Source organism: Panthera tigris, chromosome B2 (assembly GCF_018350195.1).
Source record: "Panthera tigris isolate Pti1 chromosome B2, P.tigris_Pti1_mat1.1, whole genome shotgun sequence".
Taxonomy (NCBI): domain Eukaryota; kingdom Metazoa; phylum Chordata; class Mammalia; order Carnivora; family Felidae; genus Panthera; species Panthera tigris.
Window position 1 is genome coordinate 74,627,367 of NC_056664.1, and position 288,358 is coordinate 74,915,724.

At 38.1% G+C, this 288,358-nt stretch overlaps 2 protein-coding genes across 6 annotated transcripts; one reads left to right on the forward strand and one right to left on the reverse strand.

The window, feature by feature from the left end:
• Positions 1 to 1,308: 1,308 nt before the first annotated feature.
• PRSS35 (serine protease 35) lies at positions 1,309 to 25,443 on the forward strand. 2 transcript variants are annotated; one of them, XM_015541089.2, is made up of 2 exons: positions 1,309 to 1,338; positions 22,659 to 25,443. In XM_015541089.2, exon 2 carries the CDS (start codon positions 22,678 to 22,680, stop codon positions 23,917 to 23,919), a length of 1,242 nt encoding a protein of 413 aa, XP_015396575.1. In that variant the 5' UTR covers positions 1,309 to 1,338; positions 22,659 to 22,677; the 3' UTR covers positions 23,920 to 25,443. The 2 variants fall into 2 exon arrangements, with proteins under 2 accessions (XP_015396575.1, XP_007090214.1); XM_007090152.2 differs by lacking the exon at positions 1,309 to 1,338 and adding an exon at positions 11,878 to 11,988.
• A 14,049-nt stretch (positions 25,444 to 39,492) lies between these two features.
• On the reverse strand, positions 39,493 to 183,863 carry SNAP91 (synaptosome associated protein 91). Of its 4 annotated transcripts, XM_042986749.1 has the most exons (28): positions 183,787 to 183,863; positions 182,318 to 182,477; positions 134,393 to 134,535; positions 133,679 to 133,754; positions 132,818 to 132,920; positions 131,039 to 131,132; positions 129,208 to 129,319; positions 119,591 to 119,697; positions 115,145 to 115,186; positions 109,491 to 109,561; positions 104,508 to 104,535; positions 100,555 to 100,664; positions 98,338 to 98,456; positions 83,102 to 83,269; positions 76,775 to 76,882; positions 75,881 to 76,141; positions 75,567 to 75,644; positions 75,318 to 75,389; positions 74,788 to 74,871; positions 73,383 to 73,466; positions 64,483 to 64,617; positions 62,680 to 62,829; positions 59,278 to 59,308; positions 58,201 to 58,312; positions 47,266 to 47,349; positions 45,615 to 45,719; positions 41,511 to 41,613; positions 39,493 to 39,551 (listed from the first exon to the last, which is right to left on the reverse strand). In XM_042986749.1, the coding sequence occupies exons 2-27, from the start codon at positions 182,445 to 182,447 to the stop codon at positions 41,521 to 41,523; spliced, it is 2,700 nt and encodes an 899-aa protein (XP_042842683.1). In that variant the 5' UTR covers positions 182,448 to 182,477; positions 183,787 to 183,863; the 3' UTR covers positions 39,493 to 39,551; positions 41,511 to 41,520. The 4 variants fall into 4 exon arrangements, with proteins under 4 accessions (XP_042842683.1, XP_042842680.1, XP_042842681.1 ...); XM_042986746.1 differs by lacking the exons at positions 73,383 to 73,466; positions 74,788 to 74,871; XM_042986747.1 differs by lacking the exons at positions 73,383 to 73,466; positions 74,788 to 74,871; positions 75,318 to 75,389.
• Positions 183,864 to 288,358: the final 104,495 nt, after the last annotated feature.

A 288,358-nucleotide genomic window follows, 5' to 3' on the forward strand; every position in this document is an offset into this window, starting at 1 on the left:
GAGTCTTGGGGTATGAGAACAGAAAGGAAATGACAGAGAGAAGAGCTGCCATTAGAGGTCTCTGGTTTATTCCCTCTCCTGGGGGTCCTGTGGAGGCAAAGAAATCAGCCTCTGCTGGCACCTGGGAGTGAAGTGGTGATGTCTGCCAGATATCACCCACACACTGATTTCCAGGGACCATTTCTCTGGATCTATGGAGTTGGAATTCTAGCTCTATTTATTGCATGCCCATCACATGCCAAGCCACAGTTAAAGACATTCACATACATTTCTGCACTTATGCCTCATAACCGGGGGAGTTTCGTCAGGCCAACTTTTCGAATAGGGAACATAGGCTCTGAGAGGTTTAGTGACTTGCTTCAAGTCACATAATGAATGGTAGAGTTTGGTTTCAAACCTTAGTCTTCCAACTTCAAATACATTTCCATTGAGTGCATTGTTGTTACAAGCCCAAGATGGATTTAGTGCCATATTCAGGGGTCATGTACAAGGAGGAGGAACTTTACTCTTCCTGATGGGATGTGTGATTAAAAGTGTGGTTTGCCCAGGACCACTCTGACCCTGATAAAGATCTTTATTGAAGGCTTGTTCATATCCATTAGTTATTTATCACTATTTCCAGAATAAAAACACATGTGATAATAGGAAAATGCTACCACAAGCTTCCAAGCTTGGAGTATAAATGATTCTGCCCAATCAGCCTCAATTTACATTCCTATAAATTCAGCTTTACAAGGGACTCTATGCTCCAGCAATGGCCTATGGAATCCTGTCTTGGAGAGACTTTCTGCTTGGGGCTCAGTGTTTTCATCGAAGCTGTGTTGCCTGGAGCTCATGTCCTCTTCAGGTTTTTTTATACATACTTATTTGTGACGGTTCTAAGTAAAGTCTCAGAGATTCCGTTGGGAAATCCAGTTTCTTCTGATCATCTTCTCTTTCTCTAAACTACAGATGAGAGTGGCAGAGAATCTTTAATTCAAGTCCATTTTTGGAGAACTTTTCATTTTCTCAGTAACATTCATTAAACATCTAAATTTCAGATGCTGCACTTCGTGCTGGAGATGTAAAAGTTTTGTGGCTTTTGTGGCTCTCGCAATCCAATTTGGGAGGCAGGCATGGGAACAAATAATTCCCCCAAAGTGCAGCAAGTACCCAGGTCCAGTGCTGGCACGAAGGAGGAGGACATCAACACTGCAAATCTGAGAGAACAGGCCCCAAACGGAGGAAGCCTGCACCATGGCTGCAGTGAGGAACCCAACTTTCAGATCTCGTTTGGGAACACATCCTTGCTTCTCCTCAGGCCACACAGAAGGATGGTGAGAGTCAATGATTCCGCAGGTATGTGTAAAGCCAGCGACTGCTTCTCACATTAGCTAATTGTAGGTAGCACCTGTTAGAGTACATCTAATCTGAGGACAAATGCCATCTTATCTTTCAATTTTTCTTAGCCTTACATTTGCTTAATTTACTCAATCTGTCTTAACCCATAGACCCTGGCTTTTTAGACATGTAGATCCCTACTACCTAATAATGGGTAAAGCGTTTTGATCAAACTTTGGGATTAAAATTTAACAGAAAAAATTCCAGCCACAGCAAGTCATGGTTGAGTCATCACTTAGACCTTGACCATAGCTCATGAAGCATCTCCTCTTCTTGTCTTTCCATTGTTAAAACTTTCCAAGTACATTTCCATAACAAATAAGATTTAGCCTTGGAAAGGGAGCTGTTCTATTTTGGTGTGAGTCTCTTGGGAAATCAAGTCTGGGGGAGAAAAAGCTAAGTGATATAGTCTTAATCATGGCCAATAATGATGGGGATCACCATTTCCCCTTAGATCTCAATATCCCCAGTGCCCTGAAATGTGACAAGAAATGTGTCCAGGCATTTTGGTTCATTTCTGGAGAGTTTATACCAAAACCACTGTTAGGTTAGGGACCCCACACAGGATGGGTAATTATGAATTCTATTGGTGCATGAATAAAGAGGTTGGGTTGTATTAAAAGTAATAAAACTGATAAAATCTTTGGTCATTATAGTCACAATATTAGAAGATCACGTCTCGGAGTATTGGGGGGAAAATCCAGAAACCTCATTATTTGTGTGTTTTTTTTTTAAAAAAACTGATAACATTCCTTACAGTGCATTATTTACTAAAATGGTAAGAGTCACACAGTACAAAGTGTTAATTCTCGTGTAGAAAATTGGTTGTCAAGTAGTGGAAAATTGTAGGATCATCACAACGGAAGCAGAATGGGGAACTTGAGGTATTAGAAGGGGCCCGTTTGTGACATAGTTGGGTATGGGTGCCAAATCGCTTATATGAGGCTGTAGAAAAGCTGAGAGACTGTACTAAGCCAGGAGAAAGAATCTTTGTTAAGCCAGAATTCTGAACCAGAGAAGCAGTAATTATCAAGCATCAAGGCCAGATCCGGTAATACTAGAAATGGATTAATTAGTTAATTGATTTTTAAAAGTCCAGTTGATGCTAAGACAACCTGAAATAGATCCAGAAATAAAGTGCAACAAGGCCTGGAGTAGATTGGAAAGTGATGTTGCCAAGGTGGCAGAGTAGGAGACCCCAGCCTCCGTTCCCCAGAGAAAGATCAAGATTAGGCAGCTATCCATGAACAAAAATAGATCTGGAAGAGCTCTGCAAGCCACTTAAGAACTTCAGCAATACACTGAAACAAAAACAGCACAAAATGGGCAGGAAGACAGCTTGATTTTGCTTACATCATCCCATCCCCCAAGTTGGCATTGCTCCACGCCAAGAAGAAGCTTCCAGGCTAGAAAAGAGTTCCCCTTGCAGGGAAAGGAAGAACAGGGTGAGCAAAGACCTTCGCTGGCCTTCAGGGCCCTACACAAAGGTCACAGTTTCACCCCACCCACGGACATGCAAAGCTGAGATGTATATACAGAGATGGTAGAACCAAGGGAAAAGAGCAGGGCTTGCCGGTAGCAGTCATGCAGTGGGAATGATCGTGGTTTTCAGTGATCTGCTCCATAGACAAACCCAGTGGCTTTTACCCCCGGTGGAAAAAAAAAAGAAAACAGTGGCCAGCACAGCCACTGATCCTCTCTGGATTTTACCAATTTTCATCTCACAGGTGTTCACGTCGGCTGACACCAGCCACCCAAGTTTCTCCCTGTTCCCTCCCCCAAACTCTGCCAGAGCCTAAGAACCACACCCACAGCCAGCCCAGGCCTGTACAAGACGTCAGCCTAGATCATAGTGGCTGACTTCCATTACTGTGTGCACGTTCAAGGCTAGCTCCTCTAGCTGCGCACCTGCACATCATTAGCCTGACGACCATCACTGGCCTTCACTGATGTGCGAGCGCCCAGGGAGAAGACTGTAGCTATGGGAAAACATGCCAACGGCCAGGATCCCCTCAGCTGCTTGTGGGGGTCCCGATCAAGCCCTGTCCTCTGCTACAGTCCTTACCTGCAGCTGGCTCCTCCAGCTAGCTCCATTTGCATGCCCCAGCCCAACCTCCATCACCAGCCTCCACTACTGTGTGCCCGTGGCAAGACACAACAGCCATACTAGGGCACGCCAATAGCTAGGGCCCCTGCAGCTGCCAATATACCAGTAGTGCACCTTGGCCCTTGCTTCCTGCTTTGGTCCCTGACACCACATGTTTTTCAAACCAGCCCCTGCCATCACACAGGCGCCTGCACTTGGCCCCCACAGAGCATGGACATACCACTGGCTCTGGCCACTAGCAGTGCTTGCCCTAGTCCTTAGCCATTGTACGTAGAGGGGCTACTGAGGACTCAAACAACCTTGCACCCTTAGCAAACACCCTGCAGTGCCCACCCAGGACCATGCAGTTATCAATGCTGTGGACCCTAAGGCAATGGCCTGAGAAAATGAACCACATGGCTCCTTAGACCCGGTGCAGCCACACACCCCTGTACTTGGCCCTCAGTGGATTTTTCAGCAGAGACCTTGCAGACCAGGAGAAAATAGGGTAATATTCTAAGCACCGAAAAAAAGAAATTGCCAACCAAGAATGCTTTACTCAGCAAAGTCGTCCTTCAGAAGAAAAGGCAAGATAAAGACTTTCCCAAACAAACGAAAGCTGAGGGAGTTCATTTCCACTAGACCTGCCTTACAAGAAATGTTGAAATGAAAGGAGATAACTAGAAACATGAAAATGAGTAACACACCGGGAAAGATAAGGATATAGTCAGATTCAGAACACTCTAATACTGTAATGTCAGTTCTATGTTGACCACTTAATTCTAGTATAAATGTTGAAGAACACAAGTAATCAAATGTGTTATAGCTATCATCATTTGTTAATGGATACACAATATAAAAAGATGTAAATGACACATCAAAAACTTAAAAAGTGGAGGAGGATGATAAAAGACTGGAGTTTTTTGTTTTCTTTATTTTAGAGAGAGAGAGAGAGAGAGAGACAGAGAGACAGAGAGACCATGCAAGCAGGGAGAGAGGGACAGAGGGAGAGAGGGAATCTTAGGCAGGCTCCACACTCAGCATGGAGCATGAAATGGGGTTCTATCTGACAACCCTGGGATCATGACCTGAGCCAAAATCAAATCACACACTCAACCGACTGAGCCACCCAGGTGCCCCAAAGAGTAGATAGAGTTTTTGTATGTGATTCAAGTCAAGATGTTATCAGATTAAAAAATGACTGTTATGTTTATAAGATGCTTCAGGAAATTATCAGAGTAATCACAAATGAAAACCTATAGTAGATACACAGAAGATAAAAAGGAGGGAAACAAAGAATACCACTACAGAAAATCCATCCATTCACAAAAGAAGATAGCAAGAGAGGAATAAAAGAATAAAGAAACTACAAAATAACCACAAAACAATGAACATGTATGCCCTTACCTACTAATAATTACTTTAAATGTAAATGGATTAAATGCTCCAATCCAAAGGCATATACTGGCTCAATGCATAAGACCCAAATATATACTGCCTACAAGAGACTCAGTTCAGCCTCAAACACACACATAGGCGCAAAGTGAAGGGATGGAAAAAAAATATTCCAAGCAGATGGAAACCAAACAGATCAGAGTAGCTACACTTATATAAGACAAACAGACTTAAAGTTAAACAACCTCATTATGGGGGCACCGGTGGGTCAGTTGATTAAGCATCCGACTTAAGCTCAGGTCATGATATCACAGTTGGTGAGTTTGAGCCCTGCCTTGGGATCTGTGCTGTCAATTCAGAGCCCACTTTGGATCTTCTGTCCTCCCCTCTGTCTGACCCTCCCCTGCTTGTGCTCTCTGTCTCTCTCAAAAATAAATAAACATTAAAAAAAAACCCAAACCTCAAAAACCCAAACCCAAAAAACTCAAACCTCAGGGGTCAGTGTATCGAGAGGATATAAAAATTGTAAATATATAGGCACCCAACATAGGATTATCTAAATATATTAAGCAAATACTAGCACATCTGAAGGAAGTAATAGAAAACAATACAATAATAGCAGGGGACTCCATACCCCACTTTTAAAAGTGGACAAATCATTCAGACATAAAATCAATAAGGAAAAAGGGATTTGAACTATACTTTAGATCAAATAGACCTAACAACCATATGTAAAATATTCTATCCAACAGCAGCAGAATATACATTCTTAAGTGCACATGGAACATTCTCTAGGATAGATCATATGTTAGTTACAAAACAAGTCTCAGCCAATTTAAGATTGAAACCATATCAAGTATGTTTTCTGACCACAATGGTATGAAACTAAAAATCAATAACAGGAAGAAAACTGGAAAATTTACAAATATATGGAAATTAAACATCACACTTCTGAGCAACAAATGGGTTAGAGATAAAATTAAAAAGGAAATAAAAAGATATATTGAAACAAATGAAAATGGGAATATACCAAAACCTATGGGATACAACAAAATTAATGCTAAGAGGAATGCTTATAGCAATAAATGCCTACTTTAAGGAAAAAGAAATGTCTCAAATAACCTAACTTTATACCTCAAGGAAGTATAAAAACAAGAACAAGTTAAGCCTAAAGTTAGTAGAAGGAGGAAGATAGCAATGTTCAGAGTGGAAATAAATGAACTACAGAATTAAAAAAAATAGAAAAGTTCAACAAAATTTAGAGTTGGTTTTCTCAGTTGGTAAATAAAATTCACAAACCTTTGGTTAGATTTACCAAAGAAGAGAATGAGAGAGAGAGAGAGTGAGAGAGAGAGAAAACACAAAATAAGAAATGAAAAAGGAGGGGCACTTGGGTGACTCACTTAGTTGAACATTGAATTCCTGAGTTTGGTTTGGGTCATGATCCCAGGGTTGTGGAATTGAGCCCCACATCGGGCTCTGTGCTGAGTGTGGAGCCTGTTTGGGATATTCTCTCTCTCTCTCTCTCTCTCTCTCTCTCTCTTTCTTTCTCTCTCCCCCTCTGCCTCTGCCTCTGTCCCATGCTCATGCTCTTTTTCTCTTTCTTTCTCAAAAAAAAAAAAAAAAAAAAGACAGACAGACAGAGAAAGAAAGAAAGAAAGAAAGAAAGAAAGAAAAGGAGATATTATATAACCCAATATCACAGAAATACAAAAGATCCTAAGAGACTACTATGAACAGTTAAACACCAACAAACTGGACAACCTAGAAGAAATGAATAAATTCCTAGAAACATACAACCTACTAAGTCAGAATCATGAAGAAATAGAAAATCTGAACAAACCAATAAGAAGTAAGGAGATTGAGTCAGTAATCAAAACCTTCCCAACAAAGAAAAGCCAGATGACTTCATGGGTGATTTTTACCAAACATATAAAGAAGAATTAATACCAATTCTTCTCAAACTCTTAAAAAAATTGAAGAGAGGGAACACTCCCAAACTCATTTTTCAAGGCTAGCATTACCCTCATACCAAAGCCGACAAGGATGCTACAGGAAAAGAAAATAATAGGTGAAGATCCTTAATAAATATACATGCAAAGATTCTCAACAAAATACTAGCAAACTGAATTCAACATCACATTAAAGGGATCATACATCATGTTCAAGTAGGCTTTTTTCCTAGGAAGGCAAGGATGGTTCAATATATGCTTATCAATAAATATGTGATACACCACATTAATAGAATGAAAGACAAAAATCAAATGATCTTTCCAGTAGATGCAGAAAAAGGATTTAACAAAATTCAATGTTCTTTCATAATAAAAACTCTTTAAAAAATGGGTATAGAATGAACATACCTCAATATAATAAAAGGTCATATATGACAAGCCCACAACTGACATCATAGTCAGTGGTGAAAGATTGAAAACTTTCCCTCTAAGATCAGAAGCAAGACAAGGGTGTCTACTCTTACCACTCTATTCATCATATTACTTGGAGTTTTAGCCTGTGCAATTAGGTAAGAAAAAAAAGGCACCTTATAAAAGGCACCTGAGTCAGAAAGGAAGTAATAAAATTGTGTTCTAATGACATGATTTTGTAAAGTGAATTTTTTTAAGTTTATTTATTTTTATTTGTGTGTGTGTTTGTGTGTGTGTGTGTGTGTGTGAGAGAGAGAGAGAGAGAGAGAGAGAGAGAGAGAGCACGCAAACAGGGTAGGGGCAGAGAGAGAGGGAGAGAGAGAATCCTATGCAGGCTCTGTACTGTCAGCACAGAGTCCAATGTGGGACTCAAACTCATGAACCATGAGATCATGACCTGAGCTGAAATCAAGAGTTGGACACTTAACTGACTGAGTCACCCAGGTGCCCCTAATGACATAATTTTGTATATAGAAAATCCTAAAGACTCTACCAAAAAAACGTTAAACCTATCAATTCAGTAAAATTTCAGGATACCAAATCAATATACACAAATCAGTTGCATTTCTATACGCTAACAAGGTATTTGAAAACAAAATAAACAATTCCATTTATAATAATGAAAACAATAAAATACTTAGGTATAAATGTAACCAATAAAGTTAAGTATCTATACACCAAAAACTATAAAACATTGAGGAAAGAAACTGGAGAGAAAAATAAATGGAAAGATATCTGTGTTCATGGATCAGAAGAGTTAATATTGTTAAAATATCCATACTACCTATACCCATGTATAGATTCAATGCAGTCGCTATGGCATTCCTTACAGAAATAGAAAAAAAAAATCCTAGAATTCTTATGAAACCGCAAAAATCCCAAAATAGCCAAAAAAATAGCAAAAGCAATCTAGAGAAAAAACAAGGCTGGAGATACCACACTTCCTGATTTCAAACTATAGTGGAAAACTATAGTAATCAAAACAGTATGGTACTAGCATAAAAACAGACATATGTACCAATGGCACAGAATCAAGAGCCCAGAAATAAACCCACATGTATATACTCAGCGGGTATATGACAAAGGAGCCACAAATACTCAAGAAAGGATGGTCTCTTCAACCAATGATGTTAAGAAAACTGGATATCCACCTGGGAAAGAATGAAATTAGACCCTTATCTTAGACCACACACAAAAATTAACACAAAATGTGGTGAGGACTTGAAAGTAAGATTTGAAGTCATAAAAATCCTAGAAGAGAACACAGGGAAAAAGCTACTTGACGTTGGTCTTGGCAACGGTTTTTTGGATCTGACACCAAAAGAACAAGCAGTAAAAGTAAAAACAAATAAGTGGAACAACATCCAGCTAAATGCTTCTGCACAGCAAAGGAAGCCATCAACAGAGTGAAAAAGCAACCTATTGAGTGGGAGAGAATATTTGTAAGCCATGTACCTGATAAGGGGTTAATATCCAAGACATATAACGAGCTCATACAATCCAATAGCAAAAGCCCCATATAATAATCTGATTAAAAACTGGGTAGAGGACTTGAATGGACATTTTCCCAAAGAAGATATACAAAATATACGTGAAAATGTGTTCAATATCACTAATCATCAGACGAATGCAACCAAAACCACAATGAAATATCATCTCCCACATGTTAGAACGGCTGTTATTGAAAAGATACGAGATAACAAATGTTGATGAGGATGTGGAGAAATGGGAACCCTGGTTCACTGTTGGTAGGGATGTAAATTGGTACAGCTACTACGAAAAACAGTCTGGAAGTCCCTCAAAAGATTAAAAATAGGGCGCCTGGGTGGCTCAGTCGGTTAAGCGTCCAATTTCAGCTCTGATCATGATCTCACAGTTCATGAGTTTGAGCCCCATGTCGGGCTCTGTGCTGACAGCTCAGAGCTGGAGCCTGCTTCAGATTCTGTGCCTCCTTCTCTCTCTGCCCCTATTCCACTCACTCTGTGTCTATCAAAAATAAATAAACATTAAAAAATTAAAAATAGAACTACCATATGATCCAGCAATTTCACTGTAGGTATATATTTGAAGATGAAATCACTATTTCAAAGAGATTATCTGCACACTCATATTCACTGTAGCATTATTCACAGTAGCTAAGACATGGAAGCAACTTAAGTGTCCTTTAACAGGTGAATGGCTGAGCCTGGGTGGCTCAGTCGGTTAAGCGTCCGACTTTGGCTCAGGTCACGATCTCACGGCCCGTGAGTTCGAGCCCCTAGTCGGGCTCTGAGCTGATGGCTCAGAGCCTGGAGCCTGTTTCCGATCTGTGTCTCCCTCTCTCTCTGCCCCTCCCCTGTTCATGCTCTGTTTCTCTCTGTCTCAAAAATAAATAAACGTTAAAAAAAAGTTTATAAAGAACAGGTGAATGGATAAAGAAAAGGTCTCTATGTATAAATATAATAATAATAATAATATTATTATTTACATATGATAAAATTATATATTTATATATAAAATAATTTTATTTATATATTTATATATATAATAGAATATTGTTCAGCCATAAAAAAGAAATCCTGCTATCATCATGGATAGACTCTGAGAGCACTGGAATCTAAAAACCTTGAATTCATAGAAACAGAGTAGAAAGGAGTAGTTACCAAAGGCTGAGGGGTTGGGGACATGGGAAGACGTTGGTCAAAGGGCACAAACTTTCAGTTATATGATCGATAAGTTTCAGGGATCTAATGGACAGCACAGAGACTATAGTTAACAATTTTGTATTGTAATTTTGAAAGTTGCTATGAGAATAAAGCTTTAATGCTCTTACCACAACAACAGTTTAAAAAATGACAATGAGGTGAGGTAAAGGGTGTGTTAACTAACCTAATTGTGGTAAACATTTGTGGCATATGTAACAAATCATCATACTGTATGCCTTTAAGTTTACACAGTGTTATATGTCAATTACATCTCCGTAAAGCTGGAGGTGGGAGGGGAAGTGCTCCAGGAATAAGGTTCAGGAAAGGGGCCCTGAAAGTGTGAGAGGAATTGAAGCGGTACTGGGGTGATTACTAAATTAAAGGAATCAGACCTACTCCTGCACTAAATCCTTCCGGATTTATGCAGTGTTAGAATCCTCAAATGTTTGAGAAGGGCAGACTGCAGAATCACTCCCACCACCTCCCCAGCTCAACCTTCTTAATGTATTGTTGAAGAAAAGGAGGCCCAGGGCACAGCTACTTAGGGTCAGATGCGGCTTCCCATTCTGAGTTCTGGGCTTTCTCTAGGACTTCCCCACACTCAATTTCACTGACAAACTTTTTTAGTTGAATACATAATTAGCATCTAGTCCATTCTAGGTTCTGTGGTAGAGGGTAGGGATTCAAAGATACATATGAAGATTATGACCTAATTAGTGAGACAGAGAGCTTCAGAATTGTTTTATACCAGATAAAAATTATTAATATATTTTAATGATATGGGTAAGTGAATATACAAAAATGCTAAGTGAAACAGGAAACCTAAATATATATATACATATATATATTCTGATCTCAATTGTGTTAAAAAATACACAGAAACTTGAGAAATGCAATAACCCACTAATGAGCCAAGTGCTATGGAACATGCGAGGGCCTTGCGTTAGAAACACTTGTGCACTTATTTGACCTCCCTCCTTGGAGGGCCAGGACCCAGGTTTTGTTCTTGTTATTGGTGCATCTTGCCCCAGACCTGCCACCCGGTAGCAGTTCAGTACATGATGAATCAATGAGACTCCTTCTGCACGCGGTGCCCACCCCAAAGGAACACGTCTGCTAAGGAGGAGCATAAGAGAAAGCGGGAAAGGGCGAGGTTAGCATGCTGGTAGGACCGAGGTGGGCAAGAACCACAAACTCAGAAAATAGTAAAGGCCAGCTAGCCTGGAGACAGACGGAAACTGACGCTCTCCCCCTGGCGGCGGCACAGGACACTCAGAGGGACCCCTCAGCCCAGCCCCGGGGTGGGCGCCTGCGGGAACTAGAGTAGTTACAGAGGCCGCGCTCACCCTGGGCGCAGGCGCCAATCCGAACTGCCCCGTGGGGGGATACGTCCCAGGAAGCGAAGTCCCCAATAGAGAAGGCTTGGGCTGGGGTTGGGGAAACAGCTCTGGTTCTTCTAGATGGCTGGGGTCTAGACGGCGAGCTGGCCGCACCCCCATCAGCCCTCCCCCCGACTTTAAAGTCTCTTCTTGAGGCTATGCAAGGGATGCACAGTGTCACGCGGACAGACATCTCTTGTGAATGGACTCAGGAATTCTTCGTGGTGCTGCATTATTTCACTCTGGGGACAGAGATGCTGGGGTGAGAGGTTGCCCCGTCTGCTCTGCACCTCCAGGGAACCCCACCCCCCACCCACACACACCTCCTATGGCCTAGCGTCCGGGTTCCTTCCCCTCCCTCCTTCCCTCTTTCTCCTCTTGCCCACCTCCTCCCCCTCTTTGCCTCCCCCCGCGTCGGCCGGGCGTCATCGCCCCCTTTCCCCTCCCATCTCCAGACCGGCGCGCAGCTCAGCTCTGGCCTCCTCCGCAGTCTCCGCCACGAGCCGCTGGTGGTGCTGGCGGGTCCGCGAGGCTCGTGGCAGCAGCCCCCGCCCGCCCTCGCCAGCGCTGGGACCGCCTCGGGGGCCTTTGAATCGAGCTGGGCAGCGTCCCGGGCACCGGGCACCGAATATGCTTCGCAGGTAAGGACGGAGCCCCCCGCGGACAGGGCAAAACCCTAGAATCTGCAAGTTTCTGCGAGAAAGGCAGACCCACCCGAGGAGAGCTTCTTTGAGGGGCTCTAAGGATATGGATCAAACTTAGCACTTTAAGTCCTCAAAGAAACTACTGTCTCAATAGGCAACTCTGTGTGCCGGCCTCTGCACAGTTTAATATTAGCAGTTACAGTGTTTGCATTGGACTATAAACGGAATTCTTTCTGCTTAAGCAGTACCAGAGGGGACCCTCTTTATTTTTATGATTATTAACAGATGCCATTGAAAAAGGTGTAAAACCATTCTTGGAAAGCCTACTCTGGTTGAAAGCCTCTTTGGCAGGGTTACTATGAAAGCTAGGAACCTCTGTCTCTCTAGCTCATCAACTTGGCTGCACAGGTCAGCAAAAGGAGCAGTGAAAAACATTTTTAAAATGAGAAGGTGAAATGAAATGGAAAAGTCTTGTACTTGTTTTAAAATACCAAAAAAAGGGGAGGGGGCATGTAGATAGACAAAGCAAGATTGACAGAATACTGGTAATTATTGAAGCAGGGTGATGGGCACATGGGTTACACTTTTTTCTCCGCCTTTTTATACTTTCCCTCTACGTTTGTGTAGTTGGGAAATGTTCTCCAATAATAAAGTTTTTTTTGCAAAGTTGTAGAAACACTCCCACCTACTTCCTTTGACCTTTTTACCCTGTCATTGATTTGAAAAGAAGCTGCTTGCCCTATGTAGGTATTTCCCCCCTTTTATTAACCCTTCTCACTTCTGAAATTAATTCTCATTTTATCCCAGGGCATTTGTCTCTACAGAGGATTATAAAAGTCATATTTTGCTGCTTGGAGAATTATGCCTAGAATCTGGTTTTTAATTTAAAAGAGAGAATGTACACATTCCAGCCAAATAAGACATCTAGGCTGGAAAGCAGTGGCCAAGTATGTGGAATTTTATTTTTATTAGGAAATCTTAGAGGAGCCCCTTTAGTACAAGAAGAGGCGGGGCATGAATACTCTGCCCACTTTTCTTCCAGACAACCTGGAAACCTGTAGACTCAATCTTTTTCATGTTTTTTAAATGTGAGATTGTTTAGCTCAGTGCTTGGCACATAGTATGTGCTCATTATATGTTCAAATAAACAACTGCTAATGTGAGTTAATTTTCCCTATTGAGTAAATTATTTATCTTTCTCTGCCCAGTGCTCAAATATCCGAGGCAAGCATACTGCATTTTAACAGTAGGATCAGGCTTGGAATTTTGGAGGCTGAGTTAACTCTGCAGATGAGAAATCGGAGAGGAGAGGTTAGGAAACAGCAAAAATCAAATTAGTGGTGTAAAAGTTATTTTAGAACTTTGCTTAACCCCATTTTTCTTTCAAAGCTTCAAATAGGTTAAACTGATACATGATTAGCCGAAAGGATTGTGATCGTAAGATGCTTCGAAGACTGATGAGTAGCGAACCTGGTACATTTACATATATTCTTTGGTCTCAAAGGCCAACTTGCAAGATAAAAAATAAGTCAGGAGCCATACGCTGTGCACTTCCTATGTCATTGTATGGGAGAGCCAGCAGAGTGTTTGCTTGGGGCTCCCAAAAGTGCCATGCACCCCAAAGTTGATTTACACACCGCATATCCATTACATGAATCGAAACGTACATCTCCTGGAAAAATAGCTAAAAAACAAAGGGGGGTTTTATTTTTTTTTATTGTGATGAGAAACAGAAGTTGTGGGTTACTGTAAAATAATCAACTGTGTAACTTTACCATCTTCCTTTCCCTCAAGTACTGCCAAATTTTTAAAGCAGACATTACTTTGTCTCCATTCCTGAAGCTAAACTTGAAAATAGTGCTATGGTATGATATTTTGAATAGAAATTGGCATTTTGTCAATGAACTTCTTGCCATTTCTTCGCAGCATTGAGTCAGTGGAGAGCTTACCCTTTGGTAATGGATTATAAAATATTTGATAAACATATGTGAAATATTTGGCAAGTTGAAGCTTTTTCTTTGGGTTGAAATGACTTGCAGCACATTTCGGGGACTCTTCAGCCGTGCTGTAGGTCACAGTGGAAGTGTGCTGGCACGACAATGGTTTTTGGAAAACCACCTGCCAGAAAATTGTCTGGCTGTAGACAGCATCTTCAGCCCTCAGTTCATCAGGATAGGCTCTGTGGCCTGTAGGTGGGTTTTCTAAATGTGATAAATTCCATATGTGACAACCATTTAGTATATTATTAGCCAGTTGGACTTATCCCCCTGCTGAATCCTACGTGCTTTTAAAATAAGCTCTGTATCATAGCTCAGTGAATGTAAACAATTTAAACTCAGGACTTTAGCTTCACCATCAGCAGGCTAGTTCTGCCATCTAGTGGTGGAAGTATGGACAGCAGGCCAGGGACCAGCAATAGAAGCTTCTCAAAGATCACCGATGAGTAAGTTACTTGTGTTTCTCATTTGTGGTTTAATCTGAGACTTCAGAGCTGAAAGGTATCTTAGAAGTGTTCTACTCCAGCTCTGTAAGTCAGGAGGATTACCGCAGAGATTCTTAAACAAAGAAAGAAACTTTGAAATGATGCATAACCTAGTAAGCACCCAGCATGCCTTTGTGGAATAAACAAATTTCTCCACCCTGTTCCAGCTCTTGTCTCTCTTTAGCAACGTTGCTCCATGCCACCATAAAGTTTTAATAGGATCTTCTATTTTTAGTTCTCAAACTGCATGACTGTATGATTTTCCATGAAATGAAAATCTCCGTTTATGTCCTAGTCTCTGGACCAAACTTTCTTTCCCACTTTCTACCACTCCCTACTGTTCTTTCTTTCTAAACATCCAGAGTAGACAGTTGTAAAAACTAGACTCTTATCTTTACTGCTGCTATAAAAATTATCAAAAATTTAGAGACTTAAAACAACAACACATTACCTTACAGTTCTGGAGGCCAGATGCCTAAAGAGGGTCAGCAGGGTTGCATTCCTCCTGGGAATTCGAGGAGAGAATTTGTTTCCTCACCCTTTCTGGGTTCTAGAGGCCGCCCACATTCCTTAGCTTGCAGGCCTGCAACACTCCGACCTCTGCCTCGTCTTCTCGGCTCCTCGTCAAGCTTCACCCTTCTTCATATAAGGATCCCGGTGATGAATGGGTCTCACCTGGAGAATCCCAGCTAATCTCCTCATGTCGAAATCCTTCACCAAATCACATCTGCAGTCTTCTTGACCATGTCAGAAACATATCCACGGCTTCTGGGGATTCAGATACGGCATTTTGGGGAGCCATTATTTGGCATACCATAGTGAGGTGCCCGACAGATGGAGATGTATGAAATCCTTTATAAATATCTACCTATGTTTTGACTCCTATTGTCTGATGTTAATAGTAGTAACTGCTGTCATTTGTGAGTGCTTGCTGTGCTCTGGGCACGACGCTTATATACGTCATATTAGTTTCTCACAAAACTACCGTAAAATTTTATTCGTGTTTTAACCACTGTAGGAAATAATGTTGGGAGAGGTTAAGTAACCTTCACGGAATCATACTGCCAGGAAGTCACAAGTATACTCAAGTCGGTTTGCCCTCAAAGCCCACTGCCTCCATAATTGTTGAAACACCTGTGTTCTTGCTGTCCACCGTGCTTCCATCGCTAACACGGTTACTTTCTCATCACTGTGATCCCATATACTTTGTAACTTAGTTTTTTTTAATGTTTATTTACTTTTGAGAGAGAGAGAGAGAGAGGGAGGGAGGCATGAGCAGGGGAGGGGCAGTGAGAGGGAGACACAGAATCCGAAGCAGGCTCCAGGCTCTGAGCTGTCAGCACCAGCCTGACGCTGGGCTCAAATTCACAGATGGAGAGATTGTGACCTGAGCTGAAGTCAGACACCCAACCGACTGAGCCACCCAGGAGCCCCATGTTGTAACTTAAATGTGGCCTCCATTCCGTGTTCCAGTCAGGGAGTGACATTAGGTGAGGGCCTCCGGGAGGCAAGGAATTTAGACTTTACAGAATCCCCATTCTCCCCTGCATCTCTCCCAGTTGGTGAAAGTGACTGTTAAAGCTTTTAAACGTGATCTCCCCAAGGTGACCTGTGTCATGCCCTCTGCACACCTGCTTGTTCTCCCTGGTAATACCCTTCCCCTCTTGCCGTGGCCTTTTGCCCAAACCAGCACTACTCTCTGCAGTTATTGAGAGCATCTGGGCCGGGCCCCAGTGACTCCCTGTTGTGTGTCAATCTTCACACCTGTTGTGTGTCAGTCTTCCACTGGGTAGGTGGGGGTGAAAGTAGGGGAGGAGAGAAGACGGACATGCGCATTTTCGCGTCTATGTAGTGTGTAAATGTAGGCAGTGCTGTTGGGAGGGGCAGGTGGTTGGAATCATGGATGGCTAAATACGGCACAGGCATGTTGTAAAAAAGTGGGTATGTGATCATTTCTGTGTCCTAGCACACACATTAGGTCGACATTGGTGTTGGCCCTCCAAGGTCTTTGATCTGAGCAGTGCCTGACCCACACTACCCATAGAAAATGTTTGACGGGTTAATGCAAAATTATGTTCCCTGGCAGTGTGGTATACACTTGAGTTTGGACAACTATGTCACCAATATCACCAATATCATACATAGCAAGGGGCCGATGCAAACACAGGCCTGAGTGAGAATCTCTTACCTGGTGAGGGAAGGTAACTTGGTGCAGATTCTTGACGGTAAGTCAGCATCCTTATTTTCACAGGCAGGAAAAATATTTCATGTGAAATATTTAATACAGTGACCAATCATCTAATCTTTCATTAATCCACCTACCTACTTAAGCTAAACTATACACTTCTCCAGGTAAACAAAACAAAACGAAACAACAGAAGAGAAACTGAATCCTAGAATATAATTATGTCATGCCATAGTAAAATTCTATACACTATAGATAGACTCGCTCAAAAGGTTAGGTTTTTATTTCACGGTAAACTGCTCCCTTGTAGTAATTATTTTGACATTGACCCTGTTTCTTTTTAAGCTGAGGGCCTGATGCCATTCTAGAATTCCTAATGTAGATCCAGGCTATAAATAAGACACAGGAAATGCAATTCGAGTGTTCTGTGGCTGGGTAATGTTTAATCACACTTAAGTTTAATAGCTCTGAGAAAAATATATTACAAAGCCACAGATATTCACAGACATGAGTAATTAGGAAAGCATTCATGTGGGAAGTCTCTAAAATGTAGCTGTCCTTGAACAAAAAACATAGCAAACAAAACAAAGAAAAGGGGAGTTTGAGAGTGTGTCTGAAACTCTTCTGAAATAAAAAAAAATATATATATATTTGTTTAGTTTTAGAAAAGTAGGAGTGTTATAGCTGTGGCTTATGTAATAAACTATTTTAAAGTGATAGTCATTCAGCCATTAGAGTAATAATTATAAAAGAACCTATTATTGACTGCTTTACTGTGCTCTGGGCTTACAGATCATTCTTTGGATATACCATCTTGTTTAATCTCCATGATTACGTTATGAGGGAGAGACTACTGTTCTCCCCACTTTGCAAATGAGGACGCTGAAACTGAGCATAGTGAACTGCCCAAATTCATATGTCTAATACGTGGTCAAGATGAGACTCAGCCCAAGTGTTCTTACTCCCTGGTCTATACACATAACCACTCCGCTGGACAGTTGCTCCAGGATTCCAAATACGTTAGCCATCACAGGTCTAAGAAAGCATAAGCAAACAGAGGGTGATAGTAAGTTCTCTCTCGAGTTTCATGTGGTCATTGCTATTAATCTGGACCAAGAACAAGTGTGAAGTAATATCTACTCCATCGGTGAGAATTTTTCTACAAAGCCTGATTCTTGCTCCTCCCCTGATTCCCTTCCACTCCGTTTGTCTCCATGATCCAACCCATAATCTACTGTGTGTACACTGACTCATGGTGGAGAGTCAAGGCTGCAACCTCACTTTTGCTAACCAGAACTGGTATTTGAAGCCCCAAATCCAAGGCATCTGGAAAGTGACAGTGAAGGTCACAGTTATAATGGGAAACAGGAAAAAGGAGGAGGAGGAGGGAAGACACTGGACATTAAAGCTTTCAAAATGTTATGGCTGCCCTACCAGTTGGGACTGTGTCTCTTTAGATCAATGAGTTGGTGCTTTTTGGATGATGGGCACATGTGGATGTGTTGTCCACTGAACCATGGATTGTTCTATCAGTAAGAGCTATCATTTACCTTACACTGACACTTTACCACAAGGCAAACTTAGATTTTCCAAAAGAAAGTGTCCTTAAACATTTGTCCAATTTTAAATTACAGGCCAAATTGGACAGGCTAACTGAATTCATGTCCTCTTATTACTGTGATTCTGAGGTTGTATTTCAAGGCTCTGCCCTTCCCATGCCCAAGGATAGATGTGGGCATAGCTTTTATTCCTGCGGTGCACTGTAGCAGGGCTCCCTCAAAGGGCACCAGACAGGGCTGGCAAATCCATGCTGTCTTATAATTTGTAGCATCAGATGTTGGAAGCATTGCTTACAAGCCTACTGAATTTTTTTTTTTAATTGAAGTAGAGTTGACACACAATGTTACATTAGTTTCTGGTGTACAACATAGTGATCTGACAACCCCATAGGTGATGCTCACCCGAAGTGTAGCTACCATGGGTCACCATACAGCACTATTATACCATCGACTATATTCCCTAAGCTGCCCCTTTTATTTCGTAACTGGAAGCCTGTGCCTCCCATTCCCCTTTACCCATTTTGCTCTTTTGCTCCCCAACTAGTCCACTGAATTTGGATATTTTCAGATGTATTATTAAATCACTTATATAAAATAATATCTTTTCTTTATTAATGGCTGAACCATTTGATATTGGCAATGGCTGACATAGTAAAAGAGCAAAGTCAAGAATAAAGTTGTTCACAAAGATGAAGTAGAGGTCACTTAAAACTTGGTGAAGCAATCATCCCTGGGAAAGCTGCCTTCTGGTGTATGGCTCAAGATGCTGCCCCAGGGCCTTTACCGCTGCAGTGGTTCTCAGACTGTACTGAGTATCTGAATCTCCTGGAGGGCTGGTCAAAACATGGATAGCTGGGAACCCCATCTCCCACTCCCCCCCACCCCCATTCTGATTCTGGAGAATTGTGGAAAGTAGCTCTGGGTTGGACCCTGAGAATTAGCATTTTTAACAAGATCCCAGGTGATGCTGCTGCTGGTCTGGGACTGCAATCTGGGCATGCCTTGATAGGACAGAGTTTATTTTGCCATACACAAGTGTGGAATTTTATTAACAAACCAATAACATTCTTTTGAGTTGTTCATGTTTCATTTTGAGTTTGAAGGCAGGAAAAATACCAATGTCCCAGCTCAAAGCAGTCAGGCAGGAGGCGTTCCCTCTTCCTCACAGGAGGGTCAACCTTTTTTGTTCTATACAGACCTTCAACTGATTGGATGAGACCCACCCACATTCAGAAGGGAAGTCTGCTTTTCTCAGTCTACCAATTTGAATGCTACTCTCTTCCAGAAACACCTTCACGGATGCACCCAGAATAATGTTTGACCAAACATCTGGGTACCCTAGTACCAACTAGTCAAGTTGACACATATAAGTTGCCATTACATGGGGCTTTCTTAAAAGTCTGCCTAGAGAATTATGGCACAAGGTGCATGTTTTGTTTGGTAAAGAGTAGATGAACTTCTATATTTGAGCTTACTACTCTAGTTCAATGATCTGTGTAGCAAAAGATCATCTTGTCAATTATCATTTAATATTTGCATTCTGCCTTTCTAATCCCTAACTAGCTTTAGTTGTAAGACAAGATTAAATAGCAGTCAAAAGAAAAAAAAACAAAAACAAACCTAACTGGACTGGAGAAACAATATCATGGTACCATGACTTAGATGTCTTCTGTTTTGCCTAGGAATGCCTTTCACACATTTTTACTCCTTGGATAATTAGTATCAACTGTTAAAATGTACAGAGTGATTCTTTGTATTTCTCAACATGGATATTTGATGTTCTGTCTTTGGTGTATTCTTATATTAAGTTCACAATGGACAGCTTTTGTCATTAAGGACTAAATGAAAAAAAAAACAACCCAATTTTTAAAAATTATTTTTCCCACACTAAAAAATTTCCTTGATTGAAATTTTGCTAAGAATCAAGTAGATAATATCAAATACACACACAGTTTTCTAAATGTTTATTTATTTTGAGAGGAGAGAGAGCACATGCACATGCATGTATGTGTGTGTGCAAATGGGGGAGGGGCAGAGAAAGAGGGAGACAAAAAATCCCAAGCAGGCTCCATGCTCAACACAGAGCCCTACATGGGGCTCAGTCTCACAAACCGTTAGATCATGACCTGAGCCAGAATCAAGAGTTGGGCATTTAACCAACTGAGCCACCCAGGCGCCCCTACATACATTTTTAAAATAGTCTATTTTGCTCTGTTGTTAGGCCTAGAGGCAGCAAATAGGTCTCTGATTTTAGCTTTTTTTTTTTTAAAGGCAAAGGCATAATTTTTCATCATGGGAACTACCCACTTAAACATGATTTCAAGGCCTCAATAGGTTTACTGAGTTGTCAGCCCTTTTCACTCCAACTGAATTAAATAAAATTGACAAAGTGAAATACTCATTGTGAAAATTATAACAAAAGAAAATACTAACTGGCTCAACAAAATAATTACCAATATAATTACTACTTTGTATAAAGTGACATTTGCCATGCGGATGATTAGAAAATATTGTGACTGAGTGTGGAGTTTTTCTGAACAATGTTCGTTATTGATTTTTTGATGATACCCATCACTGTGTACAGAAGAATGCCCTCTCTCCAAAATAAACTGCAAGCTATTTAGCAAACAAAACAGCCTAATATTAACCTGAATTATCATTACTCAGCAGTCAAGTATGGGCAGATAAAAAAATGAAATTGCAAAACTTCAACGTAATTTTGCTGATACCAAATCATGGTATTCTAAATTTGCTTAATGTGTTCAAATATATGATGAAACAAATGAATTATGTCATGTTTCACTGAATATATCATGCTTAAACAGTAAAATGGCTCATGTAGTATGCATTTCTGTTCTATCAAAAGAATGTTATTAGTGTGTTAACAAACTTCTCTACTTACGTATGGCAAAATGAACTCTCATGTCAAGAGATGCCCATATTCAACCCTGCCTCAGAGACAATTTTTGCTTCTCATGGCAGTGCACAGGATCTCATAATGTGCCCTGGGTTGTGGGCCATTCCTAATATTTCTCATTAGTTTCTTTTCCATGAAAAAAAATAAAATAAAGCTCATCAGAAAGCACTGAGGGTAAAGGTATTGTAGGAATAATCTAACCTTGAATCATCTGGTTTTCTATAAAATGAATAGCATACGGTGAGCCTTGGTATTTTAACGATTAGTTAAAATACACGTGGAGCATAGGTCACGAATAATAGTGACCTAGAAGTTCAAAATTGCTGCTGTAAAGAATGCCACCACTGTCTCCTACCCACACAAATGAAAACTGACAAACATCAATTTGATGAAATAGATTTACATACCAGGGAGCCTAGAGAAGCAGGAAAAGAGGGCAAGAAGATGTAGACAACAGAAGAGGTATTATATAATGTATAAAGTACTGAAAACTTAAAAGATGTTTAACATAAAAGCACTGCTCTTAGATGATGAAACTAACGATAAAAGGGACTATAGTTAATCAGGATCATGTTCCCCCAAGTGGCAAATTCAGAACCACCGCCTTAAATTCTTGCAACTAATTTTAATACACAGTAAGCTTCTACTGTGAAGCATTTTTGTACATTACTTTGCTTAGATGGTAGTTCCAAGCACAGCTTTTTTTTTTTTTAAATTTTAACGTTTATTTTTATTTTTGAGACAGAGAGAGACAGAGCATGAACAGGGGAGGGGCAGAGAGAGAGGGAGACACAGAATCTGAAGCAGGCTCCAGGCTCCGAGCGGTCAGCACAGAGCCCGACGTGGGGCTCGAACTCACGGACCGTGAGATCATGACCTGAGCCGAAGTCGGATGCTTAACCGACCAAGCCACCCAGGCGCCCCCAAGCACAGCTTTTTAAAAAACGCATGGCACATTGCACCATCAGTGAGTTTGGTCAGCAAACCATGGTTTAAGGGAATTCAGTGTATTCCAATGAACATTGTTTGAGCTCTGTGCTAGGCAATTATACTCTAGAGATGAGGAATTTATGATCCTTGCTCTTAAAGAGCGAAGTGCAGGGGGAAGAGCATGACATCTGCTGCTACCTTTATTTCTAAATCATCTGGAAATAATGTTGTAGGAGACCTAGGGAGGGAGAGTGTGGCTCAGGCAATAAGGGACCACAGTTTGTCACCCCATCTTACCGTCCCATGCATTGGGCTGTCTGGGAGGTAGAGGCAGAAATGGCAGGTGGGGGTGGGGGGAGGTGGGTTAGGCCTGGTGCAAAGAAGGTGGGGTGAAATACAGTTTACTAATTTTGGAAGTTTGTGTGCACCTTCTAGCAGGGTGTTTATCTAATCTCAGCAAAATTGAAGTACCGTGAAAATAAGGACTATTTGGTGGTGATGGTACATTTAAGACTCAAGGCCTAAATGAAATGATAAGTAACATATTTAAAAAGAGAACCTTATAAAGCGTCACTTTCTCTTTATATTTTTAAGGACAAAAGAGAAGAACAAAATGGAAAACGTGCTATTTTGTTGGATATTTTTCACCCTCGGGTGGACCCTCACTGATGGATCTGAAATGGAACAGGATTTTATGTGGCACTTGAGAAAAATACCCCGGGTTGTCAGTGAAAGGACTTTCCGTCTCACCAGCCCCACCTTCAAGGCAGATACTAAGATGGTGCTAGATAGAGTGTGTGGCATTGAATGCCAGAAAGAACTCCCAGCTCCCAGCCTTTCTGATCTGGAAGACTCTCTTTCCTATGAGACTGTCTTTGAGAATGGCACCAGAACCCTGACCAGAGTGAAAGTCCAAGATGTGCTCCTTGAGCCAACTCAGAATATCACCACAAAAGGAGCACTGGTGAGGAGGAGAAGGCAGGTTTATGGCACAGACAGCAGGTTCAGCATCTTGGACAAACGGTTCTTAACCAATTTCCCTTTCAATACAGCTGTGAAGCTCTCCACAGGCTGCAGTGGTATCCTCATTTCCCCCAGCCACGTTCTAACAGCGGCCCACTGTGTGCATGATGGAAAGGACTACATCAAAGGGAGTAAAAAGCTAAGGGTAGGGTTGTTGAAGATGAGAAATAAGGGTGGTGGCAAGAAACGTAGAGGTTCTAAGAGGAGCAGGAGAGAGGCGAATGGTGGTGACAAGAGAGAAGGTACCAAGGTGAATCTGGAGAGAGACAAGGCTGGAAGAAGAAGAAGAAAGGAATCTGGTCGGGGCCAGAGAGTTGCTGAGGGGAAGCCCTCCTTCCAATGGACCCGGGTCAAGAATACCCACATCCCCAAAGGCTGGGCTAGAGGAGGGAGAGGGGAAGCCGCTTTGGACTATGACTATGCTCTTCTGGAATTGAAGCGCCCTCATAAAAAGAAATATATGGAACTAGGAATCAGTCCAACCATCAAGAAGCTGCCTGGAGGAATGATCCACTTCTCAGGATTTGATCGTGATAGGGCAGATCAATTAGTCTACCGGTTTTGTAGTGTGTCTGATGAATCCAATGATCTCCTCTATCAATACTGTGATGCTGAGTCGGGCTCCACTGGTTCTGGGGTCTATCTTCGTCTGAAAGAACCAGACAAAAAGAACTGGAAACGCAAAATCATTGCGGTCTATTCAGGCCACCAGTGGGTGGATGTCCATGGCGTTCAGAAGGACTACAATGTGGCGGTGCGCATCACTCCCCTCAAGTATGCCCAGATTTGCCTCTGGATTCATGGAGATAATGCCAACTGTACTTACGGCTGATGGAAATCTGAAACGAGTCAATGGATTACCTAAATCGCGGAGCAAACCAGTTATTATGGTAGCAAGATCACTTCATAGGTTATGCCCGGACTTGAACCCTATCAATAACAATTCAACATTTTTATAAATTTACCTTTTCAAAATCAGAAGCTTTTCATATGTTTAAAAAATACTTAGGTACAAATACTGAAACTAGACGGGCACCTCAATGTCAAGTATATATTCTTCTTTTACATAGTGATAAGTATCATTTGTGGGAAGTCTTTTGTTTCTCTCTGCCTTCTTAAAATTAGTCACTCTTTAAAAGTTCAAACTGGTATTATACACAGTATGATTTTTCAGTGGACTTATTCTCAGGGTCCTACTCTAACAAGAATCTAATAGGGTGCTGGTTGCATATTAAATGTGAAACTGCATATACAGACATAGACAGTGTCAGGGTGGAGACGATGACTTACAATAGTTTGTACTACTTGGAGATGGACCCATTCAGTTCATGCCCTCTGTGCTTATATTATGCTTTCTGTTGGGTCTGAGAAACTTTGGTTTAGATTTTTTTTTTTTTTAAGAATTACAAGGTATAGCAAACTTTATAAGCAAAGCTATCAACTGTTTCACTGCTTTAAAAAATATCAGTTGAAGTGTTTATTATTTAAAAATGAGAGACATACTTTGTTCTATGAAATAAATCTAGTTGAAAAAATAGGGAAGCTGAGACATTTTAAGATCTCAAGTTTTTATTTAATACTGAAAGCATAGACTTTTCATGAATGCAGAGGGAAGACAGTTAAAAAGTTACAAATGATCATGTATTGAAAGCCTCATCGTTTTATGCTATAGTTTTCTGTGTATGAGGTGTTAGAGTTTTAGGACAAGGAATTTTATTTAGTCTTTTTCAATAGAGAATCTTTTTCCCATTGACATGACAGATCTCAGCTTTCTTAATAGAGCCATACACATATTATTTTGGCTATTTTTCTGCCTAATAATTTTAGATATATCCCTAAAAATGAATATAATTTACAAATACAATTTTTAAAAGGAGGTTCTGATTATTTTCATTAGGGACCAAGGCTGTACGCTCCTTCCGGCCACCATGGCCGCCTGAGCAGACAGAATCCAATGACTGCCTTCAGGCACAACACAGAGTAGTTACATATTTCTTGAATGAGCAGATATTTTGCTGAATCGTTGTAAAAGGGGGTTAGTTCAGGCCATTATGTTGAAAGGCTTGTAGTGATTTGCTGTTGAGCACACCATAAAATTCGGGAATGGCAGGCCTAATTTCTGGTCTGCTATTTTTGGCAGTTTCTACGGCACACATTCCTTTTTCTCATGACTCACCTAAGTCATTGATTCTGCTGGAGTCAAAATTTATTTTACCTATTATTTTTTTTAAGAGAATGGGGAGTTATACCCTTGATTAGTATGCAAAAGAGTATTGGATTAGGTTATGATAAAAGGTGATTTTATGAATGTTGTCCAAAATACCTGGAATTTAATACGAGTATACATACTTTTATGGTGTGAATCTGTTTAAAAATCATTCAATAAAAATTTAAAAAATTAATCATAACTCTTATTGTATCTGTATATATGTATATACAGGGTTTCAGGAAATATTAAAATGTGTCATTTATTTAAAAAAAAGATTTTATTTAATTCTGAATGCATTTCACCAAGCAGGATTTTATCCTTGGTGCCAGGGGAATAGGGCTATTGACTCAAAAGTTTTGATGCAATCTTTTTTGGGGAAACATCTATATGATCACTGCAACGGAAAGTGTTTCAACGTGATTTTTGCACGCTTATGTGTTTGCAAACACACAATCTTCATCTTTGATTCTTAGGAAATACTTCTTGGGATTTGATTCAGTTCAGAGTAATTTAGGGTGCTTGGTATCAATCGTTTAGAGCTTAAGCTTAAATTCTGAATACATATAATTTCCCTAAGATCATTATACTTTTCAAAACTGTAAAATTTAGCTTATTTTATTTGCAGAGATTTATTTTGTTCTCTCCTCTTCTGTTTTCCAAGTGAATCATGAGTCTTATATGACCTATTTAGGACCACTAAAGTATACTACATTACTCAGAAGGTTGTAATGCACATACTTTCCCTGTCATGCTTATCAGACTTGAAATAGAAAATTAAATCGAATTCACTTGGCTGAAGAAATACATTCATGCACACATATGATGTCTGCTGTGTGCAAAGGACTATAGTGACCTTCTGCTTGAAAAGAAACTTATCAACGATTGAGCTCAAATAACTACAGTATTTACAAAACAAATGAAATTGAAAATCGTGAGGTTTTTTTCTTTACCCAAATAATGTATTTCATTTTATTTGTTTTTTTCTTGCTCAAATGGATGAGTGTGTGGGCAGAAGAGACATTTCTTTTTTCCTTTTTTGATGTGCTTATTTAAATTCCAAATGTGTTTTTTAATTTTAATTTTTTATTTTTTAAGTGTATTTATTTTGAGAGAGAGAGAGAGAGAGAGAGAGAGAGAGAGACAGCAAGTGGGGAGGGGCAGAGAGAGAGGAGAGAGAGAATCCTAAGCAGGCTCTGCACTTTGAGCATGGAGCCGGACATGGGCTTGAACTACGAACCTCAAGATCATGACCTGAGCTGAAACCAAGAATCGGACACTTAAACTAACTGAGCCACCCAAGTGCTCCCCAAATGTTTTCTTTGAAAAAAGATTTAAATGTATGTACGAACAAGACCAGAGTTCCAGACAAATCATTACCTTTTATATTTTTAGATCAAAGAATTCTTTGAAATTCTTTTTTCATAGAAAGAATCTCAGAATTAGAAGAGACCATAAAGATCATTTAGTTTAACTCCAAAATTTAGATTTTAATTTCCATCCACAGCACTCCATTCAAGTAGTTGTCCAGTAATAAAAACTTTTTACCACCTAAATATTGATTAGTTATTAAAATTAAGTCAGGAATTTAACTTTTAAAAATTATTAGTTCAGTTTGCTACATTGTACAAAAATTATATGGCTTATCTTGCATTTTATCCCCATCTTCGCATTTCAATTACTCAATTCTTTGACTCAATTCTTTGGCTGGCAAATTGGGTGTTTACTCATCAAAAGTAAACTGTGAGCCTTAATTAAGTATATTGGGGTAAGGCAACTGAACCAAGCACAAGGATTACAAGGATGAGGATCTATAGCTATAAATAGCCTGGAAATAGCATCATTATTCTTAAATTTTTTTTTTTTTTAACGTTTATTTATTTTTGAGATAGGGAGAGACAGAGCATGAACGGGGGAGGGTCAGAGAGAGAGGGAGACACAGAATCTGAAACAGGGTCCAGGCTCTGAGCAGTCAGCACAGAGCCCGACGTGGGGCTCGATGCGGGGCTCGAACTCCCGGACCGCGAGATCGTGACCTGAGCCGAAGTCGGACGCTTAACCGACTGAGCCACCCAGGCGCCCCAGCATCATTATTCTTTAATGTGATGTCCCTCTCATGATTATATTTTGGCTACTGATTTTAAAGATTATCTGCTAAGGCTTAGAAACTAGTTTTATGTTAGTAAACATTTCCAATTAATTAATGGAAGAATATTATATATATCTATATCTATATCTATATATATAGATATATATATTCCCCCCCCCCCCCCCCCAGCTAGAATTGCTCTTTCATTAAAGCCCTAACCATTAGGTTCAAAAGATACTTGGGAGATTGGGTCTAATTGATCGTGAAATCTTTTTCTCGTCAGATGAGGTGAGTTATGGATGGATTCACGATTCTTTATTGAGCCACTATTTAACTGAGGGGGGAAACCTCTTAGACGGTTTCCTGCCCTACTCACAAATAAAGCCCAGGGAGGGAACTTCCTTGTCTACTTCTTTCTGTATTTAATAACTGGCAGTTTGATTGTTTAGTTCAACTGTCTAGAGCATGGCGGCCAACTTAACCTGTGATCCAAATCTAGGCTAGTTTGTTTCACTTGCAGGTGAGGTGTTGTCTTAGCTGGGCTGTGGTAACAAAATGCCATAGACTGCGTGGCTTAAACAACAGAAATTTTGCTGGATACCATCTTGCTGTGGACTCACATGACCTCTTCTTTGTGAACAGTCAAGAGAAAATGCAAACGAGCTCTTTGGTGTCTCTTATAAGGATATAATCTCATTATAAGGGCCCCACCTTGATGACCTCACCTAAATCCAATTACCGTGCTAAGACCCCATTTCCAAATACCATGAATTTGGGGTGGGGGAACACTGTCCACAACAGGGGTCCATTCAAAAGCCACAAGTTACACCTTGTGCCAGGCTCAGGAAACCTCACAGACACCAGTCACCACAGGAACTAGGCAAAGGGTATGAGCAGCAGCTTAAGCCAACCAACATCATTCTCACCACTTTCATCATCATCACCTCAAGTGTTCAAACCTGGCACAGAGAAGGTGATCAATACATGCTAAGGAATATCACCAACTGTACCTTGAGGCTTCCTCTTTCAGGGTATTACTTTGTGCTATGTGACGGTGCTTCAAAAACTGGAGGTATCATGTTAATTGTATATTGCACTAAAGATATAGCTACATATTTAAACAATGGAATGTTTATTTGTAATAATAATTTTATTATTGGAATACTGTAGCATGGCACTTACGGAATCAGATATTTGCCATATTCCCTACTGACTGATGTGCGTGTTTCTGGATAAAAGTGCCTACAAACTGACAGGAGCCAGGCCCCTGTAGTACTCCTTATCCTCTCAATCTCCATGTAAACGTTTAATCAGATCATCTCAGCCTCAAAATTTTCCCCCAAAATCTTTTTGCTTTAGTAGTATTTAAAATTTTCAAAAATAAAAAATAAAATAAAAATAAAAATAAAAATAAAAAATAAAAATAAAAATCCAACTTATATCAAGCACTGGGGACAAGCAGACTACCTAGAATACGTTGCAATCAACATGATCATATGACCCATTATTGCCTTCCAGTGTGGTTTTACCAAACTGAGGCTATTTCTATCTATACTTGTAAATGCTTTACTAATACTTAAACTTGCATTTATGTTATTGAAATCCTCTATCTATTCATAAATGGAAAACGTGTGTATAGTTTCACACATGTGGCATAGATTAAAGGGAATACTTCAGAAACAGCTCAAACAGCTGAATATAGACTTTGGAAACTTCCTCTAGGCTCTTAGTCTGGTAACCATGCAGTTCCTTACTCTTCTATATATTTTACTCTTAATTTCATCAGTAATTTGTAATATGCCATGCAATTAATATCTGTTTTCTAGAATTTCCTTTGCAGGTAATTTCAAATGTCTAAAACGTCACAAAAAATATTATGTCAAACATGCGTGACATGAATCTGAATAATCTGAACAATAATATGAACAAATTTGGTAATCTGATTTCTCAAATTACAGTTAGAAGGCAGCTGCCAAGGCAAGTCTATAGCAGTCACAAGAAGGGACAGCCTGACAGAAAGAAGGATGCAGGAAAACTACTAAAGGACTTTTAAAAAAGGTATAAAAACTACAGAATTATAGTCATGTGGAGCTATTGAGCTTTGGGGAAGTTAGCTATGGGAACACACTGGCCTGTGAAGACATACCAATATATGGCATATTTATAATGATGATTACATGATCAATATTACATTTAGCTATATTCAGAATGAGTTTTGGAAGGCATTACACTGTAGAAAGATTTTTATCCAAAAAGCTTAACACATTTAAAAAAGAATTACAGTCTTGTTTAAAAGAAGAGAAACGTCAGTGGTTTACATAATTGACTTGTTTTTATGCTCCAACGAAATTCTAATCTCAAAAGTCAAGAAAAGTATCTTTCCCAAATATTTTATCAAACCCCCAACATCCTTAACTGCTAAAATATTTGTGCATTTTGAATGTTAATGTGTGTTATTGAAAGTTTAGAATCTGTCATACAGCTGTATCCAATTTATGCATGCACGTAGCACTATGGCACGTAGATACAGCAACTCTGGTGTAATGGAAAAAATTGTCTACCCACGGTGGACTGCCTTGTATAATGTAAATGTTCAGCAAATATAATGTGCTGACAATTATAATTAGTATTATAAGATTGTAGAAATTACCTTCTATAATTGAAAGAAAGAGAGACTGGCATTTCCTAAGAGCAGAGACTAGCAATCATTCATCCTGAAGAGCAAGTGTGAGTGTGTACGAGTTTGTGTGTGTCACACGTGCTAGGAGCCTCTCTGAGTCTGGTACCCCTCCCCCCTTATGTTACTTCGAAGCTTCTAGCTTACTGGGGTTTAGCTAACGATGCAATGTTTTTCTAAAAACTGCCCATCAAGGAGCTTACAAACTAGACAAGCAATTCAGAGATTTCCTAAAAGTAATCTTTACAGTACTGAGGTTTCTGGATGGTAAGGAGGAGAAGGGTTCCAAGCACCTTCCCCTTATCAGCCCTTTTTTCCCATTGATTGGCAGGAGTCGAGACTTTGCAATTTTTGCTTTACTCAGAATTTAAACTACTGCTAATGACTCAGATACCAGATCACACAACAACATAAATCTTAGGGTATAGGAGAATGTACTAGCAATAGTAGAGAAATCTCTGGGAGAACACATGAATATTTTTTCCCCTCAAAACCACTTTAAATGGATCAGCTGTTAGAAAAACTTGCAGCTAACAATCTTAGAAGATACAACTTCAAATATTTCAAAAATTTTTCTTTGCATTACCTACAAAAATGCGTTTAGTTTTTCTTTTAAAAATCACTGTGTGCTTGGGAGCGCCTGGGTGGCTCAGTCCGTTAAGGTCTGACTCCTGATTTCTGCTCAGGTCATGATCTCATGGTTCATGGGGTTGAGCCCTGAGTCAGGCTCTGCACTGATGGTGTGGAGCCTGCTTGGGATTCTCTCTCCTCTCCCTCTCTCTCTCTCTCTCTGCCTCTCTCCCACTCATGCACATGCACTCTTCCCCTCTCTCTCAAAATAAATAAATAAACATTAAAAAAAAATCAGTATGGGCTTGGTGCCAAGATTCTACTGCCAAACAAAGTACCACCTTATCAAGCAATTTCCTAAAAATAAAAGCATGTTATTTTTGAGACAGACCTGAATTTAGTATTTTGCCACCGCACTTGGAACATTTACTTTAAAAGGCTTTCTTTGTGGCCTGGGAAAATAAATGACACTTCTGTACCCACCAAATAGGCAGTCGTGGCACTTCACGTTGCCTGGTCCAAGAGTGATGTGGTTCCACGAAAGGATGTCACTGGCCCACAGATGGCAGCATCTCTCTCCTGCACATACCCCCAAATTAAACCTTGGGTTTTGGTGGAAACTACTGTATCATAATACCGTATGGGCCACCTTTTTTTATGACTAGTAACTAAATGTCTCATTTTTTAGACTAGATGATACAAAACACTCTTTGTGGCTTTCCTATTTTGAAGTATTTAGACAATTTCTCTTTTGCTGGAATCATCTATAGCTTTTAAATAGAGCCACTCACTGTGATTCCATTGGATTTCTGGTTTTTCAGTGGTTTCCCTTAGCCTAGTGGTTTCCAAGTTTGGCTGCTCATCGGAATACCCGAGGGAATTATTTTAGGAAGCCTGTTTCCAGGGTCTCACCAAGATCTACCCTGGAATCCCCCAGAGTGAGGCCCAGAGATCTAGATTTGATAAATCTCTCCACATACTGATAATGGTCATCTAGGTTTGGGAACCACTCTCACGACCTGTTCCCTAAACCCCCTTCTGCAGCTCTCCTGTGCACAACGATGATGTTTGTCCTTTTCTTGCAGGTTAAACATTTTCTCAGTTTTACCTGCCTTTATATTTTTTCTTGTAAGCTACCTCAAGGACTTTGGTAATGAGAGTGGTGGTAAAACTATCAAATATGCACGCAGTATTCTTTTCAGTACTTTTATAAAATGGAAATACATTTAGCAAACACACTGTTATAATATTGTTTTATGATGGTAAGAAATGGGTCACATTTGCAAAACTCTTGAACATAGGCGATCATTTTACAATCAGTGATGAAGTCCAATTTTACATATTTCCTGAAAATTAGATACTATATATTTTGTATTTATAATCCATTTTAGGTTAGATCAATTTAATGTAATTCAACAAACTTTTATTGAGTCCAATCCTAGACACATGGGATATAGAGTTAAGTCCTATATTCTACCCTTCCTCAAAGAATTCATAACATACTAAGGAAGCCAGATATACATTTAACAAAATAGTGTGGAAAAGGTTTAGTATAAGGAGCTGAAGAAACACATTTGAGAAGGATCAACTCTATCAGAGTAGCTGGATAAAAGAAAGGCTTCTTGGAGGAGGTGATACCTGAGTTGGATTTTGAAGCGTGAGTTGAAGTCTGCCAGCCTATCAGTGGAGAACTTGGGGGAGAGGAGGGCATCCATGGGAGAAGTAGCATTGCCTTTGTGCAGGCTGCTACTTCTATCAGTGGAGAACTTGGGGGAGAGGAGGGCATCCATGGGAGTAGCAGCCTGTACAAAGGCATGGAAGTGTGACACTGCACGGTGTGTTTAGGATACAGTGAGTATTTAAGGATTGTTGGTATAGGAGGTTAGCACCTCCTACTGGTGGGGAATGACAAGAAATGAGGTTTCCAAGCTAGACTTGAAGCCTTGTGGACTTGAATACAATGCTCGAGAGCTTGGACTTTAACCTTCAGATGACCAGGGACTGATGCAGGTTTTTAAGTTAGAGAAATGTGATCAGATGGTAATTTTGGGAGGGAAACCCGGCAGCACCCTTTAGGCTGGATGGAAGTGCGTTCGGGTGGGGATTAGTCTAGAGGAAATAGTCAGGTGAAGCTGCTAAGAAAGCGGTGGTGGGAATGGCAGGAGAGGGCGACTTGTGAGACATTCTGAGAGCAGGATGCTCAGTACACTTGGCAGCCCACTGAACGGAGGAGAGAATTGAGGGTGTCGCGTCACCTAGGTTTCTGCTGTGGAGACTAGGGAGATGGTGACACCGCCACGCGAGACAGAAAAACTAGGCTTGAGGAGAAAGACAGTGAGTTCACTTTTAGATATGTATGTTTAACACTTTTGTAGAGTATTAGTCAATACGGTTGATAATAGCCATACGCAAAGCAATGCCAAGAAAGTTACATAATAAACATATGTGGTTTTTCAGCAAACTAACCTTAGTTAACACATAACCACCTAGTAAGTCATTTAACTATATTTTATTTTGAACCCAAATAGCAACTGCACCTTTGTCTCTGTTCTAAACTAAATGCTCCTTTTAATGTAGCTTTGAAGCCATAATTTTGTTTTCCTCGGAGAAAGGACAGACCTTCTAAAAATTTAGCCCTAAATTACATCTGAAATATCACACACATGGTCACAACTTCATTTCCTGTTTCCCATAGAGTGCCAAATCCACGTGATCCAAAATAGCAGATACTTGAAAAAATAATTCCAAATTTCCTTGGGACATATTTACAAGGCTTTTCAGGCTGTAAAGTGTAACTTCCTGTTTAGATTTTACAAAGACCATTATAAATTACGAAATTAGTTGACCTACCAAGAGATGTACCCTCCTCTGAAAGAAATGAACCACGGGATGTTTGGGTGTCTGGAGATGAATCTAGTATTCAAGATGGGGTTAACAGCAGAGAACACAATCACGGAGAGATGACTGTCTCCCCCTCGCCTGGCTGGGAAGGGACCCTTCTAGGTCCTGATCCTTCTGGGTGCTGCAGTCTGCAGGCCTGGGTTCTATCCCAGGCTACAGTCTCTTGCAGCCATAGGCTTTTATTCAAAATTATCTCGCTCCTGCAGCCCTGATGGCTACCTACCTTGCACACAGCATGTCTATTCTGGATATATTTAATTACGACGGCATCTTCCATCTCCAATCATCCCTAAACACTTCTTCTAGCTTTAAAAAAAAAATCAAAGTATATTTTTTATTAAACTTCTTCATATCCAGGTAGAAAGACTTAATCCTATCATAAAGCATTTACATGTCAGCATCTTTCATTTATGTTCTTAATAAGCATCAGCGGGGATTGGAAACTCTAAGAAGGAGTCTCTAGGAAACAGAGTAGAACTCTGGTGGGTGTTGTGCCCTTCCTGGACACCTTTTCCCAGCTGACACATTCATCCTCCAGCTCTGTGTTAAACTGCGAGTTGTACTTTTGTGGATGATAGCCACTTACGCTTTCCGAATTTTTAACCACATTTAGAATTTCTGGTGACCGTGCTTTATTAAAGAATATTCCTACTATTGACTATTTTTATACTTGTCTTTTCTGTCCTTTAGTGTTCTCCTAACTGTAGACAATTGGCAAAGCCTATAGCAAAAATAACAATAACTTAAAAAAGGAACGACAGCAATGTGCATGAAGCACTACTTTGTGTAAAGTATTTTCCATGCATTATCTCATTTAGTAGTATGTACATAGGTGGACATTTTCATTCCACAGACAAGAAAACGAAAGTTTAGAGAAGTAAACTAACTTGCCTAAGGTAATAGGGAGTATGAGCAGAGGCTCCCTTCCATGCAGACTGATGCAAAATCCTCATCCCTGCACGAGTCCCAGAATCACCTAAAAAGTAATGCAGGGGTGGTGGAGGTGGGCATTTGGAGAGACACTGAACAAAAAAAAAAATTGTGATGGTGGTGGGGTTATCATGTTCCCATGTACATGAAACAATTCAACCTAATAAAACAGAACTAGTAAATTTTATCTCTTTCAAAGATGAGAACAATTCTTTTGATCTAAAGAAGCTGTTTTCAAAATACGGTCAGGGATGCCTGAGGACCAGAGACCCTTCCAAGGGGTCTGTGTGATCAAAATTATAATAATACTGTGAGGTCAAAACTGTTTTCATAAGAATACTAAGTTACTTATTTTCTCACAATTGTGCTCAGAGGGAAATTTGCCAATGACTGTCAGACACAGGATACTGCCAGCCACACAGTGAGAGCAGAAGCAGGTGTAAGAATGCAGCTGTCTTCTGTTAAGCCTAACATTAAAGAGATTTGCAAAGATGGCAAAACAATGCCACTCTTCTAAATTTTTTTGGAATTTTCATAAATATCTTATGCATATTAACATGCAATGTTTAATATTTTTATTTTTAAATGAATTAAAGACAGTTAAAAGTTTCTCAGATTTCTTTTTTTTTTTTTTAATGTTTATTTATTTTCAGAGAGAGAGTGTGAGCTAGGGGAGGGGAAGAGAGAGAGGGAGAGAGAATCCCAAGCAGGCTCAACATTAAGAGAACAGAGCCCGACACAGGGATCAATCCCACAGACTGTGAGATCATGACCTGAGCCGAAATCAAGAGTCGGATGCTTAACTGACTGAGCCACCCAGGCACCCCTCTCAGTTTTAATTATAACAAAGTAAGCATTGACAGATAATAACCCATATAACCAAAAGCTTTTTGAGGTCCTCAATAAAAAGTGCAAAGGTGTAGAATGAAACCAGAGTCTGAAAACCCCTTGTCTATAAATCAGTTATAGAGTATGTATTATAGAGTCAATTATAGAATACCTTTATCCTTCAGAATTATTTGAACATGCATACATGGAAATGAATTCAGATGTATCAGCACAGCAGCTCTGAGAGTTTAGCTAAGGGTAGTTACCGTATCACTAAATCACAAACATAGCTCCCGCACGTTTCCACTTCACAGAGGGGATCTGAATAACATGTGCTATAGTGACATGTTCTCTCAGCAAGGCTATGAGAAACTAAAATTTTCTTACAGTTCAAAAGGGTGAACAATAAACTACCACAAAAGCTGGTGCCTTGAAAATATACACCTGGGGCGCCTGGGTGGCACAGTCGGTTAAGCGTCCGACTTCGGCCAGGTCACGATCTCGCGGTCTGTGAGTTCGAGCCCCGCGTCAGGCTCTGGGCTGATGGCTCAGAGCCTGGAGCCTGTTTCCGATTCTGTGTCTCCCTCTCTCTCTGCCCCTCCCCCGTTCATGCTCTGTCTCTCTCTGTCCCAAAAATAAATAAAAAACGTTGAAAAAAAAAATTAAAAAAAAAAAAAAAAAAGAAAATATACACCAATGTGACTTCGCAACTAACACAGATTTTTATTTTCAACCTATACTTCCACACGAGAAACACCATGATAATCACTGATGTGAGAGCATGCCCCTTTCCACCAACAAAAATTTGGGGATAGATTATTAAAGGTGTCTACTCTAAGAGACAGAAGGAGGCCTTCACACAATTTATCTTTCTGTGAATTGAGTTTCCATTTCTCTTTTTATGTGCACTCCTTTCCTTCTCTTGCAAACCCCATGACGCTTCCTAAAAAGTCTTTGGTTTTTATTCTCTTTTTTAAAGTACAATAGATAATATAAAAGAGAACAAAGGAGACACGTTGACATGGAGAGAACCACTTGCAATCATTATACCATATAATAAGTGGTTCAAGTCTTCAACTGGATGGGTTTTTAATTGACGTCAGTTCTTCTATTAAAATGAGCTGACAGTGAGCTATTAAAACTCTGTAAACATTTGACAATGTGCTATAGGAGAGTTACTCTTCAGTAATTAGAAACATGGTATCATCCCAGCAATATCCAGGTAAAGCAGGACACCTCTGAGAACTAGTATATTTGTATCCATCCCACACTTACCCAGTGCCTACTGAACTGCTACTTCCCGAGGATATGAACAGGAGACCTTTCCTGCCTCTGAGGCTCACAATCAACCAGAGCAGATGCCACGGCCACAGATGATTATAACACAATATGTTAAGTGTCGTAAAGGTTGATGAAAGCTGTGCTCTGAGAAGAGCAGGGTGGGGGGCCATGATGGACAAGTGGGATTTCGCTGCACTGCTGGAGTTGGTGAGGGTCCTGGGTGAGCCAGCAAGGTGCCTGGTGTCCCCCTGCCTCAGGAGTGGTGTGGTTATGTGGAGAACAGTGTGCATGTGCCCATATACTGATGCATACAGGGGCTGGGGATTGAGGCAGAAGTGAGGCTAGAAAGGCATGCTCACCATGTAGAAAACATCATGGGTAAACTGGACCCAGGCTGAAAATTATCCAGAGGGATTCATTTTTTAAGTTCCCAGAGGACCTCATTTCAGCATTTCATCTATATGACAATTCTTCAAGGACCACCAAAAACCTCACTGCAGCAAGGTTTGAGGGAATGATTTAAAAATAATGTTCTTGCAGCTTGACCTGTTAAGAATTTATACCACATGGGCCATTCAATGAAGAGAAAAAGCCTATTAAAAAATACAATATTAGGGGCACCTGGGTGGCTCAGTCAGTTAAGCGTCCAACTTTAGCTCAGATCATCATCTTGCGGTTTGTGGGTTTGAGCCCCATGTTGGGCTCTGTGCTGACAGCTTAGAGCCTGGAGCCTGCTTCGGATTCTGTGTCTCCCTCTCTCTCTGCTCCTCCTCCGCTCGCACTCTCTCTTTCTCTCTCAAAAATAAATCATTAAAAAAACTAAAAAAAAAAAAACAAACCACAACAGTATTAAACTTAAAACTATTTAAAGACTAAAACATATTTGTGTCACAATATGCTTACAGAGTAATATATGACCAAAATGTAATCTATAAAAATCATATTACATAATCAGATACTAGCTTCTGAAAGTTAGTTCTCAAGGTACAAATTGTAGTTAACTAAGAGAAAGAGTTTTAGAAATAAGAATATGGTTCTAGCTGAGAAATACTTCTATTTGAATTGGACTACTTTTTGAGTTATTGTTACAATCTAGTCATAGGTATAAACTATAATAATAATATATAATATAATATAATATAATATAATATGATATGATATGATATAATATAATATAATATAATTGGCTGATCTAGATTTTTGTATCTGAGTACATGCACATACAAATGTGTGTGTGTAAACTATAATCTAAAGTCTTATTATTCTTCAACTTCCATGGATAATTCTCACCAAACTATTAGAAGAGTTGCATAATTTAAAAGATAGTTCATCCTCTTCTTTTTTGAAATATGGGATTCAGTTTATTTGGCAGCATCCATGGAGTCCCAAGTTTAGCAACAGCTGATAATAATGTTTTTTTTCTGGTTTTTTGACTTATGGTAAAATAATCACAACTATGTTGGCACGGCCAGCATTTCTCACTGTGAATGTTTTTAAGTGTTCAATATTTGTATATGCTGTGTGTCATCTGAAGCAGATGTTTAAAAAATAATCAAAAAGAGAAAGATTATGTTTGCATTTTCTTTGTTCAAGGTGTTTATTGCATCTCAGAGGGCGTACATGCACTGGGTTTTTAAACTGAAATAGAAAGAAATGCCATTTTGAAATTGGTTTTAGGTAATTTTTCCCCATTACAGTGTATGTTATCCCCACAGTAAATTCAGATACAACCACTTTTAAATGGTACCATACATCTATTAAATAATTTGAAAAATAGGCAAACACCTTTCCAACCCAGTATGCTTTTACAAAGAGCTGCCAAGCCACTAGCAACACTGATCAACAGTGACCTCATTTATGCATCAAAATCTTAAGCCAAGCCATCAGCACATACAGTATGACAACAAATTAAAAATTAAAGAATACAATATGTACAGTAAAGGATACAATTCTCTGAATTAGTTTAAATTCTAATCACAATGGTACAACGAAACCTACTTTGAGCTCAGTTGAGGGATGGAAGAACACTAGTCTACAGAACACACAAAGAAATACTAAATTAACAGATGTACATAAAACCCACAATAAAATAAAAATATTTGCAGTAATCTTTAAATTACAGATATACCTCGGGGTGCCTTCATAATCATCTGAATAGCACATCTCTAATTTCATTTTCACGGACGTGATAGAAACAGACCCTTTACTTTTCAGTGCATTTAATCAAGAATGAATAAATAGGTCAATTTAGATGCAAAACCTGTCAAATATAATCAAAATATACATTTTAATATAGCAGTGATTACATATGGAATTCTTTCCATATGATTTTTTCATTCTTGATAAGGTAGATTCAAGGAGAAGTATTTATTATGGACGTTAACCCTTATATTTTTTAAAACAAAATTTCTTAACATATACAGTGCCACAAAAATAAACATTTCTCACAACAGTTGAAGTTCCTGTGATTGGAAAAATGTACTCCACACCGAAAAAGTTTTGTATATTTAAGAGTGTTTTCCTTACTATTTGATATTATCACACTATGTTTGTAACAGAGATACAGAGAAAAAGAGAATTCATGGGGAGAGTTTAGGTTTGTCCAAAAGTCATATATACATTGAAACCTTCAAAAACACAGACACATCTTTCCAAATGGCTCACCACACAACAGCTGCGTCATCCGTCCATGGGCGAGGTCCAGAAAAGCACTAAAGGCATCAGGAACATCCATTCATTGTTTTTACATCGTACAACACACAAATAACCCAAATACACTACAATTTTGAGAGTAGGGATAACAGCTAAGGTAGTACACATTCCTAATGTTCACTTTCACAGCTGTGCTACACATTTTGGAAGAGAAGTTACGAGTAAGCATTGGGTTTGGTACTGGTGGCTCACTTTGAAACTCTGAGCATCAATTTTATTTGAAGTCTCCAAACTCATTATTTTTTTCCTATTCAGTCACAAAAATTGCAGCTGTAAAGATAAAAAGCACTTGAGTTAGAAACAATATTACACACTCCTCAAACATACTAGCTCCCTTTCAATTTTTATTTCACAGTTACTATGAAAAATCTTCATGCAAAATGTTTCTGTATAACAAATTCACATTTATATACCTTTCACAATTCTTTGCTTAAAGTTTTAGCAAGGAAAAAAATTTTTTTAAAAACTTTTAATGTATAGTTTCATTTTAGATAAAAATAGCAAAATTTTGAGATGTGGATACTTATTAGAAATCTTAGTAGTGAGACATCTGCTATTAATTAAGAACAGTTCACCTTTAAAACAGGGCAGAAGGGGGGAAAAGGAATGGCAGTCGTTTTCATTATTTTTTGCTTCTTTTCAGTTATGGTGTTCACTGAGTCACTAAACAGTTGAACAAGTAACAGAATAGAGGAGGGAGATTTCCATGGCGATTTAGTGCCTTTGCGAATACCACTTCCCCCTTTACTCTGGCCAGTCTGTGCTTTACCAGTCACCTCTGCCAGGAAATCTTCCTGGGGTGAAGCCTTAATCACATGGGTAACTCTTTTTCATAAATTAGTCTGTGTCTGTCTCCCTTGTGACTGTGAACCTTTGGGCTCGGGGCTGTCTCAAGCATCTCTGTCTCAGGTGCTCATCAGAGTTCCGGGCATATGATGAGAGTGATATTTACTGAATGAATGAGAGGTAGATAAAAGGCTGCTCCCTGCAGTATCCTTGGTAGGTCCTGAAACTTTAATGGCTAAAAAGTGCTCATTGTCTCATTTATGCCTACCCTAGCCCAATCCAACCAAAAGTGGAAAAGAAAAGTTAGGCACAAGGAGAAATTACTTGGCTGAGATGTCAAGGCCTTAAAATGATAAAACTTACTAACTTTATATAAGAAAAAAACATCAAGTAGGAATCCATAAAAATATTAGTAGGCATTAGAGAAAGTTTAAATATACATATGTATATGTATGTATGTGTATGTGTGTGTGTGTGTATATATATATATACATATATATACACACATATATATATACATATACATATGTGTGTGTGTGTGTACACACACACACACACACACACACACACAAAATAAAAATTACATTGGACAATGGCCCAAAAATGTTGACACTCTTACTCTTCCTCTAGTGTGTGACCTTGGGCAAATCACTCAATGTCAATGATCAGTTCATTCAGCTGTGCAATGGAGACAAAAAGTATCTGGCTAGTTTATTCCACAGGATTTAATTTCTCACAAAGATGACCAGAGGAGTTCATGATTGGGAAGTGGATATGAAAAGTACTGTGCAAAAAAAAGCAGCATTATTACTGTTTATCCACTTTCTGCAAGTATTTGTTGAGAATCTACCCACTGTGTTAGGTTTGGGGTTAGTAGTAAACATTTTTCCTTTATTGGTTTCCTTCCATAAGTCCATTAATCATCACTGCATAAATTATACTAGAAATTTAAAACTACAGCATTAGAAATTTAAAATTGTGCTTGAAGGCAGAAATGCAAAGGGTAACAATCTAGGCTTTATTTGATAGGTCAAAAAAGTATAAACAAATACAAAATACAATTTTGTAGTCAAGTATATTCTTAGATGATTTCTAAATGCAATATTATAAATGTTAGCTTTTTATAAATTCCAATCATCAGGTAGTAAAGTGGTAATTTTCTAATTTACCAAGCTGGTAACTTTTTGCTTTATCAGTAAAATTTTTGTGCTTTTCAGGACAACTTGGAGGGTTTTCTCTCTCTTAGTTTTATAAATTAAGATTTAAAAAAATTTACTGATAATTCATTAATGGCTTTTAATACTGACTTAATAAGTATAAACACTCAAATTATTACTCTATACATGTATTCAAAGCACAGAGGTACAAATATCATACCTGAAATAGCTAAGCACTGCATAGGTCATTATTGCAAGCCCACAGGAAAAGCTCAATATTAGATACCTTAAATTGTTTACAAGAAATCCTTGATGTTAAGATCCGCTAATGGGTCCTTTGCTGGAGGTTTCTTGGGACTCTGAGTGGCAGGTGTAGGGCTTGGAGAAAGCTAATGGGGAAAAGCCAGCCCAAGATAGCAGAAAGAGAAATCAAACAGAGAGACAGGTAAGCATTAGGCAGAGCACATACCACAGAAACCAAACATGCAGAAGATCAGATGGCTAAAGGTTTATAAAATCTACTTTGTTCTACTCAGCCACAGTGTTGTGTTTAATTTTGGATTCATAAAGTACATTTCAAATGATATTTGGCTTTCTCAAAATTCTCTGACAGCAGATTTTGCCCAAGTAGTATTTGAGGACTCAGGCAGAACAATATAGGTAAGAGTTAGGGAAGACATGGAAAACTAGTCACATACAGATATTATGAATATGGAGTAAAAAAACACAACAATCACTTGCTCTATACAAAAGCATTTTTACTTTGAGTTATCAGTACCACTAAGCTAATAAAGGAATTTTAATAACTTTTCCTTACAGTGAGAATGAGTTTGAAGGAAAAATTGAAAGGAAATAATTTGCAGAAAGTCACTTAAGAAATTACTTTAAATTATTAGCTAGGTATCCCAGAATTTCATACAAAGCATTTTAAATGAAAACAAGTTTGGGGGCACTGTCTGTTTCAGATGGGCAAAGAGTTTCCCAGTTATGAATGTCAGTAAATTGTATTGCCTGTCCGGCTCACAGAGAGGGCTAATTCCTAAATGCCATAGGATAAAATCATATTGTACTGTTAGCAAAAGCAACAAAGAATGAACTTACCTTGATTCTCTTTAATTAACACCCATATTATTTCATTACGTGACAGAAATAAGCTTTGGAAGCAGGCTTTTGCAGGAGTGTCAGGGTATGAGGCCTTGGAAAAGGTCAGGTAATCTATATAGGGTAATAATTTACATGGATCCTTGGAGTCTAATTATTCTCCTACCCTGTAACAGGATAGAAATCTCTGATTGTGGGTAGTGATATATGTTTTCATTGGTTCAATAAATAGAGCTCCAGAAGTAAGGATTTTTAGATTTGTTCCCACGTCTAGAAACTATTGAGTGACTGTAGTACCTATCAGTCAAATTTCCTTTTTGAAAAGCAGGAATCCTACTTCACAGGAAGATCAGGAAGAAAATAAATGCAAGTGTTGAAGTTGTTTGGAAGGTAAGAAACTCAAGAGTTGGTTCATCATGAATAATTTGGTTAGATGACATCATCATGATACCAACCAAATGAGATAGAGTGGAACAGTCCAGGTGTCAGTAATGAAAAACTGTTTTGTTTTCTGAAGTTACAAAATCATATTTTACTATCCAGTATAATCACCTCTGATGCTTCTCTGATATGGGAAATACAATCGAAAACTTTTATTAAAATGGCATACTGTTTCCTAAATCACTATAAATTCAATTAAATGATTAAAACACAATTTTCATCATGCCATCTATTTTTCATTTTCATTCTTTGAATAAGTAAATGAACTGATGCTATGTAACACTGGCATTATGCAAGAGAAACAACTATTTAAATAATATTATGTTAATTTATTTTTAAAGCTTTCAGCACACTAAATACAATAAGATTTTAAAAGCCTCAATAATAATTCTTCCAAGTAATAAAAATAGAAATGTTCTGCCTTTTTTCAAAAAAGTGGTAGTCATGGGTATATTCAACCATCACGAAAACATTCATAATAAATCAGGTCCTTCCTACAATTTAAATATATCTAGATTAAATTAAACCCCAGCTATTACCCCCAGAACCTTCCTCACTCCCTTCAGAAACCACATGAGGTAGGGTCCATTTGTCTCAGAGCAGGGTAGAAAATTTCTCAGGAAGCCAGTATTTTGAGTATGGCCTTGAAGGCTAGGGTTTCTCACATTCTAAATTTATCTCTTTGAACACCCATCATTCTCTCTTCTGGTCACTGTGGCTTTTGAGGGGTTAAAGAAGCTGAAAGTAAAATTTGGGAATGGGTAGGGAGGATGGATTTTAGAGACGATGAAAGGAAGCCAAAGAGGTTAAAGTATTCTCAGAAAGTTCAAAGTAGGTATCCGAAGGATAACACAATATAAACACCATTTGGTAAGTTAAAAACATTATAGAAGTGAAACCATTTGCCAATACCATTACATTGTATTTGAGCTATTTGTTTTGCTTTGCTCAGCATGGTGCTAGTAAAGTCATACTTGGTGTTTTGACTCCATCCATGGCAGTTTCTCATGGTGAAAGCCTCTTTGGTTCTACATATACCCTCACCTTGGCCAGGACATTTATAAGAGGAATCAAGAACTGGTTACTCATCAGCATGACTATCACTATTAGCAAAACAATTCAGCAAAATGTACATGCCTTAGCATCTTTGTAAGCAAAGGTAGCACTTTGTGTAGTAAGAAATAGGGCCTCATCTAAAGAGGGGTTTGTCGTTTGTCCTGAATCTTGGTAGGTAACCCTTAAACCTATGGAATTTCCTGAGTGATAGGAATGTCTTTGTCATTCAGGGTGGACAAAGGTTCTTGGAACCACACCTGACAGTCGATGCTAGTAAGAGGACTCAGGGTGGGGACTGGCCACACCAGAAATACCAGTATGATTAGAGTGTTGGCTCTTGGGGCTACATGATATCAGCCTGACTTTCAGTGAGGTGGAGGGGGGAGGGGGGGGTTGGAGATTAAGTTCAACCACAGAGACAAGAATTCAGTCATTCCTATATACGGAAACTTCAATACAAACGTGGCACACGTCCCCAGGTGCAGGGGAGCTTCCTGGGTTGGCAATACTGCATGTATATTGTTATCACGGATGCCAGGTGAGTAACACACTCTGGAGGGCAAAGAAGCTTCATACTTGGGACCTTCCCAGTTCCAGATTTCACCCTGCACATCTTTTCTTTTGGCTACATCTAATTTGTATCCTTTCACTATAATAAAACTGCAATACATTTCATGCTTTCCTGAGTTCTGTGTGTTATTCTAGGAAATTGTCTGAGAACCTTCAAATTTGTAGGCAGCTGGTCTGAAGTGAGAGGGTAGCCCTTGGGACTCTCAAACTTGTGGCTGGTGTCTGAAGTGAGGGCAGCCTTGTAGTTTGATAGGAGAATATAGGATTCAGTAGGCAGAGAGGGAAAGATTAGGACCTGAAGTCCCTGGGTGGAGGAAAACACCTATTTTGGAACAATGCGGGGAGCACCTGACCACAGCAAAACCCCTCAGGCTTAAGGTTTTTCTTAAGAATGTAACAGACCCCACCTACTCCCCCCTCAGGTTTTCCTTCAGGAATTGGACAAAAGACCTAGGTATGGCCCGAGACCACCCACATACAATGGAAACGAGCCAATCAGGAATGGACAACCCAGCACCTAGAGCTATCAAGCCAATAAGGGTAGAACCTAGGAACAAGGGGGAAGGGAAGGGAGGGCTGACCAGAACCTTATAAAACAAGGACCCTCACCTATAGTCCTCGGGCATTCACTTTCAAATGTCCCCTCTCTGTAAAGAGAGCTTTCCTACTATTCTTCCTTTCTGATCTTATACTCGAGTAAACTTTTGCCTGCTACTCATTTTGTGTCCACCTCTTCATTCTTCAAAGCGGCCAGACAACGAATCCCGGGTGTTGTGGTAAAAAATCCTGCAACAGTAGGGGCTGCTCCCCTGGACTCTGCAGTTTGGCTACTTGTTGTCATTAGTATCACAACGCCTGGGCAAACCTGGTGGTCTGGAGGACTGAGGTCCCTATCCCTGAGTTTACCTAACTCTGGAAACACATAATAAAACTACGAATCAGAAGTACTCATTTTTATAGAATAAATGCTCAGATACTTTAAATGTCTAGCTGTTCTCAGGAATTATTCCGAATTAAGTAGGAGAGGAATGGAGGGACTTAGGATAGGAAGTTACTTCTATTCATTTTTCTCACACTATTACTAATCTGTCTTTCATGTTCCCCTAACTTCTGAAGCAACAGATATAAGGATTATATCAGGTAAAAGATTAAAGAGTCTGCCACATGGCAGTTTTATACTCACACATAAATGTCATTATTTTGAGGACATTAAAAAACTGACCTGTGTGCCAGGTACAGCTGCAGCTCCAAAGGGTGGCCTCATCATGGGCTGTGCAAACATCACTGGCTGCTGAGGCATCATGGGCATGCCAGTCCCAGCCGGAGGCTGAAAAGGAAGAGTGGTTCACAGCCTAAGTGGAATCCACTATGGTCACATGATGGGGAAAAGATAGGATAAAATGGGCAGAGAGGGAAATGTTAGGACTTGGGGTCCCTGGGTGGGGAAAAACACCTATTTTGGAAGAATGTGGGGAGCACCTGACCACAGCAAACCCCCCATCAGGCAGAAGGTTCCTCTTAAGCATGTAGCGGACACCACCTACTCCCGTCAGGTTTCCTTCAGGAATTTGACAAAAGACATAACTAAAAATAAGTAGTAGACCATAAAGCATACGACCCACCAGGAGTGGTATGGCTGCAGACCACCCCTCATACAGTGGAAATGACCCAATCAAAAAGGAATGACTAGGCATTTAGAGTTACCAGCCAATAAGGGCAGGACCTGAGAAGAAACAAGGGGGAAGGAAAGGGGCCAAGCAAAACCCTATAAAAACAAAGCCCTTGGCCCACAGTCTGCGGGCGTTCACTTTCGAATGCTCCCTCTCTGTAAAGAGAGCTTTCATACTGTTCTTACTTTCTGATTTTACACTCTTCCAAACTCTTGCCTGCTGTTCATTTTACTCTGTGCCTTCATTCTTTGGAAGAGTGAGACAGCGACCTCCAGGTACTGAGGTAAAGAATCCTGTAACAGTAGTGCCTGACGTTTATGTCTTTAATATGTTTCTGAAAATTTTTGAGGAATGTAGGTCTGTGAGAAAGTATAACTTGTAATTTTGAACAATGGGTGCCGTAAGGCTGGCAGACGGCAGAGAATCACTGAGGTGCGGTGGAAGTCTGGCTGGCCACAGGGCATCCTTATCCCAACCAGGCTTTGTTGGTGATTATTTGTCTGCTGTAAGCATAATTCTTAAGAGATAAAGAATTGTCGATCAACTGTGTTGATTTATGGATCATAGTCCTAATATTTACTAGTGATAAAAGTGGTAAGTGAAAAGTGCTAGTATAATGATTAAGAGTTGATTTTGATAACTGAGCTAACAATATGTTTGGTAAGTATTACTCCAAAAATGACATAACTATTTACCATAGAAATTATCTTGATATAAGAACTTATTTTAAATATAAATATATTTTATTTGAGAGAGAGAGAGGGAGAGAGAGAGTGTGAATGGGGGAGAGAGGTGGGGGGGGTGGGAGAGGGGGAAAGGGGGAAAGGGAGAGGGAGGGAGGGAGGGGGAGAGAGAGAGAGAGAGAGAGAGAGAGAGAGAATCTTAAGCAGGTTCCACACTCAGTGCAGAGACCATGTGGGGCTCGATCCCACAACCTTGGGACCATGACCTGAGCAGAAAACCAGGAGTTGGATGCTCAAGTGACCAAGCCACCCAGGCACCCCAATTTTAAATATTTTCTAGCTGACTTTGTCATGTCATGTGTAGACTTCCTAATGTTTAAAGCAGACGACTTAATTTTTTGAGTTTTACTTTACTGTATTCAGGGAAGAATTATATTCTGTAGTAGTATTTGTTAATACAGGATTTGGCAAAGGCCTCAAAAATGTCAATTAACAATTTTTAGCACAAGTCGCCACTCACCATTCCAAATCCTGCTCCAGGCTGTCCAACAGATGGGGCCCCGGCAACAGGAGGAACTGAACTGGTAGGAGGTACAGCTCCTTGCTACCAAAAAAAATCACAACACACACACACACACACACACACATACCACCAACAACAATGACAAACAAAAAGAACCAACATAATTTGGTTTTAAAATGACAGAATATAATTTTAAAATACATTCCCCTTTAAATATGTGTGGGTATGTAAAGAAATATCCCATTTTAGTTTTACATTAAAAAAAATGGCTCTAGCACCATGCTAATGATATGAACAAGGTTACTAACTTGATGTTCACTGTTGTCTTATTTGGGCTCACTGGTTTAAAGCCTACTCACAGCATTGGCCTTCCTCTCTTCCTCCTCTTACAATTCTCTTCCACCCTCACTGTAAATGAGTTGAGTTTCTCTAAGCATGTCTTTTCCTATCATTATATCCTCCTACAGGTACTGGGCTAGACATTTGAAAAACATGTCTTCATTTACATATCAATGCTTGGTTTCCATTGCCCCCCCCCCCATTTTTGGATTCTTTTCTGTGTTATACTTCTCTCTGAATTTTGATGGCTCTACATTTGCTCAAGGGCCAAAATTAAATCCAAGTTTTAGGAAGCATTTAGAAGACTGCACATTACATAATAAAGCACAAATATCCCATTTCAGATACAGGTCTGACAGCTTTTAGTTATACAACAAATCTCCTAATATTTTCCTTATGTTTAAAACTAACCCTACTGCAATCCCTTAAATTGAACTCAACTATTAGAGCAAAATCCTAATTAAAAAAGAAAATAGTGATGTCAGCAAAAATGGTGAAGTAAGGAACTCTGAAAGTCTCCCCAATCTATAAAATAGGTAGAAAAACAGGCAAAACCTATTAGAACCAACTATTTTAGAACTCTGAAAACTAACCAAAAGCTTGCAGTAATCAAGAAAGTACTTATTCAAGAAAATCAGCTGGATCTTGGCAAGAGTAGTGAGCTCTGTGGCATCCTAACTTACCCAAGTTTCACCCACTGTTCTTTAGCATAGCTGTAGTCTTGAAATTAACAGCTTATGTCTTCAGTAATAGTACCAGAGGGAGTAAAATATATTTAATTATTTATTTTGTCTCGTCTGTGTGGCTCCCTGGAAAGACTGGCTCAAAAGGCTTGTCTTTGTCTCACCAAACAGGGAATGCACCTAGTGCTAAAGTTGTTAAGCACTTTTGGGGGAAGCCATTTGTGGAAGCCATTTACAGGCAAATGTTTTAGTTGTTGCTGTCTGAGGCAATGGATAACAGGGCAAAAACAGTAGACTAAACAAAAACCTTGGGAGGAAAGGCTGGAGAAGGAGATGTGGGGATTAAAGGTTTAAAAATCTCAGACATACTCCTGGGAATCTGGAAGACCATGCACACGCCCAGGGCTGTGTGCAGGGTCAGGGAAGACAGGAGAGAGCCCCCAGCTGACCCTGAGGCTTTGCGCAAGCTGTAAGTGATTGTTAAGGCAGGGTTGCAAACTGCCTGGTTGACTCTGAAGACCTGCCCCAGCACACACTCAGAGCTCCTCTACAAAGACTGGGAGATATTCTGGTTCAAGGAATTTAAGTAATCTCTGCCTAATCATTAGCTCATCACTTAGCTAAAGGAGCAGAGACTTCAATGGCCACACATAACAAAGAACAGAGACTACAGAATTAGTTCAGAATGGTCACTAAACAATCAAAACAAACAAATAAACTATATTTATAATTTATATAAATTATAAAGAGTAGCCACAACAAACCCTTAGGTAACAGATAGAATTTGATTTCTAGAGTAGACACATTATAATATTCAAAATGTCTAGGTTTCAACAAAAAAATTCTGAGACATACAAAGAAATAAGAGCATATAGCTCATATGCAGGAGAAAGATCTCAACTCAATAAACTAAACTTCCACACTGAGAAGCTAGGAAAAAGGAAACAAACTAAACCCAAAGAAAGCAGAGAAAGGAAATGATAAACACGAGAGTAGAGACAAAGTACAAAAACAGATTGAAGAAGTTATAAAAGAAATCTAAATAAATTTATAACAAATGAAGAGACTATATCAGTAATCAAAAAACTTCCATCAGTAATCAAAAAAGTCCTGAACCATATGATAATCTCAATAGCAGTAGAAAAAGCTTTTGACAAAATACAATATCTATTGATGATCAAAACTCTCAACAAAGTAAACTGAGAGAGAATATACCTCAACATAATAAAGGCCATATATGAAAAACTCACAGCTAACATCATACTCAATGGTGAAAAACTTAAAGCTTTTCCTTTAAGATAGGGAACAATACAAAAATGTCCACTCTGATCACTTTCATTCAACATAGCACTGAACGTCCCACCTGTAGCAATCAGACTAGAAAAAGAAATAAAAGGCATCCATATTGGTAAGGGAGAAGGAAAACTCTCACTATTTGCAGACGATATGATACTATATGTAGAAAACCCTGAAGACCCCACCAAAACACCATTAGAACTGATAAATTAATGCAGTAAAATGGCAGGATATGAACTCAATATAAGAAATATTATGCTTCTCTACACTAATAACAAAGCAGCAGAAAGAGAAATTAAGAAAACAACTGCACCAGAAAGATTCAAATGCCTAGGAATAAACTGAATCAAGGAAGTGAAAGATCTATACCCTGAACACAAGAAGACATTGATGAAAGAAATTGAAGATGACACAAACTCATGGAAAGATATACCTTGCTCATGGACTGGAAGAATTAATACTGTTAAAAAGCCCATATTACTCAAAGCCATCAACAGATCCAATGTAATTCCTATCAAAAAACTAACAGCATTTTTCACAGAACTAGAACTAATCCTAAAATTTGTATGGACTACAAAACACCTCAAATAGGCAATGCAATCTTGAGAAAGAAGAACAAAGGTGGAAGTATCATAATACCAGATTTCAAGTTATACTACAAAGCGATAGTAATCAAAACAGTATGATACCGACACAAAAACAGATACTAAGATCAAGGGAACAGAAGAGAGAGCCAAGAAATAAGCCATGCTTATCTGGTCAATTAAGGAGGCAAGGAAATACAATGGAGGAAAAGACAGTCTTTTCAATAGACAGTGTTGGGAAAAATGGACAGGGACATGCAAAAGAATGAAACTGGACTACTTTCCTATATCATACACAAAAATAAACTCAAGTGGATTAAAGACCTAAATGTAAGACCTGAGACCACAAAGCCTCCTAAAAGAAAACAGGCAGTAATCTCCTGGATATCGGCCTTAGCAACATATGTATGGATATGTCTCCTCAGGCAAGAGAAACAAAAGCAAAAATAAACCTGAGACTACACCAAATAAAAAGGTTTTACATAGCAAAGGGAACCAAATCAGAATCAACAAAACAAAAAGGCAACCTAGTGAATGGGAATAGATAATTGCAAATAATAGATCTGATAAGGGGTTAATATCCAAAGTATATAAAGAATTTACACAACTCAACACCACAAAGCTAAACAATCTGATTACAAAATAGGCAGAGGACCTGAACAGGCATTTTTCCAAAGAAGACCTACAGATGGTGAACAGACATATGAAAAGATGCTCATCATCACTTATCCTCAGGAAAATGCAAATGAAAACCACAATGAGACATCACCTCACACGTGTCAGAATGGTTAATATCAAAAAGACAAAGAGATAACAAGTGTTGGTGAGGATGTGGAGCAAAGGGAACCCTCGTGTGCTGTTGGTGGGAATGTAAATGGGTGCAACCACTGTGGAAAACAGTATGCAGGTTTCTCAAAAAACTTAAAGTAGAAATACTGTATGACCCAGTGATTCCACCACTGAATATTTACCCAAAGAAAATGAAAACACTATTTCAAAAAGATATATGCACCGTTATGTTTACTGTAGCGTTATTTATAATAGCCAAAATATGGAAGCAACCTAAGTGTCCATCCAGAGATGAATGGAAAAAGAAGATGTGGTATATATGGACTAGAATATTACTCAGCCATAAAAAAGAATGAGACCTTGCCATTAGTGACCTAGAGGGTATGTGCTAAGTGAAATAAGTCAGAGAAAGACAAATATCATAAGATTTCACTTAAATGTGGCATGTAAAAACCCAAACAAATGAACAAACAAAAACACGGATTCTTACATATGAAGAACTGGTAGTTGCCAGAGGGGAGGTGGATGGGCAAAAAGATGAAGGGAATTAAAGGGTACACACTTCTAGTTATGAAAAAAGTACAGCATGGGGAATACAGTCAACAATAAAAAAAAACTTATGCCACAGAAAAGCCCAGAACTGGATGGCCTCACTGGTGAATCCTATTAACTATAAAGAAGAATTAATATTAATCCTTCTCAAGCCATACCAAAAAAAAAAAAAGTTGTGGAATACTTCCTAATTATTGTTTGATGCCAGTATTGCCCTGACACCAAAGACAAACAAGGACATTAGAAGATTATAAATCAATATCCTTTATGAACACTGATGCAGAAATTCTTGACAAAATACAAGCATACTAAATCCAGTAGATATTAAAAGAATTATATGCCATGACCAAGTGGGATTTATCCTAGAAATGTAAGGTTGACCCAGTCAATGTAATATGTCATATTGATAGAATATATAAAAAAAAAAACATAATCATATAAGTAGATGCAGAAAAAGCATTTGACAACATCCAACATCCTTTCACGACAAAAAACAAAAAAATCCACTCAACACACATGATAAGATAGGAAATTCCTCAACCTGAATAAGGGCATCTACAAAGAACACATGGCTATCATCATACTTAATGCTGAATGACTGAAAGCTTTCTCCTTAGAATAAAGACAAAAGTGCACTGGAAGTTCTAGTTGTGGCAATCAGGTAAGAAAGAAAGAAAAAGCATCCAGAAAGAAAAAAAGAAATTAAACAATCTCTATTTGTAGATGACATCACCTTATATATACAAATGTCTAAGGAATCAATATACCAAAAAACCCATTAGAACTAATAGACAAATTCAGCAAAGTTGTAGGATACAACATCAATATGCAAAAATCAGTGTAGTGTTCACTGTATGCTAGCAGTGGACAATAAAAAAATATAATTAAAAGGACAATTCATTTACAATAGCATTAAAAACAATAAAATACTTAGAATAAAATTAAAAGAAGTACAAGACTTGGGGCATCTGGCTGGCTTAGTGAGAAGAGTGTGCAACTCTTGATGTTGGGGTCATGGGTTGGAGTCCCACATTGAGCAAAGAGATCACTAAAAAGAGAAACTTAAACAAAGGACAAGACTTGTTGAAACTTTGTTAAACAACTTGTTAAAACACTGTTGAAATAAAAAACTTAGATAAAGAGAAAGATATCCTGTGTCCAAGGATTAGAAGACGTAATATTGAGATAGCAATATTTCTCAATTGCTTTATACATTTAGTGTAATCCCTATCAAAATTTCAACTGTTTCTTTTGGAAAAATGGACATTCTGAACCTAAAATTTTTGTGGGAATGCAAGAGATCCAGAATAGCCAAACAGTCTTGAAAAAGAACAAATTTGGAGGACTCACACTTCCTGGTTTTAAAATTTAATTCAAAGCTACATCAAAACAGTGATGGTACTGGCAGAAGGACAGACATATAAATCGATACAACAGAATAAAGATTCTGGAAATAAACCCAGACATCTATGGTCAACTGATTTTTGCCAAGGATGGCAAGGCCAATAAATGAAGAAGAGTCTTTTCAATAAATGGTTTTGGGAAAACTGTATTTCCACATGCAAAATAATGAATTTGGACCCCTGTGCCATACCATATATGAAAATGAGCCTAAAATAGGTAAAAGGGCTAATGTAAGAGAGAAAAGTATACAAACTCTTGGCAAGAAACATAAGTGTAAATCTTCAAGATCTTGGATTAGGCAACTGTTTCTCAAATATGACACCAAGAGCACAAGCAACAAAAATAAATAAATTGAAGTTTATCAGAATTAAAATCTTTGAGGGCACCTGGATGGCTTAGTTGGTTAAGCATCCAACTTCAGCTCAGGTCATGATTGAGTTCGAGTCCCATGTTGGGCTCTGTGCTGTCAGTGCAGGGCCTGCCTGGGATTCACCTGTCTCCCTCTCTCTCTGTCCCTTCCCAGCTCTATCTTTCAAAATAAATAAATAAACTTAAAAAATTCAAATCTTTTGTGCATTAAAGGACACACACTATCAAGAAAATAAAAAGGCAACTCATAGAATGGGAGAAAATATTGGCAAATCATATACAGTATTTAATAAGTATCTAGTTTCTAGAATACATAAAGATTTCTTAGAACTCCATAATAAAAAGACAGCCCAATCATAAAATGGGCAAAGGATATGAAGATATTTCTCAAACAAACAAACAAAAAACCAAACAAACTAATGGCCAAGAAGCACATAAAAAAAGCTCAACCTCATTTATCATTAGGGAAATCTGTATCAAAACCACAACTGAGACCCTACGTATTGCTGGTGGGGATGTAAGATGACGTGGCTGCTGTGGAAAAGTTTGGCAGTTCTTCAAAAGGCTCAGTGGAGGGGCGCCTGGGTGGCTCAGTCGGTTAAGCGGCCGACTTCGGCTCAGGTCATGATCTCGCGGTCCGTGAGTTCGAGCCCCGCGTCGGGCTCTGTGCTGACAGCTCAGAGCCTGGAGCCTGTTTCAGATTCTGTGTCTCCCTCTCTCTGACCCTCCCCCGTTCATGCTTTGTCTCTCTCTGTCTCAAAAATAAATAAACTTAAAAAAATAAAATAAAAAAAACCAAAAAAACAAAAGGCTCAGTGGAGAGTTACACATGACCTAGTAATTCCATTCGTAGGTATACACCCAAGAGAACTGAGGACATATATTCACACAAAAACTTCTTTACAAATTACAGAAGTATTTTTCATAACAGCCAAAAAGTAGAAATGACACAAATGCCCATCAGTTGAAGAAGGTGGTATATCCAAATTCAGCCATAAGAAATGAGGTACTGATACGTGCTACAACATGGATGAACCTTGAAAATGTCATGCTAAGTAAAAGAAGCCAGGCATCAAATGCTCCATATTATAGGAGTCTGATGATATGGAATACCCAGAATAGACAAATCTATAGAGTAAATTATTAGATGCCAGGGGATAGGGAGAGGTGGGAATTCAAAGGGATTGTGTTTCTTTTTGGGGTGGTGGAGCTATTCTGGAGTTAGACAATAGTGACAGTTTTAAAACTGTAAATATACTGAAAATCACTGAATATATACTGAATGAATATTCACTTTAAAGTTGTGAACATGGAGAATTTAATGTTTATGTAAATTTTATCAAAAAAATTAAAAACAAAACAGGTAAACAGGTATTATACTTCAGATTCACTCCTTACTCATCATTTCAACAGGTTAGGTAACAGGCTGTTCAGAATCATATCATTTATCAGGATTGAATTATACAATGATAACTGTATTATTTACCAGAATTGTTATCATTAGAACTTCAGGCTATGAAAAAAAAAAGATTTTTGTTAGTTATCAAAATAAAATGAACTTGTGGAAATTGCTGATCAAATAAATAGGTCAAATAATTTAAATATAGTCTAAGTTTTCCATTTTGCTTGACCAGATTAACCCTTAATAATTTACTCCCCAAATATTATTTGTCCTAAGGTCCTTTTTTATTTATTATTATTGTTTTCTTTTCAACATTTTACCGAATGCTTCATATGTAGGCACACGAAGGTTAGTTGTTTTTAGGGAAAGAAATGTGGATTCTGTGGCCCCCTGCCAAATGCGTATGTTTCTGAACTGCAAGAATCTTCCCAGTTCGTAGGATGGAAACTTAAGTGAGTATTGGAAAACAGGAAAAAGTAATCCTGGAAGCACAGGGCTCTTGATGGCCATGATGACAGAGCCCTGCCAGCAGACATGTTTAAAGTATTCAAGTCCTGTTAAGATTTTTAGATCTAACTTGAGTTCTATGATCTGAAAAATTCTACAGCTGTACCTCCAAGCAGCAGTTGAGGGAAATCTGAAACAAACTGGGAAGGTAACCTTAGCTCTTGTCTATCAATAGAAACTTTAGAAGGTAGCAGAAGGATGCTCACCCTCACACCTGCTCTTTCATATCCTACTCAAAAGGAGAGGCCTGCAGATTTACCAGAGGACACGGAAACACTGCTTTGCTGCTTCCAAGGCAGAAGTTTTATTTCAGTTGTCTCTCTTCCTTTGCTTGAATATGCTTAAAAAAAGAGACTCAGACATATTTAGGGAAGCGGAAGCAGCATTTTATGAAAGAATGGGGTGGAGAGAAGAAGCCAGAGGCCTTCTTATGTAATTAAGCCAGAATAGTTTCTTAAGTCAAAGCAAAGCCAGAGCTTTGTTATAGAAGAAGAGCTTTGCAGTAAATGGGTAAATGGCAGTACATTTATATAGACAACATATAAGACTTAGAGTTAATGAAGATAAAATAACTCTGCATTTGACCGCCTTTATATTGTTGTCTAAAAAGTCAAGGAAAATAACAAAAAACCAGAAAGAAACAGAACAACATGTGACTCTGCCTTCCTGATAAATTATTTCTGTTGGTCTAGTTTCTCTTTCCACAGCTGTTGTGGATACTTCATGCTAAAGTGTACTGTCTTTTACTTCCTGGAGTTTAATTACTAACAACTTAACATCTTCTGCTTCATAAATAAAAATAAGGAGTTTGGAGTTAAAAAAAAAAAAGAGAGAGAATATCAATCTCATTCTCAGTGACGGTGCCTGCTAATCAGATAATGAGTAGCCTTGTTGTCCTGAAGAAGCAGACCAGCTGTAAATTAAGTATCTGATGAATCTGTAACCTTGTATGGTGAAAATCTTGATCTCAGGAGAGGTGCTGACCAAGGAAGGTCTCCAACTTAATACTATTACTAAAGTAGTTCTCCCTCCTTCTGCTTCTTGGTTAAATGGCCTCATTGTTTAGTGACCGCCCCATTAAGAAACCCGGGCAACCACTGTCTTGTAGCTTCATTCACAGTGATCCCCTGTGTGGATTCTACCTGAGATTTTCTTCCTTGTCTTCCTTTCCACCCTCACCTGTGGTTCTCAACCACTTTTTTGTTTATTCTTTTTTTTAAGCCTACAGCTTATCTGCCAGATACCCAAGCTTTCCTCCAGTCTATCTTTAAACTCTGTTATCACTGTAACTGTTCTGAAATTAACCTGTTAAAAAAACAATGAAAAGTTTAAGCCTGCTAATAAGGGCAATACACTAAAGTATAAACCTCTCAGAACAACACATGAGGTCTCTTTAGACCTCTTTTAAAGAGAATAAGAAAATTAGTTTCTTTAATTTGGTAATGATAATATAAATCGTGAAATTTAATGTCAATATGTGGTATTCATTGATGAGATAACAAAAGGCAAGCTGAGGGCAAAAATCTCCCCAAGGTGGGAGAGGGACATATTTAACATTTCTCGGGCACTCAAGACTGCCCAGGAACAAAGGAAGGAAAAAGCCAATGGTTAACTGCTAAAGATCACAGTCATGGAGGACATGAAACTTCATCAGTTTGTCACTGTCTTAATGACTTACAAGAAAAGCACAATCTTGAGAATAGTCAGACCTCCAGAAACCTATAGACTCAATTTCCTGGAGCCCTAATGTCACCTTCCCTTCCGTAAGACAGAAAACCCTATTATAATCAGTCACTCCTCACACTTACAATGGGGCTTTTTCTGCCCATGGGTCCTATCTCTGTACTTCAATAAACAACTTTTTTGCACCGTAAAATATCTCAAAAATTCTTTCTTGACCATTGGGCTCGGTGATCCCGCATCAGTATAAATTGTAGTTTGATTAATACTATTAGTATTGTTTAGTGGTAAATTTTAGTTCAAATGGCCCTTTTCAGATTGGTTTACACTTATTTATAAAATTATAATAAAACTTTATATATAAACACATTACTATTTATCAAATTATTCAAAAGAAAACATGTTTAAATTCTATAATTCAGGTATTGAAATTAATTTATGGAGCATGATTAATTTTAATAAAGTCTACCTAAAATGTTTATATTCTAATTTATACTAATTCACTTCTATGCATGTTTGGCTGGGGTTGGTGGGTGATGGTTAGGAATTAATTCAGGCAACAAGGAAAGGTTTGCATCAAGAAAGCCTTAGTAAAGAGTGACTTAGGTGAAGGTAGTAAGCAAAGCTGAAAAATTACAACTGAGCTTGGGAAACAGTGACTAGCCCAGTTTAGCCAAAAATGGAGCATATACAGGAAAACAGTCAATTTTGCTGCCTTAGGAAACATCCTTTTTGTGGTAACAAATCTCACAAAGTGATAGTCTTTACTTCCAGTGATACACTCTTTCCCAGAGTGAATGATTGGTATTAATAGAAATTTAATACACAAACATGAAATCTATTTAAATTTTATAGAAAAGATGGTGTTAGTATTTCAGTTTAAAAAGTGGTAAGCAGAATTAATAGAGTTTTAAAATCAAAGTCCATTTACACAACAGAAAACTGCCCAATCTTTCTGGTAAGAAAAAAAAAGTTTTCATTACTTCTTAAGACAATTAGGCGACAGAAATGGGAGCAAAATATGGATAATTACCAGTGATACTGAATTATTTTGAAAAGTTATTTCCATAACTGTACAAATATAGAAGTAATATCTAAAGAAGCATAAATACTATTTTGAAATAATGAAAATAAAAAAATGGGCCACAATCTATTAATAGAAAGTCAATGAAATTTGCATTTTGGTAAATATCGCATCCTGCTTATGTCCCCTCAATGTGGATGAAAAAGTACAATGTCAGTAGCAAACCTAAACAAAGTGCACTCTGTCCCATGCTTGGAAACTGGCAAATTGTCAGCACTGCCCTGGGCCCTGGTGGCTACGTACCAAAGGTGCACTTGGTGGAACACCTGCTGACCAGGTTGCAGGGGCGACTTTGGGCTGCCAGTTGGCTCCACCCGTCAACTTTTTCTCTCCAGCATTCCACTGAAGGTCGCCCCTAAAATCAAGCATGCAAAAAAACAAACATATGTATTAAAAACACACTACTCAGAAAACAATGTGTGTGGCTCCTTAGATACTTTTATTTGGGATTAGATGTAGTCTGTTTAAGGCAAGTGGTAATAAGGAGAACAAATTAAACTTATAGAGGAGTCTTACTGTATTGTATCTAAGACAGTATAAAAAAGCATTTGATAAAAAATGATTTAGAGTTTGGATCTCAATATTTATTGAGCCTCTATAGATGCCAGGCACTGTTGTAAACACTTGGGATTATTAGTGAAGAAAATGAAGATCCTGATCCTAGAGGAACATGCATTCTTCCAATAGAAGAATGTGCCACAAAATTCAACCAAATTCCTCACTGGTTACAAAAACTTCCAAATATCATAAATACTCTATACTTTATCAAATATCTGTAGTTTGTTTCATCCATCATGGCACTTCTTCTAGATGTCGGAGGGTTCATCAGAAGGTTTCACACAACTGCATCATGACTACAACCTGCCTTACAGTGACTGTCAGATATATCTACTGTAAAATGCATCCCAATTTCAAAGGTACTGAAATGTGCATCTAAAGAGAGGGTACATCGTTGACCATTCTTTCTATCCTTCCTTAAAATTGATCCTCCATGACAGACTTTTAAAAACCAATGTTAGCTAGGAATAGTGTTCTAGAATTTAAAGCTATTAAAGCATTCAAACCATAATTCTGAAGTATTTCTAGCTATAATTTAGTGACAATCTTGGAGACCAAAACAGATTGTTCCTTTTCCTTGCAGAGCCAACAGTTTGGAGGTTCCAGTAGAATAATAACAAAAACAAAAGTCCAGAATGCAGTAAAAACCAATTTTGAAATTACTGAGCTCGAGAATAAGTTATTACTCCAATGCATTTAATCGTCTCAAATAAATGTAAATACACTGCCACAAGAAAACCAGATAATTTCAAAAATACTTACTTTTTCGATGTGGTACCAGAAATTCCAAGATCTATAAAAGGATAAAAGAAAAAAGAACTTAAACCTCTATACTCAGCTTAAATGATATGACATTTAAAAGATCAAAGAGAGTTCTAGAAAAAGTCCACATTTTGCCTAAGAATGACTGTATTCAATTTTACAAAGGAGAAACTATGTTAGGAAACATGTTCAGAAATCTAACATTTTCTTTTACTTCACATTATACTTAAGGATCACATTTTAATGTCAGCTGGTATCTAGGAAAGAGTAAACACAGCACGCTTGAGACTGTTCTCTTAAAAGGCCTATGTGGCTGGCATCTAGGAACCCAGCTTAGTAAACTGTTCTCCATGCTGCGGTAATACTTTTCCTAATGATAAGGGTGGCTACTGTGTCTAAACTGTTTGTACAAACAATGTGGTTTATGCTGAACACCTGCTTTCCTTCTTTCTGCGAGACTGAAATTTTGGGCTGTGTTAAGCAGAGTGCCTACATGATCAGCATCCGATAAAAGACCTGGGTGTGGAGTCTCTACAGGGCTTCCCTGGGCAGAAATATCACACGTGTTGCTGCATTTTTGTATGCTTTTCCCCTCCTGGGAAGGGGAGAGCATAAGGAAGTCGGTATATGGATACTCCCAAACTTGCCTGTGTCTTTTGCCCTAATGATCCAGCTGTGTGTCCTTATTATGCTGCTGTAATAAATCTTAGCTGTGAGTACAACTATGTGCTGCTGAGTCCTCTGAATTCTAGTGGATCTCTGAATGTGAAGGTGGTCTTGGGGACTCCTGACATAATTGGCTTACTCATTCCACTCTAATCTCAATTCACGGATTACTTCAGCAAATATTTATTGAGCCTCCATAGACGCCAGGCACTGTTGTAAGCACATAGGATACATTAGTAAAGAAAACAAAGATCTTGATCCTAGGGGAATGTGCATTCTAATAGAGTGAGATGGAGAATAAAACAATAAAATAATAAAGTAAATTATGTAGGCTACTACAAGGTGATAGGAAAGCCTACAGAAATAAGCAAAGGAAGAGCAGGGCACAAGGGATCTGGTCAGGTAGGATGAGGGTGATGGGCATTAAACAGGGTGTTCAGGGAAGGCCTCAGGGAGGTGAGATTTGAGCAAAGCTGGGCAGAGATGTATGGGAAGAGCTTCTAGGCTAGTTATATGGTATGCTCTGTAAGGGTAACTGTTTCAGGTCTGGAGAAACTGCCAAACTGCTTTCCACAGTTGCATTTTCACCAGCAATGCTAGAGTTTCAATGTCTCCACATTCTCATCAGCACTGTTTTTTTCTTTTGTTTTTGTTTATTTTATTTTTTTTAATTATGGCCATCCTAATGGGTGAGAAGTGATATCTCATGTGGTTTAGATACGCATTTCCCAGATGACTGGTGTGGAGCATCTTTTCATGTGCATATTGACCATACATATATCTTCTGTGGAGAAAGACCTATTCAAATCATTTGGCCATTTTAAAATTGGGTTATTTGGGGGCACTTGGGTGGCTCAGTCGGTTGAGCATCCGACTCTTGATTTTGGCTCAGGTCGTGATCTCACGGTTCGTGAGTTTGAGCCCGACATCACATAGGGCTCTGCGCTAACCCTGCAAAGCCTGCTTGGGATTCTCTCCCCCCTCTCTCTCTGCCCCTACCCACTCACTTTCTCTCTCTCTCAAAATAAAGAAACTTAAAAAAAATAAAATTGCGTTATTTGTATTTTCATTATTGAGTTGTAAGAGTTCTTTATTTATTCTGGGTATAAGTTCTTTAGCAGATATATGTTTTACAAATACCTTCTCCCATTCTGTGGGTTATTTTTTTACTTTCTTGATAGTGTCATTTGTAGCACAAAAGTTTTTAATTTTAACGTAGTTCTATTTATCTATTTTGATCTATTGTTGCTTGTGCTTTTGGTGTCATATCTAAGAACATTATCCAATCCAAGGTCACGAAGATTTGTTTACTAACACATTTTCTTCTAAGAGTTTTATAGTTTTGGCACTTATGATCCATACAGTTCTATGATCCACTGTGAATTAATTATTTTGCAGTAAGCAAAGTAATATTTTGGAGTTGAATTATCTAACTCCATCCTTCTGCACGTGGATGTCCAGCTATCCTGACACCATTTGTTGGAAAGATAATTCTTTTCCCATTGAACTGTATTGGCAACTTTGGTGATAACCAACTGACCACAGATGTATGCTTATTTCTAGACTGTTATTCTATTCCACTGAGGTATATGCACATCCCTAGGCAATACCACTTCTCTTAATTACTATAGCTTTGTAGTAAGTTTTAAAATCACTAAACGTGAGTCTTCCAAGGTTATTCTTCTTTACTTAGAATGTTTGGCTATTCTGGCTTCCTTGCATTTCCATACGAATTTTAGGTTCAACTCATCAAGCTCTATAAACAAGGAAACTGGAATATTGATAGGGGGTATGTAGATCTTTTTTTTTTTTTCAGTTTTGGAAGATATTTTATTAAAAAATACTTCACTTTTACTTAAAATGAAAAGGTATCGGCAGTGTGAACCCATTCACCTTAATAAAGAATCAATTTCAGGGTTAAAAGGAAAGGCAAGTCTTTATACTAGCTGCCCTCATCTCCTAGGACTCTCTCTTTACCCATCTCTAGCCTCTGGTCTCCTTATTATTCCTCAAATATGACAGGCAGTTTTCTGCCCCAATGCCTTTGCACTGGCTATCTTCTCTGCCTGCAAATATTCTCCCTCAGATCCATGTGGTTCATTCCTTTACCTTCAGATCTTTGCTCAAAATATACCTTCTCAGGGAACCCAACTCCCCTCTGCAGTGTTCCCAACTCCTCTTCGCCCGGTCTGTTTCTTCCCCAGAATGCTTATGACCTCATGTACTACAGAACTTACTTATTTCAAACTGTTTGTCTCTCCCCTTCCTGAGCACCGTAAGAACAGAAATTTATACCTGTTTTGTTCACTGATTTAGCCTTAGAGCCTGGAAGAGTGCTTGGTAGTCAGTAAGTATTTGTTGAATGAGTAACCAAAATTCACATGGATGGTCAATTGTCATTATTTCAGTATTTAAGTTACTTTGTGTTATTTCCAAGTGAAATGAAAAATTAAGTACTTAGTATACATAATGTACTTGGTTTGACACTTGCATATGCTCTCTATCCCTTTAGTAATTTATATTAAAAACAGCATGGGTGCTGCTTGTGAAACAATGGCACAACAATTGTCTATCCTTCAAGGAACTGTACTGGGTAGAACATTAAGAATTTCTGTCCGCTCCTTGATATACTCACCTGTAAGTGAATCCAGAAACAAATATATACGAAAGGATAGAGAACAAAAATTCACATATGATACAGTAAAAAACCCAACAACAAACAACTGTATTACTCACTGCCTACTAAGCTGGCAAGAGATGAATCAAGGTCACTCCCAAGGGCTTTGCTTGCTGCCATGGCTGGACTGGGGGGTACCATTGAGATGGGTGCAGGCTGCCCGGCTGGTGCCATGGTTGGCATCAGTAGATCACCTAGACCATCAAACACTAAAAATCAAATAGACCAGAGTCAGAATAATTGGAAAAATAAGGCCATATGCAAACTTAGATGGAAATTGTCTTTTGAAAAACTATAAAACAAGTGAATGTACAATCTTACAAAAGAAGGCATGTAATTCACACTTTTTATGACTGTAACACGTAGAAGAACATGTCTACATATGTCTACCCATAAAGTACAGAAATACTAGTAAACATAAATAAAGATGGAAAAAAATCTGTGTAATGTACAGGAAAGAGCACAGATTTTGGGGTTGGAATTAGGCTCAGTTTAGTTGCATGCCTCACTAACTGTGTGAATTTGAGAAAATCACTGTCTGAGCTATAGTTTTCTCCTCTGAAAACTAATGGGAAGAATACTACTACCACATGGTCCTGTTGTCAAGATCAAATTAGATAATATATGTCATGTCTTTATTATAATGCTTCCTCTATATAGGCACTCAATAAGTGGTACTCTTATTAAAAACAATCACTAAAATACTTTTTTATTGAAAATGGTAGTAATTTACAGCAAAGCCTAGATAATGTACTCTCAGATCCTACAATGCTTATTTTGTTTTCCTATAATGCTTATCTTTAAAACAATTCTAAATGAGAAAGAAGGCTAGATCTCCTAGTTTCTTACGAAGTTAGTGGTGGAATAAAACCTGATCTAATGGTTAGTACCTAGTAATGAGTATATGACAAACAGTTGACCATATTTTAGAAGTAAAAAATTGTGACCCTCCCCCTCCTCATTATAGTAATCAATTTAGGTTCTAACTTTCAAGGAATGTTTAAGGGAAAAACTATTTTAAACATTAGAAATCATTCTATTATTGATGTTTCCTAATCACTATGTAACCAGTTACCACTTGTTTCATTCCTCAAATACAGAAAGACCATTCAAAATGCAGACTCAAAAGATCTACATAAATTGTTGCTAATATCTTATCCGCGTCGAAATTTTTGTGGGTAGTTTTTGTTAAAGAACTTTGAATATTTACCACAAACACTACCATACGGTAATTCTAAATTGGAAAGGGACAGCATTCAACTAGGCACTGGCAATAGAAGCAACCAAATTGTCAGGCAGGGGATATATTTAGGGTGTTTCTGAAGCACATTTAATTGCCAAAAACTCACCAATTGAAAATTTGTAGTAAGGACCCAGCATGGGAAGAGTAGAATGGAAGAGAATACAAACAAAATGACAGCAGGATGAAAGATTAAAGGCAGGCAAAGAATACTATTTGTGTCTCAACTTCATAAAACCGAGGGCCATGCAAGCTTCAGAGGGTGTAAGCAATAGCAGTTGGGAGTGTCCACACATTCGGATACTGCATAAAATGTTTGTTTTCCCTTAACTGTCTCTAAACCATGTGCACGTAAGCTCATGCAAACAGATGGTGTGTGTGCCGTTAGATCTCTGCTAAAAATTTAAAACAGAAACACAGAAAAGGATTACAGGTTATCCTTAAATCTTCTAAAATGTACTGAAATATTTACTTAAAACACAGAATAAAAGATTTATTAAAGTTTTAAAACCAGGTCGCCACTCAGTATTTGCTTATGAGTTTTCTGATATCACACTAACCTTAGGTGGCATATTTTATAATCAGAACAAATGCAAAGAACGTTTGAAAGTCACTGCCTCACCTGATGGATCAAAGGAGCTGCTGCTAGAAGTTGAAGGCGTTGTTCCAAAAGCTGCTTCAAAATTGGGCTGCAGCAGGTTATTCTGAGCTGGAGTCACCGGTGATGGAGAAGGGGCCATAAAAGAACCCCCAAATCCTGGGGGGAAAGAAACAGTTCCAGAAAAATATAAGCAGAAACAACTAAACGTAGGTAAAGGCAAGAAAAACAGAGTCAGGAAGAGTTACAGAAGACTGAGAAGGAATTGAATGCAGGTAGATGAGAAGTCAATGAAACCTGGATGTTAGTTTTTTAAAAGGTTTTTCACATATCTTGATATCTGTCATGTATTTTTAAATGATTTTTACTGATTTTCTAAAATTCAAGTATAACATTCAGTGTTTTACTAGTGTTTCAGGTATATAATATTGTGAATCAACAATTCTATACATTACTCAGTGGTCATCATGATAAGTATTCTCTTTAATCCCCATCAGCTACTTCACCTATCTTCCCCCCACCGTGCCCCCCACCCCCAATCTCCCCTCTGGAAACTGCTGGTTTTGTCATGTATTAATGAGATCTAATTTAATTAGAAATGAAATAGCACATAAGAATATATCTCAACCCTGGCTGAGAGAACCTGGGGCAACCAAATCTATCATTACAATGGAGCTACACAGAGCTAAGAAGGTCCCAATAGGGTTCAAATGGAGATAATTTCAATACATTAAAATTTTGATTCTTCAAATCACAGTATCAGGGAGCTAGAAAATGCTCAGTTGTACACACTGGCTAAGTATAATAATAAAATATAAATCATAAAAATATTCATGCACTCTACCACCAAATCCTTCTTAACATCTTTCATACATGTTCTTATCCCAGTGCTGCTACTGCTAAGTGTGGGCTTCCCTCACTCAGCTCTCAGGATTCATCAATAGCCACCCAGAGGGGCTTCCTGCCTCTAGTCTGGACCTACTCCAATCTAGTCTCTGCAGTGCAGCTAGAGTGATCTTTCTGAGTGGAAAATGCTGACAAAGTTACTTCTCTAAATGGTGTCCTTCAATGGCTCTCCATAACTTTCAGATTCATCTAACGCAGATTCCTTTGCATAGTAATCAAGCTCTTCTGTCTCTGTTCCCTACCCCTTCCCTGCGAACTAGATTGCATCCATAACACCATCATGGTGACTCAGATGCCTACTCCAGGAAGGCCTCTTGGACTGATACTGTCACCCACTACTATCAGGCACAGCTATGCCCACTCCTCCCACCCCAAGTCCAAGTGAGTTAGTTACATGCTCTGCCTCTGTGCCCTCTGCATCTGATACATATCTTCATCCTATTCCCATCATATGTCTTTATTTCCACCCCCAAACCCCACTCTGGGGATGGCTTTTTGGTGTCAGGAACTGTGTCTCCTCCTGTTTTTCACTAATCAGCACAATGCCTAAAACACTGGATTAATGTTTACTGAATAAGGACACTTTTGAATACAAAAGGTGGGGAAAAATCAGAGGCCACTGTAAAGCAACCAAAATTCAAATTACTTATCTTTTGAAGGCTGGAAGCAAATAATTTCTCTCAACAGATAGAAGCAGAAGCAAAGCTCTCTCTGTATTGCTTCTTTATGAAACATACAACCGGAGAAGGCAGCAATTTCTTAATAGAGGATGCTCTATTATTAAAGAATTTTATTACTTCCAGAAGTCTTTTCTATATTTAGTTTGGGTGTAAATATTCCCTTCTAATCTAGCCGCATCTTTTCTTTTTCAGAAACTTCTTGCAAAAACATAACAAATGCTTTAAAAAATCCTTAAGCTTACATTCTGTAAAACCAGTTTATAATACTGAAAATGACTTTCACTGAAATTCTCCGATTACTATTTTCTAAAGCAGACAATAATGTTCAAGTCATGTTGCTCCTGGATATTGATAATGACACAAGTTTAGGCTTTCCTTACAGATGTATGAAAACAATGCAACTCAGAAAACTGTTACTTAATAGAGGATGGTCTTTAAAGTTCACAGTGGCTACCTGAGGTGACCTTTAGGATTTTAGTAACATAAGCATTGAAGAAAAGGCATTCTCTAGATCTTTAAGAATACTATGACGCAAGGATGGGTGAGAAGTAATTATTTTTGTGGATAGGATCGTTTGGTTTTAAGGAGATTGACGGCTGTGTTAATGCTGAGTGTCTTGAAACATACCACACCTCAAGTTGGAAAATGGCTGTGATTAATTTAGGCAATTTTTCTTTGGTGTGGTTCTCTTTGATATAGGTGAATGCGGAGAGAATTGTTCTTGAATCTCAGTTTCTTAAAACTTGGCCAAGAAGAGAAAACTTATTGTAGAATCATAGCATATTAGTGTTGGAGAAAGCCTTGGATCATCTGATTCAATCCTATCACTAGAAGTGATGCAAAGGGAAGTTAACATATTCACCCAATATTCAGTAGTAGAAAGGGAAAAAACATGCATTTACAACACAGGGCTCATGTGCTTAGTGCTACTGAGTTTCGTAACATAAGCAGATCACATCCATAGGTGAATAAATAATGAAAAAAAATTAGCCCCTTCTTCGAGAAAGCTTAAACCTTTAAGAAAGGGTAAAGCTAACACTGTCATGGGGCTCACCAAGTTCTAAAGATTTTTACTTTTATTATTATTTTTTAATTTTTTAAATGTTTATTTATTTTTGAAGGAGAGAGAGACAGAGCATGAGCGAAAGAGGGGCAGAGAAAGAGGGAGACAGAGAATCTGAAGCAGGCTCCAGGCTCTGAGCTGTCAGCACAGAGCCCAACACGGGGCTTGAACTCACAAACCGCAAGATCATGACCTGAGCCGAAGTTGGACGCTTAACCAACCGAGCCACCCAGGCACCCCTAAGAATTTTTAAAGGTTGAACCATACAAAACATATGAATTGTCAATATTTGACCATTTTGGTCCTACAAAAACAGCAGGATTATATTGTTCAACCCAAAACATACATTAGCTCATTTCATCCTCACCCCAACTCTATGAAGTTTCGCAGATGAAAATACTGAGGCCAGAGAGGTTAAATAATCTGCCCAAGGCCAAATGATGGCAAGTAAGAGAGAGGATTCCACACGCTTCATTTCCACAGCCAGGAGTAACATCAGAGTTGTACTCTTCCTGTGGCTTACGAAGTTGACAGAGATCTAGAAAGATGACTTTTTCCCATTATGCTCAGTTCTGTGCAATATGCTCAGTATGTGCCCTCATAAACCTAAACTAATTGAAAAGCTATAAAGTGCTATAAAATAGCCAACTGATTATCTTAAAGAAAAAAATCTATTGTTATACTTTAAATGAATTATAGATATTAACGAGGGGAACTCCTCCTGTTAAGTGAAAACTTTTAGAGCCCAGGAATAGAGGTAAGAAAACTCACACCACTAATATTTCTTTCTATATGGTTCTAAGTTACATTAAGAAAGATATTCTATGGAATTTAAGCTAATAATCAATAGGCTTCCAGACATCCTGCAGGCATATTTGGACTGTCCTACACTATAATGAATCACCAACTATCTTCAAGTGCTCAACCATCTACAGACACACTGCCTTTTGTCACAGATACTTAGTCTTATGAATCTATCTTTCTAAGGGGAACAGCCTATACACTTAAGGAAGTTCTATTAACAGATATATCAAAATTGATAGCTACAGTCAATATAATAGATCAGTTGGGTCAGAAGAGTAAAAAATTAAAACTACTGGTAGTCTTCTTTTATGTTAAAGATGATTCCATCTCAATTACTCTGTAATATAGTCAGTTATTAACATATTCTATTTACTAAGATCAATCTGAGATAGTATTTCTAGGATTAACAGCCTGAGAGTCTTTTATCTGACACATTTCAGACTGTCTCCCACCCCCACAGAGTATGAAAGAATTGGTTCTCTGTAGACCTTCTCATTTAGTGGCTATTATTAGTTATTAACTCCACATTGAACATTTTTATATTTTAAATCAATTTAAAGACCTCTGTGGCTCTGCTAAAAAGTCATCTATGTCATGTGGTTAGCAGAGAGTACAAAAACTACAAATGGCCTCAAAGACTGGCCTGTATGATTTCCTGCCTTTAGAATTAAAGATAGGATGTGGCCCATTCCTACACTAGTACAAATTTATGGGCAGTCACCCCAGAACTGTGACTATAATGGAAGAAAATGGTTTTCTTGCTTGCTGTCAACCTCAGAAGTTAGGTAAAATCTCTCTTAATCATCCACTTTTACATCTGTCATCCAGAAATCTATATATTTCAAACATCTATATTTTCATTTGTTATATCTGAAGAGGCATTTGAGAGCTTTATTACTCACTGTATGAAATAATATTTCCATTTGTTTGATAGAAACTTAACTTTCAAGTTTCTAGTCAGATTCCACCTGAGCTATGGATAATCTCTGTATCTTATCAGTAATCTCAATGATTTGGAAAGAATTATTCTTTGAGTCTGTCCTCTTTGGCCAAAACAGTGTCTCTTCTAGAATATTGTCTAGTTTCACCATTCTGGGTACACCAAACAGAACTTGAAATTTTTACTCAAGGGGCAGAAGATGACTAAGATGATATTTCATGCATAGTTCAGTTCTGGAGTTGGTATTATTTGACAGTTCTAGAAGAGTAAATTAGAATAAAAAATAGCCAGTTTTTATGAGAGATATGCCCAATTTAAAAGACTGTCCATTTGATCTTTTTTTCCTAGTTTTCTTTTTCTTTTTATTTTTTTTAATTTTTTTTTTTTTTTAACATTTATTTATTTTTGAGACAGAGAGAGACAGAGCATGAATGGGGGAGGGTCAGAGAGAGGGAGACACAGAATCTGAAACAGGCTCCAGGCTCTGAGCTTTCAGCACAGAGCCCGACGCGGGGCTCGAACCCACAGACCGTGAGATCATGACCTGAGCGGAAGTCGGCCGCTTAACCGACTGAGCCACCCAGGTGCCCCAACTTTTTTTTCTAGTTTTAAATTACATATCAATTTTTGACAAAGCTTTCCCCCCAATTTGAGATGATTCTTAATTTTTGGTTTAAAAATTCTAAAGATCATTTTAACATTTAATTATACTACATATTTATTACATTTACCCTGTGACTTACATGTAAATTTATTGCCTCAAAAAAATCTGTGGAGCGAGAGCCCTGTTCAAAAACCAACGTTACTTCTAAAGAGTCTACACCTTCCATTACTGGGTCTGTGTATTATTTTTCTTTTTTATTCTCTTACAAAACAGTCTTATTAACAAAAGCCAGTATTCAAGATTCTAGAGACTCATGAAATACAACTTTCCCTCCTGCTTTTTTTTGTTTTTGTTTTTGTTTCAAATTCTTACTCTGAACATGATATTTGTGGATTTCCTTGTTATCTATGATTGGGCAAATTTATCTTTAGGGAAAAAAAAAAAGCTTCCTCTTTATAGTGGACTTGGCTGCTCTCTCCCTCTATACACACACACAAGTATAACACACATGTTAAGCCTCGTTGCAAATTATCATAACCTAGTACTCCAAATATTTGTTCTACCATTGATATTCATTCAACAGAAATGTCTAGGCAGTCTGAAAACTCTGAAATAGCTGCTGTCAGCTGGATTTAATGTATAAATGTAACTGGGATTTTATAATGTGTACTTTAGCAGGTTTTTTTGGCTAGGAAATTTGCTTCTAGTTCACAGTACAAAATTATATTAATATTCCATGATATTCTTCAATGAGAACATGGATTCTTGCTGTGTTACCTGAACAAATATGAGAAATGTTTCTAAATAAGCAAAACAGAAGTATGAAAAACCAGTCCAAATACTTAAGATCTAGAGAAATTAGAACTAAAAAATTTCTTATATCAGGATATAAGGTAAATGAATAGTTGCCTTCAGGCCAAGTAAATCAGACTCAGATACGTACAGATTAAATTATAAGAATTGTTTGTAGAACAAGCTAGACATTAAAACCCATTTATACCTACTTACACTAAAAATTCATTTATTTAAATAAAAAAATAGAGAAAGGGAAAAATGTACACAAAATACGTTTCCCATCACTGAAGAGGTCACAAGATGATGCACTGGAAAAAATGGGAAGTGTACAATCAGTAAAACCTATGTAAATGACACTGTCACTTTCATCACCAAATTTCTCCCTTTCTATCTCATTTTACTAAGATTTCACGATGGATGACACAATCGAGCAATTCAAGCTTGCTTCTGGTGAGTTCTAACTTGTACTTTGTGTGTACTTCCTTGTTGGACCTCCTTGCATACGAAGCTGTGCAGGCTCAGGTACCCGACGCTGCACTTGGCAGTGGGTGACAAAACTATTCCTGCTTGTTCCACGTGTGTTTTAGACCCTATCTCACACCCAGGATCACATCTCTTGGCTCTGCCACTGACTTCTAACTTGGAACTGGAAGGGAACATTGTCTTTTAAAGACTTCTGAGAATTCTGCAAAAAGCCAGAACATTTGATTTCATATGCCATAACTTTAATTATAACTGCAAACCTTAATTATAACTGCAAAGCAAAAGGCTTATAATCAGTAATCTCCTTTTATTTATTTATTAACAGTATTTTTATGTTTATTTTTAAGAGAGAGACAGAGTGTGAGTGGGGGAGGGGGAGAGAGAGGCAGACACAGAATCTGAAGTAGGCTGAAGGCTCTGAGCTATCAGCACAGAGCCTGATGTAGGGCTTGAACCCACAAACTGCAAGATCATGGGCTGAGCTGAAGTTGGATGCCCAGCTGACTGAGCCACCCAGGTGCTCCAGTAATCTCCTTTTAAAATTGACAAGGTCATTTCGCCCAAATAACCATTGAAAACTATGCTATTTCTGTGGCCTATTAAAATAAAACCTATTGCTGAACTTTGAAAACCCGAATTAAGGTTATTGGTTTTGTAAGAGCTTAAAAGCTTCTGTGACCCATTTGAAGCTGCTATGAAGAACACCCAGGCCAGGAGGAAACCCAGGTGAGCCGGTATTTTTTCCCCAGGTAACCAGCTGCGTTGTGTGTTAAGTGCACTGCCTCTTATCATATCTGCAGGTTCCAAAAGTGCACAGCAACATTACGGTGGAACCCTGGTTCTTCACCATTCACAAAATACCAGCTGGTGGTCACTAATATGAAGTGGATTCAGCAAACAAGAGTGTCATATTTAACCAGGGTAGTCTGGAGAGGGTGGGAAAGACACAAAAGAACTGCTACTGCCCCTGGGAAAGTTTGTTAAATAACCAGTCTGAAAGGCTGATGGAAGGGAAGCGTCAACAGCTAGGCTGTGATTATCCTTTCGGGCCTCTTGAGAAAAGATCTGACCTCCATGATCTCACCGTCATGGGATGGAGCCTCATGTTGGGCTCTGTGCTGACAGTGCAGAGCCTGCTTGGGATTCTCTCTCTCCCTCTCTCTGCCCCTCCCCTGCCTTTTCTCTCTCTGTCTCAAAATAAATAAATAAACATTTTAAAAAATTACCGAAAATGACTTGACCTCATATCAAACTTCCTACAATTCTGAAAGGTGATGAGGATCCTTTAATGAAGTCATTACTCATTACTAACCCAAGAATGAATGTTCTGTGCCTGCTACACCTGTACAGGATTGTTCATTACATGAAAAAATAAGACCTAGTCACTGTTTCAAGTGCAACACAACTAGCAGGAAATTTAAGCTGAGAGACTCTGAACGTGGCAACGTCCTTGTGCTGATGTGACCCACACACACATCAATCCCTTGCCAACCATATGACCAAAATGCATTCCTTGTGGTGACTGAGGAGGAACATTGGAAGCTGGATCTGAGTGTCTGAGGCCTCTATGATGCTACCGCTGCATTTTGTTATGTAACCTTCTAAGTGAAGTCAGAATGAGGTAAACCAGCAGTGTCTTTTGAGTTTGACTGATAACCTGAGCCTCAAACTTACTATTGTGGTCTTGCAAATGGCAAATGCTTTGTCTGTAAAAATAGCAATTTCTAGGTCTGGCTAACATGAAGCATACTTTTCCCTGCTTCCAAGGAAGGCTGACAGTTAGCTTTTACTATCTTTGAGTCTTTGAAATCTTCCCTGCTATTCCATCTTTCCCATCCTGGCAATAAGCAATAATCCTAGACATCTTGTGTCAGTCTACGCCACACTATGGCCTTGTTGAACTGAGAGCTCTCCAGAAGTTTTCAGATTAAAAAACAAATAAACAAACAAACAGCTAGTTAAAAAAAGTGGCATAGGTAGCAACAGTTTCAACCCTGGTGGAAATCTGTAACACTTTATCCTGGAGTTACAGAATCAGTTGACAAACATAATGGTATCTTTCCACACAAATTTCTTAAAAAAAAAAAAAAAAAAAAAAAAAAATGGGCACAGGCAATACAAGATAAAATTTGCTACATAAGCATATTACCTCTTTTGTAAACAAAAAGAAATGTGATGACTGAAAGTAAGGCATTTGGGGCGCCTGGGTGGCTCAGTCAGTTGAGCGTCTGACTTCAGCTCAGGTCATGATCTCACTGTTTGTGAGTTGAGCCCCGCCCCAGGCTCTATCTATGCTGACAGGTCGGAACCTGGAGCCTGCTTCCGATTTTGTCTCCCTCTCTCTGCCCCTCCCCCACTCACACTCTGTGTGTGTGTCTATCTCAAAAATAAAATTAACATTAAAGAAAGTAAGGCATTTAGGAGCATCCAAGGAGCCACAGGGGTGACTTGTATACAACTGTGATTTTAATATTGGTATTTATACAATCCTGGGAAATAACCTTCTATTATACAATGTCTTGTTTTTCAGTTTTATGTCTCAAAAGGGAAGGAATACATGCATGTTGGAGTTTACATATCTGTAACTTATAAAAATATAGCAAAACTTAACTTCCACAAAATACCATTTTATTTTAATGAATTAATTACCAGCTAGTAGGTCTGCCGATGCTGATGAACTAGAAGCAGCCTGAGGTGCAGGTTGGGGTTCAGAAGCACTACTTCCAAATGCATCTACCCATTATCCATTATGCAGCAAAAAAGTAAAAGAGTGTAAACAGTAAGTACAGTAAGTAAATTAAGTGTTTACCTGAGAAATGCATAGACATGACACTTTGTGTGGTGAGCCTGTCACCTTCAGATACATGAAATGACTGAGTCAACTGAATTATGTTCTGACCACGCTCTGAGTTTATTCTCTCAAAAAAGAGTCCGAGAATATTTCAGATTAATACCTCTTTTTAAGAGTAAGACAATTCTTCTTTTCCATTTAAAGAAAAAACCCTCTGGACTGAATCCTGTCATCTCTTAAAATAGGATCAAGGTTTTAAAAATTTTACCCAGAGGTAATACAATGGAGCTTTCCCATTTAGAACTCCATTAAACTTAGAAAAAAAAAAAAAAAAAGAACAAACTTAATTTGAGCAGCAGCAGCAGCCGAACTTGTACTTTTATACCACAGTTCAGTGTTTATTTAACACAAGTTTTGAGCTCCTGAATGTCAGAGACTGTGACACCATTGTACCCCTCAGGGCTCATACCATGATGCTTCGGCATTCAGTGGGGAAGGTACTCGGTGTGGTTTAACTTACTAAAAATGACATTTTAGCCTGTGGCACACACATTTGTGGATATTCATGAAGAAATCACTTCAAATCTGTACTTTTTCCCTGAAATTTAATGCTAAAATAAGATTTTAAATCCATCATCCAACTGAGTAGCTTAAGAGTTAATTCAGTGCATCTCCCTGCCTTCAGATAATACACAAAGTAACGGAAGAATACATTTAAATCAGTGAAACATCTTCCGGTTCTCTGGCAGGATTTAAAACATTAAGCTCAACATAAATAAACCCTACAGAATAATGTATGGCTTTCCAGCTTATGTTTTCAGTTTGGACTGGTTTATTTGTTTTCAGTTCCAAATTATCTAGTTAATATTTACATTGCCTTTTTTTTTTTTTTAAAGAACTTAGAAATGTTGATTTAGCCAATAGATCAGGATCGCCAATGAAGAACAGTAGAAGGAAATTCCAACCAGCTGATTCTACATTAGGAGGAACAAAAAGTTAAAAACACAAAGACTTCAAATGAAGAAACGATCGGTTTCATTAGGCCATGCACTGGAAATTATGGTGAGCTGATGAGAATGAAGATGACGATGGCAAAGAAATGGAAAAGGTCTTAAAAACGTAAGCTTACACAGCTGAGAGATGGAAATAACTTCACGTAGTCAAAAGAAAAATTGATGGGATATAATGAAGCGGAAGATCTAAAAACTATTCTGAGAGGGGGGGAAAAGACTCTTCACGTGTTGAAGGAGGAGAGATACGCACCCCCAAAAAGGTCTATCACGCCCGAAGAGTCCACCTTTGCTGGAGAGGCAGTGGTTGCAGGAGACGGTGCTGCAAATGCATCCACTGCGGTGAAGCACACAACAGGGAAAAGGGCATGTCACCCAAGGGAAAATAAAACCACGAGCCTTGACAGATGGCTTCTCGGGATTTCATGTTTAACAGCAGGCAGTAAGACTGCAGACCATTTTAACAGTTGAGAAGAAGCAAATGGATTTAAAAATACATACTTTCCAGAAGAAAATAACATTTGACTCCTGAAACTCAGAGATTTTAACATGGGCCGGGGGGGGGGGGGGGGGTGGATAAAAGCTGTGTCTTTTCACCAGCATTAGATTTGAAATCAGTAACCTCATCAGTTGGTGATGAGCCAAAATGAGATTTATTTCTTTCAAGCGAATTCTGAGTTTAAAAGAACTCAAGACGAACCTGCGTGTTTTCGTATCTGCCTCTGCACACACATAACCCCCAGCAGACATCTCAGAAGGCTTGGCCTTGGCAAAAGCACTCACCGGATAAGAGGTCAGCAGTGAGAGAACTCTCAGGCACAGGAGAGGCCCCTTGTGGTGGAGAGGAGAAAGCATCTTCCAAAAGTGAAACAAACCAAAACCAAGCAGAGGTAAGTAGAAAGCTGAAATCAAAGTTAAATATCTAACAAATGCATTATCACAGGTGAGCACAGAGAGTTCAATCAAGAAAACATCTGGGAGAACTAATATATAAAAAAAAGGGACGGGGGGGGGGTTGCTTTAGATGTTTACCTGTACCAAACAGGTCTATGCTAGGAGCAGCATCTGGCTTAGGCGCTGCAGCGACTTCAGGAGGAGACTCAAACAAATCTAAGACCAAGAACACACATGCCTTTACTCAACTCGACAAAGCAGTCCGACACAGCATCACATTTCCGATTCTGAGTGCGCACGTGGGACAATTCCGAAATAAGCAGCAAACGGTTTCTAGAAAAGCATGTAGTTTACACGGTAGTCATGCAGTAACAGTTGTGTGTGCAGGGTATCTCAAGTTATCAGAATTCAATCCACCAGGTGAAGAGAGTTCAACAACAACAAAGAATTACCACCAAAGATATCTAGAGCAGGAGGAGCGGCGGTGGTGGCGGCGGAGGTGGTGGCGGCGGAGGCGGCGGCGGTGGCGGAGGCGGTAGTGGCGGCAGCGGCAGCTGTGACAGCGGGAGCAGGAGAAGGAGCAGTGGCGGGAACCGGAGGGGCTGTGCTAGCTGTAGGGGTAACTACAGGAACACTGGTCTCAGGTGGCTTCATTGCAAAGAGGTCCAGCTCGGGCGCAGCCTCTGCGCTACCTTCGGACGGGGCAAAGGGGTCTTTTGGAAAGGAAAGTGGAGACACATACAGCATCGGTAAGGAGAGAGACAAGAGAGAGGCATCACAACTAGGGTGAGAGACACCTGACACAGATATTCACACACTAGCTAGGCACTGGGCTGCGTGGATTGCATTACTGGCACTACTAGCCTATTAGCAAGGGTCAGTGGTTTGGACGTTTCTCTAAAGAAAAAAAAAAAAAACTTAGTGGGTAACACAGTTAAGAAACCCGAACACTTCAAAGTACTGTTAAGATTAGCCTCCAGTCTAGGATCAGAGATTTTTCTTCAAACCCTCAAACTGGGCAATTTGGTAGCTTTGAAAACTCATTAAAACATGCCTATATATTAGAACTCAGTGTTAGAAAGGAGTACAGTATAGCGTTGGAGGACAAAAACATTAAGAGAGCATACTTGCACTGACAAAAATTGTCAATCTTGAGAAATTGTCAATTTTGATTAAGTATGCACTTGATCGTCTTAATGTTTTAAGTGCCAGCACTATCTATTCCGTTGTGAATGATACTCGCTACTCGGAAGAGATTAAAGTTAGAAAAACATGGCCACATCTAACTATGGGAGTTTCACATGAGGACAGAGAAACAACAGACTTGCTCATGACTTTCAACCCACCATTTCCTGAACATGCATCGAGCGCTGCCGCTACGGGGGTTGGGGTAGCTGGTGCGGCGGCCCCTTCGGATGCTGCAGGGGCCTCCCCAGGAGAAGCTGCAAAGGCATCTTGGGTGCAGTTTTTAAAACAACAGAAATTAAAAGGAATAAAAAGAGAAGAAAATATAGTAAAAGAACCAAGTTAAATTGCGAAAAAGGCTCCCTTATACAACATGAATTTCTTAAAATGCATTTTTACGGCCCATGCGCTGCTGGCAGTCACAAAACAATGATTCTTTGCACTCCTTCATGTTAGTCACATGCAAAGGATACAGTGTTCATACTGCTGAGGCCTATTAGGATCCATCAGGCCACAGGATTCTCATTGTATAAGGGCTCTGAGAAGCATGTTTTATGTATCATTAGAAATTAATGGATGTGAAAATTAAAACACAAAAATAACTTTACTATGTAATTTAGGATCTTGTTAATCTTTCATGTCTAGGTAATACTTATTCACTATGTTACTAAGATGTCTCCGACTGGTGGTTTCTACCAAACATAGATGTTTTCCTTAATGCCCATAAAATTAAACATATGATGGAAATGTAAACAAATAATTCTAGTTAAAAAAATATTTTATGGTCTAGTACAGGAAAAATTACACTGTTAACATGAAAAGTTTACTAAGTACTCAGAAAAGTTAAGTCTTTGTTATCCTTGAAAAGCATTTTCAGATACAAGCAAGGATTTAAGGAAATAGAAAACAAAACTAGGGGATGATACCATACTGCCTTTATTTCAACTTAAGTTTATTGCTGTTTTCAAATATTGTATTGCTCTCATTATTTGGAAAATGATCTAGTTTCAACATACTAAAAACACGGTTTCATTTAAGACTACAAGCATATTACTATTTAGAGCAGAAAATTCATTAACAAACAGGTAGCCCCAATTTATAAATATATAAATGGCTGATGTGTACAAATGGCACCCAATGTATTTCTGCCAGTAAACCATGTTAGTTTGGTAAAAAACAAACAAACAAAAAAACCCAGAGTTTTCAAAGAAATTCTATAATTTGAAAGTACAACAGAATGAGCCAACATAAATATGATTTGCTTAGAAGAAACTCCTTGAAAGTGGGGACCAACACCCATCTAGAATCGGCCACTTACCTGCTAGACTTCTCATCCTAAAATACTGCCTTCCACAATATCTACAAGTGTCCCCAAGAACACTGTTCCTCTGGCCATTAAAAAGAAATTGTCAGATATGCTTGTGAACTACTACACAGTATCTTCCCTTTCTTGGAGATTTACATAGTCAAGGCACTTGATTCTGAGTTTAACGGAGCATGTTCCAAACTGATCTGAGTATGAAACAGACTTTCCTGTTTTCCTTTCCTGAGGCCCAGCATTAAGTGGAACAACAAACATGAAATTAGACACTTGGGTTAAAAGTTTCTTTATAAAAACACAAATATCCTTAGAAGACATAATGAGACAATCAGTTACTCATATCTTACAGGTTTATTTGGTTTGCTTACTTCCCTCAGCTACACAAGGGAATATGTTTTCTGAGCAGAGGTCAGTCAGGGGAGAGGCCAAATAATACTGGAGTGTGGATAGGCCAGTCTTGCTTCCCCAGAAGCCATGCTAAGAGTGCTGTGATAGAGAGGGCTTAGAGCAATACCTGAAGAGCTGGGGCAGAACACAAGAAAGTATAGGAGGAAGTAGGCAGGGCTGAGAGTATTTTGCCATGGGTTAGGTCAGTTTTTCTTTTTATTTCTATAAATAGAAGTGAGGATAATAATACTAGAACTAGTAGAAACAGTGATAGCTGTCCCTAGTGAGTGTTCATGTGCCAGTCACTGTGTAAATGTTTTATGACATTATTAAATTTAATTCCTGTAACTATCTCATGATGTAGATTCTATTATCTTTACTCTGTAGATAAGAGAATGGAAGCTTGGAAAGTCTGAGTGACTTGACCAAGGTCACACAGCAGGCGAATGGTAGAGTCAGCATCTGGCTATAAAATGACAGAGGCTTTGTGTTAACCACTATGCCACACTGTTATGAACCATGACACATTCTACTATTTCGTGTTTGTCCGATGGAATAAACACCAGTTATGTCAGTGTTGGGGACGGGGGTCAAATAAATATCTACAGGCTTCCCTCTGCAGTTACCACTTACATGTAAGCAGGTGAAACACGTATTTGTAACCATGTCCTCAAAAGAGGTTTTTCCTCCCTGCCAGCAAGATGTGTATCTCTTTTAAATGCTTCCCCTGTTACTGAAAATTAAAGATTATAAACTCATTTATTCTCATCAGAGGTTTTCTTAAAGATAGGAGCCCAGCTACCCCAGGTCCCATTGGCTGTCTTCCCAGGCCAGAAGGCAGAGATGTGCACGAGTAAGACTGCAGCCCCAGCCACTGCCTGAATAACACTAGCCCCAGCCCGACTGTAGCCAGGAAGGAGACCATGAATGAGAACTGTCCAGCAGAGCTCAGTTGGCCCTCAAGCTGTGAGAGGTAATAGAATTTTTTGTTGTTGTTGCAAACAAATTAAACTTGTTTTACTACCTAGTTTTCTTTCATTATCAAAGGCAGTATTAACCTTCCAGTTTTGAAAACTCAAGCTCTTTCTAATCAAGTTCTCTTTCCCTTGTTACCCATTTGCAGTTCATTTTTACATACTGGCTATTTTCAACCCGTGCTATTTCCTGGAAATGCATGTTCCTGCTGTTCTATAATTATGGACCCAGTCCAGGCCTTCCCCAGCAAAACAGTCTCCCAGCCACTGCTACGGACCAGTCTTTTTTTTTCCCTCTAGCAATCTAGGAAGAATTTTCTCTCAAACTTTTTATCATGTGACTACCTTTCTAAAAATTTCGTATAGCTATCATTTTCCCAGCTTGAATTCTCCCCATCTTCTCCAGTCCCATGAGCCATCTTTAAATCACTTACTTGGACAGGGGTTTTAATCACTGTCAACAACCTGAAAGTCACCATTCCAGTCTTCCCCAAAGGTCCCAGGTTATGACTCTTACACAAAATCTAGATTCAAGTGCTTATATTTAAGTACTTAGTACTTAGTTTGTTAACCAACTTGCACAAATGAGAGAAGGCTTGTGAGGGAAGTTCTCTGGTTTTCCAGCCACTTGGTTTCATGCTCACAGACTACATGTTCCTGAAAGCTTGCTCCCAAACTGACACAGGTGACTGAAAGTGTACCCTGGTGAATGTGTAGAGGAATTAGTATCAATTAGCATTTGAGTGCTCAGGAAAAAAAAACCCTGTGTTGTCACAAACAATATGCTGCTGTTGGCAAAGTATCCATAAGTGAAAAATAGAATATTTTAGAAAAGTCTGTCTTTTATTTTTATCAACATCTGTAAATTTTACTAATTTTTAAAAGTACAATACTATCTTGTATGATCACAGAAAGCATTTTTTCCCCCTTAAAAGTTCACTTTAAAAAATAAAGTGTGGGGCGCTTGGTGGCTCAGTCAGTTAAGCGTCTGACTTCAGTTCAGGTCATGATCTCACAGTGAGTTCGAGTCCTGCGTGAGGCTCCGTGTTGACAGCTCAGAGCCTGGAGCCTGTTTCAGATTCTGTGTCTCCCTCTCTCTCTGCCCCTGCCCCACTCACACTCTGTTTCTGTCTCTCAAAGATGAATAAATGTTAAAAAATTAAAAAAAAATAAAGTGTTTAGTAAATATAATTTTCTGAAAATGTTTTTAATGACTTACATTGAAATAACTAAAATGTTATGTGGGGTATCAATGTGAATATTTTAAAATATCAGACATTTTCCGTTTTTCAAATTTATTATGAGTGCATAGAAATATCAATGTTTTAATATTTAATATTCATGAAATTAAACAATTAACTACTTCCCAGAAATAAATCTCTTTAACTTATTTCTAAAGACATCTACTTAATACTGGGGCGCCTGGGTGGCTCAGTTGGTTGAGTGCCCGACTTTGTCTCAGGTCGTGATCTCCCAGTTCGTGAGTTCGAGCCCCATGTCAGACTCTGTGCTGACAAGCTCGGAGCCTGGAGCCTGCTTCAGATTCTATGTCTCTCTCTCTCCCTGGCCCTAACCCACTCACATTCTGTCTCTGTCTCTCTCCAAAATAAATAAACATTAAAAAATTAAAAAAAAAAGACATCTACTTAATACTGCTATATGAGCTAGATAAAACCTCAAAAGTGCATGTTTTAAAATCACGTAACAAAATATCTGGTGCCCTTATTGTATTTAAGAGTTCTACCACTTGCCCATTTTAGTGACACAAAGTAAGAAAAAAAATGGCCACACAACATGGCCCATCTCTAGATGATTCGTTATAAATCAATAAAGAACACGAAAGAAATTAGGGAATATCACTGAAAACTGTGCAACCGTGACACCTGTAGACTCCTGGCCATAAAGGTAGAGATTTTACAGCTAAGAGGTCAGGAGATAGTTTATGGAGCTATCCAGATCAGTAAAAATAATTATGATGAGATTTACAGATGTACTCACTTTACCTACAGCCAGATGACTAGAAAGGATATTGGGAAAATCACAAGGAGAGCCCCATTCTTTGGGATTAAGTTACATGACTTTCTGCAGTATTAGTCTTTTAAATTGGTATTTCAGGATAGAAAGAACCATGAAAATATTTACAAATATACAGGCTTTTCTGATTGATGAATGTAGAAAAATCAGCCATAAATGATCAACACAAACAGCATAATGGCACAAAGACTATTTCGAGGAACTATATCAGGCTTTACTATTCTAGAGAGCCACGGAGGAAGCAAGATGGAGTTGACTGTTTTCTTAAAGGCACTTAAGTTTCTTACAATTGGATTGAAAAATAAAAATCTAAACAGCTAAAGGTGCAGAAATATTTAAGCACAAAATAGTTATCTGCCCTGCTCATATGTTCCTTGAAGTGTTTCTGAAAAGATAAGCGTATGAGAAACCACCCATACCCAATACTAATAATGGGGAGGGGGGAAGGGGGTGTGTGAAGAAGTTCATTTTACAAATTTAAGCTGAAAATTTAATTTTTGGTCTCAAAGTTATAGAGGAATAACTGAAAAACTAACTTTCACTAGTGGTTGACTACTTTCAATAAAATATGCAAGAGCCTGCAAACCCCCTTCCCCCACTTTAAAAAAAGGTTTCTCCTGCAACAGGAATGGCCGCGCTGCAAGCAGCGGCAACTTCCTTGTGTGAAACAATGGCAACGGTGCTGTGTCCACCGGAGCGCTCCTGTCCGAGACAGTGTTGGCAAGCCTCAGAGACTGGGGCATGGTGGGTGGCACAGCGGGACGGACCAGTAAGTGTATGTTCCCAGGGGAATGTATTAACTCCACGAGAGCCTGCCAAATCTGTCCTGCTGTCCCCATCACTTGCTTCCTCCAATTTCTTTACCATATTCTCAAAATGCCCCGGGAAAGTTATACGGTAACAAAGAAACACAAAACTATGATGAATATAACACTATTCGATGCATGTATTTGATATGAGCACTTCTCCAGGTGTGGACATTAGCACCGCTCAGATGGGAATATGTAAACACACTGGCTTCGGTCGGTTCATAAGGTCCAGGCATATTATACCGCCAGAGTCTAGGATACCTGATGCAAGCTCACAGCTGTGAGTCAACTCTGTCAGAATTTACATCTGAACATAAAGTGTATTTTCAGATGATCATTTCAAAGTCTAACCTAAACCTGTTTTCAATCAGCATGTGAGCGTTGTATCAAATGATCTCTCAAAGTTCTAAGGCCAAAGATGATCCAACTCTTTGCTTGTACAGAACAAGCTCACAGTTACAAAATGGGCGTATCCCCAAACTTTCTTCAGAGACCTCCAAATCTGAAATACTCTTGGATGACTTTTTTTCCAAATCTTAAAAAATAACTTAAGCCAGAACTTCCCCTTCCATATTCTGCAAATATGATTCGTTCAGCTGGTTTGAAGGTGGTGAAGAAGCCAAACCTAAATGTGATAGAGTGGCCTGGCACCACTCTCACATAGATGCTGCAGGGCAGGGACATACATGGGACAAGGGTTCTAACAGCAATTTAAATCCCGACGTTTAAAAACTGGAAACATCACACTGGCCTAAAGCATTGCAATCTTTGCTCTAAAGCTACTAAAATTAAGTGAAGATGAAATTGATAAAGTTAGTGTTGATAAATATATATGAAGAAACATTTAAAAAGTAAACACTCTGACATGTTGTCCTATCACGTGAACATTTTTAAGCACCTCAACTCTAAGGCAACTCCCAAACCTGGAAGGAAAAGGACAAAACAGTGATGTGACTGACTAACCTCCAAAGAGGTCCACATCAGCAGTGACAGCGGTGACAGTTGTAGTAGTTGAGGCAGAGGCTGAAGCAGTTGCAATTTCAGCGGTTGTGGTAGGAGGGGCAGGCTCTGGTGCAAATGGGTCTGAAATTTGTGCTTCAGAGGGAACAGAGGAAATTGCAGCCAGAGAATCTGTGTTGTACCACAGACAAAGAACAAACAGGAGGGAAGAGGAAAGGACAAAAGATGTACCAGGCTCCAAATCATCAAATTAAGGACAGTGATGAAGAGACAGAAGTCTCTTTTAAAACAGAAGTTTAAAATAAAGCTTTACTCACCCTCTCCCAAAAGGTCTATCGATGTCCATTATGTGTCAGCGTATGAAGAAATAAGAGAGAGCTGAAACACGCAAGCACACCAACGTCCGAGCAGGGCGAGGTACTAACTGAAGATGTTTTAGCTTTATGCACCTTTCTGAACCATTTGTAATTAAAAACTAATGTATTATCTGTTATTATCATGGAATGTTTGAGCAGGAAGGGACCGTAGGGATCCTCTAGACCATGCTTTCGATTTTATAGGTGGGAACACAGAGAGCAAGGTCAAGACACTTACCTGAAGTCAGCACTAAACAACTTTGACAAACTCAATTTATTGTCAGATTTATCATTTCATCTGCTTTGACTGATTTACTATAGGATAAATATCAATTCTGAAGAAACTGTAGTTGATCAAACTTTATTAATCCTCTGTATCTGATGTGTCACTTCAGTCCAGAATACCACAGAATAAAGAGAGACTTTATGATAGCTATAGTCTGACTGAAGAACATACCACACGTAGTCAAAGAACTGAATGCAAGCTTAGGAGTTAGGGAAAAAAAAACCTCAAACTACATGATTTTTTTCTTCATAAGTTTCACACTCTCAGAGGTTTTTCAATTCAATATATAATCTTTCCATTTATAGACATTATGTGACAACATATAAGAATTATTATTTAAAACAGATTTTTTTTTGAGAGAGAGAGTGTGTTTATACATGTGAGTGGGAGAGGGGCAGGGAGAGAGAGAATCCCAAGAAGGCTCCACAGACATCAGTGTAGAGCCTGACACAGGGCTCGATCTCTCAAGATCATGAGATCATGAACTTAGTGGAAATCAAGAGTCAGACACTAACCAACCGAGCCACAAAGGCACCCTGAGAATTATTTTTAAGATGAATGTGACAGATTGTGTAGCATTAACACTTTTCAGCCCTTCTGAGGTCTGCACTCCCTTCAGAGGTACATACTTTCTTAGTGTTCAATAGTGAGATTACAGTTGGGATCCAAATAAAAAGCCCGGGAGAGGTAATTCTGAACTATACTATGACTTTAGGTTAAACATTTAGTGTCCAATGGTATGCGCATACTCCCAGTCATGTGATAAGCCTCAGGGCTCATATTTGAGTTCATGAATGTTACTGGAAATTTATTTTAATCATGAAGACATTTTATCAGAAGTCATTAGTGAGCTATTTTTTTTAAGAGGCTTAAAAACATTATGAGAACTCAATAAACTAAAAGTTCTAGAAGACATTTAAAAAAACTGAGAAACATAAATTTGACATTAAAAATTATCACATTCATTTGGGGCGCCTGGGTGGCTTAGTCGGTTAAGTGTCCGACTTCAGGTCAGGTCATGATCTCATGGCCCATGGGTTCAAGCCCCGTGTCAGGCTCTGTGCTGACAGCTCAGAGCCTGGAGCCTGTTTCAGATTCTGTGTCTCCTTCCCTCGCTGCCCCTCCCCCACTTCTGCTCTGTCTCTTTCTCTCAAAAAATAAACATTAAATTTTTTTTTTCAAAAAAAAATGATCATATTCATTTAACTATGCAATTTCAAACCCAATAAATATTAGATAAAGCACTCTACAGATACACTAAGGTAATCAAGGCTCTACCTAACCAAATCTTATACATTTCATTACATTAGAAAATGATAACATACAGGGTACATCACATTAGAAACAGTTTTTTAATTTTAGAATGTATGCATAATGAACACCAAGCAAAGAGGAGCTATACTGATTTGGGGCTGTTAGGTGATCAGGTCCCAAATCCTGAGAAAAAGAAGGTCCTTCCAATAATTCCTTAAACCAGTAGAATCAGGCCCAATACAACTGTTACTCAATAGTCATACACCCTAAAATTTTAATTGGAAACCAAAGTGGGTCATCAGAAGCCAGAAAGACTTGGTTCTCTATTCTCCTGGCATTGGTGGGACTCTCTCTAGCCTTGTTTTATCAGTGGCTATTTCAAGATGCAATCTGACTTAGAAGGGCTAAGAGCCATGTGATGTTAAGTTTCCAGACCTGCGATTGTCTATGACAGGGAATGGGCAATTTATTTTGTACATTTGGTAAGTGATAAAGGAGAAGACTATCTATGTGTACTAGAAGGAGAGAAATAGAAATATTTTTTCAAAGTATGAAAGATTAAGGAGGACCTGAGCAGCTCAGTCGGTTAAACGTCCGACTCTTGATTTCAGCTCAAGTCACAATCTCACAGTTTGTGGGTTCGAGTCCCTGTGTTGTGCTCCTTGCTGGTGGGTACAGAGCCTGCTTGGGATTCTCTCCTTCCTCTCTCTCTGCCCCCTCCCCTGTTTGTGTGCATGCGCTCTCATTCTCTCTCTCTCTCTCTCTCAAAAAAAACCCCCAAAAACAAAAACAACCTTAAAAAAATTATAAAAGATTAAAACACTAGTTCCTTGCTTGTGACTACTGTTTTTTTCAGATGGAGGGCTATAAGACTGCTTGCAATATGATTAAAGATAGAGAGTAAAATTTCCTAGGAAAATTTATGATGATTAAACATACTGGGGCATTACTGATGCTGAAAACTTTTGCCACAGGTTTTAGTCTCTAAAATCTGAATTTTCTGGAGGAAATATAATTTATGTTACTTATTTATTGCTTTATGCAAAATTTTCCCTACTATAAAAGAAAGCCCTACTTTAGGATGATGGGAATAGTTATTATTCTCAAAGCTACCACTTTTTATAAAGGATTAAACTATACAAACCCTTGCCCCAAAACCCACAGCAGCAGAGTTCAATTCACTGCAAGTACTACATAATCAGACATATTTTTTTGAACTAAGGAAATTACTAGAAAATATTCACTGTAATTGAGGAAACAGAACTATAACCGAATTAACAAGGAAATCTGTATTTTGCAGTGATATGCAGCTAAACTTCTCAGGTTACTGTAAAAGATTAAATGCATTAATATATTTAAAGTGCTCACCCATGCCTGGAGTGTATCAAATGCTTGTTAATGATAACAATAGCAATAGCTAATATTTAAGTCAAATTATAATTTTCATTACAGAAATATGAATTTCAAAGCTTCTATAAATCTTTCTGTGTTTCCTAAACAGCCCATAGATATGCCCCTCAGATTTAATTAGCAAGTAAATGGTAATATAGGTCACCAAAATTGCTTATACTATGGCTAATATTCCCCATGAAAACTATTAAAGTCATATTACTGCATAATAATGATGAGCCTTCAAATGCACGTTAGTAATTAATTTCTATTAGGTTTCTTAATTCTAATAAAACCCTAGCAGTAATTCTGTATTTCTCAAAAAGTTAGAAATTTCACTTCAAACATTTATAATAAGTAATGATCTGTTTCCCACTTCTAAGACACACAGAAATACAACATACATACTCACTTGTTTGTGCTGAGAGATGAATTTATTATGAAGAGAAAAACACTCTCCTTATTACGGGGACAGAGGCAGGGATTACAAAAAGCTCTATCTTCTTTCAGTCAAAAATGCTCACTATCGGTCAACAGAGGCAAATCTTGTATGCATTATTTAACTTAGGTTTACTAAAATATGAATTTGCTAAAATTTGGTTGTCTCTTACACCAACAGAAAAAAATACCCTCATTACAAGATATCCCTTAAAATGCCAATATTTATCAGTATGTATAACCTCCAAGAGAAATTCTTAAACATCTGAAGTGGCCATGGATGCTGGAAAGTGAATCCTCTTACTAGCATTATGGGCAGATAAAAATATCCAAATAGGTCTAAAAGAGTTTTAGAGTTTGTATTTTACTGTCTGGTTATACAAAATTAAAATGTGCTTTAATAATAGAAGTGACCTGATTTCATCGAACAAGACTGAGAAAGTGATTTTATTTATTTATTTTTGCTTAGTCAAATGAGCCAAAATATATTTGTTACAATTTCGCATCATGTTCTACTACCCTGGCATATCTATAGGATAAATGCAAACTGAACATGACTAATATTACTCCATTTCATATTATGCAAGTTTACTTCAGTGTCTTAAGACTTATTATTTTTACTATTTTGCTTGGGAATTAGAGAATTTATTAGTATTTTTCTCTCTAGCTGATTTTTCTACTGCTATGAAATACTGTAGTCATAGACATTTTCTTGAGACAGAAGACTAATGATGTCTAATTATCAAAAAGTGACCATCGGGTCCTGAGCCAAGGTTCTATTAGCCTGGAGGGTGCTTGTACTATATAAAAAGTGTTCCGTCTGCGCCAGCAGATAAGGAAAAGAAAAGCACCCCTTTTTCAAGGATGAAAAGGGTCACAGCTTGAATAGCAGACAGTGGGCTGGATTTTAGCCCCTCTCATTCTGCCTTTGAGCAAGGCACAAACTGCATGTCCCTCCTGAACAGCCTCCTGACTAAAATCACACAATTCTGCTTTCTTCTTTATCCATTGCTATCTTAATGCTTTGGTCCTCAATGGTCACTTATTTCTAACAAGTAAAGGCTGAAATGTAGTCTCATAAAATTGATTATTATAACCTATTCTTTACAGTATTGTGTGTCTTAGCAAAAAGTGCTTGAAGATGGAAATGAATAAACTGTTTCAGTGCAAGTTTAAAAGATCTCATCCAGCTTTTACTTTTTACTTGGCATTCTTTTGGTGCAAAATTTAAGAAAAAAAAAGGAAAAAGAAAGAAAGAAAGAAAGAAAGAAAGAAAGAAAGAAAGAAAGAAAGAGAAAGAGAGAGAGAAAAGGAGAATTTCTCTTCAATTTCATGCCAAAGAATAAGGTAAAAGGAGATGGTTTAAGGTTTCACTGGTTATTCATTAAAGTTCTAACTCAGTCACTAAATAAATGTTTGAGAAGTTCTGAAAATTAACAGTGTGAATACATACTGATTTAAATAGTTGACAGAATTAAAGAGTTATTATATTCATATAAAACTGAAAAATTTTCGTATAACCCCACAAATTATAATTAACACTAAGTTTTAAATTATAAAAATTCTCTAAAAGCCATTTACAAGAATTTATGACATAAAAAGTCTGATTTAAGGATATGGATTTGGAGCATTCTTAAATGAACCAGAAAACACAATTAATTGTATAAGATACTGTGGTAATGAAAATTAGTAAATTGAAATAATCAAAAATTTCTGAAACTTGAAGCTCAGAATGAAAACATGAGAACCAGAAGAATGCCCTTATAAAATCTCAGCAAGAATATTTTCCTTTTACCAACTGAAATTTAACAAAGTTAAGTGAAGTTGAAAGAGCAATTTTATTTAAAAAAATTGATAGCTGTAGGCTTAAGAGTTGAACATTTCAAGGGCACCTGGGTGGCTCAGTCGGTTAAATGTCCGACTTTGGCTCAGGTCATGATCTCACAGTTCATGGGTTTGAGCCCTGCATCAGGTTCTGTGATGACAGCCTGGAGCCTACTTCAGATTCTGTCTCCCTCTCTTTCTGCCCCTTCCCCATTCATTCTCATTCTCTCTCTCTCTCTCTCTCTCTCTCTCTCCCTCCCTCCTTCTAAGAAATAAACATTAAAAAAAAAAAAAGAGTTGAACATTTCAACACAGGAGGTTTAAATGTTTTCAGTGGGAAAACACCAATATTTAAAATGCTCATATTTATAATTAGCAATTTTATTGCAGGACTGGTTATCTGTTGTTTATTCTGTTGCCAAAACAACTTGGAAATACAATCCAGAGATTATAGCATTACTCTGATGTCATACTGACACATTGTTTAGCAAGCTCACCCAAGGATTATTTAATTATCTTGGGGAAGGTAACTTCATTTGGCTTTGAATTTAAATGTTAATTAAGGATTCTGACTCTAAAATGATATATTAAAAGTTACAGATCTTGTTGATAAGTGATTTTTATATTCTGTCTTGGAGAAGAAGATAACCTCAAGATATGATCTTTTATTGACCTACTGGGCATTAACTAATTTTGTATCTAACCTAGTCAACTTATTCTAACATTTTTTTCTTTTTTAATATTTTTTTAACGTTTATTTTTGAGACAAAGAGAGACAGAGCATGAACGGGGGAGGGTCAGAGAGAGAGGGAGACACCGAATCTGAAACAGGCTCTAGGCTCTGAGCAGTCAGCACAGAGCCCGACGCGGGGCTCGAACTCACATACCGCAAGATCGTGACCTGAGCCGAAGTCGGACGCTTAAACGACTGAGCCACCCAGGCGCCCCTAACATTTCTTTTCAAATCCCAATAAATACCAAGTTCCTTGAAATGTCCTCTGAACTGTATTTATCATTTTACTGGTTTCCTCATCAGCTAGTTAATGTCTCACTTGTGCTATTTCTTCCACCCTCCCACTCTAGCTTTATTGAGGTATATAGTTAAGATGTACAATGTGATGAGTTGATATATTTCGTGAAATGATTACTACAATCGACATAACACATCCATGACCCCACATAACTGCTAGTTACTACCTTTATTTTTGTGGTCAGAATATTTAAGATTTACTCTCTTATCAAATTTCAAGTATATAACAGTATTATTAACTATCGTCACCAGCTACACATTAGATCTCCAGAACTTACTCATCTTACGATGGACCATTTGTACCCTCTGATTAATGTCTCCCCATTTTGTGCCTTACTCTCCACCCCCTGCCAACCATCATTCTAGTTTCTCCTTCTGAGAATTTGACTGTTTTAGATTTCACATAATGAGTGAGATCATACATATTTGTCTCTCCGTGTCTGGCTTATTCACTTAGCATAATGTCTTCCATGTTTATCCATGTGTTTGCAAATTGGAAGATTTCCTTCTCTTTTAGGGCGGAATAATATTCCACTGAATGAATGAATGAATATATATATATATATATGAATGAATATATATATGAATGAATATATATATGAATGAATATATATATGAATGAATATATATATGAATGAATGAATATATATATATAGTTACATTTATTCATATATAAAACACATTTTCCTTCTCTATTTGTCCACTGACAGACATTTAGGTTATTTCTATATTTTGGCTATTCTGTATATTGCTGCAATGAATATGGGAGTGCAGATGACCTCTCTGATATGTGTGTGTGCGTGTGTGTGTGTGTGTGTGTGTGTGTGTGTGTGTGTGTATCCATCCAGAAGTGAAATTAGTAAATCATGAGGTAGTCCTATTTTTTAAATTTTTTGACGAAGCTCTCTACTGTTTTCCATAACAGCTATACCAATTTGCACTCCCAAAGTGTATAGGGTCCCCTTTTTTCCATATCCTCATCAGTACTTGTTACCTCTTTTTGGTATAGCCATTCCAACAGGTGTGAGCTGATACAATATTGTGCTTTTGATTTGCATTTTCCTGATGATTAGTGATAATGAACACCTTTCCATATATCTATTGGTCATCTATATGTTTTCTTTGGAAAAATGTCTATTCAGGACCTTTCCCCATTTTTAAATCAAGTTATTTGTTTTTTTGCGATTGAATTGAGTCCTTACATATTTTGGATATTAACTCCTTATTAGATACATGGTTTGCAAATATTTTCTCCCATTCTGGAAGTTGCATTTTCATTTTACTGATTGTTTCTTTTGCTGTGCAGAAGTGTTCTAGTTTGACACAGTCCTACTTATGTTTGCTTTTGTTGCCTACGTTTTGGTGTCATATACAAAAAAAAAAAAATTGCTAAGACCAATGTTGGAAAGATTTTTCTGTTTTCCTGTGGGGTTTTTTATGGTTTCAGGTCTTATATTTAAGTTGTTAATGCATTTGAGTTAATTTTTCTGTATGGTATAAAATAAAGTTCCAATTTTATTCCTTTGCATGTGGATATTCAGTTTTCCCAACACCAGTTATTAGAGACTATCCTTTCCCTGTTGTGTATTCCTGGTAATTGACTGTATGTGTGTGAATTTACTTCTGGGATCTCTGTTCTGTTGGTGAAGGGGTTTGTTTTTATAACAGTAACACACTATTTTGATTACTATAGCTTTGCACTATAGTTTGAAATCAGGAAGTTGGATGCATTCAGTTTTGTTCTTTCTCAACACTGCTGTGGCTGCTTGGGGTCTTTTGTGGTCTGTACAAATAACAGGATTATTTTATATTTATGGGAAAATGCCATTGCAGTTTTTCTAGGGATTGTACTAAATCTATAGATCACTGTAAGTAATATGGATATTTTTGCATCAAAAACCATAAGATACTTAGGAATAAATCTAACCAAAGAGGTAAAAGATCTGTACTCTGAAAACTATAGAACACTCGTGAAAGATCTTGAGGAAGGCACAAAGAAATGGAAAAACATTCTGTGCTCATGGATTGGAAGAGCAAATATTGTTAAAATGTCTATACTACTCAAAGATTCTTTTTTTTTTTAATTTTTTTTAACGTTTATTTATTTTTGAGACAGAGAGAGACAGAGCATGAACGGGGGAGGGTCAGAGAGAGGGAGACATAGAATCCGAAACAGGCTCCAGGCTCTGAGCTGTCAGCACAGAGCCCGACGCGGGGCTCGAACTCACGGACCGCGAGATCATGACCCGAGCCGAAGTCGGACGCTTAACCGACCGAGCCACCCAGGCGCCCCTCAAAGAAATCTACACATTCAATGCAATCCCTACCAAAATAACATGAGCATTTTTCAAAGATCTAGAACAAACAATTCTAAAGTTTGTATGGAACCAGAAAAGACCCCAAATAGCCAAAGTAATGTTGAAAAATAAAAGCAAAGTGAGAGGCATCACAATTCTGGACTTCAAGCTGTATTACAAAGGTGTAATCACCAAGACAGTATGGAACTGGCACAAAAACAGACACACAGAGCAATGGAACAGAATAGAGAACCCAGAAATGCACTCACAGCTGTATGGTCAACTAATCTTTGACAAAGCAGGAAAGAATACGCAATGGAAAAAAGACGAAAGCAAAAATGAGCTATTGGGACATCATCAAGATAAAAACCTTCTACATAGTGAAGGAAACAATCAACAAAACTAAAAGGCAACCTACAGAATAGGAGAAGATATTTACAAATAACATATCTGATAAAGGGCTAGTGTCCAAAATCTATAAAGAACTTATCAAACTCAACACCCAAAAATAAATAACCTAGTTCAGAAGACATGAACAGACATTTCTACAAAGAAGACATACAAATGCCTAACACACATGAAAAAATGCTCAACATAAGTCATTATCAGGGAAATTCAAATCAAAACCACAATGAGATACCGCCTCACACCTGTCAGAATTAGCCAGGATATTGGTGAGGATGTGGAGAAAGGGGAACCCTCTTACACTGTTGGTAGGAATGCAGCCACTCTAGAAAACATTATGGAGGTTCCTCAAAAAGTTAAAAATAGCACTACCCTATGACCCAGCAATTGCCTGTTGTGTATTCCTGGTAATTGACTATATGTGTGTGAATTTACCTAAAGGATACAAAAATACTGATTCAAAGGGGCACATACACCCCAATGTTTATAGCAGCATTATCAACGATAACCAAATTATGGAAAGAGCCCAAATGTCCATTGACTGATGAGTGGATAAAGATGTGGTGTGTGTGTGTGTGTGTGTGTGTGTGTGTGTGTGTGTGTGTGTAAAATGGAATATTACTCAGCCATCAAAAAAGGAAATCTTTCTATTTTCAACAATGTGGATGGAGCTAGAGTGTACTATGCAAAGTGAAATAAGTCAGAGAAAGACAAATACCATATGATTTTACTCATATGTGGAATTTAAGAAACAAAACAGAGGAACATAGGTGGAAAAAAAGGAAAAATAAAATAAGATAAAAAGAGAGAGGGAGGCAAACCATAAGAGACTCTTAACTACAGAGAACAAACTGAGGGTTGCTGGAGGGGCAGTGGGTGCAAGGATGGGCTAAATGAGTGATGGGCATTAGAGAGGGCACTTGTGTTGAGCACTAGGTGTTGTATGTAAGTGACGAATCACTAAATTCTACCCCTATAACCAATACTACACTATATATTAACTTGAATTTAAATAAAATCTTAGAAGGGGTTAAAAAAAGGTAATGTGGACATTTTAACAATATTAATTCTTCCAATCCCTGAATACAGACTATCTTTCCATTTATTTGTGTTTTCTTCAATTTCTTTTATCAATGTTCACAGCACTTCAGTGTATAAGATCTTTCATGTCCTTGATGAAAATTTATTCCTAAGTATTCCATTCCTTTGATGCCACTGTAAATGGGATTGTCCTCTTTATTTCTTTTTCAGATAGTTTGTTGTTAGTGTATAGAAATGTAACTGATTTTTGTATGTTGCCTGTGTATCCTGCAACTTTACTGAATTCATTTATTAGTTCTAACGGTTTTTTGGTGGAGTCTGTAGGGTTTTCTACATACAAGATTATGTCATCTGCAGAGACGATTTTGCTTCTTCCTTTCCTTTTTGGATGCCTTTTATTTCTTTTTCTTGCCTAACTGCTCTGGCCAAGACTTCCAGCACTACACTGAATAGAAGTGGAGAGTGGTCATCTTTGCCTTGTCCCTAATCTTAAGGGAAAAAGTTTCAGCTTTACCACTATGATGTTAGCTGTGGGCACATCATATAAGGCCTTTGTAATGTTGAGGTACATTCCTTCTACATACAATTTGTTAAGAGTTTTTATCATGAAAGGATGTTGAATTTTGTTAGATGCTTCTTCTGCATCTACTGAAATCATATGATTTCCATGTACCATGTTTAGTGATTTGCATATAGTGAACCATCCTTGCATTCCAGGGATAAATTCCACTTGATCATGGTACATGATCCTTCTAATGTGCTACTGAATTTGGTTTGCTAATATTTTGTCGAGCATTTTTGTGTTTTTGTTCATCAAGATTATTGGCCTGTAATTTCCTTTTCTTGGAGGGTCCTCATCTGGCTTTGGTCTGAGGATAATGCTGGCTTCAAAAAATGAGTTTGAAAGTGTTGCCTCCATATCAATTTTTTTGAGGAGTGAGAGAAGTAATGACATTCATTCTTGTTGAAATGGTAGAATTCACTTGTGAAGCTATCATGTGTTTTTCTTTGTTGGGAATTTTTGACTCATGCTTCAATTTCCTCGCTCATTGTGAATTTTTTCAGATTTTCTATTTCTTCATGGTTCTGTCTCAGTCAATTATATGTTTCTAGGTATTTATTCATTTCTTCTAGGTTATCCAATATGATGGCATATAATTGTTCATAGTCTCTCATGGCCCTTTGTAGTTTTACAATATCAGCCATAATGTTTCCTTTTTCATTTATTATTTCATTTTTGAATCCTTGCTTTTTTCTTGGTGAGTCTAGTTAAAAGTTTGTCATTTTGTTTATTCAAAAAAATCAATTCTTAGTTTCACTGACCTTTTCTATGGTCTTCCTAATTTCTATTCATTTATTTCTGCTCTAATCTTTATTATTTCCTTTCTTCTGCTAACTTTGGGATTAGTTTGTTCTTTTTTCTAGTTCCTTGAGGCATAAAGCTATATAGTTTATTTGAGATGTTTCTTTTTCTTAATGTAGGCATTTAACACTATAAACATTTCTCTGAGAATTGCTTTTGTAGAATCCTATATGTGTTGGTATGTTTCCATTTTCATCTGTTTCAAGATATTTTCTGATTTCTTTCTGATTTCTTCTTTGACCCAATGGTTGTCCAGGAGTATATTGTTTATCTCCACATATTTGTGAATGTTCCAATTTTCCTTCTGTTACTAATTTCTAGTTTCTATCACTGAGGTTAGCAATATGACTTCTATCTTCTTTAATTTGTTAATATTTGGTAAGTGTCATAACTTATGATCTATCCTGGAGAGTGTTCCATATGTGCTTGAGAAGAATGTATATTCTTCTGTGTTGGATGGAATGTTCTGTATTTATTTGTTGAGCCCATTTGGAGTAAGGTGTTATCAAACCTACTATTTCTTTATTGATTTCCTGCCTAGATTATTTATCCATTGTTGAAAGTGGCATAATAAAGTCCTCTACTGTTACAATATGGCTATTTCTCCCCTTGGTTCTGTTAATATTTGTTTTATATATTTAGGTATTACAATGTTTGGTGTATATATATTTACAACTGTTATATCATCTTGATGGGTTGACCTTTTTACTTTGCTGGGTATAGTACTCTTGGCTGAAGTTTTTTACTCCCCCTTCTTTCAGCACTCTGAGTATATCATCCTACTTACTCCTGACATGCAAGGTTTCTGCTGAAAAAATGTGCTGATAGCCTTATCAGGGTTCTTTTCTATGTGACAAGTAGCTTTTCTCTTGCTGTTCTTAGGTTTTTCTTTTCATCTTTGATGTTTGCCAATTTAATTATATTGTGTCTTCTTTGGGTTGATCTTGCTTGGGGACTTTTGAACTTCATGAATATGAATATCCATACCCATGTCCATATAATTTGGGAAGTTTTTAGTCATTATTTCCTTAAATAACCTTTCTGCCCCTCTTTTTCTGTCTTTTAATTCTGGGACTCCCTCAATGCATGTATTCATTCATTTGATAGCATCTATAGGTCCCATATGCCTTCTTCACTCTTTTTCCTTCTTGTTCTTCTAACTGCTATCTTATAATTATCTTTGAGTTTGCTGATTCTTTATTTTGTCTGATTAAGTCTGCTGTTGAAGCTCTCTATTGAGTTTTTCAGTTCTGTCATTATATTCTATAGCTCCAGGATTTTTCTTTGGTTTTCTTATGGCCTCTATCTCTTTATTAAACTTCTCATTTTATTCATGTATTGTCTTCTTGATTTGTTTTGTTGTCTATTTGTGTTCTCTTGCATCTCACTGAGCTTCTTTAAGATGATTACTTTTAATTCTTTGTCAGGCAATTCATAAATCTCCATTTCTTCAGGGTCAGTTATTAAGAATGTTACTAGTTTCCTTTAGTGGTATCATGTTTGTTTCTCTGATTCTTTATGATCCATGTAGTCTTGTGTCGGTGTTTGTGAATTTAAAGAAGTAAACAGCTCTTCCAAGGACTCATTTTGGCAGGTAAAGACTTTCACCTGCTCTGGGCTAATGACATTGCCTAGAGTATCAGAACAGAATCACAGGTGAGTGGAGTTGGAGCTGGGTCATGTGGCTACCTGCTGGGTATACTATGATGTCCATGGTTGGTGGGCCTCTTGCCAGGGGCTTGGATGGGTTCCGATTCTACCTCATCCCTGAGTGGACCTTCAGGACCTTGGTCAGTAGTGCTGGAACTGGGACAAGGGTCCACTTTAGGGTCTGCAGTTGAGTCCAAAGATGGCAAGTGCATGGATAGGTGTGGCTCCAACGGGGTCCCTGGGCAGGCAGGTCTACTCCTGGACCATAGCTGGGTGGGGCTGGGACATGATAGGGCTGCTCATGGGGGCAAGGGACCAAGGTTGGGACCAAGGTTGGCAGGTCCGCCTCTAGGGACACAGATGGGCTTGTCTCCCATAGGGTCCCTGCATGGGCAGGAATGCTCCCTTATGCGGGGCAGATCTGGAGCTGAGTCACAGGACTGCTTCAGGATCTGAGGTTGGACTAAGGTCACTGGGCCTGCCTCTGGGGGCACAGACAGGTGTGTCTCTTGCTGGATTCCTGTGCAGGCAGGACTGCACCCAGACCATGACTGAGAGAGTCTGGAGCTGGGTCACAGGCCATTTCAGAATCGACAGCTGAGACCAAGGTCAGCAGACGTGTTACCCGAGGCAAGGGCAAGCATGGCTCCTCCTAGGTCCCTTTGCTGATGTTGCTGATGGCAGGACCAATGCCAAACAGGACTGTAAATGTGTCCACAGAGGCATGGTGGTGTTTCCAGGTCTGTAGCCAGGAGGAAGGGTGGTGAGCCCCCTATGTGGGCGTAGGCCTGCCTTCTTAAAACAACCTCCCTTGGTATTAGGCTCCAGTGGGGTTTTGCAACCTCCTACCTGGATCCCGAAGCTCCCACAAAGGCATTTTGTTCATGGATGGTTGCCAAATTACTTTTTCTGTGTGTGGGGAGCTATGATGGGGCACCTCCTGTTACACTACATTACTTATGTTATTCCCTCTGTGTTGTTCCTATAGTTGTACGAATCACTTTTAAACTTAAAAAAATTATTTTGATAGTTTGGTGCAATAGTGCAAGGTATTCAAAACCAACTCTGTGCAGCACTAAGAATTATGCAGTAATTAACTTATTTTTCATTATTTAATTTGCTTTTTAATCAAATACTTACAAAAGTTTAATTTTTCTACAATTCATGAATAAAATGGGAATCAAGCACTTAGGTGAATTTCTTCTCCGTTAGTTTAGCATGGATCTTTTCTGGCACAAACAAGAATCTATCTATCCCAGATTTCAACTGGCTGAAGTCAAATCCACTATGAATTAAAACCAATGTGGGTATAAAAGTAATCCAGGAAGGAGGTTACACCTGAACAAATTAAATTACAAGTGCTGTTCATGGGAATACCCAATTCTCTAATGCCTGAATTTCTAGAAAACAATTATTAAAAATAATTAGAATTTTATTTTATTTTTAAAGTTTATTTACTTATTTGTGAGAGTGTGAGCAGGGAAGGTGAAGATAGAAAGTGAGAGAGAGAATCCTAAGCAGGTTCTACAGTGTCAGTGCAGAGCCCAACATGGGACTCAAACCCACAAACCATGAGATCATGACCTGAGCCGAAACCAAGAGTCAGATGCTTAACTGACTGAGCCAGCAGGTGCCCCCCAAAATAATCAGAGGTTTAGAATAGCAAAGAAAAATACTGCCTTTTTCCAACTCTTAAAGTAAAAACCATAGGACTACCTGAACATTTTAACTGTACTATAGGTACTTTTTCTGTCTCCCTCAATATATACTTAAATCGATAGATGCCATTCTTGGCATTTTCTAAGTTCCTAGCAACATTTTGGGTAACTAAAGGTAAGTATAACAGTAACAGCCTGAGTAAAAACAACTAAACAGAAAGACGACACGGCTGTCTGGTTTCACTCACCTCCCCACGCAGTGGCTCCTCCAGAAGGTGGTGCTGGTGCTGGTGCCGTGGCTGCTGCTGCCCCTCCGGAAGAAAAGTCTGGCTGGAGGTCCAGAAGATCACTAGATGGTTTAGAAGTGCTGAAAGGAGAACGCAACTTGAACATCAGATTTTAAAATTTTATAATGTGAAGATGCTTTTAAATACTGATGCAGAAACCATGAAAGATTGTGGATATTTTAAATCCAGTAACAGAAGAGTATTTTGGAAAGTACAGCACATGTTCTTCAATACCAAGGCTTGGTAAACTAGTTTGAAAAGGACCAGAAGCTGAAGTTTTTTAGGTTTGTGAGCTAGATGGTCTATCCCTATGCCATTCTGACAGTGTAGCATGAAATAAGACACAGACAATACATAAACAAATGAATGTGCCTTTGTTCCAATAAAACTTCATTTATAAAAACAGCGGGCTAGATTTCACCCACAGGACATAGTTTGCCAACTCTTGTTTTATATGCAATAACACAGGTAAACCAAACCTCAGTCAATGGGTCACTCAACAAATCATAAAGCAGAAATTAAAGGAGAAAACCTAAATGCCTCAAATTAAGGGGGAATTTTATTAAATATGTTAATGTCCACGGGGTAGCATGTGAAGTGCTGGTTATGAGTGTGATAAAAGGAAGTGTACTCCAAATATTAAAGGTATTAGAGTAAGAATCATGAATCATTTTTCCTTTTCTCTATTTTCTAAATTGTTTTATATGGAAAAAAATTTTGTCTTAAGAATTTAGAAAGCAAAGAATATTAAAATGAATAATTACTAACAATAAAATAAATGAAATGAAATAAAATAAAATAAAAATAATACCTTTTTCTAAGTTAAACTACAACATATCAAGTTTGCCTATAAGAAGCCTCATCTAAAATTTACTTCTGTATTTTTTATTCTCATTCGGTTGGCACTGTGCTTTACAAAGCTCCTCCATCTGTAGAAGTTCCAAGGAGGAGCCTAGAGCTTTGCTATTCAAAGTGTGGTCTTTAAGCCAGTAACATCCTGAGACACTGTTAGAAGCATAAAGTCTTAGTCTCACCTCTTACCTGCTATATCAGAATCTTCATTTTAACATGGTCCCAGGTGTTTCATTCGGGTTTGAAACCCACTGCTCTAGAGGTTACCAGACCAGGTACCAATCCACCAGGGTGCCAGATTCCCCACCCTTCCTCATAAATAGCAGTTCCCTCTTTATCTTTTTCACATACTAGATTTTCAAGTGATACTCTTTCGAAGACAGGATTCCTCGACATATTTTTTTTTCTCAAAGCACATGAAACGTGCCTAATTTTGATATTCACTTCATAAATATAACTGGTCTAAGAGCCAGGATAGGGAAACATATTTATCATTAAGACCTGAACCAAAGCTTTTATAAGAAGCAATTTATCTTAGTACAGATGCAAAAAGGACTTGGTTTTACCAAGTCTGTGATTATAAAAAGCAGAACTAAGCAAGCAGGGGGTAACACACATAGTTAACATGGGTACCTTATGTGGGTTTATTGCTTAGTTCAAAATTCAGGTCTCCAAATATAGGGCATCCATAATAAGTCACAGATACTATCAATCCTCTCAAGGCAACAACCAAACAAAAGTGACCTAAAATTATGATTTGAGGAGGCCTCTTTGAGTTGGGGCTTCATTGTAAGCAGCCCTGAGATTTGTACACAGTGCACAGTCATCCCCACTTTTCTCACTACTGTTAGGACATTTAGGTGCTATAAAAGCTGATTAGGAAGATCCTGATGGTCTCTTCCTACCACCAGTGTCTGAGTTCCTCATAAGTACCAGCTAACTGGCCCACACTTGCAAGGTTTTGTTTTGTTTTGTTTTAAAGCACCTTAAGACACCCTTTAAATTTCACACAAGATGAGGCTAATTTCAGAAAGCATTTTCCGTATCATTTAAGTGTGTGTACCATTATTCTACCTCTTTTCCTAAATGTATGAGCAAGAAGATGATTTCCACAGCTTAGGTCTCTCTGATGCTTTCAGAGTCTAGGCCTAGGGAAGTGACTAAAATGTCAAAGGACTTATTTTGTGAACCTAAAAATAGCCCAAACTATCATGTTACTAGGACTAGATTTCATTTTGCAAAAACATGGCGGTTCAGCACACAAAAATAAAACAAAAACCTAATGAAAATATTAATAAACAGTTCACTACATGCTCATTAACTAACCTGACGGGGACAGCCGCAGATGCAGTTGCAAATAAATCAACAGGTGGGGATGTATCGATCGTTTTAGCTGGTGTAGAATTGGGAGACGTAACGGTTGTGGCTGGAGAAGACTGAAAGTGAAGATGCACAACAGACTCTAGTCAAATGAGAATCTAAAGGACACAGAGCAACAGGACTTCAACTCTGCAGACCTATGACATTCACGGCAATTTTTGGGTAATGCCCTGTGGGAGGGAAAAACTCAAGAAAATTTGAAACTGAGAATTATAATAAGCAATCAATATTGGACAAAACAGGTTTCAAATTTTAAAAGTTAAATGTAGTTTATATAAAATTATGTTGAAAATATTTGGCTTAATATTGCAATGACTTCTAGTCATGTATTTAAAATCAAGGCTAAATGATATTTCCTAAACATAAAATTAGCAGGAAAGATCTCACTAGCTGCTAAAAGTGAAAAAAAATTATCAATTGTAATAATTGCTATAAAACCAAGCCCATTCTTTTTCCTTCACATCTTAATCAGACTTCATATAAAGTCTTCTCAGATGCCTTTAAATTCTAGAAATCTAACTTTCAAAATAATTCACAGATGGCAAAGAACAATTCATAAACAAGATTCAAGCCACTGACAGCTTAAGGGTGTCTTGACTATATCCAGTCCCTAATGTGACAAAGATAAAACTAAAAAAGTAAAATACAACCTAACACTTACTGTCCTGGACTGGTTTATTTATTATTTTTAAAATTGTTTATTTATTTAAAAAAATTTTTTTTAATGTTTATTTATTTTTGAGACAGAGGAAGACAGAGCATGAGTGGGGGAGGGGCAGAGAGAGAGGGAGACACAGAATCTGAAACAGGCTCCAGGCTCTGAGCTGTCAGCACAGAGCCTGATGTGGGGCTAGAACCCACGAACCATGAGATCGTGACCTGAGCCGAAGTCGGATGCTTAACTGATTGAGCCACCCAGGCGCCCCTAAAAATGTTTATTTTTGAGAGAGAGGGAGAGTGTGCATTTGCAAGTGGGGGAGGGGCAGAGAGAGGAGAGAAAGAATCCCAAGTAGGCTCCATGCTCACTGTGGAGCCTGAAAGAGGGCTCCATCTCACAACTGTTAGATTGGGACCTGAGCCAAAATCCAGAGTCAGATGCTCAACCTACCGAACCACCCAGGTGCCCTGCACTGGACTTATTTTTTTATTAAATATTTTTTACTTATTTTTGAGAGGGAGGGAGGAAGAGAGAGAGAAAACAAGCAGGGTAGGGGCAAAGAGAGAGGGAGAGACAGAATCTAAGGCAGGCTCCAGGCTCTGAGCTGTCAGCACAGAGCCTGATGCAGGGCTCGAACTCATGAATGGTGAGATCATGACCTGAACTGAAGTCAGACACTCAACCGACTGAGCCACCCAGGTGCCCTGGACTGATTTTTTTAAAAATGTTTTTTAATGTTTATTTATTGTTGACAGAGAGAGAGAGAGAGAGAGAGCGAGCGAGCAGGGGAGGGGCACAGAGAGATGGAGACACAGAATCTGAAGCAGGCTCCAGGCTCTGAGCTGTCAGCACAGAGCCTGATGCCGGGCTCGAACCCACAAACTGTGAAATCATGATCCGAGCCAAGGTTGGACACTCAACTGACTGAGCCACCCAGGTGCCCCTCCCTGGACTGATTTTTAAAGAGTTAATAGTCAGTTAATATTAAAAATAAAAAATTTTGTTGAGAATTTTGTTAATTCCATTTCTCTTTATTTGCTATATTTAATTCTCCATGTATCTACAAGGGAAATATTAATAGAACATCTCAAACCAGCCCACCAATACTTACTTCTATAAGTGGAAATGTTATATAATAGCAAGTAAAACACATGAAGACTAAGACCAACCAAGGGCTATCAGATACTGCTGTAAATGGATATCTAATTTCAAATAGACCAAATTTAAAGAAAGCTTTAGGGGCAGTGGGGGCAGGGTGCTCAGTCAGTTGAGTGTCTGACTGCAACTCAGGTCATGGTCTCATTGTTTGTGGGTTTGAACCCCATGTCGGGCTTGCTGCTGTCAGCACAGAACCCACTTCAGATCATCTGTCCCCCCTCTCTCTGCTCCTCTCTAGCTTGCTTGCTCTGTCTCTCAAAAATAAACATTTAAAAAAATTTTAAAAAGAAAGCTTTAATAAGAATAAATTTTTAGAAAAAGGACTGAGGAGATAATGTTTAGGGGTTTTAGACTTAAACAGTATTTGTCTGATACTATCTGTCCATGAATCAAGAAGTCACAATTCAATAGCTACACAAGTGCTAAGCATTCAGCAGTCAAGAAACACAAACACACGAGTATGGATATTGTTGCTCAGAAAAGGTTAACTCAAGCCTTTCTCTGCACCAAAAATTAAAAGTTTTCAAATGGAACATGAAATATTATCAAGGGAATATAAAGGAATAACAAAATTTAATTTGTAGGTCATCCATTGTGGATACTGACAACTCCTCTAAAAGAAATTAGTGTTTTTTAAACCAATACATGCAAATAAGTTTGGAAAGTGATGTTTATGAAAATACCACTGAGAACTTAATGATGACAATGACTCTACCAACATAAATGCAGAAATGAAGGTCTTCAAAGACCCATTAAAAACTGCCTTGTAACTATAAGCTCTGAAGAAATGAGAGAGCTAGGGAAACAGAACCAGAATAATCCTGTTATTACAAAAAGAAAATACCAATTAAATTTAATTTGGCCAAAATGTGGAGACATCATCCCAAATGATGCCATAATTTTTACCACACTCTACTCTGCAGTCATACATTGTGACTTTTCACATAGACATAATGATTTTAAACCTGGTTTTATAACACAATCACCAGGGATCCTTTTGTTTGAGCTGCCTGAGGGAATCTTAGGCAGCCAGCCCGGTACTGACACAGTACAGGGTGTATGGGAACTACCACTGCAGTCATAATGATATCCTTCATGTCTGTAATAACAGCAATCACATAATGGAAATCTGTCATAGATGAAAGAGTACATTTATTACATTTTTTTCCCGAAAAGTTCAATGGCAGCTGTGAACTAGGGGAAAAAAATACTATTGTCATTGATAATCCCAATCGTGTCCTCCAATATACCAAAAAAGAGGGAGGTGAAAGAATTATTAAAATTATTATAGTAGATTGCCTAAAAAGCATGCTTGCAGAAAGACACCCAACTACAATTGACTTTTTAAACCAAACACGTATAAAATCATGTGCTTTATTTATCTCACAGGGCTGTGATGCAGAGCATGCATGTGCTTTGTAACTAGTAAAATGTTACATTTATTTTCAGTTGAAATACAGAAGTATGAAAATTTATCCTACTTAAAAAAAAAAACAAAACCTAGTCCTAATAGAGGACCCATGAGGACAGGTACCTGTTTGACTTTCTCCTTTCACTTCTTTCAGTATGTATATATTCAAAACTGGAATTTCCGGATCATGGTGATTTTATTTTTTGGTTTTTGATGAAAGGAACGTGTACATACAACAGCCAAAAAATGGAGGCAACCCAAGTGACCGCTGACGGATGGATGAAGAAAATGTGGTATACACATAGAGCGGAATGTTACTCAGACTTAAAATGGAAGGAAATTCTGACATATGCTACAGCATAAATAAATTCCCCAAGATATTATGCTAAGGAAAATAAGTCAGTCAAAAAAAAGTCAGACACTGGATAAGTCCACTTATTTGAGGTACCTAGAGTAGTCAAATTCACAGAGACAGAAAGTAGAACGGGGGTTGCCTGGGGCTGAGGAAAAGGATGTAGAATTAGTGTTGAAAGTGTAGCTTCAGTTTGGATGAAAAAAGTTCTGGAAACGGGATGACAGCGACAGTTGCACAACAAAGTGAATGTTAATACCAGTGAACTGTACACTCAAAAATTGCTAAAATGGTCAAAACAAAAGAAGGAGCAAACTTACCTTACTTAATGGAGAGGGAGCACCAGATCTAAAAGGCAACCAAAAAAAACCCTGAATATACGTGAATAAATTTGTAGAAGCAATTAAGTTCGGTAACGTCTGGTCAAGTACTAACTCGTTTATATGCAGATGTTTTAGTAATGGACAAACTATTTTTTAAAAAATAATTTTTCTTTCATTCAATTATGACATCCTCTTTCAATATTTTCCACCCACTCAATTTCTAGTACTAGAGATTCTTAAACTTAAGTTTTTTTGTGTGTATCTCTAGCAACTTGAGTTGATCATTATTGCCTGTGTCCATCAAAAATAAAACCGGAATTTTAAAAATGTTGCCAAGACTTGGGGAATATAGTGCTTTACAGAATTAAAAAAAAAAAAAACCCTCTGGTGTACTATTTTAAAAAGTTAGAAAACTCATTGAGGTACACTGTGATTCATTTAATCACAATTGTGATGCATAAAAGTAACACTAGACTTTAAAAAAATCCCTATGAGCCCTGTGTCTGAAATGTGTCTCAACTTCCACATGGTATACTCCTGAAGTTTGTTTTGTTCACAGCTCTAGTGAAAACGATCTATGGAAAGTATTCCCATTATCGTGTTCAAAGTGGTGGGAGCTTGAAAAAGAACAGTAACCTCAATGCTTGTTTCTAAAGGAGTGAGAAAATTAGAAAGCAGTAAAAAAATTTTTTAGTGAGATTACTGCTAGCACTATTATACACGATCTCTATCAAAGTGCTTCAGAAACAGCTGCCTCTAACAGTTTACTGTTTACCAACCCAAGTCGGTGGAAAATAAATTAATAATAAAACAAAGTGAAGAAAAAACATATTTCAATAGGAAGCCTAGTGTCAGAGTCGTTCAGGATGGCAGGGTGGCTTTCTACTCATCTACAGAGGAAATATCACAAGTAGCACTAGCAACACAAAATTAGCAGAGATTTAATAACTGAAATTTTGTACAGTATCATGAATTTTTGTTTTATTGAATGCAGCAAAAGAAATGTATTATTATATGTCACATTAATAACTTTGATATTCAACTTTATTTGCAAATACCTGCTATTTAAAGATTATCATGCTCAAACCTAAGTACAAATACCATAAATGGCAAAAGAATCAGGTTGCCAAGCTCCTCCATGAGCACCATTACTAAATGACACTTCTAATTAGCCCATGGATTAAGCAAATAAATAAAAGCTCCTGTCTCTGTCCAGCCATCACCCCACTTACCACACTGTACCTTATTTGTCTGTTTAGTTATCTGTCTTTTCCACTAGATGCTAAATTCTCTGAAGGAAGGGAATCCATCTCATTGCTTTATATCCCCAGCACTTTACACAACACCTGGCACTTTGCAGGCACTGATATTTCTCTATCATTTGAATTTTAAAATAAGAATACATTCATGTACTCTTTTAAAAAAATTAACTAAGAGTCTTAAAATTATTTTGTGTGAAACTAAACTGTCAGGAAATGTGACGTCTCTTTGTATGGACCATACTTAGCCTTTGCCATGATTTCATACAAGAGGTCAGAAACAGAGGTGTGCTCCCATTGGGCCATAGCTTTAAAAAGCATCATTAATTACTGATTAAAATCCCAGGGCTTCAAGGCTCAGCGAAGCAAATAACTTGCCCAAGCCTCACCATTCTTTAATGGTGGATTTAAGACTCCAGTCCAAGTCTGTCTGATGCCCCAGCCTGTGCTCGTTTCACATTCCAGCCTGTCTTGACAAAAACACACGTAGGCCCAGCACGTGTGTTCCTCTCTTACACAACATACAAACTGCTTCCTTTCACCGGTTTCTTGATTGACTTAATACCCTACCATTGGTCATTTGTCCTTTATAAAAGAAAATGCTACAATCTTTTATATAATGACATTTGCTAAAAGCCAATATTCATTTTAATAATTTTAATGAGAGAAATCTAGTACATAGTGAACTGTGTTGGGAAGAATAAAGCACGATTATAACTTTAGAAGAGAATGAATGACCCATATAGTCCTTTCCTAAATTCTGTGAAATGCTACAGACAAATCCATGGGTTTTTATGACGAACATAGAAAATGCCAGGGTTTACTTCCAAGATGTTAATAGTCAGCCATCAAATGAGGACATTTTGTTATGTTTTATTCACAATAATAATCTCTACATAATTTTGGTTATAGATGGTAGACAGAGACAAAAAAAAAAAAAACAGATGTGAAAAACCTATCTACGTCTTCTAAACAATTTTAATTACAACAGACTTCTCAGGTTTCCTGTACCCTCAACACTTAGTAAACCCACATATAAAATAAAATCAATTTCTCTTTTGTTCTATGGAATCACAGAAACATAAAATATACAAATATATCACACAGTACTATATAAGACTTCAAAAATAAGTATCAGTGGATAAAAGCCATTAAATATAAAGAGCATATATATTTTTATGGTAGACATTTAAAAATGTGGCATTGTATGCATTTCCTTGACTCAGAGATTAGAATAATTTTATACTGCTATTGAAAGACAAACAACTTTAATTTTCTCTATAATACTGTCTTTTGGCATTCCTGCCATATGCCATGGGAAAATCTTTTGTTTACTAATCAAATAAAAAAAAAAAAAACCTTTATTTCCAAAATCTAAGAGTAATACACCTAAGAGAGACTGGTAATCTTGATCTGAGAAGACCAAAATAAAGCAAAACCATTTATGCCAGTCACCTTGGGAGACAAGTAAAAAAGTATGATGAAAAAACACAGATGTGTAAAATTGACAGAAATCAGTTTTAAATAAATGTTCTAAATACCAAATGTGGAGTCTTAAGAGTGCTTTTTGCATTCTCAGTAATAACCAAATGCAAAAAAGCCACTCAATGTAGTACTCACCCTTCACTTAAGTTCCCAGGTAAGCACAAACATACAAAGAAGAAAACAGTTAACTACTATAGTTCATTTATTTTAAAAATAGGGAATAAGCAAAAGACAAGTTCATATTCAGTCTCTCAGCCAATTCAGAAAAGAAATATGACAAGCATAAAATGATTTTTAAAGGAGAGAGAAACATTATGCTCAGCCAAAGGTAATTCAAAACAGAAGATCACTGAAATTCTGTTTCCCTGCTCTTAGAAATGTGACTATGTGTACATAGCTAAGTTTTCCAAAAATAGCTTGCAGCAGCCACAAGGGGGCGAATTTAGACTTGAAGTTGGGGCTAATAAAATTCACCCTATAGGCTGCTTTTCTGTTGACTGCAGCATTGGCAGATTTAACAAGGGGAAAGTGTGGTTCTGTGCAGGGTGTGGGGGACCCTGAGGAGGGTAAGAGTACAGACCAGCTGACTTTTCACCAATACGTATCAGGCATTGCCCAAGGGAGAGGCTTTAAGTCCAGGGGATGTGCATATTTCCTTAGTTGGAGGTCCTTCTATCAAAGGAGCAGGGACATTTCTTAGGCTTCATGCCTCCTTTTGCTCGAATCCTATACAACTCCTTTGGCTTCTTAGATACTCTAATACTGGGTGGCCCCAGCAATAACTGGAAGTGGTCATCTAACATACTCCCATGTCACTTAATGTACTCTCATGTCTTTTAGTTGACATCAATTTATCCACAAAATTCTGATCATCCATGGCCACGATGAAGCAGGGGCAGACCTTGTACTGTGGTGATAACCTTGACAGAGCCCCTGAGAAGTCCTGCCATGCATCATACCCAACAGCTCTGCCATAACTGCCTGAGAGATTCCTACACTACTGTTTATCATTGAAAATTTAAAATATGCAACGATCTTTATAGTAAGTTGGAAAGGATGATAGAAATGACACTTAGCTAATGAAACAACAAGCAAAAAGTAACACTGAGACATGAATCTAGATTCTGGGCAAATGCCGAGAGAGAAGAAAGCAGAAAGAGGTTGCATTTTGATAACTATATCATAGGCAAAATCCATCATCAGCATACAGCCCTGCAATGATCACTTCATAGGTCATCTCTGTCAACTTCTGCTGTCAATCTAAATGAAATAAACAAAAAGCTGGGACCAACAAAGACAGATTTCAAGCTGACTCTGTAGAGAGAATAGGTGGAGATAATGAGGTATAAAACAGTCCCCGAACTTTAGATTCAGAAAATCTATTTAAACCACATATGTGGGAATAAAATGGCCACAACACAGAGTAGTGCATGATTAAGGAAGGCTTAATGAGGTAGCCTTCCCAGGATGGGTAAGATTTACACACACGGAGACAAGGAAGGTCGGTATCCAAGACTAGCAGAACTGTAATTTGAGCAAGGCACAAAGACTGAAAAGCACAGGGTCTGGTGAATAGACCAGTTTGATACTTGCTAGAGAGAAGAGAAAAAAAATTGGAACTTGGACATTTTTGCATGCAATGAGTAAAAATAGTGAAAAATGTATGTGCCCAAACACAAAGATAATGAAAATCCAGTAAAATCGGACTTATTGCTGATTGCTATTCTTTGTATGAAAAAGATGTCTGAGCAAAATGTCAGCAGTATGCCATGCTGAATGGTTCAAGTAAGGAGAGTCTAAAATGCAGAAAACTATACTTGAGGGCTTTGCTTTCTTTCACAACAGGGTTGGCAGTGTAAAAGAATGTTCAAGGCTACCTGTGAAACTGCTTTACTCATATGCCCAATAACAACAGCCTCAATTTTTAAACATGAGCAACTCTTTTTCGGTATATTGTGAATCCCCTCTAAGGGCAGGTATATATGTCAGCAAGTTCAGGCAACCTATGTACAACCTACTAATTTGCTGCATGAGCCTGCAGAAAGAGTGCCTATACATGGGGTCACATTGCCACAAGTCAAGGGGATGAATGGGGTTTTTGAGGGAACCTAGAAGAATTACAATAAAGCATACTCTAAATCTGTAGTAGTATACATGGTAGCATGATATATCTCATTCTTATAAAGAACGACTGTAGCATTTTTAATCTTATTTAGAATATACAACTAATGCGTACTTGTTTCCGGGTTTCTTTCCTTCTAATGTATTTAGATGCTGTTCAAGGGTCTCCATAAGACTGCTGGGAGCCTACAATAAGAAAGTAAAAATAAATGTCTGCATTGCTTTCTTTCAAAGTAAATACACTGGAACATCACTGTAACTTTGTATGGTGGAGTTCTGTGGGTGGACCCCAATACATATGTGAGATGATTTCATTCCAAGTCTTTTGGCACTTAAATATTTAAATTCCATGGAATCTCAGACAGGCCATCGTACATATACTTACTCCCACTGCATAACAAATAGCACTACAGCATGGTTTCAGTGTAGAGATTACATTGGATAGACTTTTCTATGATACTATTTATATGCAGTAAACTCAAATCAAGTTAACCATATATTTCCATAAGACCACATGAAAAAAGAATAGGTATTTGTATCTAAGTAAGAAATATAAGTGCCCAAACACAAACTTACAGAGGTTTGAAAATACAGTAAACTCTCACTTATTTCTGTTTGACTGACATGTTAGGAAAAATTGCTACTATGTTAAGTAAAAAGGGGGGGGGTAAGTGATAGTTGTGGAGAAAAGAATACAACTTTAATAGTCAACAACAATTAAGATTTTCTTATTACTGAGCTACTTAATTTATATACATAATAAATACTTTAGCAAATATGATAATGTTAAACTACTGTGTATTGCCAAATTTAATATATTTAACTCTTTTATTAAAAGGTACCTGAACTGTTTTTATAATAACATTTTAGGCAATACAAAGTGATGGCATTTACTGTATATTAGAAAGAGAAATATGAGGTTCATATATATATTCCACTCCATCTATTCCTCAAACATTAGAAATTTAATGTCATCTTTAAATAATTTTAACCTAAATTAGACCTTAATAGCAGCATAAGCATTCAAAGAACAGCATTCCACGAATGAAATATGTAACTACATTTATAGATACATTAAATTCTAACAGCCTTCAAATTAATATGAAATTGATTTTGAAGACTTTTAATATGCTAACTGCTAAAACAGCTCACAGAATTCAAGGAAATTCAAACAACTGTACATTTTACATTGTACCTATAATGACAAAGTAAAATTCTTATTAAAGTTTTTTAATTTTAAAGGTTCTAGATATCTAATACCATTTTCATTTCACCAATAGATTCATGAGCCATCTTAACAATTATGTGGTTATTCTATATGTAATTGTATGATTATTATATATATAAATTACTAAATGAGCCAAACATGTAAATTTATAAATATAAGTTACTAAGTGAACAAAAATATTAACTTCATCAAAGTGATGGAGGTAGGGTAGGAAGAGTCAGACCTGTGACCATTATCTAAAACATTATGGACTCTAGAAAAGAAAGAGTAATGATTATAGGGGATGTAGTAAATTTAGAAAATTATAAAAATTATGATTTAAAAATATAACTTAGGTGACAGTAGACTTACTCAACAAATTCCAACAAATTGCAAATAAGAGTATATCTCTAAGTTTAAAAAAGGTAAAAATTTAAGATGTAAGGAAAATTTTGCTCTATAGAACACTATATTATAAAGACATGTTCATTTAATAAACAGAATATGCATTGCCTTATTAAAAGGAAAAAAAATAGAGCCTCACAATTTTTAGGCAAACTAACACCCAATAACTTCAACATTATCATGCTAATTTTCATAATACTTATTATTATAATTGCCATAACGATGGAACCTAGGAAGCCTGGGAATAGAACTTCAAAATTTTCATATTTCTATTTTTTTTCACTGGGATTGTAGTAAGGAAAAAATACATCAAGCCACAGAACCTCTCCCTGGTTATAAGACATAGGTCTTCTAAATGTTAAATGCAAAGTAAAGAAAATGTGATTCTAAAACGGTTTAAAAAGACAAGTGCTACTTACAGTCACAAAACAGAACAATATGGGATAACAAAGAAAGAGGTGGTGTTTTCACCTATAAACTTCCTTAGTTTCTTAAAAACAAACAAACCAAAAACCCAGAGGACAGTTTGCAATTCCATTCTTTTTGCAAGGTTTTTTCATAATTTAAGGATGAAAAGTTTAAAATAAAGTACCAGTCACAAAAATCGTAATAGTTAAACAATTTTTTACTAAGAGCAGACTACAAAACTGACTTTTGTCTTTAAGGGGAGTTATTTTGTAATGAATTGCAGATACAATTAAATTTGGAGCATTTTATCTTATAGGTTTAAAAATGCTTCATCATTTATAGTTTTTATAAGGACATGTGAAGTGTAATAGAAATAAATTCCTTAAGTGTTTTTGGAGGAAAAAACAATTTTGATAGCAATATTCACAAATGTAGCAGTATCAGCTGCCTTAACTCTATCTATGGCATGGAGTAGAACTTGGCATATAGTAGACAAATAAACAAAAACGGTGTCAAATTTCCAAGGAACAAAACTTTGAGAATACCTCTGCTGTTGGAAAAGGAACTTAAAATAACAAACTACAATTAGCAGTTATCTTTAGTTCCTTATTTTTAAAAATGCTGAAGTCAACGGGCCAATCAGGTGGAAAACACCAACCCAAAGACCAGAGTCAGCCTGTGAAAGCTAACAGGTAATAGCAATGTATCACAGTTATCCATTCATCAGTGGGACAGTTGTGTTTTGTTTTTTTTTTTTTTAACTTTTCTTTACCAGCAGTTTTCAGATCAACCAGAATTCCTAATAAGAAAACCTAAGATGTTTTTCATAAACAGAGGTATTTTAAATTTGGAATGCACATACACATATACACACCCCAAACAGGAAATGATATTTTGAAAATCCTTTTCTTGGAACAAATTTAAATCCGACTTGTGAGCCCAGGATCAAAAAGGAAGCATTCATCTACAATTCAGATACTTTAGATTCTAATGCATCATTAAAACCAAACAGGAAAAAAAGCAACCAAAAGATCCTTCAAATTTTTCATCATTAGATCTCAGAAACCATTTGAAAGTGCTAAGAAGCAGTTCTGATACTGTATTATTCTTCTCACCCAATATAGCACTTTTGAATGTTTTGTTAAAAGTTCATTGATGTTCATAAATCATTTAAATGCAGTTCTGATGATATTATATGCACAATTATTTAAAGAGGGCTACAGATGACCACACTGGTATTTATTGTGCATTTTCCAACCAAAATGATGTCCATTAAATTCCTCTGCTCCACCTTGCTGTAAGAATTCTCATCTTTCCAGTTACAAGCAGCCTATTCTTACTCCCAGTCAGTAGGTAGCCTTCTGACCTCCAGCTCCTCCTTAGCCCTCTTCCATGTTGGGTATTTTGGTTCACTGCCACAGCTAGATTCAGTGGCTGTAATGGCCACACAGGAACTGGCAGAGAGAACCTAATCTCAAAGGTGTTAAACTGAGTCCACACAACCTGGTATCTCTGACCCATTTCCAGATTAACCATGGTCTAACACTGTCTAAAAGACTAACCCTAGAATAGTTCACATTCCAGCTCTGCCTGACCATACCATCATAGTGGGTCTAAACTGCCAGATCAGTTAGAAGCCTCCAGTAGACCTATGGAAGGGGTTCTAAATAAGAATTAGGAAGTATATTTAGCTCTGTCACAATCCTAACAGAAATCACAATTAGGTTACTTACTAAGAAATTACAGAAGCACTCAATACTCTTGTATTGAGATTTAAGTATATGCTGGAGAAATTAACTAGGGAATGCTTAAGTGTGTGTGAAGAAGTAATTTAAGAATAAATGTTAATATGGAAGTTTATGTGGCTCTTAAGGACACTAAAATAGCAGAGGAAAGAATGATACCAGATTCTAATGAATCTCTACCACAGAATACCCAGGGCACAACTTTACCTTCTTTAAGGACTGGATATCTGTTCTCCAAATTAGAGTAACGCAATGTACAACGTTAAACAATATGTCTCTGGACTTTTTGAGAGGAGATTATATAAGTGATAATGAATACTATAGTAACATTAAAAATTAAACCCAAGTATGTGAATCCTTCTTTCAATGATACCTACAATTTTCTAATTTTAAAAACAAAAAGGTATTTAAGCATTCTTTTAAACTTTGTCTCTTTCAAACACTGTACGAACTGAGACAAATGAGGGTCTATTTTCTTAACTGAGAGCCTCCCTGATATGATAGTTTTACTTTTATTCCACAGTGAGAGCGGTCTATACAGTTTAAATAAAGGTGATTTACTATCTCTAAAAGCTATTCATTGAGCAAAACATTTTAATATCTACCTTTTTTAGGTTAATATGTATTATTTATCTGGGCTATTTTACCAAACTACAATGTAAATGTTTATTATCATTAAATAATTTAAAATGAAAGCATACTGATTATCTTCACTTTTTATTACAGCGTTATTAAATTCATGCGTCCATATCTAATAAAAAATTTTTAATGGTACTTTACATACTTAATATCTAAACCATATCCAAAATGATACTAATATCTTATTCAGGTACATATCTGATCAAAGAACACTATCTTCTCATAATAGCAAAAATATATTAATATTCTGTCTACTAGAAGCAGTGATCTCCCAACTTTTAAGGCAAAAAGTACAATGCCATCATGTTTGAATTGTTCTCAAAATTTTACTTATGAAAGATTATTGGTATTTAGTTGGTATATTAATAACATAAATACAGAGACTATTACTTTGGGGTTCTCTAATTTTTAATAAAAATTTAAGGTTAAACTTATTTTAAATCTAAAAACATTGCAAGGGATTATAGTCTATTATATACATTTTGACATTATTAAAAACTGGGTATTTTTCATTACGAACATTTCCTTCTATTACAATTAGTTTTTATTTATGAAGACAGGAAACTCATACATTCATTGGTGGTATGCAAGGAGCTCTATATTCTCTCTTATCATCTCACTGTCTCTAGTTAAAGGACATGTTTGGGATAGAATTTACCATAACAGAGTAAAGAGTTGATTAAATAAAAACAGTTCCTGCCAATTATGAGAAAAGTCACAAAGTAATTCTGCACACGTGAATGGTCTTGATTCTACATATTAGGAACCCTACAGTGTGCCCTCTTGACACATAAAAAGATTGATAAGATAGCACCACTATTGTTTTTGCTTACTAGATGGTCCCTCGAAAAATCACTTATCTACCACTAGCATTTTTTTTTTTAAAGGTTCTTTTACAGAATTTCTTCCACTTCACAGGGGAGTCAAGAATCAGTGCATACCTGGGAAATGTTAAAAACTAGGAGAATAGCAGAAAAAACATTCCTAATGTTCTGACTACATGCCTACCAATAGTCACTGTTCATAAAGCATTTTTCAAACATTATTCAAGGTTTCATTTTGAATCAAGTTCAAGAATGAAAACACAGTCTCAATAAGTAAATTCAGTTGCCTTTAAAGAAGAAACTGTGTTAAATGGGCAGGAAAATCTTCACATTATCTCCAGAAATATATTCAATAGCTAGAAAAAATAAGCAAGCCAAAATAATTTCCAAGAAAGTTGGCTGACTTAAATTCAAAATGCATTAAATGCTTACAAGACTATGCCCTAGGTAATTTATGGCAAACCACTATGGTGGTTTAGTAAAGTACCACTATAGGGGTATAGTAAAGTATACTATACTTTTTATTCAGAGAATCACTTACCTGTGTGAGGTCAGGAATGTCACCTTTATCAATGCCAACTTGCTGCAGATTAAAAAAAATAAGTTACTTAATGGGAATTTTAAAAATTAATTTCTTTGCATTTAACAGATTACCCACAGGATTAGTTAAGTACGGCTCAATCCTGGTATAAAAGAATTGTCAATCTCACTTTGAAAATATGCTTTGTGTAGTTTTCTACTCAATATAACAGAGCAATGATTTTGTTAATGTAGTTAGATATAACAAATGCACAGAATTTTACTGGAACCCAAAAAAAGACTTAAGAAATTGAAATATAAAATGTAAAGGTTTCCTCCAAGGCTAATGGCAACTAAAAGCCTAAAACAAAATTCTTATACTAAATTTAAATTAATTATACTCAGTAAGTCCTCTGGACAGGGAATGTTCATCTTAATAACTTGTTCAGAGTATAGTATCCACCCCTCTTCCCACAGAGAACCATTTTGTTTGTTGCTTATGTATCCTTCCAGAGTTTCCTTATGTATATCCAAGGAAACAGGAAATTTATAAATACATATTTACTTCCCATGTTACTATACAATAATAGTGTATTACATACACTGGGCTTATATTTTTCATTTAATGATATATCTTAGACCTATATCCACATTAACACATAGAGTTTCCTTATTTTTACAACAGCTTCTTTTCCTATTATTTATTTATACGAGTCATGTATTAACAAACACTGAAGTTGCTTCCAGTCTCTTGCCTTACACATAATGTTGCACACACCATTTTGCACCTGCGTGGATACATCTGTAGGATGCATTTATAGAAATGGAATTACTAGGTAAAAGCATATGTGAATTTTTAGTGTTGGTAGCTTGGGGAGAGAGGTAAGGGAGGGAGGAAGAGCAGAAAAAGAGAAAGAAAGAACAAGAAAAAGCAAAAATATGGTAATATATTAATGAAGTGAATCAACGAAGAGAGTATATAGGTGTTGACTACATGCTCTATCAACTCTTGTAGATTTTAAAACAATTCAAAATAAAAATTTGGAGAAAAATACAAATCATAACTTAAATTCTCTCATTTTATAAATAATGAAATTTAGGCTCAAAGGAACAAAGTGGGTTAAATTAAGTCTCTCTCTTTGAGAAATGAACTGCTTTGATGTTGATGGAAATGCAGAAGCCAATACATGAAGCGTAAATGTTCGGCTCCTACAAAGACAATAAGACAAACTGGAGGTCGGAAAATCTACCCGTGTGACAAATGCTTAACTAAGTTATTTCTTTTGCTTTCTCTCTATATACAGCAGGGTTTCTCAGCCTTGGCACTATTCACATCTTGGGATAATTCTTTGGTGGGGTTTGTCTTGTGCACTGTAGGATACTGGCAACATCCTCGGTCTCTACCTACCGGATGCCTGTAGACTTCCCCCACCTCCAGTTGCGACAACTAAAAATGTCTCAAGACATTGGTTGCTGGGGATGTGAGGGGAGCATTAATTGCCTAGTGTGAAGAACCAATGAGGTAGAGCACTGACCCTCATCCCTCTAGAGCAACTTAGGCTGCAGATTCCTCCCAGATGTGTAGACTTTACCTGCTAATGACTGAACTCTGACTTTAGGGAAGCTACTCCTGCTTCCCTAAACTCACTTAAATATTACAAATTATGGAAATTATAAACTAAGGTAACTTCATTCCTTTTATTTCTATATTTTAATACCTCTTTAGGTGATCCATTAAAATATTAATATGAATGAAGTCAGCATGTTTGAAATTAAAGTATTATGGATCTTTAATACTGGGATCATCTTGGCAAAAGGTGATGTGTTTCTCTTAAATAGTTAACACAACTTTCTTGAACAGAAAGACATAATTTAGGAATTCTTCCTTGACACTGCTATTTTCACTCACCTGAACTTCTGAACCATAATGTAATTGAAGGCTTGAGCTGAGGGGTGGCTGTATTACAGAAATCTCATCACTTTCTGTCTGCAAATATTCTGGGAGATATAACTCCTACGACTTGGTATTTATCTTAGAATAGCAAACTAAGAATAACTTACTTCTATAAAAAAGGAAGTGTGTTTAGCAAAAACGCCTATTACCTATAAAACAACCATTTTACAAAGTTTCAGTTCTCTGCTTTAGGAGACTTCATTGTAAGAATTCAAAACATGGGAAGTTTTCTACACTTTAAGTGATTCTTCTGGGATATTTGAATATTTCCATACTAGTTGTTTGACAAGTCTATATTTCTTTTAGTATGGCAGACAATTCATTAACATTTGCCAAATAGCCAATATACACAGTTGTATTTTAAAAATGACATTCTGCAAGTCTTCTGTACATTCTTCAGGAAAATGGTACTAACTACAAGGTAACTATTTGGTATGAGTCCACACATATGCACACCACACAAGAGCCGTCTGGTAGAGAGGGAAGCTTTGTACATGTGTTAAGAAATTTCTGTATTTACCAATCATAACCAAACTACTCAACACTGGTATTCAAACAATTAATGTCTAAATTATGAACAATGTAACTTAAATAAAGAAAACACAAATGGTTACTGTTAGCCCATTGTGGGTTAGCATTTATTCTATGAAAAATAATTTTGTAAATTAGTATCATTCTATAACAAAGTCCTGGTCATAACGTTCAAATAAAAGTATAATACTGTATTCAGTTATTTGAAGAAAAACTCTCAGAATGACATTGAATTTCTATATATTTTCTTTTCGACAGCTTGACATGGGCCCAGGCTGACATGAGGTTATCAAGAGACATAAAATAAAGTTTTACATCTAAAAACAGAATGGGGCGCCTGGTTGGCTCAGTCAGTAAAATGTGCGATTTTGGCTCAAGTCATGATGTCATGGCCATGAGACTGAACCTTGAGCCAGGCTTCATACTAAGTGTGGATTCTATCTTCACACTCAGCTTGGGATTCTATCTCTCTTTCCCTCCCCTGATCACTCACACACACTCTCTCTCTCAAAATAAACAAACATTAACATTAAAAAAATACAGAATGAATCAATAAATACCCCCTTTCTCATGAAGACCTTGAACCCAGCCTTAGCGATTAGAGAAACATATACCCCAGGCTGTCACATGCCCAGCTCCTTACCTTAATGTATACAGTAAGAGATAGGAAAACTGACTAGCATGTGCACCAAGTATTAATTAAACAATGAAAGGATGTTCTGCTCTGATGCTTAGGCATTACTGATCTTTTCACAGAAAAAAAGGGAAAATTTTACTAGATTATTTTGATAACTAAGGCTAAACCACAGGAAAATCTTATCAAATACAAAAAATAAAACTTGTGTGGCAGCAAAAGTGAAAGTTTCAAGCAATTCTATCCTTCCTTAAAGACAACCAACATCAATAAACCCATGAGAAGTACACATGAATATGCTTTAATGTATATGTAATTTCTATACACTCTTCTTTACTGCTTCCCATATTATATACAAGAAAAGACTTTTATTCTGATTACAAACTATTTGGATCAAAGGTCAAGAGGTAGCACTTTGTAACATTATTTTAGTCTCCTAATATGAATGTGACAATTATTATTCCTTGTGAATAGATGAAATTTGAAAGATAGATAATGCACGGACTAGAGTGCATTGGAATTGTGTGTATAAAATGCTTGTTCTGGCGTTATATTCTGAAAATGGCAAAAACAGCAAAAACATGGGATGAATGTCCAATATCCATGGCATCATATGCTTCAGCACCCCCCCTTACACAGCATTCCAGTTAGTGCTAACAATTCGTTCACTGACATGTAAGAGAAGAACCAACTGGTCATCCTGCCAAAGGACTATAGTAACAACGTCATCTCTTCCAATATCAGTATTCATCAATAACTAGATTTCATAAAACACTAACTTACAGGTAACCTCAGGAACACCAACTGTATGGTTACACAGTTATTATGATTACGAACAAAGAGATATCCTTAAGAAACAATGTATAAACTTCATAAAATTAATGAAATTTTCTGTTTAATTTTTTCATTGTGTTTAAGTCATTGACAAAGTAAGAAGGTCATATTTATGACTTCTACACACTAACAACAATACACAGACTTTCCTAAGGGCTTTTTCCCACAGGGCTCAGTAAAAAGGAAGCCCTTCCTTACAATCAAAGATCTCCATTAATTAGAAGGGGAGATGAACCACCTTGCAGAGCTGAGAATCTGCTCAGTGTCCAGGACACCTGTATTTGAACACAGAATGATCATTAACTGGGATGCAGGAGTGCAGAATACAGTTGTGGATGAGAAGCTGGAAGACATGACCTCTGAGTTCACTTCCAATCCTAACACACTGGGGCTCTGGGACAGAATGTCTTGACATATTATAAACCCTACTATTGACTCCAGATACATAAATTAATATTAACAAAATTAATATTCTTTGTTGGAATGTTTTTCCAACAAAGCTTAATATTACTTACCTCTGCAACCTTGAGAAATTCAGATACTCGCGTCATTCTAGTTAGAAATCGTTTGTAAATTTCTAGGGCATCTTTACATTGTCCTTTCTTCATTTCAAAAAACTTTTCTGGAAGAGATAGACAAGCATTTTGAAAAGGCTATTGTATTCAATTTTCTTCTAAGTTTATGTTAATACTATTAATTAAAACCTAGGGGTGCTTGGGTGGCGCAGTTGGTTAAGCATCGGACTCTTGATCTCAGCTCAGGTCATGATCTCATGGTTTGTGAGCATCAGGCTATCGGCGCAGAGCCTGCCTGGGATTCCGTCTCTCCTTCTCTCTGCCCCTCTCCTGCTTGTGCTCTCTACTCTCTCTCTCAAAATAAATAAGTAAACATGGGGCGCCTGGGTGGCTCAGTGGGTTAAGCGTCTGACTTTATCTCAGGTCACGATCTCATAGTTAGTGGGTTCGAGCCCCTCATTGGGCTCTGTGCTTACAGCTAAGAGCCTGGAGCCTGCTTCACATTCTGTATCTCTCTCTGCCCCTTCCCTGCTTGTGCTGTCTCTCAAAAATAAATAAATAAATAAATATTAAAAAATAAAATATAAATTAATAAACCCACAATTTTCGAAACACCTAAATGAATGTTTGGATCAAAACACCAGGCCTTAAAACCCACATGAGGTACTAAAGCACCTAACCAAGGAGACCTGCAAAGTTTAAGAACAGTGTTATGTTCTAGGTGTCTCAAACGAAGGCATTTAAACAGTAAAAGCACAATTAAAGTAGAAGAACATATGAAATGTCACAAGTGAAACTCATGATCCATATGTCCCAGTACCCTGCTTTATCAAATACTTGCTGATGATCTCAAAAGTTATGATTGTGTTCTACAGCATTCTTATTTTCTTGCTAGCTCATCATAAAGCAATAAACTTATCAAATTAAAGAATTCTTTAAATTGTCTACACTCCTTATAAATTGATACTTTTGTTGTCCATAAGTGATTTTTTTCAAACATTATAATGTGTCTCTTAGTTACAAAGTAGTGGAGTTTTGTGAAAACCATTTGGTTTACCAAACTCATCATGACTTTCTAATACATAATTGTATCCTTTTTCTTAACCTTCAACTTCCTAGACAGAAAAACAGAGGAGGATCCGTTTGCTGCTCTCTCTTGCATTCCCAAGACTGGAATTCACAATCAGTAAGGTACTATAGCTCCATTATACTTACAGTATGTGAGTGTATTTTCTCCATACATCTTTGGAAGGAAACCATTACTTTATCAGTATTTTTTTTTGCAGCCATTCATTCATCAGTTCATTCAGTCAATAATTACTGACATTGCAGATGGAGACACAGTAGACCCTGCCCTAGCTTCCAGACAACTCTAGATCATAACTGAAGATGATTCACTATTCTTCATTATGTTGTATTTTCACATTGTTAAACTCATGCTATTTTTATATTCTCTCATATTTTAAAGTTCTTAATTTCATTCAGCATGTAATTTTACTACCTTAAAAGTATTTTTAATTTTCTCAAGAAAGGTTTAATAATATGTAATTACACAAAGAACTAATTATTGAGGGTAGCTACTCATTACCTTCTGTTGACAGTCTGGGTAATTTTACATTTAACACAGACCTCCGCTGTAGGGCATTCAAGGGAAGAAAAAGATCAAGAAAACAAACACATACTGTTTTCCACTTGAGATTTGAGACAGAAGTGAGGCTTTTAAAAAATGGTCAAATCTAACCCAAAGGTATTATGCTAAGTGAAGCAAGTCAAACAGAGAAAGACAAATACCATATGATTTCACTTATATGTAGAATTTAAAAAGCAAAACAAAAAATAAACAGACTCTTAAATTCAGAGAACAAACTCGTGGTTGGAATAGATGAAGGGAATTAAGAGGTCTAAACTTCCAATTATAAAATAAGTCAGTCACAGAGATGAAAAGTACAGCATAGGGAATGCAGTCAATAACACTGTAATAACACTGCTTCCCTTCCCTTCTATAATACTGTAATAACACTGTATCCTGACAGATGGGTACTACCCTTACGGTGAGCACTGAGTGATGACATATAGAATCGTCAAATCAAAATGTTGTACATCTGAAATGAATATAACATTGTGTGTCAGCTATGCTTCAATTTAAAAAACTGGCCAAATATAATCTTTATCCACCCATTTCTGTTGTCTAATGCTACAGATGGAATCATGGTGCTATAAGGGAACAAGTATTTTTTAACTTAAACTTTTGAAAAAAATGATTTATTCTGGTAAAACATAATTTTCTTTCTTTTTAAATAATCTTCACATAATTTTTTTCAAATGTCTAAATTACTTTTCTTTACTAATCTAACTTTATTTCTTTGCATCAGATCTTCAGCAATAACACAAAAAGAAGAATCAACTGAATAATCTCAATTTATTTTTAGAACTAATGCATCAGAATTTTGAGCAACTTGTCTCCTCTGGATACTTTTTAAACTGTTCTTACCTTTCATGGTAATTTAGGATATGGGAACAAAAAATATGAAATTATTATGGCTTTAGGTTATAATTTCATAATTGTTTCTGTAACAGTGGTAATGACACAGTAAAGCAACATGTACTGAGAAGTGAACCTGTGAGATTCCCTTGTCCCCTCAGACTAGGGTATGGCCAAGAGAAATTAATACTCTTTATTTTTTTAATATTTATTTATTTTTGAGACAGAGAGAGACAGAACATGAGTGGGGAAGGGGCAGAGAGAGAAAGGGAGACGCAGAATCTGAAGCAGGCTCCAGGCTCTGAGCTGTCAGCACAGAGCCCGACGCGGGGCTCGAACCCATGAACTGTGAGATCATGACCTGAGCCTATGTTGGATGCTTAACTGACTGAGCCACCCAAGCGCCCTGAGAAATTAATATTCTTTTAAAAATTTTTTTAAATGCTTATTTTTGTGTGAGAGAGAGAGATGGAGACAGACAGACAGACAGACAGACAGAATCTGAAGCAGGCTCCAGGCTCTGAGCTGTCAGCACAGAGCTTGATGTGGAGCTCAAACCCATGAACCGCGAGATCATGACCTGAGCTGAAGTCAGACGCTTAACCGACTGAGACAAAGTCAAATCTGGCCTTTGTAACGTAATCTTTATAATGTGTTGATAAATTCCCTTGTCATATTAGTATTAATTTTCACAGAACAACTGTCCTAATGAAAAGAACCAGATGAAAAAGAATCTCATCTTGTGAAGTACACTGAGGCTGTGCATGTGGACTATTACTAATGAGCATTCATCAGAAGGAAAGCATCTTCTTGCTCGCACATCATAGTTTCATCATAGTGATAAAATGTTTGCAAAGATTTGCAGCACCACTACTGATTCCAACATTAGATCCAGAGAATTGTTCGTGAAGTCTTTAATTAAAACTAACCCATAGTGCATTTATAAACCTAACTCCCAGCACTACTTAGTAAACAAACAAAAAAACCATACCTGTCTCAAAACACTCAGGATAGCAAGTGTACATATCTTCTAGAATGTTACTTTCACATGAGCAATTTGACAGCAACGTTGAATGAAGGCCACTCAACACCAGAATATGATGAGGCAAGAATGCACACCTCTACGTCTTTTGAAGTCAGGTCTTTAATATGAAGATACAACTCACCTTTTCTGTTTCTAATGTTAGCCAACAGACTATCTTTTTCAAATTAGATGAAATAAAAATATATATATTGCATGGTTATTATTTTAATATAAAGAGAAAATGCATTCTTACTACAGTCTTCTTTCTGAAGTCAAAATAAAGTAAAATAGCTGCATTTAAGTAGATGTTGAAGACAATCAAGGAGAATCACATGGCTTCACATGGTTTTAAAGTTTGTTTACTTTTGGGGGTGGGGTACAGAGGAGGGGCAAAGAGAGAGGGAGAGAATCCCAAGTAGGCTCTGCACTATCAGCACGGAGCCCGACACAGGGATCAATCCCATGAACTGTGAGATCACGACCTGAGCCGAAATCAAGAGTCAGACACTTAACCAACTGAGCCATCCAGGTGCCCCTGGCTTCGCATGTTTAATTGCTAAGAAAATTGTAAAGGCAGTAAGTCCAATGTTCTTGAAGCAGAAGTAGGAAACAAACAAGGCCACACACTAGTGAGAGGGCACAAGTATAAATCAGCAGAACTTCATTTCTGACTGGCTAAGGCGTTAAGACGAGCAACTCAAAGATAGCAGGTTTTAGTTTTAAAGGACTTATATATCAACAGAAATAAGGAGATTAGGAAGGGAAAATTCAAGAGTTCATTTTTTAGAGATTGCTGAATTTTAAAAACACAGTATCTAAATTTCAATATCTACAAATAAGGCCGGCAAAACTGAAGCTTGTAAGAAAGGTAAGGGCTTAAACAACAGATTTGAGATTCGTATTTCCATAGGAAACCATAGGGTTTTCAATGAAAAATATACACACAAAAAACTGGCTAGAAATGAACTTCAACAAAAACTCAAATTTATGAGTGGTAAGAAGAGTAAAATAAGCCCAAAAAAAGGGAAGGAAGATCTGTTATTTGGTTTACTGAGAAACACTCTCACCTGAAATAAAGGTAACACAGTGTTGCATTACATATTAAGAGCGGGTATCTTTCCCCAATAAGGCAACATCTCTAAGACCAGTGTGTCTGATTGCCTTACCCAACCTCCATTCTCTCTCTTTCTAGATTCATGAGAAGCCAGGAAGCTAGATGCAAAATCAGTTCTGTAAATTAGACAGACCTGTGAGAGATCTGGAAGGTAAAACGGAGGCAGAAACCATTTTCCTGCACATTTTAAGCTATTTCTGTCACAAGAAAAGTTCCTAGAAGTGTGAGATACATTATCTTTCGGCAGCACTCCACTGCCCACCCTCCAGCTTCCCAGGTTTTGAGTAGTGGTTACTCCTACTTGATGCGACTCCCTACTTCCTGGAAGGTAGCCTTAGGTGTCCGTTCTCTAGCTTCCTCAGGCTGCAAGGCAGCTGAGGCGGTGGCAGCAGCTTCTTATTTTCCGTGTACTTCAGAAATAGTAGCTTCCCTGGTGTGTGAGAATTTATTGTTCCAGAAGTCATTCAGGAGGCTGAGCCTAGACCAGGTCCTAAAGGCTTCTGATAATTACTTAAGCACCCACCTCCCTACATTAGACCCTTTTCTAAATTTAGAGTATGTCGAGTGGTTTCTGTTTCTTGAGTAAGTACGTTGTATTTGGTATTTGAAGTGGTTGTAGAAATCAGGCCCTCAAAAATGTCAAAGATAGGAATCCGGGATTAGATGTGTAACTGGCTGGATCCGAAGGCAGTGATGACCGCCCACAACTATCAAAAAATTGATTCTCACAGTCTGTGCCATGCAGGAGTAAAATAATTACTGAAATCATCACCTCTGTTTTTCTCAAATGAGCAGCTAAAATGAAGCTTACCAGACCAAGCCGCTGCTGAGACAGACCACCATGATGGGAATAAGGCAAACAGAATATAGAGTGAATGGTTGCTCCTGACTCCAAAGAACAATGACAACACAGGATTTTAAATTACTGGCTCAAGGCACCAGTCAGACAGTGATACTCCAAAAGTGCCCTCAAATAATCTTATCTCTGGCAGACACAGGCCTGTCATCACTCAAAGTCAGAGTCTAATCTTGTAGGTTGCTGAATTACAACATATGTCGTTAAGTTAAATTCGCAGCCTCACCACGGTCTCCTTTGTGAAAGTTAGGATGTTTATTGAGAAGGAAAATTGGAAAGGAGAGTGCTTGGGTAGATTCAAACCAAAGTGAGCTACTCTTGCTAGAAGCTTTTCCTTCTCTGTCTGAAGAGGCTGCTCCTGCCCTGATTGGAGATCCTGTAATCAAGCCACCTTTCATAAGGGAATGAAAAATTTTCTCATGTCCAATCCATCTACTTCATACCCCTTTCCCTTTGCCAACTGCCTAAATACCTAGAATGAGATTTAGAAGCCAGCATGCCCTAGGGAGACAAATACAAAGTCTGACCCAGGAGGAAAAAAATATACAGGCTAAAAGAAGTGCAAGTTCTTACAAATTTCTGTTGGCAGTAGGGTTGCCAGATAAAATACAAGACACTGACTTAAACAAATTGTAAATAGATAACTTTTTAGTATAAGTATGTCTCAAATATTGCATAGGACTTACTAATACTAAAATAATTATTCATGGGGCTCCTGGGTGGCTCAGTTGGTTTGGTGTCTGACTCTTGATTTTGGCTGGGGTCATAATCTCACAGTCGTAGGGTCGAGCCCCACACGGGGCTCTGCCCTGGGCATGGAGCCTGTTCGGGGCGGGCTCGCTCTCTCTCTCTCTCTCCCTCTCCATCTGCCCCTCCCCCACATGCATGCAAATGCACATTCTCTCTCATAAAAAAATTATTTATGTTGATCTGAATACAAATTTAAGTAAGTGGGCATCTTGAATTTTTCCCTGTGAATCTGGAAACCCTCACTGATAAAAATGTAGACAGCTGGTATAGATTCTAAAGGTTCTGACCAGGAAGAAAAGTGTATTTAATTAGATTTTGGATATAATTGATAATTTGTCAATTTGGGTGAACATGCCACAAAACAGGGATTCAAAAGCTAGCCTGAGTATCTGGAAGTAGCTCTAAAATAGTGATTACCAAACTGAAGTCCATGACCAGCAGCAAGAACACCACTCAGGACCTTACCAGGAATGCAAATTCTCAGGCCCTACCCCAGACCTACTGAATTAGAAAGTCTGGGTTGAGGTTTAGCAAGCTGAATTTTAATAAGCTTTCCAAATATTCTTGAGAAATGTCCTCGAAACACAGCCAAGAGCACTTTTTCTTACTCTTCTGCAAAAGGGACCCTTACCAGGGTGACTATACCCAGGGGAAGGGGACATACCCAGACTTTTCAGGAACACTGACGCTAAACTGATGCTACTCCCTGTGGACCCAAAATGTCACTATTCATTCTACCAATTTGAGTTGAAGTTTTTTGGGGATTAGGTGATAAAAGAAAAGTGCATCCAGTGGATATATTACACTATCTGTGGTTATTTCCCCAGTTTCCTGAATATATATTTCTAATAGAAACACTATGAAACTAGCAGAGTCCCCACACTGGTTTCCTGACCTTTTGAAAGACACAGGGGTAGCAATTCCATCATTTCCTCAGTTAACCTGCATACCTGGTCTGTGAAACAGGTTGCTGATAGAGATTTACAATAGGTTACTGTGAATCTGATCAGGTGATGACCCCGACTTGCAGACTTCCAGATGTATCCTCCTTACCAGCATAAAATCAGCGTCACTCTTGACACCTGATGGGCAGCTATCAAACCAGCAAACTCTTTTATCTTTATCTCAATAAACAGAGCCCATCAGAAGTAGTTTGCTTCCATCTGGCAGGGATGATATCATACACTTGCTGTCTTATTTCAAGGATATCAACCTCTCTAGCTGTCATGATCCCATGGGTTATCACGCTAACGATATCAGGCTGACTGTACCCGGTGGGCAAGAATTTCAGTAATGCTGGATGCCTTGATAAGTCACATGTATGTCATGGGGTGGGAGACAGAATTTATGAAAGTTCAGAGACCTGCCACATCAACAAAGTTTCTTAGGGTCCAGAGGTCCCCTCCATGTCAAAGACAAATTGCTTCACGCATCCCCTATAACTAAAATGTAGGCAAAAGTTTTGCTGAGCTGTTTTAGTTTTGGAGGTAACATATACTATATGTGTGTGCTCTGCTCTAAAATGAGTATCAGGGATGGTGTCAGATATAAGTAGGATCCAGATCAGGGGAAGGTTCTGCAACTGCTCCAAACTAGAGCCACATGGGCCTTTGTTCCCACAAACCTAAAAGTACTCAAAGTGTCTGCGGCAGATCCAAATGCTGCAGAATGCATCTGGCACACTCCAATAGGAAAATACAGTGGAAGCCTCTGGTGCTTTGGAGCAGAGCCATGTCTTCTTCAGACAGTAACTAATCTCCTTTGGAAAAACTGTTCTTGGCTTGCTTATAGAGGCTGAGATTCTAACCACAGAATATCAAGTGATCATAAGACCTCAAGTGTTATCTAATTTACAGACCCATAAGCTGGGCAAGCGCAAGAACACTCTATCATCAAAAGAGAGTGGTATGGAAGAGGTCAGCCTCAAGTCAACTCTGAATACCCGTGCAGGCTGTACAGACAGATGGCTCTTCTGCACTGCATTTCTCCCTCCAATCCCTCTGGAGAGTTCCCCATAACCAGCAGACTGAGGAGAAAAAGAATTCAAGGTTGGTTTAGAGATGGTTTCTCATGCTGGCACTAATGAAAAGTGGTTTGCTGAATCATTAAATCCCCACAAAGGGATGACCTTGAGAGTGGAAAGAAATCTTTCACTGTAGGCCAAACTTCAAACAGTATTATCAATCTGAATTCTACTTTAGGTCAAAGGAAAGATGGTGAGACAAATGGAACTACCCCCAAAATATGAGCAAACTGCTGGCCTGGATGACCAGGGACTTAGAAAAAATAAAACTGGAAGACTGGTGACAAGGTCTGGAGAAAAGGAGTGGGTGGACCTCTCAGAAAGGATAAAGAGCATGAGACTATTTTCATTCCATGCAAATGTAGACCAAAGGCCATATGCCACAAAAAGGTTCTCAATGATCGGGGGGATAAGAGGACTCCATACACTGATGAACAAAGTGATTACATCAGAATGGAGGTTGTGAATAGGTCCAACCACAGAGTCTGATGTATCTGCCACTGTTGCTAAGCCCTTAGTCTGTCAAAAGCAGAGATCAGTGCTGAACTTCTACCATGGCATCATAATCCAGGGAGTACAGAGTCATCCTCCAAGTACCAGGTTAAGGATTAATTCCTTTTACCAAGGAAAAGAGCATAATAGATAATTCATCCTGGATATGGATTTATCACTTCTGCCCATAGTGCTTTGCCAGTGCCACCATCTGTGGAATTATTCCCCATCACGGTATCTCACACAATCCTACTTCTATTTTACTGCACAAGAAGTGAGACAACAGATGCATCCCACAGAATTTGTCAGTCGTAGCATGAATCCCTTCAGTCCAGAAATAGCTGACCTTACATAATGATGGAATGGTCTACAGAAGACACTATTTTAAAGGTATCGAAGAAGATACCTTAAGAAGTTAAAGACTCTAGTATATGCTCTGAACCACTGGCCAGGATATGGTACCTTGCTCACCACTGTTGGATTATATGGGTCAAGGACCCTAGGAGCTGGAGTACCCCTTATACTTGATGAGGTGACAAGTGGCTTCCTATTCCCTACACATCACTACAGGTGGTACCAGAGGTAGCTGTTAGCACAGTAGAGTAGAACATATTGGGACTTAGTCCAAGAGGCAAAGCCTAGAACCTTCAGTAATTCCAATATTTTGTAAGCACCAAAATCCCTGTATAAAATCCCTTCCTGCTTAAAACATCTAGAGTGCTGTTTCCTGCACTTACTCTTGACTAAGAACAGAGAAACGTGACCTCGATGAATCATATATTTAGATTATTACATAGTAAGTCTATGGTATCCAAATCTTTGCATTCTGATACAGTCTTTATTCAAAGATACCATACCATTAGCAGTTCTACATACCAAGTAAGTTAATAACGCCATCATTGTAGCAAGCAAAAAGTTTAATAAGATCTTTGAAAAGAAGCATAAATGCAGCATTTATGACACCATTTGTTAGCTCATTTGGATGCACCTAAAAAAAGATAAAAATTTAATGTTAATTGCATGTCATTAAATGACAATTTTTCTCAAAGCACATGGAAATGTCTCAAATGATTACTAAGAAATTAATTCACATTCTATAAATTTGTATAACTCTTTTAGTAACTCTACCAATATTAAAAGATGGACTGTATATATATTTTTTGTTTCAGTTTCAGTCAGTGGAGTTAGTCCTATCAATTACAAGACATCTATACATCCTATTTGACCAATGATCCACAGGTCAATCAAATACACTTCTAAACATCTAGTCTTTTGTTACTTTTACTATGCTATATTATATTCTTCCACTTCCCCTATGTAAAGGTCTCTGTGGAAGGGTTCAAAGGGACCTGAAGTGACTTAGCGAGGAAGCACACACATGGGGAATAGACACCTTAGTCACCGACCTCCAAAATAATTCTTGAGACTTATAACATTCACCCATCCACCAAATACTCTAATCACAAATGCAAAGAAGAATAATTTCTCCTCATCCCCAACCCTTGTTCCCAACTCCTCAAGGGTCTGTTCTTTTTTCCTGTATGACTCCCCCCGCCCCCTTAAGACAGCACTGTTTTTAAGGGCAAGAAAAGCAAAGAAAAATAAATGAATGAAGAGGAAAAAAAAGTTAAGAGAAGCAATTCCATAAATACTTAGTGAAATCTTTACTGTAAAATCCATCAAAAAAACAAGATGTTTTGCTGATTTTACTGAAATTTCACAAGAGATGAATGTTGTGACCAGGACTCAGTTACAGATTAAACTGTGTAATGTTAGCAGAAATTTTAAGTTACTAATATTGGAGGGAAATCTTTGTTTCAGGCAACCACAAAAAGAGAGGAAAGCTAATGTGAGTCAAGAATCTTCTCACGTGTCAGAATATTTTATTTTTGTGAATCAGACATGTTTACTGAAGCTTTTAATTTTGAAATAATCATAAATCCACATGCAGTTGTAAAAAATACAGCAACTCTATGTACGATTTATTCAGTTTCTCTCAATGGCAACATCTTGCAAAACTACTGTACAATATCACAACTAGGATATTGATATTGCTACAATCCACCAATCTTATTCAGATTTCCCCAGTTTCACTTGTACTTATTCAGATTTCCCCAGTTTCCCCACTTAATTCAGATTTCACTGGTTTGTGTGTGTGTGTGTGCGTGTGCATGCATGCACGTGTGTGCTTTTTTTCATGATCTTATCACATATGCAGGTCAGTGTATTTATCACACTCAAGATACAGGTATGGTTTTAAGACACATATCACATTGGTATCGCTAGGAAGAAAGATGATGACAAAGCAAAGATAATTCTCTTTGGTGGATGGTATCATCTAAGCTATCTATATAAAATGGCCTCTAAGAGCAGGCTAAGTTATTTAGCTGCCTAAAGGTACATCTTGTAGCTTCTTCATCCTGTCAAACACAACAGAAGACCACCATCCTGTTCTGAAGTGGGGTTCTGAGAACACGCCATTTGTATTTTTCCATGACTTAAGTAAACATCTGGTAAAGTGCCCAAACTGGGCAACCAAGGTCATCTCTACTGTGCAAAGAGCCTAAATGAAGTGTTCTTCTAGTTCACTGAAACAGGGGAGATCTAAATCTGCTTCCTGAGCATATTCCCAGCTTTACCTGTAGCCCACCTTCAAACAAAAGACAGTATTGACTGTGTAAGAAACATTTTCTAGTGAGATACATACATCAAATTCAAGCAGTGCATCAATTTGTCCCTGCAGTATTGGCATACTCTTTAGTAGCTTTTCAGGAGCCATTGTCCTCATTACACCATCGGCCCTACAATTTTTTTAAAAAAAGAGAAAGATAAAACTCACTTGTATATGGAAAATTCAAGACCACATGCATTCTTCTAAGCTTCCCCCCACCATTTTCCTGTTAATCTTACGGGATGATTTTGAGATATTAAGAGGCTGTAGTTGATTACCCTCTCTACACTACTTCCTCTTACCCGTTCTCATTCCTCAATCACATAGGCAATGCTTTCTTTTTCTCTGCATTGCCCTAAGGAAGAAAGCAGTGTGGTCTGGATAAAAGAGATCAGTTGAATTATTGGATGTACTTTTCCAAATCTATAACAGAGGTATACATTTTGTGAATGCCAGTTTATTGGCTTGTTTTTGAGAGAAAGAGAGAACACATGTCTTAGAAGCTTTTGAAACCTGTAGGGCTGGGAGTGCAGAGTGTATACTATTAACTATCAAGGGGAGAAAACTGCAAGCGGATATGCACAGTTTGGCCAAAAGGAGACAGAATTTAACTAGCTGCAGAGGACACAACCAGAGGTTCATGACGGAGGGTGCATCAGAGAAGGCACTGAACCCTGTGCCTACCCACAGGCCTCTTAGGGGGCCACTGCATCCAGTGATGGCAGTATTGAAGTAACTGAGGGAAATACCCAGGTGATGTGAACAGGCTAATGATGGCAACTTTCAGGGTCTCTCCCACTTCGAGGGTAGGGAAAGCATCCCAAAGTATCCTTAAGTGCCCATAAAAGGGTGTAGAAGTTCCTAAGAAGGCTATGGACCTACTACAGAAAGGCCACAATGCAGCTGGGAACAACAGCCATGGCTGCCCAGGCCCATGTAGGACGTCAGAGGAAAGCATGTAAACTAGAATCATCCATAATGAGAAGGAGATGAAGTAAAAACCTAACATTCTATAAAATGTTCACCCACAAGAAGCTAATTATTTTGAATGGGCAAGTTTATATTGTTCACCACCATGATAAAAAAAAAAAGTGTATCAAAGCTAAGCCTGGGTCAGTATTAGAAAAATAGAATTTTGTCTTTTTTTGTGTGGATTCTTGAGACTAAAATATTAAACTTACAATATCTTGTCATTATTTCAAATCAGGAACAGATACAAGACCTGCACAAATTTATGGCAGAACACTTCTGATTAAATTCAGCATCAATTTAGAGGGAAATAAATGATAATCATGTATTAAAATCAAGTGCTTCTCTTTCGATGAGGTTTTCTAAATCCATGGTTAGTATTACTAATCAGTTCAATTGTGTGTGTGTGTGTGTGTGTGTGTGTGTGTGTGTGTGTGTGTTCAGTTTTACCTCAATCAAAACACACTGAAATAACTACTGTCAACTAGAGCCACTGTACTTTGAACTTTGAATGACCTTTGTTTCAAATTTCTCCATTTAAAATTATTTAAAGGAATATATGTGTTTAAGAATTTTGAATTGATTTTAACAAATAAAATGTTATGCCATGTCAACTATGGGCAGCAAATTAGATTTTCTGCAAGAAAATATACATGAAGTAATACATATTACAATCTCAAGGCTGAGTTCTAAAATACTATTGAGTCTCTTTTTTCAGGTGATTGTAAACTGGGCCCTCATGACCAAATTATTTGGCATTTAAGCTTAGTTAAGGAAAGTCAAGTGTTCCCCAAAGACTTACTCTGCTCAAATAAATATGAGAAAGAAAAAAACCCCCAAACATACCCCTTCTTCACTCTGGCAAAATCAAATGCCATCTGTCTGTAAGAGAAAGCCTTTTCATTCAAATATCTACTATAGCGCCTTATGAAGGTAGACATATCATAACCTGGGGAGAGGGGCAGAAGAAGTAAAACTAATTAATATAATACCTTCAATTGTGCTTTGGTTAGTACCATTTTTTTTAAATTCCGCAAATGTAAATAATGCTAGAATGAGGTCAATAAATGTATCAGAAAGGCCTCATTTTAAATCCTACTGCAAGCAAAAATACTTTAGGCCTGAGACATTCTAAGACATTTCAATTTCGTTATACTACCATCCTTGTACAGATTAATTATCTTTTCTGATTTTCCTTAAAATTTGTTTATCATTTCAAAAAACAGGCTGTTTCCGTCTTAATACACATAGCTACCTGAGAACTACCTGCTTGATGCGTTTGTCTTATACATGATACGCAACCAGTAAGTATGATGAATGGACACATGACTGCAGTTCAAATTCTAATTTATGAAGAACGTTGCTTCAAGGCTGGAATCTTTTTCTTTTTTAATTGGGAAAGTACCTTTCATTTCATTGCCTTTTGTACTTTCATAAACAATTGTGGGTCTAGAATACTGACTATTAAGGTAAACACTGAAAAAGACAAAAAGTAAAGTTAATGTTATCTATATGCTGAGTTGTCTAAAAATTAAATATTTTGAAGCTCTACAAAGTAACAATATAATTACTTTTAAGCTTTTTCCTGAATACCCAACAGAACTATCAGCCACACTAATTACAGATTAATAACCTCACTTCAAAAATTTTAAAAAAACCTGCATCAAAAGCATTATCCAAAAATTTAGAAAACATAAATATTCTCACCATGGGATCCACTTTTGTCCAAAAAATTGCTGAGATTGAATAGTGTATTTCTAGAGGCCAAGTACTGAATAAATCTCTGAAAAACAAAAATTAGAATGAAAACCAATATTCCCAAATCATACCTTTAAGCAATTTCTGATACTAAAGGATGCTACCAATTCTCATAATGATTTTATTTTTTACTCAGTTATAAAGCTTCTCACTCTGACTTTCTCTGAAAGGGAAAAAAGACTGAAAAGTACTCATTGAATTAGAATTAAATTTTATGACCTTTCATTTCTTATACAACAGAAACACTGCAATTTAATATGATTCAGTAGGCATCCCATATAAAATGGGTAATTTTTATTTTATTAATATTTTCCAAAATTAAGCATCTTTATGAAAGCAATTTTCATTTAAAGACTATTCCTAATGGGAAAAATAATTTCATTGTTCCTTTCTCCTGACATTTTTGCCCACTAATGCATTTATATGGTATATACACTTCAAGTACCAGTAATATTTAATATTTCAATGTCTCCAAAAGAACGTCTAACATTTATTTTTTGAAAAATAGCTAAAGAGATTAGAATTGTACTCCTCCTGATGATTTTGAATGATATATTTCCTCTTCTTCTTCTAATTAGTGAAAAGTCAAAGAACCCTCCATAAAAGTCTCCCTCCCCGACCCAAAAAAAGAAAAGTTCAGTTTACTTCATTTACTTCCTTTACCTCATTTCCATGCACCATGAGATGATGTGTTGTGACTAAAGCTTTAAATACAACCACCCAGCTACTGTTTGTTGCCCGCTCAAAGAGTGTGTCGGCCATCTGAGGAATATTAACATTGGTCTCATTGGTAGCCTGGATCAAATCTATGAAAGTAGAAGAAATCCAACAATGATATTAATCATTACACACAAAACTTCATTTCAAATTTTAAACTTTTAAACCTGCTCACTAAAACAGGAGTCCCAAAATTGCTTTAACAATAACTAATAACCAAATTAAAATGAAATTACAGTATCTTTACACATGAACACATAAATACATGTTTTACCCAAAGCATTTATTTTTTTCTTGAGCTTATTTTTTTCTACGGAATTCTGTGTCCTATTCTGAATTTTATTGGTTTTCTGGTACCAATATCACTCTTTAAAATTACAAATTACAGGAAAGCTAATAAGCCTCATGTCAATTCTTCTTTCCTAGCACAATGTCCCAAAAATGTACTCATTCTACACAGCATTTGAAGGCAATAACATAAATGTATATTTTGAAACACGAAGCTGCTAAAATGCATACTTCACCTGGATTTTAATTCTAATGGGTCCTAATAAATATACTTACCACCTAAGTGGCAGATGAGAGCAAACAGTAAAAAAAAAAAAAAAAAAAAAAAAAAATTCCATCACACTTACCTAAGCTACCAAAAAACACCATGAATGCATTAAATTACTAGGGTGTGGCTTGAGCTTATAAGAGAGAAACCTTTATGATACATTCACTGTCCATATTTACATATTATCACTATGATTCCAGTCGTGCCTCAGGGAAAAAAAAATTTATATAGTGGCCAAAGCGGGCTGCCTAGCATTCAGAAAAAGTGGCGAGTGCTGCCGAAGAGGTATGAGGCAACCAAAGACAATGTGCCACGGGACAGAAGCTAAGCCACACTGGGGCAGCGCAGACTTGAGGGCGGTACGGCTGACCTTTGAACAACATGGGTTTGAACTGCAAGGGTCCACTTTCACACAGATTTTTTTAACAGTACAGTACCATAAATGTATTTTCTCTTCCTTATGATTTTCTTAGTAACTTTCTTTTCTCACTTTATTGTAAGGAATATGGTTCATAACACATGTAACATAAAATATGTGTTAACTGACTAGGTTACCAGTAAGGTTTCTTGTCGCTATTAGTCAACAGTAGGCTATTAGTCGTTAAATTTTGGAGGAGTCAAAAGTTAGCCTCAGATTTTTGACTACATGGGTGGTCAATGCCCCTAACCCCTGGGATTGTTCAAGGGTCAACTGGTACTTCCAACAGCACAGTATGATCCCTCAGGACAATCCTACAAGACTTCTCTTATAAGCCACACCCACCCTGCAGAGAACTGCAGGTGATACTCAGTTACAAGAGAATCCCATGCAACAAATGCAGAGACAGACCCATCCTTTTCCTGACCAAAATCCATGCTCAGTAATCAATAAACCATACATTTGCTTTATTCATTTATTTATTTTATAAAAAATTAGGTTTAAAAAAAGTTGATACTGCAACCCTGAAATAAATTCTGCTCCCTTTTAAGTGCAGGCCGATGTGGTCTCCCTCTGTTTTAAAATCTGAGGCATTTTGTTCCTGCTGGGTATTCAGGTTAGATGTGTATCCCTCGTAAGTTCCTACCATACCAAAGCTCCTTGACGATGGCAACAGTCATGCCAATGTCTGTTTTCTGTGGAGTGCGCTGTGCACAATAAATATTTGTTAAGCAAAATTTACCAAAAAACCCCATACTTTAGCCCAAAATATAAGCAAACAATTCTTTAAAGAAGAAAAATCACAAAGCTGTGACATGGTTTCTTGAGACTGTATCATGGGACTACTTTATACTTGAAATTCTGTTTCAGTCACAAATTATTTTATTCATTCATTTATTGAACTGGGATCTGGGGATATAGAAACATATTTCTGGTCAGAGGAGACAAATACCTGGTCAGATAATTGAGAAAGCCTCTAAGAAATGAGTAAAGAGAAGCAACAAGATAGAGTCCAGAGAGCCCAGGTCCAGGGTTAGCTTAGCCCCTGTCTAGATAACAAACTCTAACAAATAAAATGTCTCTTTCATTTAGGCCCTTATCTTTAAAATAGGAGGTAATAATTACTACCTTTCAGGACTATTATAAGGATTGCAAAGTCTCTTAACGTAGTAGGCACTGAAAACAAATGTTTGTAAGTATTCTTATACACACACTGAATTACGAGAACAGAGTAGGGTACTAGGAAAGCATCCATGGGGAGGATCCTAAAGTCAGCTATGCCATGGGAGAGGAGAAGGACATTTTTACCAAGTGAGCAAACTGTGGAATCCTAAGAGGTGAGATGTCCTTGGAGAACTGTGGCAGTCTGGGGGCTGGGTATGTGTGGGCAGGTGATGGGGAGGAACTTAACTGAAGAGCAAGGGCATGACCAGTGAGGGATCTCACACATGATTTCACCCTACAGGAGCCTTGGCAGGATTTTAGCAGAGAAGTATAAGACTTCACTTTTATAGTCAACCACATCATTCAGTGACTACTAAATTTTATCTGCAAAGGTAAGCAGAGGCATGGGGTAAGATATGCCTGGAAAGATATACTAGAATACAGGAAGAGAGTAAGTTAGAAAGCCCAGTTGAGAATGAGATGAGATGAGCCTGGCTAATGAAAAGGCAGTAGGGATAGAGGGAGATAATGAATGGAGTAGAAAAATATTCAGGAGGCTCAACTGATGTCTCCAGGTGAGCAAATGGATATTAGAGGGGAAAGGAAAAGGAATCATGACCAATTTCAGATTTCTGGTTTGGGGTCCAGTAAATGCTTTTTACTGGAAAGGGAGGAAAGCTGGTTTCAAAGGAGACATAAACTATTTTGAACACAAAACATTTGAAGCAGATGCAAAGATCAATGTTGAGATGTCTGATAGTGGCCTGGAAGCATGTTCTAAAGTCCAGGATGGGGTGCCTGGGTAGCTCAGTCAGTTGAGCATCTGACTCTTGATTTTGGCTCAGGTCATTGGATCAACCCCTGTGTCTGGCTCCACTCTGAGTGCGGAGCCTACTTAATTAAGGTTCCGTCTCTCTCCCTCTGTTCCTCTCCCCTGCTCATGCTCTAAAATAAAAATAAAATAAAATAAATAAAGTTCAGAACCAACACTCGACCTAGATACAAATTTAGGAGTCATCAGCAATGAAATGGGAGCTGAAATCATGGAAGTAGAAGAGGTAATACCCCTCCCCCCATGGAGATTATGTTATAAATAAGAAATAAGAATCAAAGCTAAAAAAGACTAACATTTAGAGATAAATGGAAGAAAAATGAGTGAGGTAACAGATGGCAAAGAGAAGCCCAGGAAAGTGAAATTGTGAAAGCCAATTAAGAAGAGAGCTTCACAAAATTCAAGAAGCAATTAGGGATCACCAATGTCAACTACTACTGAGTCCTCACAAACTGAACCCCAAGAATAGAATACATACAACTATCGGCCTGCTGCCATGCGCAGGAAATAAAGCTCAAGTACAGACTAGTTGTGAAGGGGAGGGGGTCAAAGGATGGTTTTTATGGTTTAAAGATGGAACACATTTAAGCATATTTAAATCTAAGTAGGAAAAGCCAAAAAGAGGTAAGGTTGAAAAGAGCAGACATAACTTATGGGGAATTCTAGAGGCAGAAGGAGCTCTAGAATTTCTGAATTCTAGAGATGTTAGTGTTAGCCTCAGAGAGGAGTGCCACACAATGGAGAGAGGTAAGGATGGGGAGTGGAGTGGAGATGGAAGAATGAGTGATGAGATACAATGCTACTGAGAGGCATGTCCTTGATGAAGCAGAGGTTATAGATTTTATTAAATCCTGACCTTAAAATATTCATCTTTTAAATATTCTATTGTCAGGGGCTGGCAAACTATAGCTTGTTGGGCAACCTGGACATGTTTCTTGTTTTGTAAATAGTTTTATTGGAACACAGCCATGCCCATTTGTTTACATTTTGTCTAAAGCTGCTTTCACACCACAGTGACATAGCTGAGTAGTTACAATGCTCAACTGAAACTAAATTCAGTGGTCCACGAAGCCTAATATTTACTCTCTGACCTTTTAGAGAAAAATGCTTGCTGACCCTGTTCTGTCACTAAATGGGAAGTGTGCATAAAGCAACTCTGATGCACAGCAGAGATGAATGCTGGAAAAGCAATTGTGTGTTGAATTATGAAATGAACTAACCACTTGTGTAGACTGTGATTTTTACTTGAAAGAGTGACTGACAGACTTCAAATCATGGTGATTCTGACTTGGTATTCAGCAGTTATTTTCTCAACCATAAAGAAAGTGAGCCTGTCAAAGAAAACAAATGACAGTACTGGTTGCCAATGATAAAATTCCATATTTTAGTTAAAATTAGAATTTTTGAAAACTTGTGTCTGCCACAGTAAGCTTCACAATTTTCCAGCTCTCTGTTAAGATTGTTGGTGACATTCATGAGTATCATTTGTTGGTATTATATAATGAAATATGACAACATTTGGAAGATGTAACTCTGCAAACCAATATTTTTCAAATGGCTAGTACATAATGTTACAAAATAAAAATTCAATTAATTCAAAGATAGACCAATGAGAATGGATTTTAACATAACAGAGTATAAAAAAATTCACTGATGTGGTTTCAGAATCAATATTGCAATCTAAATTCAAGAAACTACTACTGAAGGGTTGCCTGGGTGGCTCAGTTGGTTAAGCATCTGATTTTTGGTTTCAGCTCAGGTCATGATCTCATGGTTCCTGAGTTTAAGCCCCACTTCAGGCTCTGTGGTAACAGTTTGGAACCTGCTTGGGATTCTCTCTTTCCCTCTCTCTCTGCCCCTACCCTGCTTGTGCACTCATGCATGCTCTCTCTCTCAATAAATAAACAATGAAAAAAGAAAGAGAGAGAGGGAAAGAAAGAAAGAAAGAAAAAAAGAAAGAAAGAAGAAAGGAAAGAAAGAAAGAAAGAAAGAAAGAAAGAAAGAAAGAAAGAAAGAAAGAAAGAAACTCCCATTTAGAGAGTTATGGTGTAGTATCAAAGAAGGAAATCCACCAATTTTCTGAAAAAGTTATTAAAATAGTTCTCCCCTTTCCAACTGTGTATCTGTGTGAGGACCGATTTTCCTCATACACCTCAACTCAAACAGTATATCCCAAGAGACTGAATACAGAAACAGATATGAGCATCTGTCTTCTATTGAACAAGACATGAAAAATACGTATAAAGATTTAAAACACCATTCTTCTCTCCATATTTTTGTTTTAGAAAATAATTACTTTCCCTAAAAGTATTATTTGTGTTAATATGCCAATAGGATTACTACTGTTATTTTAACATGAAAAGTATTTTTAAGCTTTCTCAGTTCCAATTTCTAATACATTACATTTCTAAAGATATAACTTACATAAACAAAAGCTCTCAAAATTCCTCAATAATTTAAAAGTACAAAGGTATCCTGAGACCAAACAGTTTGAGAGTTGCTGTTCTTGGTATATATCTAAAAAGAGAATTGCTAGGTTGTAGGGTATCTACATAGTTAACTTTACAAAATGTTTTACATAGTGGTTACAACATTTATATTTTCACTAGTAGTGTATACAATTATCTACTGCTCTACTTGCTCAACAAATAAAGGGTTTCGATTTTTTAAATTTCAAAAAATTAAAACAAAGCATAGACATAAACATGCAGAAAAAAAGTTCCTGAAAATTGTGCAAATCTAAATGCTAAAATATCTGTCATATTTGAATTCCTTAGAATTCAAAGTGTTAGCTGAACTTGAGACAGAACTGGTATCTTTTTAAGGATAGTTTTTTTTAAATGTTTATTTTTGAGAGAGAGAAAATGAGTTGGGGGGGGCAGAGAGAGTGGGGGGGCAAAGAGAGAGAGGGACAGAGGATCCAAAGGATCCTAGGATCCTACGGTTGCTGCTAACAGAGAGCCTAATGTGGTGCTTGAACTCAGGAACAACAAGATCATGACCTAAGCCAAAATCAAGAGTCAGGTGCTTAATCGACTGACAGTATCTTTATTGAAGTACAACTGACATACCAAAGAAAACTATACACATTTAAAGAATACTATTTGATAAATGCTGACAAATATCCATCCATAAAACTACCATCAAAATCAAGATAGTGAACATATCCATCACCCACAAAGTTTTCCTAGAGACCTTTTATAATTCCTCTTCCCTACCCCTCCCCATTCTTCTCTGCTGCTGTCCCTTAGCAACCACCAATTTGCTGTTAGCCAACATACATTAGTTTGTATCTACCAACACATAAAGATTCTAATAAAGAGAATCATACTTTTTTTTTGGAGGGGGGAGGCAGGGGAGAGGTCTGGTTTCTTTCACTCAGCATAATTATTTTGAGACTCATCCAAATGTTGCATTCCTTTTTTATTACTGAGGTGTATTCTGCTATATGGACATAAAAAAATTGTTTATTCATTCACCTACTGATGGACATTTGGAATGCCTCCAGTTTTTGATTATTACAAGTAAAACTGCTATGAACATTTGTGTACAAGTATTCACATGGACATATGCTTTCAGTTCCTTTGGGTAACTGCCTAGGAGTAGACTGGTTAAATCATTTGGAAGTAAATATATCAGAAACTGCCAAACTACTTGAAAAATGGTTGTATCACGTTACATTCCTACCAGCAGCATACAGGCACTATAGTTTATCTTTTTGCCATTCTAACAGGCGTGACAAGGTGTCTCATGATGGCTTTTCTTCGCATTTCTGTAATGGCTACTGAAGTTGAACATATTTTCCATGTACTTTTTGTTACTTTATTTGCCATAGGTATGAATTCTTAGCCATTTTTATTGGATTGTTTTCTAATTATGGAGTTATTTTGCTTCAAGTTGATTATGAGATATATAATTTGCAAATACATTCTCCAAGTCTATGGCTTCTCATTTCATGCTTTTAACTGCCTTTCAAAGAACAGGAATTCTCAGTTATGTGAAGTCCTATCTACCAAGATTTTCTTTAAGGGTTTGTGCTTTTGTGTCATACCTAAGAAATCTTTGCTTGAGTCAAAGTCACAAAGATTTTCTCCTGTTTCTTCTAGAAGTTTTATAGTTTTAGGATTGTATGTTAGATCTACAATACATTGTTAGTTTTTATAAATGGTATGGGGAAAGGATATAGGGTTTTTTGTTTTTTTTTTTTTTTTTTGCATCTATCAAATTGTTCCAGCACCATTTGTTGAGAAACATCCCTTTTATTCTTTCCCACTTTGTACCTTTGTCAAAAATCAGTGGACCATATATCTTGGGGTCTATTTCAGGACTATGTTCTATTCATCCATTTGTCTGTCTTTATACCAATACACTATCTTTGTTACTGTAAATTAAAAAAAAATTAATGTTTATTTATTTCTGAGACAGAGAGAGACAGAGCACGAGTGGGGGAGGGGCAGAGAGAGAGGGAGACACAGAATCTGAAGCAGGCTCCAGGCTCTGAGCTGTCAGCATAGAGCCCGACGCGGGGCTTGAACTCACAAACCGTGAGATCATGACCTGAGCCAAAGTCGGTCGCTCAACCGACTGAGCCAGCCAAGTGCCCCATGTTATTGTAAATTTTAATAATTCTTGAAATCAGTGAGTGCTAGCCCTCCAATTTTGTTCTTCTTCAAAGTATTTTCTTGCTCTTTTAGATCCTTTGTATCTCTATGAGTTTTATGTTGAATTTCTCAATTTTGACAAAAATTGTCTGCTGGGATTTTGATTTGGATCATGTTGAATGTATAGTTCAATTTGGGATGATCTGGCATTTTAGCAATACTGAGTCTTCCCACTTATATACATAGTCTGTCTTCCCACTTACTTAGATCTGCTTTCATTTGTCCCAGCAGCGTTGGGCAGTGTTCAGTATTCAGGTCTTACATATATTTTGCCAGATTCATTCCTAAGTATTTCACACATTTTGATAACATGGTAAATGGTACTGTTTTTTTTACATTTCAACGTTTTATTTATTAAAAATTTTAAAAATGTTTATTTATTTTTAAAGAGAGAGGGTGGGGAGGGGCAGAGAGAGAGGGAGACACAGAATCCGAGGCAGGCTCCAGGCTCTGAGCTGTCAGCACAGAGCCCAACACGGGTCTCCAATCCACAAACCATGAGATCATGACCTGAGCCAAAGTCGGATGCTAAACTGACTGAGCCACCCAGACTCCCCTACGTTTCAACTTTTTAAAAATTTTGTTCTTATCTGAGAGGGAGTGTGTGGGAACAGGGGAGAGTGGCCGAGTGAGAGAGAGAGAATGAGAGAAAGAGAGTATGAGAGAGAGAGAGAGAGAGAGAGAGAGAATATGAGAGAGAAATTTCAAGCAGACTCCCCGCTCAGTACAGAGCCTGATGCAGGGCTCAATCTGACAACCCCGAGATCATGATCTGAACCAAAATCAAGAGTCAGATGCCTAACTGACTAAGCCACCCAGGCACCCCATTTTTCATTTCAACTTCTAATTGTTCACTGCCAATATTAAAAAATACAACTTATGTATTTTGATTATATCCCACAGCTTTGCTTATCCCACTTATCAGGGTTTTTTTTGGTGGATTCTATCATATATTCTACATAGATATGCTATCTGTGATAAAGTCAGTTTTTACTTGTTTACAGTCCTGATACCTGTTCTTCCTCCTCCTCCAATTATTATAATTTATTTTATTTTATTTTTTTGCTTGATGGTGTTGCTACTGGCTAGAATGCAATTTGAAGAGTGGTGAGAAAGAACATCCCTTTCTTTTCCTGACCTTAAGGGGAAAACATTCAGTTTTTCATTAGTAAACGTGATGTTAGCAGTAGGTTTTTCAGAGATATCCCATGTCACATTAAGGAAGTTTCCTTATATTCCTAGTTTGCTGAGAGTTTTTATCATAGACGGATATTGGATTTTGTCCAATATATTTTCTATATCTAGTGAGATGATCATATGGTTTTTCTTTTTTAGTCTGTTATTATGGTGAATTACATTGATTAGTGGTCAAATGTTAAACCTTGCATTCTTAGGATAAACTCCCTCGGTCATGATGCTTTATCTTTCTGTCACTGGATTTGATTTGCTAATGTTTTGTCAAGACTTTTTACATGCAGGTCTATAAGGAATATTAGACTACAGTTTCTTTTCTTGTAATATCTTTGGTTCTGCAATCAGAGTAACGGCCTCATAGAATAAGTTGAGAAGTATTCTCTCATCTTCAATTTTCTGGAAGAGTTTGTGTAGAACTGGGGTTATTTCTTTTCCGGTCTTGGAGTTTTCTTTGATAGACGTTTTTAACCATAACTTTGATTTCTTTAATAGATACAGAATTGTTCGGGTTATTTATTTTTGAATGAGTCTGGGTAGTTTGTGCTTTTAAACACATTTGTCCTTTTCACGTCAGTTGTTATCCTGGCAACAAGTCGTTAGCAGTATTCCCTGTTTTCCTTTTAACATCTATAGAGTCAGCAGTGATGTCATCTGTCTCATAATTACGTGATACTGGCAATTTATGTTTTTTTCTTTTTCTTTCTGATCAGCCTGGTTAAGGTCATTTTAACTGTATCAATCTTCTCAGAGACCCAGCTCCATCCCCGCAGTTCAGAGAAGGCTGCAGTTCAGGTGGCGTCCTCCACCTTTTGCTACAGCCTGGAACCTCTCTTTGCTACAACGTAGAACTCACTTTGTTTTCCGCCTCTCAGAGATCACTGTGCCCTATTGCCTGACATCCAAAATACTTAAAACAGTTATTGAATACATTTAGTCCAGTTTCTCAGTTCTTTCAGGCAGGAGGGTAAATATGGACCCTGTTACTCCATCTTGCCACAAAGTAGAAGTCTTTCATTTTGGTAGTTTTAAGCACTTGAACATCTTTTGGAAAATTCCTCTGAGGCAAGATAATATCCAAAAGTAGAAGAAAAGAAATAGATATAAGTGGAAAAAGAAGTTTAACTTTTGAGAGTTGTAAATAATTATTCACTAAAATAAGAAAATGCAACAAACCTGAATAACTCTCAAATTCATGATCACCTACTTCTTTTTCCACTGCTGTGTGAGACTCTCAACCACCTGAGCCATGTGAAAGCATGGCATATGACAGGGCCCTTCTTATCTCTTACCTGGACTGCTCTGTAACCTGTTCTCTGGATTGCATCCAGTCCAACTAGATGTACTTGTGGAAAAATGACCGCCCAAGTGTACACTTCTGATCCTGGCAGTCGCCTGATCAAAACCCCGCTGGGGGCCTTCTGCTGCCCACTGAATTAAACACAATGACCTCAACCCGGAGTAAAAGGCCTTCTATCAGGCATAGCTCCTTTCCTCCTCTTTGCTACACATGGTGTACCAACAATGTTGTATTGATACTTTTTCATTCTGTTCTTACTGCCTAGAATATCTCTGCCTTCACTTGCTTGAGATCTCATCTCTTAAGGCAATCTCAAATAATATAACCTCCAAGAAGCCTCTTCTAATATCGCCCTCAAAGGGAGGAGAGGCTTTAGTTTTCTCTTCCATGCAGAGTGTGGCAAAGGATACTGGACTTGGGACCAGAGACCTGGATTACAACCTAACTCTGCTACTGAATTTGACCACTCTGTGGCTCTGTATTTTCATCTAGAAATGGGAGTAATATTAACTACCTTACAGGATAGACATTGTCATTTGTGCTAATCTTTACACATCTTTATTACAGTCCTTATTACAGTCCTTTATTACAGTCCTTATTATTATTTATTACATAAAATTATAATTGTTGATTCACATATGTCTTTGCTATATTGGAGCTCAAGATCCAACAGGCATAAATGAAGTCATATCTGTATCTTTTGATCCCTGGTACCTGACACAAGCCCTGGCATATAAAAGACACTTAATAAATGAGATGCCTATGGCTGGCTTAGCATTATCTGCCTCAGTATAAAGTATTTCCAGACTAAAACTGATAGTTGATATGAGGGGTCTCTTTCTTTCCATAATTCTTTTTTTTTTAATTAAAAAAAATTTTTTTAACGTTTATTTATTATTGAGAGACAGAGAGACACAGAGCATGAGCAGGGGAAGGGCCGAGAGATGGAGAGACACAGAATCCGAAGCGGGCTCCAGGCTCCAAGATGTCAGCACGGAGCCCAACGCGGAGCTCGAACTCACAACCATGTGATCATGACCTGAGCCGAAGTGGGACGCCCAACCAACTGAGCCACCCAGGCGCCCCTCTTTCCATAATTCTTCCTGGATACAACTGCATCACCAAATTAGAGTTACTTTCTATGTCACTGATATGCTTTTATCAGCAGCCAAAGTTCAGAAAGGCAACTTATATTCCTATTTGAACATCTCTCTGTAAGTTTAATTACAAGATTCTGGCAAACACCACTAGAACAGCAATTTTCCTTAGACTGAATGCCAGAAAGGGGAACAAAGATGGGTCATTCCTTTATCTTACAATCATCATCTAAACTTATGCCCTCAGAAAGAAAATGCAAAGCTACAGAACCACGATTGCCAATACACACATTTTAAACATCAACAGCTCAGAGCATCTGCCACGTGAACTAACTTATGTGTAAATTGATAAACTGTTCTTTTCAATTTATATCTTTTTTTCTTCCTTCTCTACTCTCTCACTTCCTTCCTGCTAGTTAACAACATCAAAGAACTCAAACATTTGAAAACAGAAAGTAATCTTTCCAATTTGGGCAATACAAAAAGATAACGATGCAGATGGTTTCAAGGTTGTTCTCGGCTCAGTATGAATGGCAGACGTTAATGGTTGCCTCACCAATACCCATTTCCTTCTCTCTTCTTCTGTACCAGCAGGATGCCAGCCATCCCCTCTGCTGGTCCACCCATCAGAAAAGCAAAAAATGTCAGATGCGTGCCATCCCTGCTTCCCTTGTAGCTAGACATGGACATACAAAGGGTAGTCTGCTGAGTCACCTGGGAAAACCTTTTTCTTTGTATTAAATAGCACTTTATAATTAACAGAGTGGAAACATGCCTCCTCGCCTTCAATGGATGTAGCTGTGTATGCATGTGACATCATGGTCATCTTGAGGCATGAGGATAGACTTCAGCAAGCCAGAGACAGCAGTGGGGAAATATGAAAGGCACCTAGGTCTGTGGTGGTGCTGTTGAGCTGGAACTGCCCCACCTCCAGACTTGTTAAGGAAGATAGTAAATTAATTTATTGACTCCCGACTTGGGGCATTCTTTTTACTTGCAGCTGAAAGAATCCTAAGTGATACGAATTGCAACAACACACAACAAAAGGAACCAGGCCCATGACTTCTACAGTGTCCCAGCTCTGATATCACTTGAGTATCTCCCTGCTCCTCAAGACCCCATTGTTTCTGCCCTTTTATAGCATTAGCATTCAACAACCCCCCGCAGTGCCTTCCCTTGAGATAAAAGGGGTCCTTTGTGTAGAAATTCTGTTTCAGGTGAGCTGGTTATAGGACACAGAGCATAGATGAAAGGCTTGCATTTTGGTAAAGAGAAACAGAATATCTTTCTCCTATGCAGAAAGAAGACCTGATAATGTGAAATAACTTTATAAAATATAAATTTTGCATATAGAAGTTCTGAGGTGACAGGAGGATGACTAGAAAATAATCAGAACAAAAATATGCAGGAGGTGGTCGGACATCCCATGGACATCATAAAGGTTGAGGGGAAATGTTGAGAGAACTGCAGCCAGTGTAGGCTAGCCTGGCGTGCAGAATGAAATGACCTCGTGAGGGCTGCGGTGGGAGTGATGCCCTACGGAGCGAGGTGTTGAGAACTGCATACATGACAGCAAAGGTGGACCAGCAGGAGTAAGAGTTGATGACCCTCAACTGTTAACTGTAAGTGACGAGGATGAATGGAGCCAGAAATAAAAGAATAAACACCTATGGCTTTACAGAGATCAAGGGGAAGCAGCTTGTAAATGTGCCCACTGTGACGAACAGTTATTTGCAGAACTTAACAACAGTGTCCTTCTTCAAATAAATTCCTCTTTAAATGGAAAGGTGCAAACTGTGAGCTTTTAAATTTTTTTCACTTGGGGCGCCTGGGTGGCTCTGTGGGTTGGCGTCCGACTCTTGATTTTTTTGGCTTAGGTCATATCTCACAGTTTGTGGGTTCAAGCCCCGCATCGGGCTCTGTGCTGACAGAAGGGAGCCTGCTTGGGATATTCTCCCTTCCTTCCTCCCTCTCCTTCCCCCTGTCTCTCCCCCTCCCCTGCTTGCTCACACATGCTCTCTCAAAATTAATAATAAAGTGATTTTTAAAAAATAAATTTTTTTCCACTTAGTCAATATAGTTCAATAAAAACTTTACTTGTATTTTTACATTACTAGAATTTTAATGTAATCTAGTTTCTAAACTATTTAGGTAAACTATTTGTAAACCATTTTTTCATCTCAAAGAAAAATATGTAAACGTTGTAGTCCTTTGTAGAAATATATACTACAAAAATCCCCTTCTTATGCTGTTTGCTCCCCCATAGGATTTTGGCAGATTTGAAATAAGGAGATGCATCCACAGTGTAGTGAGTCATTTCAGTTAAGGTTTTGGAACCAGACCAGATCCATCCAGTTCAATTACCATCTGTTATTTAATAACTGTGTGACCTTCAGCAAAGTTGCCTCTCTTAACTTCCATTTCTACATTACTATGATGAAGATAATAATGGCACCTATCTGACAGCTGTTTTAGTAAAGTGGGTAATGCAAACAAAATATGTAGCACAGAGCCTGATGTGTAAGGAATGGATATCAAAGCATCTGTATATAAAAATCTGTAAAGTATATAAATAATATACACTATATTTATATATAGATACACACATATACTCTACTATATACATAGGGTAATACACACTAAAAGAGACAGATACACACAGAATTATAATTAGATTTACCCTTTGCTACCTATATCAAAAAGGACTTGGCATACTTTGTTAATTCATTTAATTCATTAACAAATTTTTACTAAATGCTTATCATGTGCCCAGCAGAGATAAGTACTGTGAGGGAAAATAAAATAAGGGGACAGAGAGTAATAGTGGGTACTATTTCAGATAGGGTGACCAGAAAAGGCCTCTTAAAGGTTATAACATTTAAAGAGACCTAAATGCAGCAAGGAAGGAATATTCCATGCAGAGCAAACAGCAAATGCAAAGGCCGCAAGGTAAGAACATGCCTAATGGGTTCAAGAAACAGCAAGAGAGCTAGTGTGTCTGGAGAACAGTGAGCAAGGGAGAGAGTGGCAGACAGAACTGATCAGGAAAAGAAAATATATTACAGGTCACAAGAAGGACTTGATATATCATTAAAATGCAGCAAAGTTGCTGGAGGGATCAAGGGAATAACATGACCCAACTTATATTTTGAAGATTTACTATGGTGGTTGTGTGGAGCATAGTCCGGGTGGAAGGAGTAAAGTCAGGAAGACAAGAAAAGGAGGTTACTTTAATAGTTCAGGTGAGAGTGACATAATGAGCTGGTATCAGTGTGGCAATGAGATAAAAGCAGGAAAACAAAAGGTAGGATTCTGGATATTTCAAAGGTAGAGCCAAGAGGATTAGCTGATGGATTTGATGGGAGGCATGAGCTACAGAGAGGAATCAAGAATGACAAGCTTACAGTATCTGGACAGTTGGATGACTTCCCTCTTGCACCCCCTGGGAGAGAGAAGCAGGGTAAGTGAGGTGGGTGCTTCCATTTATGTTGTTCCTCTTTCTACCCACTTCCACCTACTCTTTCACTTCTTTGATTTCACTTCCAACCATAGGGAATGCCATGCCTTGTGTAATGTTTGAAAGACATCGAAAGGTATGTCTACTGTCTGTGGGGCACATAAAAGGATGTCCTAAGAATTATGTCAATCATTGAGGCATCATGACAAACTATACCCAAGAGTGTTCTAAATTCTAAACATGGGTCAGTTTCAGGGGTAGCCATCAGCAACTTTTCAAAGTCAACATCATAAATTACTATGATTCTTTTGACCCACTGAAGTAGAGGAGATACTGACCATGCTGTCTCCTGAATGCAGCCTTGTGAGTCACAAAGCTCCAAGGAGCCAGCTTAAGAGCCCAACCACCTGCCCGCATGAATCTGAGTCCAGAGCCATGTACCACTATTGCATGAGATTGGGGGCTGGGGGATGTAAACAGTCCATGTGCCAAATATTTCATCTTCAGTTAACTCTAGTTAAGCTTCTGCTGGTAGAAAACTATTAAGACAAAAATTGGTAGTTTATATTTTTGTCTTTTAGGATCCATACACAGCTCACTCTGGCATTAACCATGCAACCTGGAAATAAGTCACTGGATTTATTTAGCCTAGAGTCTTCAGCCACGAGGCAGAAATAATTACATATGTCCACTAGCCATAACACTATGTTCCTTTTATATTTTATCCTCTCCAAGTGTTTTCTTATAAATTATCCTGTGGGTTTCAAAGGAACTCTAGGCCTTAAGAATCAGACAATTTATATGAACAGGACGTTAAAAGGGCATGTAAAAAGTAGGTAGCACCAAAGAGGTGGAAGATGACATTTGTAACAGGCCACTGAAACAGAAGATCTTGGTGTTCTGGGCAATCCACAAAGAATCTCAAGCCAGTTCTCTAAGCTGGCAGTAATTGCTGGAAGGATGGCCTTTGCTGACTTCGTTGCTAGGGAGATTTTAGAAGATACGTGTGGTTTGGGTTTCTGATTTCCTTCTACTGCCACACGATGATCCACTACCTGTGTCTAGTCTTCAGGTGTGTCAGATAAATTAACTCATGTCTTATTTACTTGATGGCCTTAAGGTTGTTGTTTTGTTTTGTTTTTTTTTTTCACAGAGCCTTAAACTAAAAATAAGCATAAGGAGTTTGCATTTAACTTATCACAAAACAGTATTTTAGGGATGTCTCAAGAATTTACCACATTAGTAAATTTACCATATCCCAAAACTCATCAACTCTGCATGTCTTTTGAACTATCTAACCTAAGTTTCCCATGCTCTAACCACAGCCCATCACTTTCTATTCTGTTCTCAGAAAGTAATAGTCACTTCATCCTCAGTTAATTCTTTATATTCAATGCCTCTTTTTACAGTGCTCTCCAGCCATAAAGAAAAGCAGTATTTCATAGCTAGGACCCAAGCAGCAGAAAGAAGGCATCAGTTTTCTGTTCCAATCAAGCTCCCTACCAACATGTGCAACTTATGTTCCCTAAAAATAAACAATATCCCAAAATGGCAGCTTCTGCTGCAGACACTCAGGATTCTTCCCCTTTGCTGTAATCTATAGCCTAATCTCTAGAATGTCTCCCAAATTCATATCCATCTTTCACTCCAAGGCTAGTACAAGGCTGGATTTTTATCTACCTTCCAATTCCCTCTCCCCTAGGCAGGATTCCTTGGCAACACTTCCCAATATTATTTTATCTCCTTGGCCTCTCCCAAAGTCTTATTTTTATTTTTTCAGAAACTTTTACAGAACTTCATAGTAGGAAATGTCCAAAAAACACCTAATTTTATGCTCTTTTGAAATATCAAGGGATACAACTTTAGTTCTTAATATATCTTTACTGTTTAGATACAAAACTTTACTGCAGTAAAAGAAAGAAAAAGAATGTTAAAGTGAGATGAAAAGAACATGTAAGTCTCTCCTCCAAATAGATCCTTAATTCCTAGGGGAGAAAAAAAAGGAAAAAAAAATAAGGAAAAACTGAGATCGGGTTCTACATTTGCTTTAGAAGCACCCAACAGGAGATGTTGACACTACATTTACTGATGAGTGGATATAAGGGGAAAAGTATTGAACAGAAATTCCGATAAACAGGTGGTAGCAGCAGCAAGGTAAATCAGTACGTTGACCCCTGAAATGCCAGGTCGCCTCCCTTTCTTTTCTTTTGCAACAAGCCCTGCACAGTGGAGAATCCCCATCAGGCTAACTGAGACCGCTCTCTTCCATTCAATGGCCAGAAAAAAAAGAATTAAGTTGCTGATTCCACAACAGATTAGGGGGCTAGGAGGAAAGAGCTTTCTGATGACCCATAATGAAACTCACTCTTTTTTAACCCTGGAAATATTTCAACAGTCAGTTTCTTTGGTAGATTAGTCCTAAGTTTTACTATACTTCAGGTACGTTATGATTACAGGCTGTGGTGAGACACCTAAGGAACTTAAACACTAAGCAGATTGTCCTACAAGAAGGTGATAGTTAAGACTTTACAAAGCTTCAATGTTTGTAATTGGCAACAAAAAGGTATATACTACCCATGTCCACTTATTTTTTTTCATAAAGATAAGCTAACTCAAAATATAACCATCTTTCTCATTACACAGGTAATACTTGATTATTATTCATTCTTAATAGCTGTTTATAAAGACACCGTAACATCTCTTTAGCACTAAGAGGAAGGAGTGAGTCAAGTCAAATATATTTATAAAGTCTTCTGGGTCACACAATTTATGTCACAAAAAAAGCTAAACCTCTCTCACATGTATCAGTAAAGTCTAAAAATTTAGGACTACAGAGTTTATCATACCACGACTCTTTTTTCCATTCATACCTATACAACCATCTGTGTTTAGAACGTTACACACATTAATAACCATAGTAACAGACATATCACTATACAATTTAGAAGGAACAAGTAAGGTTTTGAATTTGCAAACCTTCTGTTGTGGCTACCTCCCTCTTATCCTATTCTATAACTTCCGATCTTCTCATTTGCATTTCCCTTCATTCATATGGTATAAGAAATTTGGCACTGTTACCTCCCGCCAAAAATTCACTCTTTGGTGATCCAACTCGTCTTTAAAACTCTCCACGTCTAAATGCTCAGAGCATGCTGTGCAGACTAGCAGCTTCACAAACACAGGATATTTTGGCCATCAATTGCACTCCACTACATTCTCTACAAATTTAATTCTTCTCAGTTCTGCCCATTTCCTGATAAACTTTTTATGCTCACCACTAAGAAATACGATGTATGACGTTGCAAGTGTTTTCTAAAGTTCCCTGGTGCTCAGTCTAAAAGAAGGTTCTTAGCCTTGGCACTACTGACATTTTGGGCTAGATAATTCTTGGTTGGAGGCGGGTGGGGAGTATGCTGTCCTATGCAGGAGGATTAGCAGTTCTCCTGGCCTCTAACCACGAGATGGCAGTAGCATCCCCCCTCCCCCAGTCAAGACCATCAAAAGCATCTCCAGGTATTGTCAAATTTCCCCTTTGGGGCAAACTCAGCCCCTACTGAGGACTGCTTGTGTAGAGTAAGAGTTTTGAAACCTCAGGAGCTGAAGTCAGGCTAGAGTAGGACCCCAGGGAAGCTGTCCCAGCTTGTAATCAATATTTTCCCCAGTTTCAGTTGTGGGCAAATGATCGTGCTCTATGAGTAACAGTCTATAAGAATGGAAGATACAGGTACAGCATTTACTGTTATAACCAAGTAATATTTATAGAAAAGAGAACCACACATAATCAAGGATAGCAGTTCCCAGCTTTAGAAGGGTTAGATCCAAAAGTTTACAAGTGTATTTGGAATCAAGAACACATTCAGTTGAACTACTCAAAATTACCATTGTTGTCTCAGTAAAAAAAAAAAAAAAAAATGGCTTAACAACCTTAGCAATTTCATATAATTCAACCTAGTAATTTCTTTCTGTAGCAATGGTACATTCCCACAAAATCCTACTGAACTATTCTACTCCTGCTGCCTCCTATTTCACTTGAGGTCCCTGGGTACTACTGACTTCATTTTCATTTCCCCCAAGAGCAGTCACTGCTTCTTTTAAGGCCGCCCACCTCTTCAGACCCTGTGGAACAATACGCACACAGCCTCAGAACTGTTGTGACCCTGCAGCCCAAAGAGAGAGAGAGGCCTATTTTCCCACATTTCTCTTCAGCACTTTTCTCCCATTAGTTTAGATCCCCAAAATAAAGACAAATGATGAGTCTTTGTATATCTAAAAGACAGAAGATTAATCTATAGTTTGCAAAATGACAAAGATTAGTAGCCTACTCACTCACACACTCACATTCATGCATGCGTGCGCGTGTGCGCGCGCGTACACACACACACACACACACACACACACACACAGCATCAAGGGAAAAACAGATGAGGAAAGAAAAAGAATTGCACCTGTTGGCAGTGAGAAATACTAGAGAATACGGATAACTGAAGGGCACACACTCTGAGCAGCAATTGTCTATCACAGACAAGATCAAGGGTTGAGAGGTAGACTAGAGGGTTATCTATTGACTCTAATCAACTCTAAAAGCAATAACTTGTCCCAAAGATGACTGATCATGGTCTACCACGTCCCCCAAGTGTTCTGAAATAGGGACTGGTGACAGGAATCATGGACCTCCAAACCCTCAAGATACGGATTTTTTTATTGTATTTTTAAAATGTTTATTTATTTTTGAAAGAGAGAGAGAGAAAGAGAGAAAGAGAGAAAGAGAGAAAGAGGGAGAGAGAGCATGAGCACAAACAGGGGAGGGGCAGAGAGACAAAGGATCCGAAGCAGGTCCTAGGCTCAGAGCCTGATGCAGGACTCAAACCCACGAATTGTGAGATCATGACCTGAGCTGAAGTCAGACACTTAACCACTTAACTGACTGAGCCACCCAGGCACCTCGATATGAATTTTAAATGTGAAGCTCTGTAGGTCACAGGGCTCGCATTATTGAGTCCCAGCAGTGAAAGCAATGTGCTTTTAAGTTACAGGCTCCCTTGAATTCTGACACCCTCTAGACCTCCCTTCCATCTGGTGACATAACAGTCCACTGTTTTCTCTCCTCAGCCTTGGAGAAAGATGAGCCCTCCTCTCCTTTCCAGCCACAGCTCATTCTGGGCTCCCAACCCCCAGGCCTTTCTCCCTACTCTGTCTGTACCTTTAAATTCTTTCTATTGTACCCTCTCCTCTGTATCTTTTTCTTTATTTTCAAGATTTTTATTTAAATTCTAGTTAATGTTCAGTGCAATACTGGTTTCAGGAGTAGGCTATAGAGATTCATCACTTACATGCAACAAGTGTTCATCACAAGTGCCCTCTTTAGTACCCATCACCCACCCAGCCTATTCTCCACTCACTTCCTTCCATCATCCTCTGTTCTTTTTTTATTTAAATTTTTTTAACATTTATTTATTTTTGATAGGCAGAGAGAGACAGAGCACAAGTGGGGGAGGGGCAGAGAGAGAAGGAGACACAGAATCCGAAGCAGGCTCCAGGCTCCGAGCTGTCAGCACAGAGCCGGAAGTGGGGCCCGAACTCACAAACCACGAGATCATGACCTGAGCTGAAGTCGGACGCTCAACCGACTAAGCCACTCAGGCGCCCCTCCTCTGTTATCTTTTAAACACGTGCTTAATATAGTCCATTTCTGAGGACAAGGAAACATGAAATCCCTCTCTTGATGCTGTGTTACACTCTAGACCACTAAACTCACAACTTCTTTCTCTGTTTCTTCACTCACACCTCTGGAGTCCAATACAACTTGGTCAGCCCTTATGAGCCTCTATGAAATGACAATAATCCTCATCAGTGAGGACCTTTGAGGATCTGCTCCAAGGTCAGTAGTGACCACTGAACTGCCAAAACCAGTGGATACTCTCTAGTTCCCATCCTAATCCATTTCATGTGCTACTGGACAATACTGACCTAATTTTTATAATGTTGTATTTCTGGGATTTCGGAGAACCACCCTTTTCTGGCCCTTTTCTTATCTCTGCCTTTTCTTCTTAGTCTCCAATAAAGCTCTTCTTCTTCCCCTAATCCCTTAAATAATGGATGTCCCCAAGAAAACTTCCTCAGTCCTTCTCCTTTCTCAGTCAAGACTATCTTTTCAAGCAATCTTTTCCATGCCTCTACTTCCACTAGACCTGGATAATCTAAAAGAGACCAGCAACACAAAAATGGAAATCATTACCTTCTCTTCAAACCTACTTCGCCTAGCCCAGAAAATGGTGCTGCCATTCACAAAGGCACCTCAGCTTTCTAGCTCAGCACTGTCCCTTCTGTCTTGCTTTTTATGTTCAATTACCAAGTCATATAGATGCTGCCTCATACATGTCTCTAAAACTTTCTCTGCTCTACCTTAATCATCTTATTAACTTCTGCTTAGAACACTGTCCCACTTATCTCATAACTTGTTCCCTTACTTTACTTTAAAAAGAAAATATTTATTTTGAGAGAGAGGGGGGAGTGGGGGAGGGAAAGGGAGAGGCGTATGCAAGTGCGCGTGTATGGCGGGGTCAGAGGGAGAGACAGAGAGAGACAGAGGGAGAATCTCAAGCAGGGTCCATGCTCAGCTCAGAGTCCAGTGCAGGGTTTGATCCTACCAACTGGGAGATCATGACCTGAGCTGATATTAAGAGTCAGATGCTTAACCTACTGAGCCACCCAGGTGCCCCTCCTCTACCCTTTTTATATTTTTAACTAGCTCTCAAAAATATATTCCTCAATGCAAATGTGAGCATGTCATTCTACTAAAGAAACAAATAGCTTCATATAATTAAGTCCTTCTCAACCTGGGTTCCTCAATATCCTAAAGTAGCCATTGTAATGTAACAAATTGACTTATCTTTCATCCATCTGGAATGATTTTAGTTATATAATATCATTGGGGGAATTGAAATTGTTACTTATATCATGCTCTGTGTTCTGTAGTTCAGATGAGGAAGCCTGGTTGAAAAAGGCCGAAACATGCTCCTGCTGCCTGCCCAACCTGCACCACATCTTGCTTCCTTACACACAGCATGCCTCCAAAACTTCGAGCCTCCTGTGCTCTTTCACACCTGTCTGTATTTGCATACGCTGTCATTCAGGTCTGGCATTCTCTTCTTCCTGCTGTCCACTCTAGGGCTCCCATTCATGCTGAATGTTCATACCATACTTTCTTTGGGAGCTTCCTTTGACTTTACCAAACATGGTCCTTTCCCTGGTCTGTTTACACACCTTTAGAGCTCATCTTACAATACCATGCAGGTTTATTCACGTATCTGTGTGCTTTACTAGAATGTGAGCTCTGGAACACATCACCAGCAAAGTTTCTAAAATATGATAGATACAAAATAAACTTTTTTTTTGAGAGAAACATAATAAATGCTCCTTTTCTCCTTATCCCTAAAACCTGTGTTAGTAACTCCAATTCTTGGAGTTCTATCCATTATTTTTAAAAAAATCAGAAACGATTTCATATCGTATTGAATTTAAAAACAGTTTTCAAGAAACCTTTGCGTCACCTTTGAGTAATTACTCCTCTTTCTCAAAGGAACAGAAGGAGGGAGAAAACCATAACAATCATTCTTAAAATGAGTTACACCAAGATCTGTGTCTCCTTCCCAGAAGATAACCAAAATGTGGCAGAAAAAGGAGGAGGATGTGGAATGTCTGCATAGACCTTGCTATAATTCTCTTTAAAGATCATCCCCATTCGCTGCTTTAACTTCCTGTTACAAAAAGGAGCAAAACTTGTCCCTCACGGTGTAAACAAGAGAAGAATTATGAGTGGATGCCACAAGGCCAACATTTATGCTTCCAAGAAAGCTATAATAAGGGTCAGAACGCACCCCACGTGGACACAGTTACTCTGTCATGCCCTCAGAGCATGACTATTGGTGGGGAGGAAACCCCTCTGCACCATCCCCAAATACAGAGTTGCATCAGCTCTTTCCACACTGGAAGACATCTTATTTCTGGCAGAGGCTATAAGCAGTAGGAGCAATGCGTAATGTGTTGCTTGGCACAGACTGAGAATCAAAAAATCATAAACACTTGATTTTCCCTGTCCAAAAACATTCATCGCAATATTATTAAAAAGAATTAAAGTGAGGCCCAACACAAAGAGGTATCACCATTCTCTCTCTCTGTTTTAGGAGGTTTAAGACTCTCACACACTGCTTAATTTTTTACTTAACCCTTCTATAAGGCAAAACTGGACATGGAACCTGTCATCTTTGACTCTTTCATTTTCTTTAACAACACATTATTATAATCTTCTTCATGTCTTTTACTCTATCCATTCTTTCCAGTTTCCCTATACACACCACCTACCAACCCTTTAGACCTGCTTCTGGTCTTCTGAGATAGTTTTTTTAAGCGGATTCCCATCACTCCAATCCTCTCTGCATTCGACAAGACCAACGTTCCTAAAACATCTCTTTGAGCTGATGGTTCTCTTGTTCTAAACAACCTCAATGCCCTATCACCTACACATAAAATTCAGTCATTTTTATTTTACACTCAAGGCCCACCTAATGAATTCCTGTATCTGTGCTTACATCTTTTTCTCTATAGAATTTTTTGTCTTTAATATCTTACTCTATTTATTGTGTTTATTGCTTATCGACTATCTTACTAGTCACGTCAAATATAAACTCTACAAGGAAAGCATTTTCATCTGCTTGGTTCACAGACATACCCCTAAGCATTTGGAATAGTACCTGGTGTACCCTAGACCTATCCATTAAGTATTTGTTGTGAACCCGGAATGCACTCTGCCTTGATCTCAACTGCCTTATTCTAGCCTTCCTTCATATCCCATACTTAGCACTGATTTTTTTTTTCTTGTGTCTTTTATTCGGGTTCTTCCTGTATTAGGCCTATGAAAGTTCATCAAAATTAGATGAAGCCTCTCAGGTGTAAGTTGACTACTTAGTTAACCACTATTTTTATTACCTCTAGTGTTCCTCTAAATAAACTAGTCATATTTATAGAGCTCCTAATAAAATTTGCCATTTAGTTTTTAAAAAGTTACTGGCCACAGAGGTATTTAACAACAGGGGGTAGAGTGTAATGAGTTCCACATAATTTAAATATTAAAGTATCTCTTTTTTTCAAAGCACTGACAAAGCTTTGTGCTTAAACTGTGGCTAATAGGTCTTTAGAGACTAATTCAGCAAATACATTATGTAAATTTAGGGCACAATTTGGGCCCAGGCCATTAAATGGGGATAAGAATGCTTTTATACTTTACTTTTATATTGTCTTTAGGTAGCCTCCTTGAATTTCCGGTGCAATATATTAGAGCCTAAACATCCTTTAGGACAATGATTACAAACATTTGGATTAATGGAATGATGATTCAATGGCCGACACTAAATTTACCAACTCTAATTTCAATTAGTAGAGCTTAATCAAACTTTTCTTTAGTGCTGTTTCACATGGGGGTATGACTGAATAAGGATGAGATGAAGGCCAATTTCCATAGAGATTAGAAATAACTTGAGGCATTCTTACCAGTGTGTTTACAACTGCACACTTGGTGAATTAACAATGATGTTGCTTTTGTTGTTGTTGATGGGCATGAAAGTCTGTTTAGGCACTCCCAGTGCCTTGCTTTAATACAAGGTATGTTCACTAGGTTTTGGCTTTCTTGGACAGTAATTCTTATGTAAACACTTAAGCCATTGATAAAGGTCAAGTTTATCAAGTTTTGATAGCGAAGAATGGATTTAACATGATTGATTTGATTGTAGTCAGCCAGATATTCTGTGCCTCATTTAAGCTAGTTGTTAACTCTTAAGCTTGCCGAGTTCATATGGGGGTTTGATGAGCTCTCGTAATATAAACAGAGTGAAGTGTTCAGTGGGATTCGTGGTAAAATATCAGTCACTTCAAGTGAATATGGGTACTGCGTGGATTTAGTTGTTTTTATTTAAACTGTGACAATGAAAGACACCATTTTAAGAAAAAAATAGCAAGTTATTCCATGCTTTTCAGGAAATCCTAATATCCTAAATGGGTCATATGTTCGTGATGAAGTTCACTTGAAATTCAGCTACAATTTAACTGTGGTTAGAACTTCCAAATCATACCTGTATCACAACATACCAAGAACATAAATACAATTAATAATATGGTTAATAATATTCTTTCCTACATATATTTCTTTTCCTCCTACTATACTGTAAGCTCATCTTAGGCAGAGACCATTATGCTTATCCATGCAGACATTTGGGGAAAGGGCATTTGAGGCAGAGAAAAGAGTTGGTGCCAATACAGTGGCTTCCCTGACTTGTTCAGAAACAGTAAAAGGCCGATGTGCCTGCAGTCCAGTGTGAGGTGGAGGGGGCAGAGGCCAGATCTTATAGGGCCTTGAAGGCCCATTCCAATGGCTTTTAGATTTGGGGGTGAGTGAAATGGAGGGTTTTTAATGTTTGTTTGTTTAGAGAAAGAAAGCAAGTGTGTGTGTGGGCAAGAGACAGAAAGAGAAAGAGGGAGAGAAACCCAAGTAGGCTCCCTACTGACCGTGTGGAACCCCACACAGGACTTGATCCAATGAACCATAAGGTCATGACCTGAGCCGAAATCAAGACCTGGATGCTTAACTGACTGAGCCACCCAGGTGCCCCTGAAATGGAGATTTTGAGCAGAGCAGTGCCATGACTAGAATCACATTTAAAAGGATCACTCTAGCTGTTGTGTTGAGAATACACTGTTGGGGATGGGGGTAAGGATGGAAGCAGAATTAGGCAGCTATTGCAGTAATCCTGGTAACAGATAATGGTGGCTAGGATTGGATGGTGGCAGTGGAGGTGGTGACAAGTGGTTGGATATATATGTTTTGCAGACAGGCAGAGCCAAAAGGTTTTCCCGACTAAATAAATATAGGGTAGGAAAGAAAGCAGAGTCAAGAATGACTTTAATGACAAACGACTGGATAGATGAAGTTGCTGTCAAATAAGATTCAGATGACTGACATGAGATTAAACAGGTTTGTGGGCAAGATAAAGAGTCCAGTCTTCGATGCACTGAGTGTAAGAGCCTGAAAATGTTTTCAAACTGAAGAAATTTGCCTCCATAGTTTGTCCAACTAACAATGTTAGATTCCCCTGGTCTCCTAGGCCTCCTTCCCCTTTAAAACAAGCTCATAGCTTCAGGAGCAGAATTTCCTTTCCCATCTAACCTCTCCATTTTATCCGGTTGGTTTTTCCTTGTTCAGGCCTTCATTATCACTTGACTCACTCTAGTATCTTTATCTGATCTTGATTTTCCCTAATGAGGCTGTTTTCTACATAACCTGATGTATATTCCTAAAAAATAAATCTGATGATGGTACACTCCTATTTAAAACTCTGGACTGGTTTCTCACTGCTTTACAAAATAAAACTTATTTTATTTTTAAGTTGGCCTCTGTGGAGGCCTCTGTGATTTTTTACTACACTGTCTCACCCTACTTTTCTTTTCACTACATACTAAATATGTCCTGGGTAGTCATGTGTCTTTGTCTGGCAAACTCTTATTCATCCCCCAATACCCAGCCAAACACCAGTACTTCAGAAAAGCCTTTCCCAACAACTTTCAGGCAAAACTGGCCATTCCCTCTTATGTGTTTTCCCAATATATTCATCATAACTTCACTATTTAACTTATAATGGCTTATCATTACTGGCTTGCTTCTATATCTATCTTATGAGGCTCTCAATAGAGGGTGCTTGTCTCATCTCTGTTTTCCACAACATCCCACTAGTTTCTATGCTCTGCTTACTGAGTCCCCGAAGGAATTAAGTATTACTCACAGGGAGCAAAAGTACCTGTTCAAGATCTATCAACTCCAAGTGTGCCACCCTTCAAGGCTCAGGGTGAGGCTTAGAACATCCTCTCATTCTATCTGCAACATTAGAGATGAAGACATTTAGGGGCACCCAAAGAAAGAGAAGCTGGTAGCAGGGCCAAACAGCTTAATGACAAAGCAGCCATCGTGGTAACTGAACTGTCAATCAGCCCTTTATATTTGAATATATTGCAATCTTTAGAACGTGTCTATGAGACTACATGGCACAGCTTTCAAATAATCATCCACTTAAACTCTAGAAATTAAAAATTCCATTTTGGCTCTCGTATCAAGTTATGAAACTATAAGAGCAAGAAAACCAACCCTAGAAGAGTATACTATGGTCTTCAATAAACATTTGTTGAACGCAGCAATGATGAATGAACCTTAAAACATGTTGCTCACATAAAAAACGGTAAAAAAAAACAAAAAAAAAAAAACCAGTAGGTGAAAAAGTAAACACAAAACATGCACTAAAAATGGAAACTTCCAAATAACTTCAGGATAAATATTTTAAAAATCTGGTAAATATTAACCTAATTTCAGTATTAACCCTTTACCCTGTTATCTAAGTTTAAAGATCAAGAGAGAGGATAGTAAAGAAAAGAACGAGGTCTTAAATTTAGAAAATTTTTGACATCAGTCCTCAAAAAACTATGGATATAAATATCACATGTTTGATTTCCTATTAAACTATGTCAAATATTTGTCTCCAAAACTCCTCTTTTGCTTCATGTCAGTTGCCTTACTTTTCCTTATTTTCTATCCTACACATGCTGACATTTAACTCTCCACCTTTCCTGTAGGATATAAAATTTTATCTTCAGTGATTTAGAGTAACTGTATTCATTTTTTTTCCTTTTACTTCCTTTCTGTTTGTCATCATTTACTTTATTTTCATTATATATATTAAATTTTTAAATTAATCTTAATTTCCTCCTACCTACTCTACCCTATCTCTGAACAATTCATTAAAATTATCTTTGCATTTGTTTGATTACTATAAAAAATACTCTCAGGTAAGTTTTCTGAAACATAGGGAAAAAGAGCCTATTAGGGTCTTCCTAATGATTATGGACATGGAACAATAACTTGACTATTTTAATTTTTTCCAGGGAATGGTTTCTAATAGTGCTGTGATGAACAAATCTCTCCTTGAGGAATAAATAATACTGTTATTCAAGACAAATGTAACACATTTCTGAAGTACCTCTCCTTTAGCACAACTTTTTAAGAGACCTTTGATCTCAATATCTTTATTTTGCTCTATAATCCAAAAGAGACTAGAATATATTTTGAGATCTCAAAATTAGTCAGGAAGCACATGCTGAATAAAAGTTTGCAAGTCTAAGAAAACACAATTCTGCTCAGTAACACATTACTAAAATACTCCATTCTCTATTAAAGCAATAGGTACATTGAACAAGTTGTTTTGTTTGGTTGGTTATGTCCATACTGACTAATGTGACTCCAAAAAAAGAAAGCACCAATGTTGCAAAATCCTATATGTTTTCATAGAAGTTTGGAAATAGGAATAGTGAATCTTTAGCTCAAAAGGGACAAGTCTTAGAACTTTAGCAATTTCTTTTTTTATATCTCATTCCTTAACACCCTTCAATTTTATCTTTTCAGTATGCACTATAAGAAAATGGATATGGGTAGTATTAGTTTGGTTCCCATATTAAAAGTCGAAAAAAACTTAAATTAGTATGGGAAAGAAATTAATTTTTCTAAATACATTCATATAATATAAAGAAAACTATTTAAACTACAAACTATATAACTCAGCTTTATATAAGATAACCAAGATTGGATATACAGAATGGATCATACTGTGACGCAGAAATTGCTAATATTCCATTTTTTATGCATTTCAATTCCAGTATTCTTACTACTAACAATTCCTGGATTTTTAATATTAAAATTTTAATTCAAGAATGGTACTCCTGAATCAAGGCAAATGTTTGCTCTTTCCACACTTTTCACAGAAGCTTTTCAAGTTTAGCAGTTTAATTAAACCAAAAACACACAAAAATGCTTAAAAATAAAAGAGCTCATATTTATTACCTATTTAAGATTTTGACAAACTCTCAGAATTATAACTTGCCTGAAGTTATACTGTATCTGGTTTATTAGTTTATTGATAGTTACACATTCTTAACCACAACTATATAGCTTACTGATAGCTAGAAGGATAAAATTCTTATATGTAAAATTTTAAATGATTCAATTATCCAGCTAACAGTTTTTCAAAATGTCTTCAACTAAATGAACATAGTACCCTTAACATTATTAATTATTAAGTTTTGTTACACAGTGATAAGTTTTGTTCACCTTTCTGTTAGTATTAAAAACTAACTCCTTAAAATACATTTCACTATTAGTATACACAATATACATCGAGATTCACCATGAAAACTGACCTTACTTTTCAACCAATTTTACTGCCAGTTCAAAATTTTTTTCCAAATATCAAAAAAATATATATTTCCTCAAAGGCAACTCATTAATGCCTAATGCAAAACAGTCTATTTAGGGCCTCTCCTTTTCTATTCTTCAATTATAACCAGAGAGTAGTACAAAATGCTAAGGCCCAACAATAAAGGCACTCCACATATTTTAGTTTTATCACTTCCTGTATGTCTTAAACATTTCCATGGACAACTACTATTATTTTTAAGTAGCAATAACCTTTTACTAAAAGACTATATTTGAAAGTTTTAATATCTAAAAAATGCTAAGTCTAAACCTATACCACCAAGTCTCAGTATATATTAGGAGATTATTTTAATCAAACACAAGTTACACTAATATTTTTATAATTAGTACTAACATTGTCAACAGAACAAAAACAAAATCATGCAAACATACAGTGAGGGTTTAACTATCCCCATTCTCTTTTCACATGTTCTCAGAATAAACTATTATCTCTCAAGTAACGCAAGATCAGCACAGAGTAGCTAAGGCTGGTCTTCTTTTGCATATTTACTGCCGCATGCAGGACCTGAAAGGTACCCAGGAAGATAACTGTTGGGGCTCAAAAGGTTTTTGCCTCTAATAACAATAATTTGGAGAGTAATTCAGGGTCTAAGTTTGTTGTTATTCCTGTTTTTAACAAATCTATTCATTTGAGTGTTACCATATCCCCAGGATGCCTTAGAAAAGAAGAGATTGGGGCCCAAAGAAATAAAGTTAATTTGGCCAAGATCATGGCCCTAAAGCAACAGAGCCTGGAATTCCACCAGGTCCTCTGATCACTAATCAGTGCTCCTCCTGCTGTAGCTTCCAACACCTCCCGAAGTCCTGAATTAACACATATGATAAAATAAAGGCTTCAGTGTCAAGCCATCAAAAGACATAACCCATGAGGGGTGAGACTGGCTCAGGAACAGTCATTTGAACCCAACCTGTCCACCTTTTTTCCCATGAGCCAGAGGAGGGATTTTGCAGGGGTTTTGCCCATCTAGCTAATTTGCTAATAAACTGTCTTTATATCCCACCCCCTGTTTTTCCCTCCTAAAACAATCACATGGTGCTTTAACTGATTTTTCTTTGGATTATTGTTACTTGTGACACCAGACACACACACAAGCAAAAAACATGAGGCAAAGGAAATAAAACCCACTGTCTTAACAGAATCCCTGATAAAGTCCTGACTTCTCCCCTCATTATCTGTGGGACCTTGGATGAGTTCCCTAACCTCTTCAGGCCTTGTTTTCCTTCTCTGTAAAGTAAGGATAACAGTATTTACCTCACAGGAGTTCGTGAGGATGGCAGCAATCGATAGCATACATGTGCCATACACAATGCTCATGTGTGAGCCCCTCCTTCACCCCAGAGAATCCCTTTATTCATCAAAAAGTGAATAAAGAACCACCTTACATTAAAAAAGAAATCATATCCATGTAGGTACCTAAGTAACAACTCAAAGAAAACTCCTTGGTACTAAAATTCAAATATGCTTTGTATAACATATCTAAAGGCAATTGATTAGAATCAGACTGATGCCTGAAAGTTTAGATCTTAAATGCAAATTTTCAAACATCTGTTCCCTGTCTCACACCGGCCCTAACAGTCTCTGTTAATGCAAAACAGACAACCAGGAACAACACCCTGTGGCTATCAAACAGAGCAAGGAAGAACTACTCCCCATGGCCTAACCACACAAATCACTGAATTACTAGATTGTAAGTTAGTTTATTTATTTTTGGGGGTGGGGCAGAGAGAAAGGGAGAGAATCCCAAGCAGTATCTGCACTGTCAGTGTGGAGCCTGCCTCAGGGCTTGAACTCATGAACTGTGAGATCATGACCTCAGCTGAAATCAAGAGTCACCTAGGTGCCCTGAATTAACTGACTGAGCCACCCAGGTGCTCTGAATTACTAGATGTTAAAGACAAGGTCACTGTCAGACGAATTCTAGGTTTGGCACCATCCAAGTTGAATGCCAATCTTGGGTTCTAGGTAAATCCAGCAAATGCTTTGCCTTACTATCTTGCATGGATAAACTGCCTAGCCGAGTGATGGCAAATGTGTTTCATCCTGAGTGTCAACTATGATTGATAGCAGAAATCCAAAGTATTGTCTATGGATGCACCAGGAGGCCAAATCAAAGCTCTGAAGAAACCTGTGCCAGGATCAATCTGCAATGTCTGCCAAGGATGGAGAAATATGCAACGAGTCTACTGGCTGGCCACTAGTCATCCATTTCCAGAATCATCTGATCTCACTGAAAAAGAAAATGATAGTAGCTAGCTTATTATTAGATATTAATGACCACACTACTATAGCAGTGAAATCCCTGGAGATCTAGGTGGCATACAATAAGTGTTTTAAGATATAGGTGACAAGCTATAATCCAATTTCTTTTTCCATGGACATTATAGAGTCAATACTATGTGTTCACATCCCATTTCCTTCTCCTCCTGGATTCACAACTAGTCTTCATTTCCCACCTTCTCCTAGTGAGGCCACTGTGTTCTTGCCAATGGAATATAGGCCAAATGATGTCTAGACCTGGACCTAAATCTTCCCCTGCAATACTGCCCCCAACTCGACTATCTTCCTTCCTCTGTTATATATGCATAGAATTCAGTGGTGAAATCCTAAGTGATAGAATCCCTAGAAGGAAGGTGCTATCCACAGCAGACTGTGATGTGAGCAAGAAATAAAACTCAGATCAAGCCACTAGTTCTTGGGATTCCCAACAAGGTAGTTCTGGTTAAGACCGACAACCATAGTATCATGCGTACTCACAGAGACAAACCATGACCTGAGCAAAGCAAGTCAGAATTCTTCCCTATGAATTTGTAAAACTCTAGGAAGAGAATTCCTTTCTCTTGGTGAGGCTGTGGTAATGTGAACCTGGGAGCTTTAGTCCACTGTGTTTCCAGACTCACTGAGAAAGTTAATTTGTGAGACTGAAGCACGTGTTCTGTCACTATTGTGTGAAATGGAGGTGAGAGAAACAGGAGGTGGAGGAAGAATCCTAAACAAGCACCAGGGAGGTCCAGTTCACCGTGCCTTTCCCTCAGCTTGATTACAAGGGCCAAAATGATCCTGTCTTTGCCCAAATTAGTTTCATCTATATTCCTATAACTCATAATCAAACTAGTCATGACTAATATGGGTATAAAGTAGGAAGTAAAAATCCTTCAACACACAGATAGCATTTTGGTAAATATTCTACCAAAATATGTATAACGAACTTATCTATCTATATCTTAAAAAATGAAAATTAGACCATATCTAATAAATTGTCTTCACATGTCAGATATACTTTAACAACCTCATTTTTCAAAGCTGCCCAGATCTTATTGTTTGGACACCCATCATTTTTTAATCAAGTATTTAGGTGTATTCAATTTTGTATTCCTATATACATTGCTACAACAAACATCTTTGAATGCATACTTTTCTTTATTATGCCAACTATTTTTCAGAGATAAATTTATAGCAGTCAAATTGCTGTGTCAAAGGATCTTTAAGAGTTTTGACAGAGATAAATTTATAGCAGTCAAATTGCTGTGTCAAAGGATCTTTAAGAGTTTTGACTAATATTGCCAATTTTCTCTCCCAAATATTCGCACCAATTTACATTCCCACCAATTGAGTGCCCAATTTATACTCTTATTTTTCCACCTGAAAAAGTAATGCTGAATTCAACTGAAGAAACACTTCTAAGTTCACAGCATTACTGCATGAATTGATTAGTACAACAATCCAAAGAAGGGCCAAAGTCACTAGGTTCCACTGATATGTGTGTATATATATATATATATATATATATATATATATATATGCACACACGCACACATATAGAGACAGAATGAGAGAGCAAGAGAGAAAATAGACCCTTGACAGACTAATGTTACTGCAGCACACAGTTTTTCATAAAATGCAATAAAGCATAACTAAAAATTAAGTGACTCTTTTTGAACCATGATGGGCTCCCTTGTGGGGAAAAAAGGAAGTACAAAACAACAAAGCAAAGAGGAGATGCAGGTGTTAACAGTGAGTTCAGCCTGTTGTTAGCACATCCTCAAATCAGCTTTCCATGGAACCTTCCAAGGGTGCACTCATGCTAATTAGTGGCAGGCAAAAACCAGAATGTTAAATGTAAAATGCTTAATGAAGAGCCCAGAAAAACATGAACACGTTGCAACCCTCCTGAATTAGGGAGACAAAAATTAAAAAACTTTGTGAAGCCATGGCCGAACTGAATGGTTTAGGCAGATGGTGGAGGGTCTGTAAAGCATACAGTTTGAAGCTAATCAAGTTGGCATTGAGATTATAGAAAGTTTTCTAAAATTACATTCCAGCTTTTAAGGAAAAATAATACAATATTTCCTGGTATTTTTAATACTTCTCTTAAGGAAAAGAATTACAGAAGATGATAATGTGGAAACAACTAGCTTCGGAAAGAACAGGAGAACAATAAAATTCTTCACTTGGATATTTACTTAACCTCAATATTAATAACTTAGGTTTTTTCTTTGACAGTAACAGACTAACAAACCCAGCAAAACATGGCATAAACGTACTTAGATATACATAATATATATGGTGATTTGGGGGGGGGTTACTTTTGATTTTTTTTTGGTTTTGGACTGTTAACAGTTAGGCCTGATTATAAAATTCTATTATTTCACTGGTAATAGTTAAGGAATGTTATAAATTCTGTCATCAAAAAATAAGGTCGAACTAAAAGGCTTTTAAAGTTTGTTTAATACACAGTTTTTAAGACTTTCAACTAAGTTACACACATCTGTAATCTTTTTAGTCTTCACTGTCACCAATGGCAGAGGTAGCATTCTCTGGTGTTAGCACTATGACCCAACAACCAAGCAACAGACAAAAAGAGGAAAAAGATAAAAAGAGGTCAGACTGGCAAGGCGCGTCCTAGAATGCCATTAGGGACTGCTTCGTGACTGTCCACTGTGCCAGAAGTGCCCTGGGTTTGGTTTGCATTTATGGTGAATTTGAATTCAGACTACTAAAGTGTATGTGGGTGTGTATGTATATATGTTTAAATATTTTTCCATTTCCCACGTGACTCACACAGATATTATTTCCTAGCATCAACAGAGCAATCAGAACTAGGTGAACAAACCAATAACCCATTAGGGCACCTGCTCAAGGCAGACAGATAGGAATTATTCAGGATTAACCCACACAGAATGTATGGTTTTTCCTCCTTGGCACTTAGCTTCCTTATCTGTGAAAATGAAGGTTGTCTCCAGCTTTAGAAGGCCCTCCACATCTGGTCACCATCCACAACTCAGCTCTTGCTTCTTAACATTCTTAGCCTTCTTAAATTTAGTTTTCCAGTAACCCTTAACTTATTTAAATTCCTACAGTGTGCCCTGCTCTCTCTGAACCTCTTCTTAGAGAAGGGTGCAGCAGCTCCTGTCTGTCCCTCACCTACGTAGTCCACTCATTCTTCCGGTCTGAGCTTAAACATCACTTCGGCAATGTACCTCCACTGGGGTCTTTACTTCCCCTGTTAGCACTTAATTCTTTTTGAGACACTCCTAATTATTTCTTTCATTTTCTCCCCTAATAAGCTGCCAAGAGCTATATGTATCTTGTTCACCATGGTATCCTTGCCTCTTGGAATGATTCCTGACATTTAGTAAATACCCAATATTTGTTAAATGAATAAATAATGGCATCGTGCCAAATAAGCTACTAAAAGCCTCAATACTGAAAGTAATTTCTAATTTCTACAAACAAGTGAAATTAAAGCCAAATTAAATATGCTAACATTTATTGCTCTCTTTACAAAGGAAACACAACCCAAAATTTTAGCTTAAGCTTGTCCCCTTTCTTCATAGCTTTTCTAAAACCCTCAATGGTGATATTATCATGTTAGTGAATCGTGAATGGTGAATATCATTTCAATGAAAATTAAAAGTATACAGCTACTTTGAAATAATGTTTTTCTTCTATAACTATCCCTACTACTCATAATGTATACACTCGTGAATTATAAGGTGGATACTGGAAAACAATGCTACCTACCTGCATCCAACTCAAAACAAACTAAAGCAAATGGGTACCTACATATACACACAATAAATGCTAGTGAAGAATTTTCTCTAATATTAATAATCATATACTACCTAATTATTGATGACATCCATCAAGAGAAGTACACATATGCTTTAACTTACAACCAAAAAAATCCTTTCACGTCAAGGATATAATTTTCTCCCAAATAACATTTTTATCATGTCACAGGAATGCAAGTGTTAAAAGACCATCAGGAAATGTACAGCTATGTACATTAAGCAATTTAATGTTTCTTTTAGTTGTTTTATTTCCTCCAATATTACACTTTGGTTTTCAAAACCTTGAGAGAAAATGAATCAAGTTAAACTCCTTGCTCTTCTGAAAGGTTAGCAAGTAAAAGTAAAATCTTTAAAGAGAAAGTTTATAAGAACAAAAAAGTTCTGAAATTTGGGAGATGTGAAATCTGAAATAAAAAATCATTCACTAAAGGTTTACCAAAACCCGCTCCCATGCTATGTTTGGTGTTAGAGATAAGGCAGCCTCAATGAAACTGCAGACTAGAGGGAACAAGAAATTCTACTAAACAGGATCCCTCTGCAGCCCCGTGAGTGATATGGCAGGGATGCATGCATGGGGGGCCATCGAAGTCCTGAGAAAGAATGACTAAACTAGGTTTTGGAAGTGAAATTTTAAAAATACGTTAAAACACAGAAACTGCATAAAGGACAAAAAGTAATACAGAGAATAGATGAACCTAATGAATTTCAAAGTTTCTCAGGAACGAACTGTGGTGTGTATGGGGAGTGGAAGGAAAGAACAGAGGATAGGAAAACAGGCTGCGTGCATCTCTAGCATACAAAAAAAAAGCACACCTGATAATTTGGGTAAATATTACTGTCATCCTTCCACTCATTTGGGTGACCTCACAAGAAAATAAGAGCAATCCCCAAGGCCAAAACAGAAAGAAGATGCAGAAAAACACACGGCAAAGTGATACTGAAGAGCAGGCTCCTTGAGGCCATGTGTTAATCTGAGAGGCCAGGAGGCTTAGATTTTAACAGCCCTATGGGGAACAGGAAACAAGGTCTTGAGACTAAGCAAGGTGGCTAGTTGGAATAAAGACCTCCACCACAGAAAGCTGGGATCCTCAAAGGGTTACTCCCTTTGTAAAATAAGAAGAAAAAACAAAAACAAAAAAGAACAACTTCCAGCAAAGGAAGACAAAAGCTCGTCCTACTCAGTCTAGGTTCTGGGTAAATGAAGGAAAAAGAAGAAATATCTAGGGCTTTTATAACCATAGCTTTTCCCTTGTCCAAGTTGGTGACTCATATTTAGACTACAGATTCACACTCCTCTATCCAAGACCCTCAGAGCCATATGTGTTTCAGAATTTAGGATTGTTCAGATTTTACAAAAGTAAAATGGTACATACGCCATATATTAAGTAACACCCCAGTCTAATCTGGACAGCAGACTATAATACAACAATATTTCTGTAGTTCAACATACAAACTTTGATGGCAGGAAACATAAAGACTGGATAAGGTCAAGTTCTGCTATAAAATGTTTTATAAAAAAGAACTCTGGTATTCTGAGCTTTTTAGACTTCGAATTACACACCTAGACCTGCACTGGATGGGAAACTCCAATAGCAGAAACCACCTCAAGGTGCCCTCAGGACAGTAGCACTTGTGGGATTTGACAGAAGCAAACACAAATCCTCTCTAGGTTATCCTAAATTTTTAGGATTCCCACATATGAAGTCCAAAATTATAAAACACGTGAGGAAACATTTCACAATAGTCAGTCAGTCAAAAACAGTAGCAGACACAGAACTTCATGTAATGGATCTATGAGATACAAATATAAAGTGAGCTGTGTTCCAAATGGTGAATAAACAAAAGAGGAACTCAAAAATATGAGTAAGAAATCTATGTCATCCAAAAAAGAGCAAATTTGAAAAGCTTCAAAAATGAAAAATATTAATGAATAAAATTCGAAACGAAAGGATGAGTAAAAGCAGACAAAACATAGAGAGAATTAATAAACTGGAAGATACCTGAAAAACAAAGCATGCTAAACAGTAAAAAAAGCATCTGAAACTATAAATGTTATATAAGGATATAATGACATAGAAGAATATAATGAAAAGATTTAGTGTTAAGAGGATAAATAAAAGAAAGCCACATCTAAGAGGAAGGAACGCTTCCAAATTCATTCTATGAGGCCAGCACTGCCCTGATACCAAACCAGATAAAGACACCACAAAAAAAGAGAACTATAGGCCAGTATCTCTGATGATCATAGATGCAAAAATCCTCAAAATATTACCAAACCAACAATACATTAACAAATCATTCACTACAATCAAGTGGGATTTATTCCAGGGATGCAAAGGTGGTTCATTATTTGTAAATCAATGCAATATATCACATCAATAAGAGAAAGGACAAAAATCATATGATTATTTCAATAGATGTAGAAAAAGCATTTGGCAAAGTACAACATCCATTCATGATAAAAATCCTCAACAAAGTCAGTTTAGAGAGAACATACCTCAACATAATAAAGACCATATATGAAAAATCCATAGCTAATATCATACTCAATGGTGAAAAATGGAGAGCTCTTCCCCTAAGATCAGGAACAAAATCATGTCCATTCTCACCACTTTTATTCAACATAGTTCTGGAAGTCCTACTAGCCACAGCAGACAAGAACAAGAAATAAAAGCATTCAAAATTGGCAAGGAAGAAGTAAAACTTTCACTATTTTCAGATGACATGATCTAGAAAACCCAAAGATGTCACCAAAAAACTACTAGAGGAGGTAAATGAATTCAGTAAGGTCACAGGATACAAAATCAATATACAGGAATCTGTTGTATTTCTACATAGTAATAATAAAGTAGTAGAAAGCGAAATTAAGAAAACAATCCCATTTACAATTGCACCAAAATAAATACATAAATAAAATGCCTAGGAATAAACTTAACCAAGGAAGTGAAAGACCTGGACTCTGAAAACTATAAAGTACTGATGAAAGAAATTCAGGATGATACAAAGAAATGGAAAGACATTCTATGCTCATGGCTTTGAAGAATATTGTTAAAATTTCTATACTAGTGAAAGCAATCTACAGATTTAATGAAATCCCTACCAAAATACCAACAGAATTTTTCACTGAACTAGAACAAACAATCCTAAAATCTGTACAGAACCACAAAAGAAAAGAAAAGAAAATCCAAATAGCTAAAGCAGTCTTGAAAAACAAGAACAAAACTGTAGGGATCACAATCCCAGATAGCAAGATATACTACAAAGCTATAGTAATTAAAACGGTATGGTACAAGCACAAAAACAGACACATAGATCAATGGAACAGAATAGAGAGCCCAGAAGTAAACCCACTACTATATGGTCGATTAATTTCCAACAAAGGAGGCAAGAATATGCAATGGGAAACAGTCCCTTCAACAAAAGGTGCTGGGAAAACTGGACAGCTACATGCCAAAGAACGAAACTGGGACACTTTGTTACATTATACACAAAAATAAATTCAAAATGGATTAAGGACCTAAATGTGAGATGTGAAGTCATAAAAATCCTAGAAAAGAGCACATGCGGTAATTTCTCCAACATCAGTTACAGCAATATTTTTCTGATGTGTCCCCTGAGGCAAGGGAAACAAAAGCAAAAATAAACTATTGGGACTACATCAAAATAAAAAGCTTCTGCATAGTGAAGGAAACAATAAAACTAAAAGACAGCCTACTGAATAGGAGAAGATATTTGCAAATGACATATCCGAATAAGGGTTAGTAACCAAAATCTACAAAGAATGTATATAACTCAGAACCAAAAAAAAGTCAAATAATCTAAGTAAAAAATGGACAGAAGACATGAACAGACATGTCTCCAAAGAAGACACATAGATGGCCAACAAACACATGAAAGATGCTCAATATCACTTCTCATCATGGAAATACAAATCAAAACTATAGTGACTATCACTTCATGCCTGCCAGAATAGCTAAGCCAAAAACACAAGAAACAGTGTGTTGGTGAGGATGTGGAGAAAAAGGAACCCTCTTGCAATGTTGGTGGGAATACAAACTGGTACAGCCATTATACAGTATGGAGATTCCCGGAAAATAAAAAATAAAACTATCATATCATCCAGTAATTCCACTGCTGGGTAATTACTCAAAGAATATGAAAACGCTAATTAAAAAAGATATATACATCCCTATGTTTACTGCAGAATTATTTACAATAGACAATTTATGGACATAGTCCAAGTTTCCATCAATAGATGAATGGGATTAAGAAGATGTGGTATATACACGTACACATACGCACACACAATGGAATATTACTCAGCCATAAAAATAATGAAATCTTGCCATTTGCAACACCACAGATGGATCTAGAGAGTATAATGCTAAATGAAATAAGTCAGCTTGAGAAAGTCAAACGCCATATTATTTCACTCATATGTGGAACTTAAGAAACAAAACAAAGAACAACAACAAAAAAGAGAGAAACCAAAACATAGAGAGCAAACTGATGGTTATCAGAGGAAAGGTGGGAAGCAGATGAGTGAAACAGATGAGGAGGACTAAGAGTGATGAGCACTAAGTAATGTATACAAGTGTTGAATCACTATATGGTACCTGTGAAACTAAAACAACACTGTTATATTAACTATACTGAAATTAAAATTAAAAAAAAAAGTTACATGTATACACATATGCACTACAGCAGGACAAGACAAACAAGATTTTAGAAGCTGCCACAAGTACTAAGAGATTACCTAAAGACATGTAGACTCATAGATGACTTCTTACAAGGAACAACAGTAGCCAAAAGAGTGAAATTATGTTCCAAGAAAAAACAACTATATATAAACTATATAGAAAAAAAATATATACATATATAAGATATATGAACTATCATTCAAAAATATGGACAAATTTATCTTTAGACAAAAATAGAGTTTACTACTAAAGAGCCTCACTTAAGGAGCTTTAAAAGGATATAGTTCTGGAAAATCTTAGACATAATGAAGGAATGGTAAAGTCAAGGAGGGTTTACCTGCATAAACACTGCCTGTATCAAATAATAACATCTAACTTTGGGAGTTAAAACTATGGTAGAATTAAAACACTACCCAACATAGCATGTAAGTGAGAAGTGGGTGACTGAAGTTTCTAAATTTCTCTTCTTTAGGAGGAAATAAAAAGATACTGTTCTACTTTAGACTTTAAGTAGACATAACTACATTTTTAAAGGTGATCATGAAAAGAAACAGAAATAATATGTATTTTAAGCTTTCAAACTATAGAAAGAGAAAGTTGGAATTAAAGCACAAACTGAAGTAAATGAAAGGAGGGGGCAAAAAACAATCGTGGAGAAGTGGTAAGGGCAAATCACTAATGGTCATGTCTGTTGTTATGGTGGTGGTAGTGGGAGTAAGAGCAACAGTAGCACCAACAGCGATTGCACTAGCAACAGCGGTAGTCATAACTGATGTTCAGTGCACATTTGTGAGTCAAGCTCTGGGCCAGGTATTTCACATGCATTGTATCTCACCAAAGATAACACGTAAGTAACATTACTCACCTTTGTTTTACAAATGAGGTTTGTAACTGATTTAAACCAAGGCAGAAACAGTTAAGAAGGACATTTCAGAGAGTTTTTTTAACAACTGATCACTGACTGGATGTGACAGATGAGGGGAAACTCAAATTAGTGGGTTGGCCAATTCGGTGGGCAATGCCTGGAACCTAACAACAATCCTAGTAGTTCACACTTGGGTTAAGCCAAAGACACAGGATATCCAAAGAGGGGTAGACTTGTGTTTGTTTTCTTTGGAATGGTGAGCTTCTGTTTCAAGAAGCTTGGCTGTGAGAGAAAGGCAAGGGACAACAGGTTGGCTGCTGGAAGAGGTCATAGAATCCAAGGAGGGCTGTGTGTCGGTGAGCTTGTTTTAAATGGAGATACTTGAAAATGCTCACGAGAGAGATAGGAGGAGAGGTTAAAGATACAGATGACAGAACAACTGATACAGAAAGGAGGAGAGTTAACATTTAAAATAAAAGTGCTGGGGTGCCTGGGTGGCTCAGTCGGTTGAGCGTCCGACTTCGGCTCAGGTCACGATCTTGCGGTCCGTGAGTTCGAGCCCTGCGTCAGGCTCTGGGCTGATGGCCCAGAGCCTGGAGCCTGCTTCAGATTCTGTGTCTCCCTCTCTCTGACTCTCCCCCGTTCTCTCTCTGTCTCAAAAATGAATAAACGTTAAAAAAAAAAATTTTTTTTTAAATAAAATAAAATAAAAGTGCTAACCCTGGGAGAATAATTAATGATCAGGCCAAAAAGCAAAAACACACAAAGTAGACAAAAATGCAGCTTCTCTCTTGAGTAGCCAGGAATGGCTTATCACAAAATCCTTTAGAAAACATTAAATCCTTCTTAAAGATGCATAGTAGAGACAGTTTATGTACACATGGGAAGGCAGGAGGGATCCTCACACATTTGGAACAAATGAAGAGAGAGCAGGAACCCAGGTGTAAAAAGGCTGTGGGGTTTTGGGTACAATTCTCTCTCTGGTTTGGGCTGTCATCGAGTTGCTCCTAGGAAGACTCCATCCTGTCTTATAGGTCATCATTTAACTGACACTGGGTATGCCATTCTACTATTCTCTCCTTAATGAGAAACAAAGTATAGAGCACATTACATAAACCCCTAAGAAAAAAGACAGCCAACATTTCCCTTCACAAGCAAATGGTGTTTCTCTGTAAAGAGAAAAGAATTTGCAAACAAGGTGGAACTGAATAAACATATTTTTTTATTTTTTTAATATTTATTTACTTTTTGAGAGAGAGAGAGAGAGAGAGAGAGCAAGCGGGGTAGGGGCAGAGAGAGAGGGAGACACAGAATCCGAAGCAGGCTCCAGGCTCTGAGCTGTCAGCACAGAGCTGGACGCAAACCACAAGATCATGACCTGAGCCAAAGCTGGACGCTCAACTGACTGAGCCACCCAGGCGCCCTGAATAAATATTTTTTAATGGAAAGAAATGGGACTTTTCAAATTATTTAATTGAACTATGATTATATTTGAAGGCTCACTTAATAGCAGCTGGCTCAGGAGTTGAGCCACCTAAAATACAACTCTGTTAAGGAAAGCATCCTAGGCCCTCAGGGAAGAAGGTTATATGTCACTTCTGACCTTCTTTACGAAGTTACTGAAACCTAGATAAGCTCCAAGAACATCCCATCCCAGCACCAATCAATCTGAAAAGAGGAGGTAAGATATTTGAAGGATATTTATTTGTGAAAAGCTAAGAGATCCATAGCAACTGAGTGCACAGATTAAATTACAAGACTTCAGCAGCCATTTATTAAACATTAAAACTAATATGGCAATGTATCAAAAATCTAGATTTTAATCTAAAATACTACAAGCTAATATTGCAATTAATATATAAATTTACCTACTCTTACATGATTTTATTTTTTTCCATATATACAAGTTTTGCAACTTTTAAAAAATTGTGAGTTACCAATTATATACTGGTTCTAAGAAAGTATCTGCTAACTACACTGATCACCAAAGGAGAAAAAAATATCCAAAGTGACCCAAATAGAATATTATACCATAAAAAAAAAAAAAAAAAAAGATTTCTCTGAAAATTTGGAAGTAAAAAGATCCAGGAAAAAACAGTTGATATAAAGCCTGCTTAACTATTTTAAGACCTTGTTTTTTAAAATTTTTTTAAATGTTTTTATTTATTTTTGAGACAGAGAGAGACACAGCATGAGCAGGGGAGGGGCAGAGAGAGGGGGAGACACAGAATCTGAAGCAGGCTCCAGGCTCTGAGCTGTCAGCACAGAGCCTTGATGCGGGGCTTGAACTTACAGACTGTGAGATCATGACCTGAGCTGAAGTCAGACACCCAACTGACTGAGCCACCCCGGGCACCCCAATTTTAAGTCATTTCTAAAGCATGCTCCCTACTATTACCTGAGACTCTTTGCCACTCTTCTGCTTTTCCTGCTCCTGCCAGCCCCCAAACCTCACATGATCTCTCCACCCTCTCCCAGAATGCTGAGTGTTGTCTGGGAACATCACAGGACCATGCAGATTGGCGTCTTTACAGATTTACTGTATAAATGATCATTGACTCGAATGCTTTTTCAGAAGTGATTTCCCCCGGCTCTTCCTCACTGCCTAAAAAATACTATCTCCTCCATCTCCACACCTAGACTGGGTCTTCTGGTGAAATCAAGGAGGAATGGAGCGTGCCTTGGTACAGAAAAATGAGAGGGTGTATTTAGTCAATAACAAATAGTGAAATGAGAACAAATGGGATAAAAGTAAAATATGTTACAGCAAAACAGTACACTTCTCACGTTGAAAGTTACTCTAGTGTTCAGTAAACTTTTATACATCGATCCTATTAATTTTATTCAATAGTCTTTATTTTTTGGATCTATGCACTATAGAAAGATTTTTTTCAGTTATCACAAGTATAAATATGGTATCAACTGAATTAGCATGCAAATAGCATTTCTATAAATCAAAATATATTTTATTTATACTAAGCAAGCTTCTGTAAAGCAAATAAACTTTTAAGGTTAAATTTTCATTATATATACTCACAATATTTCTTATTTGCAGATATTTTATGAATAAAATTAAAACAGTAGGAATCTTGTGGTAACTTGCCAATATTTGCCTTGAATCAAAACATAATCCATATCTCCCACTACTTTTATAGATATTGTAATAAGAAGTAACATCTTTTTCTTAATTTGGGATAGGACTCATTTCTAAAATGACAGTCAGTATCCCTCAAACGTAAGATTCAGAACTCAAATCACTTGTTCATTATGTAGCATAAGCTCATTATTAAAAACCCTCAAGATGTTTAAAATGGAAAAAAATTGCATTATTGATACCCAATTTGGCTTTTCATGAGGTTTGGTTTGATATAAATGTCTATGTTTAAATTTCGATAATGTTAAATAGGGTTTTTTAACCACAGGACATATATAGAAGTTGTTTGTAAGAGCTATTAACAGAAATGAATATTAGGCTGCCAAACTTTCCAAATTTCTCCCTGCAGGTGTTACATTGGGCCGATTCTATTTTTTGGTTGTTCTTTAACTGTGATACAGCACTTGGGCAGATACTAGGTGCCCTACTGGATCTTATCTCTTTATTATTTGACTTGGGCAGGCCATCAACTACAAAACAGAAAAGGAAAAGCAACTGAAATATACAACAGTTGTAACCAAAAGTTAAATACTTGCTGAATCCTGGATATTTCATGTGTTACCAAATAGGTACACAAAGTTACAAAGAAAAGGAAACAAAGATGTATAAAGGGACCCAGAAAAACTAATGTCAAACTAACATTGGTCAAGTATTTAATTTTCATGTGCAAGGAGCAAGATTATTATAGCAGAGTATGGAATAAAAGTTTTACATAGTTCAAACGTACCTTAAAATATATATTATAAAATATTAATTTATTCTTTAATGTTTATTTTGTGAGAGAGAGAATGTGCACGCATGCCCTCTCACAAGTGGGGGAGGAGAGAGAGGAAGAGAGAGAATACCAAGCAAGCTCCATGCTGTTAGCACAGAGCCTGACGCAGGGCTCGATCTCATGAGCAGAACCGTGAGATCGTGACCTGAGCCAAAATCAAGAGTTGGACACTTAACCAACTGAGCCACCCAGGAGCCCCAATATTAATTTACTTTAAATTCAATAAATATCTGCTGATTATGGTGAAGCTTTTTCTGAATATATTTTTCCTCTAAGAAACTTACTGTTACTGAAAAGGGGGGAAATCTGAGACTATATGCCTAGAGTTTCTTTATCTCCACCTTTGCTCTGCCCTCAGATGTTAACAAATCATTCCTTTAAATGTTTAAATCATATACCATTAAGCATCATTTTATAAACCACTAGAATGAACCCTAATTTTCTTGGCCTATCATCCCAAACAGAAAAAAAAATCATATTTTAAACCAATACTTTAAATAATATTCAGAGCCTATTCCATTAATCCAATATCTGCAAAAAAAAAATCACAAAACCATAAACTTTAATCTTATAACCTTTCAAGCTAAATTCCAAACTAAAAAGTTATACACAAATCAAGCTAATTATTTTTTTTTGTTTCCACTCTACATTATGCTCTTTTCCTCCCAACTACTATTTAGTATTTTCAATACTAAAACATTACTTAAGAGTGCTTCAATGCCTATAGGGAAACTTAGTTATGTGTTTGCATGTCCTAATAATGGATGTGACTCACTGTTATAACTGTTATGTTACCGAAAACCTGTGAAAAAATTGCTAAGGTAGTCTACTATTATTTAAAGGAACTTCACAAGGAATTCCAAGTAAAATGCCCTCTTAAAATGCATATAAATATAACAGTATTTGTATACTCAAATTTTCCATGTCATTTTTTCTTAAGATAGGACATATCAATAATGTGATATCTATCTTTCCAAATTTTGCCCTAAGGTTGTATTTAAGTGCAGCTCTTTTATTTTATTACTTATTCAAAAACTAAAATGTTAAAAAGAAAACTAATACTGTTCAGTGCTTGCCTTTTGCTCATTTTTTCAAGTGACCAAATTCAAAAGTCTTCAAGCATACCATAGAGATTTGCAATAGAGCATGGGTTGTGCTGCATGATTTCACACAAAGCCATACAAACAGGATAGGTGTTTTGGAGATTAACCATTCAGGCTAATATTGTTCCTCCCCACAGCCCCCAACAGAAAATATTACTCAATAAGCCACAGACAATAGTTAAGTGCAGTGGTTAAAAGCTGTGAAAGTTAATTACCTTTCCTGAACCTGTTAAGCAGCAATAAATTAATAATGTAAAGCCCAGTGCCTGGCATATACTAACTGCTCAATAAATGTTTAGTTCTTATGATTATTCACACTAATTCAATACCAATTCCTGCTTCATCTGCTTCCTAAATACAGAATCTCCCCCTTATGTTCCACATCTTCAAAATCACCCCACTCAGTAACATATGCTGGAGATACTGGAAAACCTCCCACCTTGAAAATTTTTAAGAGACTTTTCCAGATCTAAAATACTAAGGCGACTAAATATTTAGATATGGAAAAGTGGGTCTTTATCTGAATAATGTTTTGATGAAATGCTCAAACCTGTGAATGTTTATGATATGTATCAATATACTGATCTATCATTTTCATAGCATTTAGCAAATCAATAACCTATAACTTCTTTATTAATGAATATTTGCTAGACTGACACATACCTTTAAGACATGAGTCATCTTTCCAGAGTTGGGGAAACTGATGGAAAGATGGCTAAATGATTCAGCATGCTGCAGCAAAATGAGCTGGTCATGAATTTATAATTTCCACTCCTGTTAGGTGCCCTGGCCCTGGTGGCCTCTTCCATCCTGTACTGCACATATAACACATGATACCATAATCAACAAATTTTGTTAGAAACTCCCCCAGGAAAGGGGTAATGGTGTTTTCCCCTCAGACAAGCTTCTAGAAGCAAAATTATTCAATTCTGTGACACAACAGCTTCACAAGCCTGGATAACCCTCACAATGTCCAGCTGTACGCTTCATCAAGCTGTGCTCATACAGATAATAGGACTAAAGTCAATTCTAACACTGGTGCCATTTTCTCCGCTGCACAAGGCAGACACTGGGGAAGGCCTGAAGCAAAAGAAACTCAGAAAATGGGCAAAGGAAGCTAGATAGGAAATGGGTATGGCTATAGTTGTGTCTCTTATGCCAGCACTGACCTTTATCAACAAACATCATAACAGAGCAGTTCCTAAGCAGGTCAACGAGACTGAACAGCTAGAGCTGAATCAGCTAGAGGACATGTGCTGATGGAGCCTTACCTATAAAGAGTCTCAACACCTAAACCCAGTGAGTGCCTTTTGCTAAGTCCCCGTTTGTCTTTCAATAACTAAGTATTTACAGCGTTAATCATGTGAAAATTTTATATCAGATTCTAAACTAGATTAAAGCTGTTTTCCATCAAATAACAAATATAAAAAGAAAGCATTATGAATGAAACGTTTCATGTAAAAGTGCACCATCACAAATGCTGGAAAAAGCACATCCATTTTGTGACCACAGCAGTCATTCTGCCCAGCAGCTTCCGAGAATGGGACAAAGAAGTGTGCCAGGATGTGTAAAATGAAATCTCCATGATCTCTGAAGTTCAATTTCCTCATTCAATAGTTTGAATTTATTTCAGTTTGGTGTGGTTATGTACAACACACACTCACTCACACACACACAAAACCTCAGCAGCCACAGTGAAAGAGATGACACTTTTAAAATGTATTTAGAAAACTAGGGTGATAAATGTGACCTTTTATAATTTCATCTTTTTCTTTTTTGGGGGTGGGGGAGGGTTATGACTGTTCAACCCCTGATTTCCTATAACCTGGATAAAGGAGTGGTGTGTGGAGAAAGAAAGAAAGAAAAAAAAGAGGTGAAAAGTGCCCAATCCAGAATGTGCAATTTCTCAGTATTTTATAGTATTAATACATACAAGTATTTTTTTTTTCTCCACCAAGACCTTGGAGGTCAACAGGAGAAAAAAAAATGGCTCAAACACAAGGTTTCAGGGTTGCCCCAAGGCAACACCTCCACCTCTGGAGATTTGGAGCTCAGCTGGGAGTTCTGAAAGCCGCAGCATTACAGACTGCGAGCCCAGGCCGCACGCCGGCATCCAGGGCGCCTCTGCCATGCGCATGTCCCGCTTATATAAAAAGATGCTTACAGTCCAGGTGCTTTTTCTTGGGGCCCATCACTTCATGAGTGGTGGCTTTGCAGACCGCTCTCGCAACAGCGGAGCCAGTCACGCTGTATTGAGCGGCGGCGATCCGATCCGTGAGCGTTTGGCCCGACATCTTCTCCGGCCAAGTCTATCGCCTCCTCTTCTGCGGGAAAGAAGGGGAGATGGTCCTGCTTGAAACCCGCAGACCCTACCCTCCGAGCACCCCGGCCCTGCCTCCTCCAGCCGCACGGCGGCTCCCTTCTCCTCCGTCCCCGCCCTGGTACCACCTCCAGGAGCTAGCAAAGCGCTAAGCCCCTCTCTTGCGACGCGATCTAAGGGTCTTGAACCAGAGTAGGTCTGTCACGGAGCCCCCTCCGGTCCCAGCCTCGTAACACCGTCCCCATCCCACTCCCCGTGCCTCCCGCCTCACCCCTCCGGCGCCCCCCTCCCCCCCAGTCAATCAGCACTTCGCCTGCAACCTGATCCCCGCGTGTCCGACCAGCTCCGGCGTGCGTCGGGGTTATTCCCTGGGCGCCGCGCCCACCGTGTGCCCACCTCTCGCTTGCCCGCCGCAGCGTTTCTTCCCAGTAGCCCGCAGGCTCCGGGGTCTGAATCGGATACCCAAGCCCTGGCCGTTTCCCTCCTCCTCCTCCTCCTCGCGCTGCTGCAGCAGTGGGCTCGTCCTCCTTCGGGCGCGGTGGAAGATTATCCTAGCATTGCGCCATATTATGCCCTCTCCTCCCTTTCCTTCCTCACCGCCGCCTCCAAAGGCCCGCCGAGGCCCTACGCCCGGGTCCCCTCCCCTCGCCCCCAAATCCCCGCCGCAGGGGCCGCCCGGGGGCTCTGCGGAGGCGCCGGAGTCTCTCGGCGCCTCGCCCTTCCTGGCAGTGGAGCAGAGACGGGCTGACAGCCCAGCCCAGCCCCCCGCCCGCAATCGAGCGCGCCACGGAGCTGTCACCCAGCCGCTGCCCTTCTCCGCGCCCTAGGATTATCCTCTCAGGATCCGCGCGCTGCCCTGGTGCGGAGGAGGGGGCCGAGCAGGGGCCGCGGGTACTCACCCCGCCCCGGGAGCGGCGCCTCCCGCCGCAGGATGAGCGGAGCCCGGGCCGCCGAGGGAAGCCGCGCCGGGTGGGTGTGTGCGGCCGCGCGCGGACCCGGTGCCCCGGGGCGCGATGCCTCCTGCCCTAGCCCGGCCCCCCGCCCTCCACTCCGCGGTCCCTGCGCCCGCCGCCCGTGGCCCCAGAAGCCTGTACCCGCCCGCCGCCGCCTCCTCCGCCGGCGCTGCCGCGTCTCTCTAGCGATCCGCGCCGCGTTCCCATCCCCGCCCCCACCTCAGCTGTGGCTGCTCCAACGAGTCAGGTGACGACGGCGGACTAACCCGGGCGAGCTCTCCGCGGAGCTCCTCGCGGCCCCCTCCCAGCTACTCACACACGCCGCCCCCCCCCCCCGCAACCCCGAGACGGCCGGCTTACAGGCAAGGGGGCGCCGCGCGCGAGCATCCCCGGCCGGCGCGAGACAAGAAGAAGGAGGCGGGATGGCTGGGAGGCCGACACCCACCAGCCTACCACCCTCCGCGAGGCGCCCAGCAGCCCCTCCGCCTGCTAGACCCGCACCCGGCACGCACTGCGTGCGCGCGCACCGCGCACACCTGCGCGGCTACTGCGGGATTCGCGGAGGGCGGCGGGGGCGTTGGAGCAGCCTTGCCAGTGGGCTTCTCGAGTGCTGCTCTGAAGGCCAAGGTTCGGGCGTCGTCGCGCGCTGCCTGGCAGAGCCCAGCCCTTTCTCCTCTACATTCTGTCTCTGACACGCCCGCCTGTCCAAGGCAGCCTTGGCCCAGAAGGGCAGGGCGATTTAAATGTCAGATTCTGCAGGCACACGGTGCCCGTTGTCTGTGCCTCCTTAACTCCTTGGAGCTCCTCTACTTTTTTCAGTTACGTTTGGGAGCTGGGGTGGGCAGGTAATTCTAGCCATTTTGGTCTTAAACGGATACTGAGGTCTGCTGCAAGTGCGAATACTGAACAAAACCAGAAGTCAAGGCCCAGATTATATCCACAGTAATTAATTGGTTGTGTAAGGAAAACTCTTTGTATCCTTAAAAAGTAACATCTGCCAATTAAATATAGTGTTTGAAGGTCTTAAGTATATCTGAATTGCATACAAGAATTTCTAAACAGGGATTTGGGCTGGGTTAATAGTATCACGTGTTCACGTTTTCGAAGATTGTTATTTATTGTAATCTTAAAAAACCTTTTACACTCTCAAAGTAGAATCAAGATCGGAACTTAAGTTGTGAATTCTTTTGATGTTTTTTTCTGGCTACAGGTGGCCACTATTGGGCCTTAAGGCCTTAAAATGTCTACCTATAGATAGCAAGTTTCTGTTGTGTACTCCTGTTACCTGGCACAGTGTTCACTATGAAGTCATGATTTCATAACTGTTGGGACTGATTCTAGCATTAGATAGAAGCCTGATGGGTAAAGAAAGATACCCTAAGACCACCATTCTTGAGTTTCAGATACCAGTCTTACCATATGATCTGGCAATACAACACCTAGATGTTTGTCCAAGAGAAATAAAAACACGTTTCATTTTAGAAACACGTACCCAAATTTTGTAGTAGCTTTATAGAATGGCTCCACATTGAAAGAAACCCAAATGCTATTGTACTGGCAAATAGGTAAACAAAATGTGGTCTGTTCACACAATGGAATGCTATTAAGCAATAATAAAGAACAAACTAACAACATGGTTGAAAATACATTATGTTAAATCAAAGAAGCCCAAACCCCAAATGCTATTTGCTGTGATACCATATATATGACATTCCAAAAAGGAAAAACTATAGAGACAGAAAGCTATCAGATGGCAGGAGTGGGGGAAAGAGTGACCACAAAGGGATAGCAGGTAACTTTTTGGAGGGATGGAAATGCTCTATATCATAAATTGTGATGATGGTTACACAACTTCTTGTATTTCTCTTAAGTGCATCAATTTATACACTTAAAATTGATGAATTTTATTGTATATAAATTATACCTCAATAAATCTGATGAGAGGAACTGGAGTGATGATATTAATATACAAAGTAGGCTTCAGAGTAAGAAATATTAGTACAGATAAAGAGGCAATTTAATAATGATAAAAATTCATCAGGCATATGTAATAATCCTACACATTTATATACCTAGGAGCAGAGCTTAAAAATAAGGTAAAACAAAAAACTAAGACCTTTAAAAGGATAGATAGACAAATCCACAATTATATTTGAGGATTTCAACACTCTTGTCTTGATTGGTAATGATAGGACAGGTAGATAGAAAATCAGTAAGGGTATAGATGACTTGAAATAACCATATAAACATTTGACCTAGTTGATATTTATAAAGGACTCCACCCAACAACAGTAGTTTCTTTTCGAGAACACGTGGAACATTCACCGGGATAGACTACCTTCTGGGCCACAAAGCTAGTCACATAAATTTAAAAGAATTACAATCATAGAAACTGTTTTGTCTTACTACTGTGGAATTTAATTAAAATTTAATAACAGATATCTGAAAATACCTAAATATTTGATAATTAAACAACACATTCTAAATAACCAATGGATCTAACTTTCCTGTAAGAAAATTTACTTTTGAACTGAATGATAATGAAAATTCAGCGTATCAAAAATTTATAGGATGCAGGTAAAGAAGTGATTAGAGGGAAATTTATAGCATTAAAATGCTTATGTTCAGAATGAAGAAAGACCTAAAAGCAACTATTTAAGTTTCTATCTTAAAAAACTAGAAAAAGAACAAATTAAATTCAGCATGAGCTTAAAGAAGGAAATAATAAAAATCAATGAAAGAGCACATAGACAAATAATAGATAAAATCAATGAAACCAAAAGCTGGTTTTTTTGAGAAGACCAATGAAATTGATCAAGGAAAAAATTAGACTCATCAAAGAAAGAAAGAGATGCTACAAATCTCCAATGTTAGGAATGAAAGGAAAAATAGATCCCATGGACATTAAAAGGATAAGAGAACGTTATGAAAAACATTATGCAAATTAGACAATTTTCATGAAATAGGAAACAGAGTAGAATAGTGGTTCTCCAACATTCCACTAGTAATGTCATGTCACATACAATGCTATTAATTAAGAGGTTTTTGTAACATGTTTCAGTAATGGTTAAAATAATACAGTCTGTGAGTGATTTACTTTTCAAAATTAAATTGGAGTAGATTCATGGTCAATCCTATAATAGTGTGAGATTACAGATATTTATGTACAGATAACACTGTGAAGTGTGAGAAACCATAGTCTGTCTCTGGTGTACTGCCCATGTTTCTGCTGGTATGCATGGGAGAGTATCCCACACATGGACATCCTTCTGTCATGAATGGCAGCAGAAAAATGTTTGAAAATCTGCAAACTGTAGCAGTGTCATATATAAATTAGTAAATTATTTCAAGGGTAGAACCAACTTTTGAAATGTTATTGTTTTGGAAGACGGTCTTACTGAGCTTTAGAAATAATAACATGTTTGCAGTGGCAAAGATTAAGAAATGCCAGGTTCTTATATTTAGGAAAACCTAGAAATATAGCCATGAGTGTTGTATATGATATTGAAAGAAAATTGATCAAAAGATAGAAATACATTGAGGGGAGGAAAAATGGTTCGTTATCAGTATATTCCCTTTGAAGATCCAGGAACACAATAAATAACATTGAGTAAATTTTAGTCATGAATAGGCATTTACATTCAATACTTTTACAAACTGAAAAATCTTTTTATCTCTTTTAGTGGTCAGAAAAGAGATTAAATACAATAGACATTCACAATGTGTTTTAAAAATATATATATTGAGCTTTTCTTTCTTAGTCAATATACATATATATTACCACACAGATTTTTTTCCTAAATCTGATTTAATATACATGTTTTCTTCTCAGTATTGGATTTAATACATAAAAGCCAAACCAACAATGATGACATGTAGACACAATTTATATCAACACCTGAAGGCAAATGTCTTGAAGTTATTGGTTTCAGTTTATTTGTAAGATACAACAAGATTAAGAGAAACTTTAATTCCTGATTCGCTCAGGCAACTAACTGAGGTGGTGTTGGAAGATTCACATTTTTCTCTAAAACCTATAATGTCCTCCTTAAAGTAGTTTAGAGGGTACTTTTATTCCAGGGATACTTTTCTATCAAATTAGAAAAAAAACACATGATGTGCAAAAATAATTATACTGGAATATAGCCACCCCCCACATAAATGTGACATATCTATCCAAACTCAAAAGCAACTGGCAACAAAAAGCAAGTTTTGATATCCTGAATGTACTTGTATAGAGACAAAAAGATTGGTTTACTTTTATAAGGGGACAAATGAAAGAGACCATAAACCTGATGAGCATTGTAATGTAGCAAGAAAATAGTAGGTTGTATAGAATATCAGTAAGATTGAGATTCAAGCAACTAGATATTTCATCCATGAAACCATTCAAGTTATTTAAGAATAAAAGTAAATGAAGAGATAGTATATTCCAAATCAGGACGAACAATATTTATTAAGTTTTGTTCTGCCTAACAGGTTAAAATGAATTCCATGGCAACCAGCATATTTGAAGGAACATGTACTACATCTCACATGCATAATAAAAAAATAATTTAAACATGGTATTTTCATTTTGCTTCCCTGTTTTAAATCTAATACAGCCATTCTGCTTTCCTGTTGTTGTTCTGGTTACCTATAATAAATTTTGTCTTAAAAATAATTTTTAATTATGTTTCATAGTTCTGTGAATTAACAGGGCTCTGCTGGGTAGTTCTCCTTTGAAGTCTTTCATTTGGTTGTCATCAAATGACAGCCAGGGCTATCGGGCTGCCCAAGATGACTTATTTATTCATTCACGTGTCTGGCAGTTGATGCTGGCTGTTCACTGAGAGCTCAGCTGAGGTTGGACCAGAGCACCAACACAGGGTATCTGTATGTGGCTTGGGTTCCTCATGTCAGAGTCCAGGGATGTCACGTTTATTACATGATGGCTGGCTTCCAAGAGGAAATGTTCCAAGGCGGAGTGTTCCAAGAAACTTTGGTAAAAGTTTAAGATTTCTTGTGACCTAACTCCAAGGTCGTACAGCATCAGTTCTGTTATATTCTATCAGCCAAAAGCAAGTTACAAAGACAGCCCAGATTTAAAGGGAGAAGACTATCGCTGGGAAGTTCATTGAAGGACCAACTACCACAGGGATACACGAAAGTACACCTTTGTGAAGAACCTGTAAAGAGAAACCTGTACTCTCAGAAGTATGATAAGTGATTCACTTAAGATTCATTGAGAACTACTGAAAACTAATTGGAAACTGATTTTAAAAATGACGAGCATAAATTAAAATAACACAATGAATTTACTCTGGTTTGAATATTCTTTCCCATATCAGGCAAAGTCCTGCTCATTCTTCAAGACCCCTTGGCCAGCTGTATCATGACCTGCAAATCTCTTCCACATCCTCTATTTTAGCCTTCTTTTCACAGATGAAGAAATTTAAGGCTATAGAATTTAAGTGACTTTCCCTCTATCAGTCTGAGGTAATGGCATAACCAGTCCTAAACTCCACTTGTTGAACTTCCAATCCAGAGTTCTTTGCACTGTACCCATTGCTTCTAATAAAGATATAATAACGTTACGATAGACTCTCATTTCATTATATTAATTAGATCCTTAGTCAGAAAAATCCTTTTTAAAATGTGTTGGCAGGAAAGTATGGTATATAATATCTTAGGTTATTGAATTAGACAAGTCCTGGTTTGAGTTCCTGGCATTGGCCCTTACTAGCTGCTTGACTCTGGGCAAATTCTGCAGCCTCTAGGGCTTTTCCTCATCTCCAAAATGACTTTTCCTCATCTACAAAATGGCCACAATCATAATATCTACCTCAAAGGACTGTTATTACCATCAAATGTGATAATGACATATACAGCCAATAACACAGTGTGTGGCATACAGCAAAAGCCCAATAAATGGGATTAATAGTACTCAGTGGTTATTGGTGGAGTAACTGATTTTATTATTTTGTTAATTTATGGTATATTATATTTTTATTATATTATTTTATTATTTGGAACTACAATTCAAGTTTATATGGCTCTCTGATAAATATACTATTCTACTAGTATTTCTTTTTTTTATTAAAAAATGTTTTTAACATTCATTCATTTTTGACAGAGAGAGCACAAGCGGGGGGAGGGGGGGGACGTGGGGCAGAGAGAGAGAGAGGGAGATACAGAACCCAAAGCAGGCTCCAGGCTCTGAGCTGTTAGCACAGAGCCTGACGTGGGGTTCAAACGCACGGATGGCGAGATCATGACCTGAGCTGAAGGCAGACGCTTAACCAACTGAGCCACCCAGGCTCCCCTACTAGTATCATTTCTAAAGTGAGAAAATAATAATTTACCTCGTTCCTGAGATATAAAACCAGATCACTTCCAATATGATCATGGGTGGGACTAAGCTCCAATTAGTCCTAGAGAACTAGAGTAGAAAACACATACATATGCAAATAGTCGTCACGCAACAATGCTGTAACAAACTACAGCTCCTACTTTCTTTTTTCTCAATCTAAAGTGATACTTTCAAGGAAATTTTGTGGGGTGAAAAGAATTTTCTTGGAGAAAGGAGAGGATTAATCAGGAAAGTCTGTCTGGAGAAGGAAGTTTCCCAAATAAACTCTTAACTTAAAAGCTTGTGAGGGCTGAGCTCGTGTGCCTCACCTTCCAGAAGTCTATCTCTTTAAGTTTTCCTCTCATTATCTTACTTTCTCCTCTATTTTTTATTTATTTTTGAGAGAGCAGAAGTGGGGGAGGGGCAGGGAATGAAGGGACAGAGGATCCGAAGAGGGCTCTACGCTAACAGCAGCAAGCGAGCCCAATGTGGGGCTTGAACTCAGGAACCATGAGATCGTCACTTGAGCCAAAGTCAGATGCTCAACCAACTGAGTCACCCAAGTGTCCTTTCCTCTATTTTTGGTCGTTGTTTGTATTTGTCTACAGCTCAGTTTACATCCTGAGCTGCTTAGCGCGAGTGACTTGGGCTCACTTGATAATCCATTGCGTGGGTGCTATAGAAGAAGGCCATGCACTTGTCTCAGTACAGCTCCAGGAACACAGCAGTGTGCTGGGAGAAGATCTGGTATTCTCACACTCTCTCAAATTGTGTAACTGGAACATACGCATTACTGGCCAGTTTTAAAAGTTCTCTTGGCAAAAAGAATTACTTAGATCAACTACAATCATAATTACAGAATTATCAACTATAATTATATCAGCCAACCATTTCTGTTTCTCCGGTAAAGACAACATTAAAGAGCAATGGAAAGTTTAGGCTATCTGATGTTCAGTATAACCAGATGAGAATGAGCTGCTGTGTTACTGTTTAAACTAATTTTGAATGGAACAAGGAAGGCCTTACTCTTTCTAGAGCACAATCCATTTAACAATATTGTTTCTCTACTTGCCATGAGTATTTTTCTTTGTCCAAGGACTTAGGCTTTAACCATCTGAGAGTCATTATAAAGGACAGAGCATTGCCGTGGGAGGTTTAGCAAGTTAGAGGACTCCACATGTATAGTTTCTTCTCATACTCATATTAGACTCATGCTAGAATATTGCCAAATTAAGCCTCAAATAAAAGTGTAATGAAACAGGGGCGCCTGGCTAGCTCAGTCAGTGAAGCATTTGGCTCTTGGTTTTGGCTCAGGTCATGATCTCAAGGTCATGGGATCGAGCCCCTAGTCAGGCTTGACACTGAGAGTGGATCCTGCTTGGAATTCTCTCTCTCCTTCCCTCTCTCTCTGCCCCTCCCCAGCTTGCATACATACTCGCACTCACTCTCTCTCTCTCAAAATGAATAAATAAACTTTTTAAAAAAGTGTAATGAAACAAAATATATAAATTCCTTTTTTAAAAATGTTAGTTTGGAGAACCAAATTTTCAACAGAGGATCACATTTTCACGTTTAAGTAAGAAATAGATTAAAAAAAAAAAGTGCTAGAATGTCAATTATTACCTACGGAGAAACTAAAGTTGAATTGGTTGTTGTAATTCTCCAAATTTATGGCCATTATTGACTTGATCAATGGAAAACTTCACCTTAAGATTTTGTCTTTTTCAACCTAAAACTGGTTTAATTCTATTGTCATTATAAATGATTTTAGATGTAGTCATAAAAACAAAACTCAGGAAATTCTCTGGCATCACCACTCATCATTTATGGATTTGATGCTTGTTATGCCTCTATATTGATGTTTTTAAAGGGGCAGGGTCAAAGATGAGCATTTGGTTTAATGACACCTGAATCAGTGTCAGTGGTGCATCTCTTAGATCTGCTGGATGTGAAGAGACAGCTAATTTGTTTTCATTGTTACTGACTTTATTCTACAGCCCCTGTCAACTTCACTCAGGATTTTGCTGTTAAGAAACAATGAACACTGACAACACAAGAAAACTCCAAAGTTTCCATTTTGAGGGCAAAAGCAATGAAATATGAATCAAATAAGTAGGTCAATAAACTTAGTATTTATGCAACATTGTTTCCTAATATTATCAAAATATTTCTCATTAATAGTCCACAAAATTTTTAAAAATGTTTATTTATTTCTTGGAGAGACAGGGAGGTGGAGAGGGGCAGGCAGAGAGGGAAAGAGAATCCCAAGCAGGCTCAGCCCAATGGGGGCTCAACGTGGGACTTGATCTCATGAACAGTGAGATCACAACGTGAGCCCAAATCAAGAGTCAGATGCTTGACTGAGTGGCCACCCAGATGTCCCAACAGTCCACAAAATTTTGAAGATGTACACATTTCATTATATTTTGAAGATGTAATGTACATACTGTTGCTTGTATCTTCAACATTTTGTTGGCTTGGTGATATCCAGTGAGGGACATGATTTGGCAGGTGCAAACTTTATTGCTGGTTGCTGTCCTATGCACTTGGAGATGTTGTCAATTATCATTTCCACATGGTTCCTATTAGGGAGCCATAGTCCATTCTCAACTGTGTATATAAATATTGTTGATTGATTTCCAACTATAGGAATGGTTGGTGTGGCTACTTCTGTTTGAGACCTGCCTCAGATACACGACTTTTGCTCATAAGCCCTTGATGGTAATTACATCTGCTCAAATACATCATCTTTCAGGGGCTATAATCCCCCAGCAGCCCACATCCTTGCCACTTACTCGGCATCAGTAAGTCCTTAAAATATCTCCTGTGCTTTTCTCTAGTTGCAGTTGTCTGAGTTTCAGCTAGCAATCATGGAGGTATTTTCATATCCTCATCCTCATCTGATATATTTCCTACAGCTCTGTGTATAAAGAATCACTTTAATGACAAGGATCTGTCCACAGTCAAGGAACTCATTGCTGAAGAGTCATGGTTGCCACTTTGTTCTCCATCGTGACCATCTTAAAGGCTGAATGTGACATTTATGATAGATTTAAGTGTTACTTTCATCTGGAAGTGTAGACAGATATCTCTGAGGCATGATACCTTGCCAGTTTTTAACTTTGCCAGCTTCATCTTGATCTCCTTGATTCAGGAAGCCAAGGCCCCTATCATCAGACAATACTTTATGGCTTTCAGCCCCACCGAGTAGGTGGGAAGTCCTGATTGTAGTAGGGCTACCTCAAAGAGGCTTGTCTGAAATCAGGTCAGTAGAGATATGCTTGTTCCATGGTTAGCAAATTTCTTTCTACATGGAAACTTCAAGAGGAAAAACACTTGGCAGAGTTTTATGAGAAATAAAAGAACATGAGTTACCTTCACAATGCTGAAGGATATCGTGGGCTAATGGAATGAAAGACTTTCTTACGGGTGTGGAAGAATGTTCTGGCACAATCTATGTCTATTGTCTTTTTTTTTTAATGTTTATTTATTTTTGACAGAGAGAGAGACAGAGCATGAGCGGGGTGAGGGGCAGAGAGAGGGAGACACAGAATCTGAAGCAGTCTCCAGGCTCCGAGCTGTCAGTACAGAGCCTGACGTGGGGCTTGAACTCACAGACCGCGAGATCATGACCTGAGCCGAAGTCGGACACTCACCCGACTGAGCCACCCAGGTGCCCCTATGTCTATTGTTATACCAACTATGAGCAAGTTTATGTAGAATAGATTGCTTTAACTATTGCTGAAAGCATGTACACTGAGGTCTTACTCAGGCTGAGTTAGCTACAGAAAGATTAAAAAAAAAAAACAAATAGGACAAGGACAGCAGCCCATCTTTAGGTTTCCAAACACAAGAGCCTAAGCCCAAATTTCACATACGATGGTAGCAATGTGCCAGAAAATGCTAGGTGTCTGTTAGCTATAGTCAACCAAAGGCCAAGCAGGCAGTATTTGGTTATCCAGACAAGTGTACCATGAGGGAGCAGAGTCCAGTCAACAGGCCAAGGGTAAGGGTAGGATTCTAATATCGGTAGAAGAGCTGGTAAGAGAAACTCTAGAACGGGAATTAAAAGTCATTCTTACTACCATTAAAAGTCTGCACTACCTGGCTTGGTTCAGACTTGGAATAGCACTGATTTTGTAAATATGAACAAAGTAGCCCTATCTCTAAAAAGGGGTACAGGAGCAAGAAATCAAGCTGAGCAAGAACTCTTCCCTGTTTTAGTCTTACTCTCTTGCACTATGGTTTCATGCGTAAGCTGTCTTCAAGTGGTTTAGAAAGTAGACTATTAATATGAGAATGTATTTCCTCATAGTACTAAACATATAATTGAAATAAGAATTTTCTTCGGTTTCTACGTTTGGTTTAACATATTTGTATATGTTTAATACAAAGATTTTCAATTATAACTCATCTTCTGGCTTTCAGCCTTACTTACAGCCAAAACAATTTTTTAAACTGGAGCTAATTTGAAGTGTTTTCTTTTCATGAAAAGCGAATATGTCCTCCTCTGCTTACTTAACCCTTCTCACTTTTTTACAGATAAATTAATTTCCTGACTATGTAATTGTCTCATTTTACCTCTTAAAATCTTGCCTCTCCCCAATACAGATAAACATTTGGCCAGTGAGGTAACAAATGAATGGACCAATAACACAGTACCTAAAACACAGTAAAGGCTCAATAAATGAGTTTAATAAATGAGTGAATGGGAACTCATAGGTAATAACGACATTGATGAAGAGAACGGATTTTTCAGAAAATTTTAATTTGTGAAATAAGCCAGGAAACTCTAAGGGTCCTTCTGATTAGTTGAGGTCAGATACATAGGGAAATTAAAGGCAGACTGCCTGGCACTTTTTACAGATCAACTGGCGTTCCTCCAAGGAATTCTAGACATTATTACAAGCTGTAACTTGCTAACTGCATATTAGTCCTTAAAACACCTTCAAGTAAGGTTATAATCATTCAAAAGTAAGGGTTTAAAGGGTTAATCACTGCTGTGTTGTGAAAATACTATAATTTTGTTAGCATAGCAGTACATTTTGATTGGGATATGTAACAACTTTGTAAAATAGCTAAGCTGCCACTGTGACTCATGGTTCCTGACCCAAGTTTCATAATCTTTTCTTCTTAAAATCTGCTCAATTTTAAAAATAAACTAAAAACATTTTTCCAGAAACTTGAATAAGCAGATGATGAATTTCTGCTGCAGCAGCAATTTTCATGTTTAAGAATTAAATTACAATATATGCTTTGCCTACGGACCACAGAGTTAGGAAATAGTTGTTTTAAACCAAGTGTGTTGAATCACAAATGTTGATAAATAAACCATCATACAATATAGCTTTAAATAATAATGTGATATGCCATTAAGTCAACAAATATTTGTTGAAAACCCATCTGCCAGGCACTTTCTAGGAAAAAAAAATCGTTGTGGAGCTTACATTCTAGGAAGAGAAGACAGGCAATAAACGAATAAGTAGGTAAATTGTCTAAAATGTTAAAAAGTGGTGGCACTACAGGAAAAAAGAAGAGTAAGCGAGATCTGGAGACTAGTATGGGAGGAGTGGCCATTTAGCCTTAGGATGGTTAAAGGTGGGAGGTTCATGGAGGAGGGACATTTGAATAAAAACTTAAAGACGGTGACTGCCCCACTGGTGTACAATACATTGATAATTACTCTTGTAAATGTCCTTTTGAACAGCCCTCACATGTCTGTATATTTATATAGATGATGTCATTCCCTTGCCTAAAACTTCAATGACTTCCTATTGCTTTAGCATAATGTGCAATCTCCTTAATTTGTTCTATGACAACTTCTGTGATCTCATCCCTGACTCAACCTCCAGCCCCCTGCCTCTTTCTCTTTTTCATTCTGCTTCAATCATGCTGGATTTATTTTAATTCCCTCTTGAGTACCAGTGGCTTTCCCACTTTCTGGTGTTACTGCGAACATTTCTCTCTTCATGTAATTATTCTCCTGGATTTTTACCTGGCAGACTTCCCAACTAGCTGTCCATCCCCCCTCCCAAACTATCCCCTGTTCTTAGACTCTTCATTGCAAAGCAGTTTTGCCTTCCCAGTCCTTATTACAATCATAAGTAAATATGTAATTATTTGTTTAATTTATGTTTTTCCTGATAGACTGTAAACAAATTGATGATAGGGATGTTGTCTCATGTCTGCCCTGTTCATTACTGTGTCCCCAGTGGCTGGCACAATATTTGTTGAATGTACAAAGCATGCTTAAGATGGGTGGGTGGGAGGAAGGAATTCATGTTGTTGGGCTAGGTGGAAAGAGTGTACCAGATTAGGATGGGAAAGTGATGATGAAAAGTATTTCCCTGAATGAACTTAATATACTATTAGGTTAAATGGCTGGGATGGAAAGACCATTAAGATTCTTAAGTAACTCTTTTAGGGTATATTCTTCCCATGGACTGATATATAGCTGGCAATGAGTCTCCTTAAATAATGATTATAGACTAGAACGTGTAGATATTGGTGTTCTTCTCCAAACATTCCAGTTCCCCCCAACACTTTGCTACTGTCTTAAAGTTGGGTGTGGCCATGTGATCCTCTTTGGCTCATGAACTAAGTGAATACAGGATGTGTCACTTCTGGCAAGAAGCTTTAAGAGTCACCACACAATTGGTCACCTTTCTTTTTCTGTTTGCCACAGTTTCTGGCAGTGCTTCAGGAAGTAGCCAGTCTGTTAGCAAGACCCTGAGTGGGCATGACATGGAGCTCTCAGTTGACCCATTAAGGGTGTAGAGTAATTCATCTCTACTTGATTAAGTCACTGAAACTTTGGGTGATTTTTCACAGAATAACCTATCTTGACTGATAAGAAATAGGAGGTTTTGAGGCTTGGTTGTACAAAGAAATGTTCAAGTACCAGTACTGAGATGGAAAACTGAACTCATCTCTCTCAAACTGGTACCTCCGCAAGACCACAAAGCCAAAGGAGACCGGTCATCCAAAGCAGAGCAGTTAACTCCATCCTACACTCTTTCCTTTCCCTCGTTCCCCACTGGCAATCTACCACTTCCCCCAATGCCTCCTGAATACCTACCCTTCTACGTGCATTTCATTTTCCACCTGTCTCTGTCTTGTGTCCAGTCCTCACCATTTCTCTCCCAAGAGTCTCTTAACTTGTATCCCTGTTTCCATTCTCACTCCTCACTAATTCATCTTCTGAGTTGTTGCCAGAGTGATTTTTCTAAAAGAGAGCTCTGATCACACTTGTCTTCTATTTAAAACTCTCCAGGGAATTCTCATTAACGTCAGGATTAAGTCCAAATCCTCAGCAAGATGTATTCAGGCAGGACATTTGAGACCCTCCGCCCCTACCCCAGTCCTCTACAAGCTGAGTTGGATGCCCATCCTCCGTATTGCTATAATATCTTACACATACCTCTCCGTCAGTGCTTTCTTCAATCACAGCAACTCCCAAACCTTGCCAGCTTTGCAGCAGCAGCACATTGAGCTGCAAGGATTGCCCAGCCTCTCCAGGGTGGCACCCCTCAGTTTTGCAAATCCTGACTGGCAGCTAAGCTAGTGGCTGGAAGAGACCACCCACCATGCTTGCAACAGAAACAACCAGCCTTGTATTTCTGCTCTCTAATTCATTTTCTTTTTTCCTTAATAAAACAAAAGTTTTATATCTCTTTGTGTGTGTGTGTGTGTGTGTGTGTGTGTGTGCTGAACATATTCAGTCTTGAAATGTTCTTCCTTGATATGTGTGTTTCCTATATGTGAATCACAAGTCCCTCTTCCAAATCTCTTTATCATTGGATGTTGCCTTCTCAGGGTTTATTGCCATAAGAACCTGAACAAAATAAAAATTTAAGTACAGACTATACTTTTCAACATATCTCCATTACATTTAAGTCCTATTGGGTTTATAATGGGGAAAAAAAAGGAGAAAAATAACCAATGTCAACTAACATTGTCATAAGGTCAGAAACCAAAGGCCCTCAAACCATGCTCAGTGGGACCAAATCTCCATGTGGTCCTATTACAAGGAAAACACATTATTGATTTAAATGTACTTCAATATCACCCAAGCATGGAAATAGATTAAAAATGCATGTTTTTGTGTTACAAGAAAAGAAAAGGTATTGATGTAGTTTGAAATACTAGGACCACATGACTCGAAAGATTATATAAGGATAAAGGGCTGTGGGACCAATGATAGTTGAATGTTTTTCTATTATATCTTCCTGCCGTCGGGCAACAGTTCATTTAAGTCATTTTGTACTAAGGAAACTCTCTTTTTGTAAAGACTTGAGAAATGAATTCCATAAGCTGTCTTGATTGTTCATTCCACTGGGATCCCTTGGTGATCCCAAATTTGTGTCTCAACATGTTAGCTGCTTCCTAATTTCCTCAGTACCTTAGCTTTTGGCCAACCTTTTTAGTCTTTAATTTTAGTAATCTGGCTTGTTCTTGTTTCAAAGTTCTCTTTGTCAAGGGTACATTTTAATGAACATTCATTTGGGTAGGTTTATACATTCAAAAATACATTTTTTTGGTCTTGTCAGAAAAAGTGATGCAATAATCAGGCAGAATTTAAAAAATATAAATCACATTTTAAAAATTCTTTCGTAGCTAAAAGTAAAATAAAAATTTTCACTTAGTAATTAAGATTTTAATAGTCATTTTTCCAAAGTAAAAAATTCTTTCTTCTTTCCATCTTAAAGTTTATTTTATAAGCCATAACATGAAATGAATGTTTAATTTTAAATAAATGGGAGATGTTGATAATAGCCATAGTCATAGATGCTTTAAAAAACACCATTGAGGGGTGCCTGGGTAGCTAAATCCGTTGAGCTTCCGAGTCTTGATTTCAGCTCAGGTCATGATCTCACAGTTTGTGAGTTCGAGCCCTGTGTCAGGCTCTGTGCTGATGGTGCAGAGCAGCTGGGATTCTCTCTCTCCCTCTCTCTCTCTCCCCCTCCCCAGCTCATGTATGCACATGCTCTCTCTCTCAAAATAAATAAAAATAAGCATTTAAAAAATTTAAAAAAAACAACAAATGATGGAAAGGCCATTTTCTTATTTTTAATCAGGTGCCATAAATAAAATACTTCATTTTATCCAACAAATTTTCCTGATGTTTTTTTGCTTTGGTTACCTCCCAGAAAGCCTGCAGTTTCTGTTATTTGTCACCTTGACATTAAAGCAAAGATGCTGAATACTGTTTTCTTCTGAAGATACTACTCAGATGAATCCACAGGACCTAAAAGGGGAGCGAGAATGCTCCTCCTGGAATAACCTCTAACGATGGGCTTGCTGTTGTTCAATCATATCTGCAATTGATAGGTCCACTGATCTCATCTAGTGGACAAACCAAATACCTCTCTTGATATCTTGTTATGTACCAGACTCTATCCTAAAAGTTGCATATACAGTAAGCAAGTAGATCTGATCCTGCTCCTGTGGCACTAGGAGACTAGCTTGAGTTAGTTAACCAAAATTTATTTGGAAGTTTCTCAACAGTGTACATCATTGAAGTGAGTCTTTTTTTTTTTTAAATTTTTTTTAAGTTTATTTATTTTTGAGACAGAGAGAGACAGAGCATGAACGGGGGAGGGGCAGAGAGAGAGGGAGACACAGAATCGGAAGCAGGCTCCAGGCTCTGAGCCATCAGCCCAGAGCCCGACGCAGGGCTCGAACTCACGGACTGCGAGATCGTGACCTGAGCCAAAGTCGGACGCTTAACCGACTGAGCCACCCAGGCGCCCCGAAGTGAGTCTTATCACTAAGCATGTAGTATAGCAGTACAGACTATAAAGTGATATTCCAATTCTTCAAAATGAAATGAATGAGGAGATGTCTATTTGGTTATCTGGCACATGACATTTCTCAACTCTTACAAAATACCCTGTTTAAGAGCGGATGATGACCCTTACGAGTCAATAATTTTGTCAAAAGTATAACTGTGCAAAATATATTTTTCATACAGGTTTTTAAAAAAATGTTTAATGTTTATTTATTTTTGAGAGAGACAGAGTGCGAGTGGGGGAGGGGGACAGAGAGCGAGACACAGAACCTGCAGCAGGCTCCAGGCTCTGAACTGTCAGCACAGAGTCCGATGTGGGGTTTGAACTCATGAAAAGTGAGATCATAACCTGAGACAAAATCGAACGCTTAACTGACTGAGCCACCCAAGTGCCCCTATTTTTCATAGACCTTTTTTTTTCTAAAGTTTTTTTTTTTTTTAACATTTATTTATTTTTGAGAGTCAGAGAGTGAGCAGGAGAGGGGCAGAGAAAGAGGGAGACACAGAATCTGAAGCAGGCTCCCGGATCTGAGCTGTCAGCACAGAGCCCCACGCAGGGCTCAAACTCACCAACCGCGAGATCATGACCTGAGCTGAAGTCGGACACTCAACCGACTGAGCCACCCAGGTGCCCCTTTTCATAGACCTTTAATCAGAGGACTGTATGCTAGGCAATTCTATATCCAAACAAATCAGACATATGAAGCTCTTAGAGCTGAAAAGCAATCTATTTAAGAATAAACAATTCATCTACTTAAAAGGCATTCTATATGGATTTCATAGTAGCACAAAATAACATGCATTTATTATTCTAATCTGAAGAACATGACAGTCACTTCAGGTAACTTGTTCTTGAATAAGCAATAAGGTCAGTGGCTTAAAAAAGAAGAGTAACAGAAAAGGGGAAACAAATAGAGAGAAGCCAAATGTACAGTTCTGGGTATGTATTTATATATCCAACACCTGCTACTGAGAAATTCTGAAGACCTCATTCCATGCATGTTATACTAAAAGGAACCATTTTATCATGTGCGCATTTGAATTGGTGCATTAGATAATATTCTTTTGTCCACTAACTTTCTACATTCTGAGATTCCCTGGATTGTGAAATGCCACTAATTATGGTGTATGAACACATGGTAATTCGGTTAGCACACAACAAAGGGCAAATTTGTTTTATTCAGTTATTTGTATTGCCACAGGGCAAAATTTACTCATCACTACAGTGTGGGGATTTAACATCCTCCGTCACACTCATCACTCTGTAATACGTATAAGTGGAACCATTAATGTTTTCTAAGGTGTCCACAAATAACTTTGCGACCATGTGTTTTCATTTTATGTCTTTCCTTGATGCCTATATTAAAATAAATTTGTGGCAAATTGCAATTAACCTCACAATTAAGCTGGCTCTTTAGCTAAGTATGGACAGGTGTTAACCACCCACTCACAAGCATCACTAAAACTGAACTCAAACGTGTATGACTACAGAAATAGCCATATATGTTGCTAGTTTACTTTTATGATTAGATTTTGAAGGAAAATGGCCCAGATTGCACATAAAACGTGAAAACACACAAATGATACAGTATTTGACAATTAAAACTGAGAACGGGGGTTTTGAACATGTTACTCCTGATGAAATGTAAAAGTAAATGGGTGATGGGGCACCTGGGTGGCTCAGTTGGTTAAGTGTCTGACTTTGGCTCAGGTCACGATCTCACAGTTGGTGAGTTCGAGCCCCGCATCAGGCTCTGTGCTGACAGCTGGGAGCCTAGAGCCTGCTTCGGATTCTGTGTCTCCCTCTCTCTCTGCTCCTTCCCCGCTCACATTCTCTCTCTCTCTCTCTCTCAAAAATAAATAAACACTAAAAAACTTTTAAAATTAAAGTAAAAGGATGCCAAGATTCCACACAATATATGAAAACATACAAACGATATAGTGCTTGACAATTAAAACTGAGAATGTGGGTTTTGAACCTGTTACTCCTGATGATATGTTACAGTGAAAGGATGCCTTTCATACCAGCAAACACTTGTTCACTTGGTGTTGCCAGTGAATCAGTGAGAAAAACCACTGTGTTTAAAGAACTAAAATCTATGCCAGCTTTCTCATTTTAAGCTTTCTAGTATTCCATGGGGATAGTTATTGAATTTCCTAAGTACAAACTATGCATTCTTTTCAGTCTTGTTCTTTGGAATGAGAGATTATCAAAAGTCAGGACGAATAGGGTAAACATTACTTTAAAAAGATATAAACCTAAAAAGACGAATCTGGATTAGATTCTGTTTTCTGAATAGGGAGGGGTTAAACTAATAGTTCTAGTTCTGGAGCTCTGGGGAAAAATATCATGAGAGCTTGCTAAGGGAAAGCGCTAACTTAAAGTGCATTCAGCTAAGAAAATCCCCATAGCAATGGGAAAATGTCAAGAATTTCATAGAGGAGGTAAGAGGTCTTTTTCATTTCTATTATGTTTGCCCTGTTGCTAGGGTTAACATTAGGCAGGATGGAATTTTTTACATGAAGTCACTTCAGGACTTTTTTTTTTTTTTCCCTGAGGGTCAGGGGGAAGGGCCAGAGGGAGAGGGAGAGAGAGAATCTTAAGCAGGCTCCATGCCAGGCATGGAGTCCACTGTGGGGCTTGATCTCATGAACCCTAAGATCATGACCTGAGCTGAAATCAGGAGCCTAACACTTAGCTGACTGAGCCACCCAGGTGCCCCAGGACTTTTTTAAGATCATGGTTGTGAAACTACTTTCTTATATCTGAGTCACTGAAAAGTTATTTTATAAGACAAAGTAATGTCTGAGGCAGAATTGAATTCTGTGAGTGATTAGACAGCTGATCCGTTAGTTAAATGTCCCTGGAACTTTGTGCTTCCGGCTTCACTTGAAGTCCACTTTAAAGAGGTCAATGAAATGATGGACTGGAAATGATGAGGGTCTTTCATATGAAGACAGAGTCACCTGGGATCAAGTGGAAAGAGTTCTATTTTTATAAACAACTGAAATCACTTAATCGTGAATGCAACAAAACTAATTTTTACAAACTGGAAAAGTCTCCATTGTATTCTCAAAATAATTCCTATTTCTTGATGACTGTAAAGAAGTTATCTGCCTATTTGTAATACTTACTGGAAAGCTATTTTAATGCAAACCTAGTGATCAAGAAATAGCTGATGAGTTAAAAAAAGAAAATAACAGTCAATTCTACCTTGTGAAATGTTTATGGCTCCCCTGAGAAAATTTACTAGACTTAGAGGAACCTTGGGAAACTATAAAACTAGGGACTTTAGTAAGTAGACAGCCTTACTTCTGAAACCTACAGGGACTATTAGGATGAAATGAAAATCAATAGCCATTTAGGGATATCCCACATCAACTTTATAACTTCTGAATATGGAAGAGAGACACAATTAAGATAAAACAATGAAACATACATTTCACAAAATCCCCTGGGGACATATTTTCCTTTCTTAACGCAAATACATTGTTTTATCAGGCACATCTGTGTAAAAAAATCTACCTGGATTTCAGGAAGGCATTTTCTAAAACCTCTGATGACAACATAAGGGACAGGAGAGACAAGTGTGGAGTGGGTTACAGGACAGCTATATAGATCCAGAAGTGTTCAAATAAGATAGGAGACCCTGGGTGTATGTATGGGGTCTTATATTTGACAATAATTTTGAGCCAGAAAATTGAATGAAAACACAAGAGACATTTTTATCAAGTTTTAGATGATAAATTTGCTACTGTGAATATATTGAGAAATACAATTCATATTCAGAAGAATGCCAAAAGGTGGACTAATTGGTAAAAATTAATGAGATTGAACTTTAAAGAAAGAGCATGACACTTGCCTTCCAATCCCAATGTCTTTCAAGAGATGACAACTTTTTTTTTTTTTTTGAGACAGATAGAGAGCTAGTGGGGGAGGGGCAGGAAAAGAGGGAGACAGAATCCAAAGCAGGCTCCGCACTGTGAAGCGCAGAGCCTGACACGGGGCTCAAATTCACGAACTGTGAGATCATGACCCCAGCCAAAATCGAGGTTCAGATGCTTAACTGACTGAGCCATCCAGGCACCCCCAAGCTTTGACAACTTTCTAAAATTTGAAATAAGAGAATGGAACATGAAGAAAAAGACCAATAGATTCTTCCAATGCAGCAAGGCAGGCTGGCATCTCTACATGGGGCAGTGGCCAATAGGGGCTAGGCCAAGAAGTGGCAGAGGATGTTAAAGCTGGAAGTGTAATCTTGTGTCTACCTGTTTTGTGCCTTGGAGGATCGGGGGCTGCATTTACACGCTAAGGGACACCATAGTCTCTGCAGGTGCAAACAACAGCTTAAGACTGTGACACACAAAAGGTGAGGTCAGTTCAGGATCAGAGAAAACATTTTATTGTCACTTAGTATTTTGTCTTATAGTTGGGGCAAGGCAGTGGGAGTGTCTCAGTAGAGGGTACAGTCTGACCAGTAGCATCCAGGTGGCCTGAATGAGATGAGCAGGATTTCTGGTTGAAGGAGTGGCATAGTCCCCAGCAACGGAGGCTGGAAGAGCTGTGGACAAAGTTAGTCCTATAGATAAGTGAATCTTAGTCCTAGAAGGGAAAGTGAATTGCATTTTGTAAACAAAGGTAAATTTCCACAATCTGGATTGCATGTGAGGAGAGGGAGGGAAGGAGTCAGTGGGTATGAGGATGCCTAGGGCCCACTTGGAGTATTTCTTACTCTGAAGTCCCTAGAATCATATCCTGGCTCTCCCACTTAGTAGTGGACAAGCTACTTAATTTCTCTGAGCCTCTGACAACAGCTATCTCAAAGGGTTTTTGCAAGGATTAAATGAGCTAATATTTGTAAAGCACTTAGAGCAATACCTGGCAAATAATCAGTGCTATATAACTATTTGCTAAATGAAAATAAATTAAATTAACATTCATATTGGCGAGAGAAATGCAAAGACCCATCTAAGCATATAAATGGACACAGAGCATAGACAATCACACAACGGGTGATTGAATAAGCATGGAAAAATACTCAACATTAGTAATAACCAATGAAACACATCTTAAAAAGATAACAAGATACCATTATAATGATAATGCCATTATAGACAAGATTGAATGGGATGTTCCTCTATTCTGTCATAAAATACTAACTCTTCATGTTAGGTACACTTGTAGGTACTCGTGATAGAAAAATGAAGACCTCAATACTTCCTTGAAAGCCTTCCTTACAGTCTAGGTGAGAGACAAACATGTAGACAATGATTATGAAACAGTGCGATGAATTGTGTATCTTACTCATGCTTACTGAAACGCTCTTACCCATCATGCGTGTACAAAAGCCTATTGGAACAAGCAGGTCAGGATAGTAATCCTGCCTGGCTAGGAGGAAATGACCCAGGAAAGGTCATCTGAGGCCAGGTTATAACAGACAGACACTTACATAGTATTGCTAGGGAATTTGGCATAAAGTAGCAGAGGACAATAATCAGTTTATTTTCCAACATTAAGAAGTTAAAGTCAATATACAGAATATTCATCCAGTAATCTTAGGGGAACAAAGATATCCTTAAATACTCATTCCTGGAGAGTTAGGGAAAACTAGCATAAAAAACTCCTATTTTGGAAATAGTTTGGCAATAGTACCGTAGATTCAGAGAGGGATTCATCCAACCTTATAATTCTGGGAGTTTATTCTAAGGAAATAAATAGGATTATTTATAATAAAAGTTTGAAATGCTTAGTGAAACTGTGGTACATCAACCTGATGAAAAATTTGGCAGAAGATTTTAAAAAGATGAAAATTGTGGAATCCACATAGAAATATGAAAATATACTTAACGTACACAATATACAAAATGTAAAATGAAATAATACAAGATGGCTTCTATGATGTAATTATTAAACATATAGGAAAACTTAGGGAAAAGTTTAAAGAGTTGACTTGACATGCTTAGATTGGTGAAATTGTGGGTATTTAAGCATTTTCCCAGTTCCTTTTTGATAGTTTATTTTTAAAACAAAAGAAAATGAAAATTTCTTCATATAGGGTCAAAAAGATAAATATTGGATTAAAGAGATTGTACTCACAACATATCAGATAAAAAAGCCCAGGGAGTTGAATTAACTGTAAATTCAACATAAAACAACAATTTGATATCACTCCCCCGAAAGGAAATCCCATTTTATTAATGAGCAAAATGACAAGAAGAGGATTTATAGGAGGCAGCCCTCTTTCAGCTGTCATTGACCAGACTACGTATGAATATTCTTTCGTTCTGGAAGCCACATTTTTAAAGATGGTTATAGGCAACTTGAGTACGTCTACATAAGAAAGGGTGAGGGAATGAAATTGAAGAATGTGTCAATGTTTAATATGGAAGGAGAAAGACGACATGGAGACGGTAGATAGCATAGTTATGTTCAAAAAAGTTAAGTGCTGTCTTCTAGAAGGTGGAATAGACTTTCTTTATATAGACTCAGGAGTCCCCATCAGTGGACATTATGGGAAAGCAGATCTAAATTTATGGAATTAACGTCATTTATAATACATGTTAGTACTATTCAAAGCAAAATGGTCTGTCATGAAAGATGATGAATTCTTTGGAATTAGACTTTTATCTAGATGATACGATCTGTGGGGGATATTACAGAGGATGTGAGAGTTTGGATCGATGTTTGTTAACAATTCTGAAAGTCAATAACTCAAATTGTCTTCTCAAGAAATCCACAACTTGGCATGCTTTTGAATCTGCAGAACCTACAGTTACTTCTCTTTTGTGTCATGCTTATGATTAACTGGGATGCTATGCTTAGGAATGAGAAAGGGCTGGGTGAGATGCTAGAATGACAGCTGAAATGATGAAAGTTGGTCTTTAAGGATGAAAGAGGTGACTTGAAAAGATGTTACCATCAAATCCTTTAGTAATAAATAGTTGGATGAAAAGCTGAAAGCTTGTGTTAACGGTCACTATTCCAATCGCTGACATTTTGCAATGAGGAACGGTTTTATTAGATTTCATTCCAGTAAAAATTAAATCCATTTAAATCCTCAGAAGGAATGTTGAAGGAACATTGCAGAAACAAGAGAAATAGCTATGGACTCACATAGTTTTGAGCCTTTGAGAATGAAAGATATACTTAAGACATATTTTTGAGTGAATCTTTTTATTCTTGCAAAGCTGGTTTCTGAACCAGGAACTTTCTGTGATTGATTACTAAAGTCTTGTCTCAACAACTCCCAAAATTGGGGTGCCTGGGTGGCTCAGTCGGTTGAGCGTCTGACTTCGGCTCAGGTCATGATCTCGCAGTCTGTGAGTTTGAGCCCCACATCGGGCTCTGTGCTGACCGCTCAGAGCCTGAAGCCTGCTTCAGATTCTGTGTCTCCCTCTCTCTCTGCCCCTCCCCCACTCATGCTCTGTCTCTCTGTCAAAAATAAATAAACATTAAAAAAAATTAAAAAAAACCCTCCCAAAATAATAGCATATTTATTGCTACCTATGTCAATGATTTTCATAAGACAGCGCTCATTACTTTGGAGTACTAGTATAAACAGAGTCAAAGATTCAGATTATTATTGTAACCCTTCAAGGCTTTTTGCTTTAATTGAATGATTTGTGGCAAACTGCAAGGACATAATTCAGCCAAAGGAATGTTCTGAGTCTCTTTGGTTTGTCTTCTCATGCCCCTTGAAGTGTTGCACAGTGTAAGCAGCAAAAAACAACCAACGTTTTGGAGTTCCTTCTTATAATAACTTACTTTGATCTATTGGGTTTTGGGATTTTGTTTTAAATTCTTAAGAAATGTCTATAAATACTGTATTTAGCTGTTTAATTAGGGTAATGGGGTACTGTAGTAAACTAGTTTAATTAAAAATGCTTGATTGAAACTATTTTATCTTGTGGCAGATAGATTTTGTGGCTCCAAAACAGATGACCCATGTAACACACATTTCATCTCAAGACAATTTGGCTTTGTCTTTCCCGTCTAATGAGATTTTGTTTTGTTTTATTTTGGTTTGATTCTTGCTGTCATCAGGAATTTTGTAGATCTTGAAATTTTGATTAGGTTCAAACTTTAGGTTCTTTATTTTGAAAGAAAATATATCACATATAGGTACATATTATCTGTCATTTCAAGACATAGTTCAGAAATTATTCCATCTTGTAAACATTTTTTTCTCAGAATATATATATATATATATGTATATATATATATATATATATATATATATATATATAAAGTTTATTTATTTATTTTGAGAGAAGGAGAGAGAGACAACATGAGTTGGGGGAGGAGCAGAGAGAGAGGGAAAGAGAGAATCCCAAGCAGGCTCCATGCTGTCAGAGCAAAGTCTGACCCCAGGCTTGATCTCACTAACTGTGAGATCATGACCTGAGCCAAAACCAAGAGTCAGATGCTTAACTGACTGAGCCACCCAGGCACCCCAGATCATTTATATTTTAAGTCTATTTTTCCTTGATGAGTGCTAGGCCAAGTGACATTTCTTTTGAAGATAGCAGACATAAATAAATTGGAATGAAAGGAGCTAATTAGGTTCAAACATATAACATGCTGGTACCCAAAAACATTTGAAGGTTTCCATTGCTAAATAAGCACATAGTCAAATTTAAATGGATTAAATATGAACATTAGGGCATATTTATTTATTAGATTGCTATCGACCCTCCCACCCAGCTAGAAAATTTGCATTTAGAACAAATACTATTTTATAATCAACAAAATGCTAAGTAAAGGAAGTAGAGCTGGACAATTATAAGACTCCTTTCTCCAAAGATTTATAAACAGGTGTCCCTAGCATACACACACACATAAATACACACCCACACATGCCTTCCATCAACAACTGCTGCTGCTTTACCCTATGGACCAATTCTGTTCTTGGCTGATGGCCACGTGTTTCTGGCTTTGGGCCTTGACATTGTCCTTAAAAAAGGAAACAGATGACTGGAGGAAACTAGTCCAAGAAGCTGTAGGTCTAAATGATCAAAGTAGCCAGCAATCCTAGGGAGAGAAATGCACTCATGCCCTTGCAAAGCCTGAAGTACTGCCCATGGAATCCTTTGATGGCAAGAAACAAATAAAAAGTGGCATTAGTTCATAGAGGAGAGCTTGTAGGGACTAAGGAGAAGTATCACATCAAGTCTGAACGTTCTTGTATCCTGGCTACATTCAAGGGATTTTAAATTAGTAATATTGATGAAGAACTCTGTTTTGAGTGATATGGATTTAACTACTCCAAAAGGCATTAACATATGAAAGTTTACTAAGAAATAGAAAAGAGAACCTGATAAAGTGGAAATTCACACAGTCCATGTTTCTAGTTGGGAAGTCTAAACAGGATGTCAATTCTTCCCAAATTAATTTAAAATTTTAACACAGATTCTGTCTGAACAGAATCTCAGTGAAACTTGGAGGAATTTATATTAATATTAATATACATAAAGAGATGACATTTGACAGAGCTAACTGGTTAGGACCTATTTCCCTATCCCAACCATTTCAAACATAGAGAAATTCTAGATAAAATGTAATACACAAAGCAAGTAAGTAGCTAAAACGAGAGATGGAGGAAAAAAAACAAAACCAAACCAAAACCCTAAAACTTTGCATTCAACATGAGCTTACAAACCAAAATTTTACCATACATAAGGAAATTTAACTTCAGAAATATGATCAAATTTCTATACGATGTGAAGAAATATAATCTTAGTATCCAACAAAATCAACAGTAAAACATGGATTGACCTCAGATTAAAATAGAATTATATCAGTTGGATAAAAGCTTTAACATAATAAATATATGGAGAATGCTCAAAGAGTTAAATGAAAGAATCAGAGTTACAAAAGAATAAAATAATATAAAAGGTGAAATTAAAAAAGTTAAATGGATATGAAGAAAAAAACACTTTAAAATTATGAAAATAAAAGATAGAAAAATGAGAGACTCTAAAAATAGACTGGACCTAATCAAAGAGAGAATTAGCAAACTGAAAGATGGAACTGAAGAGTTTGCTCAGAGGGATAAAGAGAGAAGATACATGAAAGAGCAGTTGAGACATATGTATAGCAGCTCTCATGCATGTCTGACAGAAGTTCCAGAAGACGGGAGTGAAGGAAAAATAACATTTGAGGAAAATGTTTTCATTTTTAACTGAAAAAAGAAATGAGTTCTCATAACAAACTATGCTATGAATATCAAGCAATATAAATAAATTCAAAGCAAGATGGTTATCATAGTGAAACTGAAGAACATCAAGAAAAAATAAAATTATTAAAGCTACCAAAGAAAAAGGCAAATTATATTGAAAGGAAATACTTTGAAACAGGCAACAAACTTTTCCTCAGCATCCACAGACAATAGGATACTATCTTCAAAGTGCTGAAGAAACATACCTGCCAAGTGGCAAAACTAGTATGAAAAAAAGGTGAGGTAAAAGTAAAAAAAGAGAGTCAAACATATGTGGGAAAAAGAGTTCACCACTGACACAGTCTTTCTAAATTATCAATGTGACAGTAACACTGGATGGAGAGTGGGGGCATGGAATCCAGAAAACAACTGTGAGCTCAGAAAATGATAAAAAGACCTATTAAATGTAATTGGCTATTTAAACATAATTAATAATTTTTGCACTTAAGATGGAAAAATGAAATTCTAAATGACATTAATATGGTAGATGAGCGGTTGAAGAGTTAAACTGAAATAATGTCTTATTTGAGAGGCAGATAGAAGTAGTATGAAAAAGTAAATTTTGTTAGAAACATTTAAATATATATAAACATTTAAGTGCAGCCACCAAAAAAGTACAAATACAGTCTATAGCTTCCACATCAGCAGTGGAGAAAAAAGGGGGAATGTGAAAAAAGCAATTCAAAAAGAGACACTAAGAGAGGAAAAAAGAAGTATATAAAAATGATTTTAAAAATCCCCAAATAAGGTAGATAAATAAATTTAAATATATCAATAATTAAAACAAATACCAAAGGATTGAATTCACAAATTAAAAATAATTATCTAATTAGATTCTTAAATCCAACAATATACTACTTTTAATAAACACAATTTAAACAAAAACATACAGATAAGTTGAAAATCAAAACATGAACACAGATAAACACACTATTGCTACTTTAATAGCAATATCAATGTTACAAATAGAATTTGAACCAAGGTACTGATAGGATCAAGAGGCATGGTATAATAATAGAAAAATCCATCAAGAACATAAATCACAAACTTGTAAGCACTTAACCAAATAGCCATAATGTGTATATAAAACAACAATTAAGAAAATAATAAGCAAATTTGATAAGTCTACAAGCAGAGTGGGTGATTTAACATAGCTTTCAAAAATTTATAAATCAGGCAGACATAAAATTAAGGATATGGAATATCTTACTAATGATGAATAACATGTTGATTTGATAGATACATATAGAAAACCATACTTTCCAATCAGACAATACACATTGAACATTTATAAAACATTCAAGGCAGGAAGAAATTCCAGTAAATTCCAAAAAAATCAGTGCAGTAGCCATCAATTCTCTCGGTATAAGAGTTTACTAGAAACTAACAATTAAAAAGCCAAAACCTTGAAAATATGTAGGAAAATATATAAGAAAACTTTGGAAAACAGCAAGAAAAGAGTTGCCAATCATGTATGCGGACATACCACAGAGCCACAATAATAAAAACTGTTGCTGGCTCAAAAATATAGTCCAGAAACAGACAATACTATCTGGATTGAAATACACAGTATCTGTAACTATAAATATCACATGCAAATCAATGAGAAAAAATTGCCATGAACTTCAGTAGATAAAAGGAGCATTGGAAAGTGAATTATTCACAGAAGAAGAAATACAATATAAGTTTAATGTTTTATATATATTTAAACAAGATTTTATTTTCCCTAATTAAATTATGGAACCCAGTAAATTTTGATTATGATTATAAAGGATCTTATTATATTCTGATAGTGAAGTTTTGATGATATTCCAGGTAATCACATGATAATATACTTTATCACAATTTAAAAGAAATAAGCTTGCTGAACTATAAATACAGTGTCTTTTTAACTACACAAAAAAACTGGAAGAAAATACATGACCATGCTAACTTTATTTCTCTTGGGTTGGAATTGTGAGTAATTTCTTTCTTATGTTTATTTATTTATTTTGAGAGAGAGTGAGACAGAGATAGAGAGTGATCAGGGGAGGGTCAGAGAGAGAGGAAGACAGAGAATCCCAGGTAGGCTCTGCACGGTCAGCACGGAGCTTGACGTGGCTCAAACTCATGAACAGTGAGATCAAGGCCTACGTCAAAATCGAGAGTTGGACGCTTAACCAACTGAACCACCAGGTAGCCCTAATTTCTATTCTTTGAAATACTTTGCTGTGTTCTCCAAGTAGAGCCTGTATTCCCTTTCATTAACAAGTAATTACACGAAAGAAAGAAAGAAAGAAAGAAAGAAAGAAAGAAAGAAAGAAAGAAAGAAAGAAAGAAAGAAAGAGAAAGAAAGAAAGAAAAGGAAAAAAAAAAAAAAAAAAAAAGAACCTGCATGTGGCTGGAGGTGGAGTAACAGACCAGGAAGAAACTTCAAGGATAAAAGAAGTAACAAATTTTGAAATCCTAGAAACTCCTACAAGTCTTGACTAATGACAAAGACCTTTTTCTACCTTTTATGACCTAGTCCAGGCAAAACCAAACACATGAACAAATTAATATTTGCATTTAATTTCATGCAAGGATTTCCTGAGCAGTCCTTATGATGGTGCTTAGAAATATTAATGAACTACATGGGGCGCCTGGGTGCCTCAGTCAGCTGAGTGTCCAACTTCGGCTCAGGTCATGATCTCATTGTTCATGAGTTCAAGCCCCGCATTGGACTTGCTGCTGTCAGTGCAGAGTCTGCTTCAGATTCTCTGTCTACCTCTTTCTCTGCCCCTCCCCTGCTCATGCTTGATCTCTCTCTATCTCAAAAATAAATAAATATTAAAAAAAGAAATATTAATGAACTAGAGTTATACTCCCATGTATTGCCATGTAATTGGATTTCTCATTCAATTATTGGTGAATCTCTGGTTAGTAGCTAAAGCCCTTCTCTTAGTAATGTTTATTATACAGTTTAATGTTATTGTTTCTTCAGGGTCAATGAATTAATTGATCAGCCAATCTTTACTGACACACTTTGTTTAGATACTTAGCTTTAATAGGGCTCCGTTTCCTGGTACACATAATGAAGGGTGTTCTAATGCTTTCCAAACTTTACTGTGTTTGTGAATGACTTAGGGATCTCGTTAAACCACAGATTCTGGTTCAGTGTGAAGGAAGTGGAGCCTGAAAGTCTGCATCGCTATCTAACACTTATTTTTAGTAGCAGGGTTCCAGAGACCTTTGAGGCCCCCAGGGGCTTCAGAGGACCATGTTTCATCACTCACTGTTCAGGTGATTTCTACAGAAGTCTGGGACTTAGGGTGAGTTATGCTGCAAAGGGTCACTTCTTCAATTCTCTCCCTACCAACAATTTTATCAACTTGAGACTTTTGGCCGGAGGGCAGAGGGAGAAAGGGACACCTGCCAGATTGACTCTCAGCGTGGAAAAGATGGCTGAATGGTGGCAGCAGCAGGAGGAGGAAGGGGAATTATAGGCTGACAAGAGTCACATTTGCTGACTGAGTTCTATTTTATTGATGCTGCGCCCTTCGCCTGCCTTCTCACTGGAACTAATTAAATAGGCCCTTCAGGCTGATATGTGATACAGCTTCAACCCCACCAAATTGTACAATTACATTTAATTTTCCCACTCCTCCAAGCCCTGGGGACTGTTCTATCCACTAGTCTAGTGCCAGGCACTGAAGGCAATAGAAAACAAGCAGGCTTGATTTTCTTCTCTGAGGGAGCTTATACTCTGGTTGATGAGGCAAGAAAGAGGGAGAATAAGTAATAAGAGAAAAGCGAGAATAATCTAGATATTGTCACTTACTCTGATGGACTGAGGACACAATGTTAACCTTGCTTTATTTGAGGGAAGTTTTGGGTGGTATGAATTTAATAAGAGAAAACATTGCATCTGAATTGTTCCTAATCAAGCTAATTGAACAAAGGGAAGAGTTCCAAAAATACTGTTAGTTCTGAAGGAGAACATTTATTTTCAGTGCAAGACATAGGCCCTAAGAAAACCCCCATTCCTTTCCCCAATGACATGTGAACTCTTACAGTAAGGTTGATATTCCATTTTTACATCATTGCTGGGATCAAATAATAGTAATGAGATTTTTAATCAATGACACAAGTTCTAAATTCATAATACGAAACTATTTTTTGTTTTTATGTCAAGGAATAAAATTGATACAATTTTTATTGGCCAGCAGAAAAACAAAGGAATTTTGGTTTGACAGTTGGTAAGGCAGCCCAAAACACTGGGTTAGTATTCCTGATATTAAAACTTATTACAAATGCCTTTATTGGCTGGTATCAAAAAGGCACAGTGTGACCTCACGAAGCCTAATGCATAGGAAACTGATTTGAAATTAGTTCACAGCAAAGGTCTGGTGTCCTTAGGTAAGTAACATTTACACTTTGCCTAGCGGACCTTTCTCTGTTTGGGGCTGCCCTGCGGGTTAGCAGCAACTGTTTCAGGAGAAACCTTAGTGGTAACTTGGTTCTCAGCTTGTGGTACGGCGGAACAAGAAAACTCTTGAGGGAGAAAAGGATTAATGTCCCCAAATTAGGAATTTTAAAATGTTTACCTGATTTAATGGATAAAGATTTTAAGTGTCCTGGATGGAATTTGAATTTTATATTCATGAGATCCTAATCTGGATTTAGGGAGACAGGAAAAGGCTAAAGAGGTTTTTGGGAAATGATCCCTGCACTCCTAGAATTTGGCCAAAACTCACAGGATCAGAAGTTAATATCTAAAGCACGGCCTAAACTCGAGCATACTTCTATGAGATCCTAGGAGTTCTCTTTTCCCCTGGTGATATTAAAGCACTTTTTCTTAGAGTTACATCATTTCCCTCCAAAACCTTTTTTCATATTCAATCTTTCTTGAAAAACAAACTCTTTCAAAAGTACATTTTAAAAAGCCTTCCTAGTGACCTTACAGTGCACTAAGTATTTAGGTCAGTGAGATTTTAGAGCATTTTCTAAAGTAAATAGGGAAGTTTTGGCATACGCTATAGGCTGCAAATTAAGATCAGGCTTGAATGAAATCTATAGTCTTTCAAATGAAATCTGGGGTCACTTTGAAGGATTGGGATCTTTTTCAGACCTGACATAATCTGCATTGCGTCCTCATGGATCTCTATGGTGGAAACCATTCCCCTTCCAGGAAGAATTGGATGCCCTAGCTGTCAGCACCTTCTAGGTTTGCCTCAACTGCAGACAGCCCCTCCCTCAATGGCACACCCTTCCCAGAGGCCCATATCCAGGCACTGATAGTGGCAAGATTATAAAGACCCACTGAGGCATCAAGATGATGAATAGCATGTGTTCTAATTCCCCAGGGGGAGTGGCTGAGGCTTTATCTTCCTGTATCATAGTTTGACATTTCCCCATGCTCAATCTGCTCCTGCCCCTCCCTTACACTTGTGCTGACTGTTGCATCCAGAGAAGCCAACCTGAGACAGTACCAGGAGTGGTTCTAAAGAATACAGGCAATAAGTTAGGGCTTTGGTGTTGGATCACTTATGCCTAGCTGGCTGTGAGGACTCCAATACTGGAGATAAGTGGAACATAGAGAGCCCCTAGCTCTGGTTGTGAATAAGGATGATATACTATTAGAAAGAAATTCACTAGTAGATGCAATTTATCAAGCATGTTGAAAAGTATGAAGAAAGAGTACCTATAAAGAAAATAGTGCTGAATGGCTATTGCTTAGCACCACTGGTGCACTAGAAGATGAAAGCTACAGCTTACGAACCGGTGTTTTCACCGGTAGGAAATGAGTTGGGTTTTCAGATAAACTAGTAAGAAGTCCACAGAGTGTTTGGGGTAGATGACAACACTCTGAAAGACAAAAAAGAAGCGGAGGAGGAGCAGGAGAAGAAAAAGAAGTTTAGAAGGGATAAAGATTTCAGAAAAACAAAAAAAAACAAAAAAGAGGGTGAGGCGTTAGCTGCACCAATAAAACTTGTTGCAGTAAAGCTGATTATTGTTGGTCACTCTCCTTATTAGTCTTCCTTTAGTTAACCTACCTTTCCTTGCGGTTTTCCAGGGGTTACATACATTTGTGTACATATGTTTGTGAATTTCAGCTATGAATATTTAAATCCTTTCACACATAAATGTGTCAACTGACTTTCCTTCATTGAGCTATTTGTCACGATTGCTAATAACTAGATGTGCAAAGTGATAATACATCTCTTTTATTTAGATGGGTAATACTCTTGAATTACACTTATCTGAATGCATTCTACATTGATCACATCAAAAGCAAAAAATGTGAGCATTTTTCTGCCTTTATCATCTTGTCGTATGGAATTAAGATACTGAATGAACATAATAAGCATTTTTTCATTGAGGTATAATTAATATATAACATTGTTAGTCACAAGTGTACAATATAATGATTCAGTATTTGTATATATTGAGAATTGATTGCCACAGTAAGTCTAGTTAACATTTGTTACCACACATAGTTACAAATTTGTGTGTGTGTAATGAGAACTTTTAAGCTGTACTCTCTTAGCAACTTTCAAATATATAATGCAGTATTATTAACTATAGTTACCAGGGCTTTTATTTTATAACTGGAAATTTGTACCTTTTGACCACCTTCATCCATTTTGCCCCTCCCCAACCCCTGCCTCTGGTAAACACCAATCTCATCTCTGTATCTCTGAGTTTGATGGGTTTTGTTGTCGTTGTTTTAGATTTCACATATACCTAAATTCACACAGTGTTTGGCCTTCTCCATCCTACTTATTTCACTTAGCATAGTGCCTTCGAGGTCCATCCCTGTTGTTGTAAGTGGCAAGATTTCCTTTTTTGCGGCTGAATAATATACATATAATGATTTCTTTACCCGTTTACCCTGTGATGGATACTTAGGTTGTTTCCATATCTTGGCTATTGTAAATAAGGCTGCAATGCACAAAGAGGTACATGTATCTTTTTGAGTTAGTGTTTTTCTTTTCTTTTAAAAAATTTTTTTAACGTTTATTCATTTTTGAGAGGCAGAGAGAACAGAGCGTGAGTGGGGGAGGAGCAGAGAGAGAGGGAGACAGAATCCAAAGCAGGCTCCGGGCTTTGAGCTGTCAGCACAGCACAAGCACACGGGGCTCGAACTCACTGACCACGAGATCATGACCTGAGCCGAAGTCGGACACTCAACCGGCTGAGCTTCCCAGGTGCCCCTGGTGTTTTTATTTTCTTCAGCTAAATAGCCAGAAATGGAATTGCTGGATCACACGGTAGTTCTATTATTAATTTTTTGAAAACCCTGCATGCTGTTTTCCATAGTGGCTGCACCAATTTACATTTCCACCAACAGCATGCGAGTGCTCCCTTTTCTCCACACCCTTACCAACACTTGTTATCTCTCGTCTTTTTTGGTAATAGCCATTCTAACAAGTGTGAGGTGATATTTCCTTGTGGTTTTGATTTGCATTTCTCTAATGATTAGTGATGTTGATCACCTTTTAATATACCCATTGGCTGTCTGCACATTTTCTTTGGAAAAATATTTATTCAGATCTTCTGCCCATTTTAGAAAGCAGATTTTTTTTTTTTGCCAGAGTTGTATGAGTTCTTTATACATTTTGAATCATAACTCCTTATCAGAAATATAATTTACAACTGTTTTTCCATTCATTAGGCTCCATTTTGTCGATGATTTCTTTTACTGTGAAGAAGTTTTTTAGTCTGACGTAGTACCACTTGTTTATTTTTGCTTTTGCTGCCTTTGATTTTAGTGTCAGATCCAAAAAGTATCACCGAGATGGATGTCAAGAAGCTTACTGCCTATATTCTCTTCTAAAGTTTTCTGGTTTTAGGACTTACATTCAAGTATTTAATCCATTTTGAGTTGGTATTTGTGTATGGTGTAAGACAGTGATCCAGTTTCATAAGTTTGCACGTAGCTGCTTAGTTTTCTTAGCACCATTTACTGGAGAGACTGTTCTTTCCCCACTGTGTATTCTTGGCTTCTTTGTCATAACTTAATCAACCATATGTATTTGGTTTCATTTCTGGGCTCTCTGGTCTGTTCCATTAATCCATGTGTCAGTTTTTATGTCAATACCATACTGCTTTTTGGTTTTTTGTTTGTTTATTTATTTTGAGAGAGACAGAGACAGTCTCGGGGGGGGGGCAGGCAGAGAGAGAAGGAGAGAGAGAATCCCAAGCCGGCCCTCCGCTGCCAACTCAGAGCCCAACATGGGGCTTAAACCCACAAAATTGTGAGATCATGACCTGAGCTAAAACCAAGAGCTGGATGCTTAACTGACTGAGCCACATAGGTGTCCTGAGCCTTTTAGGAAATTTTCTAAATGATTTAAAAATGAACAGAAAAGTTAAAGCCAATAAAACCTGGAAGGTAAACACTGGAGATATGAGAGCATTGGTTTAACTAGTTCCAGATAGAGAGGTAAAATGACACTGAGAAAAATATGTTACTTCCTTCATATTGGATTATGGATACATTTATGCACGTGCCATTTTAAAATAATAGAAATTATCTAAGAAAGTTTTCATGGGAAAAGGGACAGAAATGTTTACTCACTCTCAAATGAAAATGATCTCTCAGGCAGCCTATGGAAACGACACTGAACAGGTTTGTTGGGGACAGTATAAACATCTTAAGATTTGGAATTCCATGTATAACACACATAATCAAGTTCTGGTGCTATATCTTTTTCCCAAAGACACAGACGATATTGTTCAAAATTTTGAAATATTGTTCATAAATTAAACAAAGCTAGGAATCAAGAGAACTTGGCCAAATCACCTCACTTCCTGGGACTTCCGTTATCTCTTTTTTATATAAGTGGTTCTCAAAGCTAGATGCACATTAGAATCATTTGGGAGCTTTTTATATATAAAAAAAAAAATCTAGCATCACAGATTAGTTTTGGCTTTCTTTGAACTTTATAAAATGAAAGAATACCTAATTTACTCTTTTGTGCCAGCTTTTAAAGTTTAGCATTATTTCTTTGGAATTATCGTAGTTCATTCTTTATTATTGCTGTAAAACATCCCATAGCATAAATATGTCATAAATTATTTATCATTTTCTGTTAATTAACATTTGGGATGTTTCTAGTTGGGGGCTACATATGTTACATTGCTATGATGAATTCTGATCTGGGTCTTAAGGGTTTACATGTATTCTCATTTTTAAGGGGTAGATTCGTAGAATTGCTGACTCATAGGGATTTTGCATGTTTAGTTTTAACAGATACTGTCAATCAGATTTCCAAAATGGTTGTTCCAAACAGCAGTACATGAGAGTTCCAGCTCTTTGACCAATGGTATCATTAAAAATGCTTTTAGTCATTCTGACAGGTATGCCATGATATTTCATTCTGGTTTTAGTTTTTCACTTCCTACCTGCTATTGATATTGAGCACTTTTTTCAAGTTCTTAGTGGACATTTGAATATCATCTTTAATGAAGTGCCTATTCAAGGTTTTTGCCCATTTAAACATTGGATTGTTTGCCTTTTCCTTATTGACCTATATAGTTCCTTATATATTTTGGATACAAGTCCTTTGTTGGATATATGTATTGAAAAAAGTTTCTCGCTCTCTATGACCTGCTATTTCACTGTTTTTTGTTGTTGCCTTTTGATAAGAAGAATTTCTTAATTTTATGAAATCTATTTTATCATTGTTGTCCTTTATGATTAGTGTTTTGTGTGTCCCATTTAAGAAATCTTTGCTTATTCTGTGGCCATTATTTAATCCACGTTTTCTTTCCCCAGCTTCATTATTCTCAATGTTTTCACCTTTAGGTCAATAATCCATGTTGGAATTAGTGTGACTTAAGAGTCAAGGTTCATTTTTTCCCCCCAAATAGATATCCAACCATGTATTTAAAATATTTTTTGCCTTTATGTTCATGAGATAGATTGGGCTATTAATTTACCTGTCCTATAATGTCCTTGCCAGATTTTGTTGTCTGAGTTATGCTGGCATCATAAACAAGTGGAGAAACATTTCTTATTTCTCTATACTTTCAAAGACTTTGTGTAAGATTGGTATTATTTCTTTCTTAAATGTTGGAAAGAATTAACCAGTGATGCCATCTGGGCAGTATCTCAGATCAAAGTCCTGCTGGGTTAGTGGCATGACCTTCCCGTTATTCTTCAGCGTGCCCATGCCTCTTTAATTTTTTTGCTTCTTTGCTCAATTACAAGGCCATTTAAAAGCACAAAGGAGAAACTGAATATCATTACAGAAGATTTTCAAAGGATATTCACATTAATGCCCCATAAGGAAATTCTAGTTGTGGTTTTAAAAACTAGGAATCACATGTCATTTCTCCATAAAACACATTTAAGTGGATGAAAATGGGGAAAAAATAATGTGTAGGTGTGATAAGTGCTTTCCTTTTTGTACAAAACAAAATAGGATCACTGTGTCTGTGATCTAAGGATGCATTTGCTTATTTGTTAGATTTCTAAAAACGTGCCTTCACTAATAGGCCTCTGGGTGTTGGTAAAAATAAGCATTTCAATTAAACAAACGAAACAGCATGGCTCTGTTGAACTGTGAGAGAACTAGTTTAAGGGAGAAGTAGAGAATAAGTAGATAGGTTGTCCAGGTTTGTAACAAATATCACTATCTGCTATAGGAGAAGGGAAAACATGAATGCCTCCATTAACTTAGCACTGTATTAAGTGGCTTGGAAAGTATTAACTACTGCAGGGGGTGGGAATTTTCTACACAGAATCTCTCTCTCTCTCTCTCTCTCTCTCTCTCTCTCTCTCTTTCACCATCTCTGACAGTTTTGACTTTCTTTATTACATTTCAGCTCCATAGACCTCCCTACCTCCTGTTCATCCTGCCAGTAAAGCTTAACCACATAATGCAAAATAAACCCTTGTCTCCCAACAAAACAAAAGGAAGACTAGACGGTAAAACAACTAAAATGGGCAGTCTGAAGAGGCACTAACATGATGTTTCATGTGTTATTGAGGGGAAAGTGCAATCCAGATGTAGGCCTTGGAGAGGGGCCTCCCTAGGCACTGAGGGGACCCTAGATGGTGAAAAAAATCATTGGAAAAATTGGAAGAGAACTCGGTAGCTTTTGGAGAAGGCATTAAAACAGGAAGAAGTGGTTGCAGCATGGGTAACTTTTAGTTTCTAAGCCAGGGATGTGTAATTGGGGATAATTTTATCAGAAAATTAAATTACAGTTCAAGTGGACTCAAGCAAGTAAGTGAACATGACCTAGAAATGGGGGTGACTCTGTAAGCTCAAAGAGAAGCAATTTCACTTTCTCATGAACCAAGGAAGCTGAGAGGAACATTTCTGGTGTGCAAGGAAGATGAAATGTAAAAGCAAGTTAAGAGAGGGCCTCTGAAATTACGGTAAAATGACATCACATAAGTCAACTTCTATCAAAAGAAATGTATTGCTACAAATTCGTGTAGCTGTAACCCATTTGTTTTATGTGTAGTGAAGTGTTTGTGTGTTCTATATCAGTGAATGAACAACTGGGGGAGTAGGATGTAGGAGAGCTGAAGGAATCATGGTTCAAGGGACAAGATCTCTTCAGGGAAAGTGTCTGGTTTTCTAGAGGTTAGGGGAGGAAGGTAACCTGAGTGAAACTTCAAAAAGCTTTTTCTTTTCTTTTTTCTTTGTGTGTGTGTGTGTGTGTGTGTGTGTGTGACAATTTGGCCACCTCACATTTCCCTAACATAGAAGCCAAGAAAGAAATTGTTTACCAAGCTTCTCAAGGTGTCCACCATGGTTGGCTGTGAAAATTCTGTGAATAATCTCATGTCGTGTCTGGCCTCTAGGGCAAGATGTACATCTTTGCCTTCTTTGTCGCCTTTGCCTTGCTACAGCCCAAACAGAAAAACCCTGGCCCTGATATCACCCTCTGGAATTCTGTCAGATATTAGTGTTTTTCAGCTGTTAACGGCCATGTTGAATTGTTCACAAGTGCACTTCAGGGGAACCTTGAAGTGTATCATCAGACCATCAAATGTACTGCTACCTTGCCCCTCCCTGCTTGCCAGTCACTGTGAAGCAGATGCTAGCGTCCTCTGCCATTGTTCTTCCTTTTGTGCCTTCCTCATTGGTTGACCTGAACCCACACACAGCTTTACTTCCTTTCCAGAAGTAAACAAGAAATACTTTGCCCAGCCTTTTTAGGTGAAGTGCCTTATGAAATAGAGGGATGTTGCTTGGTTCCAGTGTGACCATTCTAGTATAAAACTCAATACAAGGATTCCTTCCCAATTCTCCCTCTATCTACTCTCTTTCTCCTTGTCCTTTGCCATCATGCTGGGGATAGGAAGTCTGTTGGCAGGGAGTAATTATGGCTGAAATTCAAACTATGCTGGAAGAATTCAGTAACCATTTTTCTAAAGTGGGGGTGGGGCTGGGGACTGGTAACTTCTAGTGACTCAGAGGAAGTTATACCTCTTTTATCCCTAAAGGGGCTATTTATTGCTTACATACCAGAAAGTGAAAGCAAATCTAAGAGACTGTGCAGGTTAGATAGGCTAGAGGGTCCTCCAAAAACAGCAGTTCCAAATTATATTTGTTCCTACCCTTGCTATTGACCATAGATAGTAAAATCTGGAGATCTATGTCAGTTCTCCTCCTGTTCCTACAGAGTGGTGAAGTCCAGTAAAGCCTTGCTTTAGTGAGGTCATTAAAGCCTTTCTGACTGGTTCATTAATTGCTAATCCTGGTGCATTCACATACTTCCAGCCTGATCTTCTGTCTTGAAGTTATAATAAGTGGTTGTGGTGTCATGGAAGGGTTGCCCTTTGATCACTCTCTCCTTTCTGACTATAAGAGGAAATTAGTAAGTGTTGATTAAATAGATGAGTGAAGAATTTCTGGCCAGTGTCAATGAAAGGAGTGTGGGAGAGCAGAGTGGCCAAGAAAGAGAATAGAGCATGGAAGAATGGACTAGGAGGCAGAGAGGTCTGATGGGAAAGGGGCTTAAGGGATGAAAGTGAATAAGGTTTTGCAAAAGGGGGCTGAAGAGTTGTTAAAATCATTCTCCCTAGATGTTTAAGAGGATGCATAATCCCCTCCCCACATCTTCTCATCCACCATGCACACCAGTGTAAGACCTGGAAAAAAAACAAAAACTAGGGGTTCCACTAGGACCTATTTTAGGAGGTGGGTTTGGTCAGTATTCAAGCAGGTAAAGCTGTCAGACTTTTGGCCCCTTTTCCTTTGTGTATATATAGTAATTCTACTTTCTTAAGGATTCTCAAATCTATCCCTTCTCCACCCCAATGGTGTGCCTTAATTCTGGCCCTCGCGTCATTTCCTACCTTGAAGATTGACCTACCTAGAGTGACCGACCTTTTAACTTACTTTCCAGCTTCTAGTAGCACCTGATAAAGTCACTGCCAACACTGCTACTAGAGACTTCTTTACAAAATAAAAATATGACTGTATTACTGCCTTATTAAAAATTCTTCAGTGGTTTCATTGTCTTCCAAACTCCCACATGACACTTCTTGATCTTCCCTCTTCAGTCTGTCTCTCGCCAGGCACTCAGCACTACCAAACCTCTTGCAACCCCAGGAGTTTACAGTGTGCCTTTGTATAAAGTGCTTCCTCTGCCAGGAATCCCTTGTACTTTTCTCCTTCACCAACTTCCCACTCCCATCACCTGGGTGACTTCTACTTAATCTTTTACACTTAGTTCAAGCATCATCTTACCTGAGGAAGCTTTCTGGCATCATCATCGTTGAGGTGCCCTTCCTGAGTGCTTTTATAACACCCTTTATTGTAGCCATTACGATAACACCTGATAGCTATTGCTAGCTTGCTTTTCCCTCCTTATGAACAATTAGCTTCTTGAAAGCAGAGACTGACTCTTTAAAACCCTATTGCCTATAACAGTAACGAGCACATCGTGAGTATTCAGCAACTATTTGAAAAAATAAAGAAACAAAGAGAAAGCTGGAGGACCACTAGAGTGTTGACCATTGCCCACCTGGCTCGTAGCCCCTTCTGCACCATGTGATCCTATTCCTGAGTCCCTGCGGATTAAGACCATCAATAGTATGATTTGTAAAGAGGAGCTGAGCCAATCAGATTCATTTCTTGGGGTTGGAGAATGAGAAGTGGAGTGAATTAGGAAAGGGAAGCAAACTGAGGGCGTGATGTAGAGTCAAGACACAGATGTGATGGAAACAGAAATTATAGTAATGAGAAGTCATTTAATAGATGCAAATAGAATAGATGCAAATAGAACAGATGCACAAAGTAAAACAGATGTCACAAGATACAAGTTACACAGCCAGAGAGAGAGAGAGAGAGAGAGAGAGACAGAATGAGAGAGACAGAGACAGGGAGACTTCTGTGGTTTTTATTATATCCAGTGTCCCAAGTAGGTGTGGATTCTCCATATTATAATGTTAAATCTCTATGGGAACTAATCTGAATGCATTGTATTCATTATAAGTAAGAGTCCAAAGTGAAATGGAGAAAGGAGAGGAGAGCAGAGAGGGAAGGGGAGGGGAAGAGATGTGACATTGTGATTTATAAGAAATATATTTGATCTTCCTCCATCCTGTTTCTGACACAGAGCTCCTAAAACCCTTGGAATTTCTTAAGTGATGAGAGTGACAAAGGTGTTTTCTGTTATGTTCATGAGGTGACTTTTGGACTTCATCTAAGGATGAGGAAGAACCAGCCTCATGATTAGAGGAGAGGGGAGCAGGACCGCAGGTGAATCAACCATCAATGGTTGATCAACCGCAAAGGCCAATCACACCTACGTAATGAAGCCTTCATAAGACCCCAACAGGGTGGGGTTTGGAGAGCTTCTTTGTTGATGAACATAAGGGGATGTGGGGAGAGTGGCTGGAAGCCTGTGCTCCTTCTGCATACTTTGTCCTATGCATCTCTTCTGTCTGGCTATACCTGGGTTATATCCTTTCACAATAAACTGGCATTCTAGTAAGTAAAATGTTTCTCTGAGTTGTGTGAGCCACTCTAGCAAATTAATCTCACCCAAGGAGGGAGTTTGTTGGAACCTCCGATCTATAACTGTTAGGGTCAGAAGCACAGGTAACAACCTGGATTTGTGCTTGGCATCTGTAGTGACAGAAGGAGGTGGGGAGTGAGACTGTCTTGCAGGACTTAACCATGGGATCTGATGCTATCTTCAGGTAGGCCATGCCAGAATCGGGTTGAATTGTAGAACACCCACGTGGTGTCAGAGAATCTCTCGGTGGTGTGGGAAAAACACCCACATGTTGGAACTGGTGACCGGAATTACAGGAAGGAAAAAAAAAAAGCAAGTAAGACTTGTTTTAGACCACCAGCTTCCCTCTTCTCTAAGTGTCTCTGCTTGCATCAGCATTTGGTTCCTGCCAGAAAGGAACAAGGAAACTCTTCTTTTTTCCACTAGCCCAGACCCTGGGGCCGGATCACATTGTCTTTTACCTCTTTTGGGCTCACTCTGCTCTCTGCTCTGTGACATTTATTCACTGTGAATAATGTGCAAACGAATAGAGGTCTGAGGAAACATTGTAAATCCCTGAGGCTAACATGCTGAAATTAAGGAAGTAAAACATATTAAAGACTCTACTGAGGGGGCGCCTGGGTGGCTCAGTCAGTTAAGCACCCGACCTTGAACACAGCTCAGGTCATGATCTCATGGTCTGAGAGACAGAGCCCAGTTTCAGGCTCTGTGCTGGCAGTGCAGAGCCTGCTTGGGATTCTCTGCCTCCCTATCTCTCCGCCCCTCCCCCGTGCATTCTCTATTTCTCCCTCTCTCTCTTTCTCAAAATAAATAAACTCAAAAAAAATACTCCATTGAACTTCAGATGTAATTCTTAAAAGCCAAACTTCAATAGCAAAAGTGAATAGTGTCAAGAAATATTTTTGGCTTTAGCAAGTTGATTACTAAATGTTTTTAAGATATGCAAATATCAAATATTAATACTTTCAGGGAAAAGTTGTAAAATAATAAATGAAAGACAAAGATTTTGTTTCTAATTCTATATCTGAACAATTATTTCATTGCTGCAAAATTGACATCATGACTTAGAATTCTAAGAAACAGAGCTCTTATTTTATGGATTTCTCAAAAGGAATATCTTGAAAGAATGTCTTGCAAGGACTCCAAAAATATTTGCAGATACTATTTGGTAAATAAGAATGAATATGATTATGTGAGACTCCAAGAAACTAGGGAAGAAAGTAATGATTTGCTTATAGGTGGGAACGTGACAGATATTTTAATAAATTTTTAGGAAATAATTAAAAATTTATAATAACATATTAGATGTTGGCAGAAATTCATAAGCTGTGTGACAGATGTCATGGAAAGAATGTCTTGAGGGAAAAAAAATCCCCAAAGCATATTTGTCTGGAAAGGACCAAAATTTCCAAGTAAGATTTTTGACTGTTAAATGAGAGGAAGACTCACATTTAATTCTTGAATTCTTTCTTAGTTGCTTCAAAATTTTTATTTATTTTGAGAGAGAGAGCGAGAGCAAGTATGAGTGGGGGAAGGAGAGAGAGAGAGAGAGAAAATCTCAAGCAGTCTCCACACTGTCAGCACAGAGCCTGATGCAGGGCTTGATCCCATGACCCTGGGATCATGACCTGAGCCAAAATCAAGAGTTGGATGCTCAACCAACTGAGTCACCCAGGTGCCCCTTGGATTCCTGCTTCACTGTTTTCCACAGTGGCTGCACCAATTTACATTCCCACCAACGGTGCACAAGTATTCCCTATTCTCCACACCCTCACCAATTCTTGTTATCTCTTGTCTTTTTGAGGATAGCCATTTTATCAGGTGTGAGTTGATATCTCATTGTTGCTTTGATTTGCATACCTCTGATTAGTGATGTTGAGCACCTTTTCATGTACCTGTTGGTCATTTGTATGTTTGTTTTTTTCTGTTTGTTTGTTTTGTTTTTTTAGAAAAAATGCCTGCTCAGTTCCTCTGCCCATTTGTTAATCAGGTTTTTGCTTGTTTGTTTGTTTTGCTATTGAGTTGTATGAATTCTTTATATATTTTGGATATTTACTCCTTACCAGATACATGATTTCAAATATTTTCTCCCATTCGATAGGTCTGGGAATTTAGTATACTTTAAACATAGTTTAAAAATTTTTTAAATGTTTATTCATTTTTTGATAGAGAGAGACAGAGTGTGAGTGGGGGAGGGACAGAGAGAGAAGGAGACAAAGAATCCAAAGCAAGCTCCAGGCTCTGAACTGATAGCAGAGAGCCCGACGTGGGGCTCGAACTCACGAACCGTGAGATCATGACCTGAGCTGAAGTCGGACGCTTAACCGACTGAGCCACCCAGGTGCCCCTAAACATAGCTTATTTTAAACAACAGGTATTGATAAGGATGTGGAAAAAAAGGAACTCTAGTACACTGTTGGTAAGAATGCAAACTGGTGCAGCTACTGTGGAAAAAAGTACAGAGTCTTCTCAAAAAATAAAAATAGAACTGCCCGACAATCCAGTAATCACACTGCTGGGTATTTACCCAAAGAATACGAAAATGTGAAATCGAGGGGATACACGCACCCCTATGTTTATTGCAGCATTATTTACAATAACCAAACTATGGAAGCAGCCCAAGTGTCCACTGGTAGATGAATGGATAAAAATGTGGTAGGTATATACAATGGAATATTATTCAGCCATAAAAACGAATGAAATCTTGCCATTTGCAATAACATGGATGGATTTAGAGAGTATAATGCTAAGTGAAATAAGTCAGAGAAAGACAAATACCATATGATTTCACTCATAAGTGGAATTTAAGACACAGAACAAATGAACAAAGGTGGGGAGAAAAAGAGACCAAAAACCCCTAGACTCTTAACTATAGAGAACAAACATGGTTACTAGAGGGGAGGTAGGTGGAGGGATGGGTTAAATAGGTGAAGGGGATTAAGAGTACATTTATCTTGATGAGCACTGAGTAACATATGGAACTCTTGAATCACTATATTGTACACCTGAAATTAATATAACACTGTGTTATCTATACTGGAATTAAAATTTAAAAAATAAAATAGTTTCTTTTATTAAGAAAGAAACACATTGAGTAGACAGGTTCTTTTCTACAGGAGCATTTTAGCTATATTATTCTTTATTAGGTAGTCTATGGCCAATGTACACAAACCAAATTATATACACTATTCTTGCTTATAGGGAGTATAAGTGAAGAACTCATTTCTCTATCAAATGCCATTAATTTCTCAATGTTAATCAGCTGTAGGTCACATAAAAATGAAAAACAATTACTTGATTTCTTTTGAGAGATATCAGAAATGTTCCAATCACTCATTTAAATACTGACAAGAGGGGTGCCTTGGGTGGTTCAGTCAGTTGAGCATCAGAGTTGAACTCAGGTCATGGTCTTGCGGTTTATGAGTTCGAGCCCCACATTAGGCTTGCTGCTGTCAGCGCAGAGACCAATTCAGATCCCCTGTCCCCCTCTCTCTCTTCCCCTCCCCCCTCATGCTCTCTCTCTCTCTCAAAAATGAATAAAAAGCATTAAAAAATTAAAAGCTGACTAGAGGGGATATCATTACAAATCTCATGGATGTTAAAAAGATAATAAAGGAATATTATAAACAGCTCTATGCCCACAAATTTGATAACCTAGATGAAATGGATCAATTTTCTTAAAAGACGTAATCTGTCAAAACTCACACAAGAAGAGATAGATTATCTTTAAAAAAAAATTTTTACGTTTGTTTTTGATAGAGAGAGAGAATGGGGGAGGGGCAGGGGGCAGAGAGAGAGGGAGACAGAATTTGAAGCAGGCTCTGCGGAGAGCGGAGAGCCTGATGCAGGGCTTGAACTCATGAACAATGAAATCATGACTGGAGCTGAAGTTGGACACTTAACTGATTGAGCCACCCAGGCACCATGAGATAGATTATCTTAATAGGCCTATAACTATTAAAGAAATTGGATCAATAATTAATAACCTTCCAAAACAGCACCAGGCCCAGATGAGTTCACAGGTGAATTCTTCTGATCATTTAACAGAAACCCATGGGGGAGGGGAAGGAAAAAAAAAAAGAAAAAAAAGAGGTTAGAGTGGGAGAGAGAGCCAAAGCATAAGAGACTCTTAAAAACTGAGAACAAACTGAGGGTTGATGGGGGGTGGGAGGGAGGGGAGGGTAGGTGATGGGCATTGAAGAGGGCATCTTTTGGGATGAGCACTGGGTGTTGTATGGAAACTAATTTGACAATAAATTTCATATAATAATAAATAAATATATATATATATATATAAAAGAAAAAAAAAGAAAGAAGTTATACCAATTCTCTATAATCTCTTCCAGCAGATAAAATGAAATACTTCCTAAGTCATTCTATGAGGCCAGCATTACCCTAATACCAAAATTAAACAAACACACTACAAGAAAACCGCAGCCCAATATTCTTCACAAACATAGATGCAGAAAATTTCAACAAAATATTAGCAAATCAGATCCGATAATTATACATATATATATGCATATATGTATACATGTATACATGTATATTTATATATACATATAAATATATAAATAAATATATATACATATAAATATATATACATATAAATATATACATATAAATATAAATTATACACACCACGACCAAGTGGGATTTATCTCAAGTATGCAAGGCTGGTTTAACACTCAAAATTCAATGAATGTAATCAGATGCTTTAACAGGCTAAGAAGAAAAATCATATGATTAGATGCAGAAAAAACATTTGAGAAAATCCAACACCCATTCATGGTAAAAATTCTCAGTAAATAGGAACAGAGAAGAATTTTCTCAACTTCATAAAGAAAATCTACAACCACACCCACCATGCACACACTGCAGCTAACATCTTACTTAATGGTGAGACAATGTAAAGATTTCCTGCTAAGATCAGGGACAAGGTAAAGAAGTCTGCTATCACCACTGCTTTTCAACATCTTATTGGAAGTCCTAGCTAATGCATTAAAACAAGAAAAAAAAGGGGGGGGGGAAGGTATACAGAGTATAAAGGAAAAATAAAACTGGCTTTGTTTGCCCATGACATGATCATCTATGTAGAAAATCAGAAAGAACTGATAAAAATATTCCTGTAACTAATAAGTGATAATAGCAAGATTGCAGGATAAATGTTAATGTACAGAAGTCAATCACTTTCCTATATACCAGCAATGAACAAATGGAATTTAAAATTAAAAACACATTACCTTTACATTAGCACCCTAGAAATACATAGGTATAAATCTAACAAAATAGGTATAAGATCTATACGATTTTATACGAACTATAAAACTATAAAACTCTGATGAAACATATTAAAGAAGAGCTAAATAAATGGAGAGACATTTCATATTCATAGATAGGAAGTCTCAATATTGTCTATATGTCAGTTTTTCCCAGCTCGATCTACACATTCAATGTAAATCCAATCAAAACCCCAGTAAGTCATTTTGTGACTATCAACAAAGTGATACAAAGTTTATACAAAGAGGCAAAAGACCCAGAATAGCCAACTCAATATTGAAGAAGAGCAAAATTGAAGGACTAACACTACCTGACTTCAAGATTTACTATAAAATTATAGTAATCAAGACATTGTGGTATTGGAAAAAAAGAAAGAAAGAAAGAAAGAAAGAAAGAAAGAAAGAAAGAAAGAAAGAAGAAAAAAAATAGACAAATAGATGCATGGAACAGAAGACACAGCCCAGAACATAAATTGAGTCAACTGACCATTGACAAAGGAGCAAAAGCAATACAATGGAGCTAAAATGGTCTTTTGAACAAATGGTATTGGAACAACTGGACATCACATATAAAAACAAATGAGCAAAAAAAAAAAAAAAAAATGAACAAAGACATGAACTTTACCTCTTTCAAGCATACACACACACATACACTTTAAAATAGATCACAAATCTAAATGTAAAATGCAAGTTTTATAAAACCCCTAGAAAATAACTAGGAGAAAACCTAGATGACCTTGGGTATGGTCGTCTTTTCAGGTATGATATCAAAGGCACAATCCATGGAAGAAATAATTGATAAGCTGGAATTCATTAGAATTAAAAACTTCTATGAGAAACAACTTCAAGAGGATGGGAAGACAGTCCATAGACTGGGATAAAATGTTTGCAAAAGAAACATCTGATTAAGAACTGTTATCCAAAATATACAAGAAAGTGGAGGTGCCTGGCTGGCTCAGTCAGTAGAGCATGCGACTCTTGATCTCAGAGTTGTGATTTCAAACCCCATGTTGGGCGGGGAGCTTACTTAAAAAAAAAGATCAAAATATGCAAAATGTCTTAAGACTCAATGATATAAAGATGAACAATCTGACTAAAAAATGATCAAAAGACTTGAACAAACACCTCACCAAAGCAGATATACAGATGGTAAGTAAGCATATGAATAAATGGTCCACTGTCCTATGTCATTAGAGAATTATAAATTAAAACAAGATACCGCTGCACATATATGACAATGATCAAAATACAAAATACTGACCAAAAAAATGGTAATGAGGATGTGGAGCAACAGGGAGTCTCATTTACTGCTGGTGAGATTGTAAAATGGTGCAGTCACTTTGGAAAATAGTTTGACAGTTTCTTACAAGACTGAACACACTCTTACCATAAGATCCAGCAGGTGCACTCCCTGGTATTTACCCAAATGAACTGAAATCTTATATTCACACAAAAGTCTGCACATGCAGCTTTCTTCATGATTATCAAAATTTGGAAGCAACCAACATGTCCATCTGTAGGTGAGCAAAAAAGTAAACTGAGGTCCATGCTGACAATGGAAAAGTATTCAGCTCCAAGAAGAAATGAGCTATCAAGGCATGGAAAGACATGGAGGAAACTTAAGTGCGTATCACTAAGAGAGGAAGCCAATCCGAAAGGTGCATATGCTGTCTGATTTCAACTTTATGACATTCTGGCAAAGGCAACACTATGGAGACAGTAAAAACATTAGTGGTTGCCGAGGGGTTAGTGGGGAGGGAAGGGTGAATAGAACATGGGGGATTTTTACAGCAGTGAAACAATTCTATATGATAACTACAATGATAGATATGTTTCATTACACATTTATCAAAACGCACAGACTGTGCATATCTAGAGTAAACTCTGATGTAAGCTGTAGACTTTTGGTAATGATGATGTGTCAACATACGTTCATCAGATGTAACAAACGTATTCCTCTTGTACGGGATGTTGGCAGTTGGAGAGGCTGTGTGTGTATACATGGGGGCAGGAGGTAGATGGAACATTTTTGTACTTCTCACTTAATTTTTCTGTGAAGGTGAAACTGCTCTAAAACAGTTTATTACTTAAAAAAGGTGACTAGAGACCTGTATTTGATAAGCACAAAGAAATGGTGCATTGCTTCTCTTACATGTTGTAAGCAGTTCAGGAGGAAGTGGCACTGTCTCCATCCTTAACTCCTCTTTCTTGCTCTGTCTTCGAGGCCCTGATCTCCGAAACTTCTATTCCTCCCCTAGCTCTAACAGAGGGAATTTGGAGAGAAGTGCTGAGACATTTTACACAAGCAATTGTCCCATATGTGCAATAGTTCTGCTGCTTTTCTTGACAAGAAATTTGTCCTTTGGAGGCTCTTAGCTAGAAAACCTTCTCAGAATCAGATGGACTTCAACTACTCAACAGATCAAATCATGACTTGATGCTTTAGCATTATTGTAGTCTTTGAGTTCAGCCACAATTTATTTTCCCCTGAAACTGATAGAAGCCTCCTTATTTTTGACCCAGACCTAAATCATGATTTATTTCTTGATTTACGTGTTCTACAAGACCTGCACATATCTCTAACTTACCAATATTTGATTAATATCTATTCAGTCATCGAAAGGCTGAGAGAATGTGTTCTATCACAATTCCATGAACTGAACAGGAATGTGGAAGTAGGAAAGATCTTAGGAACCATCTCACAAAAACACCTCACTTTACAGGTTAGGAACTGACGGTGAACTTAGTGACCTGACCAATGTGTCATAGCTGGTCAGCAGCACATCTGCAACTAGAATCCAGTTCCCTGACCCCATGAATAAAGAGTTCTGAGTTCACAGACTACAAAGTGTTGGCCTCAAAAAAGGAATGGGAGAATACTTGCAGACTTAGCTTTTACCGATTAAAAATTTTGAGCAACGTGAAATACTAATTGGACCAAAAAGAGTTAACACATCGATTCAAACCTTCTTGGACTCGGTGTTGTTTGCTTGCAGTAGCAATGTACTGTAGCACAACTTGAGGGAACAAAGAATTTACAGCAGGATCTGACTTCAGTTTGTCTCTCCTTAAATAGAAGCCAACTCTATTTAGAGCACAGGTGTGTTATTAGGGAAAACACACCAACTTTACGCTTTGAGTACACTCCAGTAGAGCACTCAGTTCCTGACAGAGAGGAGTGAGGACATATGCTGAATATTTAATGACATGCTGTTTTGTGGTTTCTCCCAAACCTCGATGTGAAGGCAGTGTTTGTCTGTTTTGAGTGATGGTTACATTTGGTACATTATGTTCCATTTGGTATGCGATATACACCGTGTCAAGATCGTTTGTGCTATAAGAGGAGGAACAAACAAAACTACAGTCGTTTGTGGTCTCAGAGAAGAGAAACAACATTTTTATAAGTGCATAAATAATTTTTGTCAGATAGAATACATCTTCACCAGAGACCGGCAGATAATAAATTATTCCTTTTATTTGAGTGTGTCCTTTCCTTCACGTTAAAGAATGTGTTTGATTGTTGCTTTCACATCACTCAATTCATCGATTTACTTCCCACATTGTATTAAAGTGGATTCAATAACTTTTGTTAAGATGTTTTTTTTTTTTTTTTTTTGGTTTCTATGGAAAAGCAAGGCTGAAGGCTCCCTACCTTGAACTTTATTTAAATATTTTGAATCTACCTGCGTGACATTTCTTTCTCTTGCTCAGTCCTCCAACAGCTATTCTAATTGTAATTTTCCCCTGACAACTCTATAGAAAGAACTTTGATTTTAGAACCGATACTCACTGTGGAGTAGCAAGCACAAGCAAGCAGTGTATTGATTTGCCCCCCACTGATTATTCCTTGCTGCTATTTAGGTTAATATTGACATTTTGAAAGTGTGTGATCACATCCCCAAAATTCAATGCTAAAGGTAAACATTCTAACACTCTTGTCCTGTGTCACCGTCCCTGATAGTGGTGAACTATCAGCCCTTCCCTGAGCATTTGTTCATTTCTTCACACTTAGGTACAAAGGATTTGCATCAGGCATGTATATAACTTTGAAAAACCATTAGGTGGCAAAAATTGTACATCTATTGGCCATTCCTAAAATGTATCATTTCTCCTTCCACACTGTCTTGATTATCCTACCGATTCTCCTTATCACTGACGGTGAATGTGTGCAGATACCCATGACCCAGCAAGCCAAACCAGAAAAACATGATTGTTTTATGAAAAGTGAGATCATTTATGTGAGAGTGATTTATGTTTGCAGCACAAGATAGTGTAAATGTAAATCTAAGGTATCAAATTATAATTAGGTGCTGTTGAGGCAGGGACAGTGGACTAGAAGGAAGACCCTTAGTTCTAGACCCAACCCTGCCACTACCGCTTATATAATTCTGGGAAGTGCATTTATTCTTTGTCTCTTTGTGCTTGAATCTATTTAAAAATTAGTGTAAAGCCAAATCTATCCTGTTATTATTAATATTTATTATATTATTTGCCTATGTATCTTTCTCACCTATTAACATTTTGTTCTCCTTTAAAAAAATCATGAGTCCCTCCATCACTCACGTATAACCCTATTGCTGACACAAAATAAATGCTAAAAGATCAGCTGATGAACATATTTTACCCATCTGTACTTCTCAGATCTTACAAGTAGTGCCTAAGTCTCCTGAGTCCTGTCTTGACTTGTTTAAGTCTCTGGGTTTGAAGCCTGGTGCCTGTTTTTTTCACATCTGATTTAAAATAAGCTTTGCGTAAGGAAGTGAGATGGAAGATGTAAAATGCAGGGAATCATTTTATAGACAAAACCTCCGCAGAAGATCATTTGCTGTCTTATTCAGAGGAGGCATTTTACATGATCATCGTCAAAGTTGAAAGGTATGCATGAGAATCTCCCACTGAAACAGGAGTTCTGCGCATCACAGCCTGCCAAATGGGGCTATACCTTCTCTATCTATGTCGGGAAACTCTCCTCCCACAACATGAAAACCACCACAGATGCCTATGCAGACTGCTTTTCTAATGCATTTTTGGGGTGTGCTCTCAAGGGAGCCCTATTTCTAGCTGTCCATGCTTTGAGATGTAGGTTTCATCTGGGTCAAATGGAAGTGGCTGGATGAAGCACGGTGTTTAGGACTCTGTCAGAATGATTCAGAGCCTATCTCTGAGTTCAGTAGAAGAGTGTGCTCTTATCACAGGCTGTGGCCATATACATGCTAATGGTTGGCCCTCTCTGTTGAGTGTGTTCAATATTAATAATGCTTGATGTTTATTAAGCACTTAACTGTTCCAGGCACTTCTGTAAAGCACCGTAGGGCTGTTGGTTCATTTAATCTTTTCAATAATCTTCTGAAGTATGTACAATTATTATTACCACTTTTACAGATAAGGAAACTGATACCCATAGTTAAGGAACTCATTCAGTGTTGCAGATCTATTCAGCAGCTGGTCTGTGATTTAACATAGGCAGTCATTTTCCAGGGCTTGGATGCTTACCGCTGTGCATACTGTCCAGATATATTTATTGGGAAGTATGTTATCTAGTCTCTCTGATAATAATGACACCAAAATTTATGAGACTATGAAGGCTCTGAAATCCTCTGCCATCTACCATGGCATTTCATTAAAGAGACAAACTGATGGCCATGGGCAGGGAATCTGTAAGTGGGCTTGAAATGTGTCTTTAAAATGCATACATTTGGAAGTTTTAGGGGGCCGTGGGCTTATTGAGTTCATTGCTACTTCTTACTTCTTCCCTAGCAAAGACACTAGATACGACACGATCTGACAAATGATTTTGCTTTAAATATACTGGTATTTTGTAACAGAACATCAAATTATCCCAAGAACTCATGGGAGGGTGCATAAGTGAACTTCACTTACCAGTGTTTGGAAGACAACAAACTATCATCATAAGGAGAAAAATAGAAGATTTTGGGGCACCTGGGTAGCTCAGTCGGTTAGCATCGACTTCGGCTCAGGTCACGATCTTGCAGTTTGTGAGTTCAAGCCCTGCATCGGGCTCTGTGCTGACAGCTCAGAGCCTGGAGCCTGCTTCAGATTCTGGGTCCCTTCCTCTCTCTCTCCCCCTCCCATGCTCATGCTCTGTCTCTCTCTGTCCCTCAATAATAAAAAAAGAAAAGAAAAGAAAAGAAAAGAAAAGAAAAGAAAAGAAAAGAAAATAGAAGATTTTTCAAATGAAGTACAAACCCGATGTGATTACATTAGGCTATGGACAATGTGTCTTATGATTTTGTTTTGTTTTTTACTTTTTTTTTTCATATACAGCATAGTTTCTGTTTCCAAATGTTTTCTAACGAGGGATAGCCTCACGCAATGATTTCCCTCTAAATTAGCCCCATATTTCATATTGTTTGATAAGTAGGCATGTTATTAAAGGGAAGAAGATGCTCATTAGTTGGCAAAGTGTTTTTCTATGGTAAAACGTGGGAAAGACATTCATGGGTAATTTTGTGTTAATGTAGTCATACTCTAACCCTCACAAGAAGAGGATAGATATACTATCTCTACATAAGAACACAATTTTCCAAGCCCGCACCTCCAAATCTCATATCTGTTTAGTTATAAATGGGTACCTATTTTAAGCCCAAGGTTATAATCATAAAATATAGGAGAAAAGTCTTTGGTGCAGAAGATTTTGGAGATTGGAACTGTGAGATGCCTTAATTCCCACGTACTCTCATATGACGTACTATGGTTACTCTGACTAAATCTTGATAGAGCACTCCTCACATATTTATTTGTGCAGAAATGTGAATTTACAAATTTACAAATTATATTCAATAGACTTTTTTGAGCACTACTGTGTGCTGGTATCTGTGGCAGATAACTTAGCTACAAAACAGACTGAGCAGAGACTGATCTGTGAAACACAATCATTTGATAGCATTCGTCAATATGCTAAAGTACATTTAACAAAAATGACAGTTTGGGGAAGGCTGTAATTAATATTTTGATTTTAAAAATATAGTGTTTCTCTTTTAAGGCCATTCCTAGTGCCAAAAGAAGGAGTCATAAAATCGGTATGTCCGGCGTTAAATCATCATGTTTGCTGTGGCTAGGGTCACCTGATTTTCCTGGAACAGTGAGTATGGATAGCTGTCGCCATCATGTAGTCATTAATAAGTCTCCATTTTACTTTCAAAATTGTCCTGGTTTGGATGACAAGTTATTTGATTACCTTTGTATTGGCACATGTCCTAACTCAGGTAAGTTCAGGCCTGACACATTAAGTGGATGAGGAATGATGGCTGAAGAGGGGGTCAAGAAGAAAATCTCAACAGAATGAGAATGGAAGGGAGAGTAGAAGATCTCAAGAAACTGTAACACACTAAAGGCCCCAAGTGATGCATTTTGGTTCCAGAGGATGTTACACGGAATCCAGTCTGTAGATGGGACCAGTAACAGGCAATTCTCAAAAACCAAGTGTATCATCCAGTTCTGCTTAGGACAAGACTCCATGTGAGCAACTGTGCCTAGAACAGTTAGTTGGCTATGGCAGTGATGGTGGAGGCATACCAGTAGGAGTTGGGCTAGTCAAAGCTCCCCAAAGTGGACTGGCTTAAGTTAGAGGCCATGTCCCAGGTCTACGAGGGAGACTAGATTGCTGGCTGAGAAAACTGAGTTATAGACTTTATTGTACACATTGGTTAATGCAGTGGGCATTAAGAGAAAGCTGCAACGTGGTGGATTCTTTCCAGGTACACTGGATATTGGGTCCACAAGAGAAAGACCAATTACAGATCGAATCCACCATTAAAGCTGCATCTCTTAATTGTCAGTGTTGGCTCGAGAGCTGCGTGTGACTGAATGATAGGTGGAAACCATCATTGTAAGTACGGATGGAAGGGGCTGGGAAAAGGGTTTTTTAAGTCTCTCTTTGGGAGAATAAGAAATAAGCTTGAGAATTTGGTCTCAAGGCAGGAAGCTTAACACGAATCAGCTGCTTTGTAAAGATTTATTGAGTCAATGACACGAATCAGCTGCTTTGTAAAGATTTATTGAGTGAATGAATACCCAAATGGCATGGGTCTTACTACTGAGAAAACCCCGACTAAAGAGAGCTATCACTACAAATGGCATCCAGTGTTTGAAGGGGAATCAAAGTGTGGACCAGAAACTCACAAGTCTACCAGGTCAGGAGTACAATCACACAACTGACGGAGGCAAAGACCAGAAGCCAGACTAGGTCAAAGGAGGAGCATATGAGAATAAGGGAGGAAGGCCTAGGACCATGAGCTTGTCCACCACTGGATGACAGTCGCTAATCCTTGTGTGCCTGCAGATACGTGGAGCAGAGGTGCGTCTGTTACAGATACAGATTGCAGCTGGGTGGTTCGTAAAACTGACCCACAGGAAGGAAGTAGCCCTGAAAACTGACACAATTCTGAAGCATGCTGAAAAAAATGAGAGGGGCTATGGTAACATCCTGTTTTATGCCAATATAAAAAACATAAATGCTGGGGCGTCTGGGTGGCTCAATCAGTTGGGTGTCCGACTTCGGACTTCGGTTCAGGTCATGATCTCATGGTTCATGGGTTCGAGTCTCGCGTCAGGCTCTATACCGACAGCTCAGAGTGTGGAACCTGCTTTGGATTCTGTCTCCCTCTTCCTCTGCCCCTTCTTCTCTCTTTCTCTCGCTCTCTCTCTCACCCTCAGAAATAAACATTAAAAAAATTAAAAAACATAAATGCCAAAAGGCTTTTCTGTCCACAGTGATTCATAGGGTGGGATTGTAATAAAGATTCTGGGAGAGCTTTAAAACTTTAAGTCAATATTGCAACTGTAACATTTCTCTTACGTGTGATTCCTGTTCATGAAGTAAAAAGGACAACATAATGAAAACTTCCAAAAATAAACTCAAAGATTTCACCCAAAATGTTCTCAGTTAAAACAATAATAATAATAGTCAATGGTACAATGAACTTAAAATCTGCCCTGGGATATTGGATTGAGAAAAATTGTATCCCAATTTATTGGAGAAAAAAGTGGCATATTATTTTAAGAGAAATATCCAGTTGAAAGATACGTTTGTAATTTGGAGAAACTGGTTTCCCCTTTTGTAGACAAGCTATAGACTATATTTTGGTCTGCACGGTGGGTAAAATTTTCAAAGTGTTATTCCAGCTGAGAAAATTACATACAAACACACACATACACATATCTCCAATTCTCACAAGGCGGTAAACACTCTTTTATAGATGAGGAGACTGGGAATAACTCATCTCAGTCGAAGAACAGGATCCTGGTAAGGGGTTTTGAACCCAGGCTCACCTGACTTCAAAGCCCATTTTCTTTCAGAAAAACAACCCCTCACTTGCCACTTTGCTTTGATTATTTTGTTTCCTAGTCTGGTGCTCTGTATGTGCTCTGAACTCAATGAACAATGCTTACTTGTTAAATTGCATAAATAAGCACACTAAATGCTATCAAAAGTTCCATCTTTGATTAAAATCTATCAGCTCCTAAGATTAGAAGTTCCTGTTCACTGATGTATCCTGTGCAGCTGGCATGTAGTAAAGCCTTCAATACACATTTGATAAAGAAAGAGTAAGAGAGAAAGAAGAGGAAGGAGGGACGGGGGAAGGAAGACTAGTAGATCCTGGGATGATCAGAGATGATCTATATGGTCACGGAGAATGGAGAAAAGGGATTTGAAATAACAGCACTAGAAGGTAAACATGATTTTATAAGCATCACCCAGCGTGTCAAGGTAGCACCTGAGGACAAAATCGAAAAACAGAAGGGTCTGACTAGCTCATATGAAGCCTATGGGACCTAAGGGGCAGGAATAAACATGTGGAAATGTGTGATTTTCAAGGGTGAAAGTTTGGAGTACACTGAGGTGAAAAGAGAAGGAGAGAGGAAAAGGAAGAAAACAGAAGTGATGTCGTTAAGTTTCCCAAACTATGTCCAGCTTGATGAAGAAGACGGGAGACTGATGGCATACATACAGGGGCAGATGTGACAGCAACAGAGTCCACAACGGTCTAGCCATCTACAAAAACCCTCATTAAAGTACATGTAACACCTGGGTGGCTCAGTCAGTTAAGCATCTGACTCTTGATTTCCCCTCAGGCCATGGTCTCATGCTTCATGTGTTGGAGTCCCGCAATGGGCTTTGCGCTGACAGTGCAGACCTTGCTTAGGATTCTCTCTCTCTCTCTCTCTGCCCCTCCCACACTCTCTCACTCCCAAAATAAATAAATAAACTTTTAAAGAAATTTAAAAAATAAAGGTAGAACATCAGCTAATTCTGTTATTAACAATATAATATCACAAAAGATTTAGAAAGCAACAAGAACAACTTCTGCTATGCATTTATCATTAGCCTGCAACAAATCTTGCAGTTGAGTGAAAATGATACACACCTTGGAGAACATTCTAATCCAGTTTATAATATCCAAGAGGCCGGCTCTGGGACCCATCAAAGCAGAACCTCTTTTGTGCTTCCTGACATTTCCTTTATCCAGTGTGCATTTTGATTAACAAGATAAAAGGGATCTAAAATTTCAAGGATCAATATGTGAGGGCGACATAAATCTAAGGGAACAATATCAGAAAGGCTCGAGTACAGGATATGCTGAATCTTGTGGAAATGCTAACAATATTTTTAAAAGGGTTTCCAGTGATCTTTTTCTTAAGCTAAGTTCAGAGCGAGAACAATAAAAAAGAGACATAGTCAAGACGTGGGGCAGATGGTATGCTATCAACAGACTTAAAGAGAAAAGACAGAACTTTTGAACTCTCTTTTTATTTCTCTGTGATGCAAATGGTATTTAAACTGGGACTCATAAAGTCAATGTAGTTTGGAGGGCACAAAAGACCAGCCTCAAAGAGGCAGTCATTGAAAATGACTTGCTTCTTTGAATGTGTTTAAAGCTACAGGCATCCACAAATCATCCCCAAAATTCCACCACCCCACCAAGATTTATTGAGAGAGAATTAACTATATGTCATTATTATATATAGCCAAGATTCTTAGAGATACGATCACAGGGCCTTCTGTAGGTAAGCTTGGAGGTTCCTAGTGTAAAGTTCAGGTCCCTGAAATAAGAAAAGTTGGCCAGGAGCTTTCAAAAGTCCGATTTTGAAAGGTGGACCTAGGAAATGCAGATGAAACAAACTTGAGGTCGATGCCTGGCAAAATTCTAGCATAGAGTATTAAATAGATGGGCATTGAGTCCTTAGGAAAGCCCACCACTGAACCATAGCTAAGGGGAATATGAAAAGTGGAAGGAGAAAGAAGCACAAGGTGGATTATGGAACCTGAGGAGTTTAACAGGCCTGAAACAAAGAAGTCAAACATAAAAGGAATTAGAAAATCATTCTGACAAGGGTCAAGAATGGAAAATAGGATACCAACCAAAGGCAGAGTAATGATGAGATTGTTGGGAGGGCTGAAGCTAGACACAGCAGGAGACAGAAATAGGGCTAGAAAGATGTTCGAGCGAGGCAAGCCCACTGGCTATGGAAAAGCTAGATCTGGTGAATGGAATTGAAGCAGGGTGCACCAGGGCTAAACTGTCTCCTCACTGGTTCCTCCCTCTTGGAAGCTTCTAATTCAGCTGCCCCCAGGCTACACAAGACCATATGCCCTTTAAAGGGCCAGACACCAGGGAACTAGGTCTCCTGACCCCCTTCCAGAGCACCCTCCAGATGCTTTTATTTCTTTGTGTCCAAAAAAAAAAAAAAAAAAAATCATATTTTGAAAAGAGGAAGAATTTAATTTTATTATACTGTGAATTGTTTAAGATGCTACTTCAGGGAAGCTCTGAGTTTACTTAGTCACCAAGTACTGAGCATACACAAAAGAAAGGCACTTTTTTCTTAGGCATTACTGGAGGCAGAAAATGAGTATTGCAGAGGAAGTCATGCTTGGCTAAATGCTTTTTTTTTTTTTTCCTGTATCTTAAATTAAGGATATTAGGAAAGAAACAGAATACATGATTTCCTTAATTAACTGCAATGAATATTGCTTATCATTTTCAGCCTCATTTTTTAAAATGATAACTCACCCCAAATTAGCTAACTCTTGGCAAGATTGTATCAACTGCTACAGCTCATATTTCCTATATCCGGGCAATTCTTCATTAGAAGGACTTCATTAGAAGTTCAGTAATTTTAGAAGAATGTATGTACATATATATATATATATATACACACATAATTTTTTCCCTCTGACAGTTATATCATCCATTCTTTTCTTAGGCACCCTTCCCTCAGATTAAATTTCCCATCTACTGTCATGTATTTTTCTCACCCTTAAATGTGTTCAGAGTTAGGAAAAAACAGATTTCCTTTTCTTTGTGGAAAATCTCCTGATTTCCTAAAGAATTCCTAAAGAACTCTTTTTTTTTTTTTTGGTATTTTCTTCCATTTACTAACTTCCTGACTGTGTGATCAGTAGTTCATAAGAAAATATATAGTATTGATGGTTGGAAGGTGTTTAATCTTGAGAAGTTAAACAACTGTTTTTCATGAACTTAATTTCTTTTTTTCCTCACTGTGCTCTTTTCTCTTCCCTGACTCCCACCTCTAATTTTGACATGTTTTATTAAAAATATTCTCAGTGGCAAATAATAGAAAATACTCCTATGGTGGCTTAAGCAGGTAGGGTTTATTTTTCTCACATCTCAAGAATTCCGGAAATGGAAGTCCAGGGTATCTGATAGCCCAATGATGCCACCGATGTGCAAGTTCTGGGGCGCCTGGGTGTCTCAGTCAGTTAAGCGTCTGACGTCGGCTCAGGTCATGATCTTGCAGTTCATGAGTTAGCGCCCTGCGTCGGGCTCTGTGCTGACAGCTCAGAGCCTGCTTTGAATTCTGTGTCTCCCTCTCTTTCTCTGCCCCTCCCCGGTTTGTGCTCTCTCTCTCTCTCTCTCAAAAATAAACATGAAAAAATTAAAAAAAAAACCAAACCAGAATGCAAGTTCTTCCTGTCACACACACCCCAGCATCTTCAGCATGTTGTCTTCTAGTGTCGCAATATTGCCTTATGACTGCTCTACCTTGGGCAGGATAGAGAGGAGAGAACGGCAAAAGGCCAAAGGGCCATGCCAATCAAGTCTGTTCCCTTAAAAAGTAACCTTTAATTTACTTCATCGGGCCTAACTGGGTTGCACTGACATCCCCACAACCCTGGCAGATGACCAGAGAGTGGAGGTATGGACAGGCCAACTTCAATCAACATCATCTGCCACGCTTACCTCTTTCCTCCTACCACATTCGATATGCTAGGGAAGAGTAGTTTTAGTGATTCCTAACATGTTTTTGAGTGTTCAGTACGAGCCAAGCATTATTCCATTTAAACCTGATAAAATCCCATGCGATAATCATTATGGTTACTATTATTCTCATTTTAAGGTTGAGAAAAGAGAGAGGAGAAAGGCTTGGCTAACCCAAGGTCACACAGCTAATGAGTGGCAGGGTGCACATCGGGCCAAATCGAAAATCCATGAACTTTAGTAACTATTAATTTAGTCTCCCAGTTGTGAGCCACAGTGTGAAAAATGCATTTAGAGATTCTTTTTATCCCCTAAACAAAGTGTAAAATTCTTGCATGTTAAGATAGACTATTCTGGTACCTAACCTTTTATTTAAAAAAATTTTTTTAATGTTTATTTATTTTTGAGAGAGAGAGAGTGTGTTTTCAGGAGGAGGGCCAGAGAGAGAGGGAGACACAGAATTTGAAGCAGTCTTCAGGTTCCAAAGTGTCAGTAGAAAGCCCAATGCGGGGCTTGAAGTCACGAGTTGTAAGATGGTGACCTAAGCCAAAGTTGGATGCTTAACTGACTGAGCCACTCAGACTCCCTGATATCTAAGCTTTTAAAATAGAGTGACCCTATAAGATGAGATGTGAAGAAAGGAAATAAAGGAACTAGACATTTGTCTACAATCAATAATTGTAGTCCTATCCCCTTGCCTCTTTGAAAAGAGAGGCGCAGAAGTTAGAGAAAAGGATGCTAAGCCTGGGCCATTGGATCTGAGTTTGTATCTCCCCTTTAACACTAGCTATGTGAACTTGGGATGATAAATGTTTAGCACCTGCTCTCTGAGTGTAGCTCTGATATGAATGTTGACTGATATTTTCATGTATGTTACTGAGTGAGACAAAAGCGAGGCAATGAGGATGGATGTTGGAATGTCAATGATATGGCTTCTTTATTAAATCAGATAATAGGATTTAAATACTGGAAAAATATTTCCTCAATTGTTTGTGTTATTTACAATGTAACAGTCATAGACATAACACAGTTTTTGGACATAACACATCTTTAAATTTAATATGCTTTATTAACATTTTTCATCGCTTTTTAAAGCATAGGCAATCAACACAGTAATAAATAAATACTGATTTTCATGGCATAAATACTGTCACCATAGCCAATTTCAAGCTACCAACATAACATTACTGGGTGTAGAATTGGAAAGACATGTACAGTAAGTAACACACCATTGTATGGTGTTTCTATCATGAAGATACAATAGATGTAAATAACCTCAGGATAATGGTAAAATAACTAGAGAGTGATGTGTTTTGAGTATCTATTACTTTTAATTTTTAATATAATTTATTTAATTGTAAATTTATAAAATTTAACTTTTAAAAATGGCTGTGTTTAACAACCAGCTCCTAAGACTCCTGAAAATTTAACAAATGACTCTCAGAAGCCTCTTCAAGTCAGCTCAAGTACCCAAATTATCCTATTTGAGTTACTGTTCCCTTATTGTAGCATAGAAATTAAAATGCTTCCTGTGTCTACTTCAGTGATTGCTGTGAGCATTACATAAAGTGACCAATTTGGTGGAAGAACTTTATAACGCCAAAGTGCTATGTAAATATACCTCAGGAAAAAAAGCAGAAATGTAGGAAGAGAAAATAAAACGTATATAAATTCAAATTAATCCATTAATTTGGTAAGTAGACACCTTGCTAGAGTATAACAAAAGGAAGGGGAATGATTTGAGGGCTGTGGTGGAGTGCAAAAATGGCCACAATTCTTCCCACCTCCTCCCATCAAGAGGTAAAAATGTGGGCTGACCTTGTGACTTGTTTTGGCCAATTGAGTATGGCAGAATCAACATCATGTGAGTTCTGAGCCTGGCCTTGAGAGGCTTGGCAAGCTTCTAATTGCTGTTCTTGGAATGCTATGACTGCTATATGACCTGGAGGCCAGCTGCAGGTGCAAGAGAGACCTCCAGTAGAGATTAATCCAGGCTGCCCAGATCAGTGTAATGGCACAATTGAGCTCATTCCAAATTACTGACCTTCAGCATTCTGAGCTAAATAAATGGTGGTTGTTCTAAGTCACTAAGAGTTCAGGCAGTTCCAATTAAAAAATGAGTAGAGGGGCGCCTGGGTGGCTCAGTCGGTTTAGCGTCCGACTTCGGTTCAGGTCATGATCTCATGGTTTGTGAGTTCAAGCCCCGCATCGGGCTCTGTACTGACGGCTCAGAGCCTGGAGCCTGCTTTGGAATCTGTCTCCTTCTCTCTCTGCCCCTCCTCACGTGTGCTCTGTTTCTCTGTCTCTCAAAAATAAATAAATGTAAAAAAAAATTTTTTAATAAAAAAAAAATGAGTAGAAGACATGAATAGACATTTTTCCAAAGAAGAAATACAGATGGCATACAGACACATGAAAAGATGCTCGAAGTCACTCATCAGGGAAATGCAAATCAAAACTACAATGAGATATCACCTCACACCTATCAGAATGACTAAACTCAACAACATAAGAAACAACAGGTGTTGCTGAGGATGTGGAGAAAGGGGAACCCTCTTGCACTGTTGGTGGGAATGCAAACTGGTGTAGCTGCTCTGGAAAACAGTATGAGGTTCCTCAAAAAAGTTAAGTTAAAAATAGAATTACTGTATAAGCAGCAATTGCACTACTAGTTATTTACCTGAAGAATACAAAAATACTAATTCAAAGGGATACATGCACCCCAGTGTTTATAGCGGCATTATCTACAAATAGCCAAATTATGGAAATAGTCCAGGTATCCATCAGCTGATGAATGGATAAAGAAGATGTGGTATGTATATATAATGGAGTATTAGTCATCCATTAAAAAAAAAAAATGAAACCTTGCCATTTGCAATGACATGGATGGATCTAGAGAGCATTATGTTAAGGGAAATAAGTCAGAGAAAGACAAATACCATATGATTTCACTCATGTGTGGAATTTAAAAAACAAAACAAATGAGTAAAGGGAAAAAAGAGAGAGAGAGAGGCAACCAAGAAACAGACTCTTAAGTATAGAGAACATGCTGAAGGTTGTCAGAGGGGAGGTGGATGGGGGGTGGGTTAAATAGGTGATGGGAATTAAGGAGCACACTTGTGATGAGCCCCCAGTGTTGTATGGAAGTGTTGAATCAGTATATTGCACACCTGAAATGTATATTACACTGTATGTTAACTAGCTGGAATTTAAATCAAAACTTAAAAAAAAAAAGTTGAAGCAGTTTATTACAGAGCAAAACTCAACACTGCCATATTTAAGGGTTCGTGAGTTTACATTAGGTTTTTAGTTCAAGGGTTTGTATTAAACTCTTCATATTATTTAATCTCAATCTTTATAAGAGTCCTGTGAGTAGTTACTCTTAATAATATTTAATTCTTAAGGGACCTGAGGACCGTGTTTAGAGGGATGAGGTAACTATTGAGTTGAAGAGTGTGTATAAGGGCATACGTGATTTATAGAAAGAATATTCACAGATGTATTAGAGTTTAAAATCATAGTGAAAAAGAGCTTTGAGAAATAAGACACAGAAGTCTATTGTTGAGTAATAAGTGTACACTTTTGTGTGTGTAAAATTTGGATCACTTGAACACATGTGGAAAATATACTCCTTCATACTTTCTGTACTTAGCTTTTATTTTTTTTAAGTATCATCTATTTTTTAATGTTTATTTTGAGAGAGATTTATTTGTAAATAAATAAATAAATGTTTATTTTTTAATGTTTATTTTATTTTTGAGAGAGAGGGCATGTGTGTGAGCAGGGGAGGGGCAGAGAGAGTGGAAGGGACAGAGGATCCAAAGCGGGCTCTATGCTGACAGCAGTGAGCCCAATGTGGGGCTTGAACTCACAAACTGTGAGATCTTGCCGTGAGCTGAAGTCAGATGCTTAACCAACTGAGCCAACCAGGTGCCCCAATGTTTATTTATTTTTAAGTGAGTGGGGGGAGGGGCAGAGAGAGGGAGAGAGAGAACTGCGAGCAGGCTCCACGCTCAATGCAGAGCCTCAGAGGGGGTTTAATCTCATGACCGTGAAAGCATGACCTGAGTCGAAATCAAGAGTTGGATGCTTAACCAATTCTGCCACCCAGGCATCCCTGTACTTAGATTTTAAAATAAAGATAAGAATTTGAAAGAATCAGTTTTCTTCACAAACATCCAAAATTGTATATGATAATTACTACCAGTGATTCTACAAGTAAAATAATATTTCCCAAATACCCTTGAAGAATTTCTATTTGGCCCAAAATAATCCTCAATGCTTTTTACAGTTGGATGTCCTTTCTGAATTACATAATGATATTCTAACTTGAGGCTCTTTGCTGGCCCAATGACTATTAATATTTATTGCATTTGACTAAGATATGCTGTAATTTAACTTGAAGTAACAAATTCACAGATAAATTTAAATCTCTCTTAAGGTATACACAAACATGGAAACACGTAATGAACTGATATATATTAAGTTGGAGTAGTTGATATATATTATCTCAGAACTAAAAAAGAAAAAGAAAAAAGTGTGCCATGTGTTCACTCACACAAACACTGGTTTTTATTAAGAAACTAAATATGAAAATGCAGAATTTCAGTATTTTCTCCAATTCCTCATTGTTCTTTCCTTAAAATATCCCCATTCTCATGTCTCAGCTTTTGTATATACATCAATGTGCATCTTCTTGTATGGATTATAAAATAGGAAACTCTGGAATACTCTCTGCATGCAGCAAGAAATTATTCACTGTTTGCTTACTATCATCTGTTTTACTTCCTTGTGAAGTAAAATTATTTTGAATTAGCTCTTCAAAGCCACAGGAAACCAATGGAATTATTTGCACCTTTCTTTTTCAAAAGAAATGATAGGAAATATAAAGCTCATAAAAAAATATATATATAAATATATAAAATGTATATATATATAATGTGTATATATATAATATATATATAATATATTATATATATAATATATATATAATATATTATATATATATTATATATATATATATATGAATTAGGAATTGGTCACAGGCAAATCATGGAAGATGGTCACATTTGCCTTTGGGGTCCCCGTTTCCTTACTCTGGGCTCATTCCTGTTCTCCTCTACTTCTTTCACAGCATCCTCACGCTCCCTTCCCACTATCCATGGTGGACAAGGCTTTCCTGCATAACTCAGGGCAAGTATATGCACTTTTGTAAAAACCAAACCCTTAAACTAAACGGATAAGATTTTACAGCAAGAAATTCTCAAGTTAGTTTGGTTGGGGGTGGTGTTCATGTTCAAAAAGGAGGGGCGTGTGGATCAATGACATTACATCATAGTACCAGTGACCTGTTTCATGTATGCAGATTTGAGTCTCCCAAGGCTCTAAACACTGAAATAATATTGCCCTTCCAAATAAAAATATTAAACTATGAAACAACTGCAAGGAGTTCAACAAGGTTCTGGATTTTCTACTAGAGTCTACTTGAATTGGTTTAAAAATCAATGTTAAATACGTTTAAATGTATGGTTTTGTCATTATCTTTGGGTCTCCTTATCTCTGAAGGCATAACCTGGGTACTGAGTGCTGCCTTCGGTGATGAGCACAGGACATACGGCTGAGATGACAAACATCTTACTTTCTAGGGACAGTAATAGCAACACAGCCTCTTAAAAAGCCATACGACATGGCTGCAAAAAGCTTACTTCTCTTTAGTCATTTGTAAATTGCCAAGTATTCAGAAATATCTTTGGGGATAATTACCCTACAAAATATTTATATAAATCCATACGAAGTCAGAAAGGATGGTAGCCGTGATACTTCAGCAGTGTCATTAAAGAGGAACGGGGAGTGGACCAGGTTGGAATGGTATCAAAAGGGGACTTTAATCTTATCTGTGATAGTTCAGAACTTTTACAACAAATATATACATACCATATATATATATACATATATATATATGGTATATATATATGTATATATATGATATGTATGTAACAAATATGTAACATATATATACTTGGGTTACTTAAACTTCATTTCAAATGAGTTAATAAGGTTGGATTTAAGTGTCATTCAGCACTCTCTGATTTGGTCCACTTTAATTTTTCTGGGAGTCTCAGTGTGGGTTCCCTGTACATTATCTAAGCCTCTTCCTGGCATTGCTCTTTCCCCTCTCCCAGTTCCTGAGCCAATATTATCTACTTCATTCCTCCTGGTGAGATTTCGTATTAAATTCCTAAGCTCTTATCCTGGTTTTAGGGTTGCAACTTGCCTCTTGTAGTATTTGCATTCTGAGAGTGGGGCTCCTAAGCTTGAGCTCATCTGTAGCCCAAGTTCTTAGCATCCCTCCGCATTCTGAGACCTTTGTCCATTAACCTGCTTAGTTCTCCATCTCAATGATAGGAGTACTAGGGCTCTGCTTTTCTCTTGTTTGACTCTTGATGCAAGATTGCCTATAAATCTGACCCAGTAGCTGGAGCCTTGATCCTATGGACACACCTCCCCAGGAACCACCCACCCACCCTGTGTAGCTTCCTGGTATTACACAACTGCACTTTCCTCACCACCATGACAGCTCCATCAGCCTGCAGAGAAATCTCATTACACCTGAGACTTCTACTACCCCATACTGTTTGCTTGAGTCCTGAATCAAGCTATTCAAACAGGTCAGCCAGGCCAAGAGCCGCATCCCTCCAATCCTTTGCCACATGAAAAAGCCCTTGAGAAATCTTCAGAAAAGGCGTAATATCAGGTGAAACGTCCAGTGAGAACACAGCCAAACCAGCCAAAGGACACAAGTTGTGACCTGAGAGATGGAGATTAGCTAATGAAGGAAGGAACTGATTAAGCCAAGTGGGGGTGGTGGGGGGGGGGGGTCAAGTCAAATTAGGCTGGGGTGGGGCAAGGCCTGGCTGCACAGCAGATCTGCCCAAAACAAACCAAGCCAACGAAAGACTCAGGCCAAGAGGAGTCTTTTAAATAATTTGGGTTCTCCCAGGAATCTGGGTAGGGTGAGGAAAGATCCCAAAGTGATGAGTTCTACCAGCCATATACCTCCCTGCTCCTTCTGCCCTATTTCACTCTGAGTCAACTGCAATGACTCACTAAAAAGAAAAAAAAAATCCCAAAATATAGCAGTCACATCCAACGGTACCCTTCTGAGTCACCAGTTCTGACATCTGAAACCATGCCAGGGGCACTTACATGAAAATGAGTCGGTTTAGTTTTAAATACGTTTTGTATTATTTTCTTATTTCCAAGTAATACACGATAATTGCAGAAAATTAGGAAAATGCAAACAAGTAAATTGAAGAAACAAGAATCAGCTTCAAATATACCACTTATATGTAAGTATGGTTAAAATAAAATAATTAGGGTACATCTTTTATACTTTAAACAGTGTGCATGTGCGATCTGTCTCTTTGTCTCTTTTTAAATGAAATCAGACTTTACATACTGTTGGCAGGTTGCTTTTTTCATGTGACAATATGTCATAGTTATCTTTAACAGAACCACTTTCAAATAGTTCTTTTCTTTTCCCCTGTTCCTTTCATAGAATGATCTGACAGCTCTTTACTTTTGTACATTCAGTTATTTGGAATTATCTGATACAGTTTTTAAAAAGTGTGTTTTGAACAGACTCACACTCAGTTCATTTGGTTTATAAAGAAATCATCAAGGCGGGCAAAGAAAGCAAAAGCAAAGTGACTGAGACTGGAGAAGTGTTAGCCTGAAACAAAATAATTCATATATTTTGAAATGTTTTCCTGATTTTGCAATAAAAATAAACCACTCCAACTCCCAACTTGTCTCATAGCTCTTACAACTTGTATTTTGATTCAACTTAAATTATTCATAAATTGCTATTGTAATTGTACTCCTATGGATGAAGCATGCAGGAAGTTATCTAAAAGGCATGTATTCTATGATAATAAAGGCCCATGTAATGTAACCCAGATTGATTCCACAGATCACTTGGTGATTCTAAATTTCATGGTTTTTCCAGGGTAGTGAAGCCCACTGAATATGGTGAGTCCCCTTCTGTTACATGCACTTCTGTGAGACTTTTCTGCAGATGTTCCTACACAAAAGGCCGCTTGAGCTGTCTTTTGTTTCCCACCCACGCCCTTACCTGGAGGGTTTATCCTGACCACGGGACCTCCCACCATCCGGTATGGAATTATTGCTTTTTTCCGCAGAGAACAAAGCTCAGGCAGGTGTCTATAGCCTCTTAGTCAATTCTATTAGCACCTTCCTAAGTATTGCTGGAACGTTTAAATTCTTGTCTAAATTATGTTTTTCCTATCAGATAGGAAATGTTTTCTTCCCATATTACAAGCTTGGTTTCAATACTTCCAAATTCTTCTGGTCAGTTTACCATGTTCAAAAGCTGTGATATATCACTTTGCCACCTTCATGGGAGTTAAACTGGTCTATTTATTTCTTACACACATGACTGATCTAAAAGCCCCTTGCAGTGAAATACTGTATTGTGTTTTAAAATAAACACAAAGATTTGATGATTTGTTGTTACTTCTGGGCATGTGAATTCTGTGACTCAGCCATTCAAAGATAATTTTAAAAATAAGAATTAATTTAATACTTGTTGGGGTGCCTGGGTGGCTCAGTCGGTTAAGCGTCCGACGGTGGCTCAGCTCGTGATCTCACAGTCCGTGATTTCGAGCCCCGCATTGGGCTCTGTGTTGACAGCTCGGAGACTGGAGCCTGCTTCAGATTCTGTGTCTCCCTGTCTCTCTGCCCTTCCCCTCTCGAGCTCTGTCTCTCACTCTCTTTCAAAAAAATAAACAATAAAAAAATTTAAAAAAACTTGTTTATGAGTTTATGGCTGCTGCACTCACAAATTTCCTCTTGAATGGCCTGTGCTTTTGATGCTCCTCCTTCCGATTTATTTTATTCTCTTTGTAAATTCTTGTTATTTTTCCAGCACATGGTGTATTTCTTTTTAATGCTTCTTCGAATTATGTGGCCAGGGAGGCTGTTGTCCCAGTTCACCTTTATTTCCTCCTGAGCCTTTGACCACACACTGTCTTCCTGAAGAGTAGCTTCCAGGCATATGCTTTGCTTCCTGAGCAGGATTTCAGTGATTTGGTGGAGACCTGAACAGTGTAAAGACCACTGGATTGAGCTTTGTAGCAGCCGTCTTTTCCTTACATTAGAAGTTCAAAGGTCAAATGTCTCTCTCCCTTTTTCTGCTCTGACACGTTTCCCACATCAACTTTTTGTTGTTGTCATTATTAACATTCAGAGTGACACCAGGTTTCCAAGAGCCTGGAAGATGACATTCCAGGGTTCCAGGGTCCTCCTTGCTGGGCTCCTCCTGAGATGTACTCATCGCTCACAATCCTGAGAGTGTCCACCCAACTGAGTTTGTCATTTTCCCGAACTTTTCCCTCAAGGGCTCTGGGAGCATTTACGTTCTCGTTTAAGACCATCTATATCCATAAACCAAGTTTGAATGCTGAGTTCCTGTAGACACGTTAGTCTTCTATGATTTTTTTTCTTTTCTTTTTTTTTTTTTTAACATTTATTTACTTTTGAGACAGAGAGAGACAGAGCATGAACGGGGGAGGGTCAGAGAGAGAGGGAGACACAGAATCTGAAACAGGCTCTAGGCTCTGAGCTGTCAGCACAGAGCCCGACGTGGGGTTCGAACTCACGGACCGTTAGATCATGACCTGAGCCGAAGTCGGACGCTTAACCGACTGAGCCACCCAGGCACCCCTGTGATTTTTGTTATAATGCTCAAGTTGTCTGGTGCTTGCTTTTATTTTCTTTGTCTCGATGTAATTTTTCTTTCCTCACCATCTTATCACAGCATAAAACAGATGCCCATCAAACTCTTAGTGTAAGATTCTGTAGTATGCCAGAAAGTAGTCTGTGCTTGGTTATTATTGACAAAAAAATGTTAAAATGATTTTTACCTTTGAAAAACATAACATTAGCATTCCTTGGAGCTGACTCCCATGGTGCAGAGAGTTATAAATTCAGTGAACATAAATTATGTGATCTTGTTCTAAACAATTTTCCAAGCCACCCTTTGTCAGTGCACATATTTGCTTCAATGTTCCGAAATTATTCCTTGATGATTAGAGTTGTAATTCCATTCTCAGACTTTAAAAACATGTTAAATTAGCTTTTTGGATCATATGGTGCACTCTAGTGGGGTCTACTTGAATTACAAATGGTCCTGTTTCCAACACTTTCCCACCATTTTTGAGGGGGTGGGGCATGACTTGGAGAGGTAGAAAGTAGCTAAAAATACACTATGACAGTGTTCATGATGGAAAAAGCTGAAGAACTTGTTGAGTAAGAGAAGCATGTATCTGGAAAGGATGTGGAGAATTGAATGTGTTCATTCCATTGTCTCTAATTAGCACTTCACCCAAGATAATCCAGAAGATAGATTTCTACCCTAAGCATATGTTTGAAGGAGAGAAGATGTGAACCATGCAATATAATTATGTTCATTTTAAGAACATTTCAAATAGATGTTAAATGCCATGATCATCAAATATTTACAGAGCATGGCTTGCGTATATGAAATTGTACTAGATGTTACGATTAGTTTTTCTTGGGCCACTATATACACCATAACTACTAACAAGCCACTTACACATAACTGTTTCTTCACAGGTCAAATAATTTGATAGATAAACCAAAATGGAACTCCTCTAGGATGAAGCGATACCATGACATTGTGTGAAATATCCACGTTCTTTCAATAATGTTCAGGGATCAGGGACAGCCCAGCATGGGATATTCCTAGTCCACTCTCTTTTAAAATAGCACATATTTGTCTCTTTGTGGTTTTTAAAGAAAGGAATCACCAATAGTCAGTGTAGGTATGAGGCTGTGCAATGTTGCAAAGCAGAGAGGACTGAGGTTGGTTAGAGATCTAGATTCTAGTCCACGCTCTTGCAACAGTCAGTCGGGAGACTGGGTAAGCCAACCACAGTATGGGCCTCCATTTTTTCATCTGTAAAGTTGGGAGGTTGGCCAAATATGACTTCATTGTTTGGTTCATGAGTTGATGTTATCTATAAGATTGGATTATTCATAAGTAGAAAGACGATTTTTTCAAGGCCCTTGAAAATCTGTGGGAAATTTAGGGGACTTTAACATTTATCTTAAAGTCCTGTCCTCATTTCAGAAGAAGGACATTTTAATCCTGTTAAAACTGAACAGTAGATGCTAGGTACCATAATTCAGGCAAATAAAGACCACAGCAGAATGTTCTTTGAGTGTTCCCTTTTGCTTATGATGTTTACATTCTCTTGCATCATTAGAACTCAGTAATTGATGGTGGGTTTATAGTACTCATAGCAGGAATTAATGCCTAATTGCAATATAGGTGCTTTTGTTTTTGATAAGCAAATACATATACAGACAGATTCTGTCAGGGTCCTTACTATCCCCTTCAGATTAGCATGAGAAATCATTGCCCACATGTTTTTCTCATTAATATTACATTAAATATATTATATATAAGTATATGTGGATTTAAATATATCTATATGCCTAAAGATTTTATTAAACTATACTAAAATGTAGGTAGATTCCAACTATTTCCAATTCTTACTTAAAATTCATACAAGAGATATACTCTGCTGCATGGAGCAGCGTTGGGGTATGAAAACTTCCTTGAGAAATAATTCAGTCCATTTCTTTTTTTTTTTTTTTAATTTTTTTTTTCAACGTTTTTTTATTTATTTTTGGGACAGAGAGAGACAGAGCATGAACGGGGGAGGGGCAGAGAGAGAGGGAGACACAGAATCGGAAAGAGGCTCCAGGCTCCAAGCTGTCAGCCCAGAGCCTGACGCGGGGCTCGAACTCACGGACCGCGAGATCGTGACCTGGCTGAAGTCGGACGCTTAACCGACTGCGCCACCCAGGCGCCCCAATTCAGTCCATTTCTTTGCCCACAGCTAAACCTATTTGCTACATTATCTGGGCAGAAATAGAATACTGATTTGTCTTAAAACTCCCTGTTCCAGTAGGTCCCTCAGTCCTCCTGAGTAATGCTAACATTCCTGTGTTCAACTGCCTCTTCAAACGCCACCCTCTACTCCAGGATACAATACTAAAAAAAAACTATTGAAGGATAAAAATTAAATAACATAGAGTACATGATTTATTCTACAAATTGCACACATATTTCCATTCTGGTTTGCTCTTAGCACACCATGATTACCATAGAAGTGCAGCTGGATCATAACTTCAGTCATCTGCTTAAATAATAGTTATTAGGCCCTGGGCAGTAATAAATGCTAGGATCTTAGTCTGGTGATTACTAAGTCTTCTTTTTTTTTTTTTTTTTTTTGGTTTTATTAATGTCTATAACTTCACAAAATGAGCTCTGTGGCTAACTAGTTGATACTAAGCTAAATGATTGATTTAGTCAATATAGTGCCTGACAACGTGTAATCAAAATTCAAATAAAATTCAAGAACAAAGTTGGTTAAGAAAAAAGAAAACAATGCCGTCAAAATTATATGAGCTCATGGGGCGCCTGGGTGGCTCAGTTGGTTGAGCATCCGACTTCGGCTCAGGTCATGATCTCACAGTTCGTGAGTTCGAGCCCCATGTCAGGCTCTGTGCTGACAGCTCAGAGCCTGGAGCCTGCTTCCGATTCTGTGCCTCCCTCTCTCTCTGCCCCTCCCCTGCTCATGCTCTGTCTCTCTCTCTGTCTCAAAAATAAATAAAACATTAAAAAAAAATTTTTTTAAATTAGATGAGCTCACATGAAACCAAGTATGTTGCTACAGTGTAACGTAATTTTTGTTAGTCTCTTACATACAAAGAAACGACATTTTAAAAATCATATTGTTTACCTAAGATTGGTAAAGTCTCTGATGCTAATAAAATGTACAAGCTATGTAACATTCAGCTTACTACATACAGAAGCTTTAATCATCTGCATGGCAGTTCTATATTAAGGCACAAGCCAAGAGCAATTGAAGAATTTGTCATATAGACACCCAGATCGAGTTTCTACATTGAATTAGATACAAATAGACTCTATATTTAGCTCAGCTCTCAGAGTGGTACTTTAGTTATTATCTCTATCTTTTAAAAAAATAATGGTGGAAATGAGTCATTTTAAAGGCAATAAGCTTTCAAAAGTACTCTAATTGACAAATTCATGCTAAAAATGGATACCATATAGATTGGCACAGGAAACAAAATACTATATGATGACTTAATTACCCAGAAATTCACAGGTACTCCATCTCAGGGAAGAATTCATCTTAATCCAATAACAATTACCTCCTATAAAGTTCTTGTCTGTCGTGGGTCGTTTCCTATTATGTAGGTGTTCAGACTTTATAAATAAAACCATGGTTAGAAATGTCACATTATGGCATCCTGATCGACATTTGACCTGGCTAACCCAATAAAATTTAATCACGGATTTTTAAACTGTCTTTTCTATAAATGCTAAACAAACAAACAAAGCTAATTACTTTTACTGTCATGAAATATTCTAGTCTAAAATGCATGAAATACTAAAAGCAACTTTGTAGTGGTGGAAGCATTAATATAATGGAAGACCTTGGAGGGAATATATTCCATGGAACAGAAATTCTCATTTGAAAAGGGCATGCATTTGCCTGAGCTGTTTTCTTCCTGTTACATAAGGACCTGGGAGTGGGCCAATGGACATCTTGCCACAAAGAATTGACAGATGCCTACTGAGTAAAAGTGGAAACAAGCCAGGGAATCCAAATTGGCACACTTCATATTGACTATGAACAAAACATTTGCTTTATGAAAGATATGCAACCGGTTTTCCAGTTTTGACAGAATTCTTATAACTTTATTAGCACATTTATTGCTTCCTTCTCTGAGATTTCTTAATAGCAATTCATATATTCACTTATATCAAGTGCAATGGTGTTATATTTTATTACAGACTGAAAAATAAACTCCAATATGGTATGTGGCCAGAAATATTGAATATTTCAAGATTACAGGCATACACCCTTGCTTTTGAGATGGCATTAGAAACCTGTGTGTCCACGTGAGAATTATCAGTTAGTAAAAGTAGTAGGAAAAAACCCAAGTTTTTCTGTAAATATTCATTACTCCATAATACCACAGTTTACTGGTGCATTTGTTATGAGGATGAAATCAGGAAATGCACTGCTTGTTGCATTTAGTGAGTAGGTGTTTAATCGCTGTTATTTTGCTTGAAATTCACCCTCCCGCCTCAAAACAACAAAACAATAAAACCTGGGTACATCACGAGTGCATCATGGTGTGAAGCCTAAGAATTTGGTGTGAAGCCTAAGAATACAAAACTAATTTAAAAGTAAGTATATATTGGGGCGCGTGAGTAGCTCAGTCGACTAAGTGTCCGACTTAGGCTCAGGTGATGATCTCACAGTCTGTGAGTTCGAGCCCTGCATCAGGATATGTGCTGACGGCTCAGAGCCTGGAAACTGCTTCAGATTCTGTGTCTCCTTCTTTCTCTGCCCCTTCCCTGCTCATGTTCTGTCTCTTTCTGTCTCGAAAATAAATAAATTTTAAAAAACGTAAATATATATTTATAAGGAGAAAATAAATCATAACAAATTAAACATTTTTTAAAAGCTGATTTAAAAATCCAGATAAAACAACATACTTTTTGATTGCTTTCTCATATGACAATTTTGTAATAGCATTTTTCTACATTGAGAAAAGAAAAATAATTCATTTTTTTTTGCATGGTTGATTGAACTTTGTTTTTTATTATATCTAGTCCAAGGAAGTGGTTTTTGTTTTTTGTTTTTTGGGGGGGTCATAACTCATTATTGAAAATGGTATGTTAAATTTTAGAATTGTTGCCAATTTTAAGAAAATATTTATCAGGTTTCTTTCTTACATAAGTTGCAAGATTTGGGGGAATTTCCACTTTTCTCTAAGTGACTAATTTTAAATACCCTTTAACTGGCAACACTTGACCAACTTTTGCTGATTGTCTTCAAGTCATGATGTTTGGTAGAGTGGACAAAAGCTGTTTCTAGAAGCTATTCTCATACCTGGTCGACCAGCAGTAATTTACTATACCCAGATGTGACTTAGTACCCCATGATTTGAATAAATCTAAAAAAAATGTATCTCCAACTCAACTTCCCCTCAATCACATCTCATGCTGAGGAGGGGAAGTTAAAGTGGAAAGGAAATGACCTTACAGCCAATCGCAGTTAAAATACCTTACTCTTACAAAATTTACAAAACGTGACCAGCTGAGTACATTGCTAGGGCTCCTCCCAGGGCTTTAGAAGGGGTCCATGTAAGGGAGGGGCCCTAAAGCTTAAACTTCATTACCTTCACCTGAAACTCACCTGTACTTTTCATTTATCTTCATCTTTTTCTTGCCTGCTAAGCTCTGGCCACCTCTCTCTTGGTCGCCTTCATTGCTTCAGCTTCCCATGTTCTCACATTGACCTCTATCCCTACATTGAAATTGCTCTCTTGAATGTGGTAACATTTAATAGCTTTTCCTTTATTCTCATATGACTTGTTTTTATAACATTTTGGGTTATGGATCACATATTCCTTGCAAAGGCCATTTCCTTCGTGTTTTTGGTGACTCCTTACTTCCCTGTTTGTTCTTCAGCCTTGCAACCTTCGTTTTCTTCCCCATTCTGGCTTGTCTTCTTTCACCTCCCATATTATATGGATCCCTAAAGTCCAACTATATGCCTTCAATACTCATCTCTCTGTGAACTTTAGAGAGAACCCTCTGCCCTTGTGGTTCCAAGAGTGATTTTGAAATCTCTAACACCCATCTTGCCCTTTCAATATGTTACAATTTCATTTTTCCACCCATCCAAAGGACAGGCCTTTTCAAAGTCACATCAAGGCCTTAAAATCAAATATTCAAAACCTAGCTCATCTTTACCCTCCCTAAACTGACTCCACATTGGTGTCAAGGATATAAATTTTGGAGTAATTTTCTGCAAGGCCCTTTTTGTCACATTTAAATATCAGGTTGTCTCTAAAATGATTCACTGAAAATATCCCCTTATCTATTTCTCAGTATAAATTCCCATTTCTATTTATAAGCTTTGAACCTAACTGCCAATGGTGTACCTTAAGTAGCCAAATGTTACCCATCTTTCAGAGGTTTGCTCATGACTCACATCTTCCACATAGTCTTTCCTGAATTTTCCCATTAACACTTATTTTATCCACATGGCAAATTCCTTCTCTAAACTGGGTCTAATTTTGGTCCTCCTAAGTTAAAGAACAAGACAGAATTTAAGGACTCCAAGAAAGCTTGAGGCCAGTCAATTTCTCTGCCATGCCTTAAATTATTCTCTGCTGAGAACAATATTTATATTTTGATATTACCCTTACAGGTGTTTGATACTCTGTTGTGAGTTTTTTCCCCAAATGTCCAAACATATTTGAGCCTCTATTTTGGGGGGTGAGTAAATAAAGTTATATGCATCCAGGTTATTGCTTCACAAGAGAAGGTGGTATTCTCACTGTCTTTCTTACCTCTTATGTGACAAAATGATAGGTCATAGTGCTACAAACGTAATTCCATGTCCTCATATGAAGAAGGTTGGGAGGGGGAGGCCCCCTCTATTCTCTGAAAGTAACAATAAAACAGCAAAGAGAAACTGCTTTTCCATTTGCTACAGTTTGTGAAATTTATCTTCCTGGAAAGGCCTTAAGAGATCCCTGCAATAAAGAATAAGTCAATGAATTCTATTCATTTCTCACTGGTGAGGACAAATATGCAGTTGTATGGTTGACATGGACTTCAGGGCCATGCAGGAGAAATTGACCAAGGATCTTCCAGAAGCTATATCACTCTTCTCTGAATTTCTCCTCTACTGATAACCTGTTTTTGGAGGGAGGGGGTGGGGGGTGGGGGTGGGGGGAATGTAGGAGAAGCAATGCATTCCTGATACTTCCTAGAGATTTGGTACCAGAAACAAAATTTTAAGAAATGATTTCTTTATGGAGGTGTCACATTTCAGCCCACAAACTGAGGGAGAGTAAGAAACCCTTTAATATTTGAGTTCCAGCCTCAATGGGGGCAGGGATTTAATGTATTATGCCATCTGTATTACCTAATTATTTACTGACTTCTAATTATGTATTATCTCCCAAAAGACTATAAGCTTAGAAAGGGTTAGAAATGTCTCCTCCTCCTCCTCCTCCTCCTCCTCCTCCTCCTCTTTCTACTCCTCCTCCTCCTCCTTCCTTTTTGAGTTGCCAGCTAGTGCTTGTTAAATAATGGATACTCAGTAAATATGTGCAGATTAAATAATTAAAAGGATTTTTTTAAACATTGAGAACAATTCTATATATCTGTTGCTTGTAAGGGAATAGATTACGTTCAACCTTGTTTGCCTAAATAGACTTTATAAGCTTAATGCTTATTATATTTCTAGGAACTCTTGAAACATTGGGAAACATGGGGAAAACCACTAAGATTTATGAAAGTAATGACACATGCACAATACTCCAGTTGTTTGGTCCTTCATTAAGACGAGAAAATCTGTCAAACTCTACCATCTGCCATCCAGAGAATCAGAAGATTAAAAAAACACAGAAATTAAATCAATTGATGACTCAAAAAAGAGATAAAAGCTAGAAAGGCAACACATACAATGACTAATAAAGTCTAAAACAATGGCAGAGCTGCAGGGGTAGAGGAGGAGGGGGTGATCGGGGGAGGTCTGATGGTGATTATCTAGTTGCCATGTCACTGCCAAACTACAAGACAAGAAGATGTAGGGGGAAGATGACGAAATTAACTATTTTCTCCCCTCATCATTACCAACCTCCTGTTGCTGAAACACAGGAAAGTGTTTAATTTCAGGAAGACTGTTGTGTTTCAATAATATGATTGTCTCTGTTTCTTGGTTAAATCTGTAATCAAGGGTGGGACAAAAAAGTGAAAAGATCGAAAAGCTCTGATTTATTCACAGGAACATAGTCACATCCTAACAGGAGCATGATGATCTAGGGTTGTTCATGTTTTTTTCAGGATAACCCAGCCCTGAAAAGAAACATGCTTGTGAAGAGAGCTAGAGACTGACATCACATAATCCAAACCCACACCCCGATTTCACAGGTGAGGAAACTAGGACACAGAAAGGAAAGTAATCTTTGTCCAAGATTACGCTGATTACACATCTTAATGGAAAAATTCTTCATTCTTAATATATGCTATTGTGCCACAGTGCATTTTAATATATTCAGGTCATTTTATTATAATAAAAATAGAATAATATGAGTTAGTTGTGATTGTACTATTAAAATATGAATAAAACTTAAAATTAAGTAAAAGTGGGTAGCAACCATTACAATTACTTCGGTTTTAATAAGAGAAACTGAAGCATAAATAAAGTATAACTGAGAGTCAATGTAAAATAACGACACCTGAAGTATACAGTAGTCCCCCATTTATGGTGGTTATGTTCTAAGACCCCCCCACTGGGTGCCTGAAACTGTGGATAGTACTGAACCCTATATATATATACTATGTTTTTTTTTTCCTATACATACATACCTCTTTCAATTCATAAACTAGGCACAGTAAGAGATTAACAATAATAACTAGTAATAAAATAGAACAATAATAACAATATACTGTCTTACAAGTCATGTGAATGTGGTCTCTCTCTTCCTCTCTCTCTCAGAATATCTTCTTATGCCGTACTTACCCTTCTTGGAGGATATGAAATGATAAAATGCTACATGATGAGATAAAGTGAGGTGAGTGATGCATGCATTGTGATGTAGCATTAGGTGACTATTGGCCCTCGGAGGATAAGTAGGGAGGATCAATTGTTTCCGGATGGCGACTGACCTGGGTAACTGGAACTGTAGAAATCGAAACCATGGGCAAGCCAGTACTATGGTACCCTGCTTTTGTCTCTCAAGTGATCTCAGATTGTATATACTTTTCCAACCTAGTTAAAAACCCTAATACAGTTATGGATTTATCCGTTTTTAAATTTAACTCATTTAGAATAAAAAGGAAAGACAGTAGCTACACTTGTGGTGAGCACAGCATAACGTATAGAGTTGTCAAATCATATGCTATCACTATGATGCACACCTGAAACTAATGTAACATTTGTGTCAACTAGACTTTAATTTAAAAAAATAGAGGAAAGAAAACATTTGAAACATTTATATTCTACTGTTGTAAAAATTCAAATATAAACATTTTATTTAGTACCTTAATTCAGAAAGTTTTGAAAGGATTTATAAGCTTCGTGTCTGTAAAGTGCTTAGGAATATCTGGCACAAGCTATCTTTAAAAGATTTTCTTTTAAATGTTCTAAATTATTATATTTTTTTAGTTTTAGAGAGAGAGTGAACAGGAGAGGGGCAGAGGGAGAGAGAGAATGAAGCTTAAGCAGCTCCTTGCTCAGCATGGAGCCTAACACAGGGCTCGATCCCAGGACCCCGGGATCATGACCTGAGCTGAAATCAAGAGTGAAGCATTCAATCAACTGAGCCACCCAGGCCCCAAGGTTTCCTTTTATTTATTTATTTTAAAATTTTTCTTTATTTATTTTGAGAGAGAGCGAGAGAAAGAGCATGTGCTCAAGCAGGGGAGGGGCAAAGAGAGAGGGAGAGAGAATCCCAAGCAGTCTCCATGATGTCAGCACAGAGCCCAACTTGGGGCATGATCTCATGACCTGGTGAGATCATGACCTGAGCCCAAATCAAGAGTTGTACACTTAACCAACCGAGCCACCCAGACACTTCCCCTCCTTTTGAAAAATTATTTTAAATAAAACTAATATAAGCCAAATTTCCAATGATCTCCAATCTTAGTTTGGCCTCCCACAGATAAGAATTTAAGTGCAAACAGTTTGTTCGGGAGAAGAAAGTCACAACCAGAGGAGAGTGGGAAAGTGAGACAGGGAAGGAAGGCAGCCAATATAGGGTGAGTGCATGAGGAGGCAGCCATCACCATGTATGAGTGAAACCTAATCCCACTGGGAAAATCCTGAATGCCAGTGTAGACCATGTACTCCAGAAGGATGCGGGAGCTGGGATAGTTACACACCAGCTCCCATCAGTCATTGAATGAGGCCTGCTCTGGGGAGGGGCAACATTTCCAGCCTTTGTCAGGCCTGCCATATTGGAGGCAGAGGGGTCTCACATAGCAAGTTCTTGGTGCAGGTTTTGGCAACTGGAAGCCCAGCCAGTGTGCCTCACCAGCACCTGCGGCACCTCTCCTCCATTCTGCCCTTCACTCTAAGGGACATTGGTTTGTCTATAAATCTGTATATCCAAATAGGATTTACTCTTGGAAATAATAAAATAGGAGAGCAAATTATCCTACCAACAGACTCCATCGTGTTGGTTTGTGTGAGGGCTCCACAGAAGCAAATGCCCAGTGAGAAGACCCAGGCTCCCTGTTTCAAGCTGCTCTGATGATCAAACACATAATGCTGTGCATGGAATCACAGAGTATGAATTAGTGGGAAAGGAGACGAGGGCAAGGAGCCGAATCTACTGAGTGTATTTCATGGATCTAGGGGATCCAGATATCTGCTAGCAGGGCTCTCTCCCTCCCAGTACCATGAGTAAAATGATAGTTATTGTTGGGCTTTATGGTCACCCTTCTTAGTTTGTCTGTTTGTGAAACCCTAACATCCTGTGGGCCTCCAAATCCCTAGTTTATGAGGCAAGGAGTTTTGTAGTCCAAAGGGAGATCAAGCAGCTTATCCTTGGTCATAAACTTAGTTAATGGTTCAGCTAAAGTTGGAACTGATTCCACATGGTCGAGGAGATGGCAGGATTCCAAGTAAGAAATCTGTGCCAGCTCACCCACTCTCCTCTAAGGGGTATATATTTCCATTCTCACCCACCCTCTAATTTGTCTCATTCTTTTTTTTCTTTCACATAAAGGTTCCCAAATTGGCCAAATGGCCAAATGACCAAATAGATGTTTTTCTTCTTAGTGTTCTCACTTCGTGGTGGCTATAGGTTATGACTTGCATCTTCTTTTTTAGGACAAAAGAAATAAAGTGGTGAGTTAAACTCATGGCATTGGAAGATGCAAAGAACATTCCTACCTGCCTTGTATTATTTGTATTCATCTGTTTTTCAGCTGTATGCCCACATAAATAGAAAAATGGATTTGTGTGTCTTATAGTTTGCCCCAGCTCTTCCCATATTATTTTCTTTAGAACGTACTCTGACATTTTGCCCTGAAACATCCTCATTCATTATCCAAACACTAATAATCAAAATTATTTAACTTTGAAAAATTAATTAAAAAGATTTCCTAAGTTGGGAGAAAAAACATTCAAGGAAGAAATGTCATGTTTTAACAAGAAAAGGTGATAAAAAGTGGAAAATCACGTGCTCAAGTAAAGTGTGATTTTCACCCTCTTGTTGGATGCCTGGCAGGATTGCTTAAAAGAGAAAAAGAGGATCAACTATGTGATTTATATTTGCACGTTGAAATTTGTTCCTAGCCTGAAATCAGATCTCTCTGTTTACTCAGCCATACGATGGAATCATATTACTCCTCTGGCTGATGACTCACAGGAAACACTGGGTGATTTTTAAACAGAAAAGTAAGCATAGCATTCTTTTTTTGAGCATCCTGAAAGATAGGGAGATTAAAAAAAAGGATGGAAAATGTCTTCCCACAGTCACCACTTGGTAATCCTCATCAAGTTCTAAAGAGAGCAGAAATATTGACATATTTCTCTGGTCTATGCAATGGGAAGTATGAAAAGATGCTGTTACATTGTAAGTGGGTTTGTTGGAAGGTTTTCTTCTCAGCTATAACTCCAGGGTGTGTGTGTGTGTGTGTGTGTGTGTGTGTGTGTGAAAGAGAAAGGGGCATAGGACTGGGAAAGCAAATCTTATAAATTATCACTAGGCTTCTTATACATTTCTCTTTTATATCTTTGGAGAGAAACATCATGAAGGTTTACAGTATATAAACATATAGACTATGATTATAATGGAAAAGCAAAATACAACAGTTATCAAAATTGCATATTAAAAGCTTTCATAATCCAAACATTACATTAAGTCATCTTTGGCAGAATATCATGTATTTCTGTAAAAATACACACACACACACACACACACACACACACACACACACATATATATTACTTAGAACCCAACATATGCATTCTACTGTGTTTTAATTGCATCAAGAATACTGGTACTCAGCAGAAATTGATTGGATTTAGGATTGCCAAGAAAATCCTGCCAGTTTAGGGTTTATTTATTTACTTTGCTTGGTTTTTCAGTTGATGCTATTTCAGTTACTCATTTAATGCTCTTGCTAATTTGATCTATATCACATGTCTCTTAATCTGTAGTCTAATAGACGCTGGCTTTTAGGTATGTACTTATGATAGAAATTGTAGTTCATTTATTCTCAAGCGTGCTATTCCTATAAAATGCTTCAACATTCAAGTCAGACCAAAGAATGGGCATCAAATCTTGATTTCCTAGTGAACACTCACGTTCTTCATTTACATCTTAAACTGGAACTTGAGACTCATGGAGTACATAGGGACCTCTGATCCTTAAATGAGAATAAAAATTATGAAAAGATAATAGCAACTTTATAGACACTCGCAATTGCCAGAAATATCTGGGAATAGTGGCAAATCACCTTAACTATTTCTAACAATGATCCACTTAAGCAGAAATGTTAATTAATGACAGAAGAAAAAGAACAAAAGCATGAGGTTATTCTGGCATTACGTACAGACATTCTGGTCTCCAGGTAGAAAATGTAGCATGTTGTAATCCTATAAAAATAGAATCCCCTGAGTCTGTAGAACAGAACCATCCAACAGAACTATCTGTAATAGTGGAAATGTTCTATATCTGCTTTGCACATTACAGTAGCCACTACTTATGCGTGGCACTAGAAATGTAGCTTGTGCAATGGAGAAACTGAATTTTAAATTTGATTTCATTTGGTTAATTTAAATTAAAATATCCACAAGTGACAGGTGACTACCATATTGCAAAACATAATTCTAGGAGAAAAAGCTCATGTTTTAGCTCAGAGAAAAACTATGGGAGTGGCAGAGATGAGACAAAATTAGAGATTTTGAAATCAATGGAAATGGAGAAAATATTTGTAAGAGACACATCTGAAAAATAGTTGTTAAGTAAAATATACAAAGAACTCTTAAACTCAACAGTAAGAACACAAACAACCAGAGTAAAAAAAAAAAAAAAAAAAAGGCCAAGGACTTTAACAGACACCGCACCAAAAATGGTACAGAGAAGGCAAAGAAGCATATGAAAAGATACCCTACATCAAATGTTGGCAGGGAAATGAAAATTAAAGCAACCGTGAGATGTCACTATACATCTATTAGAGTGGTCAAAAATCCAGAACACTAACAACACCAAATGCTGGTGAGATGGGGAGCAACGGGACCCTCATTCACTGCTGGTGCAGAATTGCAGAACGGTGCAAACACTTTGGAAGACAGTTTGGCAGCTTCTTGCAACACTAAACATCCTCTTACCATGTGACCCAGCAGTAGTGCGCCTTGGTCCTTGCCCAAAGGCGTTGGAAACGTTATGTCCACACAAAAACCTGCACGTGGATATTCACAGTAGCTTTATTCATAACTGCCAAAACTTGGAAGCAACCAAGGTGTCCTTCAGTAGGTGAACAGATAAAATCAGTTGGCATAATCTGAAAATATATTAAATTACAAAAAAATGTTTTTACTGTTTTAAAGAGAGAGAGAGAAAGAGTGTGAGCGGGGGAGGGGCAGACAGAGGGAGACTCAGAATCCGAAGCAGGCTCCAGACCCTGAGCTGTCAGCACAGAGCCTGATGGGAGGCTCAAACCCACAAAACGTGAGATCATGACCTGAGCTGAGGTTGGACACTTAACAGACTAAGCCACCCAGGCGCCCCGTGAAAATATATTGAATTTTAAAGTAGGCTCTAACCCTACAGGTTTGGAGATCCTTTTAAAAAAAAGATTTTTTTCAAGTCAGGTGTGATTTCTCTAAGAACTTTTGACTCAGCTAAAAATTCCTTGAAACCCTCTCCCCTGATAGAGTTCTTTGGCACTGATGTCGACTCTATGCGTATTCTTCTATTCCTTCCTTCTCAGCCTCCATTTCTGGTTCCTTGCTTCCTCCTTTTAATATGCCTCCTATCTGGGGCTTTGTCCCCTGAATCCATGACTCTGTCTTTGACATCTGCTTGTTCTACTCAGTCTCTCTGTTCACTTTTCACTCCCATAACTATGTTTTTGATTCCCAAACCAGCCTCTTGAGCTGCAGACTTACAGTAGGCTACTTCATCCTAGCTACTAGTTTTTTCTGCCTGAATGTTATACATAAACCCAACATCAGAAGATTTGGCTCAATAACCTCTAATAACTTCTGACACTATTAGGCTACAGGTCAATCCTATTGTACCCAAATTGATCTTATCATTGACCTTTTTCCACATCTCACCTTCTGTGGGTGGCAACACTATTCTACTCTTGAGACTAGAGATACTGGTGTTTATCATAGTGTCTTTTCATTCATCCTCTGAAAGCAATGCATCAAGAAACCAATCCTTCAAAATACCAATCCTCCCCTGTAAAAAAAATTTTTTTAATGTGTATTTATTTTCGAGAGAGAGAGAGAGAGAACACAGGGCAGGGAAGGGGCAGAGAGAGAGGGAGACACAGAATCCGAAGCAGGCTCCAGGCTCTGGGCTGTCAGCACAGAGCCCGACATGGGGCTTGAACTCAGGAACTGGAAGATCATGACCTGAGCCAAAGTCAGACACTTAACTGACTGAGCCTCCCAGGCGCCCCTGTCAATGTATCTTATATTCACTCTTCCTGCTCTTCCTGCTCTTCCTGCAGGCCAAGCTGGAGGCCCAGGTTTCTAAGGGTTAAAGCAGTCTGGGCCTGGGAGTAGAAAGGGGGTTGGCCATGACTGACCGATCAAAGCACAGGCCAGTTGGGGTTCATGTTCCATGAATCAATGAGAGGTCAAGGCAGCAAGTCTATGGGAGAGCATTGAGAATAACAATGAGAAGTGTGGGGAAGGTGTTGTAGTGTAGAACTTGCAAGATGGAGAAAGCAGGTTTGAGAGACAGAATCCAGAAAGAGTTCCAGAAGCAACTAGATGTAGGGTAAAGGAACTTTTATGAACTTCTGTTGATGAATTCAGGGACAAGAAGCCAGCTGCTGAGATTAAAGAGTCTACTAGACATGCATTTTTTTCTTTTCCCGGATACACCACCCTAATCAGCCCTCATACCTATATTACTACTTAATTACTTTATTACTGCTTTGTCTTAATTGTGTTACCTGTGGCAAGTTAGGAAGCTATCAGAGCCTCAGAACCTCAGCTGCAAAAACATTCAAACCTATATCATAGAGTCATTTGAGGATTAAATGTGAGCACTTAGAGTTTGGCATGTAATAAATGTTAAATATAACTAGTGTTATATTAATATTGTTACTTCCATAACAGTTTTTTTTTACTTGTCCATCTATCCCCAGACTCTATCACCTCCCTTCCAACCTGCATTCATTTTTGTAATCATTTCTTCATGGTACTTCCTCTGGCCTTCAGTTATTCCCAAATTACCGGACGACCAAGCCGAAACTCCTCTGACTATCATGACCTCCAATCAGTCAAACCCCTCCCACTCACCTGGGCATCTCTTTGCAACCAGTGCTTCACCTCTCCTTCCTTCAGCATGACTTACTATCTCTTGCGGACTTACTATCTCTTACTATCTCTTTCATGTCCCTTCACCTCTGTTTATGTTGCTCTTCCTCCCTAGAAGGATGTCCTTTCTCACCTTCGACCTGTCTCAATTCTAGCCACCTTCAAGGCCTACCTTAAGTTCTACCTCTTCTATTACAGCAGAGATAGTTTCTGTTGTGCTTTTCCTAAGTGTATGTCTAATAACATCAAGCAGAATAGGAAGTGTTTGATAAATATTTCCATCAGGGTGCCTGGGTGGCTCAGTAGGCTGACCGTCTGTCAGGTCATGATCTCGCGGTTTGTGAGTTCAAGCCCCACATCAAGCTAGCTGCTGTGCTAGCTTCTGTCAGTGCAGAACCCACTTTGGATCCTCTTTCCCCCTCTCCTCTCTGCCCCTCCCCTGCTCACACTCCCTTTCTCTCTCACAAATTTAAGGGGCGCCTGGGTGGCTCAGTCAATTAAGTGTCCGACTTTGGCCCAGAACATGATCTCATGGTCCATGGGTTCGTGCCCCGCGTTGGGCTCTGTGCTGACAGCTCAGAGCCTGGAGCCTTCTTTGGATTCTGGGTCTCCTTCTCTCTCTGCCCTGCCCCTGCTTGTGCTCTGTCTCTCTCTATCTCTCAAAACTAAATAAATGTTAAAAAAAAAAGTTTTTAAATAAATATTTAAAAAAGAAAAAAAGGAAAAAGTAAACATTTCTATCTTATTTGTCCTTGCTCTAGTACTCAACATCATAGATTTTAGAACTTGCTATTGTTTAACTGATAGTTTATGAATATATGTCATATCTGTTTAGAAAGCCTTCAGTTATGTGTCATAGAAGACCACATTAATGGAAGGTTTAACTCTGTGGATATTTATTGTGTGCTTCCAAAGTTTCATCAACAACTCAAAAAACCCTTTGGTTTCATCATTGTCAGACTGTTGGATTTGTATCTATGTCCTTTTTACCTCACCATCACAAGATGGCTGCTCCGGGTATTACATCTTCACATGAAAGTCCCAAGGTAGAAGAAAGTACCAATGGCAACTGTGTCATCCCTAGCTAGACAAGCTAGCAAAAACGTAATCTGGGAAGGGAGAAAGGGGCTGTCTTAGATCATTCATCACTAGGGACAGGACACATTGCTACCCAAACAAAACTGGAATTCTGTTGGGAAAAAGAAAGAAATGCCTCTTGAGTAGCCATCTTAGTGCCCACCCCTCTTTTGTATTCTTATTCTGTACTGTAGTCTCCTTGAAGGGAGAGATAACATGTTTATTACCCAGAATGCACGGTATAGTCTTGAAAACATAGCAGCATGTAGCAAGGGAATTGTTTGATTGTTGAATCCTTAACTGCCATTCAGAGCATTTCCTAAGCCCTTACCTTCCACCTTTGCTTTGATCCGTTTCAGAGTCCAAAGTGGCTACCTATTTGGAAAGTAAGAAAGGCTCAACAGGCACAGTGGGAGTTAGTAGACACATAAATTTAACATACTTTCTATGGATTCCTGTAGAAACTCAGAAGCCAAACTACAAATTTTGAGAAGCTTTTTTGTTGCTATCTGCCTGATGTAAACATTATGTGCTTAGCTGAGCTGGGAGTCCTTTAATTATCTTTTCAGGAAGACTTGTTGAGAGTTAGATCCTAAAGCGACCAACCAGAGCATCCTCCTGACAGCCCATGCTCTAAAACAGGAGTCAGCTCCAAATAATAGTCCCTTTTCTGCACATTATAGTATTTATCTGAGCACAAAATAATTAACATCTCCAGCAAGTAAAATCTCTGATTGCATCAGATGGTCTCAGCAATTCTCAGGTCACCACCCATCTGGCTGTACTAATTTTGCCATTTGCCAGCATGTGGGTTTGTGTGTGTAGTGAGGGGTGGGTGAGGGAGCAGAGGACCGTCAGGTGTTTGGAGTAACACGTTACCACATGTGCATGGTTAGATTTGTAATGTGGACCCAGTGGCTCCATCCCTCTCTCTGCTCAAGTAAGAGTGGGACAGATGCTCCTGGTCACATCACTCTCGGATTTAAACCCTGATACATTTCTTGCTCAGTGCCTCTGGAGAGCATCAAAGCTTTGAAGAGATAAATGTTTTATGATCAATTGGATGAAAAACTATAGCCTAGCAAATTCCTCAGCTATGAAAGGAAAATTCTAAAGATCAAGAAAATAATGGCTGTGCTGATTTTAAGCCATTGGGGAGAATGTTATGTAGAAAAAGAAAAAGAGATTGCTATATAGACTCAGTCTACATATGTATGCCCAGATTATGCATATGCAAATTAATTTGTACACATTGCCTAAAGATTGCGGTGAAGGTAAAAAATTCCAAGTGTTACCAGATTATTTGGTCACATGACACTCTATACCCAGATGCTTCGGATTCAAAGTCTTCCTTTCAACTGCTTTGAAAGTGCATAAATGTGATAAACAAATCTGCATAGGTGTAAGAGGGAACTGGCCAGATTTATACAATAGTTTGTGGGGAACCTAGGAAATATTCAACTCAGGGTTTTGGATTATCTGAAGCTGGTGATTGTAAAGCTATCTTAAGAAATCATTAAATAAATATAGATGACATATTAGACGTGTTACTATAAGCCATGAATGGTCATTCTGCATATATGTTGAAACACAGTAAAAGAAATAAGATGGGCTATAGATATTCCACACAAGCTAAACATAGTACTTGCAACAAATATCACGTAACAACCAATTAGAGTTGTAACTTTTTTCCCATTATTTCAATATGCCTTTTTGTTTAGTTTTGTTTTGCACACACACACAAAAGTCAACCCAAACTGGAATGAGCACTTGATATGCTCTCATAGGGGGTATGATGATCTTGCTTTGACAGTAACAATTAAAGATCAAAGTCTCAGGTGGGAGGTGTGTGGTGACTGGGAGTGGCAGAGAGAAAAATGATTAAAATGGCCCTATACAGTGTTCACGATTGCTCTTTGCTACTGTTGGCTTAGGGTTCATTTTCTTAGACTCCATTAGCCCATGCTAATGTTTCCACGAAGAGTGACAGAGGGCATTAGAACAGTCAGCGTGGTAGTTAGAGTGGAGGTTCTGGATGGATTGAAAGCTGGCCCCACTAGGCTATGACTTGGGCAAGTCGCTTACCCTTTCGAAGTTTCGGTTTCCTTTTTTCTGTGAATTGGAATAATAATAGTAACTGTCTTATGGGATTAAGGGCAGATTGAATAAAATAATCATATACATTGTTTAATCCATTGTAAGCCCGATAAATGTTTATTATTATTATTTCAGTTATAACTGGTGAAAAAAGAGAGGGGTATAGGAAGGAGGACTTTTAAAACCTATTCCAGACCTCATCCATTCAAAAGAATGAAGGCTTTTTCATTCGAAAGAAAAGTATCTTGATTGTCATACTGAGTGCCTGCTGTAAAGGGATAGGCGTAATACCTTTGGTATAACATAAGATGGTAGTAAAATCTCACCTAGGTGAAATTTGCTTTTCAAATTTCTTACCTCCCTTTGAGCTATCCTCCTCCAGGGTATTGTTTTCTCCCACTGCGCTGGTGGTTTAGAGCCAATCGCTAAAACTCACGGTAACAGGCAAAACTGTCAGCTCAGTCACCCCCCTACCAAATCTCCTGTGCCAAGTCCCTTTCCTTCAAATGCCTTTTTTGATGACTGACTTAATTCATGCTAAGCTGTTAAATTATCTGATCTGTTGGTACATTGTATTAACTCTTCCAGATAATAAACCAGTATTTCAATGGTAGGGATACAGTGCCTTCCACAAAGGAGTCGTTCTCATGTGGAATTTCATAGTTCAAAGTGGGCTTATGGGGTAAAACCCTTGGGGCAGATAAGATGTTCAGCACCTGTGAAATCAATTCTCACAGGAAGTTCTGTCTGTATAGAGGAATAGCTTGGTGGGGGGTAATGAGGTCCTGTCCTGATCTGATGCAGCATACAATTTAGTTGAAGAGATAAGAATTATATCAATTAAACAATAATTCTACTAATAGAATAAAACCCAAGCACAATATTGTTAGATAATAATTGTCAGGTAATATTGTTCTGAGAATATGTAAAAATTCAAAAATTATTTAGTAATGATAACTCATGTTTTATTGAAATTTTATTATGAAAAGTTTTATTATGGCAAAGTACCACATGTAACATAAAATTTATCATTAGTGTAATTTAGTGTATTCACAGTGTTGTGAACCGTCACTAGTCTCTAGTTCCAGACCATTTTCATCACCCCAAAAAGGAACCCTATGTCCATTACACTTTCCATTCTTCCCTCCCATGAGTCCCTGCAACTACTGATCTGCTTTTTATTTCTATAGATTTGCCTATTGTGGATATTTCATATAAGTTGAATCATAAAATATGTTGCCTTTTTGGATCTAACTTCTTTTCTTTCACTTAGTATAATATTTAATATTACTAAGCATAATATTTTCAAGGTTCCATGTTGCAGCATGTATCTGTACTTCCTTTATTTTTATAGCTTATGAATATTCCATTTTATGGATACACCACATTTTCTTTGTCCATTCATCAGTTGATTGACATTTGGATTATTTCTATGTTTTGGCTATTGGGAATAGTGCTTCTTTAAATATTCATGCTCAAGTTTTTGTTTGGGCACCTGTTTTCAATTCTTTGGGGCATATATTCAGGAGCGGAATTACTGGGTCATATGATTTAACTGTATTTGACTTATTGAGGAACTGCTACACTGTTTTTCACAGTTGCCATTTTATATCGCCACCAGAAAGTACGCAGGTTCTAATTTCTCTACTCCTCACCAGTAGTTGTTATTTTCAATTTTTTCTTGATTCTAACCTTCCTAGGTAGTGTGAGGTAATGTCTCACTGAGGTTTTGATTGGTATCTGCCTAAAGACTAATGATGTTGAGCGTCTTTTCACGTGCTTGCTGCCATTCATGTCTTTGTGATAGCATTTTAAATATCTTACCTCATTTAACTCTTAGCATAGACCCGATAGGTATTTTACAGATGAGTAAATTGTAATTTTACTTTGTAATTAAGATTGAATATATTGTCCAAAGTCATCGCAGAATGGGGTTCAGATTTTCATACTCTGGATCTTAGGGATGTGAGCCTGGAAAATGATGGACTTGGGCTACTGAAGAGTATCTGAACCTCCTACGTTCAGAAACACTTCCAAGGACAGCACAGTTTCCCATCAAGGCATGTTGGAAGGAACTCACCCACATGGCAGGTCAGTTGTAAAGGATGAGCCACACACAGCTGCGTTGCTGAGCCAGTTGTTAAGTGTCTTGCCTGAGGCATTCAACTTCCACAAAGGAGGCTTTGGGGAGCCTCTGGAGGCCATTGGCAATTTTTATTTCCATTTTGTTTCTCATTATTGAAAAAAAGAAGTAGCCTGTCATAATTGCACTGAGATCTAATTTCTTTCACGAAAAGCCATTTTATTTGATTAACTAGAACACTGAGGCTGGGATATAAAAGATGAAGATGTTAGACTTACATAACCCAACCGGAACAGAATCCAGACTGTATTTCAAAGAGCTTCTGATCACTCAGGATGTTCAAAGAGCTATGGAATAGGACAAGTGAATAAAAAAAATAGATGCCCTGGAGCCAGTACTCTTTTAACCCATGGACTGACCAACTCGACTCGAATGCCTGTGCATATGTGGATGCGCAACAGGCTTGTCATGGGCATGCCGTTGGCACCTGGCATTGGCATCTGGTAAGACTTTGTATATTGTTTTGGTTAACTACCCTGCCTCCTCTTTAGATTATTCTGCCATTGATTACGTCATTTGGAAACTAAGACAAATAATGCACATATAGTAATGAGAGTTCCTACAATGTGCCCTAGATATAGTAGTTTCTAGGAACAGCCCTGCATGGTGAAAAATGCCTAAAGTCAGGTGGAGATTGAGCCAAATGAAAGGGAATTTTAAGTTCCAGTCTACTCTGACCTCAAACACTGAAGAATCTCTATGAGATGATATTAAAGGGATGTATGGCATGGCAAAGAGAGTCAAATACACACTGGGACTAGTTAGAGACACCAGAGGTTTAATGTCGATAACTTTTAAGTATATTGACAAGCCCTATTAACAGACAAAGCTTGCGGCTCATGCTATGTGGGAGCACTGCATTTTCCCAGGTAATTGTGTGAGTAACACTTGCCTGTCACATACCACCTGGACCGTGTGGGGTGTTTTCATTAGCACTCAGAGGCAGATCTCCAGCCAACACCAGCGCTTTCTGTTTAGTTTGAAGGAAGTGCAAAATATAAATGTTTACCAAATCTGGACTGGACTGCCTCTTCTCCAAATGAATTTGGTTGTGATGTTTTTCTTAAATGTATTTCAATGTGGATAGAGCAATTGTGGACCGAAAATAGTGAGATTCACTTGGATACCTTCTCTCCTATGATCTGAGCCTATCAAGGAAAGATGAGGAAATTGGCAGGAATTTTCTTATCAAGGATGGTGACTTTATCAATCACCATATAAAGTATACAGACTTATGTTTTTAAGAAGTACTTTTTAAGGCAAGTGATTTTAAAAAATATTCTCCCCCTGCCCCAGAATCTTCTGTCCTCATATTAAATGACAAAAATAAAAACTCCCAGCAAAACTAACATTTACGTGAAGAGACAGCATTAGTGAAAACAAGCAGGGAGCATTTGCTGGTGCCAGGCCTGATATCTGGAGCATTTGTTTCCTGGAGAGTTGGTGAGATAAAGTGAGCTCTTTTGTCATCTGGATCCGAGATACGGATGCCTGAAATCCTGTTTCGGTGCAGAGCTTAGTCAGAGTTGGATTTGAAGCATGGAAAGCACAGACTCTTTGTAACAAGATCTTTATATATATGACGGCTGTGTTTAGCAAGTACAGCCCAGCTGAATGTATTTGAATTCCCCAGATGTTGTAAAAGTATTTATGTAACTATTTAACAATAGTTATAGGTGTATTTGAACTATGCAATTCCAAATTCAAAAACAAAAAACCAAGAACCAAGATACTGTATGTTAAAAGCTTATGGAAAATCACAAATAGACACTGCTGGCTTTTTAAAAATCTTCTCTGTCCTAAAGCACACTTCACTAAGAGTAGTACACCATATAAACACAGCCGATAGTTTTTCTGTTTGATGCTAATCAAAAAGAACTGTAGTAAGTTTTTTCCCTTTTACTTCCCATATTATTTTAGTTTAACTTCCCTGTTTTTCCTGATAGGTGGAAAATCAGAATATTGCTGAAAAAATGGAAAGTGTAGAAAATTATAAAGAAATAAGATCACCTATAATTACAACCCCAGCTATTACAAATTTTAATGTTCTGGTCTATTTTTCTAGTTTCTTGTCTATGTATGAATGTGTACACACATCTAGGTACTTGGTTACCCACGAAGCTGAATTCATACCTTAGATGCTTTTTGTTCCCAATTTTACTGAATTATAAAATGAGATTTTAACATGTCTTTGAGCATAATATTTTAAATGGCTGCGTATTATCCATTAACAATTTCTGTATTATTGAATAGATTGCTTTTAATTTCTGTTCTTATGAATGATTCATAAGTATTTTTCTATGTAAATTTTTGATACATAAGTTATTTCCTTTCGATAGTTTGTAGAATTGGAATTGGTGAGTAAAATAGAAAAGTAAGGCTTTTCTAAGGTTCAAATATATTGTGCCTTCATTGTTCTGAATGAGTGTGCCAATGTAAATTGTATAAATTCCCAGCACCGGTGGGAAAAAATGTGCCTACCTCTCTCACTATATTCTCATTCAGACTATCTATTAGGGTTAAAAAATTAGTTTCCAGTTTGACATGCCAGAAATGGTACTTTGTTGTTGCTTTAGTTTTCTTTTCTTTAAAATTAGTTAAAATATGGGGGCGCCTGGGTGGCTCACTTGTTTAAGCATCTGACTTCGGCTCAGGTCATCATCTAGCGGTTTATGGATTTGAGCCCCACGTCAGGCTCTATGATGATGGCTTGGAGCCTGGAGCCTGCTTCGGGTTCTGTGTCTCCCTCTCTCTGCTCCTTGCCCACTCACACTCTGTCTGTCTCTCTGTCAAAAATAAATAAACATGAAAAAAAAATAAAATTAGTTAAAATATACATTTAAAATTTTTGGTAAATGGCAATTTGCATGTTTTCACTGAAAAATTGTTCATTTCCTTTGACCATTTATCTTTTTTTAATTAAGTTTTTATTCATTTTTTTGTTTTTTAAATAAAAAAGACACCTGTTATAAAAATTTAAACAAAAATAGAATTCTGAACAATAAAAACATGAAAATTACCTTCTACCCAACAGACACATTTTGTTTAGACATTTCTTATAGACATTTGTTTTTACAAAATATACGGCTATACATATATATCTATAGGATTTTTTAAAACGTGAATTATATCATTTGCTCTTTCACTTGAAAGCATGACATAGATATGTTTACTTTTCAGTACTGACAGATATTCCTCACTCATTTACAAAACCTTATTCTGGGAGCGCCTGGGTGACTCGGTTGAGTGTCCAATTCTCTTGATTTTGGCTCAGGTCATGATCTCACATTTCTTGAGTATGAGCCCCGCCTCAGGCTCTGTGCTGACAGTGTGGAGCCTGCTTAGGATTTTCTCTCTCTGCCCCTCCCCTGCTTGCATTCTCCCTCTCTCTCTCTCTAAGTAAATAAATAAGTAAACATTAAAGAAAAAAAACCCTTTGTTCTGAAGTAACACAGCTCATTCCACCATTTATTTATTTATGCATACCCTGTACATGTATTTTTATGCTCCTTGTAAGTAAGAGGCTCTGGCCTTTTCTAAGTATCTTCCCCTAATTGAATGTAAAGTATGGATTTAATTTTCCATTATGTCTCTTTCTCAGGGAAGAGGCTTCTGTCTTACAGCTAAGAACACAGTTCTCACTAAAAAGGGCAAAATAAAGTGCTCTATCTAATAGACACCGTTCTCCTTGCTCAGAAATGACAGGACAGGATTCCTGGAAAAGCCGCAGATGATGGCTGACAGCCTTCCCCCACCCACAATCCAAAACCAGAAAAGAGGAGCAGAGCTCTTCATGACTCTAGCCATGGGAAAAGAGGGTTGAGTCACCATCCTGCAGCCTGTCCTCTGCCGAACTGGTGCTAAATGCTTGTAGCTGTTGAGCAGGTTGGCACTGGCCATATCCAGAGAACACACTGGCAGTTTCTAGTATAGGAACTAGTATATATGACCACAGGCCTGTGCAGCTATACGCTGCTCAGTGTCTACCTCTAGGAAATAGTTCAAGAGGCCATGTGAAGAAGAAGCTATAAGGCTCAGTCCTATTTCACTTGCTGCCTTGGAGTGTTTTGTTTTTTTTTAAGTTTATTTATTTATTTTTGAGGGAGAGTGAGAGCGAGAGTGAGGGTAAGAGAGAGAGAAAGGGGCAGAGAGAGAGAGAGAGAGAGAATCCCAAGCAGGTTCCTCACTGTTAGCCCAGAGCCTGATGCAGGGCTTGAACTCACAAATCATGAGATCGTGACCCAAGCCAAAACCAAGAATCAGATTCTTTAACTGACTGGGCCACCCAGGCGCCCCATGCCTTGGAATGTCCCAATTGCACTGCTGGGAGAATTGGCACAGTCACCTGCCTGACGTGTCTCAGGTGAGCATGATGAGTGGATGCTGTTATGTAGACCCATCATTCACTATATATTACTCCTGGAGATCCTGGAAGAGGATCATAGAAAAATCCATTCATTCAACAGCTAAACATTTGTTAAGTGCCTCCACAATATTGGAGTTTGGAATCTTCTTGGGTAGCAGGGACACAATGATGAAGAAAACATGATCTTTTCCTTCGAAGAGCTTGCTATTATAAAGACATTGAATGTGCACAAATGATTATAATAACATATGATTGGTGTTGGGCCAGAAGTGTATCCAGGGTGGGGGAAGCACAAAGGAGGAGATTCCTACTTAGGGAATGAGAAGGCTAGGAAAAGGTTCATGGAGCAAGTGCTGTTGGAGCTAAGTGTGCTGGTCTTTCCAAACAGACTCCCTGTGCATCCCTGAAGCTATATCTGACTCCACAGCCAGGACCTGGCAGTCATCAACTAGCATCCAACTGCTGAGCATGGCCACCCCAGTACCCAGGATTTGGGGTAAGCCCTCAGCCTCTGCAGAAGGATTTCTAAACTAGAGACTGTTGGTCTAAACCTAGAAATATAGTGTGATCTTTCAGTGTCAACCCAGCCCTCAAAACGGACATGGATGTGAAACCATAGTGAAATTTCACTTGGCCTTAATCTTTATTTAGGTTTTCCCATAAGCAGACCATGACACAAAGCAAAATCTTCAGGAAAGACGGAGTGGAAAGCAGATTGATTACACAGAGCTTCGTGCCAGCATTATGTCCAGCTCCTCCCTGGTCAGGGGTGGGGGAGGGAACAGAGCGTCCACACCCAGCTGTGGATTCAAAAGGCCTTGGTTCCACCGTCAAGACTCACAGTGAAGAGGGAACCAGAAATGTGGTTTAGGGCAAGAACCTGATCAAGGTGGGGCATTTCTCGGCGGTAACACTTTCTGACACTGTCCTGTTTCATTTTATGAGGAAACTGTTGTTATTAGGAATTTCAATAAGTTAGATCCTTATTACTATAATTCATTCTATGTTTAAAATTAAACTTCAATCTACTAACAAATTAAATTCAAATAATTAAATCTAATATTATGGCACAAACTTACCATGGGAAGAAAAGTCTAGAGTCTATCATTTCTCACAGAAAGAGCATTACTGCACACCACTCATTTATCTGGGGACAGAAACTTCTAATTACAAAGTCAGCATTAGAGGCAGAGAGACATTCCTGAGGGTCCTGGAGCCCCTGGAACTTTTAGTCAGACTTCCACAGCCTGGAACAGCCTCGGCCAACAATAGAGACAGGAGTGTTCATACCTGCTATGTTCTGGTTAGCCCAGTTCAACCCCTACCCACTCACTGTGATCACTGAGGTTTTTAGAAGCCATCCTGCTGAGGAGGTCACCTAGAAAACGGCGACCCTGTTTGGAGCAGCAGCAGGTGATAGATGCCCTGCCTTGGAGGCAGCACACCCTCAGAGTTGAGACCACAGACATTGGACTTGATTGCCTGGGCTCACATCCCGGCACCATTACCAGCTGTGGGACCCACAGTTAAGTTACTCAATTTAACTGGTGCCAATTTCCTCATCTGTAAAATGCAAATAAAATTATCAGAAAAAATACTGCCAACCTCAGTTCTCAGGATTGTGAGACTGTAGATGGATTCATCATTGTGCAATGTTTCTTGTAAATTCCGAAAGGGTCAGATTTCTATAGGAGCATGTCAGCAAGTGTGCCTCCCGTGGATGAGATAACGCTAGGGAAGCCCCAAAATTTCTTCTGTTTATTTTCAGAAATGCTTAGAGTTCTGATTTCTTAAGTCAGATGTTTGGAAATTTTTGCCCACAATCAGTTCCTTAACAGCTGTGTCTGTATAATGTAACCTGATATTTGATGTTATGAGCATATATCTGTTCATAATGTCTATACAAAACCTATCTTTTGGGGCACCTGTGTGGCCTAATCAATTAAGCTGTCTGACTCTTGATTTGGCTCAAGTTATGATCTCACAGTTGTGAGATCAAGCCCTATAAAGCTCTGTGCTGGGCATGAAGAATGCTTAGGATTCTCTCTCTCTCTCTCTCTCTCTCTCTCTTTCTCTCTCTCTCTCTCTCTCCCTCTCTGCCCCTCCCCTACTCACGCTCAAGTTCTCTCTCTGAACAAAACAAAACAAAACAAAAACACCCACCACACCTTTCAACTAGATTTGACTTGTTAAAATCTGAGATTTTTAATTGCTTAAAATTTTTGCTTATAGAAATTGGCTAATTTCATTACATGAAACTTTGCTATGACCATTACATTGTCCTGAAGTCCTTATATATTTTCCAGTTCATAAGCGATGTAGTTGATGGAGTAGAAACAATATATAAATATTATCTATTACCTAAAAGTAGATTTATAAAGTTTAACCCTGATCCAATAAATGATTTTATGCAATGGATTATTATTACTTCTGCTCCTATGGCAATTTAAAAATGGAGCATAGTATGGGTGAGAAGATTGCCTAACATTTAGAACGTGAAGTCCAGTTCATGTGAAAGTTCCTCATCATATTGATATGGGCTGCTTTTTCACACCTAAAGGGTTTCACATGGACGAGTATGTAAAATTAAACTCCCCTCAATAAACATTAGCACCTATCGTAGTTTCCGCACTAGTTTAAAAACTAGAAATACTGGGGCAAGACATCAGTGTGGCTCAGTCAGTTATGTGCTGACTCTTGATTTCGGCTCAGGTCATGATCTCATGGTCATGGGATCAAGCCCACATAAGGCTCTGTTATGGGTGGAGCTTACGTGGTCTCTCTCCCTCTCTCTGCCTCTTCCCCTCTCACTCTTTCTCTGTAAATAAGCATTTAAAAATAAATAAATAAATAAACAAATAAACAAATAAATAAAAATAAATAACTAGAAATACTTGAATGATCTTTCCTGGAAAGGAATTCATGATATGACAAAGGAGAAAATCCTCAATAACTGACTAGGTGTGTTCAAAGTGGTGAAAACATAGTGAGAGAAGGAAGAATGGGGCAGGACTGTTTTGAGCAAAGGCAATTTGGGCTGAGACTTGGAGCATGAGCAGGAGTTTAATGCCTTATCGGGTGGATAAGAGCAGGGGTAGGGGGATAGTAGAAGCAGGGTTTCAAAATAATCTGAAAAGCAGTGGTTCCTCCACCGTGTTTGGAAGAGATAGAAGACAGAGGGGCTGAAATGAAGTTGGGAAAGTAGCCTGGGACCAGGATGGAAAGAGCCTTGGGAGTTGTATCAGTTTCCTGTCGTTGCTGTGATATATGACCACTTAGTGACTCAAAACAGCACATGTTTATTTTCTTACAATTCCGAAGGCCAGAAGTCCAAAATAAGTCTAATGGGGCTAAAATCAAAGTGTTTGGGGCTGGCTCCTTTTGGAAGCTCCAGGGGAGAATCCATGCATGGCCTCTTTGAGTTGCCAGAGGCCACCTGCATTCCTTGGCTCATGGCCCGTCTTCACATCACTCCAACCTTTGAGTTCCCTCACCACATCTCCTACTACTATCTTCTGCCTCCCTCTTATAAATTACCTTGAGCCCATCCAAATAACCCAAGATTATCTCCCATGTTGAGATTCTTAATCACATCCACAAAGTCCATTTTACCAAAACATATTCACAGATTCAGGAGATGAGGATGGAGTTGTGGGGGCAGGACATTATTTTGCCTACCATAGGTATCACACAGTTGTGTAGAAGTGTACCTATGGGACTATCAAGGGCCATCATGGATTTCTACACTGTAGAATGACGTGGTCACATTTTTATGTCAAAAGATAATACCTGTGGGGTAGAGGCAAAGATTCTGGTGGGAGAAGGTGAGCACCTGAACTGGGAAGGGCACAAGGGGGGAGAAAAGGGGACATGAAATGCTCATAGTAGAATGTAAATACTCAATAACACTCTGAAAATTTTACTATTTAGTTCTTTCTCAACCATTTCTTTGCTGAAGGAGAGGAAGAGAATGTAATTCTTTCTTACCCTCTGGGAGAGTTCAAAAACCAAGACTTCCATAACCTTAGAGAAAGGGATTTGGCTATTTTGGCTTCTTTTGGTTTAGGCTCTAGATTTATTGAGTCATTGAAGTCTGTTATAAGAGAACATGGTGCATGGAGAGGGATAAAGAGGCTGCAGGGATGAGAAGATTGAAAAAAGGAGCATGAGATGGGCATACTATATGGGACCCCAGAAGCTTGGGAATTAATCTGGAGGAAATGACCCAAGAAAGGAAAATCCCAGTGCTTAGAGAGCAGGCCTTAGGAGGGATTTAAGTCTGCTTCTATCCTCTTCTGTGATGGTCCAGCAATCACTGAGCAAGAACCTCCTGAAAGATGAGACACAGACCCTCCTGAGGCTCGCCAAATCGTTTAATTTTCCTCCTGGACACACAAGAAGTCTACATTCTCCAGTCCTCAGCATCTAGGTGGGACCATATTCCTGGTTCTGGCCAATGGGATGTGGATGGAAGTAGTGAGTGCCACTTATAGACCTGGAATATAAGGAATCACTGAGATTGACCCTGCCTTCCCTTTTACTGCACCCTGGAGATTATAAGTATAAAGACAATGAATCTGCAGGATGGAAAGAATTTGGAGAACACCCGTCCTAGAAGGCTGTGTGATCAGGAGTACCTGCATTGGACTTTGCGTAAGTGAGAAACATTTATTGTGTAAGCCCCTGAAATCTGGGGTATATCTGTTAATGCAGAATAGCCTTGGCTGTCATCACTAGCACACCAATTGACTGTACTTTTAGTCGCCAAGAAACCATCACTTTGGGGGCACAAGCCCCGTGAGTTTGTAGGGGGAGGGACATACTGGAAATAAATATGATTTTCTGGGGTTCTTTTTTATTATTTTCAAGAGAGAGAGAGAGAGAGGGAGAGCACATGAGTGGGGGAGGAGTAGAGGGAGAGAGAGAGAGAGAGAGAGAGAGAGAGAGAGAGAGAGAGAGAGAATCTTAAGCAGACTCCACTCTCAGCGCAGAGCCCAATGTGGGGCTCCATGTCACGACTGCCAGATCATGACCTGAGCTGAAATCAAGAGTCAGATGCTCACCTAACAGAGCCATCTGGGCTTCTTTCTGATTGTCCCCTGGTTGATCAGCCTTTTTCCCTTTAGGGTGCCTGTGAACCCAAGAGGCATCAGATTCTGGACACCTAGTAAAAAACACTGGGATGGTGGGAAGCCTGGCCTGTACTTAGGGGAACTAAACTGTATTTGCAAAGTCTGCCCATGCAAGGGACTTAAGATGGCACAGTAATTACCAACACCTTGGGTACACTGTGTTCTTTCTTCTTTTTAAGATTAGAACAGGGGTGCCCAGGGGGCTCAGTCAGTTAAGTGTCTGACTCTACAGACAGTACAGAGTCTGCTTGGGATTCTCTCTGTCTTCTGTATCCCTCTCTCTCTGCCCCACCCCTGCTCGCACACTCTATCTCAACATAAATAAATAAGCTTTAAAAAATGAAATAAAATAAATAAAATTAGAACAAACAGCACCCACACAAATGCTGTTTGCTGCTTTCATGAGCATAATTCCTGAAGCCAACTTTATTTTGGCTCTGCAGTATGTGCTCTGTCTTAGCCTGGGTCCCCCCTGCCCCAGGCAGAGCCTGAAACAAAGATTTGTGTGTGCAAGGTTTATTTAGCACGTGATCACAGGGAGCAAGAGTAAGGGACCTGTAAGTATAAATAGGAAAGAAGAAAAAACTACTGCAAGGATATTTTATCAAGTTATTCACTACTGGGGACCACTGAGGCTTGATCCCACCAGGGCCTGTGGAGGGATGTATGGATAATTTCAGAACTGTCTACCAAATGATTGGTTGGGGAGAGACATCTATCCATAACCTGTTGGCCAAGGGTGGCCCCAGAAGGCAATCACTCCCCTGACTTCAGGGCTGTGTGTGGGAGCATGCCTAGTGGCCACCCACAACATTGCAACAGCTGCCCTAGGCAGGCAGCAAAAGATGCTCAGGGCATGCTGGAGGCACGTGCATCTGCGATGGGCATCTGATACAGAGTCTCTGTCCTAAAATACCCTGATCTCTTCATGGAAAATTCTTGGGGGCAGGAATTCCTGGCTCTTATTTTGCATTCCCTAGAAGGTGCGAGCCAACGGTACAGATCTGTTCTCTGCCTGATGTTGCCTCACCTCTTCGGTAAGTGGACGACTCTGGGAGGCAGACCCGACCCACCAGAATGTCCTGGCAGGGTCGGGTTCGGTCTTCTGTGGTTGTGAACAACTTGCAGTGGCTTAGGTAGGGTAAAGGACAGCTCAGACCTTAAACCCCGAAAGAGTATGGCACAAATGGAGGCAATCTGAAGACCCATCTTACACAGTGGTGGTGTCACCAGTAACACTCCCACCGGGCTGTTCTTTCCCGGTGACAGCCTGTATTCCCTGCTTCCTGCATCAGTTCCTCCGAGATTCCTTGTTCTTGTCATGCTTTTGCTTGAATTCCAGCATCCCTTTGGGTCTATCTTTGAACGCTTGATACACTTCCAATAAATTCCCTTTTCCTTAAGTTAGCCACAGACTGATAGAACCAATAGTGAACAAATATAAGACAAGGTGGGGAGTGCAGTGGGGTGGAGAAGTAACACATTACCCTCCCTAGACAGGTTGGAGCTCACCACATGACTCTGCAATAATTTGTGTAACAAACTACTGGATTCAATATCCAGTATATAATATGTGTATTGCACCTACATGTGTGCATTATGTATATTACCGTACATATATGGCACAGTAGAATCAAATTGTCTATAGAAACCAGCTCTGGCATAATCTTGCTAGAATTAACATTCTTTAAGAAAAAAAAAAAACCCTCTCATTTCTGCCTCAGCAGCTTATCAGTACTAGTCTTATTAGAATAAGAGTAATACACCTGATTTTGTACGGACCTATAGATTGTTCTTGGTGCTGCTCCAGTCTACCTTTCTCTAATGATATAATTAAAGAGGTATCTGGAAATGTGGATTGAGTACATACATTTGTTTCAGTTCTCTTCTAAAACCCTACTCAGATGATGGTAAAGGAACGCAGAAAAGCACACATGCTCAAGGGCAGAGAGAAGGAGGGAACAGAGAACTAGTAACTGAGTCATCAGTTTGAAGAAAGCTGACACCTGAACCAGCAGTGGGAGAAGACAACACCGAGAAACAAGCTGACTCATGCTGCAGAACCCTGAGAAGCCTCAAGAATTAGAGGCACCAGTTATCTTTCAAGATGAGAATGTGGGGTGATGCTGAAAACAGAAGAATTAGTTGAAAGTCTGCATTTGCAGCAGTTAGACTTCCCTACGCCAGCACATGCACCAAGCAAACAATCTCTCCCTGACCAGGGCTGAAGGCTGGAAAGGTCCACCCTGGTAGGTCCTAGATTTGAGGACAACAGGCATAGCTGAGGGGTGGGTGAAACACTATACTGAAATGACAGCGGGATTCAATGTGTCTGTTATGAGGAAGCATCTTACACTCTAAAAACTTTAGCTAGACTATACATAATCAATTGCCACATAAGTTTCAAAAATTTTAATATCCAAATGTCTATTTCAATATAATCTTCTTAGCTATCATTTATAAATGCAACTTCAGGCCCTTGTAGGATCCAGTCCTGCCTGGCTTTTGATAATCCTCTGCTCTGGGAACAGGATGAATCCATGACCATGGATCCCAGCCCAAGAAAGGAAATCTGCTCTCAATAGACCAACCACTCAGATACCGTGAGTACTTCTAGTGTTCAGCTCTGCTCATTGATTCTTCAAAACACAGTGGTTATAGAGCACATTCTCTGGAGTTGAGTTGTTTGGGTTTGAACTTTGGCTCTGCCAGTTACCCACTAAGGGATCTTAGACAAATTACTTAATTTCCCAGTGCCTCAGTTTCTTGATCTAAAATGAATTTTTAAAATGCTTCCAAACCTTTGAAGTTATAATATGTTTAGGACTTACCTGGGGTTTCTATTTAAAAAAAAAAATCATCCACAAAATTACACTGTGCTCCAAGGCAGAATTTCAAGAACTTCCAGTCATGGAGTGAATTTTTGTGCTGCCTCAAAATTCATATGTTGAAATCCTAACCCCAGTGTGATGCTTTGGGGAAGTGGGACTTTGGGGAGGTGATTAGGTCATAAAGTGGAGCCCTCATGATGGGATTAGTGCCCTTAGAAAGGAGACCCCAGGGAGCTCTCCAGCTCTTTCCTCAATGTGAGGATACAGAATGATGACAGTCTGCAACCCAGAAGGAGGTTGTCACCAGAATCCAACCATGATGGCATTCTGATCTTGGACTTCTAGACTCAAAACTGTAGGAAATACACTTCTATTGTTTATAAGCCACGCAGTCTATGGCAATTTGTTATAGAAGCCTAAACTAAAACACTTTGTTTGCAAAACCGTATTCTTTTCCATGCCCATAGATTTAAATATCAAATGGAATTCTGAATAATAGAATATGTGGGTTTTTAAAAAATCAAAACACTATGGCCTAAAATGCCCACTAATACAGGTGGAAGGAATGGTGGAGCAAAAAAGTTATCTTTTGAAACCATTTTGAAACCATCATCATAGCTATTGATTTAGGTAAGAATCATCAGTGGATTCCAAATTTAGTGGTGCACATTTGGTGAAAAACAGGTACTTATATAGTCTCAAAGTATCTCCCATAAGTACTTATTAATCACAAAGGGAAAACAACATCACAACGGAGGAACCTGGCAGATACTACCTTAAGAAAGTGATTAAATTTAATGTCACAAATAACAAGACAAAGTCATTTCATATACCACCTTTAGGATGCCTTGCAAGAGATAAAACATCACTGTTGAGATATTCTCCCCAAATTTGCATAATCTGAATTAATCATGAGGAATCATCAGATACACTCAATTTGTGGAGCATTCTACGAAATAACTGGTTAGCGTTCTTACAAAATGCTAAGGGCATGAAAGACAAAGCAAAGCTGAGGGACTGTCACAGATTAATTTTTTTTAATGTTTATTTTTGAGAGACAGAGTCAGAGCACAAGTGGGGAAGGAGCAGAGACAGAGGGAGACAAAGAATCCGAAGCAGGCTCCACGCTCTGAGTTGTCAGCACAGAGCCTGACATGGGGCTTGAACTCACGAACCGAACCGGGAGATCATGACCTAAGCCAAATTCGGCACTTAACCAACTGAGCCACCCAGGCGCCCCCATTTATTTACTTACTTTTAGTGTTGGGACTGTCACAGATTAAAGGGCACCAAAGAGACATGCAAGCTAAATTCAGTGCATGATTCTAGAGTGGAGCCTAGGCCAGGAAAAGAAACACAGGTATAAAAGACATTATTGGGATAACTGGTGACATTTGAATATCGACTGGGGATTAGATAATAGCTATTGTACCATTGTAGCATTTTCTGATTTTGTTAACTGTGTTGTGGTTATGAAAGAAATTGTCCTTGATTTTAGGATATGCACACTAAAGTATTTAGAAGTAAAGGAGCATAATGTCTGCCACTTAGTTTTAAATAATTGAGAAAAAATGTGTGTGTGTGTGTGTGTGTGTGTGTGTACAACTGAGAAAACAATAAATTAAATGGGACAAAATGTTTAACAATTGGTGAACCTTGGTAAAGGGAATATAGGAGTCCTTATAACCTTTTTGTAAGTTTGAAATGATACAATATTAAAGGTTATAAAAAATATACTATAGCCAAAAGATTACCTCCTAGATATAATATTCTTTAGGTGGCATTCAG

What these genes read in the sequence shown, in the direction of transcription:
- SNAP91 (XM_042986749.1), bottom strand. Translation starts at nt 182,447, where the DNA reads ATGTCGGGCCAAACGCTCACGGATCGGATCGCCGCCGCTCAATACAGC. An exon ending in ATGCACTGCTTGAATTTGAT is followed by an intron (nt 129,320 to 131,038) that starts GTATGTATCTCA and finishes ATCTTTTTTTAG; the next exon opens with GTGCATCCAAATGAGCTAAC. An exon ending in TCTGCGGCTGTCCCCGTCAG is followed by an intron (nt 98,457 to 100,554) that starts GTTAGTTAATGA and finishes TTCTCCTTTCAG; the next exon opens with CACTTCTAAACCATCTAGTG.